This window comes from Rhea pennata, chromosome 2 (assembly GCF_028389875.1).
Source record: "Rhea pennata isolate bPtePen1 chromosome 2, bPtePen1.pri, whole genome shotgun sequence".
Taxonomy (NCBI): domain Eukaryota; kingdom Metazoa; phylum Chordata; class Aves; order Rheiformes; family Rheidae; genus Rhea; species Rhea pennata.
Genome location: NC_084664.1, coordinates 90,592,854 through 90,879,998, shown reverse-complemented (window position 1 = coordinate 90,879,998; position 287,145 = coordinate 90,592,854). Strand labels below are relative to the sequence as shown.

General features: G+C 39.7%; 6 protein-coding genes and 1 long non-coding RNA gene across 7 annotated transcripts; 3 read left to right on the top strand and 4 right to left on the bottom strand.

Moving 5' to 3' along the window:
* The first annotated feature begins 79,663 nt into the window (after window positions 1–79,663).
* Window positions 79,664–87,851, top strand: NRSN1 (neurensin 1). The gene is made up of 3 exons (XM_062568030.1): window positions 79,664–79,765; window positions 85,049–85,246; window positions 86,313–87,851. The coding sequence occupies exons 2-3, from the start codon at window positions 85,058–85,060 to the stop codon at window positions 86,709–86,711; spliced, it is 588 nt and encodes a 195-aa protein (XP_062424014.1). The 5' UTR covers window positions 79,664–79,765; window positions 85,049–85,057; the 3' UTR covers window positions 86,712–87,851.
* Window positions 87,852–100,470: 12,619 nt separating this feature from the next.
* Window positions 100,471–171,406, bottom strand: DCDC2 (doublecortin domain containing 2). The gene is made up of 12 exons (XM_062568029.1): window positions 171,114–171,406; window positions 164,346–164,397; window positions 153,249–153,251; window positions 152,586–152,600; window positions 146,355–146,431; window positions 146,120–146,251; window positions 141,384–141,530; window positions 140,212–140,266; window positions 137,153–137,342; window positions 114,383–114,483; window positions 101,884–102,234; window positions 100,471–100,578 (listed from the first exon to the last, which is right to left on the bottom strand). The coding sequence occupies exons 1-12, from the start codon at window positions 171,404–171,406 to the stop codon at window positions 100,471–100,473; spliced, it is 1,524 nt and encodes a 507-aa protein (XP_062424013.1).
* A 3,156-nt stretch (window positions 171,407–174,562) lies between these two features.
* On the bottom strand, window positions 174,563–179,161 carry LOC134137206 (uncharacterized). Its single transcript, XR_009957640.1, has 3 exons — window positions 178,821–179,161; window positions 177,784–177,972; window positions 174,563–174,918 (listed from the first exon to the last, which is right to left on the bottom strand). It is a non-coding gene; the product is annotated as an uncharacterized LOC134137206 (long non-coding RNA).
* A 154-nt stretch (window positions 179,162–179,315) lies between these two features.
* Window positions 179,316–191,590, top strand: MRS2 (magnesium transporter MRS2). The gene is made up of 11 exons (XM_062568514.1): window positions 179,316–179,505; window positions 179,794–179,867; window positions 180,760–180,796; window positions 181,420–181,532; window positions 181,992–182,165; window positions 182,833–182,963; window positions 183,598–183,714; window positions 186,386–186,538; window positions 187,579–187,696; window positions 188,495–188,608; window positions 189,673–191,590. Exons 1-11 carry the CDS (start codon window positions 179,316–179,318, stop codon window positions 189,781–189,783), a joined length of 1,332 nt encoding a protein of 443 aa, XP_062424498.1. The 3' UTR covers window positions 189,784–191,590.
* A 2,069-nt stretch (window positions 191,591–193,659) lies between these two features.
* GPLD1 (glycosylphosphatidylinositol specific phospholipase D1) lies at window positions 193,660–217,292 on the bottom strand. Its single transcript, XM_062569906.1, has 25 exons — window positions 217,196–217,292; window positions 214,248–214,303; window positions 213,500–213,578; window positions 211,529–211,626; window positions 210,177–210,287; window positions 209,852–209,900; window positions 209,292–209,346; window positions 208,189–208,296; window positions 207,429–207,456; window positions 207,204–207,343; window positions 206,191–206,256; window positions 204,274–204,394; window positions 203,624–203,763; window positions 202,549–202,735; window positions 201,406–201,516; window positions 200,348–200,422; window positions 199,826–199,982; window positions 197,484–197,625; window positions 196,844–196,943; window positions 196,658–196,751; window positions 195,860–196,036; window positions 195,386–195,546; window positions 195,090–195,116; window positions 194,942–194,992; window positions 193,660–193,783 (listed from the first exon to the last, which is right to left on the bottom strand). The coding sequence occupies exons 1-25, from the start codon at window positions 217,290–217,292 to the stop codon at window positions 193,706–193,708; spliced, it is 2,508 nt and encodes an 835-aa protein (XP_062425890.1). The 3' UTR covers window positions 193,660–193,705.
* A 500-nt stretch (window positions 217,293–217,792) lies between these two features.
* On the top strand, window positions 217,793–230,356 carry ALDH5A1 (aldehyde dehydrogenase 5 family member A1). The gene is made up of 10 exons (XM_062569905.1): window positions 217,793–218,120; window positions 218,373–218,456; window positions 220,150–220,320; window positions 220,589–220,705; window positions 221,169–221,312; window positions 222,194–222,337; window positions 224,580–224,738; window positions 226,403–226,572; window positions 227,340–227,398; window positions 227,582–230,356. The coding sequence occupies exons 1-10, from the start codon at window positions 217,833–217,835 to the stop codon at window positions 227,785–227,787; spliced, it is 1,542 nt and encodes a 513-aa protein (XP_062425889.1). The 5' UTR covers window positions 217,793–217,832; the 3' UTR covers window positions 227,788–230,356.
* A 4,985-nt stretch (window positions 230,357–235,341) lies between these two features.
* On the bottom strand, window positions 235,342–280,675 carry KIAA0319 (KIAA0319 ortholog). The gene is made up of 20 exons (XM_062569903.1): window positions 280,602–280,675; window positions 270,047–270,819; window positions 262,731–262,914; window positions 260,058–260,162; window positions 259,300–259,397; window positions 258,824–258,911; window positions 258,182–258,274; window positions 257,294–257,426; window positions 255,214–255,442; window positions 252,872–252,995; window positions 251,550–251,682; window positions 250,170–250,318; window positions 248,096–248,247; window positions 246,808–246,946; window positions 245,226–245,385; window positions 243,766–243,908; window positions 242,276–242,398; window positions 240,727–240,817; window positions 238,479–238,570; window positions 235,342–237,613 (listed from the first exon to the last, which is right to left on the bottom strand). The coding sequence occupies exons 1-20, from the start codon at window positions 280,648–280,650 to the stop codon at window positions 237,435–237,437; spliced, it is 3,237 nt and encodes a 1,078-aa protein (XP_062425887.1). The 5' UTR covers window positions 280,651–280,675; the 3' UTR covers window positions 235,342–237,434.
* Between the last annotated feature and the right edge of the window lie 6,470 nt (window positions 280,676–287,145).

The following is a 287,145-nucleotide window of genomic DNA, read 5'->3' as shown; positions in this document are numbered from 1 at the left end:
TTCCATGTGTGCGCACTTGCACTGCATCTGCCTTCAGCCTGTAGAAATAACATGCATCTTTTCCAGACAAGTTTTGAACTGTGTTTATAGCTGAGAATTCTCTAAAAGTACTAGTTATGATGAACAAGAAAACTAGTTTTTGCATTTAGGAAAAAGCACTCTTTGTACAAATAGTGTAAGATAGTGTAATGAGTAGTTAATAGATGCTTTACCAGCTTTTATTTTGTAAATGATGCAAGAGAAGTACACTTATTCAGCAAACTTTACTATAGGCATAAGAATCTCAGGGTGGGGGGAAAGGAGCTTCAACAGGCCATGTGTATTCTCACGATATTTTTCCTCCTAGAATACAATCACTGTATGGGATAGTTCACTAATACAACTGTTGTATTTGATCTACTCTGTCCCACACACCAAATGGAACAAGGGGCCTGCAGAACACACAATATGTGACCTAGCACCGCCTATGCACGAGGTGGGAGATTTCTGAAACATAGGTTGACCTAACAAGTATCATATCACTTCCAAAATTGGCACCATATCCTGAATACTTTTGCTTTACTATACTACCCTGCATATAATTTTCCAGTGTTTGTTCTTACCTTCTTTAAAAATCCCATACTCTAAAGATGCTACAAGACACAGTGAAATGGCACAACACACACTCTCCTCTCTCTCTCCATTAGCCAAATGATTTCATTAAATCTAAGCTGAGAGGAAGAGGACATTTTTCTGCCCTTTTAGTGAATTAAAGGAGCTCAGCAAAGGATCCAGTGAGCACCAGGGCTGGTGCAGAAAGAATGAGGGTAAATTGCACTTCCAGAGAAAGTGAGACTTTTTCCAACATCAGCAAGCTGCTCGATGGTCTGAGCCTTAAACAGAACTAAAATCTAATAAAGTACAGAAAGAAAAAAAAATAAAAACCTCTAATCACTAGTCATCAACACAGCTGACACATTGTGTATGCAGCTTTTCACACCAGCTTGTAGTACACAATTCATCCTCATTAACTAGCAGCAAGAGCAGACTTATTTCACCTGAGGGGACAGGAAAGTAGCAGGTGTGGGAGGATAGGTTTCTGGGGTGAAATTCAGGGAAAAGTCTAGTGAGACTCTTTAGAGTGACAATCATGACCCAGCACTAGTGTGGATTCCCACCTTATTTCAAATGAACCTGCTTGGAGCTGAACAGAGCCTCTGCTAAGAACGCAACCACCAGAAGGGCCACAGCAAGTATGTGTTTTAGCCAGGTCTGAGCACAATTTTCTGGGACCAGGAAAGGTACTTCTCTAGCTCTAAACAACTTAAGACAGTGTATGTTTGCTGCCGCTTTTCTAAAAACTGCTTAAGAAAGGGCTGTTCAGGTTTTTTTTTCTCTTCCTCTGATAAAGGCTGATATATAAAGCTAGTTATCTGTTGCTATCTTTCTATAATGTAATATTTTGGGCTTGTTTCCTCCTCTCCAATGGAATCTGTACAAGCTAAAAGGTAATAGATCCCTTCCTACTTCGCTCAGAATTTTATACAATTGCAAAAGTGTTCTACAGGAGTGACTTTATGTATATTCACATAACTTAAAAAGGAAAATACAGATAAAATAAGTAGCAGAGGCATAAAGCCATAGAGAAGAAAAAAGCATTTTCACTGAAATTCTGATGCATTTTTAAAGCTTTCATTGCTTTGCACATCTCTATTTCAATTCCATATGGAAGTGAAAGAATAACTGTAGGACAAGAGAAAAGGGCATTTTTACTTCATTGTGTTAAAGAAACAAATTTCTTTTTTCAGTTCAAAACTGGATTTGAAACTAGCTCAAGGTTTGAAACCAACTCAGAAGCTGGTTTTGCCATGCAGGGCTGAAGAACAGCTACTTCAACTTATGAAGAAAGCAGAAGCCACAGCAAGCTGCTTCTTGCCAAACTGAACCTGACCAGGATCATGTCACGCTCCTGCCTCATCATCCGCAACAACTGCAAACTGCACTGAAATTTCCCTCTGTGGGTCTGTTAGTGCCCATATCAGACAGTTAGGAGAAATATTTCTATAAGGTTGCTGTAGGAATCAGTTGAAAGCCTTACTGCCCTCTGCAGAGGGTACCAGTGAGAACCCAGTAGGGTTTTAACAGCAAACACCTGTCAAACTGCACAGTTCTGGGATAATCACTATAGCACCAGGACAAATACAAAACTAGGACTACAACTAACTGCAGGGCCCAGAAACACATCCACCCTGTGGACAAATACCTCAACTGCTCGTCAAGATGAGATCCAAAAACTTGGCATTCCCACTTCCACCCTCCAAACCACATACATTTTATTTTGCAAGTTACAAAGAAACTCTGTGCCTAGGCCAAGGGGGAAAGGCCGTATCTGCCAATTTTTCAGCCTCGCTTACAAAGAGATGGAGACCTGGAGGCATATCTCTGGTTCATAGTCTAGATACAGCCAAAGGAAACAGCTTGCTTAGAAGAATAGAACAGCTAAAAGGTTCATGAGATTTGAAGGTCTCTGAAAGCATACAGGACAACAGGAAAAAATTCATAACAGTGTTGTATTCTGAAGCAAGAAGAAAAAAAACACAAAACCACTTCATTCTTGATAGTAGCATTCTTGATAGCAGCTGGTGCACAAGAACCACTTTAATAGCTTTAAGTCAGACAAGAGGCAAAATTATGCCACAAGATTACCGGAATTTGAGGATTATCAGAATACTACCAGAAAACCAGCCATATCAGAGGAGACAAAAAAAGATAGAACAAAACAGACGCAAACTCCTCAAGGGCTTAAGAGCCAATTCCACAAATGCAAAGGAGAGTGAGAAAAAGTACTCAGGCTTCCCCAAGAGGAAACCTAATCATGGCAGGTCTGACAGGCAGATTCTAGTTTCAAGCTCCAAAATTAATTCTTGACCAAACAACTGGAATTTGCTGAATAAAAAAAAAAAGAATGTTAAAGGCAAGATAACTGGGCTGAGTATGGAAGAAGCATATAAGGAAAAACAAAAAAAAAAACAGAAAAGACAAATATAGAATAGAAAAACATAGAAGAAATGGAATTGCAAGACAAAAGAGTGGCAAAACGTTCAAGAAAGCATGAAAACAAGACTGTTTCTCTGAGATTTAGGCAACTACTCAAGCAGCTGGTTATTAAATCCGGCCTCCCAAGGAACTGGGTCCCCAGTGGAATAGTACATGAATTTTGAGCCTTTTTCAAAAACTGGCAGATAATGAACAACTGGAAGTTTAGTTCCCACCCCTCACCATGCCTTTACGCTGGTCTGCCAATGTTTAGTCATGAAAGCTTGGGTGTCATAGCCTGCCGTTTGGGTTCTGGCCATGGCACATGGTGGAAACAGCTTTTTTGGAATGAAGAGGTGGAAGGCAGCCAGGAGAGGCCTAACAAACCCTGAGCAGCAGCACTTGAAGAATGAGCACACCACTTAGGAACAAAGGAGCAACTGTACTTTGTGTGCCATGGTAGCCTTAGAGAGCTTTCTACCTCCTACACAACAGGATTACATGGTGTAGAGTGGAGTTCCTGTTACAGGAGCAGATGCTTTAAAAAAAATGATGCAGGTTCTACATATCCATTGTAAGCAGAAATGCCTTAAACTGCTGTCAAATACACTTCTAATAAAGGAATATATGCCTTTGTGGAATAACATTTTCTGTGTAGAGCAGTGTGTTTTTAAAGAGTTTTCTGTAGTACTTCAAATAGGAGAAAGCTATGTTTTGGACTGCTCAAAGACAGAGTCCTCAAAGAAAGCCATCAACAAGCTGCAGTACTTTGAGAAATAGTTTCAAAAACACTAATGTTCTTCATAAGAGGGTGAGTCAAATGATCCTACTCCTGAATGGCCAAGGTCCTGCTGCCATGTCTCCTCCTCCCCATGCATTCAATACAGAAAAAGGAAAATAACAGTAAAGACAGAGTTAAAATAGATAACTAAGTAGAATTATGCCTTTTTAATTTTTTTAATGTGTATGTATATATGTCAAGAACAGAGAAACTTCTAGCAAAGAATTAGCTAGCTAATTCTAATCCTAATTCAGAGCTGTCACGCTTTGGTCATTCTGAGGCCCTACTGTCAAAGTAACAACAGCAGTCATCATCTTTTATCATGCCTCTCCAAGTATTTGGCAAATATTTGTCAGATAGGTGGATTTTTCAAAATCTGAGAGTTAACTTGAGTGCTATCTAACAGACCATAGAATGTAATCCCATTTGGAAAGGTTATCTGCTCCCTAATTTCTATTCTGAAAGCAGATCATGTTTCCGTCTACTTCTAACCAGACGTTTCATTGGGTTTCTTAATAGTAGCTTAGTGTAGCCAAGGTTACCAAATAATCATTTTCCCTTTGGTACAATTGAATATATATCAAGCACATTGTACACGAAATATTGCTGAATATGATTAGGAAGAGGTGCCAGTACTAGAGGTAGAAACCAATTCTCTATACCTCATGCCTTAAAGAACTCAGTCATGACCCTCCTGTTCTTTTGCCTCAGAATTCTAAGGTTAAAAAATAATTAAAAAAATGATACAGAATTACTACAATTTCTACTGCACTGTTCATTTAAAATTTGTTATGATTTATGTAGATCTAATTGTCCCTGGCATCTTACAGATATAGAAGGCAGAGGTTTTACTCTAAACAGCTTAATGTGAATTCTATATTGTATAGTATTTCAATAGATCAGTCACCAGTTTTAATTAACTCCAGACAGAGGTCAATTATGCATATGTAGAATTAGTTCTGTTGCTGTTACTCATTTGCAGTCTAGATATAAACAGTAAGCACAAGTAAAGCTAAGACAATCAAGTATAGCAGTTATTAATAACTTGATATCAAAGAGAGAACAAGATTCAGAATGACATACACTGATTAAAAGGTTCAAACTACTTTGCCCTGTCCCAGGTCTCATTTTGCTTTTCCGCAACCTGTCTACTTCTTTCTATAGAGCGAGAAAAGAGCAACACAAGATAAAGAGGATATATAGAGATGATAGATTCACATGAAATTTGAATATATGCATGTGCAGTAAGATTTCCAAAAAAATGACAAGCGACATTACAGTGACTCTACTAGTTCTCTATCTTTTCAGTAAGCTAAGACAACCAAGGATATACCATGATAGGTATCTAGCCATCCATAAGTACCATCAATCATAATGAATTCTTGTGTAAGCCTAGCTGATTTCTGTTTGAAGGACTAAATCCCTAAGAAAAGATTGAACTGGTTGATTTTTGCAGCTGCCTGTCAGTAACAGAGCATTTTAATCTTGTCAAGCATTGTATTCAGCATACATATGAATCCAATAAACATTATACATATTTAGTTCATGCTCCAGTGTTGTCAGTATAGAAATAACATCCATGTGTCTCACTCCAACTCAACAGGATCAGTCAGGCAATTCAGTCATCACTGAACTGAATTTGGTCTTAGTGAATTCCCTACAGCAAATCAAGGGCCAGCCTCCTCTGTCTGCAATCGCTCAAGTTAATGCCAAAGAATATTTGTTAGATTAGTGAGGGGAATGATTGGAGACAGTAACCAGGCTCTAGGCTCCTCAAGCCAGCAGGAGGTATCACGTGTATCCAACTACACAGGATAGAAAGCAGGAGTATTGATGAAGTGCTGACTGCTTGTGAACAAACCAAAGATTATGTTCTCAGCTATGATGAGCATGATGAGCATTTTTACTTCGGAAAGCATTCAAGCATCTGACTAATTTTTAAGTGCTTTTCTAACTGAGGCCTCATCAATAAGAGCTACTTGGTGAATAATTGCCAAGGAAAGTGTTGAGCCTACAATAAGTTTGTGCCCTTTGCAGAACATTACAAGCAAGGAGAGTTGAAAGGAGCTTCTAGAGAGAAAACAGTGCCAGAAGAATCAACCATAAAGGATCTGATAACAAGACTAACCAGTTAATATTATACAGAATTCTAACTGCTGTCTAGCTTAATCTTAATTTTTATTCCCATACTTGGGGTACATGTCAGTTGAAAATAGACAAAAGAGGATTCAATTTCTGTTATGTCAGGTACCCAATAATTCCAGACAAGCACTGAGATACAGATGTGTAAGTCAAAGTTGATGCCCTGGAAGTTTAAGTTTTAGCTAACAATATTACATAAACTTCTTTGCAATCAAACTCACTAGCTATCCTAAAGCTATTTAGAAACTGCTTTTTCATTGCTAACATTAATGTAATTATCCCATTTTACTTTAGCTTAATGTTATCAATTAATCAGCAGGAGAAAAAAAGGCAGTAGCAGGAGAATATATCTTTGATAAGAAATTCACATTTATAAGAGACAGAACATTAGGGAAAATCTGGTAATGCTTTTTTGCCCAGTAGTTAAATGATTAGCTATTAGAAACTGTATGTAGAAATAAGTAAAATACTATACCAGTCTAGGCCATTTACTAAGTCTCCATTAGATGAGGATATTGGCCAGCCATATTTTATCTTTCCAGGATTATTTCTTTGTGGTTGATGAAGGGAGAAAAATCTCAGCAGAAAAGGGCTTTTTATTATTCTAAAGTAGAAAAGGCTGCCAAATTTAAAAGGATCACGAGATAGAGTCATACAATATGCAAGGGAAGAGGAAAAGGTTCATTGTCTCTTCAGAGTCATGTTTATGGTTTCTTCATGGTTCTGATAACTCCCTCTGAATTCAACTCACAGCAAGCTGCCTTGCTACCTCCTCATTTGACCCAACGAGCAGTTAACAAGTAAGGGTGAAAAAACACATTAGAAGTGGCTGTCAAAGCCTCACATTAGACAGCTTCCTCTGTCAGTGAGGCTCCCCCAGCCCACATGGACAAGTGTCAGGCACTCATTGGATAAATATGATGTATACCCAGAGAAAGCCTTTTCTAGATGTGCTAGGGTATTATGCATATATCACTTACATAAGGACAAGTGTGCTGTTTACAAGAAGTCCAAGATTTATTTTTCTATTCCTGTATTATACATATTCAGCTTCACTCAGGCATAAATGAACACCAAAACAGTGTTACAAACATTCACAGTATCAGCACTGCCGTTCAGTAAGAGCAATAAGGCAACACAGAAAGGCAAGACTTAAAAACCAAAGGCAAACTCCTACTGACTATCACTACTGTAGTTAAATAGATTAAAGGCTTCCAAATTATACTGCAAGATGGAAATCATAACATATCACTGAAGGAGTTAGCTAGACAGTATTACAGTAGGCTTGACTGTATGAAGAATCAAACACTGACTGCTTAGGTCAGACTGAACATTAGCAATTCATAAAGATTTAGCCCACAATCAGAAGAACCTTCTGAGAAAGAAGAAAGTAATGGAGACCTTAGGAAGGCCTGAAAATCATCTTAGCTTTATAAAACAGAACAGTACAAAAGTTTATGTAAGCAAATATTAGGCAATTAAAAAAAATCCAGTAATGAAAGGTGGATAGCAGCAAGTATTTGATTAATGAATGTGGAAAAAATGGTGTGTAGAACTAGAATAACTGACATTCAAGGTACAATAGCTCAAATAGGTGCTTAAAAGAAGGACTTACTTATGGTGGGCCCACAACAGACTCAGATATTGTGCACACAGGTGGTTTGGCATGGTTCATGAGTTAAAAGCTGCTGGCAACTTTGCTGACATTGGAAATTAAGTGGTAGGTTGTGCACACACACATTAACTTGTTTTCTAAAACTGTGAGTGAAAAACCTTGTGCTCTGCCCCATAAGGGCTCACCAGTCCCTAGCACAGCTGGGCCACAGACTTCATAGCTTGAGTAGGTACAGTCCCCCAAAAGCCAGGGAAAATGAAGGGAAGCAAAAACCTACGAGCATCTAAGAAGCAGAAGAGCGATAACTGCAGCACAGAGCAGAATTCCCTGGCACAGCTTGGTGGCATCAAGGCTGTTCTGAGACAGTTTTCATAAAACCTCTTTAAGGGCAGTAATAGCATTCACATAACCAGATGGTAGCCCTCCCACTTGCAGCAGGAAGCAAATAAGAAACAGTTCTGCTTAGAGCAACTGCCCTCAAGCTGATCCTCAGTGTCTGCTAAAAGCACATGGACAGGGAAAAATTGAAAAACGTTTCAAACCCAAACCTGATGCAACGCATTGAGATGGATTTATGACGAACATCAATATGCACCGTTTTCTTGTTTTACTGTAACACTGTTTCTATGCCAGACTCCTCACTGTTCTCAGGCTTATCAGTCACCAGGAGGAGCTGATCCCCTTCTGCCTCCTCAGGCAGGAAAAAAGGGGTGTCCATAGCCTGCCCCATTACTAAGCAAAGGCATGCTTCTCTTTCAGTTCTCCATCAAGTGTGGAAAGCATGTTCCTGCCTCACCTTCAGCTCACCAGCTAAGAAACCATTTCCAAATAATGCTCCCCCTACCTCCTCTCCAGAAAATTTTTCTGTCTACAGCACAGCTGGGATCCCTTCCCATTTACAAGTTTCTGCAACAGACACAGTGTCTGGCCTGACAGAATTCTGCCCTCAGCACTTTTTCTATGTTATGATAAAATTTCAGTGCTGTAGTTCTATGCTAGAGGACAGGAGGAATTTAACCACACCTACATTAGCAGTTGAACATTAATATCTTTTTGAAAAGACATGCTATTTTCATTTTTAAATTAAATGAAGTTTATTTAACTGTGGAAAAGTCTTGTAAATTGAAAAGAAGTGAGCTCTGTCTTGCTGCCCGAGGTCAAAATCCAGGGCAGCCTATGTGGCATTACACAGAACACTTCTAACAGATGTTACCTTCAGTGCTCATTAAAGGGTGTCTAAAGGAAAATGATCCCGGCCAGTCAAGACAGACACAGTATGCAAGTGGCTAACATTTTTCATAAATTGTTCTCTTTACCTGAGTCTTCACCATAAATGCAGACTATTATATGCATCCTGTGAAACCGCTGTTATACAGATCTTTATCTCTTGTGAACTAATTTGGTACAGGAGATTAATGAAATCCATGGCCAGAGACACAAAACTGTGTAGGCCGTAAAGATATCTGCATCTGATGTAGGCCGTAAAGATATTTTTCTCTATTATCAATACTAATTATTCATAGACAGACTTTTCTAACCTCAGGGAATCTTGCCCAATCTCTACTCAAATGTAGACAGCTGATGAATTTTAGCATAGTTCATTGAATGGAGGGATCAAGGTAAGAGTAGTAAAAAGTAGGCAGAGTACCAGCAGCTGAATGGGTGGGGATTCCCTTTTCACTCTTTTAGTCAGCCTCCATACTAGCCATATTAAGTTACTAAATAACTCTAAAGAAAGCTATGCAGTAACAGACTCCTGCTGGTTATTTTGAAAGGCTTGTAACTCACTGGCTTTAGAAAAATCTTTAAGAAAACAAAAACATATATATAGAGAGAGGGAGGAATTCTTCTCTGAAAAGAAATCCAGGAGAGAAAGGAACACACCAGCAATCCTATATAAATATATGTTTACATGTCTATAAACAAACAATTTCACTGTACTGGACACAGTCCAAATTGAGTCTACACTTTTGCAATTAAGGCAAAAAGGGATTTAGGGGAAGAATATAAATTTAGCTTAAGTAAATTATTATTACCATGAGAGCCAGCTGTGCATTAAAGTAAGCAGTTCCTTAGCTTTTACAAAGTTAACCCAATTCCGATTCTTCCCTCTTCACCTGAGGCTCCATGAAACAGTAGTAGTAGTGGGAGAAATCAGGATGCTCCTCAATCACTTCAAGGCTGCTGTTGTCCTAAACCTAAGAGACCAAAGTCCCGCTGGCTCCTCTAGCAACAAGACTGCAGAGAGATGCTCCTCATAGATTTCTCTCCTCAAAACCATAAATCTTTCACAGTTAATAGATACAGAAAAATGCTGACCAAAACATCAGCCACTGGAGCAGATACTCATAAAAGACCAGCACAGCTCAAAAGAAAAAGGAGGCTATTTAGGATTTATAATGATATCCAGGTCTGGCAACTACTCTCAGCATGGGCGGAGGAAAGATCATTTACTAATGAATATTCTTAATAGTTTTTTTTAATGTAGATTTTCATACAGCAGGAACAGGCTTCTTCAGTCTGGTTAAGCAATGTAGCATGATAATCAAAGACAAGGCTTTGAGGAAATACTAGTTCAGCATACATAGAGCTGCTTACATTCAGGGATTCTCAGATGTAAAGAGCGTCCCATCTCTGGCTCCATTAGCTATACACACACACACACACGAGTGTAATTTCTCTCTATGGATGCAGATCAAAAGGGGGGGGGGGAGAGGAGAGGAAAAGAGTCAATTACATCAATCCCTCTTTCAGAGGTTTTAAATCCACATTCCTCTCTCAAGAGAAAGTTACAGGAGCTCACTAATGGCCACCATTAGAAAAGGAGGCATTGCAAGGCCAATGGATTCTGATGGCATTCAAAAGCCTCTGTGTGAAATAATTCCAATTCTCAAGTTGGTCATCAATTAACAGATGAGGAAAGCATCTTTATATACCTATCTCAGTTGCTTGACAATGAAGGTTTTGTCCATTCTGGGTTTCATTCCATCCATAAATCTGACCTCTACACTGCAGCAGATAGAGGTATTTAATGAAAGGTAAGAAATGACCCATCACTTCATCCTCAGCATCCAAGGCTTTGATGCCCATGATGCTGTCCTAACTGTGTTCTTCTGACACCGCTATTTCTCCTCCATACTCTGCTTCCTCTGACATCTCCTGTTAGCTGTAAAATACTTTTGTGTTTCTCCTACTGATATTAAAGATTATAAATAGATTTTTGCATGAATGTCAAAAACATGAAGGGCCTGATTATAATTTTAAGCTTTTCATCTGTTTTCACTTTTTTTTTTTAATAGGTTGAGGGACTGTTGCACAGAGCACTGATTTGGAACTCGAAAACTACACATTCTGTCCTGATTTAGGCCAGACCTCAGTTTCCCTGTCCTGTAAAATAAAGGACATAATACTGGTCCATTATTACATATGCAGACATTTACTTCTGAAGAATGCTACTAAGTAATGGTTAATATAACCAGTATTTATAGCAATATTTTAATTTTAAGCACAAATCTTAACAGCATTTACATTCATTCTTCCTACAAAAGGCACGTGAAAAATTCTACCAAATCACAATGTAAAAACTTTTGAATAGTCTTGCAATATCTTCTCCATAACCTTGAAAACTCACTTACTCATATTTCAGTTGTTTTTGCTGCAGAATTCCTTCGCTGCTACCCTCTAAGCCAAAATTCAAGTTATATTCAAGTATCAGACTGCCTTTAGTATTTAAGCATAGATAAATGGGAGCAGAAATGTTACCTTTCTACACTGAACTTGGTGTGTTCAAGTTAAGTGTTAGAAGCAGCTGAAAGTCAGCACATTTGCATTGGTAAACAGCACAAGTGAGGTCAGGAGGTTACTGAACGACGTAAACATACAGTGTGGCAAATTGCTCTTTGCAGCCTTATTTATTTCATTAGTTTAACACTAACTGCAACAGTGAGAGACAGGTATAGAAATTATATGCGCCATCCTGGCTATTTTCTATGATCCATTGGCATTATTCAACAAAAAAATTAATTATGCTGCCATTTCAAAATACTTCCCTGAAATATCTTATGTTGGCATCAAAGCCTCATTTGACAATCTTAAGACAGAAATGCCCTTTCACAAATGTCTGCATGTCTACATAAGCAACTAGTAGGACTGGAAAGCAAGTTGGCCTGAGAGGAAGAAAAGCAAGAGGTATGAATTCAGGAACACTGTAAAGAGTTATCATTGCATACTGATGACACAAGGTAAACACTGCATAAAAATATACTTCACGTAAACATTTTCACAGTTGCAATGACAATTTTCATACAATAAAATTATACAGAAGAGATTTTTCTTATATGATAATATCATAGTTCAGAGGTATTTTGAGACCAAATGAGAGACTACTGAAACTGTTAGTTACTGGGGAAAATTATCTTTGTTGACTACATGGAATCTCCAGTTGCAAGTCTCTAGTCCTGGGCACTGACAGGAGGAGAAAAAAAAAAAAAGGCAGCCTAGTGCTCCATCCCAGCATTTCTGAGGTTGAGCCACAATGAAAAAGGCAGTTCAAATGAAAACAGGACAACATATGGCAACCTCCCAGAAGTAATGTACTAAATCAATGAGATCACACACAAGTGATGTTTCTTCAAAAGAAGAGATTAGAAGAAAGATGAAGGGAAGGCATGCAGAGGCAAAGAAAGGAAGAAAAGTTTAAAACAAAAACAACAGTCTAACAACTTTAGGGAACATTGCTTGGTTTTGAACTTTTCCAGGGAATGGCAATAGCAAACTGCTTTCAGATGCCATCTCATACTGCTTTATCTCAACACCAGTCTTGCTAGTGACTGGCTTGTGCCTTTGTTAAGCAATAATTTCAGCTGAGATTGATTTCTACTTGAAAAACAATGTCCATGTGTCCAGCCTTGCTTCCCAAGCCACCTTTCCATATATATTATGAAAGCAGTTCCCTCAGTGGTCAGAAAAGCTACAGTTGCTATATCATATTTTTCATCATGTTTTTTGAACCGTGTTCAAATCCTCAGCCAGATAGAAGGGCTTTCAGTCAAAGGAATGCAAGATCATCTATCTTCTCCTCTAGTCTGTGCCACATTTCTTAAATGTATGATTCTCTCCCCCCTACTTCTCCCACTTCACACCTCAAGCACAGCAATAGTCAGCAATCTTACAAGTATTTGGGGAACTCTCTGCAGCCATCAGATGAAAGGCAGTACAGAACTACATAAGCAAACGTGGTGCAATACTTGCTCATTTAAAACCTGGCACTTTGAGCAAGGTGGTTCAGGTGAGAGCAGTAAGGAATTTTTCAATATATTGGGAGGAGGTTGCTGATCCTCTTATATTAATGGCTTTGCTGTGATTTAGGTGCAGAAAAGGAATGATGATTTATACATTAAGCCTTCGGAAAAGCGTGGCTTTTGCCCTGCCTGATATTTAATCAAATGCTAAAAAGCACCTTCACAGAGCCACATGCCCTCACAGTAGAAACTTCATTAATATGAGAGGCACCAACATTTGTGCAACAACATTCAAAACCACATGCAGTAAGTAATCTGAGGGAAGAGGTTGTTACCCTGCTTCCAAGTCAAGCAGGAGGTTTCTGAATATAAATCAAATTATGAAATAAGCTGGCAAAAAGCAAGTCTCACCATTACATAAAATGAAATCCTCAATAAAATCTGGAAGAACAGTTTTACAGGCATTCTCTGTCCCTCCATCAGGGAACACTACTTGTATTTTTAATTATTCCTCTAATATCAAATCATTTGCATCCAGAAAAGTATTAATAGTAGTCTCAAATATTATAATTGAAAGTGTTATATTCCCTCACAGAGGCTGACAGAGGTTTGTTCAGCACCAAACATTTTGCAGAATGAAACATTTCACTTTGCTTGTTAGACTGGTTTCAGCTACCCTACTCCCTTCCTACCCACAAAAACCTGCAGAGCTTCCAAGTCTCTTTTCCCTTTAACTCTGTAATTCCCTCTTCTGTTTCTGACCTAGTATTTCTCCATCTTCCTTCCAAATCAACAGTTATCATATATTGTAAAAGCCGCCATCACCTTCTGTACATCATTATAGCAAGGCACACCCTTAAAGGCTTATAAAGTCAAGTATCAGCCCTTGGGAAAAAATGATAGAGAGCTACCTTGCAAGGACACCTTACAGCTCTCTCAATAGCCCAATGCATTCTATGAACTCGTATAGGTTGACTTCAAGTAATCTCTGACACAATCCTTACGCAGTTCTTCTCCTTGAACTGTTTCTAAAAGTACAGAGATCTGTGATGACTGAGGCACTGAAGAATCTGAGTACCTCAGCCTTACCTCTCTCTGTCCAATGTCATCTGCCCCACTCAGCAATGGGCTTATATATTCCTTTGGCAGCATTTTACTAGCAATGTAACAGTAGAAGCTTTGCTTGTTGCCCTTGACATCTCTTGCAAGTCTCAATTCCAGCTGAGCTTTGGCTTTCCTAACACTATCCCTGCATTCCCAGGCAACACTTCTAAATTCCTTCTTTGCAACTATTTCCTGTTTCAACCCCCTGTACACAGCCTATTCATATTAGAGCTCTTTAGCCAAGCCAGTCTCTTGATTAATCTGCAAACTTTTCTGAGCAGTAGAATAGACCATTCTTGTGCTTGGAGGATGGTGTCCTTAACAGCCTGCCAGCTTTCCTGATCTTATTTACCCTTCCCTGGGATCCACCTACCAGTTTACTGAATAAGCTGAAATCTGCTCTCCAGAAGGCCAGGGTCTGTACTTTGTGACTCTCCTTCCTCTCCCCGCTCTGGATCTTGAGCTCCCTTATTTCAATGGCCGCTATAGCCAAGGCTGACATTGACTACTGATTCCCAAAAAGATCTGCCTTGCTAGCGAATAGCAGATCTGGCTGTGTCACCACTGTTTGGCTCATGCAGTACCAGTACCAAAAAGTTAACCCTGACACCTCCACCTTCTTGCCCACATGGGTCCCACTGTCTCACCATTCCAGCTTGTCAGGGAGGTTAAACTCACTCATGGGAACTAGGATCTCCAATATAGAGACTTAAGTCATTTAAAAAGTGCCACGTATCAAAATTGTTACTCCTCATACAGGGCAACCTACTCCTCCCTCTTCATCTTTCCCAAAGAGCTTGTATCCATACATCAGAGCGCTAGTCACACAAGCAGTCCCACCACATCTCAGTTGTTTCAACATTATCACTGTTTTCACAGAGCTCTAATTCCTCCTGATTTTTTCCCAGGCTGCATGCATTTGTGTACATACTCAAGGGTGGTGTCCTTTTTAAAAAAAATAAATAAATAAATGAAAAGATTCCTGAGGTCTCTTCCTTCCTTTTTGTTTGGATACCCATCTGCCATTTCCTTACCTAACTGTTGTTCATAATCTCCCTCCCCTCTCAATCTAGTTTAAAACTCCCCTCCCCATATCGGCCAGTCTTTTGACAACAATGTTCTTGACCCCACTTTTTGCTGGTGGATCCCATCTCTCTCTCTAGCAGTCCCTAATCCTCAAACTAGATCTTGTGGTCATAAAAGCTAAATCCCTGTGGACACCAGCTTTGCAACCAGCCATTGACTTGCAGGATCTGTGTGCTCCTCCTTGATCATTCTCCTGCACTAGCAAGATCAAGGTGATACCATGTGGCCCCCAGGCCCCTGACACTCTCTCCCAGAGCCATGTAGTCATATCCTTATCCCCAGCAATATCACTGTTGCGCATGTTGAAAAGCTGGGGGGAGGGAAGGAGTGCAATAGTCCAAGGGCCAGACAAGCCTCAGTAGTCTCTCAGCAGTAAATCTATCTAGACAGCAAGTTGGGTCAGCAGACTGGAGCTTCTGTTCCTCCACAGGAAGGAGTCTCCTGCTGCTGTCATTCACTGCATGGCTCAGGCTCAGCCAACTGATGCTTTCTCAGACATGCCTTTTGCCCCTTATCTTTTACCAGAGCATTGAACCTATCCTGCAGTTGCAGATCTGCAGGTGGAGAAGAAGCCATCATCCTGGTGCCAAAAGTTACAGGCCTCTAACCTCTGCCCCTTTGATCGTGGCAATCTCAGTTTGCCCCACTATCAACCATTTATGACTGCTTCTCCTCTGTGCAATTGGGGGTTGAGGCTTGCTTCTCTGCAAGGTCTCTGTGAAGATCCTGTCAATTTTTTTCATCATTCCTGATGCTGCACAGTCTGTTGATCTCCTCCCACAGCTCGTTAACTTGACCACACAGCTCCTCAGACAACACTTACCTCCCACAGGCAAGAATGCCATCTTGCTCCACCCCAGCCTCAGCAAGAGGCCTTGGCACTCCCTGCAGCTCCAGACCTGCATACTCCCTTGGCAGCTTGGTCTGAGCTGAGGCTGCTGCTGAGGAGTGACTGCTCTGCTGGAGACTGTGCCTTATGGCACACCTCCTCTGCAGCTGCTGAGACCCACACTGTCCTCAGCATTTCCAGCCCTGCTCTGTGTACCCTTCTGCCCAAACAACTACTCTGAGAGCTGCGCTCAGGGACCTGTGCACCAGATCAGGAGTTACACAGCCCTCTCCCTCCTGTTCATTGACACCCCCTTGCCAGGGCTCAGCCTTTCCCAGCAGTAGGCCTGATCCAAGGATTCCAGGTGTTCTTTCTAGCAGAGCTAGAAGCAGAGACTGCTGCACAAGTTGGCCAGTACCAACAGTGAACAAGAAGCACAGCAGCATCCAGGGCACCCTGCACACATCCTGTTGTGCCATCTGGCAAGGCTCACCTGGCCACCTTACTAGCAGCCCCAAGCCCCACCTAAATAGCAAACAGAGGCCAGCACAAGCAGTTGCCACTGCAGCATCCCTCCATGCACCCTCAACAGGTACCTTCTCACCCCCAAACACTTTGATTGTGATTCATGTAATTCACACATATCACCTGTGCTACCCTCTCAGGAAATTATCCATAGGAAGGGTTTATAGTTTCTGATTAATAGCAGCAAACATAACAGCTATTTTTTTCCTCTGCACTAAATCTCTTGTTTGCCCTCTCATGCTTTTTTTCTCCCCTGCTCCCTAGTGGTGTTTTTCAAGTTTATAGAGCCAATATGATTAGATATGTGGTGCACCACTCATTTTTTTGATCCCTATCAATAGTTTGACTGTGGATTTATTCAACTTCCCAAGCAACTTTAAAGATCAGTCCTTGTTTGAAATCACCCAGCGCCAACTTTTTAGCTCAGAAAAAGCTAATATCTGCCCAGGACAACAACTGGCTGGAGGAGATGGACACGAGCTTGTGGACCAACATTGCTACCCAAAGTACTGTTTTCTCACTTATATGTGCAGCTCTTTGCTCAAGTTGGTGCCAAGGTAGCTGGACAGACTGGCAGCTACAGCAGAGAATGACTTGCACCACCAGTAGAAATACTTGCCTTCACCCTTTGGCTCCTTCCTAATATCAGGAAATCTCTCCTTTCCAGTGCACTCTCCCACCTTGAAAACCTGATTAAAGGTATGAAAACGATGATAAAATTCAAGTTGAAAAAATCATGGCCTATCAGGACCAGATATTAGACAGTTAGAAAGAAAACCTTACTCAGTTTCCCAATAGAAATGCAACTCTTGGTTCTAGTCCTGGAACATTAGATCTAAAAATTTTCAGCTTTTAGGCAGAATTTTTGACTTTCTAGATGAATAGATTTTTTCCGTTCCTTTGAAGACTGCATACTTGCAAAGGAAGTTTAACTTTACAGACAAGCACAAATTAATTTGATCACTAATAAGAGCTGCAAACTGACATGCTCTTTTAAAATCTTCATCCTAGAGAGTATGTAGTAGCTAATATCCTAGATTCCTCTTTTTATTATTTTAAAAAGTTCTGTTAAATTACATTTCTGGTACCATTAAGTTTTAAGTCATCTTGAGCTAAAAGACTTAGCTCCATTTTGGAAAAAAAAAAAAAAAAAAAGAAAAAAGAAAGAAAGAAAAAACTTCATTGCATTCATTTATAAGAGATTCCAATGGGACCTGAGGTCCATTCACAGAATTCTAAGTCTCTATCCAGCAGCTGGACATTCAGCTGAGCTTCAGGGAAGGGAAGAAAAAAAAGTTGAAAGCTCCTCTCATTGACTTAGTCCACGGATCAGAAGAGGTGCTTTAACTAAAGCTTTCAGGTTTTTAGAGGTCTGTCTACAGAATCTGCTCTACTTAAGTTACTGTATATAGACAGATACACAAAGAATTACAAAGGATTTATAAACTGGAGCAAGTTCAGCAAAGGACAATCAAGATAGTCAAGGCTGGAGCACTTGCCCTGTGAGAAGAGGCTGAGGGAAGAGGGGCTTGTTCACCCTAGAGAAGAGATTACTATGGGCGGACATAACAGCAACCCCTGAGCCTACGAAGCACATATCGAGAAGACAGAACCAGGCTCTCCTGTGGTGGGAGGAGAAGCAGCATCAATTGTTACAAGAGAGGTCCAGATTAGATACAATGAAAAATTTTTCCCCATGAAGACAGCCATGTAGCAGGACAGGTTGCCCAAAGAGGCTGTGCAGTCTCCATCCTTGGAGACTTTTGAGACCCAAGTGGATAAAGCCCTGAGCAGCCTTATGTGGCCTTGCTTCAAGTAGGAGGCCAGATAGGGAGCCCCAAAGGGTCCTTCTAGTCCAAGCTGCTTGGTGGGCCTATGAATTCACACCAGGCAGGTCAAGACATTTCACTTGGAATAGTCTTTGTATCCAATAGATATTCACTTACTGTTTACCAAAGGAACAGAAAGAACCAGACAACCATATTCTTGGCACTCATCTGGGGAGGAAACCTGGGTTTAAATGCTACCTCTGAACAAAGCAAAACAGGATTAGAACCTTATTTTTTCCTTTAAAACTAAGGGTTTAATAATTCTAAAATTTCCTTTAATGAAAATAATCCTGAATAATTCATTTCTAACTGAATGAATTCTTTCATTTTAACTCAAGCAAACATCTATGACTTAAAGAACTGTAAAAGTAAGGTTTTAGTTTAACTTGACTTTAAATTTTTTATATTTCAAGACTAAGCAATGATTCAAAATTAACAAATTATTCACACAACTCCAAATAATTTTCCTAGTATTCCTGAGACATTTCTAATATCTCTGTAGTAATTTGGTCAAATTTGCCATCATTACATAAACTATAGGCACACTCTCCCAAAAGTTCATGTGAAAGGACAGGTTAGTTCCTTCCACTCCGATATGGCAGTTACTGTAAAGAGAGAGGAAGAGCTGAACACTAGAAAGAGGGGGTCATAAATCAAAGTACTTTGAGAAACAGTCTCTTGACTTTATATTAACATAATACTCTAATACACAGATGCTCCATAATACTCATGCTATTGGAGAAAACATTAAAGGTGAAAATACAGGAAGCAGAAGTTATCAAGTAGCCACAATACTTCATATTCTAGCATTTGAGAATAACCGAGTGCACTTCTTAAATATTTATTAGAAGGAAATCATACCTAAGATAAAATATACATTTACTTTTCAAGTAGAAAATGCACTGAAGACTGAAATGTCTCTGAAGAAGCACACGGATTGTTTCCCATTCTTGTTACTGGACTTCATGTATACCTGTACTCTTATAATTAATGACTCTATTGACATCACATTTAATTGGTATTCTTATTTTGGCAATGGTCTACTAAAGGCTTATCATACAAATTAGTAGTAATGAGACAGTTCTAGCCACCCACTGTTATTAATTTCTTAAACATGTACAATAAGATGCAGACTAATTGTGACAGGTAATTGGTACCTGCCCACATTCTGCCTTTTTTAAAAATTACTCTCAAGTACATCTAAGAGTTAATCATAAAATTGTACTTTCTACACTGCAGAAGTATTTTTTTCAAGCAATGTGTTTGAATTTAAACCGAAACTTGCTCTTTTATTACAAGAAGGCAACATTTGCCACTAGTCTTCTTAACTTGCAGATATGGCTATCCACCAGAAAGGCACGCAGATTGAGTTAAGCCAAGAGGATTTTATCCAATTACACATTTTGCTACAAACCTACTTACTTGAGACAATAAAAGTCTCTTGGGTTTGAATGAGTGTGCGGTCAAAAATCTTTTACAAGGTATGAGAGGTAGCTCATGCCTACTAAGTCAGTGAAGAAACTTCTGCAGCATTTGTTAAGGCATTTGCCAAAGAAGGGAGCTCAGATCCCTCAGCCTGAAAGACAAAAACCAAAGGACTGAACCAGTTGGGCATTCCCAATTCCCACTACAGAAAACTGTTCCCAACATCTGCTCAGGACAAAGCAGACACTTCCTTCTGTCCTGCTGGAGCTCTTCCCCTTCATATTACTTAGCTACACAAATGGATAAAAGTATAACACCAGAATTCACAATTTGAGACTGAGGCTAAAACACTTACTCTATTTATATAAATATTGACTTATTCATACATTTAACTCATATTGTGCTGTAAATATTTAGCAAATGGCAGCAGCCCTTCACCCCATGTTCCTCTATCATTGAGGTTATCCATTCGCAGTCAGTGAAGGTGAGTCAACACAGCAGGGCTGCCAGCATGAAACAGATGCTCAGTGAGACTGTGCGATTCCTCAGGGAACCATGATGGAAATTCATCTGACAAACACAGTCTCCCTCCCACATTGCCTCCTCCAATACAAATTAATAAAAGGAGGCAGCTGAATGTAGGAACCGAGAAGAGTACAAGGACAAGAGCACCTTCTGCATCTATGGTTAGGCAGAAGATGTACAGATGTGTTTAAAGGATATAAACCCTGCAGTGGAAAGGGAGAGGGCAGAGGAGAGGAAATTTGATTACTGCCTAATTATCCAGTAATCAAATACAGCTTTCCATATATCCTCAATCCATTTCTCTTCACAAGCACTTCATTTTAAATGTAAACACAAATTCTGTGTTGCTTCTACTTTTAAGCAGGATGGAGGAAGGAAAAAGTGATGCACAGAAACAGGAAACAGTGGAAAAGTCATATTCCTCCGTTTGCAAGAGGAAAACTGTTTCCTATATGCAAGATCAGGAGAATGGTTGTTTCAACATGCAACATCCAACATCCTAGCCACACAATTTGAAATTACATCCTACTTTTTCCCAGTTTGCTGCAACACTGGAAGATGATATAGGTCTCATATAGACAAACATATTTCATCTCCAAGCACCTTCCTCTCCTCCCAGAGGATATTTGCAAGAAGGGAGGATTTGAAACACCCAAGCAAAATAGTCCAACACAAGGCTTTCTGCAACATAAGTCCCTGCATCATCTGAAGGACATCTAAAGTGAGTTACAAACCACTGGGCAAATTTTGAGAACAGAATTTCCCCTTCATTAGATCTGTCAATTAAGAGGTTCATGTTTGCAGAACACATTCCTGACTGTCCTCTTCAGTAACTCTATTCACACAACATAACAGATGAGTAAAATTCAGCCATGTATGAATAAAGATGATATAATCAAGCCCTAAGCTAGATAGCAACATATACATGAAAGTTCTCTAGATGACGTCTGAATTCCATACTCTTAGGCAAGCCTGGAATACAAAAGGAACGGGTCTAAGAATGCTTGGAAAATATAGCTCATTTGTTCAGATCCACAAAATGTTAGTTTCTAATGAGTCAGACCATCCTGTTCATACCTACAGCATTCATAGTTATTTGCCAGCCAAAGAAAAGGCTATTTCAAGTACTAGCTATATTTGAACACCAATGAGACACAGCCTGCTTAAAAGCAAGTTGAATATTTTTATCCACTCCTCTAAAATATGAGTGAGGCTCACTGCCAAGTGACCATGGTCCTTTCCACATAGTATCTTGGAGAGTTATTACTGCTTATAGTACGAATAGCTAAACTTAGCCTACAGTAGACAGGCAGTGACCCTGCCGCAAAAGCTAAGAGGAAATGGAGCAGTCATGGAGTCCAGCAGCATTTCCACAAATTCCCATCCAAAGGCCATCAGGTGAATTTCTCACAACTGCAAGTACTAGCAATACTTTTGTGATTTGATAACTGTGGTATCACAATACCTCCATTTGGTATCTCTGTCTCCAAACTGCATTTATCAGACAAGAAACCCCTCTCCTATGGAAGGGGACTGAGGCATAGACACAAAAATGCCCAACTTCAAAAACTTCTACCTAACACCCTGCACCTAACTTACCCTGTAAATTTGGAGCCTCCATAGCCTGGGTGCTCCAAGTCAACAAGATCATTAGGGCTGCAGAAGCATGAAGGAGGTTTCAAAGGTCATGGTAAGGGTATATGTATGTCTCTTTCTCCCATCTTTCCTTCATTAACCTTGTTTCCCTACAGCTGATTTTAACCTTAAGGACCCTGCTCATGAGCAGATTTCCTCCCAGTACACATCCTCTATCCTGATAGCAGCCAATCCTGCTCCAGAGTCACTGCTGAAATGAAAAGCAAAGGGAGGAAAAGAGAACAAGTCCCAGGACTGTTTCTGCCCATTGGGATTGGCACAGAGAGCCAGAGCCAGGGCTCTTGCCACCACCAGGTGGAAAACCGCTGTTGAGAGTGGATTTCTGTACACGACCAACAGCCTTCCTCCCCTGTGCCTTCCCCCCTCCTTTGTCTCCAGGAAGCTGACCTGGAAAGGTGCAGAGACTGGTGGGCTGTTTGCCCAGCCAGGTTCAGCCTTCTGAGGTGGAGGGGAAAGGTATAGTTTACAGGACCACCTCCTCTCACTGAGCTGCACTGCTCTGCTGGCAGATTCCTCACCTCGACTAGACCCTGCAACTCTGCATTTAGCAATTTCTCTCCTCCTAAGGCTTTTGCAGAAAAACCAGATTCCCTAGCTCACTAAATTACTAAGTTTCATCTGTCTTTTTCAGCTTGCTCTTCTCCATTGCCCAAGGGTCTTTGTAAAATGAGAGAAAGATCAATCTACAAGAACCTTTACTTCCATATCTTTGCCAAATCATCCAAGCAAAGCCTTAAGGAACTGTATTTTTCTTTTCTCCTGGGAGCTGTTCTCTCCTGGCCTTTGATACGTCCTAGATACTGTGATCTATTTGTTCTAACAAGAAGGTAATTACATAAATAGGATGAAATAGGCCAGTATTCAAACAAGACTTATTTTGTGGCACCTAATACAAAATAACAAAATGAAGTCTGTGTCCTTTACTGAACTTACACATCTACTTTTTGAAGTTTCCATGTAGATGAAGAAATGCATTGTGACAAAAAGTTGTTAATGTAAGTCATTGTATAATAGAATATGGGGAATCTTTTAAATAAAATATCAGGATGTCCTTATTACTTCAAGAAATCCATGATCATTAAAGCTATTTTCCAATGGTGGTAAACGTTTTCAATCTTCGGTCACAACCAGGGTTCTCCACAACACAGCTCCTTCAACAAATAATCCTGTAGCGTTGCATTGCAACAAAATTTCTTGGTGTTGTAGACCTCTGTTTCTATAAATTGTTGCAACAGAAAGGTTATTGCTAGGAATTTCAAAATATTAACTAATGGACAATAAAGCTGTCTTCAAATAGAATACAGGCAGGGAGTACCTGCTTTCAATTTCTTTGTGGAGTTTGAGCTGTAGACTTGAAATTAAAACTATAAGGCAAAGAAGAAAGACTGAAAAGACGACTGAAGGTTTATATCTTCACTCAAATATTTATGAATGCCATGTTAATAAGAGACTCCAAAGTCTGATTCAGGAAAGTAGCTTAACACCACCTTTTGTTACTCAGCACAATGTAAAAATACATGCAGACTGGTAAAATCAAGACAGGTTTGTCAACTGTAAAATTCAACTGCAAAGAGGATGATGCACATCAAGCCAATATATTTTAGTAAAATGATTGTTACAGGATTGTTTAGCATGCTTATTCAGACCATCTTATCTGAAACTGATTTCTAAGTTTCCTTGGATGTCAGATGTGACACTGCATGAGCATTCACAAAGCTCTCTCAGTTAGCATACAAAATAGGCCAAGATCTCTTCAAAATGATAGTCATTTAATTTTAAATACATCATGAACAACAAAGCTCTCAAGGGGGCAGATATAGCAAGTGCAAAAAAAAAATGTAAAAAGCAAGCAATAGTTTTGGAGGCACAAGTTCACTGAAAAATACTGGTTGCTAGATTTGTCTGCATCGGAAACTACACTTTTCAAAACTTTCATGGCAACTTTGTTCTGGATGGCCTGTAGGGTGGTTCTAAAAGACCTGTACACAGTGTTCACCAATGCATGGTAAAATCTTGCTAAAACTGACTTCTCTGTCACAGACTCTGATTATCTGGCATCTTCAAGACTTGCCCCACTGCACCCTGCAAGTGTTTCCTATGGTCAGCAACACATCACTGGCATTTAAAAGCAGGCACCTTTGACCACTCTGCAAAATTCTGAGCCAATTTCTGAGTGAATTTGATGTTTCTTGTGAAATCATGGAATAACGAATCTCAACTTTAGAGCATCACATTGCATTGCAGTCCAATATAAAGATCATCTATTCCAGTAGCTACATAGATTCATGAAGAATTGCAGCTAACAAAGATCACATCGCCATGACTTTAACTGTCCTAGATAAAATTCCACACTATGTAAATTCATGCCATATGCCCCTAGACAGTTTGATTGATGCCAATAACAGCCATACTGTAAGTCTTAAGTCAAAGCTGGAAATTGCCATCTGGCAACTTTAAACCTGTCGTTTCCTCAAAAGGGTTTAGAATTTTCTAAACCTTCAGATATTTTCCTGTTACTACAGAGAATCTAATAGGATCAAGAAAGCATCTATCAAATACAAGTATAATTGCTCTGCTGTAAACAACAACTTCATACATAATAGATCTGGTTTTCAGTTTTGTTAGTTGCTTCTGACTCGTGAAGAAAACACATCCTCAAAGTTAAGTTTACATAGAAAAAGAGAGGGTTTTTCCTCCTACTATTATTTGTATAATGGCAGTGCATAGTGTTTTCAACTAAGAAATCATATGTATAGCTACAACACGGTGGTTTAATAAAAAGGTCAGTTCCTGAAGACTATCTATACACTTACAATCCAAATAAGCAAGAAGCATAAAGAAAATGTCATCACACAAAGCTGAAGGTCATGTAAAGAAAAGTCCAACTCTAATGCCTTAAACAGCATTTTAGGACACAGTTTAGTTTAATCCTGCTAAGCACTGTTCATGTTTTAGGAAAGATGTCAAGCTTCTGAAGAGACCCTTTGTGAAGAACAAATGTAGTATGTAACTCCTGAATAAGTGGTATTCTCACTGATCTTCTGAAACAAGAGATAATATTGTACAAAACTAGAACAGTGAAACATTTTAGTACATTCTTAGCCACAGTTTCTCTGAAGTTTCCCAAATTACACTAAACCCCTTTGTAAACTCACATGTTCTTTTAAGAGAAAAGAACACAAGGTCCTGTGTAATGCTGTAGGTAAAGGGATGGACAGGCTCAGATTAAATTAAGAACCAAAGTTTTTACATTTTAGAAATGGAGGCTTGAAGGAAAACAATTTAAAATTAAAAATCAATGCTTACATTACAAATTTAGAGCTATGAATTGGATATGTTTCAAAAACAGATTGCATTTATTGGGCAATTCATTCAAATGCCTCATGAATGTATACAAGAAAACTAGCATCCTCTATTCCAGGCACTGGCTCTGATTTTTGACAAGTCCTTAAGAAGTTAGTCTTTAAATAGAATAAAACAATATTTTACCACCTATATTTCCTATCTGTAACTTTCTAACTTGTTAGTCTTCCAAATGATAGCCGTCACACACAACAGCAACACAAACCCAGGAGTTTTTATATTAAGCAAAGTTTTTCTTCTTCAAAGTAATCTTACCTGACACAGGACATCAAGATAGTCTTACAAAATACCATGAAAGAAGAGTCTTGAGGAAGCTCAGCCCAGAGTAAACCCAGAAAGAAACACGCATCCCTTTCCTGACTTGGAATCAATAAAGCTCCCACTAAATACATCATAATGTAAAGTATGATTTTAAGCCTGAAAAGCACACTAGGAATTGTTATCCAGAGAGGCCATAAACCAGATTCCTCTGAATTTTTGGGTAAAAATGACAACAGAATCAGAAAGTCTGGCGTGGTTGTACCATACCTCCAAACTAGATTTGAAATTGGACATTTTAACTTTGAACTCAGTACGCAGCCTAGGCCAAGAGAACATCCCAGTCTGCCTCACCTTCTCCAGACTTCAGTGGGATCCTATTTCAGGGCCACACTTTTGAAACATGTACTAGTAAAAGAAGCTATATACAGTTTTCACCATTCCTTTTCAGACACGGAGCCCAAAAACGTGGCCAAGAATTTCCAGAATGCCAAAAAAATTGAGTGCTTGCAGACCAAGACTCTCTAGCTTAAGAGGGTCTTGTAGAGACACAGCTTTCAGAAAACACAGAATGTCCATCCTTGAAAATTCAGGCCAAGTTTTTTTCCTCAAAAATTGAGGCTTACCTAGAAGTGTGGGCTCATAATATAGACACACACACACACCATATAACTGTATGAAAATTTTTCTATAAAGAAATCTCTATTCCCTTAAATTTTTAAGGGAGAGATGTCCCTTCTTACAACATACTGTCAGGGTGAAAGCAGGTGCTTGTTATCAGCAGACTATCATACACAGAAGATTCACCATTTTCCATGTATACATTTTATTTTCCTGGAACTGTCAGAATCTACTATTTCCTGCAAAGGCAGTCAGAAGAGATTAATGAAGCAGTCAGATTAACCTCAGTCTCTCAGCTTAAGTACTCAGGGAAGGCCCATAGGGTTTCAGTTACACCATGCAAACAAGTTGGTTTGTTTTCGTCACAATTCTGATCTCAGATTTAAAACGGGTAAAACACAACCCGCAGCTGATTTTTCTTTCCAGCTTCCAAAGTGAAATTTCAAGTGCCAAGAGCCTAACAACAGACCACTAAAGTCTGTCGTAATGCTCGAAAAAGGACAGTTCATCAATTCAGAACACTGAACTCCAGCTCTGGAGAGGAAGGGAGAAGTTAATTTACACTCTTGCTTTAGTTCTACTACTCCTAATTTTCTGCTATAAGAACAGAGTACCTAATAGAGGAGGAATACTCTTCCATCCCATGCCATCTTTATGCAATTAATGTAGGGCTATACAGAAGGTATAAATGTGAAGAAACAGATGCTAGTGACAGTTACTGGGCATGCTGAAGTGCCACAGAGCCAAGCTATTGCTGTAATGTTGGAGAGAGCATTATTTTATGCAACAAGTGTTTCGAAAACCTAAGGACAGTATTTCACAGTTTAGGCACTGGGAAGTTTGGAATGTTTTAATCTTCTATTTAAAATTAATTTCAAGCCACTTCTGGATCATGCTCTGGGAAGACCTCTTCCTTAAAATCCAACAGTCTTTAAACACCCTTAGCAAGTGACCTTAAAAATGACCATAGCAAATAGCTAGTGAGCTAAGTGCACATACATGGTACCCAATAAAAAGCACAGACATCATTAATGAGTTAAGTGAAGGCCTCATAGGGTTACTATCTCCTACATCTAAAACGTACTGCAAACACACAGCAAGAAGTTGCTTCTTTGAATTATAAGCAACAATTCAAGGTGATGGCCACTAATTCCAAAACCATTTTGCAACCTCTGTCCAAATTGCCTAGAAGGCTGACTCTTCAGCTCCAATGGATTACAAACTGTAGTAGTTCAAAGCACTAGCTAATTGTTCCAGCACTAAAACTAACTCATAGTAGGTGAATATCCTTTCTAAAGGGTCATGCTAGGAATTGCTTTTACCAGTTACCTTGATCCCTCTGCAAAGATCTAAGGTGCCCTCACAAGGCACTTCTCCTGAACCCCAAATTGAGTCATTAGCCAACCCCATCCCACATCTCTCAAACTGCAGAAGGGCTTCATAGTAACATTCAGTCACCAGATGGCACTAGTACAGAAATTAAGAGACATGGACAATACTACCCCCGTTTGTAAGGAGTCTTGTATTTGAAAAACCATAATTTGAAATTAACATTCTGAAACACTCTACTAAATTGCAAAGGTTTCTGATCTTTAAATATAAATGAGAAATTTGACAGATACCCATTATGAATTTTGCTGTTTTAGAGTAGCTATGCAAAGAGGGAAAACAGACTCTCTTAACTATAGGTTAATACATCTCGTCATGGATAGTCAGTTCAATGATTCTCTCCTGAGAGATTATCAGCTCTGAAAATAGCCAATGTAACTCAGCTAAGCTCTCCACAGCCGCCTCAGCCCCTTGTTCTCAAACTTATATTTCCATTCAGGATTGCCACCCGCTGGAGCACAGACTGCCTGAGGTTTGCCAGCCCAGAGACATTCATTCAGCTCCATCCATTGGGGTTCAACCCCAAAGCTATCAGTCTGGGACCCACAGATTTTTGTGTATTAATTCTCTTTTGAGGTTCTGTTCAATGTCAAATCTGCCTCCCACAGGATTCCTATAATATGTGCACTTCACATTAAACATACAAGTTAAGCTCATCTCCCAAAGGATAGAGATGTAAATATGCGTTAAAAATGCTTTAGTTACCTACTGCAGAAAGACTGAGTTACTGTCTGGCCACAGAGTAAGCTAGTGACTAAAGGGGAGCGCAACACCTCATGCCTAGCTTGATAATTGACTAGAAACACATTGCCAGAACACATGGGAAATTCACCCCTTGCAAGTGAAACTTCCTACACAATTTCCTCTCATAGCATGGAGGTTCAATACTTGAAAAAACACATTTCATGAACACAGGCAACAAAAAATGAATCTGATTTACAAAGTATTGGGAGAAAATAGGCAGGATAATAAACCAGTGTGTCAATTTTATGTGTATGGGATTCAGGTAATATCTAAGCAGAGCTTGGTGAAACAACAATTGTTTATCTCTGACCTTTTTGAGGTGAAAAGTGGCTGCGTGATTTGTATATGGAAACTGGTGTTAAAATGTGTCAGTGAGGTCAACAGCTAGATGATGTCAGAAAAAGATTAGATGTTTATATAACTAATAGGACTACATAAAACTACATTTAATAGGAAGAAAAGAGATATAAATGTTCATGTTATGCAGGGCATAAATCCAAGTTTTGAAAAAGGTCTAGAAGAAATTCAGATTAATCGAAGTACATCCAGTTATGAAATAAAGAAGTAAAGTATCGGTCATTATCAGAAACATCATTTGTATCTGTAAAGCAATTTGGGTTCACACTTTTTAGCCTCTCTACAGTGCATACAGCAAGAACAGTGTAAATGTAGTAATGCGTAATAAGAGTTGCAAAAGCGAGCTTTTAAATAAGTAACAAACCCTTAGAAGGCAACACCTGCTCAGAGATTTTTAGGTTCCTAAACAGTTCACACTGATTTTGAAGTCTAAGTGTATTAAGATAAGTATATTAAGATAAAGGCTCTTTAATCTATATAATATGGGGTATATGAAACAGTAGAAAAGGCAGGCTTGTAAAAAATTATCAAAAACTGTTGAAGCAGTACCAAAAAAGGCCATCGGGAAAGAAAAAAGCAGCATTAGAACTGAGCTACGGAAAAACCTGAGCAACAAGAGGAACATGAACAGTCACTGAGGTGACATGCAGATTGCAGAAAGGTCAAGTATTCTACCTTGGACTACAACTTCAAGTGACTTCTGGTGACTTGAAGGTGTACTATAAAAAAAATATTTAAAAAAAAAACATTGGGAGTGCGAGTGGGGAGAGAAGAGAAAGGAAGTTGGATTTGCAGATCTAGCAACAATCAGATCTATTTAGACAGTAAAAAAGGGGTAAAAGCACTTCCAGGTCTGACTAGGCTTGAAGTGTAGGAGTCAGCCTGATGTTTTGTTTTGATACCCACTCACAGGAGGGAAACCAGATTTTACTTTAGAGCCTCATGCTTGAAACAAGTCAATGGAAAGATGTAATTGTTAACCATGTTCCTTTGTGTACTATTGAAAGGCACATATATATGTTGTGCTATTGAAGACAAATAGAAGGCAATACAGAATGATACCTTGGATTTAAGGAAAGAAGAAAAAAGGCATTTAAGCTACCTTCAGCACTCAAATGAATCAAAATAGTAGTAAAGATTTGTCTATATACTTCCCACTCTACAGGCTCATTAAATCTGCCCTTTCAAAATGTTGCTGCAGCTGAAGCAAGAGGTAACCTAGACATGACAAAATATGTTCTTCTATTCCCCAGCCACCCGGAGAGAGCCTTTAGATAGTCATCAAGAGGAGGAATTTGTTAGTATAGAGAAAACACAGTTCTGGAAAACTGAAGAAGAGGGGGCAAAGACATGGAGAGATTTGGCCATTGTTTGCTGGTCCAACCATTTTATGTGTTCATGAGTTAAAACATATTTTTATGATTTACATATATGGCAAACACCTGAATTTTAAAAATTTAAGATATATTTAAAGAAACTGAAAATAAACAAGTGTCCCCTTACATTTGTAAATATGATCTCTTTAGAGAGATACAAGTTACTTTTGTAGTCCCTATGAACAGAGCATCACTTGATGACTGATTCTTTTACTCTGACAGTAGAACTTAGTAAAACACCTGATGCATAATTCCTCAAAAAATGACTTAATTTTGCTTAATTTGATTTCTAAACTTCAATTTCCACCTGACCATGCCAGAAAGTGCATGAACTAGAACCAAACCAAGACTAGCAGCTGCCACTTTGATTCAATTAGAAATATCTTCATTGGTGCTTTTATTTGTCTCTCAATATCAAGCAGCTGTCAAAGACTGAGAATGAAAAATGTCTTCTTTCTGCTTCCAATTCTTTCACAGCCCTGTTTTGATGCCATACCATCATGCCAATAAAAAGGCACAACCTTTAAACACGTAGCACTGTAAAAAGCTCAGCATCCCTGGGGTCTGTGGCCAACATGCTTCTGCATGAAATACCCAAATCTTCAAGGAGAGTTAAAAGCACAATTTGTAGGGGGGCAAGATGAGGAATTCCAGTAGTCAATCCAGCCAATCCATGTGAAACACATTCTTTTGGCATATGTGGGGCCAACATGCAGTCACCATAGTTCTTCACTTCTGGCTTTTTCCTCTGTGCTCCTGAGCTGTATTATAGCTCAGCCTATTGGCTAGGTTATATTTACACTCAAATACCACTACAAAAGACTTGCTAGCTCCCCAAATCACAGCCTTCAAAGTCCTCCTCCTGATAGCTAAACTAAGCATACCAACCAAGACCTACTTGACCTTCACTTGTAGGCCCTCTAGGAGGCTCCATGACCACTGTCAGTCTCTCTGCCCATCTCCAGCTGGGATGTAAATCCTGGGCTTCTAGCCAAGACTAGCAAACAGACATAATTAATGGAGCAAGCAGTCTTGTAGCAGTCATGCAGCACAGTAAGCTAACGAGAAATACACATATGCAAAGCATCTGCAGCTTCTTCCGTAGAAGTGCTCAGCAGCAGACTGCAGAAGAGACTCCTGAGTGAGAGCAGTCAACTATATTAGAGTAAATCTGCAGAGAAAAAGAAAGTTGTTTAAGGGCAAAACAAATCATGAAGTGTGCAATAAAGAAGGTGAGTCTGAGCTGTAGTCAAGCAAGACACTACTTAAATGGCAAGTCTTTGGGATTGTACACAAACAACAAAAAGAACACCATCTAATTTGTAGCATGACATTAGGAGTACTAAGGCAAGTAACAACAGGTAGCTCTTTACGAGTCACCACAGTAACATTTTACTATTTGTTAATATGTAATACTTCCATGGGTTTTCAGCAACAACTTATTTGTCCATATCTTGAGCACAGATTAAGCTCACATCAGCACAAAAGTATTCATGGACAACTTGTCCTCCAACAAAATCAGCTTAAGAGAATCAATTCTAGGATCTCTCTCCACAGCTCCATTTCACATTTCTGTTGAAAGATATGCGTAGCTTCAGAAATGAGCAGGGAGAATGTTTTCAGTAAGTGTCTTATGAAAAAATTTTGCTAAGACATTTCATGGCATTGATGATCCACTGGAAATGTTTGATTATGCACATTTTGATGAGCTTCTGCCACTCAGCAGGCTTGGAGGGAAAAAAGGAAAAAAAAGACACACACACTTAGTAAGTAAATAGCTCCTCTTACTCTCATCAACTAATATTATGCTAATTTTTCCCAAGTCACTCCATTTGTTTTGGGAACATTGGTTTAGATGAGTGATTTTCAATTTCTCTCAAATCCAACTTGCCTTTTAGTTCACTAGCATATATTAAGGAAATGAAGAAAAAAAATCTATTCTATATGAAAAAGCCTCCCACCATTAATCATAGAATGGTTGAGGCTGGAAGGGACTTCTGAAGATCTAGTCCAATCCCACTGCTCAAGCAGAGTCCCTAAAGCACGTTGCCTAGGTCCTGTGTTCAGACAGATTTTGAATATCTCCAAGGAAGGAGGCTCCACAACCTCTCTGGGCAACCTGGTCCAGTGCTCAGGCACCTTCACAGTAAAGAGGTTTTTCCTTGTGTTCAAACAGACCTTGTGTTTCAGTTTGTGCCCGTTGCCTCTCATCCTGTTGCTGTGCACTACTGGAAAAGACCAGTCCCATCCTCCTTACACCCTCTGTTCAGGTACTTATCAATGCATGTAAGATTCCCACCCTAGTCTTGTCTTCTCCAGGCTGAAGTCTCTCTGCTCTGCCAACCTTTCCTCATATGAGAGAGGCTCCAGTCCACTAAAGATTAGTTGCTCTTAACTGAACTTGCTCCAGTAGCTCCATGTCTCTCTTGTACTGGGGAGCCCCAAACTGAATGCAGTCCTCGAGATGAGGCCTCACCAGGGCTGAGCAGAGCAGCAAGATCACCTCCCTCAGCCTGCTGCCAACACTCTTCCTAATGCACCCCAGGATACCACTGGCCTTCCTCACCACAAGGGCGCATTGCTGGCTCATAGTCAGCTTGCTGCCCGCCAGAACTCCCAGGTCTTTCTCTACAGAGCTGCTTTCCAGAAGGTCACCCCACAGCCTGTACCGCAGCATCGGGTTATTCCTCCCTAGGTGCAGGACCCTCCACTCCCCTTTCTTCAGCTTCACGAGGTTCCTCTCTGACCAGCTCTCCAGCCTGTCCAGGTCTCTGAACAGCCCAGCCCAGCCCCCTGCTGTATCAGCCACTCCTCCCCATTTGGCATCATCAACAAACCTGCTCAGGAGGCACTCCGCCCCTTCAACCAGGTCACTGATGAATCAGTTGAACAAGACTGGCCCTAGCACTGAGCCCTGGGGGACACCACCACGTACAGGCCTCCAACTAGACTCTCCACCACTGAGCACAACCCTACGAGCTCTGCCTCGCGGCCAGCTCGCAATCCACCTCAATGCCCACTCACCCAATCTGTACTTCCACAGCTTGCCTGTGAGGATGTTAGCCTTGCTGACATCATCAACGGGTAGACAACATCCACTGCTCTCCCCTCCTCTATCCAGCCAGTTGATCTGTCAAAGGCAGCTATCAGATTGGTTAAGCATGATTTCCCCTTGGCAAATCCATGCTGACCACTCATCACCTTCTGCTTCACATGCTTTGAGATGGCATCCAGGATGAGCTGTTCCAGCACCTTCCCAGGCATGGAGGTGAGGCTGACTGGCCTATGGTTGCCTGGGTCCTCCTCCCTGCCCCCTTTGAAGGCTGGAGTGACAGTGGCTTTCTTCCAGCCCTCAGGCACCTCTCCTGTTCTCCATGACCTTTCAATGATGGAGAGCAGCCTAGCAGTGACATCTGCCAGCTCTCTCAGCACTCATGGGTGCATCTCACCAGGGCCCATGATTTGTGGATGTCAAATTTGCCTAAGAGATCTCTAATTCAACGCTCCTCAACCACAGAGAAAACAACCTAAAACCAACATTAAATTTGGAAATATCAAGCACCTTCACTCAAAATGCAGATATTAAGGTTGAAATCTCATACAGCATTCACTAATCTAGCACAATACCAAACAGTTTCCCTTGCAAAGAAGAGCTAACATTGAAGTTTCTGCAGAGTGGAACATTCCTCGTCTAGGTGAAGACCATGGATTAAATGTAAAATGGATAATGCTGTTGCCTTTGAGCAATTTACAGTTCAGACATCCTCATATTTCAAGTGTATGGTCATTCACTACTATTTAGTACCCAAGACTTGTAGAGCTGCCTAGAGAATCCTCTAGACAGCTTTTTTTTTTTTTTGAAAAAAAATTGCAAATGCAAAGAGTCATTTTAACCTACATGATGGAAACAGTTCGGTCCTAACACAGCGTTAGGCAACATTGCCTAATGGCTAAGTACCTGCTAGGGCATGAAGACATCTTGGATGCAGTAGAAAATAAGTCAGTCCCCCGATTTAGAAACACTTTATTTGCTTTCTGTTTCACATAGGTAACATTACTGAAGCTTAGCCTGAGACTGTATGAAACCCTAAAATTCAAAGAATCATTTTCAGCTACTTCTGTATTTTTTCCCACCATGATACAAGTTTAACTGACAGACTAAAAAGGTTTGGTAGAGATGCAAGAAAAAATATGAAGTGATAGTTCTGTGGCAGACACTAGACTATGTTCATGAAGACCTAGCTATATGCCAAAATCTGAAAGAGTTGGGTTTTTGAATAGAAGGCTTATGCTCCTCAATTTCTCAGAGTAGGATTAATTTTCCATCTATTTTATGTGAATGATGTTCAATTGAAAGTAAAAATACCTAGAAAAAGAGCTGCAAATAAAGAACACAGAAGTATTATAGACACCTTCTGCTTATATGGATCCCACTTCAGGGGAGCTAGGCTTGTACAAATTCTCTTGGCAAAAGTTGGACTCCAAATACTACTGAAAGCTTTCTGCAGATATTAAGATCAACTGTTTGGCTATGAGAGGTTAGTGAGATCACAAGAATCTTCTGATGTTGAGGATGTGAGAGCGAAAAAATTATAAAGCCACCTTCAAAAAATGAGAAAGCTTTTATATACATTTATATAAAAATCAGAAAGCAAGCTTTGAGTATGGACTCATAACCACTGTACCCAGAAAAGTGTTTTTTCTAACTACATTAGTTATCTAACAAAAGGGTAGTAAGTACTTTTACAAATCTTGGGTTAAACATCATGGCAGTAACTACAAGATCAATACTAAGTATTAAACAGTCTTTCCCTAACTCACTTTTTAAAATGCCAATCATAATGGTACCTAGAGCAGGAGATGGAAGAGGGCATACACCCTTTGATCTCATTTAATCTCTAATAGCATGACAACACATGAAGAGAAATCCAGTGAGACACAGGCAAGTAACGCTATTTTGCGCAACAGCAGGAAAGAACGATTAAGGAAGCCAAGCCATCATAACACCTAAAGCAAAAGTGTACATTAAGGGAACTTATGTCTTCTCAGTTGTGACAGCAAACATGGCTGTTTGGCTAGGTAAGCTTTAAAGAGAAAAAATGAGCACAGAATTAAAAATTAACAGTACCTTAAATGTTCAGGTTGCAATTGCTCAAGGGTGAAATAGCTTTGTTTATAACCTCTATTTGAGGATTTCTTATGCTGTTGCAAGAGATGCAAATCACCTCTCCACAGTAATTTTTCATCCAACCTTAATGATTTACATAGACAAGCAATGCACAGAAACTCAGAAATAATTGATGATTTTACACAGTCTGAGCTGGCTGAGTCATCTCACATAGACTATTCAAACAGCATCATGAGCTCAGATGGTACAACACACCTAGAAATCCCCAGTTCCTCCTGCAGGAAGAGCCTTTATTCCACTCAGATTAAGACAGTGAGAAAACAGATTAAGGAAAATGTGAGGATTTGTCTCTTCCATGAAAAGTTCCTTCTGTCGTTCAACAAGGCCCAAGCCGCAGCTTTCTCTCCACACCTATAGTTCCTATGTAGATAAGAAAAAGAAATAGAAGAACTGTTCCAACAAGACAGGCAAGCTCTTAGTTCAGAAGAGCGAAGCCAGTGATACTACTTCTGGAACAGTCACTAGGACATACTAGATTTAACGGTCACAATGTGGGGCAGCTGGAATTCTCTTCCCATTTTGTGAGCATAAATAATATTCTAACCCTGCTACTTAAGTAAGAGAGACTCTTCTCACCATGCTGTAAATCTTAAAAACTAACCGATATCACTTGCATCTTTGGGGAGAAAAGGGAAAAAGTGACATCATTACTAGCAGGCCCTATGACACTGGACTTCAAAAATAGCCATTGAGTGATTGTGTAGTGCGAGGTTGGCAACAACTTCTGGAGATCACCTAGTCCTACACCCTGCTCACAGCAGGTACAACTAGAGTAGGTTGCTCCAGGTCTTGTCCAGTCAGGCTGAGTACCTCCACAGATGGAGACTCCACAGCTTCTCTGGACAACCTGCTCCAGTGCTCAACCATCCTTACACTGAGAAATGTTATCTTCAGATGGAATTTTATATATTCCATTTTCTGCTGATTGCCTCTTGTTCTGTCACTGCACACTGCTGAGAAGGGTCTGGATCTATCTTTTCTCCCCAACCTAGTATTTACACACACAGATACAACTCCCCTCAGCTTTCTGTTCCCCAAGCTGAACAGTCCCAGCTCTCTCAGCCTCTCCTCATATCACAGATCCTACAGTTCCTTAATGGACTCAGCTCTAAGCAGCTGACAGTAGAACTCTACCAACAATCTTTCTAGTGTAGACCTGGTCTAAGATGACATTAAATCTGACAAATTCAGACAAGCTAATAGATCAGTCAAGCTATGGGCCAGAAACTTGCAAAAATATAATATTGTGCATATTGTAATGCACATGTTGTAACTTGCATTGAAGAGGGTTATTACTGGAAGGACAGCCATATAGTTGTCTCATAGCCTGCAGTTTATCAGATTATAATTGAGCATACCCAGAATAATCAGCCCCTCTTGCAGGAATTGCACAAGGATAACGACATTATCAAAAGCTTCATTTCTACTTTTCACTTTCACACAATATTTTTCAGCCTGGTCTTCTCAGAACTATCTGTAAGAGCTGCTATGAGATAGAGGAGAGGAAACATTAAGTTAAGAACAAGTCATGCTTAAACGCAGTTTTCACATGCTTCTGAAACAGACTTTGGGCATTCCATTAGCATTCAGTGCTAAGCCTTTTGGAGCACAATTTTACCTCTGACTGAGATAGTCTAGTAGCTAGATGCCACAGAAAAGGAGTCTCCTGTTCTCCTCCTCTGGCCATAGGTTCTCGCTATTTCCCCTGTACAGGCTGAAATCTAAACCAGCAAAAAAGCACAGTTGTGGGACTGGAAGGGAACACCATCAACTTTCCTCCAGTTGACATCAAAAATTTCAATAGGAATTGTCCTTGGACCAATACAATCTCTGGATTTCATCCAATAACAATTCAAATAAAAACACACCCAATCCTCTCCAGATAGGGCACTCAATCCTATGCACAGTAGAAAGACCAGATTAAGGAGTTTCACAAGCTCTAGTAGCCTATTTTTCCTATTTCCTAGTTAAATGCCCAAAAAGTAGAGCTAGACTAACTAAATATAAATAAATAGGAAACATTCTATTTGAATTTCTTCCACAGAATTGTCAGAAGAATTACTGATTTCTGCAACAGAAACTTAAAAACCAGCATCCCAATACTACTTTTTTCCTAGCTGGGAAAGATAAAACTGGAAAATTCCCTCACAAGAAAAAAAATATCAAATGAAACAGCAACTAAACACAAGAAAACAAATATAAAAATTAAAGACATCTTCCATTTGAGAGGAAAAGAGATACCTTAAGAACCAGACTCAGACATCCAAAATCCAGATAACACAAAGGTCAGGACATTCTGAACTAAAAAAAGAGAGACACGGTTTAATCCAAGACATGCCGTTTCAATGGTATTATCTACACATCCAAGGTCTCCCACACAATACAATCATCTAAACCATGACTGAGAACTTAGTCTAAGCAACACACTCAGAAAACGTGCAAGAAAAAGGGGGAACTGCAATGGTTAAGAAAAAAAATCTGGACTATGAAAATACTATTGATAGTATCTAACTTTAATACTTCCCCCTAGACACCATCTTCCTAACAATCTTTGCTCATGTTCTGGCTGCTTCTCGGTGCAAAGTGTGAGATGCAACAACTACCCTGTTTTCTAGTTGTTCTGATAGGAAAAGTTATTACTATATAATGAACCTAACAATGTCTTCAACTTATAATGGGCCCAAAATGCTCCCAAAGATAATTGGACTAGTTTCCCAACTTAAATTGTTGTAGCATTACCAATGCTTAGCAGTAAAAGAAATGAACTCCTTACTGACAGTAGAAATAAGTAATAGTATACAAACTCAAACAGAAAAAGCTTTCCAACATATTGTGAAATTTTATCAGGCAATGGATGATTAAAGTTCAGTTCAGATTGTGGTCAGCTGAAGCAATATTCTGAATGTGATTTATCAAAAATGGAGAGTTTTAACCATTATATATTAAAATAATATATTGAAAGAGGGCCTGGCTGCAAGAAAGAGGATTGCATTAAGTTGAAAGAATCTCATTAAGATGATCAGAGCTTACAAGTCTTAGAAATCTAACTTGTAAATCAAATCCTGTCTAGCAAACGAATTAAGATCTTTTCTTAGCATAACCATTATCTGGACAGGAAAAAAGAATGGGCATCGCTATCAGAAACCAGAACATGTAAGAAAAAAAAACTCAGGCAAGTCAGCACTTGTACAGCTTGAAAATACAGAGGTAAATCAAGATGTCCATCTAGCTTAACATGAATTAACCTTTAATTAGCCTTGAAATACAGCTCTCTGAAATATGTATCCACAGCAGCTGATTTCCATTTTTCTGCCTATCCCATAGACAGAGTCACCAGTGTAATCTGTGCAATTTTTAATTTGTGTGAGACTACTAGGACTATGAAAAGGATCTGGTCATGCACAACGGTGCACAAAGTTATCAGCTCCCAGGAAAAAGGGTGCTTAGGTGATCACTGACTTTCATTTAAAAGAACATGTAGAGGGGTTTATAACATTCTAGGCAGAAGGGTTTGAGCTAACAAATGTCTGCATATGTATATAAATGCACACACACATGGAGACACCTGTCATTTATACTCTGCAAGACTCATTCTTCAAAACATGCCCTACTGCAACAAAAACAGCTAAACAAAGCACCAAGAGAGCATTTCTGTGGTCATTCCCACCCAGCTCTGCTCTGCATTTGAATCTCCTAATGCTTAATATGGTACATTCTGCCTGGGCAATTAGAAAATCCACTTGTCACAGATTTGCTCTAAATCTAACATGTTTGACTATTACTGAAAAGGGAAGGCAGCCCTACATAGTGGCAACACTTTGGGGTTGATTTGTTAGTTTCTAACATATCCACAGACATTTCCAGTTTGCATTTGTCAGTAGCTCCTGTACAGGCAATTTGACATTAGCTGCAACTTTGCATGTTGCACTTTGTTTGCTATGGCTTTGTAAAACCTGAAAAACTTACTAGAAAAAATATGCAATCTGATTTTTTTTTTTTTTTTTTTTGTCTCAGCAACTCTGATAGGAACATGCAGAAAACAGACAAGATTCTTCACTCAAAACTGCTCTAGCTATATCCCTTAGCAGCTATACTTGCCAAGACACTAATCAATGGTACAAGACTTCAGTGTTTCTAGCAGCACAGCAGACAGTGATGACCTACACAAGTGTTAAGGGCAAACTGCATTTCTATTTCTAAAGAGTAAGGATTTTGGTCAGCCAGGACTTCTGATGAAAACAGGATGACTCCCCTTTCATATCACTCATCTGTAATTACATAATATTTCAAATTCCAATTTCAGTGAATTGGGACAATCATTTTACTTCAGCCCTGTGGTGCTTTAAGAAAAAATATATATACACACTATGCCAATAGATCCAGATCTGTTTATTTTGAAACTGAGCATGGATATTCTTTAGAAGATTTGAGAGAAAAAAAAACATTAAAAATCAGTTCAAGATTTTTTTTTTTTTTTTTTCCTTTTTAGCCTTAGGAGACTTATTTCAGAAAAGGCCTGCAAATTCAAAGTCTCTTTGATGCTACAGGAAATTTTCTAAGAACTTACTTGTCTCAGAATATATTTTGTTTACTAGGTGCTTGAGCTAGTGAAAGAATTGGTTAGATCATTAAATTTATTTCACTGTTCCCATCACATCTATTCCTTAAAGATGCTTCTGCTTCAACAGAGCTTACATATTCAGAAAAGTAAGGTGAATGATACACCTACATTTTGAAACAATTTCACACTAAAGTTTTATAGCAGCTTATGTGCTATCCCATTTCTTTCATTAGTAGATACCAAAGTATTTTAAAGTGATCAGTCCTGTTATCCTCAACTTACATGTGGGGAAAGTCTCTGAAGAATATTGTTTTATCCAATATGATATTATTTAGCCATTCCATGAATCAAGGGATTGCCAGATCTAAAGATCAACTATCATCATGCATCCTTCCTTGTTTTGTGTTCCTGGCTATAAAATGGATTTAAAAAAATACACAAATAGATACATACAAGATCCATGTGTCAGTCAACCATAATTCAGATTTGTGGCACACAGAGCTTTTTGGATCAAGTTTTATACCAGTTCTGTAATAACTGGTATAAGGTTATCAAGATAATACGAAAAGCTAATTATATAAGCCATATACCTCCAGTATCTATGACAAAAATCCAACTTTGTGCTTGTAATACTATCTTCATTCTTCATACTCTGGTATTGGATCTAAGGCCAAGTCTCCAAGCCCGCAGGAAATACCCAACCAGTTTATCATGTTCGTGCTCATGACAGTGCATTGTCAGATAACCCTCCTGAAACACTTTTGCCTTTCAGTGATACAGATGTACAGCCATGTATAAGCAAATGCCAACAGATGTCATCATTCAAAAGATGCATTTACGCTATTGCTTTTAACATCACAAGTTTCAATGCTCTTGAGAAATACCTTTATATTGGCTTGAGGTTAGAGAATGAATTAGTCACTATAAAAAGCAATTGCTGAGGAATATCTAGCAATAATTCTTGCTTGCATAAATGTGTATTACTCACAGAATGTTTCCAAGTCAAAACATTTGGGCTTCTTTGAGAAAGGCTGCTCAGAAATAGTCAATAAGTAAGTTTCTCCTAATCTAAAAACATTTGATTCAGTCAGGTCAATTGCCAGCCATTACAACCTGAACAAATACAGGGGAGGGCATCCTCCCATCTCCTTGGAAATATGGGGATAAATAGTACCATTAATATTTCCAAGATAAACATCCTTGATGAAATACTTCAATATTGATAATATTTTGTAGGAGGAAAATAAAGGTTAAAAGCCATCATTACAATATCTAAATGTATTGTCTCTAATTGCACTCTGAAATCAATTAGCCATTTTATTTATTTCAGAAAGAATTATTAGGAACCTGTGTTAGAAAACGCCTCATTTCATTCATGAGTTTTGACAAAACATGCCCCAAAGTTCAGAAGCTTGAATAAACCTTGATTTGGTCTGAGCAAGAACACTTTTCTCTAACTGTCTGTAAAGTAACATCAGATTAAGTACTCCTCCTAGGGTCTAGAGCCCATAGCAAGACTGCCTTCCCAGCCTACCCCCCAAAAAGCATGTCCTTTCTAATCACTGTCAAGCTTGCTTCTAAAAATAAATACCAGACCTCTTTGAAATCATATTATCAAAGAGAGCAGAAAATTCTTGCAGAAATTATAGATTAGAACTCTTGTAAACTCATAAAATACTAATGGTTTCTGTGGCTTCCTAGACTATAGATAACTTTCGTATCACCATATTATGAACATTTTACAATTATTAGTGATCCAGAATTAAAATACTTACTTTGAAAATGGATCTTGCTGTTATTTCATAGTCTCTGTAAAAGAAATGTTATTTCATTGTGGGCTGAAGGTGACTGAAAAAGGAGCTGATAAGCTGAATGCCAAATTTAGCAAGCTCCATAGGAAACCAAAGCCTCAGAAACCAAAATCAGTGGTTCTTGCAATGACTAAGCAGTGGATTAGCAGCCTGAATGCTTCAGTTTAATCTTGTTTTGCAAACATTACATAAAGACAGACTCCTTGCTCAGTTTCTGCCTGCCAAATCAACTCCATACTAACAAGCAGGCTATAAATTTATATAGCAGTGAAATTGCTTTATGAAATATGACGTACAGGTTAAGGGTCAAAACACTGATATCAAGTATTGTGCTTTCTCCTTAGCAGAAGGCTACCCAGTTCACAGTATATGAGCCATTGCCCAATTTTACCCTTTCTGTTGCATGACAGAAAAATAATTTGTGAATGCCAGTTCTGCTAACCCCACTCTAAATCAGAAATGAATAAACTAAGAGTCATGATAACAGTTAGTTGAACCTTTAACAGTAGTTTCAACACAATTAACCAATGCACAGAAGTTAGTCTCAAAGGAGGCCTCACAGAGAAAATGATAAAGACACAGATTTCAAACATTTAACCACAAAACTAGCCAATCTACCACTCGCATAGCTGAGTGATATGTGTGCTCATCAAGGAGAGAAGATGACTCTCAAAGGCGGCAAAATTCCAGAGATGTCAGCCCTGCCAATGCTCATGCTCTACTTCACATGTGCCCATTCAAGGAGAAATGCAGTACTTGAACTACCAGCAAAGGGCCAATGCCTAAACATGCCTCTGAGATGGCTCCTGACCCTGCTTGCTCTTGCTTTTGGACCAGTTTGAGACACCCCAGAAAGAGGGAAGCAGTTACAAGTAATTCTGCTTCTCTGATGGTCAAGCCAAAACAAAAAGCCAAGAAAGGCCCAGGGGGAGAGGAGTTTCTTGATGAAGTACAGAAGAAGAGATAACGGAAGTGCAGAGGGATTTCATTCAGATGCTCATCCGCTAGCCCAGGGTGACATGCGCACAGCTGAAAGAAAATCCACATAGTTCTTCCTATGTTGCTGCAGCAGGTGGTGATAAACACTTGTATTGAAGTGCACACACTCACATGGGGCAGTGCAAGCTGAGGGGACACAAGCAGTAAGATCAAGCAAGCTCACAACAGATGCCCAGTTTGTGCCCTGCAACTTAAAATCCTTCTTGTACCTTTCCAGAGACCCACAGGGCTGGCTCCTGACAGCCATACTTCACAGATGGAGCTGCTTACAGACCTCTACACATATGATTTGACAGAACATTTTGCAACCCCTTTCGACAGCCTCAAGGCAACATAAGCTGAGAAACAGCAGAGACTCCAGGGACTGTCCTTGTCCTGTTTCTCTGTGTACAGAAAAACATCAAACAGATACAGCACGGCACAGGGAGAGGGGAGGAAGTGGAGCCACAAGGATGCTTCTTCCCCTGCCACATTAGGGCATTTTTCACCAGCTCCCACAGGGCAATCCTCACATGGGCAGAAGATAAAGAGAAAGGAAGCCATGAAAGGTGAAGCTGAAACATCCCAGCACACAACTTTCAGGACTGTAAGACAGAGCACAGAAACTAGATTCGTCCACTGTTAAACAGAGTGGGCTTGTTCACCCAGCAGCAGAGCACATTTAAGGCTCTTTTCTATACAAACTCAGTAATTCACATTTTTTACTTCCTAAAAGGCTAAAAGTTTTTTCCTTCTTGCTATTTTTAAATCCACCTCCTCTTTTTTCTTTTTTTCCTCCCCCTCTTTAAAAACTGTTTTAGAATCAGCCTAGGAGATGTCTTACAAGAGCTGTTTGCAGCATCATTGCTCTGCTTCCCCAGCAGAGCTGTTTAAAAACAGTGGCTATGAACACTTACAAATGAACAAGCTATATATTTCTATCACACTTCGCAGACTAGAATTCATTCTGAATACATTGTCAAAGGAGGGCTGACAGTAGGCAACTAAGTCATTCCCTGTTCCAGGCCATTGGTTTCCAACAAGCTCATTTCACAGGATAGTTAACATAGCTTTTCACATTAAGGATGATTGCCCAAAGCACTTAAGAGTGATGTTGTCTTAACATGGAATCTATACTGAGATGGTTGACATAAGTAGTGCTATACAATGCTTGAGATTTTAGCTTAGTTCTCAAGAAAAGGATAATTTACAAAGGTTAGTGGAGTGGAACAAGACATCAAACCTTGTATCAACATTCCTGTGATTCTGAGAGTCCAATTATATCTCTTCATGCTGTGAGTATCTCTCAGATATATGATGCTTGCACACAGCATTTCATTTAGAGCAAATAGAACTATTCTTGCAGATTAATTTGCTGGGTAAAGATTTCACGAGAGAGCAGCTAGAATTCCTTCAGTGCTTCTGCTTCTTGCATACATTTGATACATTCTCAGTTACCTAGCTATTCTGTTATCATTTCCTTACGGACAAACCAGTTGAATGGGGAAAAAAAATAGAGGAAATAAAGGAAAATAAATCACTTCACACCAGCAATTCAAAGGATATGCCCTCCTGACATAAAGTAATATATTTATAATTAAATAAAATGAGGAAATAAAAGATTATAGACAGCCACTACAGTGAAGAAGTTAATATATTATGAAAATGGAAGAAAGCCCACCCAGAATCCTCAAACAGAAGAGCTTTTCCCCCTTGCGCTTTAGACTTGGGACCATCACATTTGAACTTGTAACTGTTCACAGTTACTCCAAGGGGGAAACCTCACCTCTCACAAGCCATGAATGTCCATTAATGGATCTACACAGTGATGAAGTTAACTGTTCTTGGAGGTCAGCAGCTAAACTTAACCCACACAATGTACTAGCTTGTCTTAATATTTTCAAAAGTCATAAGTATTCCTATGGGATGTCCTGAGGGACATTCTGTATCAACTTTTACAGATTTGAGATAAAACTTTTTTTTTTTTTTTTTTTTTTGGGGGGGGGGAGGATCTAAGTGAACTAAGTGTCAGAAGGACAGTACTGTCTATGTTTCATGAGAAGCAGTTGACCAAGTAACATTTTCAGGAGTGCAGCAACCATATTATTCACTGTATTTCTTAGGAGTGCAAATTGCAGACTTCAAAGAAATGAAGAAAAATTATATGAAGAAAAAAAGCTTTCACCTGTAAAAAGGTTTAAAGCTTTAAAAATAACGCACCACTGTATCACTATTGTTCTCCTTCCTGGTATTTTGGTCCTACAAGCAGTGCAGATTAAGAGAAGGAAGCCTACCTGCAGGCAGAAACTAACTTACACAGCTCATTTGACATTTTAAAAGGACTCTATAGAAGCCCCTCAAAACATAAATGGAAATGTTCAAATACAAACATGAAAGGAATAAATCTCCCAACCAAGTCATCGTCTTTCACCAGTGGAGACTGCAGGGTAACTTAGGAACATTAGCCAATTGCCACTGCTACTAGCTGACTGCATTTTTTAATCTGGCAGACTGAGTGACAAGTCACAAACTGCACACTGTTTCTGTGCATTGGGAAGGAAGGTAGGAAGCAGCAGCAGCAACAGTGTCTTACCCTGGCCTATTGAAACAACAGGCAAAGCATGACCTTAACCTTAGCAGTTTCTAATATTACTCAAAGAAGAGGGAAAAGATTACCCAATTCATTTAAAGATGAAATTTAGAAAGAGATCCAGGCTGCAAAGCTAAAATTTCAAGGTCCTCACAACTGGGAGGAGTGGATCTGAGGAACCTTTAGAGTCAGCATCAGAGATCACCACTGCACAACCACAGGACAGATTGAATAGATCTATGCTTAATCATATGCCACAGAATGAGCAAAACAGAAGGGACGAGAAAAAAAATAAAGCTCTTCTGCAAACAAATGGATTTCAGCCTACCTGCTTTTTGTACTTCTGTCCATAACTCTGGTGCTTTTCCATGGCTTTGAAACTGTCACAGAATTGATTGCCTCAGTTGCCAGGGAAACCAGGAGAATGATGCTAATAGATACTATTTAGGACACTGAAAAGCTTAACAAATAAAACTGACATGAAAAGCACAGTGTCACAAGTTAGTTAACAGCTATACTAGATCTTAGTACAGAAAAGGAAATTAGGATTTTTCCTTTTCTTCCACTTTTTTTTTTTAATGTCAGATATTTACTGCTTTATACACAGACTGATTTGATTGTCAGCATTGCTGCATAGTGACTTTAAGCTAACTATTCTATTTTGAAATAAGGCTGGAAAACACCAAGAATCATTCCAATTCTATGCAGTAGAGTCTAGGCTCTTTAAAAGCATTACACAAGATGCAAAATAAGAATTGAGTTTGAGAATGCTCTCCAGAGTTTAGAATTTAAGTGAAAGGCACTACTTAAGATGCTTTCATCTTTGCTCTTAAATTGGAAGTTGTGGAAGATGTTTTATATCAGATGTGACAGATCTCAAATCAAACCCTGTAAGTCATAAATCATTATATTTTCAGGAACCTACGTTTGTATAAGAATTTTTATAAGTGAATCCTGTATTTTCTTGGCAATCATAAAAGGACACTTTAAAAACAGTTCAGGGCATATCCAATACAAAATCTCAAAATGGCTTGCACACTTCTATAGCTGTTTTATAACAGCAAACTTTATGCCTTGTGTTGGATTACTTCATCTGATTAAAAAAAGGATTTCTTAAAATGTAAAACAGTGTATGAGAACCATAGATTATTTTATCCTTTTCCACAAGCTACATGTTCACAGCATGAGTCATGTATCAAAAGCAATCACACAAATCTGAACTTATATCAGAGTAAAGGAGTAAACTCCAGGCATATACTTATTTACAGAAGGCTTGAGAAGATATTTCTGCACTGGAGTCATGGATGACCTGTACCCAGACACGTCGTTGCCATGGAAATCTCACCTCCCTGCTCCCATCCTCCCTTTCATCCCTCATCATCCCTGCTTGCCACAGCTCCTATAGACCAGTGGCCCCTCTTTCTGGGCAGGCAGCAGCTGCTGGCAGGACATACTTAGCCCTGTTTAGCACTTCCAGTTAGAGGAAGGTCCAGGAAGGGAGATTTTAGGCTTGCTATACTTTAATAAACACACTTCTCCCGCGTGACACTCATGTACACAGAGGTCTCTAGAACACATTGCCTGTCATGTCTTATTGCTTAATTAGTATTACATGTAGGTAATTACAGGAGCCAGTGCCTTTCTGTGCCAGATATGGGGGTTGGTGAGATAGGAGGAAGCTCCAGCTAATTAATGAGAATTCGTTCCCAGGGGAAAGCCTTTTACAGAGGCTAACCAAGGACAGAGTTCACAAGCTGCACTCAAAAAGGACAGGGAGCAGGGACAAGGGGAGGAAGTTACCAAAATCAGTGGAAGAGACAAGTAACTTGAACAGGCCCTGCAAAAGGAGGAATCATTTCCAGCTTCCCCTTTTCCTGATATTGGGAATCTTGGTGAGCTCAAGGTCAAGCAGCATAGAGTGGCCCAGGGCTGCTTTCTATTAGGAGAGCTATTCTATACATCATCACTAAGCACTTCCCACCTGTTATCCCAGCCCAAAGCATCAGGAAGACTGGAGATGTTTCTGCATTGTCACTGAGGTTACAACTTTCTGGGTAACAGAATAATTATTCCTCTTTCTGCTGCACCTAGTCCTCTACTTTGGACTCTAATCCAGAATCATACTTCTCTTTAGGCATGGAAGAATATTGCCCTTTCCCAGTTTGGCAGTTAGAAACAATGAACTAAAATAACAGGAAACAGAATTAAGCAAGTTGACTGGAAGAAATACTGGACAGGAGTCCTGAATACCATCCAAACAGATAAAGAACATTAACAATCACATACAGGGTTTTTTTATGTGCATGTTCTGTTGCCAGACATTGACCTTCGGCAATATTTCAAAACAAAGACTAATCAAATGATCCCTAGTGTTTATTCTCCATACAAGCACACAGTTTCATTTCCAGAAGGATATCTCAATTTTGCCCAGTCTGTGGAAAATAAACATTGTAAGCTATCAAGATATACAGATTTGAACCAATTTGAGCACAAGACTGTTAGCATCACTGTTTAAGTGAAATAAAAATAAAATTATGACATTTCCAAGTTAGCTCTAGGTAAAACTCTTAACACTTTCCCACTACTACCTATTGCTGCTGTTCACCTTTCAGTCTCCTCTGTGGCCTCAGGAGAGAAGCTAAAAACATTAGATGTTCCTGACACCTTTATAGTTTGTGAAATTTAAATAGCTTTCCTCTTGGTCAAGAAGGATTCTTTTATTATTATTATTATTAGTCCCAGCACTGAAAATTATCCCACTCCAATTAAGGCTTCAACAAGTAGTAATGTCTCCCTTCAGGGAATACACTGACATTTTAAATTAAGAAACATTCCTGCTAACAAGCCTATAAATCTTCCCAATTAACTGTATTTTCCACTAGTTTATGAGTCTTCTATTCAATTTGACAATTCTAATCTCCTAAGGGGTGCAGAGAAGGACAAGACCTCTTTGGAAGTAGCTTTCCATTTCTTATAGCAAAAGGGGATACCAGTTCCCTGACTAACAATATCTTATTTGATGCGTGTAAGCTAAACGGCACATCAAAAAGTACAAAAAGCCTGTTAGGGCAGATATGCCTTGATCCCACAGCTTTCACAAATTGAGCCAGGAGGCCAGGAAGGCTACTTACATTGAGCAAAATGAAGCCTTAGAGCAGCGAGATTATGGCTATCAGCATCCTTCTGTGGCTATGTATAAATCAGGAACCTTTAAGTGCAGCATTGTGCACAAAAGCAAAGCTTTTCACAGGAAGTATGGTGTTCCCCCCACACACACACACACATGTTCTCTATCATATTCTGACTTTGTCCTTGATCCATCCTCAGTGATGCACTGAAAAGCCTGGATATTTTTCATTCCTGTCAGGCGTATTTATCACTCTCCATAAAGTATTTGTTTCAGCATCTCTAGAAACACAGTGTTAAATAACTGTCTCACACTTTTCCTCCAAGGACCACTCTTTCCATAACCAAAGCTTTTGAGGAACAAACACAGGGCCTGTCCAGTAAGAAACGTCAAACTACAGTTCTTGGTGATGCCTAGTGAGGTGGCCTAGAGGAAAAAAATACCACAAGTACACCTGTCAGTGATGCTAGATTACCTTTCTTCCCAGAGCATACATGAATTTTTCACCGTTAAGAGGGTAGAGGCTGAAGGAAATGTTAAACAGGAGAGAGAAAATAGACATGAAAATAACGAGCGATAGAGATCAGGAAAGGGGTCGGGGAAGAATTTATGAAGAGAGCCCTTCCTTTTTTGAAAAATGGTTAGCATCCTTAGAAGGGGCAAGCAAGGGTACTGCCTGACAAAGCATAAACACAAAGCCACCTGAAACACCACCTTGCTTAAGGGAACATAAGTCACAGAGCAGGAGATGCAGCCATTACAGTAGGGTACAACAGTATGTTCAGATGTATGATGTCAGGTGCAAAACGAGAAGTGGCTCTTAGCTGCCAAGGAAGATAGTTAACATAAAAGCAGCAGAATTATCCTCTGTCAAAGCTTGGTTTCTTGCTACTCTCCTGCTTTTGAAACAATGTTTTCCTGGGTTTTTTTTTTGTTTTTGTTTTTTTGTTTTTTTTTTGGGGGGGGGCAGCAGGAAGATTAGGATTCTGAAAGAAAATAGAATAAACTAATGCTAGAGAAGATCATTGTGAGATTTAGAACAGTGCTCTTCACTTCAAAATCTTTACATTGAATGGCGGTCAAAAGGAAGTCAGACTGACACTCTTTGCCTTACCCCCAAGGATGCCTCGGGCACCCTCCTATATGTTCATTCACACAACCACAAGCAACAGCATCTCCTGGTGAGCAGAGAGCCTTTGCACACTACTACTTCATCCAACTCCACAAGCAGCACATCCTGTTTTGTGTCTGGATTTCTCAGTCACATGTAGGCACAGAGCTAATCTTCTTCCATTATCAAAGCTCAAGCAGTTGACCAAGCAGTTGACTAACACTCAAACAACTCATGCATGAAACTTACTCCTCAGGTGTAAGATGACCTTAGACATTCCTCATCACATACAAACACATGTGTTCAGGCCTGCAGGCCATAGCAGCAACCTGTTATCCTTGTCTTATCTTTCCCATCCACTCAGTCATCTGCATCAGTGCATAGTTCAGATTCCTACACTGTTACCACCCCACACACAACCACCATCTGGGATGGGAGATTACTATTCACACAGATAAAACAGGGAGACAGAAGAGAAATATCAAGTATTTTCAGCAACACACATACATACACAGAAAGGGATACAGTAGGTAAAGGAAACAAGCAGGATAAAGCAACAGTGACTGCCAAAACAATGATAAAACCAGGAAGATACTGTAGGATGTCTGTACATTATCCTTTCCAAAGATACCCAAAATTGCTCTCTCAAACTCCAAGGTCAGAATAGCAGAGCCACAGTAGCACACTACTCTGCCCAAGCTTAACCACCTTGCTGAAATAACTGTACCTTAACATACCACGCAGATATTGCCCCAGAGCCCACATAGCTCCCCTACGTGTTCACATGAGGGGCTTATAATTTTTACTCCAGGGCCAGAGTACCACAAGGCTCTCAGACCAAGTGCCCCATTCTGCCAATGGACATTAACAATTTCAAGCACTTCTGCATTCCCCTGCTTCACCCAGCTTTGGCCTCTGTCCTGTGAATCCTCCAACACTATTTGCAGCAACAGCAGAACTACACTAGGCCTTGGGTACAGACTTTACCAGGAATAGGAGTAAGGCATTCTACAATAAAAAAGCATAAACTAATTAGAATAAATAATGATGTCTTGGAAATTTGTAACAAGTAGTAAAGCATTTAGTATTTATTTTAGATTCTTCAAGTTGCATGTCATTACTGTTCTAGTCACATTTGCTGCCAGAAGGGCCATGAAGTCAAAGAGACATCCTAAGAGGAAGTTATTAATATGGTACAAATCTGTGCTAATATGACCTCATGCTGTGGAAGAGGAAGTTGTTAGCATCTGTCTTGGCTCGTAAAGGACTGTCCCCTAATTTACAATCACACAGACACACAAAACACTCCACAGAACCGTACCACCAATTTTACAGGAAGAGAAACAATTTATTTTCTCAAAGATATTATCCAGGCCGGAACTGGAGCAGGGGCAGACCTGCACAAACAGGTCCTCTCAGTGAAGATGCAGTACAGCAGTATGGCTTTTGCAGCCCTGTGCTGCCAGTTAAATAGCCACTACAGTTTGACCTGAGACTACAAAGTAAGAAGTACCCCTTCCTGAAAAGGGTAGGGGTACTGGAAAGGCAAGAAGCAAAGGAAACTAATGCTTCTGCAAATGTGTAACTCAGTCGCTGGATCAAAAAGTCTTCTCTGTTTGCTAGGGTTGCCCTGAAGGGCATCTCTGCCTGAAATCCTGGACACACTAAGATCTCACAGAAAATTTCATTCCAGTAACAAAAAAGCATCACCAGCTAAGTGGCTTTGTTTTTATAAAATCTCCAGTACTTAATTGGGTCTGTTTATCGCCCTGCATAAACGTTGATCTTAATGCAGCTTCTCTTATTGATCACGCTACAGCAACTACTAATGCTGCTGTGTAAAAGTCTGTACAGTGATAGAAACCTTTCCACAGATGAACAAAAGTGAGAGCATTCGCCTCATTAGTCAGGAAACACTGTCATGCTCTAATTGGTTCAGAAGAGGCAAAAAATAGATAACATATGGCGCCACTCTTACAGAATTGTTCAGTTAAAGAAAAAAACTGATCACATTAACCTATGTTTCTATTACTCTCTAATAGAAAATATCTACACATTGCCACCTTTTCTAGGGACACGTACAGCATCTTTTACAGGTCCAGTTTACTCTGCACATCATTGAATGTGATGAAGGCTCTTAAGACACTACCAGGAATGCCAGCATTTGCCAAGAAAACATAGACCAGCTCCTATTGTCTATCTGGGAGGCAGAAAAAAAAAAAACAGGAAAGTAGGCACAAACAATTGAGCATTATCAAAAGCAATTCTTTGAATGAATTAAGCATGAAACAGAGCCTATAAATATAGTTGCCAGATTTTACTAAACCAATAATTCACATAATCTGAAATTCTGTACTGATTACCAACATAGGTAATTTCAAAGAATGTAAGAATAACCACAAAGAGCTTCAAAAAAGGGTTATACATCCTCAAGCCCTTATTAGTTGTCTTAGACTCAAAGGCAGACCATGAATGTGTTCCATTGCTAGCTAATGCAACTATGGCTAGCAAAAATCCAACAGAAAAGAATCATGCAGAATAGTTTTCCTGTTAATCATTACAGCAACTGTAATACCAAAAGTTGTTCCATTAATCAGATACAACAAGTGCATCTTCAAAATTCTAATTTTGCCTGGATGAGGCAAAATGAATCAAGTTGTCTACTGACTCTGAATAATTGCTCTGTGGGACATGATCCAGCATCCAGAGATCAGGATGAGAGGCTCCCAGAGAGTAATGGAGCACCGGAACAGGTTGCCCAGAGAGGCTGTGGAGTCTCCTTCTCTGGAGATACTCAAGGCCCACCTGGATGCAACCCTGTCTAACATGCTCTAGGTGACACTGCTTGAGCAGGGAGGTTGGACTAGCTGATCTCCAGAGGCCCCTTCCAATCTCAACCATTCTGTGGTTCCTGCTATGGTTGCCAGATCAGGAAAGAGGACCAAGAATAGCAGTTGCCTATGATGGTTTTTTGTCCTGAGTGGTGTGGTGGGAAGAAATTCCCCCTCACATTGAAGCGGAACTTCCTGTGGTTCAGTTTTTGCCCATTGCCTCTTGTCCTGTCACTGGGCACCACTGAAAAGACTCTAGCCCTATCCCCTTGACACCCTCCCCCTTAAGGTATTTGTAGACACTGATAAGCTCCCCTCCATCTTCTCTTCTCCAGGCTAAAGAGGTCCACCTCTCGCAGTCATTCCTCATAGGGGAGGCACTCCAGTCCTCTGACCATTTCCATAGCCCTACATTGGACTCTCCCCAGTAGCTCCATGTCTCTCTTGTACTGGGGAGCCCCAAACTGAATGCAGTCCTTGAGATGAGGCCTCACCAGGGCTGAGCAGAGCAGCAAGATCACCTCCCTCAGCCTGCTGCCAACACTCTTCCTAATGCACCCCAGGATACCACTGGCCTTCCTCACCACAAGGGCGCATTGCTGGCTCATAGTCAGCTTGCTGTCCGCCAGAACTCCCAGGTCTTTCTCTACAGAGCTGCTTTCCAGAAGGTCACCCCACAGCCTGTACCGCAGCATCGGGTTATTCCTCCCTAGGTGCAGGACCCTCCACTCCCCTTTCTTCAGCTTCACGAGGTTCCTCTCTGACCAGCTCTCCAGCCTGTCCAGGTCTCTCTGAACAACAGCCCAGCCCCCTGCTGTATCAGCCACTCCTCCCCATTTGGCATCATCAACAAACCTGCTCAGGAGGCACTCCGCCCCTTCAACCAGGTCACTGATGAATCAGTTGAACAAGACTGGCCCTAGCACTGAGCCCTGGGGGACACCACCACGTACAGGCCTCCAACTAGACTCTCCACCACTGAGCACAACCCTACGAGCTCTGCCTCGCGGCCAGCTCGCAATCCACCTCAATGCCCACTCACCCAATCTGTACTTCCACAGCTTGCCTGTGAGGATGTTAGCCTACCCGTTGATGATGTCAGCAAGACAACATCCACTGCTCTCTCCTCCTCTATCCAGCCAGTTGATCTGTCAAAGGCAGCTATCAGATTGGTTAAGCATGATTTCCCCTTGGCAAATCCATGCTGACCACTCATCACCTTCTGCTTCACATGCTTTGAGATGGCATCCAGGATGAGCTGTTCCAGCACCTTCCCAGGCATGGAGGTGAGGCTGACTGGCCTACGGTTGCCTGGGTCCTCCTCCCTGCCCCCTTTGAAGGCTGGAGTGACAGTGGCTTTCTTCCAGCCCTCAGGCACCTCTCCTGTTCTCCATGACCTTTCAATGATGATGGAGAGCAGCCTAGCAGTGACATCTGCCAGCTCTCTCAGCACTCATGGGTGCATCTCACCAGGGCCCGTGATTCGTGGATGTCAAATTTGCCTAAGAGATCTCTAATTCAACCCTCCTCAACCAAGGGAAAGTCTTTCTTTCTCCAGACTTTCTCTGGTCTCCAGGCTCTGAAATTCCTGAGGCCTGCTCTTAGCAGTAATGACTGAAGCAAAGGCAGCATTCAATATCTCTTCCTTCTCTGTATCCTTCATCACCACAGCCCCCATCTCATTCAGCAGCAGGCCCACATTTTCCTAGTTTTCCTCTTGCTACCAATGCATTCGAAGAACCATCCCAGTTCCCCCCCAGACAGATGACTTGTACCTGACTAACAGTTAGCATTAATTTCCCTCCACCTGTGCAATGTTCCCTTTTGTTCAGTGCACTGAACAAAGTCTCCCTGTCTGGAAAGATCATAAAAACCTGAAAAGGTACTTAGAGCCAAGCAGCACAGAAACAGTATCAGCTAGCCTAGTTCTCTTCCCCATAGGCCACTTGTGGTCCTGCAGCTTCTCCAGTTGCAGTTCTTAGAATTTTCCTCCCTCTGCTGTGGTCACAAGTGACCTGACTGATGCCTCTTCCCAGAGCACATTCATTTGCATCAGCTACAGTGTTTTGTCTCCTTTGGCTTCTCTTATCAGAGAAGTGAACAAATGCACTTGGCCTTCATCCCCCATCTGCTGGTATCTCAGTGTGTAGAGCACACTTAGTGCACCAGGTCTTCCAGAGCTGCAAATATAAAATATCTTGGCATGGAAAGAAGTCAAAAATGTCACTTTCTCCCTCCTGTGCATAGTCAGACATGCCTGAGCTGCTTTCTCTTTCCACACGGTATGATTAATGAGGACTGCAACTTTATCTCAAGATTCATTTTTAATACAAGGGATGATGACCATATCTCATAGGAAAAGAGGAAGCAATAACAAGAAAAGGTGAAGTACAAACAACAAAAAAGAAAATTTTCATATGAGAAGTCTTCAGTTCTCCTGCAAATAATCACAGGAAGAGCTGCCCTGTCTTATACCAGCAAGCATGAAGCTTGCCTCTGTGACACTTCACACCTCCAGAGGCAAAGTCCTGTACTTTCCTCCACTTCCCATAGGCTGAAATGTGGCAAAACAGGTCTTCTTTGCCTTAGTGCAGAATCAGAACTGTATTTATGTTTAAAAGAAAAAGCACACTGAATCTTTATTATTTCTAGCAAAACCCAGACAAGAAGAGTAAACATTAACTACACTCTGGGCAATGATCTCCTTTGGTCTACTAAGATTACACTATAAAGATACCAAGAGCAGCAATCTTTTCCTCCACTTCCTTTCCTCCAAAGGAATTAGAGGAAGAGCTGTGAAGAGAAGTAGTGACTCAACTGATTTCATCAGGAAAGCATTGCACTTGTCCAGACAGACCAACTAGATCCTGTTTCTGCAAGCTTTAATAAGAAGGACAGTATGTCACACACAGTTCTTATCAAAATTTAAGAGGAAAAAATAAACGAACCGATGCTATATTGAAGGGTGCAAAAGATGTTTTCACATTAAAATCTTAAATTCCAATTAAAACAGTAACCCTCAAAGCAGAAGGTGCTGTATCATTATTACAACTTCTGAAATCAATTCATTATTGCTACAGAGCTTGTTTATTAACTTAAATAGGTACAACATGGATGTAAAACATTACAAAATGCTATCACATCTTTTATTTCTTTGGCTAGAACCCAAAGTCCAAGAATGTGACATGATGAACAGATTTGGGATTCCCTATCATGGACTAAGGAGTTAAACTTACGGATAAGGGAGGGATAAGAAAACTTAGGTGTATATTTAAAACTTAGCTTACGGGTGGTGGAATACTGAATAAAGTAAAAAAGAAAAGTTTTCCTACATGTATGTATATAAATATATATACACACACGCACACATTGTACACGCACACAAAAACTTTGAGATTGAGACATAGTTAGTTTTCTTGGTTTCACATTTCTTTCATTTCAAGGGAAGGAGAAGCACTTGTAGTTCTTTCTGGATACATCAAAAACATTCCCCTGGATTACAAGTCTTACAAGATGTCTTAAAATTGCTTTCTAGACCATTGGGAATAATTTTTTCCAGACACTTACACTAGACCTTAGGAGGTAGGGCCATTCCCAGCAAGATTGCCTCAAGAAATGTCAAGAGCTCAAGTATTTACAACAAATAAGTCCCACTTTGCTCACACAGTAAAACCTATAAACTACTCACAAGAAAAATCAGAAATCAGGACATCCTTCAAGTTTTTCTTACTGAAGAAAAAAAAAAAAAAAAGGAAGATAGTTGAAGAAAGAAAATGCATGAAAGGATAGATTATCATCTGATGCTTCTCCCCCCACACACAAATACTTTTCAAAAACCTCCCATATATAGTCCCTGAATCTCACCCCAACTTTTCTGCACATACACTTCCTGTACTATGACAGGTGTTTCAGTGCTTTCCTCTTTAAAACAACTCAACCCAAAACAATGATGAAGAAAATGTTAACAATAGCTCTCATTCTTGGCACATCGTGATAGAGCAGTCAGCTTCTGAGTCAGGAAATGATGAAGATAGCAACAGAAAAGCAAGAACACTGAAGATAGCAACTCATATCTTCAGGTTCCAGTCTATGAAGAACAGGAAGAGTTTTGAGCCAAAATTAGATAATACGAGTTCCTACACTTGAAAACAAGCATATCAGAAATCCTAAACAGTGGTCTGCATCCCCTCAAAAATATCCAGCCACCTGAAGATTGCCTGTAAGGCACCAAGGCCCATGACCAAGGTTTCTAACACCTTACCTAGCAGACCTTATCTAGCACACTAGCAGAGCTATGTGAGAACCTAACTCATATCAGAAATCAAAACAGCACAGGAGCACTCTGCTCAAAAGAATGCAAAAGCAGCTTGATGCTACTTGTATATGTTCTCGCTCATATGTGCTGTCCTCATCTCAGCCAAGGTAGTTGTTCACATCACTAAAGCTGCCTCAGTGTTGTAGTTTTTCCCAACATGACATGCTCCATACTGCACATAAGTGATTACGTCAATAAACAGCCCATTCACAAAAGAATGAACTGGGAACACAATCACTTCGTATTGTCTAGGGAAAACGATTCATTTACTTTATCACTGTGAGCTTAAGAGTCTTATGTCCTAGATTATTAGTATAATAGCCATAGATTTGTTCTTGGGATGGGAGCATTATTTGTCCCACACTCCATAGCTACAGCATATATGCCAAGTATTCCTGGACCATATGATGCCATTACAGGCTCACAGATCTTACCCAGTTACCAGACTGTCCCATTCCCTAATGCATTTACCTTTTTCCCTCCTGTTCTGTCTTTCATGATTGTTTTCTGTTCAATGTGCATTTCTTTCCATCAGTGCCCATGGTAACACCCATAGAAATAGCAGCAGGCTAGACAGCAGCCACGAACAGCTCCCCAACTGTGGAAACCTGCCAACATTTTTCAAATATAATACGTGCCACAGAAGCAAAAAGCATAACAGCACTTCTTATTCTCCCTCTCACACACTCTTGACACATTTTGTGATAGCCAGAGCAATTTGTGAAAATGGTAAACCTACTGTCTGGCCTTTTTACATGTATAAGCATATGGATGCACCTTATTGACATGTTCAAACCTCCTAGGACTATAAATTCAACTAAATAGACACCTTCATGTTAGCCATCAAATAACACTTGTGCTACCATGCTGCCAATGACGATGTTGCAATAAAGATGTACAACCCACCATCTGTCTCATGCTGAAAGTATTGAAACAATTTTAAATTGGAGAATCTTGAAGACATGCTGAATACGTGGAGTTCTCAAATTCTCTCTTTCCCCAAAAGGAGGGGGCAAGAGGTTTTGTTTTTTAAACTTTGGTTGGGAGATTGTGGGGGGGGGGGGAGGGGGGAAACATGATCAAACCCAAAATAATTAACAATGGTGATTTGAAATCCTGCAGTGATTTAAGATAATCTCTGACTGTATCCCAGAGCATCTGTTTACTGAGAATGTCAAATAGTTAATTTTACAATGGTGAATCAGAATGAGTAGCAGACCCAAGCTTATTTGGAAGGCAATCAAACTATATTTAGAGTGGAAGATGTCAAATACTATAAAATAAAATTGTGCATGCTATAAGAAATTCCTGCACAGGGACAGAAACTCTCAGAACGCAGCAGACTAGACTTTACTCCCACACAAGTGTATGTGTACTCTAGAGAAAGAAACTCCATATCTAGCTGTTATTTGACATTCAACTATTCCATTTTTCCCCCTCTAACTCAATCTATTTAAAAGGAAGCTTATGCCTCAGAGCACAGGGGGTCAAATCCCTTATTTAACAATCTATTTCAAACCCCCATTGTTAAACAGCCTTTGTCTTTAGGTTATACATTCTCATTGCAATGCTTCCTACCATTATTTGGAATATTTGGTCCTCTGTACAAATCCTTTGCAAATTCCTGTTAGTTTATAGGCTATATGCCTATGGACATAACAAGCCTTCCACAAATGTTTTTTTCCCCAATAGAAACTTGCTATGGGCAGTATTTTGCATAGATGGTAGTGCTGGGCTAAGGACTGTATTTTATATATTTTACAAACAGGATTGCTTACCATATCAAAGAACTGATTACTGTAATTAATAATACCATATTGGTGATTATGATGCTTTAAGTTTCCAGAAATATGCCTTTTATGTCAGCAATATCTAATGTGTTCTCTATAACCCAAAGTATGAATTTAAACAGATGTTATTATAGTAGTATAAAACCTGCAATGTTTAAACAGAAGGCCAACACCTTCCCACCAAAGCATCCCTACACAGGTTTGCATAGACCTTCCCATATACAGTAGCAGTACTTCTTTCAGAAGTGATTCAGTCCTTTACTTCCAACATCCCAAATTAAACTTCTTTCCAGATTCTACTCTAAACTTCAGAAGCTGCCTCATCCCTCTCTCACAGATCAGGTTAGAGGCTTATAATCTCAGTTTAAGACAGTATAGTGCTGTCAACTTCCAAATTACACTTACTTGCATCAGCCAAGATTCTCTCCTCAGCTTCACAGAGCCAAAAAAAAAAAAAAAAAAAAAAAAAAGGTTCACAGGCAGAACCGAATGAACACACAGAATAGCTGGGAATCGTAGTATCTAAAGAGAAGTATTATAAGAGGTAGCAGTTCCCAAATCAGGCTGTGACAGGAATCGAGGGACTTTCAATCACACAGAAGATACAGTTGCTCATCTGATCCACAGCATCTGTTGTCTCACTTTAAAAGGGAAGCTACTTCTCTTACTGTTTTAACCAGCATTTGTAACTTCTAATTGCAGAAGAAAAACTCAGTCTGTCACCTCGGAAAGGGTCTGCTCCATTCCAGACTACCATATAGACAAAAATTAGCATGAAGGTGAGCTTCCACAGGGGACCGCAATAGCAAAACAATAAAGTAGTTTCCCTTATATCATTAGCCCTCACCAGATCTACTAAACTTTTATTCCCCTTTAAAATCATAAGACTATTGTGGTTGGTGGGCAATTCATTATTCTCAAGTGTTTTTCCTCCAAGTCATTGCTAACTACCTCTGACTCAGTAAGAAGGACTAAATATAACTTCTTTCACTCACCAGTAGCGATAGAGCTGTTGGAGGAATGCAACCAGAACCCAAACACAGTGGTCTTAACCAAAGCATCCCCTCAAATTGCAAGTTTACATAAGAATACACTGGTTTTCCCTGAGTGCACGGACACTGAGTTAGGCCCCGTTACCTACGGTGCTCTTTGGCAGGGAAACTCCAGCATACCCTATGGGTCACCCCATAGAAGTCTACAAAACTTTTATATATGGCATGTAAAGGATTTAGGAGATAAGAGATGTGCTGTGTTTCAGGTTAAAATTATGGTCAACTTCAACAAATCCAGCTATCACAGGCCATATCTACTGGACTCTTCCAGTTATGCTGGAAGCTAAGGGAGCATCTGGGCCCTCCAGAGGACAGCCCTGTCCACCAGTCAGGATATGCAGTCCCATTACAGTCTACTCAAGATCTCATTGGCACCAATACCCTTCCACTACCCTACAAGGTAGCTACATCCCTGACCGCAGGACAAGCTTGCTTCTGAGAGTGGTAGGAGTTACGTATCCAGTCACTTGACTGGACACAAAAGCCTAAAATACCTAAGAGACAGAGGTCTGGGGAGCCCATCTCTCAAATTAGTCTTATTGAGGACCTAGCAAACTGCCTTTCACACCCAGCCAAGCAGATTTGTATTAGAAATGCAAGTTTTGCTAGTTCTCCTGTTATCATGATATACAAATCTGATCTGCTGGCCAAGTGGATTCTTCATTTCCTCAAAGAGTAGCAGAGGCCTTTTGCCTTGGAAATAAGTTCAAGCCCATGCTTTCAGTCCTTAGATTACCTTTATCTTAATGAAACATGACACACAGCAAATAGTTTATACAGCATCTCTATTACCCTGTCAGTGTTCACATTCAATGCAACAAAGATGAGATTAAAAAAATAAGGCTTAATTTTTTATATATATTTTATAAATACAGCACAGTAGTTTGCTCCTTTTATCAAGACCAGCCTTCAGCTTCCCCTAGTAATTGAAATGACTAAGTCATCATCCCAGAAATAGTTGCAGAAGCTGTGAACAAGTGAACTACAAAAAGTGGTGCATCTGTAGTTTCTAGCAATTTACTAATTACTGTCTGGGTAACAGAGCTGAACCTTTTCACGAAGCTTGATATTACTGTAGTAATTTGCCCAACACAGCCTAAGTACTCAAAGAACATGATATATCTTTAGGAGTTAAAAGGGGGTTATCACCACAGTACAGTTTAAAGGATATAATTAAAATTTCACTTTCATGCTTTTCTAAGAAACTAATCTCTTAGGATTTTTTAAGAACAAAACCTAGCCAGACAGATGATAAAGTTTACTATGTAACAAAGTAGGAAGATCAAGATAGAAATTAAATCTGTATGCTGCCATTCCAGAGAACAAGAAGTAGCAATAAAGGGAAAGTGAGAATGTCATTGTAGGATTTGAAAGAGAATGCTTTATTACTATTTTTCAAAACTAACAATAGAACTGAAAATTATCCTAATGCTTTAAATATCCCCAAAAGATACAGAAACAGCACTGCTCTGTCCAGGTTTCATATCCTTAAAACAAGCATCCTTGGACTAAGGCTTATTGAGAAGTAATCTTCCATAACTCCTATTCCTTCTCAAGAGCAGTTGGGAACACAATACAACCTCTAAAATAATAGAATATAAAAGTACACACAAAAACTAAATGGCAGAATCCAAAATGCAATGTGTTAGCTTATACATAAGACAAAATAATTTCAAGTGCTTGGTATATGCATGTAGCCTCCAAGAGGCTGCAGCCCTTTCCAAAGGTGTAAACTCTAAACATTTACTTTTAGGAAGCTGTTCACTTACCCCTGAACTCAAAGATGAGCTATCCAATGCATAACTGATCTTGGCTACTGCCTGCATTCACTAGAAAGAAAATAAAGGAAGTAAGAGTGCCTGCCCCTTTGACTTTTGAAGTACAGAATTTCAAGTCAATACCTCCCCTTCGTCTGCCATTAAAAGCATCTTTGATAGAAGTAGTCAGGGGTTGAGGATGACTCAGGTACACATAAGACTGATGAATCAGTTTAAGCAGAGAGGCTACCAGCAGGTAGCCTCCTTTGCTGGAGGATGTGCACATTTCTTACAGTGCAGCTGAGCTGTGATGCAAACTTCTGGGGAAGGAGACAGCATGGCTAATGCTACAGTAAATGAAAGTACCGCTGTACTAGAGATAAAAGTTAATCCCAGTCCCAAAACAGCTCAGAAAACTGTGTCTGTTTTCTTGGCCTTTAGATTCAATTTCTAAGCTAAAGTGGCTGTAGCATCCACCATCATTGGAACACGGATTATTTGATTTTTTGGCATCTTTCATCATTAAGGCAGTCTAGTAAGGCACTGCTCATGTGGACTTACAGGGTTTTCTTTTTTTTTTCAAAAAAAAAAGAAAAAAAAAAGAAAAGAAAGGATTTCCTTCAGTAGTTTTGCCTTTTGGTACCTTCCTTTGGTCTGCCCTTTTTGATATTTTCCCCTTTCCCTTCTATCCTGTCTGTCAGATACCCTTCCTCCACAACAAGCAGTTTGCAGAGTTAGAAACTATTCTCTGTATTTGGAATACACAGTCTTCTGGTGCAGAGTGTCAGGGAGGGTTAACAGGCTTTACATTAAAATGCTGAGGAAGTTGCATGCAGATTAAACATGGCCTGTTATTACTTTTAACTCAAGTATACCAAGCAGCACCAGTGAACTCTCAGAACAAAAGAGGAAAGACTACAACAGCACTGTAGGGTAGGGAGTTAAACCAATGCAGCTAACTGTTTCTTTGTTCTAATGGATCACAAGGCTTTTATTAAAATACAGAGGATATGCAGTATCAGGACACAGGTGATGTTCATTATAGTTGTTAAAGACAATGGAGAAATGAAAGGAGAAAAGGTCTGGGAATTGTAGATGCAAAACTGAAGTTAAAATTAGCACATATAACAAAGTGTCCAGAGCAAGGTATGAAATGGTAAAAAATACCCATGCAATAATCAAACATACAATGCATTTCTTTCTCCTTGTAAGACTCAGCTGAAAGATCACTGTAGCACCACAATCCTGACAACCCTGCTGTAGCTGCAACCATACAATATCCACATTTTAGATATTCTCTAGGGCATATTGCTGTTCAAGAATGTTAATATTTGCTCTGAACAGAAGTGATCACCTTCCAAGAGACATGTTTCTGGGAGCTGACTAACCAGCAGAACAGTATGACCACTTCATAGCAAACTTGGGTATTTTCAGAACTGGTCCAGTTTGAACAGCAGCTGTAGTGTCCTTAGCAGATCTGCTATCATGCACTGAGAAAAGTGCCTGAGGAAACATTTTCACAAAGGACCTAGGTAGCATAAGAACCAATAGATGTTAATGCTTATACATGCAACAGTTTGGGTCAATTATGCTAGTACCTTGGACTGTAAACAGTAGATAAGACATTCAGGCACCCTTACCATAAGAAGGAGAGTATTCAAGGAGGGAGAGGTGGATCAAGAGGCTAGAGCAGCTTGTTTGCATATCCAGTGCTTCATGAATCCCATTTTCAAGAACAGTAACAATTCACATTCAAGTTCTTGGCCATTTAGTCATTGTTTTAAAACACAGGAAGACCTCATACCTAGATTTCTCAGAGGTATTTTGGTATTTTAGGGATTTAAAACCTGCTATCATGTATGGGCCTTTGCAGATCAGCACTTGTGTGTAACAAGGTGATTTTCAAGCATGCCTTATTCCCATTGGCTCTAGTTGGCTGTCACAAAAATGTAGGACAGGATTAAATGTCAGAGGTGGTTTATCTTGAATAACTTCTTTAGGCCAATGATTTTAAGAGCAGCTATATTTAACTGTATAGTTGACTTTACAGTTGGAAAGTAGTCCCTATCATCAAGCCAAATACTCTTGCTGTAAAATATTTCTTGCTTCTGCAAGACAGTGGGTAGCTGATCACCTCCATTTCTATAGGAGCCTTGAAATCTTACACTCAGAGTTCAACTTCAGCCACTTTCTTTTCTTAAAAAGAGAAGAATTCCTTCATACTTCCTTTGTAGAGCATGTTTCTGAAACTTTCAGTTTTATGATCTTTGAATCTGAGTCTTTCCGAAAGGTTTCAAAACTAAACAATTTCAGCAACATCTATACAGTGCCAAAAGGGACAGAGCTGTCTTGTATACAACTATCCTGTTTAGAAGTCCTGGAACAGCACCTCCCCATTGCTAGAGCATCATATTGACAGTCTGTAGTCTCCTTTAACTAGATCTCTTCTAGATCTTTGTTCACTCTTCCAACTTCTTCAACCATTTTAAAAAGTAGGTCTCACATTTCTCCTTCTCCTGTTCTGAGATGACACCAATAGTCCAAGATTCCTTAGGAAGCATTTGCTAAAGGTACACGACCTACTTTGGCTCACTGTTTGAACATCCTTCAGTGAAGGCATGCCAATTTGAATGAACCTTCCTTTTAGCCTTTTGGAAAGCTCCCTTTATTATTATTATTACTTTTTGAACAGACTTAGTCACAAGTTACTGAGTTATTGCCACTTCAAGATGTGATTGCAGACCACAGATGTGACCAAGCCAGACTTACACAGCTTAGCAGGCTCAGTCACTGTGCTCCTACAGAGGCTCAAAGTTACTAATTTCATGTCTGAGACTAGTCTGTCCTAGATAAGCACAGCTACATATTCTTCGTGTACAAACACTACAATTCTCAGCTTCCAGATTCTCTATCAAATATCTCCTGAACCATCAAATATTTCTGAAAACAGAATATTTATATCAGCCTAAGTGAGATCTGTGGTATTGTCTGAACACAAAACACAAACGGGAGAGTCAGTCCACGAGTTTTATATTGACTCTTCATGTGTCTAGGGGAGAAAACACAATCCAATATATTTTTCTTCAGAAGAATTCAAAGTTTATCACACTGCATTCTAAGTCTTATAAATGGTACTGCCTGTAAATGTATTTGACCATATCCCCAGGAGCACAATTCAAGAAAGTAGACTTTAAGTACATTGAACAAAAATAGAGGAAAACAGTGAGAAATGCAGAGTCTGTGACCTTAACACTTGAGGAAGATTTAAATGCCTAACAGATGACATCTCTGTGGTAATATGCCTCTCTCCTAACGAGCAATTATAACTTCACAGCAGTTTGGACCATGTAATTTAAAACTTCAATACTTTCAGGATTTGGACAGAATCTTTGTGCAATTAAGCAATTTGTTTCTTGATTAGCAATGAATTTAACAAGCACAGGTGGCATGGAAGGAAATATGAACGCGTGTGCTTTCAAAAAGTGAGTTAATTAAGCAGCTGATTATTTTAATAGTTTAGATAGTAGTTAGTTGTGCTCAGCTCTACTAAGTCAGAACAAGAACCTCTCACAAGTGTCTCAAGGAGGGGAAGGTAACCCTCTCCATACTACTGGAAAAAGATATCCAGCATTCAATGATCTCTAGTGACAAATCATTCTTTGGCTACATATAGTCAAAACATTATCAGCCACAAAATGGTCCTGGAGCCATTCAAGGCTTTAGTGGACCATGACAGTTAACAAATAAGGTCTTTAGGTTCAGAGGAAAAGTGAACACAGGAGCACAGAGGGGAATATCACTAAATTAGTTGGAAACAGGATGTGGAAATTCTGTTACTGCCCCTCATGGAAGAGTTTGGGGACAGTATTGTTTGACAGGCCAAGAGGAAGGGGATTAGTGCTCTACAGCTATGTTTACACTACTTAACTGGCCAGGGCACAGGTATGAGCACTGCATCGTATGACTGCTCGGTGACACATTGCCTGATGCTGATTTGATCCATATCACCTAGCTCTTTCCCTGGCAACACCAGGACCTGGTTACAGGAGAGGACATAAGCCAGAGTGTGCTGCTTATAGGCAGTGTGGATGATGGGGAGTAGTGGGGAAAGGCAGGACTTAACCCTGTAGATGGGAACAGGCCATAATAGAGGACCTGGCCTATTTTATTTACTGATATAGGTGTAGCTTACACAAGTACTGGAAGTATAGCGATAATTGCTTCTGTTTCTCAGAGATGCCAAGTACTATAAGAGTTAACAGTTTCCTTGGCCTAGAAAGAGCTTAGCTTTTTTTTTTTTTTTTTTTTTGACATAGATGAGTCAGCAGATAAGGACAGCAGTTCCTAAATATAGCACCTTATGCAAGAAGACACAGCAGCCTTCCTCCTTACAGACTACAGCAGTGCATTGTGTGTGCTGAAGCTTGAGCCAAATAGTATTGCCCCTTGTCAGTTCTTTTCAATTCAATTGTCATTCTTTAAAGATCTCTGAAGTATTCCAACACAGAGCAAGAGAAAACACCATTTTGCCAGATATGAAATAGTTGAGAAGCTTACAGCTGAGCATTTCTGGTTGTAATGGGCAGTATATCAATACTGCGACTCTGAACACTCTCAAAGTAAACACCAAGTTATTAAATATGAGACTTAAATGGCCTGTTGCATCTCTACCTACCTATTCCCCAGTCCCACAGTGGCACTTCCTCTTCATTCCAGCAACAGACTGGAGAAACACGGGCCACCCCCCCAACTCCACATCTCCTGGCAAAGGAGGTCTCTCCACAAGAGTAGGAGTAAAGCTACCACACGTATAAGAACAGTGGGGAAGAGGGCTCTTTACACAAGTAGAGAGATAAAATACTGTAAAGAATAAGGAGGAGCCTCTATGAATCCCATGAGAACACTGAGGGGAGGGACCTCACCAGGGCTGCAAATCTTGTCCAATAGGGGAGCGAAGTCCAAAGGTGAGGTTCTGGCCCCTCATCAAGATCAGCTGAAGATAATACAGTTAGTGATGGGAAATAGACTTCCACCCTTACAGTCAGCTCACTATCCAGATGATCAGTGGTATTGTGATGTCTGCTGCTATTAGAATATTTGTCTTGGAATAAGCATCATCCAAAAGTTTGTGTAGTAATCATTCATTAACAATTTGGAGATGAGTTCCACAACAGTTAGCTGGCCAGCTCTGGGCCACAGTTCAGATGTGTGATACTTGGTTGGAACAGGGAAAAGCAGTGATCAAATAGCTAGCTATCTGTGTCATTACACAATTATATTCCACATGATTTTATGTGGGTCTCTTGCTAAAAGCATCTGATCTGGGTCATTTCAAGTTTTTCTTGGCAAAGGTTTCTTGGAAAGGCATTCCAGGCAAGGAATACTGTTTTTATACATTCTGTTCAGCATCAACACTGATCACTAATGAAAATTTTGTTCAACTACAAGTCTATTGTAACTGGTGGCTGTATCTCAGTGTTGAGACATAGCAGTCCCAAAGCAGTCAAACTGCCTACCCCTGGCTCTCTACCTTACCCTGAACAAAATACTCCTAAAACTGAGTCACCTTGAAACATAAGCTGCTAAGTAAGATGAAAAGCATTACAGTGCAATTCAAGTTTTGGAGGATTCCTGATTTTATGATCACAGCCCCAGAAGATGAAATTCAACACAGCTCTACTATCTTCCAGCAGAGCTCTATCAATTTACTCCACAGGAGGGTATGATCTAAACTAGTATTTTGAGTCCTTCCTGCTGAAACATCCACGAAAAACATTATGACATTTGTAAGAGCTAACAAAGATCCTGGGATCAAGTTTCCTTTTACTTTTATTGACCTAGAAATCATATCTTGCAGAGTTTTCATGGGACATCACTATCTTCACAAAATTTGTTTTTCACATGAGAAATATGTAAGAGTATCAAAACAAAGACGACATTCTCTCAAATATTAATGGAATAGATTTATGTGTAAGAAGTTGCATCAGTTTCTTCTTTTCCAAAGTATTTGCACATCACAAAGAAATATTCTTAAGAATACAAAAACAAACCCCCCCCCCGACCCTGAAACATGGATTGGCTTATTTCTCTTCAAAACCAAATACCGGACGAATTGTTTAAGCTGTAATGAAAAACGAATCTCATTTCTCAGATCACCCCAAATACTTTGTAAGCTGATATGTCTCACTGAAATATAGCAGCAAGTTAGAGTAGAACTGTGGTTTAACAACATTTTTTTTGTAATATTTACTGTTGATACTGAGCAGAGAACATGGTTTTACAAATACAATTTAATAGGCCTACATAATGCTGAGCATGAATCACATTCATCTACAGCAACCATCATCTCAGTTAACACTGATGAAAATGTCCAGCCATGGCTCACTCCTAACTCACTGCCTAGTCCAAGAACAGCAAGTTCCAGAGATTTCTACCATTTTCAAAAGGATTTGAGCCTTCAGTTTTGGCCATTGCTTCTCATTCTTTCAGAAAATACCCTCCTCAGCAACTGTACAGTTGCTGATGACTGAGACAAAGTCAAATAACCAGGTAACTTAGCAAATTGTAGCTTGATTCAGGTCTTCAAATTCATTGACCTGGAACTCTTTGCTAGATATCAAACCACTCGCCCTATTTCCATCACTCCCTCCCCTCTCTAGTGATTTAGAATCTTATCTCACACAAAACGTACTAAAGCCACGAAGCAGACTTCTACACCAGATGATTTTTGCAGAAGACCAGAAAGCATTTTTTTTAAGGGTATCTGAGCATATACCCTCAAGGCTAAGAAATAAGACCTCATGACTGCATCTTTGTTTTAGTTTGTAGTCCTGGGTCTCTGAGTATATTACCTTTACTTATTGAACTATTTGTCTACTGTGAGGTATTGTTGCACTGTTGGCAAGATAGCTTCCTTCTTGGAAAGTGCCACCCAGACTCCTAGATTTTCTCAGATGAAAGAGCAATGGATACAAGAACATGCAACCTCAGAACTGACTGTAATAAATGAAGCAATCCAAATAGTCATCTGGTGACATAAAAAGGATAAAATCACTTTTCCATCAGCAGCACACAGAATTACAGACCACAGCTCCCAAAAGTCTCTTGCAAAATATATTTAAGGCTTGTTCAGTAAAAGATGCAAAGCAAGAGGTTCTACAGACAGAACACTTCAGAAGCCCATAAAATGCATGATCCAATAAACAACTGATGGCAGAACTAAATTTGTCTTGGCACTAATAGATTTCATTAGATTCCCCCCCCCCCCCCCCAATTTACCTTATAGTTTCCAAGAAAGAACAGGATTTCAGCTGAGAAAAAAAATGGTTTGGGTTCCCCCCCCCCCCAAAAAAAAAAAAAAAAATCCTACAAGAGTTAGGTTGTTTCTTCTCATTAGTTAAGAAAAGTAAGACAGTTATAAGGATCACTAAAAGAAACACACAAACATAAAAGAGAAATACCCATACATTACAAACACACAAGTACAGTTGTTTCCTTGCTGGTCTTTCTATGTCAACTCTTTCCTCATCAAGAGGAACACAGCATGACAATAGTTAACATACAAAGGACATTAGACTCAAAACGAATTATTTTGTTTTCTCTCCTAAAGGGAGGAGAATATAGCAATAGTAGATGGAAAGAGCAGTAAGCCTTAAAGGCACTAGCAAGCCCCAATTCTCTACTCCAGCATTTCTGAGGAAATTGCTATTCAGAGCTACAAGCACATGTATATAATGGTCAAGAACTCTGGGAACTTACATTGCCAGCATTATCTCGAGAATTATCATTATCAAGTGTGCAAATTCAAAAGACAAAGTTACAGCTGACTTGCACAACTAAGGAGCCTGCTTTCATTCAACCCAGGTAGCACTCCCAAGTACAAAAAGTATTCTTGGAAGGGACCTTTGTTTTTCATCATAGAATTTAAGCTAAGGCTTAAGAAACTGCTCAGCAGCCATTACACAACAGAGAGCAAAGAATAGAAAGTGCTGATGACCAGCTCTGCCTCACACTCACCACTTCGTAGATCTACAGCCCTTGCACTGACTTCAGCAGGAAGTTGAGCTTCCCCTCCCTCTTATAGCCCAGGCAACAGGTTTGAGTGCATCTCATTACAATATACTGTTGAAGCTGGGCTTAAATAGGGTAATCAATTAAATACCTATTAACTGGAAGTCAAAGGGCACAGCAGTGTTAATCATGCAATCAAGGGGCCCTTAAGTCAGCATGGCAGCAGGTTTAAATAGTTTTCTGTTAAGCAAATTCTTTCTTTGTGATAAATCACAAAGAAATGAAACAGCCCTATTTCGAAATGTTAATTATTTAGCATGAGCTTAATAATAAAAAACTTCTGTGGACAATATGAAAACTCCAAATAAACTAGCTAGCAGTATCTTAACCTCTCTGCCAAAGTAGTTTAGAATAGCTCCTCCAACTAGTCTAGAACAGTTCCTCACACCATTTTATCTATGTGTAGCAACTGCAATAGTAGTCTGCCTCAGTGCAGTAGCTAGTAGAGGGATTTGAAAGTGTCCCTGCCTCAGGCTTGAGGGAATTTGAGACAGTAATGCACCACTACAAGACTAAACCCTATTATTGTACATAACTGCATTGAGATTTGCATTTGAATGCTGTTGCTACAACAGTCACACAGAAAGTTTACCACCCCAAATCATACAATTAAAGTTCAGGCAAGAATAACCTCAAATTTTATTCTACACAGCCACCTAAGCCAAAGAAGTACTTGCTGTTGAGCCAGTGGTGAAGTGTTAGTTCTGTTGAAATCACGACAAAACTTTACTATTGACTTCAATGAGGCTACACTGTTGCCCAATAGGTATCAGAGGTATTATTAATCCTCCATCAAGATGATCCTGAAATGAACAAGTCTTTTCTACGTATTTCAGGCTATAATATTTCAAATGAAGCCTATTATTTCCCACAGATTGAGGCATTTTCCAAAGTGACAGACAATTTTTATTTAGAAATAGATTAATAAAGCATATAGCATACTCCTAGTCAAATTTTTAAAATAGTTACTTAACCTTACAGTTAGAATAATGTTCCTTATTTCTAGCCTGCATTAGCATTGCATTAGCTTTGAACCCCCTTATCACAATTCCTTATTTTCTCTTAGATTACAGTCATTAACTATCAGAAATTGCCTCTACTACAATAGCCACAATGTTGATTATAGCAATGGAAATGTTATAAATCAACTAAAAAGCCTCCCTGATAAAAGCCATAATCTAGTTCAATGTCATTAAACAGATAATGACCAAGACAAACCTTTACAACAGTAAGACCATTTAACTGAATCAAGAGAATCCTTACCACCTCTAGAGCCAGGAAAATAAAGGGCTGGTTTCTCTGGTTGCCAAAACATACACATTCATTCTGAATTAACACAAAATGAGAGGGTTTGTTTCCTTTTTTGGCACTATTTAATTTCTTTGTTTCAGCTTTTCTCTCTTCATCTTCAAAGATTTTTTAAACAAAACATTTGACTCTTCCATTTCAAATGGAAGAGTCAACAGATTAATGGAAATTAAAGTTAATGGATTACTGGGAGTCTGTTCTGACGTTTCAAAAATAGAGTTGGAATGGTTCATTTTGAATAAAATGTTTTATCAAAATATTTTTCAGAATCTTTCTATTTTCTTTCTTTGTTCTTTCTCCACTGAACTTGATAAAGAATAGCTTCTTTCCTCACCTCTCCAAAAACTCAATTTTTCAATGAATTTACAATCTGTCAAAATAAAATTATGTGTTTATTTATGTAATAAGTAAAACTAATTCCAAAACCTGGGCAAAGATTTAGAAGATAGAATTACTACCCTTAGTTATGAGAGATGTTGAACAGAAAGGTCTCAGGCTTTTTTTCAGCCTTGAAATTAATAAGCAAAGAGATTTAAAGATTTTTTTTTTCCCTGAATACTAGGAATATCAGTCATGAAGAGAAGGTACTACTTTTTTTTCACTTGTTGCTGTAGAGCATTTGGATTGTATTAAACCCCCTAAAACTAGCTATTTAAAAGGCATAGTTGGCAACCCAGTGAAGGCTCCAAATTATGAGACTACCCACCAAACCATGTCAGTTGTATCAGTTATACAATCATCATATCACCAAGCTAAATAATAGCAATAATGGAGAACTGTAGAGAGCAAAGTGATTAAAAAACACATATATTCATTTCCTTGAATGAAAAAAGTACCAAAACATATTATTTAGGCATCTATCTAATTCATTTCAGAAGGTTGAGTTCCCTTTGAAAGCAGTGAGATGTAGATACGTGAATAAGTAGGTCCCAAAGCAGATTTGAAGATCTGGGTCTTGGTCTTTAATCTCTGTTTCACAAAACACCTGGAGTAAGCAGCCATCCTGAGCAGTTATTAAATAAAGGCATAGAACAAAAAATATGACTTATTTCCCAATTAAAAGTTAGTTCTGCAGAGGTACCTGGAATACAATTCCCTTTCACCCTGGATTAAGATCATGACTCACCACCACAGGATGTTGTGATTTCCAAAAGTGTAAGTGGATTCAAAAAGCAATGAGGCTTATAAGTTCATAAAGGGAAGCTCATTAAGAGCTATTAAACACAAAGAACTAGATAGGACTTCTTCTGGTCCAGGGGTTCCTATTCCTCAGAAGATAAGAGGTTAGAGAACCTCATATGTTTGCCCTGTTTTTATACCCTTTCTTCAAGCAGCTGCTCTTGGCCACTATCAGACACAGGTGGTTAGAGGGGCCCAGGACTGCCAAGTACTCTTAAATCATCCCTGACTTCAATAGAATTACTCTTCCTTCAGCCCTGTAGGCAGCTAGCATATAATACCATGTAATACCAAGCAAATGAACACCAAAAAGGGGAAAGCAAACAAGATTTTGTTAGGCGACAACATGTATGCTATCTTCTCTTGAAATCTGCACATAACCTCTATTAGACTCTGTTCAAATATTAGTGATTATTATGCTTTCTTTGTAAGTGAAACAATATTAGTTAAGATAAGCACTGATAATTCATCCTTGGGGAACAACTGATGGGAGAACTTGAAAAAAAATCAATGCAACTTTATTTGTGGCAATGTAAAAGACATCTTTAGAAAAGGGCCCCTACTGAATTAGCTCTAGTAAGTATGAGCACCGCAATCCCTGTGAAATATGGTTAAAGATAGACTCAAAAGAAGAGTTTTAAAACTCAGCAGGCACCAGCAGAAGATTTACATCAACCAATTTGTCCCTTTGACATTTTCACAAAGACAGCAATGTTTTAAATGTCCTGTGTGCAACTGGGGCATAATGTCAAAAGGACAATATTATCACTGGAACCTTGCTGTTTTATAAATCAGAGAGCACGCAGTTACTCTTTTCACTCTCAGGTTACCACAGGAGTAGAACTGGGTTGCCTATAATTGTTGCTTGGTTGCTTTTAAACTTCATCAGTTAATTAAGGTGGATAATGCTGCTACAGAACTTCAGGTATTCTTCAGATCAGAAATAACAGATTGCATTCGGCTCTTTTGATGGTATCTGCCTGCAATCCCATTGGCCTGATGCCATTCGAAAGTTCATCAAAGCCAAAGGTTGAACAGAATTCTCACTGGGTTGACTAAAAAGAAAATAATATTTCCCTCATGTCTTTGTTCAAACACCTTGGACAGATTTGACACATTTATTTTGTCATAATATCTAAAATTATGTGAATGATCAATGTGTGTTCTCCTCAGCTGATGGTTTGGGTTTTTCTTTCTAACCAGATGCTAAAAGATCCAGAGTGCCCCACAACAGTATACACACTGCCTTTTGGTTGCAATCTGATATGAGTTCTCTTGAAAGTAATTATATACTTGGCTACTTCAAGAGCCAATGCAGCGTTCATCTATTCTTCTTTGCTCCTTTCAGGGAAGTAATTGTTTGGAAAGAGACTTTCATCACTAAACTCCAGCAGTGTGTTCTGAACAAGTTATATAGATTAACAGACAATCAATGACAGGTTAGCAATTTGCACTTGATACAGTAACTAATTACATTACAATTACAGTGCAATTACACTGTTTTAGACAACAAAAACAAATAACTCTTTGAAACTGAAGGTGCCTTTGCACAGAGGTTTGTACAGCATCTTCTACACAATGCAATTCCCATCTGATTAACAGCAGCTCATAAACACTGTCAGTATACATAGGCAATAACAATATTATAGTGTTATCCTTACCATCTTTGGCCTGCTAATCAAAAATGCCTTTTAAGATTCCATTGATGTTGATCACACTGTATTTGTGTGCTATCTTCACACTGTTGTGTCATTAATATTCCAGTTGTACATAATGGTATATGAGAGACAAACCACAGAGTAATTATTTTATAAACTTACAAGGACTGCATTATAAAAGTCACTCTCTTTATCAGAAGCTGATAGGAAACAGCATAATGACTTTTGGAATAGTGATTAGCCAGATAAAATATCATGACTCCAGGATGTTTTGATAGCAATTACTAGTGCTCACGACCCTCAGCATTCAGAGTAGAGTTCAAGTTTCCAGAAGCTCCTGTTTCCACGTGGGCACCAAAATACATGGGCATATTTCCAAAATAACTCAGCACATGGCATGCTGAGCATCTGTAGCAATCCCACATGTGGAAACAGAAAGCACAGACATGCAAAAGAGTTAATGAAAGAAGCTTTGGTTCACACATTTTACCTCACAGCCACAAGACATGAAGGCAGCCAGAGAGAGCAACTCATCCAATGTGCAGTAACTCATTCAAGCATAGTAACTCACTTATGAGACAGCTACAGTCGAGCTCTCCTGAAAACTTGGCTGCTAGTTAGGCGTCTCACTGGGAGCTGTGCACTCTTCAAAGTCTGCTCTTGATCGAGAATGTTCAGCACTTGAATACATCTTACACCACATATTATTTTGAGAAAACTGAGAGGGTGGAATTTCCAAGACTGATTCTAAGTAGTTTTCCCCCACCTGCCCATGACTTTGAATGACACCTTCCTAAAGAAACCAAATTTTATAAATTTAACACAAGTTCCTAGTCACTGATTCTTACATGCCATATATTTTAAAACAACATAGCCGTCTAGCGGTAGTACTAGCTGCTGAAAATAAAATACTCATTGCTGCATACTTTTGCTGCCGAACACTTGACACTTCTAGAAAATGGCATATTTGATGTTAATATGGATCAAAATTAAGGGATTTTGCCTAGTGAAGTCAGACTTTAACTCAAAATACTGTTGACAAACTGCATCTGCAAGCTTGTCTGGAACCAACTACGTCCAAGAGCAGATAGGTTTTATGTTGAACTTTGAAAACACAAACATTATGAATGAAAACATTTTCTCAGTAAAGATGGCTACCTGACGTACTTCTTATTCCTCATTCTTAACTCTCTTTGCACAATCTCCTCATGGGCAAATGTTTATCTCCATAGGAAGTCCTCTTGTTGTCATGTCCTCAATCATTTATCTACATGGGCCTGGTATCAGAATATTCAAATCAACTAATATCCATATAAATGGAAGACAGCAATTCCCAGTCCATATATTTTCAAGGTAAGACAGAAAAGGCACCTAGATTTATGATTTCAGTTGTTAAGAAAGCACTTTCCATATTCATTGCTCCAGAAAAAAGACAAACCTATATACAAAGACAGTGATGGCAGAATATGAAAAATTATCACAATTAGTAATTTTTGCTAGCTAGAACTTTCTCAGGGAAATATAGCAATATCTGAAGTTCAGCAACACTTGAATAACAAGTAGTCATGCCCAGATTTTTAGACAGTATCAGCAGCTGAAATACCTCAGATAAAACAGGAAGGGATTACTGGCAGTAATCTGTCTAGAGTCTGAAAAAAACACCTCTGGCTCTTAAAACAGCTAGAGGTTGACACAATCTATCAAAAGGTAATTTTATATTATGGAAAAGAAAGTGACAGCCACTCTGGGTACTTAATTCAAGACAGTATACAGGGCAAATTGCAATGGGGACCTCCCACAGAGCCAACCCATCTTACCAGATATCACTGCAAAAGGATCTGGAAGAGAAAAAGCACTCTCATTTCGGGCAGGTGAGAGGTAGGCAAGCTGCCTGAAATGAAACCCAGTGTGTTCACAGAAGTATTCAGTGTCTTTAAGGAAGGCCCTCCATGTTGAATATGTGCTTGTAACAGCTATGGATTTGTCCTCCAGGTTCTGCTATCAGAAAACAGAGTAGATACAGGACATCGCAAGAGGAGCATCTACCATGTATGCCACATGAGAGGCGCAAGGGAAGGGGACGAGATGAGAAACTGCTACCTTTCTCTTCACAGCCTCTTCTAGCCATTTTGAATTGCCATACTGGGAGCAGAAAGCGCACAGGTGGCAGAGAAGGGTTTCACAGACCTGGGCTTAGCTCTCTGCCTTTTTACCCCATTCCTGTCCAGTGTTTCTGGTCTCTTAGAGGCAATTGCTCTGGAGGAGACTTGGAGCCAGAAGCAGAACAGATGATGGCTATTAGCTCCTGCTCCTCATGGCCTCCCTCAGCCACTTGGGTGGTGTAAGTTCTCTCACCTCTCTCCTCCCGTCCTTTTACAGTGAGGAAGAAGGGTGGGATCAACTTTAGATGCCAGAGTTGCTCCTTGTGGTTCTGTGTGGGCAGTTATCATTAAGCTAGCACTGATGTAGTATTTGCTGCCATTTGGGAGAGAGAAAGAGTTATTGGATTGGATGGGATTATTTTGTATGCAAACATGGAAACCAGCTGGATGTGGCTATGGACATAACTTGCAGTTCAGGATTCCCTATAAACATAGAGGGAGTTGGAGGTGTGCTTCCCTACGCAGTTCCGTGGAAAGAGAATTTAAACTGTATTCTGAACCTCTGCATTTTTTTCAAATATTTTCACTTTATTTTGCTCCAGAAACACACAATTTTAAACTACCCAAGTCACCTGAAGTTAGGGCATTGCTGGCCTTGCTCTCTAGGTGAAGGTGCAGGAAGAAAAGGACAGGCAAAGGTGCCAAAACCATCATTATGGCAGAACCATTAAGACCAGGGCTTTCTGCAACGGTTGAAACAGAAAAACGTACACTGGAAGCCTGCCAGTGCCATTAAGCAAATACTGATAGACATCTGCAACACAGTGAACATGACTCTCATACTAATTGCAGTGTTTTGCTACAAGAGAAACATGTTTCCCAGAAGCTTTAATTTCTTGCATTCAGTACTGGCTCCCAGAAGTTAACTAAGCTGCATTCACCAATCTAACTGTTAGGATCACTTCACCTCTCAGTATGAGAGTGAGGCCTATAAACTCTATGACAACCAGTAACACCACCTACAAAGGTTCTTGACAATAGAGGATTTTTTCCTCAGCACACTCACTACTGCCCCACAGAAATCTTTAGCAAAGTCAAGTGGAAGCTTAAGGAGAGTACTAGGCTTGGGTTCCTTCCTCACAAGGGAATAAATCATGCTAACAATATCAACAGCTTGAAGCAGATGACATTTGCTCTTCATATGCCACTCCTACCTGAAGCCTTCAATATAAACACAGCCTAAGTTTTGTGAAAAATAGAAGTTGAAAATCAGGAAAAGCTTAGACATAGAAGGTCCTTCATGTCCTCACGTGGTAAGTCATACCAGGGGTGATAGGTACTAGTATTCTAAGAAACCTTTACATCGATGCAAAAACTTTCAAGACTAAAGGGGATGTTTATATTCCTCTGTTTGACATCTCTCATAATCAAGGTCAGCCATACTTCAAGCTCAGTTCTGATCTTACATAGAGTTTGCAGTTTTCACAATGAATATCTGTTGCATCTTCCCATTCTTCTCTTGTTTCCTTCCTTCAGTTATTAGCCCCAAGGGCTCTCCTTCCAAAATACACTCATTCTCCAATTCAGCTGATATGCTTTGTCCCTGGTAATAGAGATGAGAACAGGGAAACCTGGCAAGTTCAACAGAAGTCAACCATCAGCTTCAACAGTTACTGACTGGTGTTGAGGGCATGCAGACTGGAGGGGAGTGAACTCAAAGGCAGTGAACAGTGAACAATACCTTGGTCTCTTGTTGACACAATGCCGTTGCAGTTGTACATCTGAAAAATACCTTCCCCTCCCACTCAAAGCACAGCTACATCCAGCTGTGTGCTAAAAGCAACTTCTGAGATTATCAAAGGTTAATCTGAAGGGCCATTCATTTGGAGTTCATGGATCATATTTAGCGTTACTGCGTATGTTCCCATTGTTACAATACTAATTTCTTACTTCATTCACTGAACGCATTACTTCTGTGTCAGAAAAATGAAATTGTACTGGGCCAAAACAGGTATTTCATATTCCTTGTATTTATTCCCTTTGTCAACAAATAAATAATCAGAAGTAGCTTGTTCTATGCAAAGAGAGATGATAGTTCATGTAGATAATACTTTTTCTTATACAGGACTCATCTACTTGATATGGAATAAAGCAGCATTCAGCCCTAATTCTGATACTACATGAAAATCAGGTGCTAGTCTTTCAGGACAAACAGCCAAGATACCTCTTTTGGTAAGACCGATATTCCATCCTGCTTTTCATTTATTTGTCCCTTCCACCATTTTCTCCTCGTTTTTCACCAATAATTGCCAGTCTGATGCCTTGTTAGTTGCCCTGGGTTAAGGTGCAATACATACTACTCACTGAATTGCTCTGGAAGTAGCTCTGTTCAGGTCAGGGGAACCACTTTTGCCAGTACTCATTATCTGAAATGAGAAAGGCATAACAGTTATGGAAGAAGACAGTGGGATCTACCTAAACCAGATACTTTTCCTCCAAATGTAATCTCTTACTTTCTCTTTTTAATAGATATTTTTATGATTTGCAATTTGCTATTGCCCAAACTTCCTTTTCTCAGCAAATAAAGTTTTTTGAAACAAGATTGGACTTTGCTATTAAGGAAGCCATCATTAATTTCACCTTTTTCTTTATGTACTATGGCAATTTAAGCACTTTGAAAAGAGCTGCTTTTTCCTTTGGCTAATATTAGCCCATTTTACTTCAGTGCACTTCCATTTTTCTTACGTGCAATGATACTCTCTGTATTTTTGTATGTATTTCACTACAAAGCATTTAAAAAAAATCCCTGATTCTGTAGCATTCTTTTATAGCACTGCCCCCTCAGTTCTTTCCCCTTACTTTATTATTTTTTCGGAGGAATTGTATGTTGCCTCTTCACGAGATAGATGGAAGCAGCTCCAGCTCCTGTGCCCTGTCTTGGTCTCTAACATTCCTTCACAAGATTTCTCAATTCCCCAAACTTGCTCACTTTAAATCACTTTGCTGCTAAACAACCTGTTGTTATTAGGGCAGAGTCAGCTTAGCATTTGGGTCTCCGATCGATTGGGAATCTCTTCCCCCTTCCCCCAAGATCTCTGTGCCTTATTCCAGTCCTCCAAATTCACTGTGCTACAGCAGGACAAGAAGGCAGCGTCTCCTCAGATGGCACGAGTGGGTCTCACTCCCCTGAAAGCAACAGGTTGAGGCTGTGCCACAGGGACCTGGACGTGCACTACAATGCTCCCTCAGCAGGAAACCAGTGCCGTGTTGCCCTTCCTTGCTTCCCGTATCCACACGCTGCAGAAAATACCTGTCAAGCTGCTAAAAACATGAAACATGGATGCTCCAGGACACGTCCACAGATGCAGTGCTAGGGAGGCCTGTGACGGAGAAGGGGGTGGAGGCCGTGACTGGGGAGGGAGTTGACCCCGTGGCTCCCCTCGCTTGCCCTACGCAAGGGCTCCTCGTCACCCTAGCGGACACCGCAGCGGCCGAGAGCCCGGATCCGGCGTCCGCGGTCCGGCCCCGACAGGGGAGGGGGGCGCAGCGGGCAGGCCTTGCTCTCCGGGTGGGCTGGAGAGGGGCTGGCAGTGCGGGGGGGCCTGCTGATGGGGGGGACACATCGACATGGGGGGACCCACCAAAGTGGGGGGAGCTGCTGATGGGGGGACACAACGATGGGAGGAGGACCTGCCAATGGGAGGGGGACTGATGGAGGGGCCACTGATGGGGGGGCCTGACAATGTGGGGGGGGGACCACCAGTGGGGGGCGCATGGATGGGGAGGTGCTGATGTGGGGGAGCCACTGATGTAGGGGGACACTGATGGGGGGGAGAGCTGATGTGGAAGGAGGGGCTCAGGTGGAGGGCACCTGTGTGGGGGGACCCACTGATGTGGAGGGCACCTGTGTGGGGGGACCCACTGATGTGGGGGGCATCGATGTGGGGGGGGGGAGCATGTGTAGGGGGAGGGGCTGATGTGGGGGGCGCCGATGTGTGTGGGGGGAGCCTGTGTAGGGAGAGGAGCTGATGTGGGGGGCACCGATGCAAGGGGACCCACTGATGTGTAGGGGCACCGATGTGACAGTGACCCACCGATATGGGGGGGCCGCTCCTTGGGGGGGGGGGCTGCCAATGGGAGGAGGGCCTGCCCATGGGGGGGCGCCGATGGGGGTCGCCGATGTGGCCGTGATGTGCCCACCCGCGGCGGCGCGGGAGCCCCCGGCGGGGCGTCCCGTCGGCGGGGCTCGGCGCCCTGGGCGCCGCCGCCGCCGCCGCCGCCGCCGCCGCCGCGCCCGGCGGGGCTCAGTGCGCAGGCACGGAGCGAGCGGCGCTCGGGGCTGTAAATAAGACGTGGTGTCTGGGGCCGGCGCGGCGCAGAGCGGAGATGGGGCCGGGCCGAGGGCGCTGCAGCTAGCGCCGCTGCGTTTGCTCAGCCGGCCGCGGCAGCAGGCTCAGGTAACCGCCGCCGGCCGGGCCTCCCGGCGAGCCTGGCCTCGGCGGTTCGCCCGGGGGCCGCAGCGCTGCCCCCGACGTGCGGTGCCGCGCTCCCGCGGGGGGCGGCGGCGGGGTCCGGCTCGGCCGGGCGAGGGGGCCGGGGGGCGGCATTGCCGGGCGGGGCGAGGCCGCGGCAGGGGGCGCCGCGGGGCAGGGCGGCCGCGCCCTCGGCCGCCCTCCGTGCTGCGGGGCCGGGAGGGGGAGAAGGGGGCGGCGGGGTCCGGTCCGGCGCGAGCCGCCCCGCGTCGCAGGCAGCGCTCGGGGGTGGGGTGAGGGGGCGCCGGGCGGGAGTAGGCGGCGGCGGCCGGCGGCCCGCACAAAATGGAGGACGGGTGAGGGGCGCCCGAACCCCCGCCGCGGGTGGGGGCGGGGGGCGCCGGCAGCCGCCTCCTGTCGGGCCAGGTCGCGCTGAGCGCGGCCGCGCGCGGCCTGAGGAGCGCGGGGCGCTGGCCAGGCGGGTGGGACCGTTAGCGAGGATGCGTCCGTTAGGGGAGTGCGCGCCCTTGACGGGGCGCGCGCCGTGCTGCGGGTGAAGCCTGCGGGCGCCCGCGGAGCGGGAGAAGGGGCAGCGGGAGGTCGCCCCCGCCGAGCCGCGGGCCCGGGCGGTTCGCATTGGGGGTCCGCAGCGGCCGGCGCAGGGTGCCGAGAAGCGCGGCCTCGCATGCTTCCCCCTGCCTTGCCCCTGCCAATTGTGTTATGTTCTGTGCGTCTCCCAAACTCATCAGTGCTTTAAAAAGGCAAAGTAGTTTGGCAGTTTATTGGGTGATTTGGAGCATGCTCGTCTTTTTCTCTGCCTGTTCGCCAGTCCAGTCACATCGCTGGATCAGTGGAGGATAGTAAAGCTCAAAGTAAACAGAGGACAGCTTTTGCCATGGAAACTAAAGTTGCTAGGGGAGCGCCGCTCTGCAGCGGTGTGTGCAGAAGCTGTGGTCCTGCATCCCACATGTTCCCAGGCATCTCCGGTTTTGACAGTGAAAAACTTTCAAAGATGCACCGCTTTCTGCGGCAAATGTGCATCTTCCGAGCTCATACATAATGCAGATCTGAGTAACAGTGATTCTCTCTTTTCAGTGAAAGTTTCCCAACATTTGAGCTATCAGTTTCTCAGCTGTAAAGGTGAAACAAATACGCATCAACACTCAAAGGACATAGCTGCTGCAATATTTATTCATCCTGTGTAAACTGATGCTATGACACACGTTTCCCTCATGTTTATGGAGAACTGTTTTCTCCTGACTGTTTCATTTCCTCTGCCTCATTCCTACAGAGCCAGAACCACAGCACTGTGTTTCCACTGCAGCTGCGAAAAGAGACCATCTTAAGCTAAATTACCAGGCTGCTTCAATGAGCCATAGAGGTTGGGAAGCCTTCTTCCCTTGTCTCTAAGGGACACAAAGTAGGAAATTATTCATCATCGTAAGTGCAGGAGTTCACACACACAAAAAAAAGAGTATGTGCAGTAGGAGTAATATAATGGAGTCCTTGGAAAGAGTTAATGATGCTGGCTGCATCTAATCATTTTTTTAATTATTTTTAAAAGGTGAAACTACTTGATGCTCTCACAGCTCTTGACCAAAAGATCATTCTTTTGTTTTGCTTCATGTTCAGCCTCACAAGATCTTATTATTTGACTCAAATTCCTGACCTCAAGCATCTATTCCTGTTTTAAATTGGTAAAGAATTTGTGTGTAATGTAAGTGATTGCAGGCTGTGTCATTCTTATAAGTGAAGTCCTCACCAAGGCATTAGAAACACCAAACCATGCTGTATCTCTCTTCACAAATGAATGTATAGACAATGCAGTTAATGCAAGATAAACATAAATATTTATTTATACCAATTTCTGGAAGTCATTTGATTTTTGTTACATTCCATTGAGCTTCCATGAATTAATTTCAGTATACATTCGGCAGTGTGCTTCACTTGCTTTCCAGAATTCTGAAGAAACATAGCCTTAAAACAGTCTTCAGTACCTTGGGTGGCAGCTGGAGCAATGCAAATGAGCTTCAGCAGGCTAGGTTTTCTGGTCGCAGTAGATCTTGTCATACTAGGTCAGGTCCTTCTCTGCCTTGGCGTTATGAAGTCACTTACACCTGGGGAAAATACCTCCCCTTCTGCTCCTTGTCTAGTGCTAAATATGCTACCTGGGTAACCTAAGTTGCCAGTGAATTAAACATAATTTATTAAAGGAGCTGGGGGTTGGTGTGAGAATCGAGAGAGAATGATCATCTGTGGAGCTTTGATTGGTTTCTTATTTCCTTATTTCTGTGATGTCGGAAGCGTAGTGCTTGCTTAAAAATAAGTGAAAGCACTTTCAAGTATATGGACATAAACTATTATTATGTGATATCCTTGAGGTAAATCTTGGCTGAGTAAGCCTGTTTGTGAGAGCTGAGGCAGTTATGGTAAATTACATTTTGCTTCGTTTGTGTTGAGTGGTCTTATGCTGAGATTAGGTACGGTGATTCCTGAGTTCCATTCCAGACTCTGTGCTAATTTAAGATGATTTTGCCAAATTCCACACAGAATTCCTCTCTCTTTCCCTTGCCTAGCTGTAGAATGGGTGCAGATAGCAGTTACTTGTTTCCACCACAAGCGTGATGATTAAGGAGCTATTGAATAGAGTTCAGAATACTATTTTTCTAAGTTAAGCCACTTCTCATTTTTACTGAATATCATTTTGTTACTCTTTCTTGGAATTGTGAAGTTTTCCATGATTTCTCTTTGAAACATACTTTGCTGACTGCTGTTAGTCAAGTCTATGAATGATCTTGCCATATTCTCCTTTTATTTGAAGGTATTTATATGAGGAAAAATATTAGAACTTTATGAAAGATTTTTCAATGCTTATTCTGTGGAAGATAGCAGGAAGCTATTGAAGATATGGGTGTAGTGAAAAAACAGGACTTCTATTTCTCTCTTTTCAGGTAGAAAATAAACAGGAAAAAAACAGGAAAAAAAAAGAAAACCAAAAAGAACTCTTTTTTCATGCTGGATAAGAACAAGAGCAAGCATGCTCTGAAAACAGAATAACTTTGAGCTTTTCCCCTCAAGGATTTAGTTTATATACTTATATCCATATTATTTTTTTTGCCCCAAAAAGGAATAAAGATCAAAAGTTTATAGCACAGTAAAAGATTATAACAGGTGGTAGTAGTGTTTTCAGTCTGTTAGCTGTAGTGGGAAGCATCAGAATTACTGATATATGCATTTGCCTATGTGTAATGACCGCTGAGTAGTTACTTAGTTTTGTCAGATGGTGTTGAGTTGTCATGAACTCTCTGGTGCCGCTCTGTGCTTAGCAAGCATTGAGTGAGCCAGTTCAGGAGCTGTCTCATCAGCTTCGTGCACCACTATGGCTTGGGGCAGCCCAGCTGCCAGGCTCTCCTTTGCTTCTTGGGGCAAGGTGGGCACCCTCCAGGATTTTCCTGCTCTCTCAAGGTCTCTGTCCACCTTGCTGCTTCATCACCAGCCTGGGAAGGACAGCACCTTGTGCAGACCTGCCTGGGCACTAACTATCAACAGAGAGCAAGTCAGTCCACAGAGCAGAAGAGCATTCCTTTGATGTGCTAACCCCTTATGGAGGAAGAATTGGTCTGGGAAACCTGAAAGGGATTAAAAGGCAGTTCTGGCTCCAGAGAAGGAGCTCCGCCCAGCAGCTGTGCCCAGTGCTACAGCTACTGCTTTGCAAAGCTCAGCTGCCAGCACTCCCTTCTTCTGGAGGGAGCTCGGGCTCCCCTTAGACATGGAACTTCTGCATCCCTACAGGCCTCCTATTCCTCTCTGTCCTAACTTTAATGAAAGCTTTGACACCTCACCACAAACCATGGTAGGGAGTCTGCAATTATGAACCAGCAAGATTGTGTAATCTCAAACTAAGTACACATTAAAAATGCCAGAGGAATAAAAGCCAACAACATTATTAACAATAAATAGGAAATAAATAGGAAACAGCAAACTTGCTTTATCACTGAGCCATCAAAGCAGCCAGATTCCAAGAGATTAAAAGATTATTGTCGTACCAGTGGTGTACCAGCCAAGAGTTTCTGCCTGCTGCCGTTCCTCATCAGCGTGTTCTGCCTTCTGCTTGATTTAAATGTAGCAGTGTTTGTACTGCTTGCATACTCTGGTGTTTCATGGCCAGCAAGGTCACCCGTTCCTGAAGGGCAAAGGGGCTGTATGGCTGCAAGAAAAAGGGATGCATTGGGAGGTCATAGTTGCAATGAACATATCAAAACTAAATTTCTTCCCCCTAACTAAAATTGCATTGGTTTGGTAATCCAGTGAACTATTTGAAGCTGATATAAATTTAGTTGTTGCATTCTGATGCAAGTACTTACTAAGTCCCCACTGGACAAAGACTTTTTGAACTCTTTAAGAAGTAGTCAGTCAGCTTAAATAATATTGACCTGTTCAAGTTTTTTTAGGGGCTAGTATTACTTTAATGAATTCAGTAGAATCAAACTTACGCAAGCATGTTCAGGCCTGGGACCTGCATAGTTAAATACAAATTTTGTGTATTAGGAGAACTTTGATGAAGTGGAAAGAATGGGGAACATTGTCAGCACTCTTACTAGTAGGTGAAATTTTAATAATGTCAGTGTGAGCTTGGGCATTGACTTCTTCTGTGGGGCCACAATTTGCCAGAAGCTTAGTGTTTGTATTTCATTTTTTCTGGTGAGCAGCTCACCATGCTGGTAAAGCATTCCATCTTTTTCATATTTACTTAACCATGTTTAAGCACAGAGTACAGCTCCAGTCTGGCTAGATTTATATTGTCTGTTTCCCATGGCTGTGTATGTTCTATCATGTACCTAGTCCCACAGTTCAAAGACTCAGGCAAAAACAGAGATTAGAAAAACTTACCCAGCAGTTTGGAAAACTTGTGTAGGTTACAAACTCAAGAGATAATAGCAGCCTTTGAGGGATGCTGGCTTCTGTTACCTGATACGGTCTGCTTTTTTCCATCTCCATGGAAATCCAGTAGCATGTTAGTGTGAATGATGGGGACTGGGAACTCCATGTACAGCAGGGAATGGTACCAGCAGCACCTTTAGGCTCTGCTGTGCTGAGATACTGACTGCACTGGGTTTGTGGGAGCTGAGTCACAGCGCACAACTTTACCAGGCTAATTTTTACATGGTTCTTTGTGTTGCCTAGAGCATTTGTGTCCAGCTTTGCTCTCCTGCAGCATCACTAACAAGGTCTGTTTTTTTTTTTTTTTAATGAAACCTCTGGTTGCAGGTAGGAAGGATGAGCTCTTATGCTGACATCTGCGGGTCCAGGCAAGCTCAGGGCAGCACTGAGGGAGGTTACCAGCGGTATGGAGTTCGGTCCTACCTACACCAGTTCTATGAGGACTGCACATCTTCAATTTGGGAGTATGAGGATGATTTTCAGATCCAGAGATCACCTGGCAGATGGAGCTCTACGTTCTGGAAGGTACTGCCCATTGCTGATTATGGCAGGGGGGAAACTCCTCCATGTCAAGATTTTTATGTGTAACTAATGATTTTTAGGCATTCATCCAGAAAGGCCGTCTGTTGCTCAGTTTTCAGTGAGATTAGTGAAGAACTACCCCCCTGAAAACAGGGTTCCTTTACCAAGGCATGTCAGATTCCAAGGGAGTTCTGGGGTCTTTGGATCCTTTAGTTTCTCTGTCATAAGGAGCCATGTCACTCAAACATCCAGAGTCTTGTCTGGGAAACCCTGCCTATAACACAAAAGGGTAATTTAGCTTTGCTTCCCACCTGCAATAGTCTCTTCAGATTATTAGGAATAACAGTAGATCAGTAGTAGATTAAGAGCAGTAATGCTGGGAGCATATGACAGACATCAAGAAAACAGCAAGATCTCTCCTTAAGGTTAGGAAACTTAACAGAATCTGAGAATAACTGAGGTTGGAGGGGGGCCTGTGGAGGTCATCTGATCCAACCCCTCCACTCAAAGTAGGGCCATCCTGTGTAAATCAAACTTTGCACTTACAGCTGAAATATGCTAGAAATATTTTGTGATAGGTTCATGCCATAGCAACCTCCTCCTGGCAACCTCCTCCATCCTGGTAAGGGAATGACGTTTCATGGAGGAAAAAAAGCAAGTGATGTGTTTGACATAGACCATGAGCAAGAACTGAACTGTTGGTGCTAATCACCACCCTGTGAGCTAAAGAAACCACACAGTACTGCAGTCAAACTGTGGTCCTCTCTATGACTGGTCTTGTGGACATGAGATTCTGTGTAGAAGCTTGCATAGATGTGTATGCCACTGTTGTGTGTATGTTTCCAGAGACACCAATATAGATACTGTTTTGTATAAAGATTGGTTGTAAAAACATAGTTTTTTTCCGTATGTTCTAGTAAGGCCATATATGACCGAAAGAAAAATAACAAATTTCTGTTAGAACTGAGAGCTATTCCTAAAGACACTGTAAACCCTAATTGCTTTCCAGTACCACGTGCTAACTGAAAACTGGAAGGCCATGTTCATTATTTTTTTTTCTGTTTTACAGGTGGGACTCATCTCTGGAACTGTTTTTATGCTGATAGGCTTGACAGTTCTTATAGTTGGTTTTCTTGTGCCACCGAAAATTGAAGCCCTTGGGGAAGATGATTTTGTTGTCGTTGATAACCGTGCCATTCAGTTTAATGGGTCCCTTGATATATGCAAGTTGGCAGGAGCGATCTTGTTTTGTATTGGAGGGACCACCATGGCAGCGTGTCTGCTGATGTCTGCTTTTGCTAAAAGTTACTCCAAAGAAGAAAAGTACCTCCAGCAAAGATTTAAAGAGAGAATAGCTGATATAAAAGCCCATGCCAACCCAGTCACAAAAGCACCAGCACCAGGAGAATCAAAGATACCCGTCACTTTATCCAAAGTCCAAAATGTCCAACCTTTATCTGAAACCTGACCCTCTCCTTTGGTTTTGTGTCTCACTGGTACATCACTTTACTGGAAAATATCAGCTGTTGTTGGCATACATGCTAGTAATTACATCAAGTGCTCTGCTATACAAACATGCAGCTGATTGAGAACCTGCTCCAATACAAATTTAGGATTGGAAAAAGTGAAACTATATGATTAGAGGTGTGACCAATATGTTCAGTGCATTCAAGCATTTTAATCTGTGTTGAACCAAGAAATCCTTGCAACAATGATTAGCTCTTTAGCTTATCACACTGTAACCCTAGAAATTATTGAGTGTGGTTACAACAGCTGTACTAGGAACAGCCTACATCCCACTGTTTATATGAGTTTGAGAGTTGGCTTTTTCTTTTTCTAGCTTTTAAAATACTTACTTCTACTCCCTGGCTCTGCTGTCCAGGAAGCCCAGATTCTGCCCTTGTAGCTTGCATTTGGCCTCCCATCTCATTCTGTAATCCATAGCAAAGTAATAACACACATGACAGATATGACATTAGTTTGAGCCCAGCACACTTCCCAGTAATGCTACTTCCTGGGAAAGGCAAATGATATTTGATCCTGAGTTAAAATTCACCTGTGCAAAACTGCCACCTTGCTTTTAATCATTGCCACATTAGCAAAAAATACAAAATAAAGATAAGGAATTCATATGGGAGGAGGAAAGGAACATCATACTTCTATGTCTTTGGTTTTATACTGGTTCCTTCATTATATTATATTATGTTTGATGCTCATAAAAAATATTCTGGTTTTGACAGGATGTGGATTAATAAGTGTCATTCGACATGCCCAGGCCCCATATTCTGTCAGTATATTAATCCTATGTTAGATGACCTTAACATACTTATCTAAAGATGTTTTGAAATGCTGTTTATATTTTTATAGGTAATAATAGAAAAAGTTATGCTTAATCAGATAACATTTGTGTAAAAGCTTACCTGAAGACTTGTCCTTTCACTGAAGAACCTTAATTCTTTTGTCACCTAGGGCAATTACTTCACTGTCTTAATCTATGGATTTAAATGAAACCGTATGGAAAAAAAAAGATGTGACATTTGTATTCTCCAACAATATGTGCCACCTTATAGTTCTGTCTATTTTTTGAATGGATTGAATAAAATTCTAGGCCTGAGCCAATCATAGATTTTGTCAAATGTCTCTTTCTTGTCAAACAGGCTTCTCTATAAATCTAATATTTCTGTTTGAAAGTAGAAATCAGCAGTCAAAACTCATCGGTTTCTTAATGCAGTTTGTGTTTTCAGATTTCATAGGTGAGGAAGTCACCTTAGTGTTGAATCAAAAAAATTTAATACAAAAATGACAGGTGTGTGGTAACAGCTATACTCCTTTCCTTACTGATACAACATTTCTTGGTCCATGACTCACTTCAGACCAGAATAAATAAACCAGAATTTTTGTGTTCGGAAGTTTCCACTGAATCTGTAAGAATTATTGTGGATTACAGCAGCATCACAAGTAAAATTTTCTTATTTCTGAAAAGAAGCAAGACTGCCTACCTTACAAATACAATTGCAATATCCAAATTTTAGCACTAGAAAAGATGGACAGTGAACAGTTTGTCACAAGTATATGATTGCATAGAGTAAAATGAAGTAGGTTTTGTTGCAGCTGAGAATTTTTTGGCAACCATAAATTAGAGGTGCAAAAACACATTGCACACAAAACTTAAAAATAAGATTGAAGCCTTTGGGGAAACGCAGATGAAACAGTATTGAAGAGGGTAAAATGAGGAGACTGGTAAGATAAGCATCTATGTATGGTTATAAAAAAGCCATAAAGAATTTTCTTACAGAGGTAACTATATGCCTGTGCTACAACTCAGGGAAGGGCTGTTGCTCACTGGTGCTTAGTTACTTCAGGTCCTTATCATTTTCTTTTCAATTGGGGATGAATTTTGTTTACTACATCTTCCTTTCACTGCTGTCGGGCTATCTGTGTAGGCAGCAGAGTCAGGCCATCCTGACCTTTTCAATGCAGCATTTTTAATTAAAAATTGCACATGGGGAGAAAGAGTGACATTTTAGGTTTCACAATGAAGTTCACTGAAGATGAGGATGATGGGTTCTGCAGCTATTACTGAGTCCCATCTCTCCACTTATGCTTTGTCATTGCTTTATTGAAAGTTTGATCAAAAAAAAACAGCTATAAAATAAAGCATCCAAAGTAACTATAGAGATCTACAGCTTGCCTTAAAAAACAAACAAAAAAAATGTACCACATGGACTTGCATGTTCTTCTGCTAAATCTTTGTCCAGAGGACAGCTGACATAACAAGTAATGGAGTTGATAAAAGCAGCAAGCATTTGGTCACATTGCGCATCCGTCCTGCTAAGCTGAACGTGCTTTGACATTGTGAGAGAGGGTGAATCACGGCATTACTCGGGTGCTGAGGGAAGAAAAACCCTCCAGGATATTACTGAAGCCTCCTGGGATAGGAAGTGTGTTTGGGATTTAGCAGCAGAAGAAAAGCTGGTGACACTGTCATGGCTAAAGTTACTGCACACATTTCATCACATTAAACCCTTGTTTCAGTTGCTTAGAGCTTTTCCAAAACTGAGAACTCTCGAGGCTGAAATCTTTCACAACAGACAATCTGTGCCAGACAAAGCTTTTAGAAATAGTAGAAATATTCAAAAAAAAAAAAAAATGCTGTTACTTTCAAGAAGCCACATACTGGAAAGTTTAAGTCATGTTAGAACATTTTCTTGTGAAGTTTTAACACCTTCATCCTTTGGAGCAGGAACTCAAACATCAGCAAAAGCGCAGCGCCGCTGTGCTTTTATTTATTTATTTTGTCATTCGCAAGGAAAACTTGTGCGCTGTGGCTGCCGGCTGGGGAGCAGCGAGAGGCAGCCGAGCCCACTGTGGACTTGCAGCACACTGCACACAGCCTGTCCCTGCAAGAAGCTTGTCCCTAGAGCGCATCCCCACATGGTGATGGCACTCACACCATACCAGGCCCACAGGGACAGGCCAGGACCTCCCCTTCCAGCACTGGCTGCCAGCATGTTTCCAAAGGGCATTTAAGGCCTCCCTAATGCAATTAAAGTCCAGGCTGAACAGCAGAGACCTTACTGCCACAGTCAGACCTTCCCACTTGACGGACTTCTTTCAGATTGCTCATGTCCACCCTATTTTTCCACCTTCTGGTCTTAGTTGGCTTAAAATCGCAATGAAATTCCTTCTAGCCCAACATCATTTTCCCTGCAATTGTGATGAAAGAAATCACATTTTTCAGTCTGGCTAGTAATCACAGGCTTAATTTTGATTAATGCATGCTCTCCTGATGGTTAGGTCTGCTTCCCCTACCACACTGCACAGCAATAGCTTTTCATTAGCATCTGTTCCTCTCTTCTCCCTTAGCTGTCTTGACCCCTTTATTTTCTTTTCAGTCTCAGTGCACAGTGAATCACAGGCTAAGGCAGAGAAGCAGAAACATCCCCTCCTCCCAAGCTGCCTGTCAGCAGATTTAATTCCCAGGTTCTGCTACAGCCTCAGCTTGCCGTTTCCAAGTGCAAGATTTCTAATCATACGCAAGTGCAAGCAAGCAGCTCTGCGTGGAAACAGCAGTGTGGGGAGGCTGCGACTTCCTGATCAGCAGCCTCAGGACCGAGAAGTTTGGCCAGGGTGGGAGGGGGCAAGAGCAGCAGAGCCTGAGCACAGGGGAGGCAGCCCAGCCCCCAGGGAAGCTAAAGCCAAAGGCAGCCGCGCAAGATTGCAAGAACCAAAGTTGGATGCGCTTTGAGAGCGGCTCTCTGGGGAAGGACTAAGAGCAGAGCAACAATTTTGGTAAAAATAAAAGAATTAGCACTTCAGCTCACTATGCAGCGACTGGTCATCTTGCCATTACGCAGCAGGCTGCCTGCTAAGCTCACGCATTGCGCAGCAGGGCCAGCGAGACCCACAGCGGGCTACAACGTCCTTGGGCAGCCCTTGGAGGTGCATCCTCCGTCCCGTCCCCATCCCACCGCTCCCCCTGCTAGGAGAAGCAGTGTCTTTACAGCACATCACCCCCCCTCCAGAAGGCTCGGGTGACTGCCCACGCATCGCTCGCAGTAACCATGTTCAGGCTCTGCCAGGTCATTTCTAGCACGCAGCTTGCCCCTGCGTGACACGATCACAAACGGGGAGACTGCACATAATTTTCTCCTATTTCAGACATTTAGGGACACGGTACGCTCCTTCAGGGGCCTTCTGATGTCCGGGCAAACAATCCTCCCACACCCTTGTTTTCTTCAGCTCTTATCTGGACACAGCGCAGACCACTCTGCTGTTTCCTGCATTAATACACTTGATATACATCAAGCAGGACAAAGCTCAGTTTTCCTGTCAAATAATTTACAGAGGGACTGTTCTGAAAATAATCTCTGCCATATTAACAGTAAGTTAGGCAAATATTTCTAATGGACATGCAAAACAGAAGAGAGAGAAGGCAAGGAGCTGCTTTTATTGTTTTGTCTAATCATTTGCAGCTGTTTTTTGAAGGCCGACTTTTTCCATAATTTACCGTTTATGGGTTTTTGCAAAGAAAGATGGAAGATCATTTTTAAGCACTGCTAATAAGCTAGTCAACTTAATGATCTGCTAGAAAATGCTGCTCCAGCAATTACAGCTTCAAGACTCTCTGCTTCAGTGTGTTGCCTAGCTAAAGGCACCCTCCAGTCTGAGACAACAAATAACGTGTCTATTCGGCTAAAAAGAGGCCTTTCTGGAATGTCATTATTTCCCTGTGTCTGCTCTCATAATGACTTCAGCATCTGCTGCCCTTTCTCTCTGTCTCCTCCAGGAGCCTCATGCCCTGACATTTCCTTCTGGAGTCTCTGTGTCTATTTTCAGAGCAGCAGTAAGGGTGAGGCAACAGGGACCCCTGCCCCAGGCCCGTCTCTGAGGGGGCTCATGCCTGCCCGAAATCACATGCAGATCTGTAGCATGAGCAGGCAGGAGAGGGGGGGATAGAGAGGTGAACTGGAAGGAACCCCAGCGGAGAGCCAGAGGGGGACAAGCTGCCAAAACGTAGCGCTTCAGGCGTCAATGTTGATCATCTGTCAATGAATATCAAAAACACAGAAAAGCTCTAAAACCTATGACTGAAACAATATAAATACAGAGCTGAAATTTTGATGGAAGCAGACATTTTAAAACATTTTTAATGCCAGTATTCCTGTCCACCCCAGATGACCAGGCATGCATGAGTACCTTATTCTTGGACAGCTGCATTACCCTTTGCACAAGGATACATTTTCCCTTTAAGCTACAATGAAAAAGAAATCTCTTCTCCTTGCTCTTTCTAAGGCCAACTGCCACACTCAGGCTGTCCCCTTGCAAGGAGATTTCATCTGAACCTGGAGCAAATATGTGCCAAGACAAAACCTCCCATGCTAAAGACTGCTGAGCACTTTCCACCATCTCCAGGAAGCGCAGCTTACCAGAGAATCCTCCAGTATTCATCATGTACAGGCTTGGTGCCTCTCTGGCCCCTGCTTCGTAAGGCCAACCCATAACCAAGTGGGTACATCTGCATCTCACCTTGCAACGCAAGTGATATGCTCAGTCCTTTCCATTTGCTGATGGAAGCAAGAGGCTTTCAGAAAAGCAGGCATTTGTCTGATAGAAGCATCAAAAATCCTTTGGGCCATATCAAGTAAGCCCAGATCTCCTACTCTGATTCCGTTTGCCCACTGAGATTCACACCTGAGAACACTGCAGAGGGAGCAGAAAGGCTTGATCCACACAAGCGGGCGGCCAGATGGGATACTTTTCCAGGTGACAGCTGCCGTCACTCACACACACGGGCCCATCTGCAAGCATCAGATGGGCTTGAAGGGGAGATCCCCAGCCAAAAGCACCCAAGAGGTGTAACTCTCCTACCTTCCCTGCTTAGGATAAGCTACATAATAGTGTGGTCAAGAAGCCTTGAGTGACAAACTCTTCGGGCATCTTGTACTAGGCCTTTCGTTGCGTTAAAAGGAGAAACGGTCTTCATCCACTTCTCTTTCTCTGTGGAGAGAGACTGCTTTTAAACAGTGGACATGAGTCTCACACCTTGGTTTACTGAGTTATCTCTTGGTGGGTGCTGAGCAGCGCAGTGGGAGCAACAACAGGATAGCTACTTCATAAAGCAGGGGAAGGTGTAAAGCTCAGGTTTTTCGTAGCATGTCTGCTTTTCCAACAATCTGTAACCTAGAAATGATGCAGAGCTCAGACACTACTTTTAGGAATATCGTTTCTCACAAACTGGAAGAATAGATGCAGCAGAGTAATAGAGAAGGATGCAAAGATGGTATATAGGAGTGAAACTGTGACGCTGGGTAGAGGCAACAAGGGTAACTTCTGCATAACTTGATACCAGTCAGGGTATCTGGAGCGCAATATGACTGCTCATCTCTGACATTGACATTTTGTCACAGAGGTTTAAATCAACTCCGCAATCAAATCAGTCCTGCCCACCTAAGAAAAGCAGAAACATCTACATCTGTGAGTGCTGAGGCCTGAAGATAGTTTACCCCCCCCCCCCCAGGAGCAGGATCAACTTACCCATGTGAAAGCACTGGTGACAGGTAGTACCCATCTCCCTAATTAAATAGCCATTCCCTCCCACCTCAAGCATCCACTTCACTGTGTCCTTAGGCCTAATTCCCAAGTCTTGCTTCTGCAATATTCACTTGTTTCTTCTGCAAAACTACTTCGGCTTAAGCTTAGTGGTTGTCCTCAGTACTTCTGCCCTGAGGCTGGCTGCTCCCAGCTCCTTCGAGCAGGAGCAGCTGTCCCAGAGAGTCCTGCCAGGTTGTCTCCTGCTGAGCAGGAGCAGCTCCCGTGTAGCCGTGCAGCAGCCTCCAGCACTCCTCTGGGAGGCCACACACATCTCTCTCACAAAATTCACCTTCACCAGGACAGTGAATCAAGGGAGGTTCCAGGCGCTAAGGGGCACAAACAGCCGGTACCACTCAGCAAGACCTAGGGCTGCAGCAGGGTTAAAGTCCGCAGGGTGAATGAGGCACTGTTGCTTTCCTGAAGGGAGAGAAGCTGGGCAGGCTACAGTGGTAGTGGCTAAACCCCCAGAGCAAAATCTGACACCAAGATGCTCACAGCCAGATTCGTCATCTCCTAAGTTTTACCTAGGAAGCAGCTGGAGCAGCCAACAGCTGCAGCAAGTTCTCTGACTCAGGTGTGGCCACAGCATGGGCATATCTTGCTCAGCAACAGGGAAAAAGGGGGTGAGAAGTGCTTTTCATAATGGCTAATTTCTATAAACTTTTTTTTTATCTTGCTTAGAAATAAATCATATGATCTGACTTTTTTCAGCATCTTTGCATGATTTATCCTACTAGTTATTGCATCAAATTTGGAGTATGATCTTCTAGTAATGCTTTTTAATTCTGCAGACAAAAAGTTTTTGAAAGAGGAAGAAATTCAGGTATTTTCATATTCAAAAGTTAAACTGCTTTTCCAGTTTTTATAATATAGGTTGAATGAAAAAAGATAGGAAATGACCCTAAACTTGAAAAATTTGAAAGCAGTACAGTCAGTCTTAAGAAATGTTGTTTCTCTTAGAATTGTCTCCCTTAGAACTGTCTTAGAAAGCCTTTTGTTCAAACTTTCACCACAGTGTCCCAATATTGGGAAAATACAATTGCGCTCTGCTTAGTCAGGCTTGAAGAGTTTTAGACTCAGTGCCAAGAAGTCATCGGGGATAAAACTCATTTGTCAGTTTACAATGAGAGCACTGGTTTGACCTGTAACATCCACGTTAATTTTGCCTCTCTTCAGGCAAGGCTATCCCCAGCCTTGAGGGGACACTCTTCATACAGGTATAGCCTCATCAGCTGTGATATCTGAAGGCCATTCCACTGACTTTTAAAAGTTTGACTTCACGGTGCTAGGCCTCTCCTCTTTGTATTTTGGCAATTTTCCATTCATTTGAGCTACCATCCAATTCCCTTGCAGTCAGTCTCTATCTTTTTCCACACCTCTTGGCTGCCTCTGTACTAGATGTTCCTTTGTGACCAGGCTGAGGGTGGAAACCAAAAAACACAAATACAACATTGAGGAAAAGCACAGAACTCTCCTTATAAACAAATGTGTTTTTTGTTAGCAAAAGCATTCTGCCATTTTGTTTTTGATTTATATACAATCTTTATTTCATGTTTGTTTAAGAAAATAATAACCATCTAACGTTTTGGCATGGACATCTACAGAATAACTCTTCGAGCTCCTTTTCCTTCTCTCTAAACAAAAAGGAAATTGGACCATGCCCAGGAGGAAATGACACTTTGGACACAACACACCATTCGCCTGACATCTCTGTAAGTTGTTACGGAATCAGCAGTAGTTTAGTATTGTGTTATTTATTCTTGAACACCTTCTGCAAGTGCCAAGTTTCTCCTTCCTGTTAAATTCACCTTCTTCAAATTAGGACAGAAGGGGAAGGATTTTTAAGTGGATTTCAAGTGAACATCATCCTTCCACACAATCTATTTGCTGGCTAATACTTCAGCTGGCTCTACAATCAGATAGTCCATTAAGGGGGACTCAACAGGATCTCAGCTGTTGTGTATCACCCTCTGGAGGGCAATTATTCTTTCTTCACAAACTAGAGAATATAGAGAAACTGAGCCAGCATAACCACTGAAATTAAATGCCTTAAGTTAGATGATTTGAATATCTGGTTAGTGCTTTTTGTATGGAACAGAGTACGACTGCTCACCTGGAAACCACCAGCATTGAGACTGTAGTTTGGGTGTTAGGGAGAGGACATTAGGCTAGGGCAACATTTTTTCACATTTTATTTTGGAGCTTGGTAAAAGTAAATGCCTTCAAAAACCATTCTATGATGGGAGCATGGATTAGAAGTTTGACCTTACCTGCTTCACCCATGTTTCTGTGACTGCGCAAATTGGGGGGTCCGGAGTATAAGAGTGAGCTTCCAGACTGACAGTTCTTACAGAAGGAAGACTTGATTTTGTCTTTTTATATTAAAATAGGTGGACACTAATCAGAGATTACACAACATAAGCAGTATGCATGAAACTTGTATCTTTAAAAATCTGTTAACTGTAATCATGAATCTGCAAGTTCTTGATGTTTCTTCAAGAAACAAAATTTTATGGAGAATTAGATTCCTCCTAGTCTACATCAAACAAGAGATTTTGAAACCTTCTAAAGCTTAGTATGTGGAAGCTTTTAACTAATAAAACCTGTATTTTGAATTAAATTTTGGTCCCACTGCAGGTAAGGGGAAGTTTTAATTGAGCTAGGGATTCATTTATAAAAAAATGTAAATATCAGAACTAAGTATCCTCATAGCTGTAGGTGACTGCAAGAAAAACGTGAGCATTTACAGGCCTGCATAGTCACTGCTTAAGTTGTTAAAAGTCTGCCTGCCTACTGTTTCAAAATACCCCATTGTTTAAATCAGATATTCTCAAAACTGTAGTTAGCTGTAAAGACCTTTAGAAGTTCTTGATAATACATGTTGTAGTACAGAACTGTACTTTCTTCCTTGAGCTTTCAACTTCTTTCTATTTCCTTATGACCCACTTAACTCCTAGACAGTTTTCAGCTGCTATTTCCATTTTACTTCAGGGCTTCAAGCATTCTGAACTTAGCAAAGCATTGAAGTATGTATATCACTTAAAATTATGTCACCCTTTTATAAGATTAGTTATTACTAGATTTAATAATACTTTCTTGTATAATTATAGGGAATTTCAGCTACAATGAATGATATTTTACTCACCATTAAAAATATAACAACACTAGATTATTATATATGCACATTATTTATATGTGCATTATATGTGAGCAAACAAAATGCCTTCTGTTAGGGTGTTCACACACAGGCCTGTAACTTAATTCACGTATAAATATGTCTATGAGCAATAATCTAGTGATGCTGGATAGCTTTCACTGTCTATTGCCCCGTCTAGAGCACTTCTTTTGGCGAAAACTTAGACTGAGGGCTGTGAGCCACCCAAAACAATACATCCTTTAACTTCACCCCATTAAGTCATTCTGACTGCTACTATTTAATAAATCTGTCCTTTATCTATGTACTTCATTTTGGACTTACATTTATTATCTAATGGTTATTTTAATATAGCTTTGGGATAATCATTTAAAACAGCCAATGCAACACTCCTTCCTCAGTATTCTCAAGCAATCAGCACACCTACCCATATACCTACTTTTGCCTTTACTTTCAATGAAATTGAGAGGGGATCACATTTTCCTTGTCTTCACTCTTTTTTTCCCCAGGAACTAACCTACAGGACTTCAGCATCTGCTTTAGTGTTTCGCTGAAACTGGGAGGTCACCTCCTATAGTAACTAAGTAAAAAGTGTACCAACTAGGGAGACATCTCGATGCTTGAAAGTTTTCTCAGGTATCTTCAGTGAACAGACAGAACAGTATCATTTGTTGAACATCCACTGAATAGTACATACATACAGACAAATCCACTCCTAACTTGAGCATTTTTCATGAACCATAACATTGAGAAAAGGTGACCAGTTTAACTGTGGTGTTATTCACAGATAATGGCTAAATCGTCAGCGTATTTTCTGTCACAGCTGCAATACCATAACTAACAAACTTCACTTTTATATAGTTATAGAATTGTAACAGTTTCAAAAGCACCAGTCTCATAATTGAAATCAGTCATCCAAAGACAGACTTCATGTCAAACTGGCCTTGATCTGAAACAAAACACACGAATGCCTGTATACTAACTCTGTTTAACAGCAAATTGTTTTTAAAAATAAAACCAAAACAATAAAATAAATTTAAAAAAAACTCAGAACTGTGGTATATAAGCTTAATAACATTTCTCCTGTAAAACTTTTAAACCATCACACACAACAAATTCACACAAAACTATTAGCAAGACCACTTGCACACTTCTTGTTTAACTTCTACCTTAACATCAGAATTATTGGTTATACAATAAAATAATTCTCTCTATATAAAATGAGGGAACCTAATACAACATTCTTATTTTCTATGTTGTAAGAGTGAACGATGAAAATGCTTACATCTCTACTTCCAACAAGTCTGATTTGCTATTCTGAAGAAAAATATACTATCTTCTTTGCAATATGAACAACAAAGGAGAAAACATTTAAAAGGCTAAATAACACTCATTGGAACTTTCATGTCCCCATGAAAGACTAATTACACTATAGTTCATTAGAATTTAGTTTAAGCTTTAAATAGCTCTTACTGATATTTATAAGTCTTTAAAACACAGTAGACCCTGACATTTGAGGGAAAAGGAAGAAATGGCATAGGAACCACTGGCAGATAAGTATGAATATATGAAAATATGAGCAGCAGAAGAAAGAGAAAAGTGTCAGTATACAAATCTCTGTTTCTTCTAAATATTATTTCTAGGTACAAAATTTTGCGGAAAATATGTTTTCCAATTTCAATAGGTCATCAAAAAATCTTCACTTGGATATTTTTGGATGTTCACTTAATTTCAGCTTCTGAGGATGAAGAACTTCGCATAGCCTGTTCAAGTCTTAACCTGCAATGACAGTAAGTAGAGCCCCATATTTGGTAAAACGTTAACTTCAAGAGAACAGCTCATTCATAGTAATGTCAATAGAAGATTTGTCTTGATTCAGCAAAGCATTTATGCCCATGCTTACTATTAAGCACATGAACTATTCAGTTCTAAGTGAGGAAAGATGCAACATTAGCCATTTTCCTGATAGGCTTTACACAGAAGGTTCAGAGAGTATATTCCCTGAGGAGATAAAGCTGCTTCCTCTGGCTGGTTAAGCATTGTTTGATAGCTCTTATAATGCTACTGCATATATTATTCCACTGCAGGATTAACTATAAAGGTATGTAGAGAATTTTTATGTGTCATTTTCCTCACTAGTACTTACAGTTATTTTATTCATGCTGGTCTTTTGCTTAATTTTACGTGTCTGCTTAAATCCCAGTGAAATCAAAGAGATTTGAGCAAAAGCTTAATTGCTCCAGCAAATGTGGTATTTCCTTATATCTTTGTCAAAGGGCATACATATCACAGATATTTTAGAATTACCACAGAGTTCTAATTACACAAGCAAACCATTCTAATCCTGTTCCTATGGTTTTTAGTTTACATTTTTTATACTTACGCTGCCAATACTCAGAAACATGCTGAAAGATCTCTATATATTTCTAGTCCATTGGAAAAATATATTTAATAATTGCTAGAGAAAGTGCAGATGTTTGTATCAGTTTCAATCATGACAAGTGGTTCTACACATTCTTCAGTGCTTCAAGTTCAGTTTCTTCATAAATGTAATTTTTTTTCCTTAATGGCACGAAATCAACAAAAATGACACTTAAATTCTCACAGCAATCATTTACCAGCATTAACAATAAAGAAACCCACTATTTCTTTTGTATAATTAATGAATTTATGCTCAGGGCTGTATTTCTATGAACTACAAATTGTTGCTATTACTAACAGAGAAACAGTAAGAGCAATGAATGGGACTGGTGTCATCAGGAGAACTAATACTGTGGATCAATGACTTATTTACTAATGCAAATTAAGCTACAGCCCGTCAGAAAACAGCTTTCTCAGAAAGATGATGATACACTTTCAAGCATTAAGGTTATACATAGGATTCATGAGCACAGCACTTGCTGCTGAATTTTACACAAAGCCAGTAGGCTCAACCTAATGCTTTTCACATTAAAATGGCTTCATTGATAGCAATGATTCCATGATAGTTTCAGCCTGGATCTGGATGTATTCTTTATTTTTTCATTAATAAATTAAATTTCTCATGGACTGAATTACAAATCAGTCCAAACTCAACTTTTGAAACTAATCTGCTAGACAGTTTTCCTTTATTCTTTTTTCAAGTTAAATTGTTAGCACTTCAATTAGATACATTCCCACTTCTGAAAGAGAAGATGAGTCTCAAGATCTAATAAGCTGTCTTACTCCATAGCCCAAATCCTGTAAATTGTTTAGTGATTCAGAATAGGACAATCACCAAAGCTTCTGGCTGCAAGTGGGAATAAGCTATGTATTGTAGGCTGTCTACATATATGCACAGCACAAAATGAGGGATATTTCTAATGTAAATACTAATGATTCTAAAGAATATATTGGAAAACCACTATTCAGGAATATTAGGACTCCTCACTGTAGTACACCATTTCTTAGTGTGCCTAAGTCTACTGAGTGAAAAACCTATTCCGTTATATCCTAACGTTATGCCTGGAGAACATGTATATTGTGTGGAATCTAAAAGAAAACTACACGTGTTCTCATTAAAAGTCACAACTATATCCCCTTTTTAAACAAATCTATTAAGAAGTTCTGACATCTAACTCAGGGTTGGATTTTTTCCTTTTTTTTTCTTCTAAGCATTCTAGAACAATGTGATACATATGGATGACTCTAGTACTGTTGACCACTTTATAACACAGAATAGTTCATTTATTTATAGTATTACCATGGAGAAGTCTTATGGAAGTCTTATATTTTCTTTTTCAAATTCCATTAGAAAGTCACATCTTGTAAAAGTCATTCAATCCTCTTTTAATGGGTATTAATATTCATTATCTATGTCATTCCATATGGCATTATCATCGCAAGACTCAGTATGTGGTACTCAACTTATCTGCCCATTATAAATTATCAATCATAAACAATAACATCTAAAGTTAAAATATTGTAATCCTTCATTTTATTCTCATTACATTTTTTGTATCTACGCAACTGCAGCATAGTCATTGGTCTGGTCATTTTTTTCACTTTCCTGTGGGCTGGTGACTGTCACCCTTGGATTTGTGGATGTTCTTTCATGATGGGAACCAACCTAGAGAAAAGGAAATCAAAACCACAGGATATTAGCTTCTTCAGGTCAATAAGATTTCATTTAATTTCATTTCAGTACAGTATTTGTACATCACTCTAAGATTTCTATGAGGAATTTTTGAAGCGAAAAAACATTCTCCAAAAGTGATCTTGTTAACATTCTTGTTTAGCTTATATTCATATTATCTTCTAAAGCGGAAAGTACTCAAATAAGGCTTTTTCCCCCCTCTTTCTTCAAGCACCTGCTTACCCACATATCCATTTAAAGTGAATGCTTGCTTACTTTCTCCACTTCCTTAACTTCAGCATTTCTAAAAAAAATTTCCATCAACATATCAAGCATAGAATAAATTCAGGGCCCAAGAAAATGTCATGTTACTCAGCTCTCTGTTAACTTAATTGGAAAGTGTCCTTGTGCATCATACAGAAACAGAAAAAAAATCTGTTTTAAAGAAGCAAGAAACTATTCTGCATGGCACAAGAGGCAGACCCTCTTCAGCTAAGACCCTTTTCAGCTAAGACCCTGGAATCTCTCCTTTTGAAGTTGGACATTCTTTTTTATCCAGCAGTCTGTAGGCAGGGTTCTACAGCAGGTTGTTCTGCTTCTGATACTCAAGAATTTGTATAGGAAGTTACCATGGCCTTTACCAAACTAAACACTGCATTTCCCAAATTCTGCTGATTGGCCAGTTCACCTGGCATTCAAGGTTGTTCACTTGATTCTTCTGGGCTGCATGCCTCCATGTAAGCCAACAGCATTTTACTAGCTCTCCAAAATTACAGGCCTTTTGCTTTTAATTCATCTAAAGCCTCTTGTTTTCAAGACCGTGTTTATCTCCAATATTCTTTCCAACTTTTTAGGAACATAGATTAAAATTCCGCAAAGCAACAGTGAAAATTTTGTATTAATCTTAACTTCTATGAAGGTACACTCATCAAAATAATCAGGCACTGCATTTCATGAACTTACCCTACTGCTCTGTCCTAGAGGACAACATAGTTCAGAAATATATAATGATTATGCTCTTCCAGACATCACAATAATTTTGATTTTTTTCAATAATCAGCTGAGGAAGATTTATCAGAGCAAAATCTTATTTTCTCAGTCAGAGGACATATATTGTAATTACTGATGTAAGAGATTTATACAGAAGAGAAAAAGCAATTCCCCAAAACTTAAGTTCTAGTAGATAATCTGAGGGCCTTATAAGGAGGGAGTTACTTAAGAGACTGGCTGAGAAGTCTAATGCTGAGACAAATAAGGAACAATAACTTAAAAACAGAACTTGAAAGCCTAAACGTTTACCTGGTTCTGACTATCAGAATCCTCTAGTTCTTTTATTTCTTCTTCAGGCTGAAGATCACTTTGATTGTTCAACTCCTCCATTTCCTCACCATTTTCTTCATTTGTCTTGCCATTTAAATGCATGACCTCCTCTTCCTCTACTTGGTTAACATCTTCTCTTTCTTCTGGTTTGTCTTCATAATTCCTATTTACCTTTTTCTCATTGTCTTCCACTTCTCTTCTTTCTTTAACAATTTCCCCACTTTCCTTTCCACTCACTTCTGGGTATTCTTCCTTTCCTTTATAGTCCTCCTCATCTCTGTCATTTTCCTCTTCTGCATTTTCTTCTTCATCCACAGTTTCTGCTGGTCTCTGATGAAAGGAAAAGCAGCATTATATGAGGCATTTTTAAACCAAATGCTTCAAGCTGTGCTGAAATGTGACACATATCAGTATAACATCATTACTGGGGAGCAAGTATGCTAATCTGAGATTTATCCACATGCACAGAAAATGCTGCTGCTGCAGTAACACTCCACATTGCACTCTTATTCTACACAAAAATTGTGTTAGTGAGATTTAAATGTATTTCACTGGGTTAATCCATTTGACCATATTTGAACAACCGGAACCAACTGGATTTACTTAACCCAACAACAGCTCTTCTGTTCCAGCTGTTCCTGGTTTTTGAACATTCTGGCTTCTGCTAAATACTTTTTTTTGTCACAATAAACTATTGTACATCATGAGCCCACAAACTGTTCACCAAAAGTGCTTTACATATGGACCAGACCATGCCACATTGGTCAGTCCTGTCATGCAGCCTGTGTTCTTTGTACTCACAGAAAAGCAACAGGAGGAATAAGGCAGACATACTGCTCACATCCATAACATCATTCCTCTTCCCAAAGATCCCTATATAGGATTGCATGGTTACAATCTGTATGACTTTATCTACATTTAACAATAAACTTTCCTATGTATGTGAAGTTAGACCAGTAGACAGGAAAAACAGTATCTTGTCCCATATTGTGAAGAAGAGTAAGTAGAAACTTAGTATAGATAAAGCCACTAGTAGCATCATTTCATGACAACCTGAAAGACTGATGCACATGTCACTTGTCTTCCAGTTTCAGCTTTCAAGATTCAGCTGACTATTCAGTGAACTGATGCTCCCAGTGCCAAGATAACATATACTTGTGCATAAGCTTGAATGAAAATAAAGAGTAAATATCCCACAGGAGTGAAAGGATGTCTACCTCCCACACAGCCTCATTAGAATCTAAATCTAAAGCAACCAAGCTAAAAAATAGATTTTCTCTTAGTCAAAGATGTTTGGAATTTTATTATCATTAGCAGTTCTTAGGTAGGCAGGTATCTGCTGCAGACCTATAAAATCTAAATTGTAAAAATCCTGTTTCCTCTGTAATACTAACATTTCAAAAGAATTCTCTTATCATCTTCAATATATTAGTAAAAGTCAGTTGAACAATACCATCAACTGAATGAAGCATCTTGATGAAACACCTTTCTTTCGCTTTGATATTTAAGTAGCAACATAAGACAACTTTATTATGCCAGTGCACAATAACCTTTTGACATAGTGTCAAACAGGACAAGTTATTGCATCTTAATGAGCCACTGATTCTCAAATTATTAGAAAAACTATAGGGTTACCTGACTAGCTAAATAATGGTTCCAAAAATGTTTTTTGAAGTACAGTGGACTCAGTGTATTTCTTATTCACACCTTCCTGACTCACTTTCATCTGGTGCCATCAAACTGGCCTGGTTACCACTAAAATAAAAATTAAAGTCCAACCTTTGCATACACCTTCAAAGAAATCAGCATGTAAAAGCAAACTTGAGCCAACTCTTGTAACTGCCAGCATGTAAAGATAACAAACATCTGTAGGTCCATAAAGTCTGTTAAGTTACCTGCTAACCTGCCACATGTGACCTACTAATTTTTTTTCAATTTACTAAGGAAGTTTGCAAATTTGGATTCTGACCAGAACAAGGAAGCACTGGATAGATTAAATACACCAAGACAACTCTCGTCAAGAGCAACCTTTTTGATTTTGCTTAATGGCATCTGCTTGCTGTGACATTACAAACATCAAATGAAAAGAGAGAGTAAGAAAAGAAGAAAAGCAAATCTGGGCTTCCTTAGTCAACAATAGTAGTGATCTAAGATATTGATTGCCATTTCCAGCTTTTGTTAATGACTATCTGCTAGCAGGTATAATCAAAATAGAATATGTGCCTTTGCCTGAACTGCTTCAGCATAGTGGCTCATTTTAAACTGCAGAGGAAGGTGTGCAGACTTTGCACCACACCACTGAGGTGTAAACATATGCGTCCTAGTGTGTATACTTTTTTTGCTTTTTTGCTTTGGCAGCAATCTTTGGCACAGAAGCCTAATGGCAGTAATTTCCTAAACTGCTGTGTTAGCTAGATTCATTTAGATCTTTTCTGTCTAAAATAGAAATAGATCCAAATTATTTAAGAGTTAAAACTGTGAACAACATAAAAGCTAAACACAGCATATTGAACTTTACCCAGAAACTTGGAAGCTCATAGGAAACTAGCATCAAACAACATTTAAATGCCATCTGTTTTAACCTGATCAGTCAAGCTAAATTGCTTGAACAGTAATAGTACACAACAAGATCAATAAAACAAATCTCATCAATGCAAATATGATATTTTTATAGTAATTGAAAATTTCAAGATATCCTTACCATATTACTACATGACCGTTACTTACTAAAGACAAAAATAAAAAGTCATGTTTATAGCTAATAACTGAAAAGTAAAATGCATTCTTCATTTAATCCTTTCAAGCTGCTTTACATCAGAGAGGATATGTCAAACAAGTTGAACTCCACTCCACTGATCCGAGGGAAAAATCTTCTGCAAGGTACTCTAGAATGCAGTATGGTTTCCATTGCATGCAAAAACATAGGAGTCTTTCTTGAAATGTAAACACCAGCACAGAAGATGCATTTGAGAACAAACAACAGACCTAAGGCAAGACTGTAGGGAGCACACTTAAGGCCAAAAATCACCTATCAAATCATATGTTGCACTTTATATAAAAAGCATGATATTTTCTACTGAAATTTTTTTGATCTATTAGCTATGCTATAGAGTTACAGAAATTAGCATGCTCTGCATTAAATGCATACTCTTCACTGAGAAAGAAAAATACCTAGTAGAAGTTAGGTTTTGCATATTTAGGGAGAAAGAATGCTTATGTGCACATTTATATATGGGGAAGAAAAAGATAATTTTTATGGTCAAAAGTCTGTGAATACTGTACATGCTTCACTTTACTTCCCTGAGCAGTTCCAATGATTTTAGTGAACTTGAAGTAGTGAGCTAAAGCCTACATATAAGTGCTTATAGGTCAGGGTCTAATTCAAAGTCCCCTACAGTCTACGGGAACCTTTTCATTGATTTTAGTTCACTCCAGTCATCTTTCCACCTACAACTGTACAAAATGTCCATTATGTATACATCAAGTTACTGCAAACTGTGTTCTTTCAGTCAGGATGAATCAGGATAGGTCTACTGAAAGCAAAATAGGTATGTTGAGTCAGACCTTAATTCCTTAATTCCTTGCAGAAATGATCAGACTCATTTTTAGAAGTCAGCAATAATCTTGTTTATCCAGGGATGGACAGTAACATTTCACATCTTAGTTTTTAGCTTTTCATCAGCTATCTTTTAAATAACCAGAATATTTCCATTAAGAGCATCTGTGGATACAGAATGCATTGGTTTGATAGTTGAAACAGACGTGGGATTCTGCTGTTCCTCATTTCATCTAAGTCTGAGTTAGACTGTGAACTACTGTGTTGGCTTACATGAAGTAGTGCAAGTAAATTACAGTTGGGATTCCCGTGAAAGCATAAGACATTTCAAATCAGGGAACCAGTTACAGCTCTAGAACTGAGTGACTACAGTCTATTGCTACTTTATAATACAACTAAACAAACACAACTATCATCTCCATCAATGTTTTGCAAATATTAATGTCCAACTTCAAAAGGAGAGATTCCAGGGTCTTAGCTGAAAGTAAGCGGCATTTCAAAAATTCTCTGGAAGTATCCAGTCAGTCGTAGCCCAGGATAATTACGCATATATACCATAATAAACTAGAAGGTAAGTATGTCTGAGTTCCTTTAGTCCTATGTCCACATCATGAAAGACGGTAACACAACTTGAACTTCACAGCAATGAACAAAAGACTGGAGAAGCATGAGGTGACTACATTCTTATTCCTTGAGGTAATCTTCATTAAGAGTAAATGTCTTCTAGGACAGGCAAGAGCTGCACCCTTTCCCAGTGACTGTGATGGATCATTCTTCCTACAGCCAGATGTGCTTCTAAGAAGGTTTTCCTTTTCTTTTTGTGCAATTGCAGGAAAATAGAAAATAACCTTCTATCTTGTTTAGCTGGCTTAATCTTTTAAGCAAAGACAATGTTTGTTCCCCAGTTGAAATTACTGTAGCTAAGATAATTAGCTTTCAAACCGTACCTTGATGATTGCGAACATGATTCTTTGCTTATCATGGACTATCAATAAGAAGATGCACCAACAAAAATGTAGTATATGTATATTCAAAGGCATAGTCAACCAAAGGCACACAGAACAACTGAAGTCATTGTCATCTTAACAAGGCTGAAAACATGGCCCCAACTTGACTTCCAGAGCCCTCCTGACTTACTAGAAGGTTGACAAGGAACAGAGTGAATTTCATTTTGCATTCAAGAAGTATGGTTGCTTGATGGTATTTTTTATCTCAGCAAAAACAGAGCATTTAAAAAAGAAAGATGTGTTCTAATTACACTCATCATGCTATCATTCATTAAGAACTACATTAACAAATGCCATCATCATTCAGAAGCAATAAGTCAGGAAATCTTTAGACATTGAAGCATTTGGCTTCTCCTCCTCCAGGGATGCTAATGTAACCTCTCAGTAGGTTTGTACATGACTGATACTAGAATATTGAAAAGTGCACTATCACAAATCATTTAAGGCGGAAATTATTTTATACCATTAATGTAAAACATAATTTTACTTTACTGAAACCATTTGGAAATGTTTACTTAGATAATGGCCACAACAGACAAACAATGAGGCAAACAAAATCTTAATGGTCATACATATTGTCACAAATACATCTCACAAATACAGTATCAGTAATACTTAACTTTGATTGCACCAATCAGCTTAAAAAGACCGAGCTGCCCCTGCTACTACTCAAGTCAAGAACGCTTTGCAGCTGTACTGCACAGATTCCAATAGCAAAACATTTTGTTCCTGAACCAGACAGGGTTGCTAAGTGACAGCAGCACACTTATCTTCCACATCATTTACAAAACCCAAGCACTTAAAAATAAAGAAATGAATAGTTAAGTATTCTTGAGGTTTACAGTTCCCACATAGTAAATGTGGTGCTGTTTTGGAAGTCAAAAAAATGTCTTTACCTCCAAAAAAACCAACTTTAAACTCAAATATATTTATGAGTTTGATGCATTTTTACAACAAATGTAGCACCTGAGTCCAGAGTCTGATTTTCCATGAGATCATAGCACCTAGAACTCTACCCAAAATGAAGGGAAGTGGCATGACTTGAAACTGTAGAAAAGAACAAGCTTTCCAACTCCATTCCTCAGTTACAACGTGTGGTAACTGGAAACACACACACTTCCCTAACCACAAGAAGGCCATGACAGAGAAGGAAACATTTGACCAGATCCTTAAATTTCTAAGATATACTCAAGTCAACAACATTTTTCTCCACCCATTGCACTGACAAAAAATTGTGCCTAGCTTTTCAATAACAGCATTTTTCTGTGTATGCATGAAAATTGACCCTAAATTTCGCACTTCACACCCTACAATGCAGTATAGTCCATTGTGCATCCTTGTAGATACTGACACGAGAAAGCTACTAACCATTTCAAAAGAGGCCACACTGATGTTGCAGAAATACATAAAAGATTTCTTTTTCTCTGGGAACAGGTGGGAGAGGAAGTCCTCCACAGTGAATGTAAAATACCCTAAAAGTTTAACAATTCGAGAAAGCATAACACTTTAGGATTGCGAGGGGTTTTTCAAGAAAGGTGCATGTGCAAGAGGGAGCTTTTTTCAAAGCGGCATCCAGACATATTTTACAATAGAACTGTGTTTGCAGTCTTCACACTGGAGAATCTAGACCTTCTAACAGTTGGCTACACAGACCTTCAAAGACAAGATCAGATCCTGCTGCTACAACTTTAGAAATCACACACATCTAATGCAGAAATCTAAGGAAGCTCTCTGTCTCTTCTTATCCTGAACTACAGATAACAAATCAGTGTAGGCTGTCCTATCTCATACACAGATAAGCAACAAAAACTTAAGTGTAAATCAATAGAGTTGAATGAAAAACATGCAGGAAAAAAATATTTTTATCTGCTGACTTGATCAGCACTCAACATCTAGAAGATTTTAATTATAGTTACATCACTTGTAGCAAAATTTGAGTATAAAAAAATCTTGCATGTAGTCTTTCCAGATGCCATTTTGAAATTCTTACTGATGTAATGCAAAATGTTTGCTAGTGAAGAATTCTGGCCTTTATAAGCAAGGAATGTCTCTTTCAGCAGCCAGCCTGTTTTAATGTTGAATCAATGCAAACTTAAACATTTTGCCTTCAGCAACAGGAAAGATAAACATTTTATTTAGTTCACTGAGGTGAATCTTGGGTCTCTAAAGCAAAATATATACTTCATAATGAAAACTGCAAATGAAAGGTGCAAATTTTCTGCAGCTGCTGATATATTCCAGCTACACAGAGGGCACCTAAGGGAGCTACACAATTTCACATCACATCACAGCCCAGGAAATGGAGAATAATGAGTGGCATCAGGACTGCATTAATCAGTGGACATGTCTGGAATAATGGGAAGTAAATGGCTAGTGAAAGAACCAGGAATAATGGGAAGTAAATGGCTAGTGAAAGAACCAGGAGTGTGACCATCCACAACAGCCCCCCAAATCAGAGCCCATTAGACAAATTTAACTTCCAGTAATCTTTATAAATAAACACAGAAAGAGAGAGGGAGATGGGCATGATGGGTCTGAAGGAAAACAAAATAAATCAGATATCTTCTCCATCACTTACATCTTAATAGCCAGTACTATATTCCCATGGCAAAGCAGGCTTGTGCAGTAACACACCTGAATTCCTCCTAGGGACCGAATAACTTTGTACTTCATAATTCTCAAACTTACTCATCTCCACAACTTAAATAAAATTGAAGAAAAGTAGTAGTTTATTCTGAAAGTTTTACTGGCTGACAATTTTCATATCTTAGAAAAAGTCACCTGGAATATATCTATACTAACAACAGACTCAAGTAACACATTTAGTTAGCATTTCAAATATGAAACTTCTACTGCTTCATTCCCTCCTACCAAGAACTGCAAATATCTTCCAAAATAAAACTGCATTGTTCCCCAGCTATTTGCACAATTGATTTCATAGTCTGTCATCAGTTCCTGTTGATGTTGACACAGTGACATAAACAGCAAACTTGGAGTAAGCCTGCATGGCAAAAGAAGAAACTATCCATTTTGTATTTGGAATTTTAAGTCTTGGTACAGAATACAGAAGGGTCTGGTTTGATTTTAGGCAAAACACTGATTTTTCCTTCTTGGTGTTAAAGTACAACTGTCAGCTAGTCTGGAGTAAAGCAAATCTCATTCTTTCAATGTGTTCTCAGCTGGCAGACAGCATTTTTACAGAACAGGACATAAGCAGGTGTCTAGCCAGTACTACACTAAGTTTAGTTAATGGCTAATCTGGCATTTGTTCAACTGTGTACTTCAAATAGTAAGACAGAGAAGGCTCATTAGCAACCACCTCACTTTATGTGGCTGATGAAAATGATGATAGCACATCAGAAGTCTCAGCATTCTAGTGAAAGCTGGTATGTAAATATTCATGTATTATGCAAGATAGCTAAGCACTGGCTGGCTGTCCTGTTCCATGTTTCTGGAACACAAACTGAGTTCAGTTAAGAACAAGCTATAGAGCTTTATATTATATAATTTTAAAACTATTTAAAACTGCCATTAACAAGAATCTGTACCTGCAAAATGCTAAATGTTTTCAAGGTCTGAGTAACCTCAGTTATTCTGGAATAAAGTGTACATGGAGTTACTCAGAAGACCTTTCTTCTTGCCAGATTGTATAGGAAACTATACATATAGTTCTAAAACTCAGAAATAAACCATAGCTGGAGTTCTCAATAAAAAGTGGGAAGAAAACATTTTGGTGCTTTGCCTTGCTTTCCTGGAAATATGAAAATCAGAAGATTATGAGCAATATGAATGTTTGATACATGTGCAAACACACATATGCTACCAGAGGTAACACAGTTCCCGGTCCAAATTGGGAGCACTTGAAAAGTATTTCTATTTGAAGATGATACAAGGACCTGTGTAAATGAGCTCAGTGGTTCAAGCTAGTTCCCAGTGTTACAAGCCTACCAGCACAAGTGATGCTCACTGGCAACTGTATCAACAATCCCAGCTATGTCTGCCAAGTACAGAATTGGCAGTGAAGAATTCACTGTTCTCCTCTCCCTAATGACAGTCACCAGCAGTTGAGATGAAGCAAACTGGCAAGACTGCTAGTGCAATGGCCAGACCCATTGCCTGTGCTACAGCCTTTGGAAAGACTCCTGTCTCTAGGGCTCTTGGATTTCACAAGCACCACAGCCAACATAAAAACTGAGATTTGACAACCCAATTTATACTGTCAAATGCTTTACACTACCCAGGGGAATTCTTTATGCACCTACAGAGGCCAGTAACAGGCTAATCATCTTACAAATTGATTATTACAGAGCTAAGACCTGGACAAGATATACTTCAGGATGTCATAAGAAACAAAGATTAAGAAGACAAGCAGGTATGATCTTCCTCAACATCGCTACTATCAGCACAAAGCAACGAACTCTATCATACCACCTCAACTGCAATTAACAGGGCTGATGAGCTTGATGGCATTTAGCACAGAGCTCTCAGGCTGGGGCAGGTACTTGCTGTGAAAAGACACAGCAGCAGAACTCTGTACCAGGGACCAGGATCAGTCATGCTCTTGCATCTTTCAATCACTTGGATCACGTCTTCAAAAACAATGTCTGCAGAATAGCTGAGCAACATTCCTTCCCATTAAAAACAATCAATCACTGAAAATTATTCCATTTAGAAACAGCAGCCTAAAATAAAGCAAATGCAGAGATCCAGATTCTTTTTTCCAGACTGATACTGTACCATTCTTCAAACTTGCTGCAGTGGCAATATCACATGTGGCTTTGTTAAAGCACAGAAAGGCAGAAATTACAACACAGTATAAGGTTATAAAACTTCTATCCAATTTCCCCTCAGACATTCCTCTTTAAGTCTGGAGACATAGCTTGTATATATGTCTATTATTCTTCTTTTACTTGATTGAAATGAATTTTAAAAATCAACCAAAAAATAGGAAGTACAAAAGCCAGACAAATCTTACCCAAAAAGTTGTTTATAAAACTGAAAAAATCTGAGATGAACAAATACAGAACCACAGGAAATAATTATGTTGGAAGAGACCTCTAGACATCATCTAGCCCTGCTGAAAGCAAGACTAACTTCAAAGTTCAAAGAGGCTACCTTGTCCAATTTAGTTTTAAAAGTAGCCAACGATGGAGATTCCATATCCTCTCTAGACAAGACAGTGCTTACAACTCTGTGAAAATGTTCTTCCTAATACTCAGACTTCCCTTGTTGCTACTTATGACCACTGCCTTATTTGTTCTCTGTGCAACTCAGGGAAATGGTTGGCTTCATCTTCTCTTTAACTCACATATGTAAGTGAAAGAAATTGAGAGAAGTTGAAAAGTTGCCCTCTCTTGTTTAGCCTTCAAGGCTCGACAAACACAGTTCTCCAAGCTTCTCCTTGTGTGTCATATGCTTTTGCATTCTAAACATTTTAGTATGTTGTTGTGCTGGACTCTCTCTTGTTTATAAATACCCCTCTTGTACTGGGAGAGGCTCAAAACTGGTCAAAATAATCCAGACATAACCTCACAGATACCACATTGAGGTAAACAATCACTTCTCTTGATGCACTGGCTCTTACCAACGCAACCCTGTATGTAATCAACCATCATCACCAAAGCGTGCACTGCTGATTCACTTTCATCCTGTTAGCCACCAGGACCTCAGGGCCTTTTCTGCAGAGTCGCTCCCTAGTCTGCCAGCTCCAAGCCTGTATCAAAGCACAGTTATTCTAGCCCAGGTGCAGGACTTCTCATTTTTCTTTGATAAACTTTATGAAGTTTACTTCATCTCATTCCTTCAAGTCGTTGCTATCCCTCTGATGCCCTGCTCTCCAGCACATCAACTGACAAGGACAGTATGGAGTCACTTTTGACCTGAATGAGGATGCATCCCTGCCATCATCCACATCACTGATGAACATGCTAAACCATATCAGGCTCAGCATGAAACCCCAAGGAACATCATTCATAAATACATGCCATTAGATTTAAAATCACAGACCCTTTGATTCTCAAACTAGGTAAGTTTATCACCCATCTTGTAATCCACCAATCCTATCTATACCTTCCCTAAGGATGTCTCCCTCCCTATATCTTCTTACCTATCTCCCAATTTTCCTATAAACAAAATATGAGGGTCTATGTTAAAGCAAGATAAATGACAATAACTGCTCTCCTTTTATCCAGAGAGCCAGTCATTTCACCACAGAGGCAAACAGCTTGGTCAAGCACAATTTGTTTGGTAAATATTTGCTGTTTGCTTCCAGTCACAAGCATCAGCTTCCATTTCCAGACAAGCTTTGCCCTTCCCAATTTCATCCCTGCATGCCCAGGCAATGTTTCTGTATTGCTCATTAGCAGTCTGTCCCCACTTCTACCTCCCATACCTTTCCTTTCTCAGGATGAGCTCAAGTAGGAGTTCCCTGTTCAGCCAGTCTGGCCTCCTTCTATGCCTCATTTTCTTGCACACTGGGACAGATCGTTCTTGTGCTCTGAGAAAGTTATCCTTGGAGACTAACCAGCTCTCCTATACTCCTCTGTCCTTCAAGCAGGATCCTGCATGAGGCTGACCTGCCAGTTTCCTGAACAGGCAAAAGTCTACTCTCCTGAATTCCAGCATTTTTAATTTTCTATTTTTCTTCTCTACTTCCTTCAGGATCTTTATCTTCTTGTGGCTACTGCAACTAAGACTGCCACTGACTGCCATTGCATCCCAAACCAGTTTCTTTTTATTTATCTGTAGGAAATCTAGCAGAACACCTCACCTAATCATTGACCCTTGTACTTGCACCAAAAAATTGTCTCCAAAACACTTCTGAAATTTCCTGGATTGCTTATGTCTCAGTGTGTTGCCCTGAGTGGTTAAAGTGTTTTTCAGATAAATACTTTTAACTCATTTCCCTTCTGTATGTTTATAATCTCATATTAGTCACTGTCCTTCAGCACTGAAATGACCGCCAGCAAGTCATAAAGATGTCTGAGAAACCCTTATGTTACTGGGATGATTTTTAGCCTGACCAATCGATCAAGTAAATTGTTATTCTTTACACTACTTACTGCATGGATCAGAAATATTATCACATGACCTAGGTGGCTGACCCCAAGCCATTATCAACCACAGACCAAAAGCACAATGCAACAGTGGGCTGGACACAAAGCTGAGTGCATTGTCAAATTCCTACAAAGATGCAAGATGAATGAGGACTGGCTTGTAAGCAATTCACTAGCAGAAAAAGAATACATTTTCAGCAAATAATTAAAATAGTTCTACTCCCCACTTAATTGGAATAAACTTTAACTTACTTATTTCTGGATTACATCAGTTCACAAGAGTTCATTTAATAAAACCATACAAAATAAAACTAAGGGTGTACAATCCTAAACCAGATAAAAGTATATTAACACATCAAAACCTATTTATTGCATCTGGTTTTATGATGAAAATTTTGGCCAACTAAATATCCTGTTGTTCAAATATGAGACAGTGCTGATAGCTTGATTTAAAAACAAACAAACAAAAAACCCTACAAATAAATCCATGTCTGTCTGTGATTCAGGAGTGCTAGAATTCTGACCTTGATTCTGTGCTGTAGTCCTTTCCATACTGTTCCACTAGTATAAAGGGACTGTGATTCAGGTGAATATATTTGTTAGGGAGTCCTGATTCTATAGGCCCTGTCAGGGCCTCCAGACCAGTTCTGAAGGTGATGTATGATGACAACATAACTGGTTTCTGACAGATTAACAGAAAAGGGAAGACGTTCTAAAGCTTCTATAAACAGAGCTGTATCTGTCAGCAGTTATAATCATTGCCACAGAATTGTGCTGTGCTCATGAAAGAAACTGGGGAAAGAAAAACAACAACCTGTTCTCCCCCCAAAAAAGCCATTTATTTAAAGCTTGATCATTACCTGGTCCAGTGGAACTTCTACACGAGTATCTTCATCTTCCTGCACTTCAGCTGCTCCCCACATTTCAGATCGCTCTTCTCCAGCTTTGTAAATACCTTCATCTACAATGAGAAAAGATGCAGAGTGGTAAGAAGTGAAGTCAAATTGTGACACTGTGTGGTACAACTATTGAACTGCACTCAATTTTGTTTTTGAGAGCAGGTTTCAGAGGTGACACACCATTCCCCATACAATACTTCTAATGAAATTTTCAATCTCCCATTATTCTCTATTTATTTTTCCTTTCCTTTTTTAATTACAAATGACTATACACTACATCATTTGGGGAAAGGAAAGGAGATACAAAGAGAAAACAAACAAAGCCCTGAAGTTCTCTCAGTTCTAGGAAAGGTCAGGAGTGAATCTGAACTTAATACCTTTCAACAACAGCGTATTACTTCTATATCTATACTCAATGACTGCATCCTCTTTTAATTAGTATAACAGTTTCATGACTAGCAAAAATCTGAAGCTGTGAATCAAAATCAAACATAGTGAAGCAAGGCAGTAGTAGAAGATGAACAAAAGTAGTTGGGATAAATTCTATTCCCCGTTCTTGAACATATGCAAGTGGAATTATAGCAGAAACTCTGTATCTGCATAAAAAAGTATGTACTCATGTAAAATGTAAAGAACATTTTAGCTAACAAGGCTAATGGCTCAAATGACGCTAAATTTTGCAATGATTTTATACCAACATTTGGTATGAATAACCTTTTTTTTTCAAGTGTAAGAAAACTCTAGGGGTCTTGGTGGTTTCTAATACAGGTCTTCTGATACTAACAAACTCTCTCTTCATCTGTTTAGAAAAGACACATGGTTCGAAATGCCACTGTGTTCACATTCAACTAATGAGCAACTACAACAAGAAATAGGAAAATTCATTTGTGCCGTTTTGGACTGCCTCTTAATTCTTCATAAAAGAATGTGAACTTGTTAACATCAATTGAACATGCAAACTGATCTCCAAAGCTTGACGCTGAAATAAGTTGACAGCCTTGTGAAGCATGCAATCATTCACAGAACCATTGGGAAGGTGGAAAAATCATGGATAAGAACAAGCAACAAGAGAGACATGCAGAAATCTTGAGTCGATCTGCGTAAAAAAGTTATGGTGTTGACTAGTCTGAAAGTTCATTTTCCAGTTACTTTCTCAAGACTATGAGAAACAAGGAAAGAGTTTATCCTGGAATCAAAGTTCTGAAGAATATCCTGCCATTGAAAATGGTTATCCAGAGGGGAAGGTGCCAAACTTATCTAAATGGCCATAGATGTCTACCATCAGGCCATTGACAAAAGCACTAGGAAGTGAAAGACATTTCATAGTTTGAAGTGGAAAGGCAGAAATGTAGAAGGCTAAGGAACTTACAGTGATATTCCTGGCTGGCACTGCCAATGGCAGCTTAGGCAAGAGATTTTCTGATGGATATAGCAGCTTAAGTAGCTGGGAATTGGTCCTGCTGGAAATCCTTCCGCCAAAAGACATACAATACTTGTCCTCTGAAAGTGCCAATGTTGAAAAATGCCGCAGGGTTCTTAGGACTACTAGCTGGATTTTTGTCCTAAACATCTTGGTGCATTTTGAAAAAGATCTTATCTTCATATGTAGCAGGAGGATATATGCTTTCCCTTTTTTTGTCAGATTATTAAATATAGCATGTCTGATGAATTACGCCCAACTGGAGCAAAATAAAAGGTATCTAGTATTTGCTGGCAACACAGTAAACCTTTGACCTTAATGACACCAAAATATGGTCTCATTAAGGACTCCTTATACTGAGACAGTTTTCTTGACAAATTCCGCAGTAGGAACACAGAATGCTTCTTGTATTTTCTCAAGTTATCAATGAACTTCACATTTCTTATTTTTCAGAGCATATTAACAAAAAGATTGCCTCATAATTTTGAGGTTAAATAAAAAAAAAAAAAGAAAATCCATTCAACTTCTCCAGGAGATGAGGTCTGCAGGTTCAGCTCACCTGTGAGCTACTCTAAGGAGCAGAAGGTTCTCTTATTGTTGCTGCTACTTATCATAGATATGAGATTTAGATCACAACCATATTCTGCAAGGAATGTACAAAGCGTTTCTTGAAAACATCACCATGATGACCCTCTTAATCCAAGGCCTTCCCTTAAGTAGCTTGAGAAAAAAACCTCAGTGGCTTGTACTAGATTCCTTGGTTCACTGAACTATAAAAAGTAAATCTGCATCTGAGAGAAATGCATTTAATATCACCACTATTCCCTGTAGACTCTGTAATAACATCCTTATCTTGAAGATCTCCAGGTCTTCCAAAGAAAACAGGGATTTTCTGGGCTTCAGAAAAAACAAAAAAAGATCCCCAAACAGGGGTTTTCTGCACTTTGGCACATAGCTAATTCATCAGGTTTCTCTCAGGCAGGGAAAGAGATAAATATGTCCTGGCCTAGGAGGCCAAATCTACAAAACTCATCCTGAGAGTTGAGGATTGTCAGTTTTAAACCATTTTAAAAGGGCAAATCAGCTTCAGGGCTACGCTAAATAATCCAGCAACTGAACTCAACACAAGGAGAGTGTTTTCTTAATTAAAAAAAAAAAAAAAAAAGAAAAAACTTTCACAAATCTTTAATCATAAAACCTGGAGTGTGGGAGGAGAGGAGAAGACAATAAGTTTCTACCTGAATCATACAACTGACTTTCCCATTCAAAAGACTGTATTCAGTCTTTTCAGTAACCGGGGGAGGGGGTCAATATGCAAAAATTTAAATCCCCATGGGATTTCCCCAAAGAATTCTCTAACAGGACTGTGCTCAGAAAGCTGGTCATAAATGGAAAGAGATCGAGGATCTCTCAAGGATACTGTCATTTATTGCGTATCTTATATGGAAAGTAAAGTAAAGTAGCATTTCTGCCCTTCCATAGAGTAGAAAGGTGCTGAAACTACATGGAAAACTGCAACGGGAAGGGGTAATGAGCACAAAAATCTTCAAATACTTCAAGAACAGTGTCCTCAGGCAAAGTGGGTAATCATCCCATTTTCAGAACAGCAATGTTCTCTGCAGAAAACAAGTCATTAAGAGAATAACATGTTTCAAATGCACATGACAGAAGAGATCGTTAGTTGGTTTCTAAGAGATAAAAGATTTATTGTTAGAAAAGGAAAAAGAAACATTATTTAAAGAAATAAGAAAATTTACAAGAAGAGGGAAATGAATTATTTACTTCTGTGCAAACATGAAAGCACTGAAGACAAATGCCCAAAACACATGTACCATTAATATTCAGGGAAAGCAGAAAAACACTTAAGTCTGAAATGTGCCAGAACAGGTGAAGAAAAAAAATGACACTAAAATGGGCAAGTTGTAAGATAACACAGGAACAAATTTGAAATTCCAAATGAAATGCCAAGGAATTAAGTTAGCAAGGAATTAAGTCCTGATTACATCAGGACATGCATCCTTCTTGTCTTTTGGTTCCAAAGTGAAAAGAAACACAAATAGTGTAAATTATATACAAAAATTGAACTTGATGAAAAGAAATATTAAGAAAATAGCTTAAAAAGTAAAACACTGTTAATGTTGCTGCTCTCTATTCTGTTTACGATTTTTGCATGCTAGTTGACAAACATCTAGAGGAGGGCAACTGAGTGAAAGGCCAACATACTCCTTGTTTACATAATTCTATGTCCAGATCTTTTCAGCAGGAGTTTGGAAGCCACATTAATCACTATTATCAATGCTGTGAGTGAGCCACTCACAGCTATCCCCCAAGCAAATGTATAATTTTATAGGTAATATTTCAGAAATGCTTTTTGGTTTAGAAAAAAGCACAAAAAATCTTTATTGATGCAATATTTCACATCTCTGTCTCTAAATCATTAGTCAGTTTCTATACATGTCTCTAAGGGAGAAAAAAAAAACAAGGCATTTTTAGACTCCTCAATAAATTACATGAAATAACATTTTTGTAAGTCATCATTCTGTACTATTATAGGCTTATATTGCAATCTCTACTAAAGTTAGAAATAAGTACTGTACATTACTGAAAACAGAATTCCCAGTACTTCCATTAGATGGAACATTTACGTCTACCTCAAATGGTTCATAAAACACTACAGATTAAACATGCTCCTCATGTAAGAACAAATACTGAGTCTGTGAGACTTTTCTGTTTCTCAAATTGATTGCAAATTCAAACATAGGGGTGGCCATAGACTAGTTTACAGTAATGTTGGGGCTGAAGAACTGCAAAAGCGGGCAAGAAAGAAAAAAAGAGCTCCAAGGCTTTACAGTCAAATTGTTGTCTTCTCTACACTTCCTCCAGATTGAGTGAAAGATGATGACAAAAAAGGATTCAAGGGCACTTTGAGCTCCAACATGTCTCCCTACAGCTTGGTTTGCTGGCAAGTATACATCAGAGGATTTATTTCCAAGTAGGTTCTCAGTTCTTCATCCCACATTAAGTGCTGCTTCAGTGATGAGGCCAAGAAAAATATTATTGAGAGGCTCCTGATCTTATGTGAGGACATTTTTCCAAGGTGTCCAGACAACCAGAAGAGACAGGAATTTTTCCGATTTTGCCAGTCATCTTCTGAAAGCACTCTGCCTTGAGCTAAAAATCACTATTGTTTCTTTATATCCCATGCAGACAGAAATAAGATCACCTCTAGCAAACACACATGTCACCTCCCATTATTTCTGATTACTTTAAAGCAGAACCATGTCCAGTAGCTCAGGCAAGAGGGAGAATGAGAAGGACCCACAGATGAGGAAGGAACAAATCACAAGATGAAAAGCGAGCTCAAGAGAACAGGCAACCGAAAGAGGATATACAGAAGATAGAGGATATGGAGACAGAGGGAGACAATGAGGGTAGAATAAAGCGAGGAGACATAAAAAGAATGGAATGAGGAACTGTATAGGAGCAAAGAGGAAGATGAGGAAACACACTGGTGGAAATCAAGGGAAGAAACAGCACAGCAGACTGACAGGAAGACTAAATACAGAAAGGAGGTCACAGGCAGCATAAGAGTAGATACTTGGAAGAATGCAAGGAGAGGAACGAATAAACCAACAGATACTCATGTCAGTTTAAGCTGTTTAGAGGATCTCTCCTTCAGGAAAGCCTGAGAAATGAAACGTCATTTCTAAGTATCTATTTACAATTGAATTTGTGAGTTCAGACATAGATTAGCTTGTGATCAGAGGTGCAGCAAAAAGCAACAATGAAAAAAATGCTGCTTCAGACAAATATTTTTCTTGATTTCTTGAATATTTTTCTTGTTTTCAATGAACAACGTTTAGTAGGATTCTAGATGGAGACACTACAGTGTGGGAAAAGAATTTCTAGAGCATTATTTGGCTTCAGGCTGAAGGAATAAATAAAAACTGTAACTGCAAGTGTTTTCCTATGGACTTCCTTGAGACCTGTGCTCTGTATTAGCTCCTCTCCAGCTCCAAAATCATATAGCAAGGCAGACCTGTGAAATCTGAAGAGACTCCAGACTACAAGCTCTCAATTCCCAAAAGCCTTGAGCAGGTTACTGGGAAAGAGCACATGAAGTATGGCTAACAGCTTTACCAAAGAGAGGTGTCTGGTATTTTTAAAAATGCAGTGAATCAACTCTTCTTGCCCCAAGTGGAGTCAGCTAATATGGCAATTGAAACACTGGTGGCCACTGTATGGCTTATCTCCCCAGACAGCAGCACTGGAACCGCAGAAATAGTAAGAACATGGGAACATTTTCAGCAGAAAACTGTCGTGAACTAACACAAGGGAAGATGCTTTCAGAAGGGTTAGCTTTTTGGAAATCAGGTCCAGAGGATATCAATATTATTTTTTGATAGGATAAAGGCACAGAGAATTAGGTTCAGTTTTCTACATGGGCAGAGGTGTTTCATAAAAATAAGTATCTCAGTCCTGAGTTGCTTTCAGTGAAGACGAGAAAAGAGAGGATGGTATTCCTCCATTACCTTTCCACCTCCGTGACATGGTTGTCAATGAAAAAATAAAACAAATACAATTTAAGACAATGTCAGACTGCTCTAAATTATGCTTCTTGCAGCTGCAAGCTCTGGTATCCAGGGTCCTTCATCTCAATCTGCCTTATCCCCTTATCCAGGCTTAGCTATGCTGGTTTTTCAGTACCTAAGAATTCATTTGTGTAAAGAAGAGTCTGCCAGTGACCATTCAGAGGAATTTTCTAGATATTTTATGCTGCCAGCTAACTCCCCAATAGGTACAGAACAGATCAATTTGGCCAACAAAATTTCACCTGAATACACATCATCTATTCCCTAAATACCCAGATATTCACCATACTCTGCAGTCACTCAGTTCAATACCTAGCAAAAAAAGCTGTGAATCAGTGCATGTATAACTTTGAGCAAATCATTTTCTGTCTGATGCCATTCAGTATTTCAGCTTATCATCACTGGAATTCTTTGATACACTTTGATAAATAAGAAAAATATATGACTTCATTAAATAGTAAATGAGTAATACATTGAAATAACTGGTAAGAAATCTATATATTGTAAATAATTAAGCAAAGCAATTAATGGCTCTGGTATAAGCTCCCTTCCTAACCAGCATTAACTATAAAACATTTATTGCAGCACAAATTACAACATTATACAAAGTCATTTAATGCATTTTGAATATGAAACTGATTGAAGTTTAGCAGTAGGGATTAAAAAAATCATTGTAATAATGGCCTGGAAATCAGACACATTTATTAACTACAAGCTCTGCATGTAAGCAAGAAAGTAAATGTGACTATAAAAAAAAATTAATGTGACTTACTACAGAGGCTACCTCATAAAAACGTTAAATCAAATTAAAAACAAAATGTAAAAAATCTGTGGCTCATTAAATTGAATAGATTGCTATGAGGGATAAGGAGGACATGCATTTATGCCTGTCTACAACATGAATTTCTTTTCCTTTTTTATTATTATTTTATTTCAAAGTATAATTGTTGTGCAAGGCCCATTTCCAATGAGAAGCCACTGCTTGGGTGACAGGTTTGTTATGTGTGTGTGACTGTGACTATCACCAGGAAGTAATGGAATTAAAAAGAAACTGGTAGTAATATACATACAAAAATTGTAGAAATAGTAAAAAAATATGTATATTTTTACCTGATACTAATGTGGTTTCAAGTTTATAAAGTTAGTTCCTCTCTTCAGAATATACTGAATTTCTAATAAGATTTCATGATATTACAGATTGGTGACATCAAGACTACCTCAACAGAAACTGCAAAAGGTGCTTCTAGAGGATAACCTTGTGTGAAGCAGTCTCCTTTATTGATAGGAAATCTAGTAGTGTAAGAGCAAAGAAAAGGCTGCCTCAGTCAGCTGCAAGAGCTTAGATATCTGCATATATAAGAGGCTCAAAAAAAGAAAAAAGACTGTATGTGGTAATGTTGGGCTTTATCTCCCTTCTCTCATTTTGATCATTCACCTCATTTATTGTCTTAAATATGTCTAATTTATTCATTTATTCAAATGACAGATCATTAAGATCTTGTCTATTTGAATTAACAAAGTATCTCCTGTTGAGCCTTGATCTTTTTTGATTCCATGTCCATTCCAAGTGCAGTGTTCTCTTGGGTCTCTGACTGGGCCTTGTGCAACTTAGTCCAACGCATGCTAAATTGCCACAAAGCAAATGGGAAGCCCTGGGAACGTCTGTCCTCCTCTGCCCTGTTCCAGTCCTTCCAAATGGAGTATCAGAGCACCTATGCTCGATCCTGCACTGAAGTAAGCAACGTGACTCCTGCCAAGTACTGTTTCCCCTCTTTATGTTTTGCAATGTATTATTGTAACAAAAAGCCAAACTCGAAGAAACTCACACGTGTTTGGAGAAAGAGGCCACAAGGTTTACAGTCATCTTAGTTTCACACTGGTTCTAGTATACGCTGACTATGGTGATCTGGCACTGTGATAAACACTCATAGCAACAAAGGTTCTCATTTTTATTATAGACTGCAAGTCTATCTCCTATCATGTAAGGAATAAACCTTTAAATCCTATAAAATCTCTGCAAATAAGGAACAAGAGGATCTCTTGTTCTCTCTCTCTTTAGCACAGTTTCTACCTGCACTGATAGCACAGCAGTGCTCTGGTCTATGCTTCTAGATTTTAACTACAAACATTTTTTTAATCCTCAAAGTTATCAGCAGGAAAACATGAAAAGTAATACTTTTAGCTCAAAATGCACAGCTGATATTCTGCAGTTCAGATTTATACTTTTTGGCAAGTTCATAATTTCATTGAAAGCAATTCATAGCATGATACCAGGAATAGTTGCCATATCTGCTGGTTTGTGCAGCTTTTCTTTTAATTATGGGTTAGCCCCCTTCTTTCCTTATTTAGCCAAAGGTAATACCAGGAAATTGAAACGATTCCTAACTTCTAAGGCCTCAGTGATGCTCAGAATTAGATCTGAAATACTGTGAACTGGCTCAGCTCATCTCCAATATCGTACTTCTCCAAACCATAGCCAGAATTCAGACTTCACATTCCAGTATCTCTAAAACTTGTTTTATTGTTTGAGGGAGTATGGTGCTATTTTACTATCAACAGGATCACAATTAAACTACTATATTTGAATGGAACAGACTGTAAAAGTCAAGATGCCCCCTTACAGGAATTTTCTATTAAGCGTCTGAATTTGCTATTTCCCTGTTCAACTTCCTAAAGTACTATTTACAGAGCAGGGGCAAACCAAAAAATACAAGTTTGCCTAACCTTAAACCAAGATGATGAAAGCTAAATATGGTTTTGGTATCACTTTTATAAGCCCAAATTCTAATGACACAGCTTCACTAATCTAAGGTCTAAAACTTCACATTTCCAGTTGTAGTTACTGTTATATCTAATATAATCAATATTATTTGTGTTTCTACTAGTGCAACATGAATCCAATCATAATATTAATAGCATGCCTAATACGTTACAAAATCTGAAATGCCAGCTTGCGCTCTACTGGATTTTTTTGAAAAAAGTGGCATATTTAAATCTTGCACAAAGAGCTTTCAACATTAAAAACTAAATAATTCTTTAATCATCCTGATTCAAGAGGATTATGACATGGATCAGTTGTAATATATACGGCATGCTGGTGAAACTCTCCATGTATTAAAAAGAAGAGTAGATTCAAAATAAATGCATGGCTAACTCAACTAAACTCTGTTGGAAGATTAGGTTAAGCTTTTAAATACAGTATGAACATAACTCTTGAGGCATTAAGTGCCAGGAAACAACCACTTTCAAACAGTCTAACACTCAGAAGACAGAAAATTCCACCCTGCTACTGAATTGGCAGGGAGAAAGACAGCAAGGAAGACGAGATACATTTTCCACCAAGAATATTTTCTTTTTATCTATTGCTATACACTCCAAAATGTGCATGTGTAAACTCACTGTATAGTTGATTGGTTTCCAATTAAAATTAATCCCACATCAATGAGAGACAAATGCAGCCAACTAAAATGCCAAGAGTTTTTCACTGTCCAGAAGAAAAAAAATCTGTAAAGTGTAGCAAGTGCTTGTCTTACCCTATCCAAAGTCTCTGAATTTGAAGTAGTTCTTTGGAATAATCCTACAAAGCCCACTGAGGATCTACAACGGGCTTTCACAGTAGACAGTGGAACCATATTGATTAAAACAGTACAGGGAAGCAATCTTTATCACTGATTTCCTGGAGCTGGATTCTAGCTCTCCAGCAAAGATATTCCCCAGAATAAAACAACTCCCTTTAAAATGGAACTGATAATGTCATAATTCAAGGCAGGAATCCCAACATTACATCATACTTAATTCACTCAAATCTCAGGTGTCTAGTCTAAGCTCAGTTTCTAATTTCACCAACAGAGATTGGGCATCTCCAGACACTTCTCTATCCGTGATTGCTGGAGCTAGAAACTCAGCTTAAATTAAGATTTACACAGTGGGAGATAGGCAAGATGCATTCTGCCCTCAATGATTTTTCCAGGAGCAGCTGGGGTCTCAAAGAATACCACGATCATCAAGCCTTTAGGATTTACCACATCTTTGTCATGAAAAACAGATAGAAACAAACAGTTTCTCCAAATAAACAGCCTTTTCCAAGCTCCTGTTCATGCTTTCTAAAGGAAAAGACAAAGGTGAGGCCAAGTACACTGCAGCTGGATCCTTTGCAAATAATCCTAATTTAGCTCTTGCTACATAGAGATTGAATGCTATTACCCCAAGCAGCACTTTGGCTGACAGCCAGTAATGCAGATGGAAAACAATGTGCCAAGATGTCTGGCATGCTCATACCTGCTCTTAATTTTGCTCTTCACCCTGTAGTGCAGAGTTTACTACAGCTTGGCATTTGTATGCAAAGGTAGGAAGAGAATGACAGAGATGCCTGCTCACTTCACTTCCATTTGCTGTTCCTCAAACATGTTTGAAGCAGACTTTTAAGACGCACATGAACTGGGAAGAAAGTTGTAATGCTCATTCCCTCTAACTGAACTTAGATGAAATAACCCAACTAATTGAACTTATAATGCTCGTCACCTACCTCAGAAGGAAGCTGCATCTCATACAATCACCTCCTCTGCCCTAACACAGAACAAACCATGCCCCTTATCAGCTTTTAAGAGCTTTATGTCCTCCTTCAGTCCCACTATTCACGCAACAGCTGCAGGAGTCCATCTCACTCACAGATAAAGGAACAAACTGGGACAGAGTGAGGGAGAAAGAGCTATCAACAGGGAGACATTTCAGAGCACTAAAAGCATACATGTTAGAAGGATGGGAAGAACTTGCATTAATACATAGAGCAACGGTCCACTCAAGTTGGAGAGGATGTTAACTTAGGTCTTTAGGATATGAAGTAGTACTGAAAACAACAAGAGAAGAAAAATATCCCTTAGAAAAGGAATTCACTGCACCCTTGTTAGTCTGACCTGGTCAAACCTCAACTGCCCTCTGGCTCTCTCTACACCATTCCAGCAGTATAAAGCCCATTTACACCCAAAGGGGAGCATGATGGGGCCTTAGCACGTGTATAAATAAAGCAGATAAGCATAGGGTAAGTACAGGCACAAGCATAGAAGGCCTGAAGAAGAGGGCATTACCTCATGTCTGGGTGCTGGTGTAAACCATGCTAACTCATTTGTATCTGGAAACCCTGAGGCTCAGCATCTTTAAACATTAACTCTAATGAAGTGGTTAGCTTTTTTGTTAAAATTAATCAACAGTTCTTTCTATTTTAAATGAAATTTGTCCAGAGTTTGCCTGTTGTTTTTTCCTTTTAGCTGAATTAAAGATTCTTGTCCCACAGCTGTAGCACAGCATTCACATTAACTTATAATGAATACTTAAAATGCAAAAAACCAACATTCTTTGCTCTTGTGAGTTCTCGTCACACTGCCATTACTTTAATACAAAGTACCCAGCAATAGCATAGAAAATTACTTTTGCTTTAAAAAATTGTAACGCATAAATCAACCACAAAAGTACAGGCAAGAACGTTTTTAAAAAGCATTGGGACATATATTTAACAGATATGTTCAAAAGAATAACTTCTTACTAGGAAAAAAAAGTTCTATTTCACATTCCTATAATGACTGGGAGCTATAATTCAGTCCAAAAGAAAACTACAGAGCTATGAATTATGACTTGAATACACTGCAAAGGCCAGAGAAAACTTTTTAAAGCTATTAAGGTACATTACAGAGAGGCCTGTTATACAGCTGATGCAGCCTCCAGACAAGTCTACTCTTCAAAACCACAGCACATGTCATCACCTGTTGCAAAGCTACACGAGGCTCAGCACAAAAGGAAGAGAAAAATGGCCAAAGGACAGTATGGCATGTCCTCTTTGCTCCCAAGCTGATTAAAGAAGGAAAAGGCTTGGGATTATCAGATGGAGAGAGAAACTAGGAAAGCCTTTGTTCAGCATTCAGCACCTCTCACCCTTCCTCCCTGCCCCTCCCTGTCCTCTACAAGAGCCTTAGTAACCCAAGCATTTCCACGGCTGCTCTCTGTCATACCCCTTTAGCCACAAAAGAAGTTTAAGAGAGGCAGTGCGAAGAACTCTGGAGTGCTAAATTACATGCATTTCTCTCTACATAGGTGCTTCACTTACTGCCCAAGTAACTGCTCAGAGAGCAAGGCTAGGGCAGAAACTGGAGTTCTCTAGCATCCTGCTCAATCAGTGAAAGAGACAGAAGAGACAAACAGGAAAAAAAGGCAAGAAAAGGGATAGAAAGAGAGCAGAACCAGCCAGGTAAACCAGATGAAGTGCCACGTGGAGCAAGAAGGAAGAAAAAAGTATCAGAGAAAAGAGAGGAGTGGAAAGAGTACAAGGAAAAGCAAAAGGTGGGGGGAGCAAAGCAAGGAAGGCACAGAGTGCCTGGAGAGCATAGAGTAATAACCGGTGAGCGAGTTGCTATGGTAAGCTCACCATGGCTGTCACAGGTGCCACAGGAAAAGTTAAAACAAACCAAAACAAAGTTCCACAGATATGAAAAATGTTCTTCCACAATAACATCAGCAACAGGAGGTTGCTGTAGGTAAGAAACACCACTCTCACAAATGCAGGATCACCTGACAATTTTGCTGCACTCAGAAAATATTGATAGGGCCATTATGAAGCAAATGGCCTATACCAGCTTGGTCACCCTCCTTACTTAAATTACAGAAGTATGTTGCAAGCACTGTTAAATACTAATGCATGTTATATAATGTTTTTCTTCTCTCCACAAGAAGTAGGATCCTGGTTCTAGACTAATCTGATCCTCTCCATTAAGTTTGATTCAGCTCCAGAATCTTCAAATACTAGATAGGAACTATTTAAATGCCAATGTTTTAAGTATGTGTCCTTTTAAAAAAAATATTTCCTTCATAACAAAAAAAAATGCACAAAGCTTCCTCTTATATTAATGGAACATTCACACCACACTATTAAAATGACAGGATATTCATGTATTTCTGCAGCCATTTCATCTGAGCTGTGTATACGTTTTATACATTTTAAACTGTGCACTTTGTGATAGACAAAAGTATCCTTAACAACATTGTTACTCAGTAAATGACGGAGATGATAAAACACTAAGGTGCAATTGGTCCATGATTACACACATTACCTTAGAGATCTGAAGCTTTTATATGGTGTTGCTTACATATTATTTTTAAAACCTGTTATACGCATATCACTGACATGAATAAATTCTTTCATTTAATATAGTAATGCAGATACACTCATATGATTACATATTTGCTAAATAATTTATGTGATATTGAATATGTCTCTGTGAAAGATATACCAGCCACTAGTAATTTATACAGTGAGGAATGATATACTTTCTTGAGGTTTTCACATTAGCTTTTAGTTCTATTCTTGGAACAGAGACTATAAATTGTGTTGTATGAAATACAAACGGCTTTATCCACACTGTTAAATGATGATACAGACCATGTGCGTGAAAACTACCATTAAATATTTAATAATAGCACTGAATGAACTTCTATGTTTTCCAGATGATTTGTGGGTTGATTTATATATTTCAGGTTTAGGATAATAGCTTCATCTTCAGAGGATAAATATGTTTAAAGCCTTGAGCTTCCAAACCCATGCTTAACCTTACACATGCAACCAAGTCTATCAAAGACAGGGTAAACAAGTATTCAACTGATGGACTGAGTCTCTTTATGAACATACTCTTACACTTAAGGAAGCAGATGCCAGAGTCTCAGTAAAACAAATGGAACTTAAACTGCATTCTTAAAAAGGTAAGCTTGCATGTAAGTGCTACTTGATGGAAAAATAAATAAATAAATATACACTTAACCATGTTCTGAAATTTGGACATTTTGATAGCAGCTCATCTTGGCTTTGGACCCCATGTCATAATCTGCAGAATCTCACACCTCTCCTTACAAGAATCTTCCATATAGAGCTACTTTCACTGCTGAGATCTTACACTTCAAATATGATGATGGTTACATGGTTTTTTTCTGAGCCACAAATTAATGAAAAGCAAGCCAACCTCTGGGAATCAGGGATGAATTCAAAACACGAGCCAGATAAAGTGAGACAGAGGAACTGAGATGTTCATCCACTGACTCGCATCACACTATCATCCACCACTTCAGAAGCACTCGCAGAAGAAATTGACTCAGTGCATTTGGAAATGTATATACTATGATGCAAATAAATAAATTCACATTTGCGCTCAAAGAGACTAACCAAAGCATAAAATCTATACTCATTTACATATTTAGACAGCAGCACACTTAGATGCTAGCAACAATCATGACGGAGACTAACACTACCTAAATAATTGACTCGAAGCAAGTCAAGAGCATAGGAAAGAGAGTATCTTTTACTTCACATCCCTATTTGCTTTTAAAAGCCTATTGATTTACCAGTATTCTTCACTAATAAATGCATGGTACATTTAATGTTGGATGTTCTAAATTAGTGCTAGAATACCCTAAATAATTTCCTATGATTTACCCTTCATAAGGACACCTTTCAACATCAAAGGTGTGAAAAAGCACCGAGAAAATCTTTCTGTGGGAAACCAGACTGCCACTGCACTCATATGGAAGGAGAAAGTTATTATATGGCAGGCACTAAAAGCCTCATTTCAGAGAACTATAGGGATAGGGGGGGGAAGAAGTAGTGACTTAATTCATTCCTGCCTGTGCCATCTGCAAACTGTCACACTTTTCTTGGGAGGGAAAAAATGCTCCAATCATCATGTCTTTTTAGTCAGTTTTAAATCTCCACTAAAGTATTTTTAAAAGAAAGGTCTGATTTTCTAAGAAACACAATGTACAAATATCACTGTAGAAACTGCTGCACTAGATCAGCTCTTTGGTTCATCTATTCAATCATCCTTCCTCTGATAATGCCAGCACATGACGCTGTAGGGGAAAAAAATGAAAACAAACAAAACAGAATCCCAGAAACCAAACAGAAGCCTGCTTTGACCTGAAACAGTCCTTCTAATCAGCCACTGGTTTATAATTTGACATGTAAATTTTTACATCATATCCAAAATTTGTTGGTAATATCCATCACAATACTGGATATGACTCTTATCCAGTATAGCATTTTTAAATAAAAAGACTTCTTTTCTGGTGAAATAAAAAATCTCAGGTTCTTCAGTCTCCTTTCACATTTATTTCTTTAGATTCACAACCATTTTTTTCCTTCCATGAGATCTCCCGAAATCTGCAATGGCCCTTTCTGAGATCGGATGATCAACAATTCAAAGAAACACTGCTAAGCTCAAACCATTGATTTCTATACCATATGATATTCACTATTCTTTATCTTTACATATCACAATATCTTATCAATTTTTTAATGATCTCTGCTGTAGAGTCAGACTATATTCTCACAGAATTGGAGTCATTATTTTCTAAACCATTATCATTAACATAGCACCCTGCAATTATTTAAGTTTACTTTCCCTACAATTCTACATTGCTTCACCTTTCCCAATATTGAACTTGATACCATATCATCTAGATATTCTTTTAGTTTGCTGCACAGACATTTGAAGTTTTCCAGAAAGGAATAATTTACAGTAAATTTACAGCAAGTCTTTCAATCCCACTGAGCACTCTTTTATTCAGTACTTCACTTCCTTGGCTTTGCCATACTGATACATTCAAACAAGTCTAGTAGATAACAAAAGCAAAATTTTTTTTTATCCTCAGAAATAGGTGGAGAGCATCTAACTTCTTTTTAAGGAAATAACCTATTACCCACTCATGCTTAGTGCAACCAACAATAAGAAAAAAATCCAAAAGGCTCCAAAAGCAATTATACACAATAGATTTTAATTCTTTCTTCAAAAAAATAGATGAAAATATATGCATAGACTATTAACAGCTTAGTTTCACAGATGAGTACTCAGAAACAATACAGGTATGAAACGGTAACAGCATTGCACAGCAAAAACTAGAAAGCTCCTGAAGTTCTACTGAGTCAGCTATCAGCAAAAAGATATGCCTCTGCCTGATGCACCACCTTGAGGGTATGGCCTAAAGAAGCTGAGCAGATGGCAGTGACTGTCTACAGAACATCCCCTTGGGATAAGAAGAGACAAGTAGAGAAGTATTCGAGAACTTCTGCTACAGATCTTTCTCCTCTACTAGGAGCTATCCAAGGAGTTAATCAGAAAAAAAGTTTTTAAAAGTCTGGCTTGACAGAGAAAGCTTCTCCTGCAGCAGGACTATGGCCACTGCAGGAAACTGGTACAAGAACTGGGCTTAACTTCCAGATTTCCTTGAAGATCAGCCCAACTCAGGATACTGATTTCTGCAAACTGAAGAAACGAAGTTTCTGTTGCTTAACATACAGAAAGTTGGAAATAGCACCATATGTGCAACCTGGTGAATGTGGTGCCCGAAATGACATACCAGAACACATGTATTTCAAAAAAGACTGCAAATGATGATCCTTACATTTTTTTGCTTTTATTTTGAGGAGGCAGTAAGCACATTCAGATGGCCTTGGCAACAACAGATGGGCAGACAAGTTTAAGTTAAGCAGCCTATCGAGCCACAAGCAGTAGGCTGTACGAGAGAGACAGGTTAGACCATCCGGGTATGAAAATATTTTCAGTGTTTTGAGTATTTCTGACATTCCTTTCTTTCCTGCCTTTTAGCACTGAAGTGCTAAAGATCACATGGTAGTGTCAGAAGAAGCAGGCAGAAAAGTCAGCTACCATTTGGCCTGCTTGAAAGAGATATACTAGTTTATTTCCTTAGTTAGCAAGGAAACACGTAGTGAGACTGCTCCATTGTGAGCTTCTGGTAAGAAAAGAACTGCACAGGTCAAAAAATAGAGCCACACAACTCTCATATGATGTGCCATAAAAACCAGCAATGCCAAGGCTGGTTGGATGGCAGAATGTTTCAGATTTTACTTACTTAGATGCACCTGCTGATTTCTTAGATCCATCACTGCCAATGTTATAGTCAATGGGCTCAGAGTGCATTTGGTTGACAAAATTATCTAGGGAAAGTTTTTGAAGGGGATTACTCTGTTGCTCATCTCTATTCTAAAATGTACACTAGATCAACTCACTAAGAACTTCTACATACAAGATGACCTGGTGGGTATATTCAGTCAAGCTCCTGTGTTGTATTTAAGTCAATTGATAGTTCCACAGGTGAAAAACGTTCAGCTACTGAGAAAAGCAGTACAGCAGCAAAACAGGCTATCAAGTCACAAAATAACATACCTTTGGCAGTAAGTTTAACATTACCACAGATCATGTGGCAGTTCAGTGCCTTCAAGTAATAAATGAAAAAAATATGATGTAATGCTGATCTCTGCAACCTTATCCTTTTATAGTCAAACATAAAGCTGAGAGAACACCAGAATACTGGCTTACTGTCAAGGGAAATCTTTGACATTGACAGTGGGCTGGGGAGGGAAAAGGGCAGGAGGATATTAGAGTTGCAGTTACTCCACACTAACAGCTCTCAGCTCCGAAAGCCCAGGTATCCTTTGCTTCAGGTTACTCCACCTTGAGGTGTCATGAGTAAAATAAATCAAGACATAACAGTTGGGCTGGTAACAACTGTGATTACACTTTGGGGTCAATAAAGTGCACCTTGTTTAAACTCTTCGCTATAAACTACCTATGTTCTGACTAAAGTGGAGCTTCCACACAGTGCCAGAACTGACTGAAAAAAACATTGCTGGGGACAGGGCTTTCACCACTTGGTGACTGAAAGATGTGACAGATTCAGAAGACAATGCACACTCTTTATGGTAATTTTCTGCTTAAAATACTTAGTACTCACAGGTTTTTTGTGGTGTTTTATAGGTAACTGCATGAGACCATTAAATGAGAGCTGCTATGAGACTTCAAAATGCTGGAATTCACAATCTCTCATACTGCAGAGCTATGTTATTGACCTTTACTAGATCAGTGACACGGAAGTATATAACATTTCAGAAGCTAACCCTCTAACTATGGTTTGAGGGTTAACCAAAATTTTCTAAATTATCATCATTAACATAGCACCCTGTAGAGTATTTAACTTTCCCTACAATTCTACATTGCTTCACCTTTCCCAATATTGAACTTGATACCATATCATCTAGATAGTCTTTTAGGTGATTTGGAGTTAACTCCAAAACAATGACTCTGCCCCTTTTCTGCAGCATAGGATTTGTTGAGGTCATTTTAAGGACAACAGTAGTTATATCTAGTTACACATGCTTCCTTTTTTTCCCCTTGAACAGAAAATATCTCCCAAGATATTTTGTATTGTCTTTTTTGGGAGCTGTGATTTTTCAGGAGTTCCCATCCTTCCCCACAATTTGCCTACAAGTACCAGAGTCCCACAGACAGACAAATATAGGCAAAAAAGTACAAGAGCTTCCTATCACATATGTAGCAACTTTTAGTTCCTAGTGCCTTTAAAACTCCAGAGAAAAGCCTACTATTTATTTATACGGGAAAGAACAATGAAAAGGAATACAAAATGATAGACTTAGGTTACAAAATATGGCATTGTATTAACTCCTCTTTATATTTCCTTTACATTTCTAGTAGTCAATAGAGGAAAAAAAATCTATCTGTATGCAAAAAAGAGAAGAAAAGAAAGGTTATTATCTGAGCAACACACAATCTACTTCTCAATATTATTATTGTTCAATAATAATTACAATTGTAAAACTCTCATCACACTAATAATTTTAAAAATCATTTTAGAAAAGAAATGCTCTCTCCAGAGACTCTCAAGGATGAGGGTAAATTTGAACAATTGTAGTTATAAATCTAGATATTTCCTATATCTCTGAAAGGAATTATTCTATCCTAGGGAAATGTACACTGAGCACATTAAAAGCACTCAGTTTCAAAGTAATCAGTGGTAAGTACCACTGACAATCTTGTAAGTACATTTCAATCTCAATATTGATATGAAACAGATTAAAGTTTTTCTGTCACATTAATTATTTTACTATGGAATAGTTTTCTGTATTTTTGTGCCACTTTCATGACATCAGCACATAAAAAAAATCTTGTATGCAGTCATTTCTGGATGATACATTCTTAATTGGTTTAAGTAGCTTTTTTAGATTATGCTACTGCACAGATAAGTTACTTGATTCAGTATGCTTTAAAACAACAACAAAAGAAAACTGCACAACACATAGTCTTCAGGTTTGGCTGCATTAATCGTGTGAGTATGAAAACCATAGTATTCAACATTAGTCTCTTGCCTACATCCTGCAGCAGAAGCAGCAATAGCTATTACCATTCTTCCTTGATACTGCTGAGCCTCATCCTCAACGCTGCAACTTGAATGCCACCTGCTTCCAGAGGGACATTTCTGCTTCTGTTTAAATGGCGAAACACACCACCTGCCTCAGTGGATCAAAAGAAACCTGAGATGTTTAGCCAAAAGGATCACCTCTTGTCAAAAGGGAGAGATCTCTACCAGCCTGTTACAACTCAGACGCTTCAAGGAATAAACTCAGTACAGAGGCTGAATTGCCATCTCTCACAGTAAGACACATCTATTTCAAAACCTGCTTCACATACACTTACTGCTTGGCTACTGGGATGAAAACTGTTGCATTAAGCACCACTGTAGGTCTTTCACAGATAAACATAGTGGATTTTGAGAGGCCTAGGGCCCTCCTCCTTACACTTTTTTAGTCAAAATGACTAAAGGGAAAGAAAAAGGACAATTGGGATCTCTCTCCAGCGCTCCATGCACCCTTCAAATGATTTCCACATAATAAACCACTTATTTAGAAAAATGCTAGAACAAAAGCATCCCACTAAGAACTAACAGTCTCAGAACAACTGCATGTGGTTTCTGAAATGAAATGATGAATACATGATATAAGCTAATATTAATGAGGACCTTTTAAAGCAAAATGCAGCAAATGTGACATATCAAGAGCAAAATTTGCTCTTGACAACAGAAAAAAAATCATGTCATATTTACTGCAAAGCGTCAGAAAATACATGGGAGCCAGAACGCACAAAAAAGTAAAACATTAAGAAATTTAGTTTGAATCATGTGGCAAAGAAATACATTTAAACTGACTTGGAAAAAAAATCTGAGAAAAAGAAATGAAATAATAAGAATGAACCTCTTTTTTAAAAATAAGCAGTACTGAAAATCACTTTGAACTAGTAGCCTAGATGAGAATGAGTGTGCTGAGAATCATAAGACAGCTGCTTCCTGGGATATCTTTCTCCAGATCTGGCTAAACAAATATTAGGGAATTTAATTAGAGAAAAATAATTCTGTAGGTTTTGACAAGTTTGCAATTCTTACTGTGACTAGCCTGAAGACTTACAGGAGCATGAGATGCTACACTTCTTGTGTTTGACAAAACAAAACAGTTATTAACTGACTTAGTATCCACCTCCTCAAGTAACAGAGACCCATTGAGAGCAGGGACGCTAGTCCATCAAAAAGACATTACACTGTTTTGCATTTCTCATCATGTATTGTTGTGTGAATTCAACCAAGATACATCATCTGCCTCCCTCAGCAACTGCTTGCATGACCAGGTAGGTCTAGAGTTGCAAAACAGGATACACCTCAAACCTCCCATTCCCACTTCCACTACCAAGTCTTCATACAAAGAGGTTAGAGGAGCAAAGAATGAATAGCGCTTCCCCCAGCATAAGCTTTAGCTCAAATGAGAGAACTGGTTGCCTCAAACAGCTTCTCTAACCCATGCAAGATTTACAGAATGGAAACAACAAGCAGTCACTTCTTCAGTAAGTTTGGATTCCCAACCATTTCTCTCAGCAGGTGGAACAGCAATAGTGCTAAATATGGAGATAAGCATCTCCCCCATGTTTGTCTGCCATCTCCTCAAGTAAGATTTGTCTCTTAGTTGCTGCCCACTGAAAGGAGAAAGAAAGCTATTTCTGCTTCCAGTATGATTTCCTCCACTGGGAAAGAAAAGAAAGCAATCAGAAAACTCTGATAATGCAAAGTCAAAAAGGCCAAAGAACAGATTTCTCCCACCCTGACACTGCAGAAACTTTACTTACAAAAATCCTCAGTCCAGAAAAAAAAAAATCTGAAATTAACATTTTGGCATTATATCTACCAGAAGAAGTTATGTATATTGGCTGTCTTTAATGTAAGAGATCTGAGATCTGTCTAACTCTTAAGCAGAGGTTCAAAGCCACTCCATATCCTAAACAGGTGATTAGATCAGACGTGGATTTTGAGCTCTGCTTAAGGAACCTTGCATCAGTATTTCCCAATATCATCTATTTGCATCTATTTGAAAAAATGGAAAAGCATCAGTGATTGAAGTTATCCAGGACAGATAACTGCCTAAATATAAGCTTTGCTCTATGTTCTTTGTGTCTTATATAATGATTCTGAGCCCTTAAAACTATAAACCAAGCATACAAGGCCTTCTCTTAGAAGTCAGCTCTGGTTGTCTCTCCTCCATATGTTCCTAGCATGCACAAATAAATCTATAAAAGACAGAGATCCACTGTGATAATTTCAAGAAGAAGAACTAAATCACTATTCAGTGATTTAATGAGTTATAAAGGAGATCAATGCTCCCTGTCACTTTCATTATAATGTAATTGTCATTCTTCAGTAAGAAAAAACACTAGACTCAAAAGAAGTTGGCTAAAATTATGTTAAGACAGGATGGCATTTGAATCAAGACTAACACAAATTGAAAATCCAACAAGCTTCCTCTGAAAAAGATATTACATTATAAAAGATTCTATATTATATTTCACTAGTCTTTTAAAATGTAAATTTACATAACTGCTCCTGACTCAGAAAGTACAATGTACAGCTCATCACTCCAGACAAATGCAGATGTACAAAAGTATGCTGCTGGGTGCAGTATTCTGAAGTTTTCAACCATTATTTGTTATTACATACTTAATTATTAACACTTAAATAGCTGTGTGAAGAAACGTCAAATGCTATGAAAAGCATAATTTACTTCCACTGACAGATATTAATTGGCTGTGTTAATGACTTTTTGAACTATCACTAATGAGAAAAAATAACTATCTCAGCACAACAGCAACATCTGCAGTTAGAGGACACTCTTCTTGCCATTAAAAGCAACGGGGTTGGGGGGGGGGAGGGAATCACACTACAGAATCAGAAAATCAATTTCTCAATTGATTACATTTACGACTACATTTCTAAACTGCTGGCCTAGTGAGAGAGAAATTCAGAAAGTGCCTCCAGCAGCTCTGCTGTATGATTAACCTCTGCAGCTGACTGGCTAATTGGAGTTCTGTATTCATATTATTCCTGCAGAGTTTAGTCATTTTGTTATACAGAACCAGGCAGCTAACCAGGGATCCTTAGGGAGAACAAGGTGTCCCTTGAACAGAGTGGTTCTTTTTCTCCACTTCTTTGGAGTACAGAACAGTGGAAAAATGTTCAAAATATATTTTCAACTGATTAAGTTTATGTCAAAAGCATGAGGATAGGACTATATTAGTTTACTTAACTTCCAAAGAGTACTAAATATCATATACAGCCTCTCGAGCTGTATGTAAATGGAGCTAAGAACGCAATGGCAGGTACATTTGCTAAACAAAAACTACTATTATAAATTAACTCAGCCAAAGCAAATAGACAATTCAAATACTGTAGCAATGTATTATTCCAGCATTACTGTACTAGTATATTACTCCAGCGTTTCACTGGTTTCACTGAAATTCAAAAGTCACCATGCTATAATAAGATAATCTCAGTAGTTACCATTATCTTGAAGGATTACTGTGGAAGCTATTACTCTTGTTGACTGTTTTGCTTTTGTAGACTTGTTAGAAAAGCGGGTCTCCTCTTGGTTCTGGCTTCTTTTGTCCTTCCTTTTTGGAGGCTGAGGTGAGGAACTGTTTTCTCCTGGGTCACTGGATCCAGTGGCAGACTTAGATTGTCGATCATTTCCCTGAAAAGAATTGTTCATAATTATCACTGATGCGTATGGCCAATTTTCTTTTTAAATGTCAATATTATTTCAATTTTTTAATATCTAAGTATTGGTATCAGGTATTTAAAAAATGCATTTACAACCAGTACCCTTAAAGGATATCCAAAGCAATCCAGAAAACTGCAACTGTTTCATCAACTTGTTGAGGATAAAAATAATAATTTATCAGTCAGATCATATAACAACTCCCAGGAGATAATAAGGCATTTATTATAAGGAAAAAAATGCTTCTTTTGACAAAAAGAAACACTAGGTGAATCTATACATGCATACATATGACATACAGCTGTATCTCATCTATGCATATGTGTAGTAAGTCACCAGATATGAATAACATGTATGACGTGAAAGGTTCACTGCCTGAGCAACTGTGACAAGGATATTAATCTGTTAAGTGGCAAAAGTGGCTGGGAGAGGATGACAGTCAGCATGAGGCAGGAACACTGACTGCCAAGTGAACACTTAGAAAGGGGCCAGCCAAGATGTCATTTCTGAATCATCTCCAAGTTTCTCTGTTTCTGCCATAGTGTAGAGCAGAAATCTAGTCCCTCTTTCTTCCAAGGGCTTACAATGGCAAATTAAGAAGATCAATAGATCCAAAAGCAATTTACAAAAGAAAAATGAAAACTATCAGGCAATTTAGTGAGACACACATGGGAGTCCATGTCGTAAAAGCATTCATTGACTGTATTTACACTTGAGGGCATTTCTTTCATTATCCATTTACTGATGCCACAAAATAATAAAATATTATCTAATTAGGACAAAATTTAATTATATTTAACCAAACTTTCTCCACCACAAGATAAACTAAGTCAAACTACCTCACTTTTATCTATGGTATTAGAGAACACCTATGGAGAGTTACATCAGCGTGAATCAGAGTTACAGAGTTTGAATCAGCTCAACTGATTCAAAGTAACTCGCTTCACCACAACAATTTTGTTGTATGCATGATCCTGGGTATATGATTAATTGTATTAGCTAGAGTTTTTGTTATTTATACGCATTTTTTCTTCATTCTAAATCTGTTCACAAGCAACATCATAAAAGCTAAACTGTATACAACAGCTCTTTAAGGTGCTGCTTATACACTGCTAGACTGGGGAAAGAGACTACCAGCCAAATATCCTCAACATTGCCCCGATCAGAGACTGTCAATTTACTCTTGGCAGTCTAACAGCCTGCGTAGCTTACTCCTAAGCCAGTTTTGTCAAACTGCTCTGTATAACAACAAAATACTACAAGTAGATGAGGTAGCAAGCTTTTAACCTGGCTCATCCATATCAAAAACTGCTCACCTGATCATAGACTTAGTTAAATCATAGAAAATGAGTACTTTCTAGTTCATTGTTTCACTTAGTGTAATGGTATGAACAACTCATGCCATTTTAAAATTTGTACCAGGAAGGCCTTTATTGTCCATTGCCATGGTAGAATTACTTTTAACCTCATTGTTAAAGTTAAAAGATAATGTCTATATAAAAGTGTTCAGAAAAATCAGGCCCGAACAAAACCTTTCATCTCTTCAAAAAAACTTGCATCTATCATACATTAATAAAATATTATCTTTTTTTTTAATTTTAGTGTAATCAGTAGAAATCGGTTATGTTTAAAATAATTTATTGAAACACTGTCTTTAATTGATTGTTTCTGTATAAAGAAAGACAAGGCCATATTTCAGCTTCTTCCAATTCCTAAAGATTCAAATCACAGACTGTTACTTCCAAGCAATAGCAGTGAAAAACGTAGATACTAAATTGAAGGAAAGACAACATGATCTATACCAGTTCAGTCTATGTCGCACTAGATATTTGAGAGCAACAGCATATACTCCTGCCTCCCTAAGTTCTGAAGCTTCCTTGTTATCAGCGTGTCAAGTATTGGGCAACTGTCTTTTGTTAAAATCCCCCAGGATAAATCTGAATATCAAATATTTTTCTGTATAGATATTAATTTCTTGTCTCTTCTTCTCATAGTTAAGACAGATAATAATGAGTTATTTTTAAGAATGCTGGAATTGTAAAGCTTACATTATAAAAGCAAACAAACATCACTTGAAACTATTCTCTACTGAGGCTTTACCTTCTACTGCATTTCAACAGAATGGAAAAGAGCCTTGAATATTTTATTGTCTATTCTGTTTAGGGGTTACGGGGTTTTGCATATTGTGGATAGAGAGGATCAATTACCACAATTATAATGAGCCTGTGAGTCTGACTCTCTACTGTCTTGTTACTCATACAGTAAACTGCACTCGCACAATCCTTGTGCAAAAAGATACTTCTGATTTGGAATTGTTTTTAAACCCACAGTGGACTCATTCTGTACACATATAAATAGCTATGCAGGATAGAATGCAATGGAGATTCAAATTCTATATTATAATCATTAGCAAAGGACAATGCATGGGACAGGAAACTGCTTTTAGGGCCTTATTCAGACTTTAAGTATTGAGATAAATCATTTCCTGCAATAGGTTCTATGTTTTTCCTTTAGGTGTATAATTTGAATAAATAAACGAACAATTACACAACGATCATTGAAAAAGATTATGGGAAAGACCTCAAGGCAGGAGCTGATCTTTACTATGGAAGCTTTCATTAAAATAAAGCAGTAATTATTGCAACAATATTTCCCTGGATTTCTTCTGTCTAATTGACACTGCAAATAGCTACAGATTCATCAAGCAATAACAAGCATACCAGCAGGTGGCTGTGTATTTTCTCTCCTCAGACTTAAATTAAAACCCAAAGGACAGTGACTTTCCATCTGCTGGAATTAAAAGAAGCTAGAAACAAACTTTATTAAGGCATTTGATACTCACACTCCCTTTAGATTTTCGAGATCCCACAATAGGAGGTAATGAGGAAGCTTTGGAACTGTAGAAATAAGTCATATCTTAGAATATGTATATGTCATTATTACAGATACTATCTGTAAATAGTACAGTAATAAAGTAATTATTTGAAGGTAATATCAAGTCAGCTATGGCAACGGAGTTATTCTATCCATTGCAGTTTTATTAAAAAGCACTAGTTTCCGTTCACTAGGCTATATCTAAATGAATGATCACTGAGTTATTCAAATAAACGCATTAAATTTTCCCATAATATATGTTTTATATAATGAAGAACCTCAGAGCAATAGTCAGTGAATTACTATGTGAAAGATCCTTATAACTATTATAATGAAAATACTTCCATCCACCAAAATTCAGTGCATCTCGGTCAGTTTAATTTAACTGCTAGGCACATCTCAGGCAATACTTTTCATTTCCTTTAAACTCACTTGTTGCAAATGTTTTCTAAAATACTTTCCACATCGTCTGTATTTGTTTGCTAAAAGGAATTATAAATTACACCTCAGATTAGTGTAGAATCTGGGACAAAATTCCCTAAATTATACCAAAATTTATACGTAGAATGTGGGAAAAAGTTCCCTCTCTTTCCATTTATGTCAATGGAATGACTTCCAGTTTAGGTTCAGCTTTTTCCAAAGATACTCAAAGCCCAGGTTTCTCCTGACAGAGACCTTATTTAGGATTCTATTATGCAATAATACTGGCCTACAAAAAAAGACCGAAATACAAAACACTCTTAAAGGGGTACATAATCCATAAAACATTACAAAACAGTAGATGTAGATTGGTGAGCTACTTAATCTCATTCAGCTATATAAATTTAGATCCATGGAAAAACAAATTAAGTCAAGTCAAAATAATCCTTCTTCAGGTATTAATTTTGTAATGCATAATGAATGGCACATTTCTGGTGTGAAATTTCACTTTTCATTTTCTCTTTTGTTACAGATTTCTATCCCAGCTTTCTCAAAAGTTGTTGAGAAAGTTATACATTCATACTAACCTATCTATCCCTCTCTCCCTCCCTTATGAATGTTCTTGGAATGATAATTTTGTACTTTACTGGTGGTACTTTGTAAACATGTTGACGCACACAAAAGGATGTGAAAAGTGTACCACACATATGTGGAACTTACCCCTGTGGCCTTCTTATTGTAGATTTGCTGAACAGGAGATTACCATATGGCAACTTCTTAAATTTGTCTCTGCCCACTGCGACATAAAACTGCCCATTCTCCAGATCTGACCCATTCTGAACAAGTTTTCCATCTAAAGTGTAGAGTCTGGAAAACATGAATATACTTAATATAATAAACCTTACCCCTCAGTTAGTTTACTGAGAGTACTGAAAGCTCTATTAATTTAAACCCACTACATCAGTTTGAATGTCTCAGTTTGAAACCCAGTAAAATACTATGGCTGTCATACAGTGACCACTCACTGTACAGAAAAGGGAAGACATAGCAAAAAAAATTATTTAAATTTAAAATTATTTAAATCACATCTGCTACTAATAAACTAATAAACTAATAAAAGACGAAGCAATACGTCACATGAAATACTCTCCTCATTTCTAAGCTAGGTATGAAGAATAAATTACTTTCTATACTAACAAGATCTTTAACATCTTTCCCTGACACTTTGGAAGGGATCTATTACATGGGTTCTCAGCCTCTCTCTTACCAAATTCCTACTCCTGTGGGTGGTCTGGGCATTCTTCAGTAACTTGAGAAGAAAAAGGGCATTCATGGCCCCATGACTCAGAACCCAAGATCAGACCATCTAACATTGACACAAACTTGATACTATCATGCTTATATTGTTATATAGTACAGTCCAAAGCGTTTGAGCATGGCTATACCTGGTGGGGTAAGGCTGAAAATAGCAGGAAATGCATTAGAATACTAAAGCAAGAAGCTGTGCATCTTAAACATCTACAATACAAATAATTAATACGTCTACTACACTGGGCAGATTTTTACCACAACCATTTCTGTTCATACTCTGTATATATTTACTGAGAAAGAAGGAATGCATTAGCATTTGGGGATTTCTATCTCTATGTTATCCCAATCACTTCAATATCAAGTTTGTGATTTTATTTAAAGACAGTCTTAACTATGAGGAAGGAGGAATGATTTCAAAATGCAACAGTAGTTATAGTTATTTTTTTAAAAAATGGCAATATTAACACTTTCGCATTTAAGTCCTTTAAGTACAGGAACGTTGAACGTCCATCTTAAATGTATTTCTCTAAGCCATCTAGAGAAGCTACTGTGTGTTATTCATAAATTTCAACCAAACTCAAGGAGATATAAAATGTTACTTAAGTCCATGCAATGAACCTTCTATGAAGAATATCAATACGTTGGCTTGGGAACCAAGGTACCTGGGTTAAAGTGCAGAATTCTTCAGTTTCACAGAGAATAATCTACCTCTTAAGTTCAGACACACAGTGATGTCTGAATAAATACAGAAAAATAGCGCTGCAGTTTATAGAACCCCTCACAGAATCACCAGTGGCTGAGGCTGGCAGGGAGCTCTGGAAATCGCTTAGTGCAACTCCTCCCTGCTTAAAGCAGGAGCAACTAGAACAGGTTGCAGTGCTGTGTCCAGTTGGATTCTGACTACCTCCAAGGATAGAGACTCCACAGACTTTCTAAGCAACCCGCTCCCATGTTCAACCACCCTTAGAGGACAAAAGCTTTTTTCTTTTATTTCAGTAGAATTTTCTGTATTTCAATTTGTGCTCATTGCCTCTCACCCTGTCACTGGTCACTGCTGAGAAGAGCCCGGCTGCATCTTTTTTACTGCCCCCATCAGATATTTATACACATTGATAAAATCCTCCTTCAGCCTTCTCTTCTCTAGGCGAAACAGTCCAGCTCTCTCAGACTCTCCTCCTATGAGAGATGCTTCAAGCCCCTAAACACCTTTGTGGCCCTTTGCTGGACTCACTCCAGTAACTCTCTCTTTCTTCTACTCTGTTCGTGAATGCACCTTGGTTTTCTAGGTGCCACCTCCCATTCAGAAATATCTTAGTTTTCTAAGTGTAGAGACTGAAAGTTCACAAAGGTGAAATTTAAGCCTTTTGAAATCTTGCTCCTATTGCTGCTCCCTTATATAGAAGCATGCAAGCTCTGATGCACCCATCTGTGCTATTCATATTTACTTTTCAGCGCAGTAATTTCATAGGCATGCCAGCAATTCAAAGGACAATTTGCTTCCCTACCACAAAGGCACCATCAGTTACAACCAAACAATGATGATAAAATAACCAATCTAAAAATCAGCAAAAAGCCTATTTCTGAATTAATCTCACTATGCTTTGCTAGATTACATTACAACTCTGTTCCCCCAAAGCGAATCAGTGTACTGCAGTTTAAGAACTATGTTACATATTTCTATGGGTTATATATGCATACATATATGCATGCATTTGGGGTATTTGTAATTGATCTTTTGCTTTGCTTGTGTTTTAATGCACAAAAATAATTTGCTTAATGTAACACCTGAAAACTTTACGGACAAACAACAACCATAGTAACGGAATCAAATATAATCTGTCACTGAAGATGAAAGTGAATCTAAAAATGTATTTAATGCAATTTCAAACAAATATATTTATTATTACTGACTTAACAAGCATCAGACAAGCTTGTGATGTTTACTACTGAAGCCTTCTACCCACCCATCTGGCCACAACTACTCAAAGACCACCTGTGTTCTCTTATATTCCCCTGGCTAATATTATGCAGCAGGGATGTCCCTTTGGTCATTTCTCACTTCTTCTGGTCACTGGGGAATGATCTACAGCTCATTTGGTGAAAGAAAGGCTTCCATTTTCCCTCCTGCATCCAAGCCAAGAAGTGGCAGCCAAATCAAAGAAACCATACAGGCTGCCACAGGAGACAAAAAAGCCACAACTTATCAGACCAGTATCCCCAAAATCATGGCTGCCTACTCAGACAACTGCTTTTATTCCTTGACTTCCAGGCACCACCTACTTGTTCATCAGGTTGCTGTACTCCAACCCCCTGCACAATCTAATAAGCAGAAAGGCTACTTTCTCACTGTCTTCTCTCCCATACTACTTCTTCCCACCCCAATTCTAATGAGGGAGGATCAATAACTTAAAAAAAGAAAAAAAAAGATAGCCACATGTGAAGCTGCATAAAACTTGGCTGCTTTGTAAGTCATCTAATGACATGGAAAAGAAAAAAAATGCTGCATCTATACTGCAAGTTCTTATCATTCCATTCATCCTTATTTAATGAGAAATCGTATCTTCTCAGCATCAGTGGGCTTACAGGACCTCCCCTAGTGCTCACACAGTTTCAGTAAACCTCAGCAATTAATGTGTAACTTATTAAAGAAGAGTGATAACTTTACTAGCATATTTAATATGTATTCCTAGGGTATTTTTAAGGGAAAGAAAATAAAAACTGGGTTAATAGGAAACCAGAAATGGAAAATATTAAATAATTCAAAATGTCATGTACATTATCTTATTTTTTAAAGAAATAAAACTAAAAACTGAAGGAAACTTCTCAAAAGCAACTCTAACTCTGTACAGAACGATGTTTTCATATACATCATTCAGCTTCACCAAAGAGTGATACCAAGCAATGAGAATAAAACATGGAAGGTTTTTAAATTCCTAAGCAGCCCAGGAACAGAAACAATTGATATGCTGTGAACAGCTGTTAAATCCAATCACTTCAAAACTACACTAGTTGAGAATCAGATATAGAAAGCAGAAAAGAAACATGTGTTTAGGTTTACTTTACCGCAAGTACAAGTGCTAAGTAACCTGTTAAGATGAGCAAAGAGATGGAGTGTTGAGAGGAAAAGATTAGGTGAAACCTAGTAGGCAACAGACAACATTAATTTTTTATGGGCTGTATCACTCTGGGAAAGCAATAAGAACTGAGAGAGATTATTTTATTTTTATTGATTTGGGAAAAATTTTGCAAACTTAGCCTCCGACATTGCATAAGCTGCAAAGAATGATTTTCCATTCTTTTCCGTCATAAGAATGGATTTTTGTAATGTGCTCCGTGGGGAAACACTGGAACACCAGTAACTTGCCAGTACACACCTTGGCAGCCTGCTTAAGTTGCAATGTTTCCCACGAAGACTGGATATCATTTTGCTCTAGAACTTGAAATAGCCAACAGATCTTCTCTTAGAGTGTTTATTTCACATTTTAAGGCTTTAAGTGATTGCAAACTATCTATGCAAGAGGTCATCTTCTATCCCTGGGATATCACAAGAACTCAGACCAGCTGAGACACTGGAACTGGCAACCCCCAGGTATAACTTTAGTCCTGGCTCTGCTAGGAGGTTGAGCCAGTTGAATATAGAGCACATTCTCATCACAGCACAGGTCTTCAAAAACCGAAAGGATTTAAAATATCTTCTCTGGAATTGTTTGTCCAAGTGAACATAAAGAACTGTCAAATTAAACGGTAACATGGATTGCATCTATTATTGAGATATATTCTGTATAATAGTTTCCAAACATTTTGTCTGACTTCAGTGTTCACTTATTTTATTCTGATACATAAATTAATAAATAATACTAGATATATTGTACCATTATATACCTGCCAACTAAGTATTTAATCAAGAAATAAATATAAAAATAAAAAGAGGGTTTGGGTTTTTTAATAATGGTTAAAATGAAACATGAAGATGAATTAAGGTAAACATTTTTTGTATTTCTTTTCTTTGTTTTTTTGATTTATTTTAATCTTTTTATATTGAAATTTTCTACTAAGCAGGAAGGATCCCTTATACCTGCTTTGAAAATTTAAGAACGTATCTATACATATCAAATGCACCTTGCAATTATTCAACTTCTAGATACCTGTGCACAGCTCCACTTCTGAGGGTAACTTTTTCTGTAACCATTTCAAGAATATGATCCCACTGATTCAGTGTTTTCCTGGGAATGAGGAGGCGCACTACAGGGCTGATAAGGTCTCCATTAGCAATCAGGCTGAAATAAAGTACAGTTAAATAATTTGGAGGAGCATTTTAAGCAAAACTCATCTGAGGATAAGGAAACAATAGGCAGTTCACTAACTGAAAATTCTACTTACAAAATAGTGCAGGGCTCCTGAAGTGGTTTTCGAAACCGTGCTGACACATTGATTCTACTGTGGGTAACCGGCTTCACCTGCAGGAACAAAGAAAACAAAGAAATTATTCAGTCTTCACTTTGGGATGGCATTCGTCTTGATCACCAGCAAGGAGAGCAGAGTATCTGCAGAAATTGTAACAATGAAAGCATGGTAAAACACACAGTGCAGTGCCAAGGGGTCAGAATTATATGGGCATCTTTGGTAGCTTCTCCGCCCTTGCTCCTAGACATGCAAGACAATGTTCCCCACCACCATTCTTGCTTTCTTAGTTCTCACTGCTCATGACCATGGCTCAGTAAAACTCACATCTTCTCTTTTTAATGATAAATGCTATCCTTAGATCCCTTTGATATTACGTAAGTATTTTTTACTCCTGCACAGCTCTTTTCATCCAAATTCATCAACAATTTTAAAAGGTTGGTGAATACTACCCTCATTTTAGAGGAATGATTCACAATGAGGTGAATTGCAAGGTTTTAGATATCAGAACAAAACACAGCCTACCTAATTTCCAGCAGTATCTCCTGTACCTTTTTGAACAGATGCTATGATCAGATTGATAAGGTTGTTCAACAGTAATGCTATTATATTAATTATGAACAGAATGTTACACAATACTATCTAGCTAGGTTATCCTACTGCATTTTTAAACACACTATCAAATTTTAAATAAGGAATAAAAACAAACTCCAAAGCCATTAGGAAGATTTCTTAATTCACCGTAATTAGCAAATCAAAATAAGGTGTCAATCCCAAACAAACATCCAAAAGTCCCAGCACATACATTAACAAATTGGCAACATTTCTACTAAAGGCTATAAAAGCTCAAAGGATTAAATACTGTCATGCCCAGAGAGACACATGCTTTAAAATAGATGTACAGAGTTTATTTAAAATGGTAACATTCCCAAACACTGTGTAAAGCAGTCTAATGATGTGATGTCTTGCAGCTTTATCACACTTTGTGCTAATTTAATCAATATCTCCAATTTCAATTTAGAAAAAAGGCTCTGGGCTCCACTGCTTTAAATCTTCACATGGGTTTTCATACAAATTAATTCAGTACTGACAGAACTGCTTTCTGGGTCTTTCTCTTCTGCAGACTTAGAGAAAACAAAGAGGCCCTGGACTTGCTACAAACTCCAACCTCTAAGGCTAAAAGTAGTTACTAAAATAATCAAATCTGACTTCCCATGTAACACACAAAACCTTATACAGCTACTTCTACATCAAGCACATAAATTCTGGAGATAAACTACATCTTTCAGCGACAAAAACAATCAACAAAACAAAACAAAAAAAACCCTGTCATTCCTTCCTGTACAACCACTTCCAGTGAAGGACAGCAGCCAGGTAAACCTTCTGAACAAAGAGGGGACATGGTCATCTGAAGGATGTTTTGGCCAGACTTTTCTACAGCAGGAGAAACAGAAAGATACTTCTGCAGTGTTGTGCCAGCTGTGCTTGTGGACAAGACTAGGAAACAGACTGTGGACTGGGCAGCTTGGGTCCTTAAGGTCTACTTCATAGATAAATGTTTGTCTTGGCCTTATTCAATGAGATAATCTTTACTGGACTATCTGTCCACAAAACTATTACTCATTACCTGACATAATCTCTGTTCACAGCCCTCCCATCAACTCCAGAGTGCTCAGAACCAGATGCAAGATTCACACCTACTACTACAAGCTTGGAAAAAGAATAAGAGGTTGCTGTCATACAGCTTATAAATAGAGAGGGCAAAGAAATTTTTGGAGATTGCCAAATAACGTAGGAAAACAGCCATTCTTGCAAAAACATTCAAAGCACATTTTTCAGGACATAAGCATAACTGGTCACTTATGTCGCTAAAACTTAGGGTGAAAATTTACTGGGTCTCTAGGGAAAAAAAGAAACCATATCTTAAACTGGAACATCTGAAAACATTCCATTTTGCTGCTGTCAGTCATTAAGGGTTATTTGCCAACGGAAGCAACCTAACAGAAAGCTTCAGAATCTGGAAAAAGGAGGGTAACTTTCTGAAAAGTATGTTACTGATGGCTGAGGCACACTAATTCACTTCCATAGCATCTGATCCTAATATTTAGACTCCAAATATGGGCTGCTTCCAAAGTGGGAACAGTATAACTTAGGCTGTCCTTATACCTCTCTGCATAGCTACTGGGTTGCTAGACCAATTCACCACGAAGTACTCAATATATCTCATTTACAAGGCTAAAAGACCAATTGATCCTGTGTTTGTAGAAACTCCAGACCTGATAATAAGATCATGATAGACTTCTCTGATCAACATTAGCCATAAGCATTAGAGAGCAGAAGGAAAACGATTAAAACTCCGGAATAGATTTTCCTCATTAAATCCAAAATGCTACATTCTGGATTTAATGAGGAAAATCTACTCCAGCGACTTCAAAAGAGCAACCAGAGGAGATGGAGTGTTAGCCCCTTTTAATAACATGCTTATATAGTGCCTTCATCAGTAAACCTCAAAGCACTTGATACTGACTTCAGTCGAATTATCCCCATGCTAATGCCAGGGGAGCCAACACTGCAACTTGATATAATCACACACAAGCCTAAGAGAAGAAGCAGGCATGTGTTGCCCAAATCCCACTTGACTGTTCCTCCACACTGTCTCTCAGGCTCCACCAGGATCACTCTAAATGTGCTTTTCTGGTTGCTTTCAGGAAGACTTGTATTTTCCTCTCTGCAATACAACATACCTATTAAAAATTCTTCTGCCTACTGACAGCTTTCTAATGATCCTCAACCTTCCACAGCCACATCAACATGTGACATAAGAGTGCACAAAAAATAACAGCACAGGAAACCCACAGTGAGGGCACTTAAGGACAGTAGAGGTAATCTTTCAAAAACCCTGACCACTTTCAGCTTTTTTAGCACTTTCTTAGCTATCTACCTTATTTCCTCAACATAATTTAGAACTCTCTGTTGCATCCCTGTCTCTCAGGCACAACACTGTGAGTGAATTTCAAAATCTTATCAGTACGGGTACAACTCGGTCAAGATACACAAGGTTTTGCAAAGCTATACAGCTCCTGGGCAGCTAAGGACAATTGAGTAGCTAAAACCATGTGAATCATGTTTAAAGATATGTTGTTATTGTTTCACAACTAATTGTTATGTTTATGATAGCAATGTCTAAGAGCTAAATTAGACTGGGGTCACAGTGACTGAGGCACTACAAAGCCTTAACTGTTTCAAAAATATATAGCTAAATACTTTTAACTCACAACACTAGATGATGAAATACAAGCTGAGCACAGGACATGCTAACATTTGCTGAGAAAGCCCAAAGCGTTTGAGAAGCAGTCACTTAGACATCAGAAAGTGGAAAATATGTGAGTAAACCTACTGTAAGTATTTTGGGGTTTGATGCTCACCCACAACACTGTTTCCACCATGAGAAAAACCTTATATCACTTTTAGAAAAGCTGATGCCTTTTCCATCTCTGTGGCTCACGTCTGCAGTTGATATCTATGCCTAAGCTCAGGAACTCTAAATAGGCCATCAAACCAAGTTCTCTCATATAGTCTGCATCACTTAGATCGTAATGACCAACTTCATTAGAGCTAGTTAGAAAATGTTCACTAAACATGAAGAAGCCCTTTAGGATATTCCCAGGAGTGTCCAATTATTTAGTTGTTCCTGCAAGCTGATGAAACCATTAATTTTGATGCAGGCACCTCAGAAGGCCACCATGTTATTGTAGGCAGCCCAATCACCAGCCCCAGGAGAAAACAAGTAACCTGACAGACATTGAAGGTTTACTCATTATTCAAAAGTTCATATAGATACAGCGTCATCTGCTTGCAAGCCTGTATTTTGGGTTACTCTCTCAAAGAGCCATTAATATTTCTAGCAGTTTTCTCTGGCTTTACTTGGAAAAAAAAGACAGCTCTGTTCTTAAATAGACATACTGCAGGGGACTGCAAGATGGGACCAAGATGAGGCACAGACTTCATATTTTTATTTTCTTTCTTATCATGGCCTAAATAAGAACAGAACACAAATCTGTATTGTTTTGCTAAGCCTACTGAGATCAAATCAAACTTGCCCTCTATACTTAAAGGTAAAAAACGTATCAGTGTGATATTACATTTGCTAATGCAATGCTGCAAAAAAATCAGCTTGCAGAAATGCCATCATGACTATAACAACATTAGCTTGCTTAAAACACCACACAGGTATCTGAAACAGTGCACAGAGGAGGCCTCAGTTCCTGGGAGCCTGGAACAGAATAGTCCAGATTAAATGAGACAGACATTGGGCCATGCTGGTACAGAACTCACAGCTTTCTGTCCTTCCCTATTGCAACAGCAGAGATAAATATGCTCCATCTTTCCTCTGAGTTCCCATATGCTCCTAGGCAGATGTTTAGGCTACAGTTGTTTGTCTGGAAGAAGAGAGATCACTAATTTCTTTGGGACTGCTGGCCTTTTGAAGGAAATTTTACATGTGATCTGCTTCAGAGAACAAAACTCATTATATTCATCCAGGACACAGGGACATTGATTCTGCATATGGAAGACAGGAAAGTAAAATATATAAATTATAAAGAAGAAAAAAAAAGTTGAGAGGCTGAATGGATGCCTTGGCTACAGCACTGTGTATCAAATTCTCCAAGCACAACAGAGCACAAAGCTCTGTACAAATTACCTCAGCCTACCATTAAGCCACCTTTTTTTAAAAAAAGTGAGTATTTCTATATAATTTAAAAAAACCCCACACCCTATGCACCATTAACCCCAAGTGTCCTGTTCAATTTTTTTTCTGGCACAGTTTTAAGTTTAAAATAACTTTTGCCTAACCAATGTTAAAGTATTTATGGGTATGAAAAGAGCTCATTTTCCAAAGTGAGGAGCATAATTTAAATGCACAGAAGTATGCATTAATAAAAGACCAACTGCTCTACTACTATAAATCAATATAGTTCCTTTGAAGTATATGGAATTATGCCAAACTACACAAGTGGAAGACCTAATCCAGGACTTAATTAAAGAATACATGACTGTTCTCATATTTCATTTGTAGGAGGTACCCATAACGGCTCAGTGTCTGGAATAGCCTGACCCCTGTGGCGCTACACAGTTACATATTAACAAAGATGTGGTCTTAGGTGAAAGTCTGTGCTTATACTAAGAGATCAGCATCACTAGACCCTAAATCCTTTATTTTCTTTTAATTTCACCAGTCAGACTCTCAGCTGATGTAAATCAACATTTTCCCATTTACGTCAGCAATCATGAGCAGATCTACATTAACCAATGGTCTGGCCCATTATGATTTTTATCTTTAAATTGTGTAAGTTTCCAGGATGTTTCAAAAGACCTCTTTAAGGGCAGCTTCCATATCCTACTGACAAATACTGCCAGAATTTCATAATTTGTGATGAGATACTCATCTGAGGTATTGCATGACAACATATAGCAGTAATGTAATACATTCAAACAAGGAAGGAAAGATCACCGTATCAGTTGAAATTCATAGGGATCTTCAAGCAAGCTGGAGGCAATTAATCAAATTGGAATTTGCAAGGCAACAGGAGCCAAAAACAGTTCGGAAATACACCTTGGGATCACTGACACTTGCAACCACCAGGATTTTCAGCTTCCTAATCTATACAGAAATTGGTGTTTCCCACAGTGTCTCTTACACCAGGAGCACTCTGATTCTTTCTTGATTCAGAAGAGAGTCACCACCTGTGAAATAACCTGTAAAAGCACTTTGCAGGTCTAGAAGAAACAAAATAGCTAAAATCAAGTAAAGCTGAAGTCAGCACAGGGCAGGTTCTGGGAGCTGAGATCACAGTCTGCATTGTTCAAGGCTTCTGTAAACACTTAAATTTCAGGATACTTTTTGCAGTCTCTCCCTTAGGGCCAAGCTTTTGGTTTTAGTTCTAATTCAGTGTAGCTGAATTTGTGTTGCTTAATGTCAGCTGCGGCTGAGTGCCCCCCATCCCAACACCCATGTGAAAACAGACAGCCAACAGGCAGATCATCTTCTAACTGAAACATGATTAAAAAATCTCTCAGTTGCTTTATAACAACATTCTGCACAATGTTTTCTCTTATGCTCTAAAATACACTAAATACTCACAAAATTAAGCAAACACATACAACATACAGCAAATACAACACACAACACGATCTACTTCAGATACTTACATCTTCCACTGTTGACTGTTGGCAAAAAATAAAACAGTATGATCAGCAGATAAACCATACCTCCAGTATACTCTTATATACATCCACATATCTCCACATATAGATTTTGTATGACAACTAACTTAAATTAGTGCATATATATACACACACACACGTATGTGTACATATGTGTAAAAATAATGTGTATATGTATTTATACATAAATACACATGTATGTATATATACACACACAAAATACACACACTAATTTAAAATAATTTTCATACAATATATATATTACAATTATGTTCAGCTACCCTTTGAAAGACTGAAGATAAGCTAAAAACAAGTTCTTTCAGTTTTCAAGTTATTCAATTTTCTTTCTTCAAACATTAGGGATAGGCTTAGCAATCACAAAAAAAAGATCAAAATCATTTGCTCATGCAATGCTTGTAACTCAGAGAGATGTTACACTGGGAAGGCATCACAACGTGTTGCGAAAAATCAGAGAGTATGACTATTCACATAAGGATTTTCAGCAACACTAAAGCAGTACGCTGTACATTTGTTCGTAATACACGTGATAGATAACAAAGAATAGCTTTCACATCTTTCTTCATCTTAACCAGTAAAAAGTAAAGAACATAATCCCTGAAATGGAATCGTATCCAGAGAAAGCTGTACTTGCTACAGCCAAGTTGGTTATAGCCCAAAGATTCTTTCTGGTCTCGATGCCAGAGTCATAAAACAAAAAGATGTAGCAAAACGGTGTAAACTTATTTTGGGTGATGTAAAGCTGTTTGTTGATCACTATGTTTAAAGTTTTTAGGTCTATGAATGCTACATTAAACCTTTCACACATTCTACACAAATATAGATAAGAAAGTGGGACAGACCTAGCACATTACTCAACCTTCTGTTGGGTACTCGGGGCTTGCAAGAGGTGTGCAACTTGTTACAGAATCATACCTCCTATATCAAAAAAGTATACCTTTTATGAAACAGTGTATCTTCTGAACACACTATGCTGCGTATTTAGCTTCTAAAAAACAGGGTGATTTTTATGCACTTGAGGACAATGCCACTCTTGGCTTCTATTTTCATTAAATAATTTTAGACTTGTACAAGTCTGGCAGCCTCTTCCCAGGCTGCTATGAAGACACAGCTGTATAACCATAGGTAAGAGATGCTACTCCTTTTCCTTACTATTTCCTAATCCTTCCTATTTCCTTTATTTCCAGAAATGTATTATCCCCTTCCATTAAAGAGTTCAAATGAAGCAACTGCATGATTTACATGTTTTTATAAAGTCATTCTGAATGACAGCAAAACAACACCCAAAAAACCTAACCTCTCTGAACCAAATGCTCTGTGCATATAATGCTGTTTTGATTTACACAGGCTTAAGAGCTGGCCTTTCTAACTGCTGTATTAATACAGTCTTTAGTGCAACTAACATCTCACTCATTCCTCACATCACTTTATAGCTAACCTTCTGAAGTTTTAAATATTTCAACACAATGTCACATACCAAACTTATCAGCTCACGCAATGAGCCATGGCTTGGCCAGTTTGTTACAATGGCCTGTTTGTTAATCAATGTGCACAGGAAAATTGAGAACAAATATTTGCATTCCCTTAGGGTAGAACCGGGGTCAAAAGAACCAAAACCCCATTTATATACACCATCACCATCCTGTGATGTGAAAGAAAGGAATGTTCAAGGTTCAGTGATCAAAAGCAAATTAAAAAGATAAAAGTTACTTACATGCCTGTTACAGCACAGGAAACATTTTCTTTTACCTACCTTATGGAAATGAGATCTTTTATAAAGAGGCATTTTTACAGACTGATTTAAGGGGGGATCTTATCAATGTGTATAAGTATCTGAAGGGAGGGTGTCAGGGGAATGGGGACAAACTCTTTTCAGTTGCCCCGTGTGACAGGACAAGAGGCAATGGGCAGAAATTGAAGCACAGGAAGTTCCGCCTGACTGTGAGGGGGAATTTCTTCACTGTGAGAGTGACGGAGCCCTGGACCAGGTCGCCCAGAGAGGTTGTGGAGTCTCCCTCTCTGGAGATCTTCAAGGCCCACCTGGATGCAGCCCTGTCTAACATGCTCTAGGTGACCCTGCTGAGCAGGGAGGTTGGACTAGCTGATCTCCAGAGGCCCCTTCCAACCTTACTGATCCTATGATTCTAAGGTTCAGTCAGATTCATAGGGCTGTTCTGCCAGCACAAAACCATTCCAGTGATCCTACACAGGAATTAACCTGGAAAAGCAATGCTCCCTGCTACTGCATTGCTAGATGGTACACTGCAGAGTACAATGCAGGCATAAACTAATGAACCATGTTATTAATTGCTATTAATTGACTGGATCCTCCAAGCTTACATAGATAGGTCACCACATAATGGCAGCTGCACAAAATTCTCAGCCCACATAACGCATAGATGAGCCAGAAACAAACTGTGCCACAACGAACGGTCCATATGGATTCACTGTGTCCTCTAGACAGTAAGGCTCCTACAAAACTCCCAAAGTATTTAAAGTCACACCCTTCCAAAAGCAATAGCTGGGGTCACTCTGTTTGCCTCCAGAGTAAATCTCCCTCCTTTCCAGCCAGTCTAAGTGAATTATATTCCCTGTGTATCTGGGGGATAAGTCTTGCCCTATCTAACTAACCCCTGGAAAGAAAAATGTTTCACTCAACATCTCTCCTATTTCTTCAGATCTTCAGGGGCCAGACCTTCAGTTTGGATAAATGAGAACAGCTTCGCTGGTGCCTCTTAGAAGCAATACCACAATGGCATGGCCTTCTCTGCCCAGGAATCAGCTTGTGCAACGCTCCAAAATACATCCCATCTGCATTGCTTCTAGATCCCCAAAACAGCTCATATTTCTTCTCCAAGTTGCACAGTGCTATACCCTACAACACTTACAATGCACACAATAATGAGATCAATAAAGCACACTTTATTCAAGCAAAATAGATCCTGGTGTTCATTTCTGTCACTGACATAACACTGCCAATTAACTTTTTTTTTACCTCTCACAATTTGTGCATTTTTCCCAAAATCTTTACACTCAACTAAACCAAAAGGACATTTCTGGCCTTTGAGGTTGATCAGAAAGGCCTGAACCGCTGAACAGTGACAGCTGAAGAACAAAAAGCAATTATTAAAAAAAAATCAAAATTTTCATAATTTCTGATCAAAGGTCAAACTTGTTAATGCTTCAAGTAAGTAAATTTAACATGAAGCAACTACTTTATGCTAAGACCAAAATGCCTGAGTTCAGTACTGATATCTCTCCCCTTTCTCCCATCTTCCTCACACACACAAAATAAAGCAGTTATCCTAAAAAAAAAACAGGCAGCCATGTTAATTATGAGGAAGAAACTGACTTCCAAGTTTCATATCAAACTCAAAACAGACCAAGAAATCTCCAGGGGCCTAAGCCAAAGCCTCTACAAATCTTTCTGTTGCTCCAAAATCCACTAAATCCATCTGTACACAAACTCCTCACTAAAATAGTCAATTTATACAATTCAGATATACACAATTATACAAACAGCAATTCTATGAATTCATAGTCCCAAGTGGAAAAAAAAGACAGAGCTTATGTTTTAACTGGATGTCTGAATCCTCCCATTACATTATGAACACTCGGGAAGAGTAACTGTTTTGTATGTCTTGTTGTGCCAATTATGTTACCAGGATACTAAATACCAAACAGTACCATACAAAATTTACCTATTAAAGATGTTGCTTGGGAGACTAAGGATGTATATCACATTTTTTTAACCCTTATACTTTGCTAATCTTATTCCACATAATACATCCGCAGTAGAATCAAGTATATTCAGTATCAGAAAATTAACAATTCTTTATTTAGTCTCTGACACAAACAATAAAAGAAATCAAGTTGGTCAGACATGGAGTACCAAGAGGGTTTTTATTTTGTATATTGGCACAGGAATACAAAGGGAAGCTTTATATATATTTAATTTCCAGATGGACCATTATTTTGTGTACAGTATTTTTTTGGGTAGCACACATTTTTTTTATTTGTTTCTGATTCTTAGGAAAATCTTGCTTCTGGGAAAATTAGATTGCTTTGGAACCCAATGGCTGTTATTTGCACACAGTGGGATCACTTCTAAGATACCATCAGGTACTTCCTTGCCCTCACAAAATTATGTCTTCAACAGAGAAAATATGAATGAACAATTTCTAACTGAGAGATGAAAGTTTAAGTGACTCAATAGTTCATTCACTAAAAAAATGTGAATTTTCTCATGATTAGGCATGAATGTTATTTGCTGGACAGGGTAAAAACTAGGTTTGAAATAAACACAATGATTGTGAATACTGGGATTTTTCATAAAAAATATATTTGGAAATATATTTTTGGAAATATATGCAAGCATGCTAAGGACAAGGTATGCATAATGTATCCAACACATATATTACAATTATTTGAGAAATTGAGGCAACATTCTAAAGTTTAAAATTCAACTTATACAAATTAATCCAATCATATCACTATCTGCAGATGAAGAGAGACCCCACTGCCTTGCAACAAAGATGCACTTAACGGACGCTGATAGAAGAAATAATTGTCATAAATGATACTGAAATCTTCTCGAGTCTCCAGGGAGAGACCATCTAGATCACAGATAGTGCCTAAAGAAATACAAATGTCCATACTTTACATATCACACTTGCAAAACAGTGTTCAGTACTTTTTACAAACAAATAATCTTATAATAAACAAATGGTAACTATGCTGGTCCATACTTCCTCAAGAGATTTGTTAGATTACTTAAGCACATCATTTAAAATGCATTTGTACTTGCAGATCACTTTCGCTATAAAAGGGATGTCCTTTTCAAAACAAGAAGCTTAGATGTAGCAAGAAGTGAAGGACAGATATGTATCTGAGAATTTTGTACCAAAACTTTAGCTTGGGTTAGGCTGAAATATTTTTACTACTTTCCCTATCAAGGAACATAACAGTTAAAAAAAAAAAAAAGGAAAGAAAGAAACAAACAACAAAAAAGACATGTTGTTGCAGTGTAAGGGGTGAGAGATCTACCAGAGGATTTAAAACAGCCTAGAGCCTGGCTGGCCATCTGCTGAGACTGGCATACAATTCTCATGATTTTGGGACAAGTGTCCTCTTCTATCCTTACTACTGTCTCTGGTTGATAAAGGCAGCAGATGGAAATCTGAACTTACTCTCCACCCTTACTTACTCTTCCCCCCAAAAGTGTACACTAAGAAGGGATGTGACATGGTCTGGGGGGTTAGCTTGTTACAGAGGCCACAAAACGGGAAATGAAAAATCAGTCTTTTCCTAAGCAGCTTGCTTCAGCCTTCCATGCAGAACCGCAATGCTACAGCCAGAAAACATGTCAGCACTTGTCTGCTGGGCTAAACAGCAAAACAGAAGGGAAAGATGAGTATTACCATGCCAGTAAAAAGCTTAGACTAGATAAAATTTGCTCATACACTCAGCCTGTCTCTTTCCCACTGGTGCTCATTGCCTTATTTCTTTTCTTTCTCCCTCTTCATTACCTGCAGCTCATCTTTCTGACCATCAGCTTCCCTCCCACACACTTTCAGTTCAGCGAATTTGCAGCACAGTGAAAATCTGCCAAGTGGCACACTACTCTGGTCTAAGGACTTTTCCCAAACTGCTACTGCTGCTAGTGCTGAAGAGTGTAGCATACAAACAGGCAAGGAGGTTCCCAATACACATTGCAGAGGCTGAAGTTAGAGGAGACAGTGATGTGGCTTCAAACTTCAGCCAGTTCTAGCAGCACACAACAGGCGATAACCTTTATGTGCTTGGTAATTGCACAAATGTTACTGCATCAAAGAGTAGCTCAGAAATCAGGGAATGAAAAACAGAAGTTAATATGAAATTACAAACGAATTGCAGATTGATGTTCTGAAGTGAAAAGGATCTTGAAGGCTTTCCCATTCCAAAATCCCTTATTTTTTATGCACAATTACCAATTTTCTCTAACTATTCTCTTTTTCATATGCATAAGTATGATATTCTGAGGAAGATCTACAAAGGCAAAAATGGTGTCAAAGCATCAAACTGTCCTTGAAAGCCAGTGACTGTTAAAGCACCACAATTACCATTAGTATTTTTGCAAACTCAGCAGCATCCCACCTCCTTCCCTGCCCTAGGAATCGTTCAAAGCCTACCAAAGTCAATGACCACTGACAATTATGAACTACAGACATCAAATGAAGAGACACTACTGAAATTCCTGCTTCTTAGAAACATTTAGAAAATGCTCAGTATCGTTGTCATGTGTTTTGCTTCCATCATAAACTATACAACACTGTAGTAAGATGTCATTGTGGTCCTCCCTTATTCATCATTCTATACTACACTGCTCTATATAGAAAACTTCACTCAGAAGAACAGGGCTTTCCAGCAGTATGTCACAAAACAAACTCGGACTATTAGTTCAAGTCCATAGCTGGGGTATGGTGAATTCCCATGAAGTGTATAAAACAGCTGTTATCCATTAGCTGAACGTTTGGCCCATTTATTTTAGTCACTTAAGGTCCTTACACCAGTGAATTATTAGACTTTAAAATCCAGAAACTGGATTTAAAAAAAATCTATTATTGATATTAGAAATACTGTGAGATGATTTAGTTCAAGACCACCTCATAATTTATGATATGAGTAGCACAATGACTACAGGCTTTTTTAATAGTATTTTTTTAAAAGATCCAGTTCTGATTGATGGTCAGAATTGTAGGCCAAGACTACAATTATTTTGCAAGATTATAACAGGATTGTTATTATTGTCATATTTCAACTATTTTTATAATTACATTTATTTCTAAAAGAAAAGCCTTTGACATTGAACTGTTACGTGCAGTTGATAACACTAGAAAAAAGAAGTGCAAGATTTCTTACTTAACATGGGGCACTGTCACAATGCTGGCATGCTGACACTACTCTTGGGGAACAGGTAATTTACTCCTTCCACCTGATCCATCTTTCATTGAAGAGAGCCCAGATCAACTACTGACACTACAATGGTGTATTAGCAGTAGAGATCCTCATCTACAAACCTTTTGAGACAGAAGTAATGCGTCTCCCCAAACCATTCCACCACTGACCGTTCTTACAGACAATCACAACAGTTTGCATGTTCCATCTCTACATTAAAGAGATGTGTAATGTTTAATGAATTTATGTTTAATGAATGTATAAAGCTTAATGAATGATACAATATTATATATTTTATTAATTGCAGCATTGTAACAGCGTACTTAAATTACATTAAGACCCTCTCGACCAAGGCTTCCCCAAAGCTCCTCTTGTTATTTGTAGAGAACACACATCCTTACTAGCTGTGAGTTATTGTTGGCACCAGGTGTGTCAGGCAAGGCAAAGTGCACTTTACGGGTGCAGGAACATGGTATTGCAAAGCCCCAGCTAAATTTGAACCAAGGTATAACAGAGATAATGAACGCTCCTTTTGTCAGGGATAGACTCTCTCCCCGAATGTTAGATCTTTTCATCTTATTTACTTACTATCTTACTAGTGTCACAGACACTAAAGAATAATTTTAGACTAGTTCTCAGAATCCATGAAACAAAAAATATTTCTTAAATTTCTTGCTTTTTGCTCAGAAATACTTTCCTTGAAAAATCAGACTCGCAGATACAGATTTCAGTAAAGAAGAGAAAAAGAAATTCTGATGATCACTTACTTCATTTTGTTATTCCATGAGAAAAGTGAGAGGAGTTTAGTAAGAAACTCGTGCTTTGTATTTTTTCACCTACTCTTCATTCTGAATGTAGGTCACTATATTCACATCGTATTTCCAAAATGAATTCTTTCCTGTGTTAGTTTGACACAAGACTTGCATACAAATTTAAAGTAATTGAGATGCTGCCTTCAAAGAACAACATTAAAGCACTCCCAAAAGCAGATGTCAAACATTTGGCAGTTGAACTAACACAAAGGAAAACCTACAGCTGCATACAGATACACAGTGTATCTACAGACAGGTACTGCATATGTTTTGCTTCCTTTTGCCTCTCTCTTCATTAATCAGACTCAGAAAAGATATTTGCAATTGTTATACTGGAGAAAAACTTAACGCTGAGAAAACCTCAGTAGGTAGGAAATGCCAAATTAAGTGTACTTCATAAAACCAGAATTCATTCCCTTATGCATAAGTATGACGACTTTAACCACTGACTGTGAATTTCTCAAACACTGTTTCTGTGCTATCTATTTAAAGCTATCAGATCCTTGATAAATAGCACTATGCAGATACAGAACATCAAAATTATTGTTACCACCAAGACAGGCCCATATGCCTCCAAAGCTTGACCTGGGGCAAGCCAGCGCTAATAGCTTCAAGACCACCTCCTCCCCGGGCAACAGAAAAGCCCTGTATCAATCCTGAGTGTACTACTAACATTCAGGAATACTGGGGCACGAGGCCATTTATTCTGGGATTGCCCGTTCTTACAGACGTGTTCAGAGAAAGATCAACTTCTTGTGGGACCCAAGCAGCGGCCAGACCAGAGGGGAGGCGCGCCATCCTAAGGAGCACGCTTTATGAACAGTCATTGCTGTCCAAGGCTCAGATTAGCTGCAGCACAGCTGAAATCATGCAGATGCCCAAGTATCCAAAGAGCCAGGAAGCCCTGACCAATTTTATTTTGTTTGAAATATGTTTGGGCAAAACGAAGCGGCGGACGTCTTTAGGGAGAACAGGTTAATACTTCGGCATCAGCACAAAGAGAAGAGGAAGCAGTCCAGCAAAGACCCGTCTCAAAGCACACTGACAGTAGCCTGATGAGGTCTGCGAGACCACCACTAGGCTTTTTGTTCAGTATTTAGCACAGAACTCTTTGCTCTGACAAGGAGCTCACCAAACTAAAGTGAGACAAATAATTAACCAAGTAATTGTTCCCTTTCTTCCCTCCTCCCCTCACTCAGCCTTTCATAATACTAGGAACTCAGATGTGTTCCACAAATTTCTCTGTACATGCATAATTTCATGTTACTCTTCCTGCTGAAGCTAATAAGTCAATTTGTGTCTTTAAAACTACACATGGCTGTGCTTGCAGGACTGAACTATACATTTCTTTTTTTCTTTTGCAATGTTGTCATTCAGACATGCACGGATTTTTTTTTTCTTCTAATGAAACAAACATGGAAGGTTTTATTTCTGAAATACATTTTAAAATAATACCTGATGGAAGCAAAACATCTTTGTGGGCTAGCAAAGATGCCTTCAAGGCTCAATGAAAAAACATAATTTTGTATTTGCTGATGTAAATCCAACAGAATCAAAGAGAATAAAAATGTAGCAATATTGCTGCCCTCCCTAATCTTAACAGGTATGTAGTTTTTTCATTTCAGGATGAGGAGTGAAGCTTAAAAAAAAGGAAAAAGGTAAAAACAGATCTTGTTCTCTCAAAACATTTTAACATAAATGTATCTAGACATTAAACTTCTATCACCAAACCCTTGAAAGTTCATTCATAGACATAAATGATTAGGGCATGAAAATCGTGTTCTTCATATGCCCAGATGAACACCTTTTACTAGGTATCATTTCATTTTTAGGACTCCTCCTCCCAAATAAATCAACATGAGCAGTTAAACACTCCACAAAGTCTGTGGAGTTTGCAAACATAAGCCAAATGGCACAGAAAAAGCTGAATCCTGGTTTACTTCAAAGCTCTGAGACTGCTAAAAATGTTAAAATAATATACAATGAGCAACTGTATATTCCAGGAGCGAATTATAGAAATTTCTCTTACCAAACATGCAATTGTAAGTAAAGAAAACAACTACTACCACTTCCCAGTTCCTCTCTATTGAATTTCTATTATATTGAGAATCTTCTAAGGATATGCAGCAAAATCATCAGCCTCAAAACTGTCCTTAATGTAGCAAGCCCTGTGACAGACTTGATAATTGATAGCATCAGAGTATTTGGTTAGGAGCCTTCCATGAAGACAACCATCTTTGCTGAAAAGTGCATATGGAATTAGTCCCACTACACAACTTTAATAAAGGGAATTGCACATTGCAGTGAATGCAATCCACCACGTTTTCAGAGACAATCAGAAATGAATTTTCTCATTTTCCCTTTTCCCCCTCCTGGATATGCAAGAATTACTTTCTTTTTAACCCAGACATTATTTTAGCATAAAATATAATATTCAGATGTACAGAAAAACAGTAAAGACCATTTTGGGGGTTCAGAACTCTGCCTTATGAATGGAAAGTCCAGGTAAATGCAACAGTGATAGTATACAGACCTTTTATCTCAGAAGTAATTATAATCTCTTATTTAGATCACAATTTAAGCTGAGATGAATTACTCAAATCTCTGCTCACCTTGCAACATCACAATAACTAGTTTAAGCAAGATTTACCAATTTTGATCAGAGGACACTCAGGACTGGAATAAGAAAATGATGGAGGACAAAAATTGAAAATACGGATAAAAGATATGGGAAAGCGTAGACAGCGTATATGTGCAAGTATGTTGCTCTATTTTAAACACACTTCAGCAATGGAGTATAACCGTCCCACCTCATCAGTGTTTAATTATTTTTTCTTATTTTTCAAAATTGTTTTCTTTCCTTTGTGAAAAAGACCCAAAATAACAGATATGAATAGCTACACAAAACAACAAAACTATCTCCTACAATGTTCTAGCCAAGTGCATACACAAACAAACAGAAAAATAATCAATTTTACAGTAAGCTCAATTGGTACTTGTAAGAGCAAATCAAATCTCAGACTTCCTGTTGAATTTGATCTTCCTGTGGATGGTGCTCATTTAAAAAAAACAAAAACAAAAAAAAAAAAAAAACATGTTACAAAGCTATGACAAACCTTAGCAGTCACTGCTCGTGTCATATTTTACAGCCTCAGAATACAAGGTATCAGAGTATCACAGCAGATGTCATTATGGCACAAAGCCTATTCAATTTTGAGGGTCTTTTAATATGTCTACATCCTTCAGACATTATTACACAAACCATTAAATTGCTGGAAATATGACATGAGAGCACAAACCAAAAGGAAAGAAAAAATTTGTGAGATGGCACTTTTTGTCAGGTAGAAGCTTATTGGCAAAGATTTGCAATACATCATATCTATTTCTATACAGAATAAAACTGTAAAAATAATACAGAGTTGTATGTCCCACATAAAAACAGATATTAGATTTTCTGAAAGATGTGAATTTGAAGGATTATGAACTAGGACTCGTTAGAAGTTTTCAACCAACACCAGATTTCACAGGAAAAAAGCATTTTTGTGCTTGCAAATGAATAACCAAGTTACTCAAACAAAAATATCTTTTCTCTAGAGAGAATACCAAGTTTTGAAGGAAATTCATTGTCCAAAATTCCCAAATTTCTCTACTTAAAATTGTGCTTTTCATTTCCATCGTATTTTTTCTGCATGAAAAAGACCCTTTAGGTTTATGAACATCTCCAATGACAACACCATAAGATTTTCTTTATGGAAAGTTTATTATTGGATATGGCAATTCAGAAAGCTGAGATTAAGAAAAATAGTTCAAATTCAGAACAATCAGAGTTATAATCACTGAAATACTACGTTCAGAATACTAGATAATTTTATCATTTCTGAACATAATAAATAAAAAATCCAAGAATTTCAGGCATAAACGTAGAGATGTCACTAGTATTAACAGTAGGCTTATTCTTTAAACATTTCAGACATCTTACCTCATTATTGACCTCTGCAGGTTTTTTCTTTGTTTCTCCTATATCCAAATAGCTGTGGAAGGAAAACAGTATTAAAAATTTACAGAAGCACGTAACTTGCACAACATAAATATTTCATACTATTTCTTTTGCCACTTGAAGCTTTGAAAATTCATCATGCCTCAAAATAACATAAATAGTGCTTAACTAAAGATTTTAATGAATGAGTGTTATTCTATTATATATCTGCAAGTTAGCTCCCTGGACTTATACAAAAAATGAGGGAGAACTAACCATCTGACTTCAAGTCTCTGGTGACTAGAACAGACCCTCAGTAACCCAGCTCGCAGGAAGAAGCTCATGTACTACTGAGGTAGATCAATCTCAGGACAATATCAACTTAACAGAGCTTTCAAGGTCATTATCTTGCCTCTTAGCTTCTCACCATAAGCCTCTGATATATTTAAAGCCTTCCTCCATACCCATGGCTAAGCAGCGGCATTGGCTTATTTTTTCAAAAGGATCTCCACCACCTGTGTTTCAACAGGGCTTAGACACATCTGAAAACTCTATGTTCTGGCTTCTCATAGCTTTGATGTAACAACATCATCTTCACAGTTACTTTCTTTTATGAATAAGCAAAACGCAAGCCTTGACTGGACAAGAACAAGTGACCTACAGACTGCCAAGCAAACAATCGTTATTGCAGACAATCATGCAGATACCCAGACTGAACTGACTCTGTTCCCTTGTTGTCACTCTGAAAGCCACGACAGTCAGCCTGCTCATGAATGCCAGCTCTCAACAGGTGCAGGCACCTTGAGATGTTTCTGGATCTCAGTGCTATCACTGCTGTTGGAGGAGACCCCTTAATGGGCAGTTACATCTCTGTACAGCAGCACCTTTTAGCACCTCCTGCCAAAATCCAAACAGAAGCACAAAAATGGCCAGACCATCTATTTTATACCAGAAGTACTGAATTCAATGGTAAGTGGTCAGTATTTATTGTAAGTTCTCCCCACTCCCATTTTCAATGAGACACCACAGCTGCTTTGGCAGGCTTTTAAGGCTAAATAACCCTATCTGAGATTCTTCTCCTGTATCTGATGGTAAGCACCACTGCAAGCTTACCAAAAGACTTTGGAGCCCAGAAGACATCTGCAGTCCTCCAGCAATGACTGTAGTTAATGACTGAAGTAAGACCTGCCTGCCATCAGAAACTCTTCTGCCTGACAAAAGTTTAAATTTGTGAAACCTGAATCAAAGTACAGAAGCAAGACAAAAAAAAAAAAAACCCAAAAAACAAAAAAAAACAGAAAAGAAAAAGCATCATTCATTCTTTGAAGAAATAGAATCACAGAATCATAGAACTAGTAAGGTTGGAAGGGACCTCTGGAGATCAGCTAGTCCAACCTCCCTGCTCAAGCAGGGTCACCTACAGCATGGTAGGCAAGGTTGCATCCAGGCGGGCCTTGAAGATCTCCAGAGAAGGAGACTCCACAACCTCTCTGGGCAACCTGGTCCAGGGCTCTGTCACTCTCATAGGGAAGAAATTCCCCCTCACGGTCAGGCGGAACTTCCTGTGCTTCAATTTCTGCCCATTGCCTCTTGTCCTGTCACATGGGACAACTGAAAAGAGTTTGTCCCCATCCCCTTGACACCCTCCCTTCAGGTACTTGTACACATTGATAAGATCCCCCCTCAGTCTTCTCTCCCCCAGGCTAAACAGGCCCAGCTCTCGCAGCCGTTCCTCATAGGGCAGGTGCTCCAGCCCTCTGATCATCTTCGTAGCCCTACGCTGGACTCTCTCCAGTAGCTCCATGTCTCTCTTGGACTGGGGAGCCCAGAACTGGACACACTACTCGAGATGAGGCCTCACCAGGGCTGAGGGGAGGGGCAGGATCACCTCCCTCCACCTGCTGGCAACACTCTTCCTAATGCACCCCACGATACCATCACCCTTCCTGGCCACAAGGGCACACTGCTGCCTCATAGTCAATTTGTCATCCACCAGCACTCCCAGGTCCTTCTCTGCACAGCTGCTCTCCAGAAGCTCAGCCCCCAGCTTGTACTGGTGCCTAGGGTTATTCCTCCCTACATGCAGGACTCTGCACTTGCCCTTGTTAAACTTGATGAGGTTCCTCTCTGCCTAGCTCTCCAGCCTGTCCAGGCTGCACAGCCCTCTGGTGTGTCAGCCACTCCTCCCAGCTTGGTATCATCAGCAAACTTGCTGAGGAGGCACTCCGTCACCTCATCCAGGTCATTGATGAAAAAGTTGAACAGGATGGGACCCAGTACTGAGCCCTGGGGGATGCCACTAGCCACAGGCCTCCAACTAGACTCCGCGCCACTGATGACGACCCTCTGAGCTCTGCCCTTCAGCCAGTTCTCAAACCACCTCACTGTCCACTCCTCTAAGCTCCCACTTCCTGAGCTTCTCTAGGAGGATGTTATGGGAGACAGTGTCAAAAGCCTTGCTGAAATCAAGGTACACAACGTCCACTGCTCTCCCCTCATCTACTCAGCCAGTCATTCCATCATAGAAGGCTATCAGATTGGTTAAGCAGGATTTCCCCTTCCTGAATCCATGCTGGCTACTCCTGATCACCTTCTTTTCCTCCACATGCCTGAAGATGACATCCAGAATGAGCTGTTCCATCATCTTTCCAGGGATGCAGGTGAGGCTGACTGGCCTAGAGTTGCATGGGTCCTCCTTCTTGCCCCTTTTTGAAGACTGGAGTGACATTGGCTTTCTTCCAGTCCTCAGGCACCTCTCCAGTTCTCCAGGAACTTTCAAAGATGATGGAGAGCAGCTTGGCAACGACATCCGCCAGCTCCCTCAGTACCCGTGGGTGCATCCCATCCAGTCCCATAGATTTGTGGATGTCTAGCCGGCCCAGAAGGTCTCTAATCCTATCCTCTTCAACCAAAGGAAAGTTTTCCCTTCTCCGGACTTTCTCCCTCACATCCAGGCTGCAGGATTCTTGAGGGCTGCCCTTAGCAGTGCAGACTGAAGCAAAGAAGGCATTCAGTAATTCTGCCTTCTCTGTATCCCTTGTCACCAGGGCCCCTGCCCCTTTCAGTAGTGGGCCCACATTTTCCCCAGTCTTCCTCTTGCTACCGATGCATTTGAAGAAGCCCTTCCTGTTGTCCCTGACATACCTTGCCAGATTCAATTCCAGCTGGGCCTTAGCCTTCCTCATCACACCTCTACATACTCTGACTGCATTCCTGTAATTCTCCCAAGTAGCCTGTCCCCTCTTCCACATTCTGTGTACTTTCTTCTTCTGTCTGAATTTGACCAGGAGCTCCTTGCTCACCCATGCAGGTCTCCTGCCCTTTTTGGTGCACTTCTTACTCATAGGGATGCGTCGCTCTTGAGCTTGGAGGAAGTGATCTTTGAATAGTGACCATTTACCAACAAACCCACATGGCCCCAGTGATGGCCACAAGGATTTCAAGGCTTCAAAAGCTTGGAACAGTAAGATATAAACGGCTTCCAGGCAATGCTTGAAAGTGGACAGCAAAGTTTTGGAAAAGGTTGATCTAAGTGGCCAAAGTTTCACGGCAAACCATCCAAGTTTCATGTTCAAAAAAGAAAAACAAGCAAACAAACAAAAAAAAATTGTTGCACCTTCTCCATGCAAAGAAGAGTAAATTCCCTTGAGACCAAAAAGCAAAAGCCTTATAGCTGACAAGACTAAAAAGAAATAAATGCCTTGGGAGGAAAGTTCCAACAGCATATACCAATGGTTGTTGACCTGAGGTCCTTGTTCTGTGGGCATCTCCACATTACTTCTAAGAGAACTTTCTGAGAGAAAGTGACCAAGAGAAGCAAATCTATAATCAAAGGCTTAAACTCCCTATGTAGAGGTCTGGGTGTTCACTTGACAAATTTCATCGGTCCACAAATCCAAAAGATTCAAATAGGACTGAAGGCTTATCTCGGGATAAGGATACTCAAAAAGTCACAAACCACTAACTTTAAGAGATTATTCCCACTTGTAAGGAAAGTGGAAATACTTCTACATAACGGCTATCCAAGCAGTGATAAAACTGCAGCAGTATCTGAACAGATACTGCTATAGTGAAGACAGTCTACCACGAATTAATAGGCACAGATACAAGGTAAAAGGGCAAAGGAAGAAGGGTAGAGTAGCATGCTGAAAAATATGCTAATCCTTCAAATCCTTCAAAACCACAAACATCTCAAGCTTTCACAGTTTCTGCAGAACTCCACAGAAGTGGCAGGCCTGAACACGCACTATCATTGATAACTGCAGTAAGTACAAGATCTCCAACCTCCCTGCTTGTACGCATGCGAAAACCAGCTTGTACTCACTTAGCATACCTGTAAATGACAAAACAAGCTGCGAAGTTTGTTATATTCTGTGAAAATTTCCCATACTGGCTTAATCATTCTTCTTTCAAAGTTCCTACTTATTTTTCTAAAAACAGATTTTTTCAAATGCTATTTTATTTTCATTTTTTAAATTAAATATTTCAGCAGTTTATATTGACTATGTGTCCTCAGAATTATACGCCTCCTGACATTAAAATTGACGGCTTGGAACGACTAAGATTCATGTCCTGTAAGTGAAAGCAGTTAAATCTTGAATTCTCCAAGGATAAGGAAGAAAAATGGTCAGTTTTCAGTCTCAGGTGTCTGTGAAGAAACAAATGCACCATTTGAAACAGAATGATGACACCTTCAGTTTCTGCTTTTGCTTCCATGCTCCCTCCATATCATTACACTCGCATTCATCAGTGCCACACGTCTTCATTCCAAAGTTCACCTTCACTTAGTGCACCACGGCAATGAACGCGTCTAATGAGCATCACTGCAACAATTCGGAAAAGAAGCTACAAACTTTTTGCTGCTCTAAGACCAGACAGGGTCCTTTTATGACAGAAGCTTTGGTTCCCCTCAGCTGTGGCTGCCATATCCCTGTCTGACCCTACACAAACCTATGCTCTTTGTTCTCACTTTTTCTCAACTCTCAGTCCTTCCAGAAAGCCCTCCTAATTAATCTCGCTTTTCTTCTGACCTTTCTGGCCAAGAAGTCTCCCTCGTGTCCCCTCGGTGTATTGTCTACAATCTAGGTAAGAACAAGACCAACATTAAACCCTTCAGCCTGTCTTAAAAGAATGCTTGTAAAACCATTGCCTAAGTTTATAGTCCTATATAAAAACTAACAGAGAAGAATCTTAAGTCAGAATACACAAATGAAAAAGATCTTAGGCAGCTCATTGCCCCCGACTTGCTCCCAGCACACAACTACAGCACGCTGTCACCCGGTATATAAAATAGTCTGCTTCTACCGGGTGCTTTAAGTCACTGCTTCTTTAAGTATTCTCTTAGTAGACTGCAGATACTGAGGTATTTTGTTGTGTGTTAACAATCATAAAACTCTATGTGAAATCACAAAAACAAATGCCTTTTCCCACCAAAAATAAATCCAGAGAGCCCAATTCTCTACGTGGTGCATACTGGTGCCACACATTTACTAGCTTTCAGCTTGCCTAGTGAACATAAAACACATTTAGGGAGGTGAAACATGATTTGCTGACAGCTATTTAACAATTTTAAGCCATTCACAGAATCACAGAATTTAATACCAAAAGGTAGAGTAGATTTTTCTTGGAAGCTGAGCAATGCATTTGACATGGAAGGGAATACAGAATGGGGTTTATATTAGCCTGCCATACACCTTTCTCCCCAGCTTTGCCACTTAAGCATGAGACACTTCAATAAATCTTTAGAAGTAGACTGTGACAAAAATAGTAAGATTGCTGATAGAGATTCTGTTCAATATCCAGAGAATTTCATCCTGAAATGTACCTAGCATTCCTGGAGAATGTAGACTTTACAACACTAAAATGAATGAGGTTTGATCATGGGGGCTTCAACTGTCCCCAGAAAGGAATTCTTAATTTTGAGAGGTCTTTTTTAATCAGTTGTAGGAAAAAAACACCACAAAGATTGAAACATATGATAAGGCAATCAAGACAGTAAAGTTCACTGCCAGTATTAAGGATCATTACTGATCATATTCAGAGTCACTGGGAAACAAACACAACAGCCCAAGCCTCCTCTACAGTATTTTCCCAGTCACTCCCCAGAAAACAGAGAAAGTATCAGCATAATTCTTGGTGCCAGGGCAGGGAAAAGAAAGGAATTTGTCATCATTTAATTAACAGAAGAGACCCAGCCATTCTGATTTTAAAAAGGCTGCATACCTACTTGCAATGAACAGACTGGATGGAGACACAGATAGCTGGGTAGAATATTCTAGAGTTTTTTAAAAATAAGCAAGAAAGGAAATGTTGTGAATTAAATTCCAGGCTCATCAACTGGACCACAAAACTGTCAACACTCCACTTTTCTGGAGCTTTCTTTCTAATATCACTGAGTACAAATACCGACACTTGCCCCTCAGTTAAGCACATGCATCACAACAACATGCCAGTGCAGTACGTCCTTTGGGTTAAAGGACTGTTTCTTCTTTGCTAGTATCATGTCAAGGAACTGGCACTGTGTAACAGATGGCAACAGCAGCCTTTCTGTGGCTCACCTCCAAAGCTCTGTTGCAGCGTTTCTGTTATATGTACCTTTCTTTCATCTTTTCTTTTTCTGCCTTGTCAAAAGGACTTTTAGTCCTCCTTGCACAATGCCTAAAAAAAGAGGGTCATGGTCTGTGATAGTGGTTCTCAAGCATTGCCGCAGTGCAAAACAGCAAATACTGACACTCAGGTTGCATTTATCTAAGTTACTTCTAAGCAACTCACTTGAGTTTCTTGAAGGCTTCCCTGCCACCAGCCACGTACTGCTCTCCACTCTGAAGCTCCTCCAGCTGCCGGATGCGATGCCCACCCCGGGGGGTATAGATGTTACGCACAGCTCCAAAGGGTGCCTTCACCCCGCCCGTTACCTCTTTCAGGAAGACCTCGAAGTTGGACACTTTCTTCTCGTTGACAACAATGCGGCGCCCCGGGAAGAACGGGTCCCCGTTGCGATACACCAGCACGCTCTTCACCGTGGGCTGCGAGAGGCAGGAGCCCTTAGCACCCGGACTACTCATGCTCGGCGGCCTCCGACCTCGTGCGCAGCGAAAGCCACCGTGGGGCAGCACCAGCACCTGTTTATTCAGGAGACGGTTCCCACCTGAGCACCCCTCTCACCTCCGCTCGGCCACTGCCCACCCCGGGGTGAGGCATGTACGCCCACAGCGGGGCCCCACGCCAGGGCCCACCTCCAGGAGGGAAAGGAGAGAGCCGGGAGCGGCAGGGAGGGATTAGGGCCACCCCAGGGTTTCCCCTACGGCACTTCTCAGCCTCTCCAGAGCGGCTCCTCCTAGGCAACCGGTTCCCGGTGCTCCCCGGTGCGCGGGGAGGTTAGCACCGACTGCACCAGCCCACACGGAAAAACATCGCACGGCGGAGCTGAACCAGCAGCAAAAGGCACCGGGAACAGCAGGGGACCCATAACCTCCCCGGGTCTTTATCCTCGGGCTTTGCCGCCGTCTGGGAAAGCAGCCTGCCTCTCTCACCGCTGGTTCCCTCTGGGAACTTTATCCCGCTGCGGCGCCTCCTGTCCCTTGCCCAGCCAAGCAAGACCTTGTCGGCAGGCCAACGGGCTCAGCCCCAGCCAGCACAAAACTGCGGCTGAATTATTCACCAGGCCGCTGCTGGGGGAGGAAAAGAGAGGAGAGCGCGGGCTGGGAGAGGGACGCGAGGGCGCGGGGCGCCCAGGGGACAGCAGGAACCGGCGCAAGGGGCCTGCACCTGAGCCGGGGGGCGGGGGGGGGGGTAAGTCCCCACTCTTCCTCCTTCACCTCCTCCTCGTCCCCCCCCTCCAACCCCCCCTGGGGCCGGGGCCCCCGCCCGCCTCCCCCTGCCCCGCGGGCCGGGGCCGGCGCGGGGGGGGGGGGGGGGGGCAAACGCTGCGGGCCTCGCTGTTGCCACGGCGACGCGAGAGGGCGGCTCCGCCTCGCGCGCGGCAGCGGAGCCGCCGTTAGCGGGCAGTAACGGTCGCCGCACGCCCGCCGGTTGAGCCGCAGTTGAGATACAGTAGTCGGCCCGGCAGCCGCGGGCTCCGCCAGCCCCTCCGGGATAGCAGCGTTATGCGGGCGGTGCCGGCAGCACGGCGGGAACAGAGCGCAGGGCTCGGCACCTTGAGCACGCAACGCGCCTTTCAGACGCCTCTCAACCGTTCAGCTGGACGTACCAGCGGCAGCACTCAGTAAAAGGGGCTTCCTAGAAAAAGAGTGATTGAGACTTTGTGTCGTGGCTTCCCTTAACTTCGTTATTTGCATTCCTGAAGTGGTAAACGGCTTTCCCGGACTCCCACCGTTCTTTGGCCGCACACATCGGATACCCCCGGCCCTCCTAAGGATCTGGGGTGTGTTGCAGGAGCGAGTATCGCTTCTGCAGAGCTGGCCCAAACGTGCACTTCTCTCTGGGTAACTTCAGTTTATCAGATTCAGAGGTGACTTGCTCCTTTTAAACCAAGCTGCAGTTCAAAGTACACCATACCCGGATAAATGACATGGATATCCCTGGCTATAATTTCATTTATTCCTTCCCCTCAAAAAAAAAAAAAAAAAATCTAAGAACAGTAGAAAAAAAGTGTAGAATACTGTGATTAAAAGAACATAATGTAAAGTCAAATTAGGTTAATTTTGATATGAAATAGCATAAGCAATAAATTAACATACATATTAAGGACTAGATCTAATTTCTACCATAATCAGAAGATTCCCATATATTTCACAGAGAAGTAAATCATGGTATCAGTCTGACACCATATCCATCTCAAACTACTGGTGAACAAATGATCCACTTGATGCTGCATTTTCCCTGATCATTTTCAGCCAAAGATGATCTCTAGATTGTCCAAAGTATGGGAAATAATTTTGGATATTGCATTATCAAAGTAAAAGATGTTATTGCTCAATTATTAAAAATGATAAAAAGCAAGCTTGCATGCATCCTATGGGCTTACTTAATGAACAGATGAGTTTTTCATGTGTCTGAGCAAATTCTGATTAACGAATAAGTTTTATTCTACTTGAAAAAACTTCAGCTATGCTTGGGACATGACTTTCAGCTATGCTTTCTAATGCTGTCTGCTTTGCTCTGTCCAGAAAACTACATAATGAAATACAAAGACTTTGACTCCACTGGACCTTTGCCACACCTTGAATAAAAGGAGCCTTAAAACCTCACAGAAAAATGAACAGAAAATGCATTGAAGTCAAACTGAATTTCTTTAACAGGCTATTTCCCCCACTGATTGTTGTATGACCAAAACTGCTCTAAATGTTCCTACTTGGAACTGTTATGTGTATGGTAATCATCATTTTTCTAAATTGATTTCAACACGTCATGGCAGGATTTTTTCTTTCCTTTTATCTTACCTCCTGTGGTGGGAAAATCACCCCCCCTGCTGCAAGTTACAACAGGGCAGTTAACCATTACAAAAAGAGCAATTTCAGGGTGAGTGAAGTCAAATATGCTATTGTTATTGGTTAACAGTTGAATTTCTCTACTTGCTGCTGCTCTTGTTCTAATTAATAAAGGAGACAAACAAGCGTTTTACCGTCATCCTGTTCAGTACTATCTAACATTGATCTTTTGCACCCTGCAAGAAAAATTTGTATTAAAAATATGCTTATGTGTAAAAAAAGCGCTGATGACCTTCATATTACTTTATGGTCAAGTAGTGATATATCAACTATCTGCTGGTTTTTGCCAGATTCTACCACCATTGTTGATCTTAGGCCTAATTTGCAGTAATGCAACATCCGTTTACAATGGTCTGGCACAATAAAAGGAATTTAACAAGAACATAAACTCCCCTTCAGGGGGCTGCTCTATCTGGCACAAAGCTGAGAATAGGGTGACCTAACTTCTTCAGTCAGCTTACATTAAGACAAGACACCCCAAAGCTCTGAGTATGGGTAAAGGAAGATTTCCCATAACTTGCAGACAGAAAAGACCTGTGAGGTTGCTGGTTGCTTTCTGGACTCCCTTGACAAGCACTGATACTGAAGCAGAATGGCAACAGGCTAGAGATGCTTCAGAGATTCAAGGAGAATCAGGAGACTCAGGACACTTATGGCTATCTACACTTTTTTTTTCTTTTTCCTTTTTTTTTTTTTTTTTTACACTGCACACTGTAAGTATGTGACTTTGTAACTCATGTAATTTAAAGGCAATTATTTTTTAGGGTGCCATAGAATTAAACCATTGAATATTTATTTGCTCATGCACCCATTTTGTCACTTGTGCTACTTCAAAGTATTGTTAGTCTTCACGTATGATTACACTAGTTACAATCACTTCTCTGAATAGCAATAAAATACCCCTTAAATGGTGCCCAGGCATTGCTAGCCTTAGAACAGTCAAGCGCTGGTGGGCAAAATCTTTCTCCAAAACTGCAAGTGCATTCTAAATCCTTCTAAGAGTTGCAATACAGAATTTCACCCACAGTCTCTGCGTACTCGGCAGTCAGCCTCCTTGTGTAGCAGACTGGACAGGCATGTCGCTAAAGCATACTGTGCTACATTTAATTTCATCTCCATGTGGACTCCTGAAACAAAAAAAAAATGAAGACAGTGTAAAAGCCTCAGTTTAATCCTTATGCAGCTAACAGCTGTGCCTCTGAAGACTTCATCCTTCAAATTTAGCTAGTCACATTTCTGCCCTCTTAGCTTTACCTGTGCTGCAGTGAAATTTCATTATTTTCTTACTCTTAAAGCAGCACCTTCAAATTTATCCCCTGAAAAGCAACTCTGACTGCTCAGCTTCTTTCAGAGCCCATCATTTCACATCAACTTTTTCAGAAAAAAAGTATTATTTAATATCAGCAATAGGAACAAAAACAGAGTGCTTCCAATACATTATAAAGTCAACATGTCTTATGTCTTTAGTATTAGTGTTCTCTGAAAGCTAAGAAAAGCTCAAAGACGTCAGCCCTTTACATCAGGGCCTTCACCTGTGGGAACCAACTCTTTCAGGCAACTGCTGCTACTTTCCCAGCCCTTCCAGGGCTTGCCATTTAATCCCTGCTATTGTTTCATTTCCAAGCAGTCTCCTAGCACATTCCAAACTCTAACAAGCCAAGCTGGTGAGCTTACTGATATGACTAAAGTAAACGCATAGAAACACATAATCTCTTTTTGATTCAGTAATGTCAGACCTCTCATCCTTCTCAAGAGGTTAATACACCAGACCATGTGAGTCAGGTCATGTGTCAGGATCAGGTGATGGACCTGAGGTCATGTCACCAGCACAGGTGGACGCATGGGAGTAAAGAGCTGTAGGACATGGACAAACCTTCAGAAAGGTTTCCTTTTTCTGCAGCACAGTGCCATATGATTTCTGCCTTTCCAGGGCCAGGAAGGACTTTGCAGCTTGTTGAAGGGGTATGGGAGGGCAAGAGTCAGTGATAGAAAAACATAAGGTTGTGAAGACAGGAACATGTCCTACTCCTGAAGAAATTAACTGACCAACAGGATGTACAGAAAGGGTAAGGATAAACATAGAGCATGAATTTCAGTTTGTTTGGTTGCACACAATGCTGAAATTCATACCTAATAATTAAACTTCTGTGCAGCCTATCTAAAAATCAGACTGAGCAATAGCAGCCACTTTATTTCTAGCTGTGATTCTGGGGTAATTGGACTGTCTGCATTGTCTGCAATATTTATATTATATATAATGCATATAATGTGGGCTGGTTCAACTCCCAAATGCAGTAACTGGAAGAAATAAAATGCTAGTTCAATTATAAATTTTAAAACCTATGTCAGAGCAATTTCACCTTCTTACGCAATTTCCAGACCAAAAATTCCTTGGAATATTTTTGCTAAAAAAAATAATTAAAACATTGCAGTTTCAGCTGTACTTGTTGGTGATGGGTCTCTTCAAACACCATTAGTACTCCTGAAACAGCTGAGATAATGACACAGGGAAAGACTTTGGCAAAAGCTTACAAAATGAAATGATGCTGTATGCAGAAACAAATTCCACGTGGTCAGCTTTAGCAGGAAAAGAAGTGAAAAAGATCTTTCATCTAGTCTTGTACAAACTCATGAAAGTGAAGCCATCTACTCTAGGCAATGATTTCTCAGTGTGTTACTGTAGTTACCTTTGATCAAGGCATCTTAAATTACTAGCTGAATGTTCTTGATTCTTTCACGTAAAAGGAATTATATTAAATATGAGTATTATGTATTTTTAATTTTCCGTGGAGTCTTTTCTTTCTATCTCTGTGCTAGTTTTTTTATTCAGCTACACTCATCCACTAGACACCAATCTACTGTCTATAAGCAAACTTATTTTCGATAGTTAATCTGTTTTCTCTTTTAACATGAAGAAAATGGGGCTCTTGCAAGCATTTCCTTTAAAAGAAACAGATAATAGGTTCAGATGCATCTTTGTTGATAAACAGGATTGATTAAATGCATAAATCCTGTTTTCCTTTATCATCAAACAAATCATACAATGGGAGATAATTTTGTTGACAGTTCTGTATCTCCTTCTGCCATAATTTTACCTGTAATTTCTCTCAGTTTTCTTTTCAGTATAGAAATTTAGGGATTTCTCTGACAATACCTGTGGTTCCCTTCTCTTTGAGTTTTTTCTTTTATGTCTGTGTTTATTTGGTGTGTGTGCTCTTTCTCTTCCACCTATCCCAGCTGCAATCAGATCAATCCCTCACCTCTGCACTGACATTCAGATGCTAGTGGAAATAGCTATTCACATAATTCAGCCTCACCAATGACCTGTTTTGGGTGGCAATTTAATTACTAAACAAAGCTGTGCAGGATCTGCCCCTTCATATTGGCTGAATGGAAAATAGCCATCATCTCTATTTGTATTGTCAAGTTTGGGGTTTTTTATTGTTATTTTCACCAAACAAAGGAGTCTGACCCATCATTTTTGGGGTCTACCATACTGCTCCCAAAGCTTAGTATTGCAGGAGATACAGGATACATGAGAAGGGAATACAACAGCAGCAACAAGCAGCTCGTTGCATTTAGAGCTGTAATGAATAGATGACAGTTCTAGATCTCTCTAGATCTCTTGTCTGCAGCAGTACTAAATCAGAAAATATATCTATGCTTCATAACCAGCTGTAGGCCAATTCACCTCAATGTCTAGTCTTCACCTCTGAAGATCTAGGTAATATTTGGCTATTGTCTACTATTCCAGACAATCAGAACTTTAACTGTGTAGGGTACCAATATTAGTATGATGGCCTCTCCTATCATACATAGGAAAATTTGCATCAATATATATTTGGTGTGAAATCATGGCATCTTACTTCCAACATTTCTATTGTATAAGCAACCAGGATAACAGATGGATAAAGGAAAACATACAGATCAGCCCAGTATCTTTTTTCCCTTTTTTACTTATGAGTCTGAAACATTGTATGGGAATGACTTACTGCAAATTTATTCAATGTAGATTTCTGGTAGATATTCTTCAGATGCTTCCGTAACTTTTGCCTTCTAAACATACAAAACTGATGTAAGTTGCAGCTAGTTGCCAGCAATAGTGCATGCTAGTTTCCAGTTCTCTTGCATTATTTTCTGTGCTGTCTGGTGTTTCCACATTTTGTCTTGTTTAAGTATCCCTAATATCCAAGAGTATTAAATTAGTCTTGCACATACTGCCACCTGCTGTGATTAACCAAAACTAAAGCTAAAATACAATAATTTCAGTAGACTTCACCTTTTTTTAATCAAGCAAAAAGTGGGTCAACATTTGCACCTCAGGCATGCTCATCCTAAAATTGAAAAACTAAATACTGTATATAAGTACTAAGAAACTTTTTTCTGTGACCTCCTTCTAAGTCATTTATCCTTTGGCAAAGTGCATATAAACCAACCTTCTGTTTCCACACAGCTAAATCCACTCTGAATACTTATGTATCTATACATACATACACATGCACAAACTTGCAGAAAATGTGGCGAAATCAAGACTCGTAGGGAAAAAAAAAGGCACCAATGTCTGCTCCTTTAGCTTAGAGTAGGGCAGCCAAGAGCAGAATTCACCCCCAGCTCCCTTGTTTTGGGAAGCTCAGCCCCACGTTCAGGTCACCGGTTAGATTTATGCACTCTTCTTAGGGCAGCCATGCTGTACAAACCATTTCATCAGCAGCTCAATGACTTTCTCTTTTGCTTCCGTTTTCTCACGGAATAGTCAAGAGCTCACGAACTCCATTTTGTTAACGTACCTTGCTGCACTGTTTTGAACCCAAGCTTTACCTTCACCCTGATTTATAAGATTTGACAGAACCCAGCACAGACAAGGAGATTCCTATTATTTGCATTAACCTTTTGTGCACAAAAGCTGCAGTTTAAAGATAATATATAATGGCAGAGGCAGGTATGCTACTAATTAAGTCTCAGCCCAGCAGCTCGTTCCTCTGTTTCAGATAGGCAAGTGAGGCATAAAACATTAATTTAAATGTATGACCTTTGCTCAGGGCAGAATGGTCCTATACTGGGTGCAGATTAAGAACTTCTTGTGCCATCGTGAAGACTTCATGCTCCCGGTCCAAATCCTGCCAGGAACTTTGCTCACTAAGTCTGCGAAGCAGCACTCGCAGGGCTGGGCCCAGGTGACCCGTTTTTCAGTTCTTTGGAAAGGGACTGTCTCTCTGCTTCCCTTCTCCTCCTGCCCCCGGGGAAAAAAGGGAAGGGAGAGGAAAGTATTTTAGACGTAAAATCTTAGCCGAGCGGGCAGATCCGGCGCGGCACGGCTGGCAGCCAGGAGACGCGCAGCTCCCGCGGATCGCTGCCCCAGCACCGCCAGCTCCACGGCAGCGCAGCGCCTGGCCCAGCCCGGCGCCGCTCCGCGGCTGCGCGCGGGACGGTTCGTTCCCGCCTCCTCCCACCCCCCGCGGCGGCCGCCGCGCCTGCGCGCTGGGAGCGGCGCCGGGCCGAGGCGCTGCGCGAGGCGTGCGCGCCCATGCTGTGGGCTGCGCTGCTCCCGCGCGCCCTGGGCCGCTGCTGCCGGCGCCGCTGCTGCGCGCCCGGCGCCTGCTGGGCGGGCGGCGCCGGGGGCCGCCCGCGGGCCGTCCTGGGGCGGCCGCCGGGCGGGGGCCGGCCCGCGGGGCCGCCGCCGCTGCTGCTGTGCGCCCGGGGGCTGCGCTGGGCGGGTGAGCGGCGGCGCCGGGGCGGGAGCGAGCGAGCGGCCGGCGCGGTGGGAGCCGGGGTGCTGCGCTCCCGCGTGACGCAGCAACGGCCGCGCTTCGGCTCTGCGCGGGGAGTGCGCGTGTGCGGGCCGGGGGGGTGGTAACCGCTAACGGCGGCTGAGTAACGGTTGAGGCTTTCCAGTTCGCACGAAAAAAGCCTTAATTCGGTCGAGTTAAGGCTTACAGGCGGCCGCCGCGTAGCTTGAGGGGCAGCGCGGCGCGCCGGCAGTGCAGCTGTCTGTCTCCCCTCAGGAGGGCTCCACCAGCATGCCGCGGCAGAGGCCTCCCAAGCCACCTTAGCCAGCGTGTCTCCTGTCTTTGCCGTGGTGAGTACCTTCGCGCCAGCTGACAGGGCTCTCTCACAACCGTTCTACCTGAAGTAATCATAGAGTCAGACTGATGCTTCTCCCCAGTGGCATCCTTACTACTACATTACTGTTCCAAGATATCCTAACTTGAGGATCTCTTATGGTATATAGAGATCATCAAGATGCTTTTCTAAAACAAAGCATAATAAAGTTCTGGAAGTATTCTTGATACAATTGTGAAGGCAGGTAAACTCCTGAAGTGCTTCCATTAGAAGTTCTCTTGTTAAACTTGTACTCAATACCTTATTATATTGTGTGCCATGGTATTTGCAGTTCTAAGCAACAGATATTTGGGGAAAATGAGTTGTTTTCCTCATTAAAATGAGCCTGGAAGTGATCTGCAAACTGCTTGATTGATGAGATTAGCGTATATGAAGGAAGGGGTAAGGCCTCCTTGTTGACCATAGACATTCTACAGCAGGATCCATGCGACTAGAAAGTTGTGACCACGTAACTCATGGCTCTACTCTGTTTTGCTTAGATGGTTGCTTTTAAAGCTGGTAGCTTGGAATTGTTACATGGCAAAAAAATAAAAATATAAAAAAAATATGCCAAAGCAAGTTTAATGCTCTGCAAATCTCTTTCTTCCCAAAGGTTGTATGAGCAATGTCATGCAAAGAAACAACATCAGTTTTGGTTAGTGTATGCATGGGCATAGTGAAATATATAGTGAATCCATGCGTAGTTTGTATTAGCTATGATAAACTGAAGGTATAAAAGTTGCTTTTTCTTCATATGGATATTTTATTTATTTGCCACTTGTCTTCTAGGCAAGTGAGTGGAATTTTACATGTTTTTTAAAATCTTCCTGTAGTTATGTGAAAAAGTTATGTTTTTTTCTCTTCTTTAGATGAAGTTTGACAAAGAAGGAAATACTAGCTATTTTGGTGAGTAGAAGTTTAGCAGTTGAGGGTGGGTTTTTTTCTTTTTTTCTTTTTTTTTTTTTTTTTATCTTGCCCAATATAGAAAAGCCCAGTTGGGAATCTGCCTTGGAGAGCAATTTGTTTATACTGCTTCATTGTATTTATTAATTTGGGATGTTGCAATATTTTTTCCATTTTGTTATCTTCTATGGATTTTCTTAACGTCTTTATCATTGCAATATTTGTATACTTTTAAGTAACGCATTGAAAATTATGAATACCATCTATCACATGAAGATTACATATACTTTTCTCTTTCCTTTTTTGACCATGCTACTTTCCTTTCCTGGTATATCACTGCAGAATTACCTGTGCTGTCTCAAACCAGCCACCTGGCCTCTGATGTGAAATTAATTGTTACAGCCAACTCTTTTGCTTATAACTAGAATTTTTCTCTTTTATTCAAGATATAACCTTTAAAATTACGAAAAGATAATTACACTGAGGAATCAATGGGAGCAAAACTGTTGGAAAAGATAGGGTTTTTCTTTTTTCCTTTTGTGAGACTAAGTAACAAATTAAAATGCAATTTCAAAACACACATGCTTTTCCCAAACTATTTTCAACTAAAAACATTTCCATGATAGAAAAGAAGAAAACAGAGTTGTACCAGGAATTGGGTCTTCAAGCTCGAGATCTAAGATTTCAACACTTGATGAGCATTACAACTAGGAACAACAGGATCATCATGAGAATGGAGGTAATAGTTTCGCAATAACCTGATGTAAACTTAAACCACGTCTTATCCATGCATGTACATTTTCTTGTGTGGTTCTTTAAATACCAGCTTTTTGTGATCTGTAATTTTATGTGAATTTGTCTTTGAAGCTTTTTACCTAGCAATCAGAGAGATGGATTTACCAGAATATATATTAATGAGCATTTTGCTAACTGAACATACAGGAAATATTACTGACACTATAAAAATAAAGGCTTTTAAGGAGCCTCTTCGTGATCATACACAAGCTAGTACAGCACTGCATCTGAATAATTTGCGATGCACTGGGAGTTAGCATGAGATTTTGTTATTTTCCTTGCTGAAAAAATGTGAAAAGTATCTTTAGCAAAGCCGAAATTCTCAAATGCATTGTATAAATGTGAGAAGACAGAAATCTTCAGAGTTTTTGTTGCACTCCTACATGCAAACTGTCTCTTTCAGTTCTTGAAGGCTGTCATAACACCAGAGTTTCTTCTGATACTAGATTATCGTAATTTAAATCTGGAACATTGGCTCTTCAATGAACTAGCATCTCAACTAGCTGGGGAAGGTCAACTAGTTACATATTCCTTGCCCTTTGAATTTCAAGCCATAGAAGCAATTCTGCAGTACTGGGTGAGCTATCTGGTTTTTAAATAAGGGGGGTTTTGTTTTAAGTTGTTGACAGTATGATTTTCTTCTCATGTTAGTATTTATGCATGTGTGTCTATATTCCAGATTTATTTAAGGAGCTTTTTGAGGAATTTGGCTTTCTTTGGTTTATTCTTATGGTTTTGTGTGTGTGTGTTTGCATTCCCTCCACGAAAAAGTGCTACTTGGAAAGATTATTATCGGAACAACTTTAGTAAGAATATGATGGCTTCACCATCATTTGGAGAATTTAAAATAAAATCAAGGTATTTTTGTAAAGATGTGTTATAGCTGACAAAAGATACGCAGAAGCGCAGAGGTTTTCTATGTCTTAGGCAGGAATCAGATAAAAGCTCTAACTCTGCTTAAAAATCCATGCTTACTAATACAAAATTTTTAGATGAATAGGCTCTGTGAGCCGTATCTGTTTGTCATCAGGTTTCAGTTCAAATCATTTTTATGAAATACTACTTTTTGCACTGGCTTTATCTTTTAAGTGGTATCTATATAGCAGGCACTTCCAGTGCATTGGAAAGTAGATTGCGTTAACTGCCCATTACTGTGAATTCTATGTTCAGAGATAGGAGTCAATTCCCCAAGCCGTTCTGAAGGGATTGCTTTAATTCTTATGGAGGATCATGTTGTTATCTAGATCAGCAAACTGCAGGGGAGACTTAACACTTTGCAGCCTCAGATCCTTGAGACTCTGGAAGCTCTAGTGGACCCCAAGCTTTTGTCTGTGGATAGGAGTAAACTACACATTCTCCTGCAAAATGGCAAGAGGTAAATAAGAATAAGCTATGAAGAGAATAGAAGATGACCATAGAAAATTATATGCAATTAAATGTTAGAAAATGGTATCTAATATGAATTTCTTAGAATACTGTAATGCTGGATTCAGGAGGTCCCTGGTTCATATCTGGGTGCCCCCTTCTGTGTCTGTGGATTGTGCATCTTGTAAATGGAAAAATCCATGAAATACCTGGTGATATGGGGAAAAAAAAACTAGAAAAAGGGAATCTATTCTGAGCTGTGAGAAATAGTCAAACACCTTGAATAGCATCTAGAAGAACAAAATAGCATCTAATAGAGGAAAATAGCATCACTAAAAGTGTTCAATGTAATATAAAGCGAGGTTAGCTATTGGATCTGTTCTTTAATCAGTAGTACTAATGCATTAGTACCTACATGTGTTAGGCTTTTCAGTACATGTCTGCGGACTGCCAGACAGTCACTGCTGCATGTGTGGCCTGTAGAGAGGTTTTTTTTTGTTTTTTTTTTTTTGAGGAATGTTTAGAACCCTCCAAAGACTCTTGGTGACTTATTTTGGCAGGGGTTCTGGCAAACTCATTTTAAGATTAGCTTTGTGCACAGGTGCCGTTGGGATTACTTGACCTTTTGCTTGTTCTTTCTTCAGCTTATCAGAATTGGAAACAGATCTTAAAGTTTTCAAAGAAACAATTCTGGAGATCTTAGATGAAGAAGAATTAATAGAAGAGCTCTGTCTAACTAAATGGACTGATCCACGAGTATTGTATGTATATTATGAAAACACAGAATTCTTTAAGTACATTTGTCCATGGACAGCATGAATACTAAATGGGATGTTCCTCTCCAAAAAAGTAGAAAGAAAAAAAAATATTTTAAAGCACTAATGCTTTGCCGCTTCAGAAATGGTTGCATCCATCATTCTGGAGTGGGGCAACAGTAGCACTGTTCCTATTGCAGTTTCAAACAGCATAGCAGGCCATCTTGTCCTCTAGTATGCAATGGGATGGAAGCAGGATTGTAGGAGGAGAAAAGGCAGAAAAAAGAAGAAAAAGCACACTTATTCAGGGAGAATTTTCTTGCTTCTCAAATGAACAAAAAAATGGTTTATAAAACTTGTTTAAAATAGGTCAAACACCACACTTCATTTCTCAGAAGTGTTCTGCACCCTTGCTCCTGTTTATTTGTTCAGCAGCAGAACTTGTAGGAGAGGGGGCTCAGAGCAGTCTTGATGAAACTATTTGAGTGTAAGTGTGTCTAGAGAGCAACAGTTCAGGAGAAGTGCATGTGCAAAAATAGTCCTGTCTCATCCTCTCAAGTTCAAATGAGGGATCACACGCAGCAGCAGCACTGGTTTAACAAAACTAAAAATCTAAAAATAACATGTATCAGATCCTGATACATTCTGGGACTGAACTATATTTAAATCTTCAGTGTAAATCTTAAAGCAGAGTGAATGCTCGTTTTCAGGTCCTTTATGAAGCTACTGAGTGATACCTGTGCCCAAACATACTGTAGTTGAATATTAATATTCACATAGTAGCCTGTGAATATTGTGAATTGTGAAGTCATGAAATAGTTTCCTGCCCTGAAGAGCTTAGTCTTAAGTGTGCAGCAGCAACCTGGTATTTCAGAAGCAGGACGCTGTGCATTTATAATGCATAAGCTGGAGCAGTATCAGGATAGCTCTGAATTCCAGGCTGCTTTTGAGCCAGCAGCTGGCCTTTGTCCTGCCTTCTGCTAGCAGTCTTCCTTTGGACTTAATACAGGCTGCCAGCAAATCCCTTCTGCCCTCATTGTAGACAATGTGTAGGAAAGATCTGGGAAAGACACTGGTCACCTTCATACTACCATGCAAGGAGAGACCTGACGTCATTCCTTCTTTCCTACATCACCACTGCACAAGAGTAGGAAAGGTGGCTAAAGGTTATGTAAAAAGTGCTGGAGCCACGGTACAGAGAGATGTGAGGCAGTCCATGCAGGAGGCACACTAGGAAATACTAGCCATGGAGGTGCAATTGAAGGTTGGTAGTGTGTGTACACAGCTCTTCTGGCCCCATGATTGATACAGATAGTGTGTGGTACTTAATAAACTTAAGTCTATGTGAAAAGGTGTGAAGAACCCAAGTAGGAGACACACATTGGTGACATTAGAATACCTGCAGCAAGAATGGCAACCTGAGCCCAGAAAAACTAGATGATGCAAACATACCTTTCTGTGGAGAGACAGCAGAATGTCAAAGACTCATGAGACTGATGGAGGCTAATTAATGAAAGCAGATGAGATGGCAGTTATTTCTAAGTCATTATGCCTGTCATTTCCCTTTCTGCAGCCATAGGGAGCCAGTGCAAAGGCACTCACCAACTAGGATCTTGAGCTGAATCCTTAATACAGAGCTCAAAAGCTCCCAAATTCACAGTTCCTTTAATCTGCATGCAGTAAAAACCTCTAGGTCTGAACAACTTCTAGGTTTTGAAGTTGGCCGGGCTAACTCAAAGATTCTGCCCCATAGCAGGGAAACTCTGTCTCTGGGGAGCTTGGGTGGGTTGATTCTTAAGACATATCACTAATTTTCTTGGAAATCTATTTCAGAGAGTTTCTTTAATAGTTAGCAATGCCAGGAAGAGATTCTGTGTAAAGTTTTGTCTCCCTAGAGAAAGGAGATCATACCACAGAAGAAAAAAGAATGTTCCTGGCTTTGCTGCTAGTTTTTGAGCTCTCGTGGATCTTGGCTACCTCAGCTTTTGTCTGCGCAGCAGTCTAGTATAACACCAGAAACTTCTATGCCTCTTCTAGAGAAGGCTACTGTTCAGTCATTCTGGACCATGCAGTAAGAAGAAAGTCTCTCAGACTGTACTTAGGGCAGCATCTTCCATCTAACACTTGCTCTCAGGCTGTTTCATGCTCCCAGAATGTTTTGTAGTAGTTACTGCGTAGAGCTGAAATGCCTTATAACTAAATTATTTTATTACATATCTACAACACAGACCTCACTATGTTCTTGTTTGTGTTGAGTTTTGTTACATTCTACTCATGAGGTTTCTGACTGCACCATTACCAGCAGCCACCACTTGAGGGCATCGAGGCTCCTTTCAAGAATGTGAGCACTTAGGTTTTGTAATACCTGAAGAACTTTGATTTGTGGTATTGTGCATGTCTTAAGCATATCAAATCCTAACTGCTGTAATCAAAATAACCGACTACCTGTGCTGGTCAACTGGTCAAAAAAAAGGGGGGGAAAATAGGCCTTTTATTTTATACCCCTGGTATTGATGGAGGTTTCATACACAAAAGAGTGTGTTTTGAGGTCTAGTGTTAGGCAACACTTCTACTTGCTGTTCCCAGCAGCTCCTTTATGGACCTTGTCTTAACATGTATGTAATACACTTGTGTATAATGTGTACCTAAGTAGAAAAATATAAATTGTTGGTTACAGTGAGGAGAGCACATCTGGGATTGACCATGCAGAGGAAATGGAGCTGCTGCTGGAGAACTATTACAGACAAGCAGAAGATCTTGCAAATGAAGCTCGTGAACTCAGGGTATTGATTGATGACTCAGAAAGCATAATCTTTATCAACCTGGACAGGTTAGTTATCTGTTGAAATGCTAAAAGCTGAGCAGAATTTAATGCTTCCTGTTCTTTTCAAATCACTGCCTGGAAGGAAGGTGGGGGAATGCCATCTTTGTGAGGGTTTCAGTTGACTTGCGTTGTGCTTTTGTCATCAGGGAACTGGATAAAACAAAGCAACAAAACACCCTTATTAAGAAGCAGAAGGAACAAGGCTTTTCCTAGATCCCTCTAGGAGGCTACTTGCTAAAGGAAATGGCTCAAATTTAGAGGGGAAATAACTTACTTAGGAAAATTTGCTCCTAATTTATCAAAATTGAAACTCTGAAGTAAGAGTTTGGCTAAGATGCTTTGCATACACATTACATTATAACGCTGTGCAGTGGAACAAGATTACATTTTGGAACAAAGATTTTTTGTGCGCTATCATTTCCAGTACTAATCTGCTTTAATACTGAAAAATAACTTGCATTTGCAAGCACATGCCGCTCTCCCTGTGAGGCCACTGTTTAATATTCTTTCTCCTCTTTACTGGGGAGTTACCTGTAGAAGCAATTGGCAGATGCTGCATCAGGAAACCACAAAATACCTTTCTGGGAAGAATTGAATGTGGAGTTCTCCAAAACAGGCTGAAGTTTGTAGTCTGCAGCACTTACGGACTCTGCTTCTTTGTAAGTACATTTGCAAGGTAACAGTAAATTTTTGTTGTTTGTGAATACTGACATACAAATGCCAGCCAGTTAGTGGTGAGAACACACATTTCCATGAATGTTTACTGTTACTCTGTGCATATACCTCCAAGAAGTGAGAGATACCAGAAAGTCTGCTGGCCGTTAAGCAGAGCCTGCTGCCTTAGAGGTATCTTGATGCAGCAGTTTCAAAAATGAAAGCCTCTTTATATTGTTTTTTTTCTGTACTTCTGTTACCATGCTGCGTTATTCCAGAATGACCTGCGCTTTATTTCATGGTTCTGTTTTAGTGCATGCTGTGTGGAATTTGAGACTTAGGCAGCAGACAGATGTTTGGATTCCTCTTACAAATGTTTTTCCCTTCTTTAGCCACCGTAATGTGATGATGAGACTGAACTTGCAGCTGACTATGGGGACTTTCTCTCTTTCCCTCTTCGGATTGATAGGAGTTGCATTTGGTATGAACTTGGAGTCATCTCTTGAAGAAGTAAGGAATTAGTGCTGCTTTTACCAGTGACATAAAACATCGGTCCTGCTCTTACAGTGCATTTTGCGTTCATTATAACTCCATTCTTTCTAGAGGCAGAGCTCCAGATTTTTATTGGTGTGTGGAGTAGGATAATTCAGTCCAGATTCAATTCAGATTCAAGCATTAGTGCAATCACTTTCTTTTGTACCAGATTACTATATGGCTAATTACATAATACTGCAGGCTTCTTTTGTGTATGTAATGCCCCATGAGAGGAAATAGTAAAGACAGAACTGTGGCTGAATAAGGAGGACAAAGCAGTGTTCAGAGTTCTTTAATGACCATCTGCAATTCTGAAAAGCCCAGCTCTGTCTTTCCGATACAAAGTTTTAAAGCAAGCAGCCAGGGTGTTCCAAACACACCAGAGAAACTAACATTCTACTGTTAATTGTGTGATTTTAACTAGACTGGTGGGAGGCATTTACAATTATACACGCTACCTTAAAAAAGCAAGACTTCTTCCTTTCCTTATCCGTTAAGTAGAAAGGTTGAATTTCTAGAGTGCTGACAAAAGAAAACTGCATGGGACAGAAACGGAATATGTTGAGGTGATTCCTAAGCAAGATACTTTGCTATGGAATAGCCCTTTCTCCCTGGTTGAACTTGGCTGTTAATTGTAGAGTGTGTGCCAACCCCCCCTCATAAAGGAGAATACTGCTGGCGAGTGAAAGGAAACAAGGATGGGTCACAGAGTTTTTTGATGGTACCTTTTCTAGGAGAGAATTGCATGACTAATTGGAGGCATCCTGTTGATAGGACCCCAGAATATTTTGGCTAGTGACTGGGATTATGTTCCTGGGAAGCGGTCTGATATGGCGGCGCTTGCTTTCCTTCCTTGGGCGGCACCTGGAACCTTCACTACCTCCTCACGTACGTCTACCTGGTTAAGATTTTGGTTTTGGTGTCTGTACAATTCATCTCTAATGCAGGAAAATAGCAGCCATGGAGAAATGAGCCACAGAGCGTGGGGGAACTCTGCTGAAATCCCCGTTTGTTGACATGGCAGAGTAGAAGATTCTCCCTATTTGGATTCAGTGAGGTGGGGAGCTCAAGCTGGCAAAGATGTACTTGAGCTATAAGATAGTACTTGCTCTTGCTAGAAGCAGGGAATGCTTTCAGACATGCCCTATTTTCTTTCTTCCGGCAGCCCAAAGGAAGCTTGCTTTCTCAGCTGCTGTAGCAGTCTGTTGATAGGGATGTCATAGGATCCTGCCCTCTTGCTCCCACCCATGTACTAACTGTGGGTCGTAGTCCCTTCCAGATGAAAGAAAAGGTAGAGGGTAAAGGAGGATAAGGATGGGGACTAGCTGCAACATCTCGTGCTGGAGAATGTTGTGGTTATGCCCTTACTCCTAATCAGAAGATTACAGTAGCTCTTCATGTGCACACCAGCCTTCTTTGGCCCTAATGCTGATGGCATTATAAAGCTGTAAAAAAAACTTCCAAGAAGACTTATCTTCAGATAGCAGGAGTTTGTATGGAGTCGTTTTCCCTCATTCACTACCCTTTCCCACCAAAGTTTATAGGAGTGTACTGGCTGGCTTGCCTGCACTCTGTAATAGTTACAGAACTATCAAAAGGTTAAGTTATTTCAAATTTCCAAAGTAAGAAAGAGGCTCAAATTCCCATTGTTCTATCCCCTACCTTACCACTTAGAGGCAGCAAGAAGTAATTAGTTGTTGCCCACTACTGCTACAATTTAGTGGATTATACTTAACATGTCACTCAAGAAAAACTCTAGCAAATACTGACTTGCTTGGAAAAAGCTACTGAAAGGGACAGGAAGAAGTCAGAGACAGCCTCCTGTAAAAGGAGGAGGAGGAGTTCCTACTTTTTCTCCTTTCACAGAAAGGACCCTTGTGAAGCTTGATTTTGTTCTGCTGCACAGAGAGCAGCTTCTCACGTAATTACAAGCTATTTTGCATCTTGCCTAGGTTCCTGCAGTTTTGAAAAAGACCCAACCAGCAGCTGGAAGAGCAGAGATAAAGAGTGACCTTAAAGCAGAAACATTTGGGCTGAGCAGAAGCACAGTGACAAACCACTAGAACGGCAGGAATGGAGAGATTTTTGTTGTTACAGGGTGGACTTTGGACACTTTCCTTACCTTTGTTCTTCCCTACTGAAAACCTTGAGAATTTCTAAAATTAAATTAATATATATTTTGTGCCAAAAAGCTATGGTGAGGTTTTAATGCTCACACACAAAAGAAACATCAGGAAAAACAGTGAGAAGCCTTCCACAGTAGCCTCATGACTGTTCCATGCGTATTCCATTATATTTCTGTGTCCACACATCACACAGGTACTCATTAGGGGGCATTCTCATTTCAAGCTTTTCTATGAAACAATGGCCTGCCTTAGATATCAGCATAAAAGACAACAGATAGTCAGCATTCATCAAAGAACTTGTTTGTGTTCTGGTAATTCTGGTTATGAGCTGCAGGAGCTAAGTCAGCAATCTGACTTCAAAGAAAAATCTGCCCCTTTTTATGGATTTTTTTAAGCTCTATTTAATTGCAGAAAACATTTTCAAAGCAAAAAGCATATCTGCATCTCATGAAGCACTATCTCTAAATTACCAGTAACCAGAAATAACTAACATAATACTGCTCACCTGAGACAGGAGAAACCATAATAGTCTGAAATGTAGCTACTTACATCAGGTACTTCTTGACAATTGAAGCCCAAAATGTATCCAGTTTTAATAACCAGAAAAGCAGGCCCATTCGTATTGTACACGTGTGCTTGCCATTTGCTGCTGTTTCTATATGCATTGATATAGCTGCAGTTTAACAATTTCTTATGTTATTATAAGGACTGATTCAAACCTTGTTTTAAAAAATAATAAAACAGTTTTGGGGGGTCTCCTGAGCTGGGGTCTGCTTTCTTGCATTTTTCTTTAAAGATGAAAAGACAAGACAAATTGGATTACACTACACAAGTTGTGAGGGCCAAACTCTGCAGCTCTGGGCCTAGGAAGTGGCACCAGAGTGAGTTAATGGGTGTGGAAATCTGGTGTGAGTTCTGTGATTGTCAGAAGAAAGAAGTAATTTTTTCTTTCTTTCTTTCTTTTTCTCTCTTTTCCCTTAGGACTTGCTTACCTTTGAGAGTGTGATTCTCCACTAACCTCTCTCAGTGTAGAGAGGAAGTATGAAATATTTCCAAATCAGGTCACAGGCTTTCAAGCCTTAGGTTTTGTTTTGTTTTGTTTTGTTTTTTAAAAAAAAAACTCTCTTCAACATACAGTAGCCATACAGTAGCCCCTTAGGTGCCACCAGATAAGTCACTGCACTTAACAGGGGCTGAAAAGACAAGAATTACAGGTGTGAACATTTTGACTTGGGCCTGACAGGTAAAAATGGAAATGAAAGGATAAAGAAATCAGTATTATGCAGGTCTGTAATCTTAATATGGTTAAAATCTGTTGCATTTTATTATTGTCAAACAGTTCTTGCTTCAGATGTGATTTCAGCTATAGGTATAAAAAGCACAAGATGAGAAAATTAATGGGGTCCATAATGCTTTTCTCTTGAATTTGTAGTTGAACTCTGTTGCAGACTTTGTGCTTGCAAGTAGAGATTTAAACAACTTATAAACAGCAATCTAGGGGAAAAAAAACAATGGCTCATGTACCTTGGCTGATTAATGAGTGAAGGGACACAGGTGTTAAATGTTTTCAGCCAAGTAGCAATTGTATTAGGCCAGGACTGAAATGTGTTGGTACAGCTGTATGGGAAGCTTTCAGTGATGCTTCCCAAGCTCGCTCTTCTGTGCAGATGGAGGTTTCTGTGAACTGTATTGACTGCTTCCTGTACATAACTAACTTAAAGCACAATAAAAGCATTTAGAGAAAGACACTCGTTCTTTTCCAAAACTGCCTTTCTCTCCACAGACATATGTAAATGCTTAATGGTTTTCTAATGAACTAAAATGCATTCATGTGGAATAAAATTATTCTGAGACTGTACAGGGAAAAAAATGAATCCAGTGGAGGCTATATATTCAGAATGGAATTGTTACAAAATAATACTGATATCAGCAATTTTTATTTTAAAAACTTTTACTCTGCCCTCATAAATACGGTACTGATTTTGCCTCACCACTTTTCATAGATTAGTAACGTAAGTAAGTATTGCGTTCCTAGTTATTTCTTTCATGAAGTTTAGACTTTGCAGGTGATGTTATTTAGGCAAGTTAAATTATCCTCAGAATACATGTCAGAAAATACATCCTGCATCAAGCTAGTATTCAACCTGGCATCTCTTTTAAAGACAACCTCCCTGAGAGAGAGAGTTTCTAAGAAGGTAATTTGAGATACATCATCCTTGGAGTACAGCCTTTAGAATGCTGTGCTATGCCACTGATCTACGTTTAAAAAAAAATAATGCCTTATTGTGAAGGAGGCAAGACAGAAAATAAATATCCATATGTTTCTATGGACTAGCTTGGATAATAATAACATCACATACCACTGCTTAAGTTATTTAATTTGTTATCAGTGCATACATTTTTAACCTGCATCATACAAAATTAGTGTTCATTAGCTGAAGATAATACTGCTAACAATAAAAGCACAATTCTGTGTTGTTATAGTCACTGAATTTTACATGAAAACACAAAGAACAGGTCTCACGGTAGTCCCAGCTATGAGTGTGATAGCAAGAGAGTTTTCTATTAAAAAAAAAATCCAGTCTTGCATGTGTTCTTCCTGGGAGAATCCAGCTGTTCAACACTTACTTAATGTGGGTCTCAAGACTTGCCAGAAACAATTCCTTGGACTGGCATACACCTCGTTCTCCCATCCATGTGTGTCTGGCTTAAAGCTGCCCTTCTTCCAAGCTTATTATTCTGACAGTGATTTCTAATGCCTTAGAATTATTGTCTATATCCCTAGTAATGTAGGGTGAACTCCATCTTGATTGGGCCAAAAAAGTACTCGGAGCTGACCAGTAAATGATTTAGGAAGTAGTCTTGGGCGCTGAAGTCGTAACTTGAAGCAGTTAGGGAAAGCCCATCGTTTTCAGTCCCTGGATGCAGCCTTGCAAGGTAAATGGGAAAGGGTGGTTGGTGGAAGAGTTCAGAAATTGAAGACTCCCACCTGTAAACAAGGGGCAGGACAAGCAGCACAGCTAAGGACTGATTCTGTCCAAGGTGGGTAAGCCACAAAAGCAGAACAGACAGCTATAAGAGGCTATACTGACCACTCTTTCAATTCCTTTACTTGAGGCATATAACTGATAGGAGTCTTTTCTTTGTATACAGCTGCTATCTCTTCTTCAGCTGGTTGATCTTTGGAGGTCTGTTGTGTGGTCACTAGCAGCCGCTTTAGGACACTTCTGCCCCTAGAAGGTGGGCTTTGTCCACTTTTCTTCCCTTGCTGTCCCTGATGCATCCTGGCTGGAACACAGTATCTGACTAGGGAGGACAGGTGGACAATGATAGCTGTTTGCTGCTGTGAGAGTTTATTTCTACAGTTTGGGTTAGCAATAACACTGTGAGTTGCTGATTTTATTACTTGCTTTACACAGTGTAATATATATGATACATGAAAGTGACTTGTTAAGAAGGGCTGCAGCTGACACAAGCGCTGGACCATTCCTTATACAGGCAAATAGGGCCACCAAAGTCCATCTTCCTGCTCATTTCAGTCTCTCAGAAGTTTTAAGACCAGCTTGCTTGTTCTAGGTCAAGAAATGCTACCACTCACTGTGGAGTTAATCATCTGCCCTCCAACCTGACTTAGCTTTGATTGGTTTGTACGTCAAACCATCATGATGCTCATATTCCCTGCCACTTTATCAAAGGAATGACAGATGGTTGTTTTTAATGGCTGGGACTCTAACAGCTACCTATTGCAGTTTGCCGTCATGCAGTATTGGTTTGTGCAGGTTAAGGAAAGTATCACAGATACTATATAGGTTCTTCAATAAAAAAACAGCACTGGCCTGTCTTAGACTACCACAAAAACTTAGAGGGAGTAGACAAAAACCCTTCCACCAAGTCGAGCTTTCACTGAACTTCTCTCTGCTGCCACTACAACTTCTTTCTATGGAGACAGAGAATAAAGGTTAGCAAAATGCAACTGCAAGTGCACATTTGCTTAAGCTTCCTTAAGAGAAACCAGATTTTGTCTGTATCATTAATGTTACATGAAAATGTGATGAGGAAGGGGAGAGCAAACCGCTTCATCGGAACAGCTGTTAAGAAAACAATCTTAAGACTAAAAGACTCTTTTATTTGGGGAAGGGGAAAAAGCTGAAATCAGCCAAATAAATAAAGCTCTTGCCAATCTATACTCCTAGGGATAAGATTAATACAGATAAGGCTGGAGTGTGGACTGAATTTGTGCCTTAGCAAAGGGACACAATTACCTCAAACTGCCTCATGCAACACTCATGCAGAGTGTTGGCTTATGAAAAACCGTACCTTAACCTAGCTTAGACATATTTGCATTTCCAGGTGTTTCTCCAGTGCATGTTTTAACAGCAAGTGGTCAAACGCCATCTGTTGAAGAGCATCTCCTCAGCCTAGTACTGAGGCTTTCTAACACCAGTATCTCAAAGTAAGTGGAACGCTGGAGTCCACTGAGCTGAACAAGCACTAAGCAACTTTCAGGTTGAAAGAAATGAGAGATTCCTTATTGCATTATACAAAAGGATTGACTTTTGATAATTATAAAGGACTTCTGAGGGAAATGAGGAAACACAGGTACAAAAAGACATCCAAACTTATCCAGGTAGAAACTAGGCCTTTTTATGCTTTGAAGGACTTGGCTTATGAAGCGTGTTCACTGGAAGTGACAGCTAGGGCAGCAAGCCCATGCATAATATTAACTGAGGAAGATGGTTAGGTGCCTGGTTTACCCCATAGCTGAGCACTAACTCCACATACCAGTTGGTTAGAAAAAGTAAAGCAAGGGACTGAGTTGGCACGTGTATGTGATTTGAGTCAACTGTTAAGCAGTTTAGATTTCACCCCACTTTGAAGTGCTCTCTTTCAATCCAGGTGTCGTGTATCAAAATTTAAATAACTCTGTAGTTCATCAGCCTATTAAATGTTTTTAATTTTCAGTTCAGAGTGACTTAAAGGGAAACCTGATCAACTGTGTAAAGCAAAAGAAACAGGACAGGTAAGCTGTTGACTAGTATATGCCTGTGAGATAGAAAGATTTTTGGAAGGAAAAAGCAGCAGCTGTTTTTCTCACCTTTCTTTCAGATTTCACAGTGATAACAGAACTCCCAAATCTTGATTGTTCCTGTAAAATAAAGTTGCTTGTTATAATACTACTGATTTTTAAAGTGCAACTTCTTCCTTTCTAGAACACAACAGTTAGTTTGTTTTCTGTTACTCACCTCAGGAGAAATCAGGACATATTGTGCCTGAAAAAAAAAATGAGTAAGAAGAAGAAAAAAGGAGTTGAAAGAACTACATTGCTTACAGCATAGAAGCCTAATGCAATAACCCTGGCTCCTAAACAGCAAACTAATTTGAGAATGAACAGGAATGGCCAAATTACACAGATTCAGAAATATGAGTAACCTTCAGTTTTCTGAAACCAAATTTGAGCATGTCAGCTCTTTTCAATGGACGTAATTAATTAGCTGTCATTATACCCTCATCTGCTGAGGTCACTTCTATGTTTTCTTACCCAGTCCTCAGGACAGGGAGATATCCATGATTTGCAATGACCTGTCACATTCCCTGAAGTCGTTTGGTTTCCACTGTAAATGTAAACACGGCCGGCTGCCCCGCCAAACAGTACTGTAGTGATATCGTTGGTTCGTAGTGGGGATGTCACAATCATTTCATCTGCAAGTATTTATTACAGGACAGCATAACACACCAGAAGTGAAATAACGCTAAACCAAACCACAAAAGAGTTGGCATTTACCTACCTCCAGACACCACATTCCTATTAATGACCGTAGTTAAAACGTTTAAATTTGCGCCTAACTGATTTGGGATTTTAGCGGTGCCTCCTTGCAAGGCACCATGGAATACTTGTACAAGTCAACTGATGAAGCTGACTGTTTACTGCTTACATGAATATGCAGATGAGCAGTCTTCACCTTGCTAAAAGTAAAACATGCCACCTCTGTAATCTAGATTCATTAAGCTGTACCTAGTCCATCATTGTCCAGGTCACTTAAGTATACATCTCCTCCAAAGCGAGAAAACCTTCTGTCCCCACTGAAAGTGCTGAGCAAAGAAGGCTTGGCACTATCTGTCAGATCATACATCAGAGCAAATCCAGCTTGGTGCAGCACTGAGGATATAAATGAAATCCTAGAAACACTGTCTGAGAAAAAACAAAGTAATAGAAATAGAGCATCAGATATAGAAATTCAGGATTAGTACTTGCAATGTATTGACAGCAGATAATATTGGCATTATACAACATGAACAGAATCAATATATTTTTTTAAACAAGATCAAAGGTTATATGACAAACTCAAATTAGCATAAAAACAATCTCTTAATAATAGTAGCCAGGGAAAAATGCATGTAAGTTACAGGACAGATACTGGAGTTGCACATTTTGACTTTATGTAATTCCTTACTGCCTAATTCTATAGTAAGGACAAAATACTGTGTCGTTTAATTCCAAGAAATATGCAGTCTACTAGAAAATCACTACTACATAAATAACGCAAGGTAATAAAGCTGTTAATAGAAGCTAATTCCAGGAAGAAAAAGAAAGCATTAAAGTTGAAGCTCTGTAGTACAGAAGACTGAAAAACGTGAGGTATCTGCAGGTGATCACAAGAAGAATCTCACAGAGATTATCTATAAATTAAAAAAAAAATAGTATTAAAAGCTCCCTTTTCTAAATGTTAACTTTGTTTATGCTATCCACTCATACATTTCAGAAACAGAAAACCCAAAGCAGAAATAGTTTCCAGTTTTCATAATGACGTACCTGTGGTAGGTGCGCCCACCACCAAAATAGTTCTTGTGATTCCAGCTACAGATACTACACCACTGGCAAGAGACATACCCATTCTGCCCATTTCCTGTTAGATTTCAAAACAGCTATGTCATTTTCACAGAAAGGCACTTGATTTTCAATCATTCATAAGGTTCCAAACTATAGAGAAAGCCCTACCTTGTCTCCAGTTACTGCAAACCAGGGTTCTGCGCTTGGTGGATTATAGCCATAAACCTTCCCAACACTCTGTCTGACATCTGATGAGAAGGGGTTGCAGCTTGGATTAGAATGTAAAATAATGTTGGTATGTAAACACCACACACATTTTACAGATTCAGTCAGTATTTCTTATCTTAAAATATTTTCTCCTTTAGCCTAGCGTAATACTGGCTCCCAAAAGTCCTAGAAATGTATTTTAGTAATTCTCATCCTTGTTTTAAAAAGATACAAGACATTTAGGGCACTGACTATGACTATTTTCCCATTTCCTCATCACTCAATATATTTCTGGGCTATTAAAAATACTATCTCAAAGTAAGGTAACTATAGAGTTATTTTAGGCACGCTTATTTGTGCCCTCCTCCCCCGCCCAGAAAACTCCACAAATGCTTATATGCTTCTAAATAACAAAGACACTCTGTATAAATAAATGAAGAGGAGTGAGAGGATAGGAATGATAATTAAATAAAAAATATTTTAAGTAGGATCAAAGAGGAATCTTTCTAAAAAGCAGGAAGCCTAATCTATTACAAGCCTTGAACAGTGTAGGAGAAGTTGGGCAGGATGGAAGAAAGGAAAGCAGTTGTATGTAACACACCCAACACAACTCTTCCATGTAGGGCTACCGATCAGCAGCAATGTTATGTTCTCCAACAGACAGCTGCCAAGTGAAAATCCAAACCAAGCATAGTTTTTTTCCCCCTTCACCATCCAGTTGGCGTCCTCTACTGAGAGCAGACCTGATAGACCAGAAAAATATGAAGTAAATCTGGCTGTACCCTGGCATACAAAAATCTGTTAGCAATCTCCAGAACCATCCATCCTTTTGTTCTACAAACAGAATTTTCTCAAGTAAAGTTATACTGTCCATGATATGGAACCAGTTATTGGTAACTTCAGTGTAGGCATAGTAAAACAATACTCAATATGCAGCTATACTGGCTGGTGAAAGCCTTTACTCAGTGCAGCTGGCTTCTAAATCACTGCAAGTCTACAGGAAGCTTTCATCTTCTAGAAGCAAGTATACAAAAGCTATAAGACAAGCCTGCCCTAAATTGATGAGTTCTTCTAAGTGACAGGACAAGACTGAAACTGTTTATCAGAACCGGTAATTCTTCAAGGAAAGAGGGAAGGTATTTCAAATAATTCTGGCTTTAGTTCAGATCATTGATTCTGTGTTTTGATTTTGCAAAAGTGTCAGTCAGCAGTGTTTTGAAATTTAAAAACCCTTGTGGTTTCTAACATTATATGAGATAGAATAAAGTGAAAAAAACAGTTATTGGAAATCTCCATTATTCTAATGAGGGTTGGGACAGCTGTTTATCCTTTCCCACTCCCTATTATTTAGCTTTGCAGATAGCATTTCACAACAATCCTCTTCACCTGTAACCATTAGCTGTATTCACTTGTAGCATTCCCCTTTGGCCACATGAAGGAGCTCCCGAAATAACAGAAAATTCACAGTGCATTTTCAAGCTTCCAAGAAACACCAGTCAGCGCTTTTGGTATCACCCAGATGCAGCTGAATCCATCGCTTCTTTACTTTCATATAGTCATACATTTATTTTTTTTCTCACACATTTGTAGTTTTGCTCAAGGACCAAGCAGCTCTTACAAGCAACCTCAGCAAAATTGTTCACCTAATACATTAAACATTTGGGTCTAAATTCTTAGCAGGAAGATTTCACTACCTACATTCCTATGATACAGTTCTATTTACAATAATTTTTCACTAATCAGAATCAATGATCATATCATTAAACAGCATGTATAATAGTTTAGGATACTGACAATAGTATAGGAAAAAGTAGTTCCTTGCTACACAAGAAACTAGCATTTCTAGACATTTTATTAGTAAGAGATCAAGCTAAATTCCTCACTTAAAGCTTTTTCATCTGACATTTATTCACGATTAACCCTTTAATGAAATTGTTTTAAATGAACCTTGAGAAGAACTACCGAATGTAAACCATTCAAGAAACTGAGACAGCTGTTCAGTGTTCAGCTGTTCATGATAGAGAATTGAAATTAAAACAAAAAGGCACCAAGGAAGTCTCTGTAGAACACACTCATTCTTTCAGGGAACTTTAACCTCACTGACATCAGCTGCAAGAGCTCAATGGCAAAGACCCACGCCAGCAAGACGACTTCTGGAGAGTGTCACGGATAACTTCTTGCTAGAGGTATGGGATGGGTCAACCAGAGGTGACACACAGCTGATCAGCTATTCACTAAAGAACAGAGCTTGCTGAGGATGCAATAATCAACGGCAACTTGACTGTAATGGCCATGAAATAAGGGACTTCCATATCCTGCTGGGAGTAAGAAAAGTAAATGGCACAGTAACAAACTCTGCACTTTCAATAAAGGAAAAATGTTGATAAACTGGGGCAAGTTCAGCACTGTGCCACCAAGACAGTTGGGGCTGAAGCACTTGCCCTGTAAGGAGAATCTAAGGGAACAGGGCTTGCTCGGCCTGGAAAAGACACAGCCTTGAAAAGACCTGTGAGCAGCCTGCCAGTACCTATGAAGAGGTTATCAAGAAAACAGAGCCAGGCTTTTCACAGTATATGGAGGTATTCATTCTCTCTGTGTCTCAGTCTTCAACACGCATGGTGAGAGGACAAGCGATAATGAGCACAGGCTGCAAAAAATAAAAGTTCATGCTGGCTATGAGGAGATATTTTTCTCCCCATAAGTACAGCCATGCAGCTGAGCAGGGGACCAGACAGGCTGTGCAGGCTCCATCCTTGGAGGTTTTCAAGACCCGACCAGATAAAGCCCTGAGCAACTTTTCTGACCTTCATAACTATTTTGAGCAGGAGGCTGGATTAGAGACCTCCTTAGGTCCCTTTCCACCTAAATTATCCTATAATTAATTATGAACATAAAAATAGTCACATAAGCTAAGGGAAGGCTAATTTACTCAGTAGGCGTTACCTTGGCCACTTCTGTTGAAATAAGAGTAGAATGCAACCACAAATCCTCTCTGCTGCCCACCACCAGGTGCATACGGAGAGCCAACAACCAGATCAGCATTTCCATCCCCATCAACATCAGCTGCCAGCAGGGACCAACCAAGGTTACAGTAGGAATACTGCAAGAAGCAGTTAGTTCAAGCTTGAAATGCAATTTAAACCATTTATTCTGAAAATACAGCAATTTACTTCTAAAGAGATAATTTTGTCTATTTCTGATCAAACTCACTCACACATTCTCACTTTAGTTGTGTTTACTTTTCGAGCATCATTTTGTTCACCCTCCTCCCTCCCCTGCACTGGAGTGCAGAAGGCTTTCCCACATATAAACAACCTGCTTGCACCATCCCCAATTACACACCTATATTCCCTTCCAATTAAAAGTCTGCTTTTAACATTTGTTCTTTAAGCCCACAGCCCCACCACCCTTCCCCTTTACCTCATTTCCTGCTAATGCAGCCCTGTGTTAGCCTGATCAATATACCTGACAAGTTATGGTAATGTTTGGTTGAGATGCCAAGCCTCTTCCCTCAGTGCCAAGATACACGTATACAGCACCCTAAATAGTGGGAAAAGCAAACAGCATGAGAGGATCTCCCTGCCAGGACCAAGTACGAAATCCAAGACAAAGCACAAGTGAGTGAAACAACTCTACAAAGACTATTAACACAACTGCATTTTTCTATCAGAGTCTTCTCATAGTGTTGTCTTTTCCATCCCAAGCCTAAAAATACCCATGCTGTAGCAGATATTGCTATAACCAGGCAACAAACTAGACATATGAAACAAAAATGTCACCATGCTCCTTTCAGCAGAGAATTACAATTTCATCACACATTGGATAAGGAGCAAAGACTGTATACTGTGTTTTATCTTTACTACATGAACATTCAGGTGGCTCAAGTTTTGATAACAATTACTTAACGCAACAGCACAGGGTGCCAGTCACAACAGAAACATGCAATTTTCCAACCTAGTGGGTCTATATAGAAGTATTTGTATCCCTATTCAGGCAGCTAAGTTAGAATGAAATCCTAAAGAGCTTTAAGCTTAATGGAAGTGGTTTAAACTGACACATTTTGCCTTTCAATTAGGGTGAGCTGAGAACATCTAGACACCACTACATGGGCGAATCTGGTAGGCAGCAACTCATTAAGGCTCTGTTACTTGATTATGTTATCGTGTGTGTCTGGGTTTGTATCACATTTTAGATATAATGTGTTGGTCTTTAACAGCAGATGACAAAGCTCACTGACCCAGGAGGTCCCTTCCAGACTCTTTGTTCCTAAATAAAAGCATATCAATGCTACAAAGTTGCAATGATTTAGAATATGAGCAAAAAAGCCAATGAGATACAGATAGTAGTCACTGATCTAGTAAAAGCACCCAAATGTTACAAATATTTGTGTTTATAATATAATGTCACTTTGACTAACCACAGAAATTCCTTCTCTCATTGCAGTATTCTACGTAATATGCATCAATAAAAACATTCCTGTTTGTAAAAAAAAAAAAAAAAAAAAGAGGGGGGGGGTCTCTTACTTTGTAAGTGAGAAACTGAGATCCTACAGAAGGTGCTCCAACTGCCAGATCTGGCACTCCATCATCATTAAAGTCCAGGACCGCCAAGGCAGAACCAAACCGGCCTGAAGGCTAAGAGAAGAGGAATTGCTGTCATGAAAATAATAGATGTTCTAAAGACATTATCCTCAAACCTAATGGACACTTGCAATCACAGCACAGAGAAGAACTGGAAGTAGAGATGATTCAAATCTATTTCAGAAGTTCTTAAGATCTTCTTAGCATCATTGTTCTTCCAAGTAATAACAGTCATACTAACATTCAAAGTGGGAGTAGACTGTTCTGCCTGAGGATGGGGAGTTAAAATATAAGCTAACTGAACACAATATACTATTGCTGTGCTACTTCTTCTTCTCAGCCTAATGTACCATTGATGTAATGCTTACAATCTATGCTGTTAATAGCATTATAACCGTGAATTACTAAAACAGTCTCTTAAAGAGAGCAGCTGTTACTCCACAGCTTGTAATCACAGAGATTAAAAGGAAATGTATCTCATCTCATCTCTCTCTATTCTCCTCTCTGTGAATAAAGATGTTTCTAGAGGATCATCTTTATTACTCAACAAGATCACCCAATCCTACCTCTCAGTTACAAGCCAATGACTATCTTGTCAAATCACAACTTTCTCCTTTCGGTTTTTTTTTAAATAATGTGTACTCCTAGTAAAGACAAACAATGATTTTGCAAGAAGTCACAAATTAATTAAAAACACAGCTATCGTGGAATTAAAACTCACATGGAATAGTTTTAGAGGAAAAAAGAGGGGAAAGTTGCTTATTTCCTTATATGCAAGAAACCAAACTAGCTATACATAGTCATTTACAGAGACCACCTCAATCTCAGTCAAGGGTCTATTGTGTGGGTCTAATACCCATTTATCTGTCACAGTGAAAAAGTAAACCTACAGGTCACCATTGCTTTAATTGTTCCTGTGACTTAAGTAGCAGTTATTTTTCTTGAAATGCATATGATATCCTTTGATCAGGAGGTGCATTTCAAGAATAATCCTCACACATATTAATGACCGTATTGCTCAGTCAAAATTTACCACATACTCAGGCAAAAAATGTTAAGCAACAAATAGCTGATCTGACCCCTCACCTGATGACCCTCTAGTACTTGGTCTGCTTTCTCATCTAGATCCATGTCCTCTGGAGGCAAACCTGACTCATTGCCATAGACTATATATACCCGGCCTATCTGAACATGGCCCAGTGTGCTGTACCCTGGTGCACCAACCATCAGATCTTCAGATCCATCTTTGTTCAGGTCAGCTGAAATCATTGCCCTGTGTATGAAGGGAGTCAAAAAAAAAAAAAAAAAAAAAAAAACCCACAGCATTAACCGCCAGACTACCAATAGCAGAAAATAAGTACTTCTACTTAGTTCAGGTAAACCAAGACCCACTTTTCCCCATTTATTTTTCTGAGAATATAGACATCATTTTTCATACTATATAACTTATTTTTGTTTTCTTGAACAAAATTTTAAATCAGAGCTTGAAGGTTCATCTTCTATTAATCCACCTGAGATTGCGTTACAACCTCTTACAGAGAGGGAAAGAATCCCTTCCGGAAAGGAGAGAATATGCCTCATTCTGTGTGTTGAATCCATCTTTGAATTCCCTACTAATCTTCTAGCACTTCCAAGAACAATCAGTAGGCATCATCAGCAATCAACCTAGGACAATTAATTCCATGCAATCATCAAATAATCAAAGAAAGGTAACAGGGTTCCTACATTGTTAAGAAGTAGAGCCAAAGTTGTTCTGAATGTTTATTTCTTCCATTCTGAAATTTTTATTTCTTCTATTCTTTTATTTCACACATGGAAAACTGATTACCTCCACATAAGAAGAAAATGACAAAAAATGACAAGACAACTTTTTCAAAGAATGAGGTTAATCGACTAGATTTTACATCTTAATAGAATTTTTGCTCTGATTATAATTTTAGTCGGTACTGACACAGTGAGATTTATACCAATGTCTGAAAGAAAAGAGGCTCTATGTGTCAGCTGGTATTTCTGACCAGCCCGTCCAAACCACTCAACCAGATTAGTACCACTAATTGATTTGGGCTGTTACCCTTAAAGAGTGTACAAAGAACTAAAAACTTTTGTGGCTGCTTAAAGTTTTCAGAAATGACAAGGGAGATTAGACAAAAAAAGTACCAACCATCCAAGTCTAGCATAGGGCAAAGTCAAAAAATATGATGCTGCTGGCTTGGAGATGTGCTTAGAAGACTGTTGATGTGTGGCTGCTAACACTCTCAAAACATTTTTTGCAAAAGCATTGTTTATGAAGCGGAGGGAATTCTGAAACAAAAATAAAAAGACACAAGAAACATATGCTGAAACTCTAGCACAATATGGACCACATCAAGAGCCAAGACACCATCAGTGGAAATCTTCACATTCATCTAAGTGGACCCTGACTCAGGTCATATGCACCATTAACAAAAGAGACAGAAATCTCTACGCTCTAAATGGAGCACCACTGACTAATTTGTTCTCTGCTCTGCTTTGCTGGGACTTCTTAATTCCCAAAAGTGACCAGGTAATTCTTTAAGCGTAAATGCAAAATATATATTGTCATGTTTGGTACTGCAAGATGCACTCTGACCTCTCTATAAAATGAGCAAAATAAAATAGTTTACTATTTATGGATATACCTGTAAGCATATAGATTAACAATTATGGTGAAATGAAGATGCTACTATTTACATAAAGAGATCCTGTTCCATCATGCAGTATCCCAGACAGAAATCAAAACAGTTTGTATACAAAGCTGAATTTTACCTGATACATCTCTCACTTTTCACTTACTGTTGCCCAGGACTGTATATTGAAGCGAACTCCTCTCTCTGTGTACTTTATATTCTTTTCAATTGTTACTGTAAGTGAAGAAGTTGTATTCTTGTAGTGTTCATTTTTGGATTGTTTACTTCTGTTAAGATAAAGGAGGCAGTAACAACAATTAATGCAACTGAATTAATGGGCTGAGTATTTTATGCCAAAACTAAGAAAAGCAGACAGTTACATTGCACATATTCAGACAGCCATTTCTCCCATATATAAAGTGAGTTATCAAAGATAGCAGTTAAGCCCCAATAAAGTCACGAGATTTATGGGTAGCTAACTCTTGGTAAGTATCCAGACATTTTTAAAACCTAGTATCAATCAGCATCATTTATTTGGAGTGTTCTGTTCACCAGTATTATTTTTGGAGCACTGACAACATACAAGAAAAAAGGAAATTTATCTTCTTGAATACAAAATTACTCGTTTCACATGCCTATCTCTTGAATTCACACGCTGAAATTATTTTCAAAATGGAAGCATGAAAAACTCTTTTAAGAGCTATTAATGAATTTTTACTCCTTCCTTCAAAAAGAGGAAACTCTTACTTGTCAGCATCCTAACATTCTATCATTTTACATTCATTTCTGAAGTTTCCTGCATTTCCCTAGAATTACCCTTTCCCAACACATAAATCCATCATCAACACACATTGACCAGAATTCTGCTCTAATTTATAACCCTTGTAAATCTATTGACTTTGGTGAAGTGGTACTTTAAGATGCACAATGTCTGAAAACATTTTTGGCCAAGGTAAAAAAAGCGAAGCTAAAAGCTCATCTCTCACAGTACTAAAGAAATAGAATAAAGGCAGTTAGACTCCCCACTCTGAGGCTTCCCCCAAAACACGAGATTTCATAGCCACATTTACACACATAGCTCCTATTACTGTTGCCGTTTTCCTCTGTGCAGGGACAGCATTTCAGCTTTCAGTGAGAGTGAAAACATTTATAAGAAAATAGAAGACAAACTTTAAAGAAAATCTCCTCACTTTCATGTCCTTTTTCTCAACATACCCATTTAAAAGTATGTGCTGCTGCCTCTGACAATGGGATTTTTATTGCTTCTTGTCATTATCATTCTCCTTTCCCATCACTCTCTCCCTGCGGTTCTATGCTTCTCCTTCACTGTCCCAATCTCACTGAAATAAAAGCTGCAAACCAAACCACTAATGCTTGTAACAGAGAGGCTAAGACAAGTCTGAATCTCTGTTACATAAACAGATTGAAGAGATCTTTACGTTTCATTAATTACCCAATGAAAAATTCTTGGCCAACAAGTACAATCTTTAAATTGCAGTCTTCAGGTGGTGGAGGGGAATCAGTGTGATCAAAATATAATCTACGCTCTCTCTACAATATAACTCTTTGCAGTTTCAGTTCAGTAAAAATCGGATTGATTCACCAATATCAGCAACAGAGAGGCTCTGAGAAAGGGAGGAAAACAGCCATGGAAAATGTGTGTTAGAGGAATACATACACTTGAGCTGAGCTCTATATTGCTGTATGTAAACCAGGAGAGACACTAGCTATGGTAATCATGAATCGGTAGTTTCATGACTAGCAGAATAAAGAGCCACAACCAAATAAAGAGTGTAGACTTTGCACTTTAGGTGCTAGACAAGTATTCTTGTCCTTAAGCCAGAAAGTTAAAGTCCTTCCCAGGCTCTGCACTGTTCCCCTGCAAAAAGCTTGTTTATTCACTTTAAGAGAATTTCAAGTTCACACATAAAAAGATAAACCAGTATATATCTTCAAGCACAAAGATTACCCTCTAAGTGGAAAAAAATAGAGCCTGACTTCTAGTTTTCAATGGCTCAATGTCCACATTAGTGGAAGACCTTTCTCTTATCAGTAATCTCTGAACCTTCAGGACTATACTTACAGGTAGTTGTTCTTGTGTTCCCTTGTACATTTTATAAACAGAGGGTTCTCAGGCAGGAAGCAGCCACTAAGAAAATATTAAAAATGTGTTTTGAATATTTTCCTGATATGGAAGTAAAATTAAAATAACATTTTAACTTTTATCCTTACTGATTCCTCTGTTAGAAGACCTCAGCTCTCTCAAGAGACCCTTCTAATCCTCAGAAACTTCTTTGATATTTATTTTAATGAATTTGATGAATTATTCAGGATCTATATGAATATCACATGTCATTACGTAACCTTAAACAAAACTTACTGTAGCATATCCTGCTAATTCTATTAATGTAAAGTACTTTTAATTAAAGTGACACTTTGGAACAAAGAACACAACAGGTTATGCCACACTATTTCAAACATCATTTCCTAAAATAGCTGCAGTGACATAATCCATATAAATGGATGGATTAATCCTCCACTCGTAGTCTTACAAAGTTATTTAAAGTAAGATTAAACTTGTACGAAAGCATTATAGGGCCAGAATTTCTATTAAAATATGAGATTCCAAGTTCAAGCCTGAACTTTCAACACTAGGAAAACATATACTATCTGCCTTCAGTGTCCAAAGGCAATGTCTGACCTCTCCTAGGAAAGGCCATCTTGGCTGGCTGATGACAGCAGCCACAAGGTACAGCCATGGTTGAAACTGCCAGGCCAGGCAGCACCTCAGGCCCTGGCTATGCAACTCCACAGTATGCCCTTGAGTATGTCTTAAAAGATGCCCCAACTTTTCCCTGTCTAGTATCAGCTGGCCACCCCAAAGCCTTGTCTGGAGAAAGCAGTGTGGCTGTGTAGCAAATGCAAACTCAAGGTCTGTTCTGTGCAGCTAGGTAAAAAACAGTAACAGAAATCTCTTTTTTTCAAGTGAGGATTTAAAGTTCAGCACCTGCTCCAGGAAAGCATCTGCTTTCGGAAGAATTAAACGATGTCAGAACTTGAATATCACATTTCGTATTGCCAGAAACATCATTATACCTTGTTCCATTTTCTAGCATATGGCTCGTCTGCTCAAAAATGTTGTTTGTCCAAAACGCCATGTCATCTACTCCTCCAAGGAAATAATCATGGAACTTCTCCACCAGAAATGGAGATTTACTAGCATATGTTGGAAAAAGCTGAGAAAAACATCATATTTAGTAAGATGGTTTAGTCTGTCTTCATGTTATATATTCATGTTTATAAGGAACAGAAAAAACTAACCTTGGCAACAGCAAGCCTTTCTCCATGCCTGCAAAAGTATATAACAATGCTTCAAAGATAAACATGTTTCATTTAATAGCATTAAATTTTTTAAACAGTTCCTTTCAAGGCTTCTATATTCCTGAGTATGGCAAATACTGTGCAGGTCATTAAGAACGAGCACATTCAAAATTTCCTGGTTTGTTGTTAATGTATCTTTTTAAGAGCTGTAATGTGAAAAGTAACAATCTTTATTGCAGCCCTTAATTTGAGGCCATTCCCAGTGTTTATAAATGCTGTATGACTACCAGTAATTCAGAGTACTCAAAAGCAGACATTGCCAAAGATCAAAAGTCTCCAAGTTTTAAGGTCTAGTTCTATACATTATACTTGGAACTGAAAGGATCTACATGGAATGCAAGCAAGCCATCTATTTAGGAATGTATACTATTCCTTCAATACATGAGAATTATACTGCCAAAATGCATTTCAAGACACAGGTGTTCTCTCATAAATACATATGTTAAACACACAGGTTTGTTGAACAGCTAAGATGCTGAGTTTATGTTGTAATCATGAATTTAACAGTCATGAAACAGTCTTACATAGTATTCTAGCTCTTCTGAAAATTCAGGTATCTTATGGTTTAGGAGGGTTAGTATGAAGTTTGAATTGCTTGTCCCAATGTCTAAATTTCTGAACTAGCATTTCAAATAGCATTATCATCATTTCTCAACAAAAGTTTCACTTACAAAAACCTAGACAAAGCTATCCAACTTACAGTTCAAGAAACAGCAGGTAAGTACAGTCAATAATTGTGCCTTCTGTTATGACCTCTCTTCCATAAAATTCCTGATAGATAGCTGCTAGGTCTTCAACAGGTACATACCTAGAAACAAGACTGACTTATTATAACAAGAGCTTTCAACATCACCTCATTAAATATAATTCAGTTTATGTAATAACAACAACTTACTAATAATGTAAAGTTCAGAAGATTGTAGAAGAATATCAAGATTTACAAACACTAGAAAGGCCAGATTGTAGGTACCTTTGCTCTCTGTGTAACTCCCTCCTCCTGTTTGAGTTCAAAGTCAGAAACCTATAGAACGATTCCCTTACAACTATTGCTGGAGTTTCCACATTCTCTCCGTTGGATTCTCGGCTTTGTGATCGCATAATCTTGGATGATGTCCTCCACCATCCTCTGTGCCAAATCTACTCTTGGCAAAGTAGAAATTATTCATCCGTCCTACCTCAACATTTCCCAGATCTGTGCCAGAGCTTAGATAATGGACTGGGCTTTCTACACCTAGATGAACTCCATCCTACTTACACAAAACAGGACTCAAATGACCTGCTTTATTAGCAGAAAAATAGGCATATGAGTTTTTTTCCTTCAATTAAAAACTGCAAGTGAGAAGAAAACTGTGAATAAATGTCTGAAATTGCTTTTTTATGTTTTTGAAACTTGTCTGAATTCTGCAGCATCTGGAAATCTAAGTGAGATATTGTCATTGAATTATTTCAGCAATTCCTGGGACATTCCAGCAAACTTTTTTCAATTATCATTTTATCTATAATTACAGGCAATTCCTTCCTGAGATAAATAACTTAATCTGTCCTGCTGTGTTCCTACCGTAAAACTTTTCATTCCTCTGCAGTTTCTTAACGCAGGGAAGAATAAATATGCATATATGTGAAATACCAAACTCAGTAAAATTCCAACAGAGGCTGGGTTTTGGAAGACAGACAAAGAAAGATAAAAGAATGATAGAATTTTACTGAAACAAAGTGAAACCATCATAATTTTTTAAGGAGAACACAGAATAAGCAGAAATAGTTGTTCAAGAAGGTAGTCTCTACTTCAGCTTATTATCTCACCAATTTGGCACCAGATAACTGAAGTCCAGCTCAAATTGGCTCAGTACATCTCCTCCTACAGATGGAGGAACAAAAACAAAACACAGCAAACTCAAACCGTAAGTATATATTATGGACAACAGCACAATTTCTATGGCTATGCTATGTATGTTCATATGGCAGAGCATCACTCCAGCTCCAGCTGTACAAATTTTTCTCATTTAGAATACATAAATAGTTCACCTGAAAGTATACTATATATTTTCTACTTTCAGAGAATAAGAAAAATGATCCCACATTTAAAATCACAATATTGACTCTGGCATCAGTCAGCCTGTGTTTTAGCTCAAACACAAGTTTCCATATGCCCTACTGCATCTCCTGAAATATGGAGCATAGAGAATGCAGACAGGGATAGGAGGGCTTTCCAAGCTATGGGGGAGAGTAAGAGTACACTGTCCTTACAACACATTCGTGGCTCCTTCATTCCATAGGACAAGAGCCAGAATCACCTACTGTAGTTTTGCAGTGGACTAATTATCCCAATTGGAGGATCTATGATCAGCGAACAGAAACGTTACCAAAATCACCAACATTGTGAGCTTCTGAGTATGAACCATGAAAATCAATCTGGAAAAAGACAAAAACATGAAAATTCAGCCTATTAATTTTACTCATCCTTCCATACAACCTTAAGAGCAAAAACAAATTGTCCAAGAAGCCCAGAAGTTTACAGGTCCCTAATCTGACCAACTTTGCTCTTACAAAATTTGTGACATCATGTCTCTGAAAATTTTCCTGGAGCTAGACTCCAGCTTTTCTTTTCCCTCCCCATCAGACTCCAAAGCCAAACTATCAACTTCAGTAACTCCAGTCAGATCAATAAATAAAATAATATATGCTTACTTCTCCCATGGCCTTTAGAAATCCTTGGTCGATGCCCAGGCTATGCCAGCTAACATCTGCCACCATATGCGAGGTAATTCCAAACAGGAAAGCCACTAGCTTCTCTGTAGCCTACACAATAACAACACACTTATGGTAATGCCAAGAATTCTTTGCCTGTCTTTAAAAAGAGGTGAGTATTTTATTGTAGTCCTTTATACAACAATGTAGTTGATAAACTCTTACAATCTAAAGACTTAACAAAACAAAGGGTGAGCACTCATTTCTTGATGCTGGCAGACACATTTTTTGACCTGACTAGCTTTAAGCACTTCATGTGGTTCAAGACCACAGAGCCATGGCTGATTTTAGGACAACTCACATGCTTCAAGCTAGATGCATAGCAAAGTGCTTTTGAGAGATAGTCTTCCACTTCCAAGGAGTGAACCCCCTTAGCCACCATGGATATTGCGCTAAGACACATGAAGGAGAGAAGGGCATTCCCGTGCAAGCATTGTTCACTGTGAAAGCACCTAATTAAAGTCCAGGCATGAAGCTACTCATTTTGTTCTTAGGAACAGAAAAGTTATTTGGAATAAACTTATTAGGAAGAGACATTTCTTCAAAAAAAAAAAAAAAAAAAAAGATTCTTCTGCACTGAATCACTATCAGTTCCGGAGGTCTCTTAAAAAATTGTAACAGAATCATAGTTTTTTGATGAATTTACACTTCTTGAAAGTTAATAGTACCACCAAGGGCCAGTCAAAATGCAAGCAAATTTCCTTCCATTGTAAAGCACACGTGCTCTCAAAAGCTGCTGCTCCAAACATACAATTCTCCTGAGTAGAGTTCAGAAAGACATGGTAAATTCTCCAGTAAGGAAAAAAAAACAAAACAGACAATATGACCTTTAAAATCATTCTCACTTTTGACAATCTTCTTTTCCTTTTCTCCTAAGTAGCTCATATACCAGAAACAAAAGCAAATCAGGACTAAATCCAGGACTTCACAAGTGAGAATTCTGAAAGAGGCCTGATTTTTCAAGTGGCAAACATTCAGTCAGATCCAACAGTAACAGATGTACCCAAAATTACCAAACACATTTGAAAATCTGGACCTGAAATGTATCATAAGAACTGTAACATACTGGGGACAATAAATAAATTTTATGCAGAAATTTTAACTTTTTGGGCCTGGTAAAGATGAAAATAATATTTCAGTTACATCTATGCCAGCAGAGATTTTATTTTAAAAAATTGTATCTCTTCTACACTTCCCAAAGGATGAAATTGCAACAAGTGAATATGAAAAAGATGGCAGCGAGCAAAGGTGAAGAAGATAATAAAAAGCAAATTAAAAAGCTATTTTCTTACCTTTTCCCAAGGCTGAGGGTAATTCCTTCTGATGTAGTGAATACTTGCATTAAGGAATGGTGACCAATGAGTGTCTTCAGAGACATCACGAAATATTCCTATAGCAATAAAATTCTATTAGTATTTATTCTTTTTCAAAATAAACAAATTTTTGCTCCATCAACAAACAGACTTTTAGTCAAATCCATACTATATAGATAATACATTTCTTGTTTATGTTAGAAGATCCAAATGAAATCTATTTTTGTATGATTTACACTGCCAAAAGAGATGCTAGATTTACCTGACAGGATTTTGGTCTCAAACATCTGAAAATTTTGTGCCTTCTCCCTTCTCTGTGCCTGCGAGTAGGTATGATACAATGAAAACCTGTCTCCTAATTGGTGAGGATACACAGAGCTGACAAAGAAGCTGGTGACTAATGAAGCTGGTGACTAAGTTATTTATCTCAGGAAGGAATTGCCTGTAATTATAGATAAAATGATAACTGAAAAAAGTTTGCTGGAATGTCCCAGGAATTGCTGAAATAATTCAATGACAATTAAGCTGGTGACTTTTCTATTTTACAATAGAAAAGTTGACAGACACAGTAGCCAAATCAAAATCTCATGCTTCAGGACAGGTATCCATTTCCTCAGAGATTAGGGAGGAAAGGTCATCCTCCTCCTCGTTTTCAACAGAACTGCAGAGCTGCCAAGATACAGAGTAGGAGCAGAAGGAGGGAAGACAAAGGCAGGGAGAATCTGTTTTTCCTTTGAAACAACAATTTTCGCTCTCACTTGGATTCATATAGAACAGATTATTTGGTATCTGACAGTTACCATGCCTACAAATTTCTAAATAACTTGCCTACATACAGCAGAGGACAAAGTAGTGCTGACACCAAGTAGCACAACATTGTTACAAGTGACAAGACCAAGCAGCACAACTTTGAATTCTGTACATGTGTAGGTCCTGCTTGGGGAAAGCAGGTAGGCAGGAGATGGATTAGTAGGACCATCAGTATAGTTGGAGGAAGAGAATGTGTTTCTTCAGAGAAATGTCTAAAGACTTCCTTTAGACATTCAGTAAGATCTCATCAATCCATCGGTCAGGTATCCTAATATGAATCACGTGTCACTGCTTTGTTTCTGATACCTGCACATACATCCTAAAGCTTATTTGGTAGAGGACAGACTGTCTTCATCCTGTTTGCCAATTGTTCACTACCCCGATTTACCATTTTGGTAGCAAAAATCCAGAACCAAGCCCTAACTGGCTGATTACAATCCCTGAATCGCTAGGGAAGCCAATTACAATCAAGTTTTGACCTGCTGGAGTTGGAAAATCAGATGACCAGCTGCAAGTCAAGACATACTCTTTATAGCTATTGCAACAGAGGGCTAATTTTGTAATGCAGTCTTAACAACAACTGCACGCACTTAAAAAGGACTGACATTAATTTCAAACAGGGTTGTCTCTTGTAAAAGAAAGGCTTTAAGCTGAGATGCTATTACTACTTTTTTTTTTCACAAAGTCCTATTTCTCTTTTTTTTTAATATTCTTTTAACGTCTTTGCGGTTGATATGATAAAAACTACTAATTCTTAATACAGAGACATTAGCTCTGTGCTTTCTTCAGGACTTAAGAAGACAATATCATTTTCTTCTCTCAGTTTTTCCCCATGTCAGTATTCAGTAATCTGACCTAATTCAATCAGACAACATCCTTTTATCAAATTGCACTCCACCTTAAATTTAATAGTTAAATTTACCAAAAAGCTATTTTCTAATAACATTTTATAATCCATTATTCTGTTATAAAGTTCTACAAAAGTGATTAAAGTAGTAATAAAAATGATGAAAGTTTTTGAAGGAAGGTATATATAACCATACTTCCATCTCTTACATTACTGTTTTTAACTTTACTAAATTCTGTAGGATTTTCACATACCAATAAAGTTGTAATATTGGATTTAACATCTTCTCTCACCTTTTTTGCAGATTGAAGGATAAAAGGCATCAGGATAAATGCTCCCAGCCTGAAATGCATCTTGGTGGTTCAGTAACAACTGGGGAAAGGAAGGATGAGGAAAAAAAAGGAATCAGAATACTCTTACATGGCACAGAAACACAGTTCACTATCAATATCAAAGATAAAATTTTCATTCTGCCAGCAAGATACAATTATTATCTAAATATACTATATATCTAAATATACTTTTTAAGTGTCTCCCCACATATACATACCAACCCTAAACTAATTGGTATACACTGCAATTTGAATGAACCTTTAGGAAGGTATGATCTAACATAGGTTATCATACCAACACTACTTACATCAACAAAAAAATGGGTAAATGATATATGTAATGGACAAAGTTCAAAACTTGACTGCCATGTTGTTATCTTTATCAAAATCACCTTTTCAAAAGTCCTCTATTCATTCTTTTAATACAACTACCCAAAGAAAGCATGATTTCAGATGACAGAAAACATGCAAGTAAAAAAAATACGTAGACCTCACAAATATATGCACATAATTATATTATAGTTACTGCATATTTGTAATACTATTCAATAGGAATCAAATATTTTCCAGCAGAAAAGGTTAAAATCCATTCTAGGTATAAAAGTTATACATAAAATACTGAGAGTAAATAATAAAGAAAGGCAAGGAGACAGATAGAGAAATACATACAAGAAAGGTGTACACAATTAAATAAAAATGTGCTTCCTACCTGTCTATAATTAACATTCCCTTCATGCTTACTGAAAAATTCCAGAGCTCTATGTGCTGAAAAACAACACATCAAAGTATTGATTTATAAGTATGGTAGCTGGCCCACATTTTGTTAGAAGCATTATCAAAAATTAGAATATACCACATCACCATATCTAAGCAAAGTGGCACAGGCATACAAAACTTAATTTCTCAAAATTTTTGTGCAGATCAGAGGGTATGTTTTCTCATGTAAGCATCTAACAGAGAAATGCTGTTTCCACAGCACATCTGGGCACCACAGTCTCATCAGTATCTACTGCCCAGCTCCCAAACTGACCCAAAGCACAAAAAGGAGATTCTTTATGTCCAGATTTGAGCTATAGCAATGAGTCAACAATGATCACATCCAGCATATAGAAAGTACATATCATAGCTGTACAGTTTTACTAGCAATAAAGAACCCATGTGAATGGTATTTAAGTTTCACTGTTGCCCTAACCATTTAAAAAGGTACCCCTGGAATCAACTTGAAAGTTTACAGTTTGACTAATATTTAACACGTGTGAAAGACAACAAAAATGTGAACTCAGCAAAGTAAATACCACTATTTACTGAATAGACAGACATTCCTACTGCCAAACTACTTATTAAGTGAGCATCAAACAAAAGAATGAAACAAACTCACTGACCACTTTTAATGAAATCTCATTCTAATTTATGCTAAATCCTAGGGATAATCCATTAACAGTGTTCTAAAAATACATTTTTTTTAAGGAATGTTGCCTCTAAAATTACTGGGTTGAAACTACAAATGCATGTTATCTTCTTACCATCCCACACAAAGTTTTACTTATCACTTGAGTTATTCATAAATCACTTGAGTTATTCATAAAGTAAGACTGATTTCCCTACTGAGACAACTGAGAATATGCTGAATTTAATTTGATCAATACCAAATTAGTTGAGCTTGAAAAAAAAATTCTCATTCTAGAATAAGATCTAGACAAAACTCTCACTTTGAATTTTACCCACTGTTGTTCTAAACCATTCTTATACAGATACTTTAAAAGATAAAGACCAATCTTGCACCGAAAAAGGAATAACTTTAAAAAAAGAAAGAAAAAAAAAAGGAGAAAAATCTATCATTTTAAGACCCAACATTTCAACACAGCTCATAGCTTCAGTGCCTGAGATTCTCAGTTTGGCAATTTATTTTTTCTGTCTCCCATCCTCCCTGACTGACTATTCACATAGCCCAGATTGTACAAGTTATACCTTACAGTGAATTTTTACTGATGGATCTTTACAGTTCCACTGAATGCTGGTGATCCTGAAGGGAGCCCCTGCAGGGAGAAAAGCCTGCCCACTCAAAGCTGCTCCCAAAAATGAGGCCATGGCAAGTAGGACACAAGGAAGCACTGCCAAGCATGCCGAACACGATCAACATTTTGAACAGGCAGAATTTTTAAGAATGTGGAAGTACTTTCAGAAGTATGTACAGGATAGAAATTGTTCGTGCTTTTGGGTGGTTCCCTCTCCCCCCGTTTTTTAAATTCTTTTTTTCCTGGAATATTCAGTGTTTGGCAGTAACTTTCAATGTCTTATCATCATGGAATTTATTTGCACACTGACAAAAGGACTGACTTTAGCAGCATCAGAACTGAACCCAGTTAATGTCATTTGCAGACAAATGAGCAAAATTTGCCATAAACTATGACTCAGCGGTTAAATACATGGCCTACTCTTTAGACAGTTAAGATCTTTAAATCAAATATGTATAAGCTTTTTGTAACATGCTTCCATGATTAGAATAAAATGGCTCTTTTGGAATGTTTCTCTTTGCATAGTTCTTGCAAACACACCGTACTCTGTCAAATCTGTTACTTCTATCTGTTACTTCAAGTTTTCAGAAGCTCATATTCAATAACTAGGGTTCTGAGCTTGGAAGGCGTCAGGAGGTGCAACTCGTCCTATTGATTTCCACGGGAGTCTTCATATATCGTTAGGAAAAGCACACGTCTGCAAGACAACAACTGGAGGTACAACACCCAGCGAGGGAACATCCGCTCTGTCGCGAATGAACTCTGTGAATCACCCCAGCTTTTATCTCATTCAGAGCTGCACGTACTCAGCACTTAAAGTCTGAGGAGACCACCCAAATACAGATCACAGTGTATGTTCTATTTTCTGTTTGGCTGAGCAACAGATTTAGAACCAGCAAATGAAGAACAAATAATTCAAACTATCAATTACAATTTGCTATGAGTCGGTGTTTCAGAATAATCTAATCCCGCTCGAGAGTGTTCTCATGAGAATCACTACAGAAAACTGATTCAAAAAATAACAGATGCAAATAAGAAATTCAAAGCAGAAATCTTTTCTCACTAAGATGTTCACTCAGTTCTTTCCTCGATTCTCTATGGATCTAGGTGTTTTGGCTACAGATAACAATGTACCAGAAAGCGACACAGAACAAAATCTTCATTATGTGAGTCACAAATACAAATACAGTATAATATTTTTTCTTTATGCAGATGCAACAAAGAATTAATACAAAGCTCTGTTGAAAACAGTTACCAAAAATGATTGGTGTGTTCATCTCTAATTACATTTAAGTACAACTCAGCAGTTTGCATAAAAGTAAGCGTTCCCCCTATTTCTCCCACCAGACTATACTTGTAGACTTGCAGACACAAAAAGCCAGTTACTTAATGCCTGATCTTCTAATGCTTCTAATCTGAAGATAGAAAAGAGGCAACGACACTGATCCTACTTATAAAAAGTGTAGCTCAAGTAGAAACTTCAAAAACAAACACCACATCAATCCTACGTTATTCAGCTTGTTAAAATATAAAGTGGAATGCTTATCACTTTAACATTTTTTCTTCCTTTTTCTAGCCCAAACTGAACTTTTCCTTGCAAGTAATTCAAAACACAGGAAAATCAACTGTGGACATATCTTACCTATTTCAACATGTGTTGAAATTCCGCTTGGAACACATCTTTGATAGAAATGGTGCAGTATGATCAGCAAAACGGGCCCACTCTTCCAGCCAGCCATGATGGTGGTGCGCTGGCTCAGGCCGAGGGTCCGGAGCCTGGAGCAGCCGGACAGCGACCTTTGAAACGCACGTTGCGGCACACGTTACAGGACGTGGCCCCTCTTTCAACAGTGTTGTTGCTACAGCAGGTGAACTACCGCGGTATTTGAAAAGCCATTTGAAAGTGCTTATCTTTACCTCAAATGAGATAATTTGTAACAAAAAGACCCTGCAGGTGCCCTCTCCTTCGGAGTTCCGCGGTATTACTGCGGTTTGGGCCGTGTGATTGCCACCACTACACAGCAGCATACACATGCGTTTAGGGCTGGGGATTTTTCCAGATTGAGAAAAAAAAAAAAAACAAAACCAAATCAAACCAAAACAAAACCCACAATTTACAGGAGCCGGCAATACGCGCTGCTGCCACTTGCCAGCGGCGCGCCGCCTCCGCGCCCGCGGGGCCACTGGGCCCCGCCGCCAGCTCCGCCCCCGGGGCGGCGCGGCGCGGCGCGGGCAGGCAGGCTGAGGCGGCCGCCGCCGCCTCCCGCCGCAGCGCGGCTATGGCGACTCTGGTGCCCTGCCGGTCCGCCGCCCGCCGCCTCCCGTTCCTGCCGCCCCCGGTGCTGGCGGCGGCGCGGCGCGGCAGCTCGGCGCTGCCCGCTGCCTTGCTGCGCCGGGGCGGCCTGGTGGACGGCCGCTGGGTGGAGGCGGCCGCCGCCTTCCCCGTGCGGGACCCGGCCAGCGGCGCCGAGTTAGGGCAGGTGGCCGACTGCGGCGTGGCCGAGGCGCGGGCGGCCGTGCGGGCCGCTCACGGGGCCGGCGCCGCCTGGAGCCGCCTCCCCGCCAAGGTGAGAGGCCGGGGAAGATGGCGGCCGCGTGCCGCGCGCTCCCGGGTGCGGGGCGGCGAGCGGCCGTTGGGGCCGTTAGGGCCGTTGGGGCCGGGCGGGCTGGGGCAGGCGCGCTCGGCGCGGCGGGCGGCAGGGGCGCGGCGCGGCGGGGGGGAGGCCGCCCTGTCCCGTGGCGCTGGCCGCGGGCAGGGCCCCAGGGCAGGTGCCGTGAGCCTAGGGCGAGCTCGACTCGTTACCTGCCTCTCTTTCCAGGAGAGGAGCGCGCTGCTGCGCAAATGGTACGACTTGATGATTGAGAGTAAAGATGACCTGGCTAAGATAATAACAGCGGAGAACGTGAGTATGTGAAAAACACACAGACCGTGGGGCTGCTTTGGAGGAGCAGCAGAGTGCCCCATTGCCTTCCACAGCTGTGAGCCCATAACTAAGCCCTGACTCCATTTATATTGCTGTTCAGCTATGGTCGTAAGTGGTTTCAGAAGAAACACCTGCCTGTGCAATTGTCAGTGGAGCAATTCTGATCATTGCGTTAAGTGAAAAAATATTTCTAAACCTTCCTAAAGCCAGTAATGTGCCCAGGTAATCCAGGCATTTACTTAGCATCTCTTGGCTCCAGGTCTATGAAAATTGGTAGTTTGCAATGGTAACATTTATTTTTTTAGAAACATAATGGACTAACATTAAAATAAAACTGAAAACTATCAAAATACTTAGCATACATTTCACCAGTTCGACACTGCATTTTTTTAAAATCACTTTAAAAAAGCTTTAGTGCAGGCATTGCACATTCGCTTCTAACTATTAGCTCAATCCATAATGTTTCAAACATCACTATTTCTTGTGTGTGTAGGGTCCATTCTTTTTATGTCAGTAGTACCTAGAAACCCAGCTGATATTAGACCTTCCTTGTGCTTTGTAATGTACAGAAGTGCATGTAAGCCTAAACTGTGGTCTTAATGACATAAATGTTTGTGTTTTATTAGAGTTTCATTGACTTGGAAAAAATTACAGAAAAATTGTATGCATATACAAGAGGAAACTGATGAAGTACTGTGTTTGTCCTTTAGTGTGTGAAATAAAGATTGGAATAACAGATTTTTCTTTTTATATTGCTTGAGTTTAATGGTTAGATTTTGGTAGTTTATGCCGAATCATACTTGGCAAAGCAAAGTTACTAATCAGAGAGCTAGAAAGGATCAGCACTTATGTCTAGATTTCCAATAAAGATAATGAAAATGCACAAACTTTAATAGGATCAGGGTTGCCTTTCTTGAAGGCTCCTTCTTATTGCAGTTTACCTGTTCCAGCCTTTTAAGGAAAAAGAAACTATCTGACAAGTAATCATTGCTGTAATTGTAATACTGTTTGTCATGGATGTTCCTTTAAACTCCTGTCCTAACATACAGGATCTTTAGTCTGGCCTCAGTGGTCTCACTAAAATTCCTAATGTTTATGTCTAGTGGGTTATGTCTATACCAGTGTTTTTGTTTGGATCAAAGTAGAATATTAAAACAGGTATCCCAGTTGTGCTCACTTAGCTCACTTTGGTTTGCATCACAGAGCAGTCTGGAATTCACAGACTGGTCTCCTTTAGGTTGAAGGTGTTCTGGAAAATGTTCCAGGAACTCCTCTGTTGTGTTCCAACTGCTAATAGTCATTCAGTCCACTGGACCAGACCCCCCCTCCCCCAATATCTCTAACATAAGGGCATATTTTGCCCTATTTCCTGCCTTCAAAATGGTAATACTAGCTAGCTGCAGAGTTTGTAAATAAATGCATTCCACTTTTATTATTTGGTCCCTGTCTAATGTAGGTATAAATCCAGCCACAGCAGGCAAATTGTTGACTGTAAAATGAACATATAGTGAAACTGTGTAGCTATTACTTATGAAATACTATCCTTGTTGGGAATTGCAGCATACGTGGATTATAAAGCACTTCAGATCAAAAACTCTGAAGTGACTTAAACTTGTTTTTGTTGCTTCAGTCTGCCAACTTAAAGTGTGTCTTCAATCTGATTTAATCAAAGGGAAAACCTCTGAAGGAAGCACAGGGTGAAGTTCTTTATTCAGCCTCATTTCTGGAATGGTTTGCAGAAGAAGCTCGCCGAGTTTATGGTGATGTCATTCCAGCATCTGCAAAAGACAGAAGAATCCTGGCACTGAAACAGCCAGTAGGAGTGGCAGCTATTATAACCCCAGTAAGCATAGCTGAATTTTCAAATCACATGAACATTTCGGAGTCAGACCGCAGCATGGGGCCTTATGGCTCATCTTGCTACAGAAAGTTTAGTTTCTGCCTTGTACTCGCTTCTTCCTGGATTGGCAGTAGTTCCTTGTAATGATCAGAATGAAGCACATTGTGCAAGTCTGTTTAAATTATCATGTAACTGGAGAAAGTGTTAGCTATTTGTGTGGAAACAGAGGTGAGGTTTTCCCAAGTTTTATTGTACTTTTCTCTCATCCTAGTGGAATTTCCCCAGTGCTATGATTACCCGGAAGGTTGGTGCAGCTCTGGCAGCTGGCTGTACGGTAGTAGTTAAACCTGCAGAGGACACACCATTATCAGCCTTAGCTCTTGGAGAGGTAAGCTTTTTTGCTAAGCTTTACATTAGAAGTGGACTGAAGCTGAAAATAAGAATCCACAAATGGGAAGTCAGGTGGGCTTTGAAGATAGCTGCAGCCAAGCTTGTACATTAAGAAAGGACAAGTTGGCTCAGTTGATCCAGAGGTTTTAGTTTATTACTAATCCTTGAGAGTTGCCTGGAATATGGTCAAAAGCCTCAAAGTGAATCTAACCGTTTAACTGCCCACAAAACACCTGTTTATCTTTTTGTCGGTTACTTTGAATGACAGCCAACTTGAACAAGAGTGTTGCCGCTCTCTGACACTGTGTCATCTGTTATTAGTTGTGCTGTGCAGCCTGAGTTTCCACTGACAAACAGACTGGTTTCTTTAAAGAGCTAAACAAACATTACCCATTCTTCCTTTACCTGTTCCTCTTACAAAACTTACTGATAAAGCAAATTCTGTGTGTCTGTCATTGCAGCTTGCAAACCAGGCTGGAATTCCAGCGGGAGTGTATAATGTTGTTCCTTGTTCCAGAGAGCAGACACCAGCTGTAGGGGAAGTTTTGTGCACTGATCCTTTGGTAGCCAAAATATCTTTCACTGGCTCCACTGCGACAGGAAAGGTACATGAATGCACAGAATATCTTTGAAGATTTTTACTGTGATTATATTGGAAAGGTAGGGGGAAAACGTGTATTTATGTATACAGCAGTGTTGCTCTTTTCTGGCTGGACACAGTTTGTCCAAATAAGCATGTATTTCTTGAGATCTGTCTCTTTTCTTTAGTATCAGTACGTTTTAGAAGTTTGCCCATGTGCTGCTGGGTAATTGCCTTTTATCAAATTGTAACCTGGCCAGTGCTGTACAAGATACTCTTGTTCCATATTACGTGGTCAGAGCATACTAATAGGAATACTGAAAATGAATCCCAAGTGTACTATTTGGGAACAGCTTCTGTAGTTGAGAGAAAGTGTTAGAGAAGTGAGGCCATTGCTTTGATTGTCTCCTATCAGTCTTGGTCAATAAGCAGTCCTTTTCTTCAGCATCCCTAATGAAATCAGTAATACTGCAGAATGTGGCTAGAGGTGGTAGAATCCTATGGAATGGCCATAGGAGGAATGAAGAACAAGTTTGAGATCAAGGCAGATCTTAGCCCCGCGTTCTGTCAGATCTTGGGAAAATTTCACAAGATTTATCAAGACTTCTGTTATCAAAAAAGAAGTGAACACATAAATGCGAGTGACAGTATCGGTAGGTAGAAGCCTAATCTGAAGTTGATGGAAGTCCTTTTCTTAACCTTTTCTTGGCTTAATTTCATCCCAAGATTTTAATGAAGGAAATTATTGCCTATATTTGTAATGTGAGAAAACATGGTCTAGCATTAGAAGATACAGATTAATTTGACCACAAGAGTTATTTTTCATTCCTTCCATCTGTAAGTTCTGTGGTTCCATAGTTTACATCTGGGAGAGATACAGATTTCTGTCTCCTCTGTTACCTACAGATACTGTTGAAACATGCAGCTGGCACTGTGAAGCGAGTTTCCATGGAGCTTGGAGGACATGCTCCTTTCATAGTGTTCAATAGTGCCAATGTGGACCGTGCAGTTGCCGGAGCCCTTGCTTCTAAATATAGAAACTCAGGGCAGGTAAGAGTAACCTTTTTTTTTCCAAGCATTTAGAAAGTGAAAAATTGTACATAGGGTTTAAGCTTTAAATAAGGTATTTTTAAGCTATAAATAAGTTATTTTTTTAGAAAAAGGGAAGCATAAACACTTCATTGTGAAAGGAGAGGTGCTGCACTTGCATCTCTCTGCATTTAGTTATTTTTTTAGAAAAAGGGAAGCATAAACACTTCATTGTGAAAGGAGAGGTGCTGCACTTGCATCTCTCTGCATTTAAGCCTGTTATCAGACAGCAAGTCTGAATAACGATATTGCAAAATCCTGTGCACTTTTACAAAGGTATGGCACTCAGTTGTTAACACTAGCAATGAGAAGGAAAATGTTCACTAGGATCCCTCCAAAGAGTGTGAGAAGAGATGGGGCATTTTGTCAAATGGGTTACATAATGAGCATTGAATTCATTTCTTGGAGAGTTGGAGCTGGGAAAAGACATTTTTTTGCTTCATTTCTCAGGATTTAGCAATTTCTTAAAATAGTGACTTCCAGTCTAATGATAAATGTTCTATCTGTGAGACTGTATGTTTGATCCCAGTCATTCTTGTGCTCTGAAAGCACTCAGCAGAATTAAGGTGATTGAAATGCCTGGAGACACACCTACCTAGATTTTCCACAGCAAGGAGTTTTAAAAAAGTAGTCAAGTTTCACATGTAAATACATGTGATATTTTGCCTCAAATGTATTTTATTTTTAAAAAAAGAAATTTAATAGCACAGCTTTTCAGAACAGTCAGCTGTGCAGGGCTGTATGAAGACTGTTCCAGCCTTAGGAGAATTGCATCTAGGAGCCGTGAATGTTAATCATAGAATCATACAATCAGTAAGGTTGGTAGGGGCCTCTGGAGATCAGCCCCCAACCTTCACATCTCTAACCAGTCCCCCTCCTGCTGGACTTTGTCCTTACCAACAGACACCCTTCCTCGTAGGCTCCTCCACCATTTTTGACAACAAGTTATTATCAATGCATTGCAGGAGCCTCCTGGACTGTTTGTGCCTTGCTGTGTAGTCCCTCCAGCAGCTGTCAGGGTGGTCGGAGTCCCCCATGAGAACCAGGGCCTGTGATCATGAGGCTACCTTCAGCTGTCTATAGAAGGCCTCATCAACTTTCTCTTCCTGGTCAGGTGGCCTGTAGAAGACACCCACAACAGTGTCCCCCATGTTGGCCTGTCCTTTGATCTTTACCCATAAGCTCTCAACTGCCTCCTCCTCTTCCACCCCTAGGCAGAGCTCAATGCATTCCAGTTGCTTTCTCATATAAAGAGCAACTCCACCACCTTGCCTCCCTGGCCTGTCTCTCCTAAAAAGCACACATCCATCCATGGCAGCATTCCAATCATGTGAGCTATCCCACCATGTCTCCGTGATTGCAAGTTGAAGAACTCCAACTTTGGAGAAAAATCAAGTTTGGGGGGAGATTAGAAGGTCATTGGTTCAGAAAATGTCTTCTAGTAGTACTTGAATAACACGAAAAGAAAACATAAGACTAGTCTTAGGAAGAAAGGAAAGATAATAGACTGGAAAGTGGACAGGACTGTAGTCAGATACACACTGGACAACATCAAACATACAAGGCATTTCTTGCGCAGGATGTTGCATGGAAGAATAAGGAGCTCTAGAATGTCACAGGTAATGTAGTTGGATAGACGAGGCAATGTTACATTTGAGAGATTGTAGTAAGATAGGATATGGTCAGATTAAATGGGTAGCACAATTGAGTATGTTACTAGGTCACTGAAAATACATGCAAACAAATTCCAGGAAGAAAACTCAGACTCAGTTAATGAAGCAGTTCAGAAAAAAAAAGACCCTTCACCACCTCCTTCAGTGTGACTTGAAGTTCTATCGGTCAGGGCAGCATTCTGTGGTTTCTAATTAGAGGGTACTTCTTTTTCTTCTTTTGGACAGCCATTGATTCAAATATGAGAGTCCAAAGAGCTCAGAAAACCTTTTTCCAGTATGAGCAACTTTCATTAGCAAGCAGTATGAGCTATTTCACACACATATTGACAACTTGTTGAAGCTGGATTTCTGAAGCAAGTGGAGCAATGAAAGAAGTGGCAAAACTTGTTAACAGGTTAGGTTGATGGAGAAGAGGCAGGGGACAGATGACTGTAGTAAATCATGTACATCATGAAAGCCAGAATTAATTCATGAATAGATGAAATACAGTATAAATACTATTTGTTTTACATTTTCATGTTTATTTTCAGACCTGTGTTTGCACAAACCGTTTCCTGGTGCAAAAGGGGATCCATGACAAATTTGTGGAGAAATTTGCTAAAGCCATAGAGAGCGAGCTACGCGTTGGAAATGGATTTGATGCAAAAACTACCCAGGGGCCACTGATTAATGAAAAAGCAGTGGAGAAGGTACAAATAAAAGATTTCATTTTTGATGGCTTGATTTCCTTTTCATGATCCGTAAAGTAACTTTGTATTTATATTTAGCTTTTTCACACTTGTTTTGTTAGAATGTACTCACAGTGCGGCTGGTTTTCTGGAAGCCTGTCCTGTCCTCCGAGCCCATGTTTATACATACTGGAACAGATGTGGCACTTTTAAAGTATCAGTCCCCTACATGCATTAGGGAAAAAGGGATTGTTCTGCCAGGAGCAATTGATTCTTCCTAATTATCTCTTGGCTATTCTAAAGAGGACTATTTACTGAAACTGGATACGCTGTCAGAGTTGTGTTGTGATTCTGCAATCCAGAGGTACTTTGAATAAGAACTTATTTGAAGAAAAGTGCACCTGGCTGGAAAAAGCTAAGTAGAATAATGCATTGAGGTTAGAAATACCAGAGCTCTGGATGTTGGAAATCCCTTGAAACCCATGTGTGGTTTAGGTAATAGATGACTTGTGACTCCAGGAAACCTATTTTTTTTTTGGAACTGCAATAAGTCACATTTTCTATAATATTTCCTTTCACCCTTCCTAAGGTTAAAGATTATTAAATTATGTGGTTCATACTTTCTAATATATTATGGCTTGCTTATATGCAGGCCTGGTTTCATTCCTATTCTACATGAATACTGTCAGATTCCTTCAGTTTATAAAACACTGGAATGTGTAAATATCTAGAGTTATTTGGGAGATAAGTGATTCAATATTTTGATTTGTTTCAAGTATAGGTAAGAAAATGCCTTCCCTTTAGGCATCAAAAAAGTATGCTGTGTTTGTATCATAAATGCCTACATACACACACACACGAGAACTGTATATAGTCACTTAAGTGCTTTTCAGTTATTTCAAAAAATAGAATTCTAGGTAGAGATTACTACTTTAGTTTTCTCACTACTTGCTTGTCTTTGGATGAACTGTAGAAACAGAGGTTCTCAGAGCCATTGGCTTTGCATGTTTTCTGTTCTTATTAGCACATGGGTGGAAAATGTTCTTACTAGTGCCACCTTGAAGGTTTACTTCTGTTACCCATTTGTATGGGCACAGACTGAAACACAGGAAGTTCCACCTCAATATAAGGAAGAACTTCTTCCCTGTGAGAGTGACAGTGGAACAGGTTGCCGAGAGGTTGTGGTGTCTCCTTTTCTGGAGATATTCAAGGCCTGCCTGGACGCGACCCTGTCTAACAAGCTGTAGGTGACCCTGCTGAGCAGGGAGGTTGGACCAGATGATCTCCAGAGGTCCTTTCCAACCTCAACCATTCTGTGATTCTTTAAATGACAGTCATGTACCTCTGTTTTCACAGTCCTTGATCATGGATGTCAGGTGTACTTCTCAGTCCTGCAGAGGACTTTTTTTACGTGTTAGATATACTCCTTACATTCCACTTGAAAAGTTGCATCTTTCATCTCTAGGTGACTGGGGCCATACTCATAATTTATTCCTCTGAAATAATGTCCAAGTGAGAGAAATTAAAATTCAAGAGAAATTTTAAATAACATTACAAATAGTCTTCTACAAAGTCTTCTCTTGAAAATTGTCTATTTAATACTGGGGAGTTGTGTTTCTTCAGTGCAAAATTACTACTGTACATTCTTAAAAATTAGCTTTGAGTTTTTATTTTGCATACCTCAGGTAGAGAGACACATTAGTGATGCAGTTTCTCAAGGAGCATCCATTGTGACTGGAGGGAAACGACACAGCTTGGGGAAGAACTTCTTTGAGCCAACGTTACTTAGTAACGTTACAACAAAAATGCTTTGCACCCAAGAAGAGACATTTGGTCCTTTAGCACCAGTTATCAAGTAAGATTATTCATTTTCTAGATTAAAAAATAGCAATAGAAGACCAGTTAAAGATTATTTTAGGTAAAAAATATTTTAATCAGTATTTGCTGAAAGATACTTCTGTAAGATCACAGTGGTCTTGTAGTAGGACTGGGGTGCACACATGAAAACTTACGTTGGATATCTGGTTAGTTTTTCTCTTTTGAGCTAATTTTAGTATCATTGCAGCTTTTCAAAAATGATTCCTTTAAGCCGCGTTAGCAGTTATGCAAGGGAGGATAGCAGCAAAACCCCTCTCCGTTTCATCCTTTTTGAAATGAAGTGTGAGGCAGGACCCAGTAATTTGTCATGTGACTTGCTAGTCATAAGTCTTTCTGACCAAGGATGAGTTAACTCTCTAGCTCCTTAAAACAATCTCCACCTCCATCCACAGCAGCTGACTGTAATGGGTTCCAACTAGAGGAACATGTTATCATCTCTCATAGTTGAGCGTGCTCATGTAGGCGGGGAAATTGGTGGGCTAACCCATGACAGGTAAATATTCTACTAACTTACAGTATCTAAGGAGGGTGAAGACAATCCTAACTACCTAACTGCGGTTAAAATTAATAGAAGTGGTAGCAGATCTATTGCTTCAAAACAAAAATTAAATCAGATGTTGAAAATACGCTTTGGGGAAGAAATGCTCATTATATTTCTGATAAAGCTGCATCTCAGTAGTAAGTCAACAAGATGGCATTTGAACTGTAAACCTCATTTCTATTTTTTTTTCTATATATCAACAGGTTTGAGACTGAGGAAGAAGCTATTGCTATTGCAAATGCAGCCAATGTGGGTTTAGCAGGTATGCTTCTCAGACAGATGAATGTATTTCTGTGTTTTTACGAACTTTAGAGCTTCATTTAAGAGGAGGAGAATTTTTAATGAAGTGACAGACATAATTTCAATAAGTAGATTTTCCTCAGTCTTCTGCAGTTGTTCCTTCTGACTTTATTTTAACTCCTGTATGTCTGTGTCTGCATGACAGGATATTTCTACTCTCAAGATCCAGCTCAGATCTGGAGAGTTGCAGAGCAGCTGGAAGTTGGAATGGTTGGTGTCAATGAAGGCATAATCTCCTCAGTGGAGAGTCCTTTCGGTGGAGTAAAACAGTCTGGCTTAGGACGAGAGGGTTCAAAATATGGCATTGACGAATACCTAGAAATAAAATATGTCTGCTTTGGAGGCTTATAAAATTTTTCAAAAAGCACAATCCCCAAAAGCTTGGAAAATACTGCTGTAATTTTAATAAGCTTGTAGAGCCAGGAGTGTGTATGAATGCACCTTTTACCTTCTGTAAAAATCAGTAATCCTGTTGTGTGAATATGTGCAGAGATGTTTACTATATTCCGTGCTGCCATATATTATTACACGCTCTGTGTTTATACATTCAAGTTTTCAGTAAAATGATCACTGTGTCTATTATGTCATGTAAGGAGCAGGGAAGAATACACGTCTAGTATTTGTAGATTACCCCTGTATAAGTGGGAAGGACTTGGAGACTTGTGCATAATGAAAATAGATCATCATAAGTCATGTAAAGGAAGAAATAGACCACCTTTTTCTGCTCTAATGTTTGTGTAGAACACGGGGAGATGGTGGGGAGGGTAGTCTACTTTTAGAGTTTTGTGCAAATAATGACATTTTCTAATGCAGTTTTATAACCCTTTTTTAGAAGCAGTAGTTTTGTTTTTATTTTGTTAATTTGTGGGAGAAGCTGATGCTCATGAAAGGTGGGGAATTGCTTGGATGGATGTTAGCTACAGCTAAACATCCTTGCAGACAAACACAGCTCTGTCAGTGCACATTGATGCCAACTGCGGAGGTGTTCAGCTTTGGGCTTGTCCTTGGCAGAGAGCTCTTAACAGCTTGGAAGTTCAGACTCAAATAGGGCCTCGGCTGGTATGTATGTGAGCCCCAGGAGGCCAAGGAGAACAGCAGTGCAGAATACAGAGATGCTGCCTTAGTAGGCAGTTGGAGGAGGGTGCAATGTTTATTTGCAGGAATAACTTGCAGAACTGCAAGGAGACATAAGGGCTCTCTGATAAGTCCCGAGTGGTGACATAATGATATACTTAAATTCCCTTCTGTGAAATGAATGTGACTGTTCTCGGGAAGAGAGAGAGTCATTGATGTAAATGTTGCTCCATGTCTGAGGAATGTTACTCTCTACTTCCAAAGAACATAAGCAGATGGCTCTTTTTTTCAGGGCTTTGTGCCTTAAATTGGATTCATTGTCATACAGCCAAATGTCCATTAGGGAGGGAAGGTTTAAAAACCTTTAAAATTGTCTGTTTTGTGGGCTAATCGAGATTAAACATACATGATTAGCAGTGAGGTTTTTCTTGTTTTGGGTTTTTTTTAACATATCATGTCATTATTTTAACTATTGTCTTTAAAAGACAATGCAGTTTCCTTAATGTGAAATAAACAATGATGTTTAAACATTATTTCAGTAGCAGTAAGAAGAAGCACTTTTTTAAAAAAATGTGCAGTGTTAATTTGGTACATAAACCAGCATTACAGGGGAGAAAGGTAAGACATCTTATTTATTTCCTGTGTTGGTTAACTTCTATCTGGTGATGCTTTACTAATTAATTATTAAAAATAAATAAAAGGCAGAAGAGCCTGCACACTAATGAATGTACCCTATGAAATAGGCTATTTTAAGGCGGCAAAAAAAAAAAAAAAAAAGTAGCTAGGCAAAAAGGTGCCATAAGATGCAACTTGGCAAAGTGGGGAAGCAAGCCAAAGTAGCGTTTTATGGGGTTTTTTTAAAGCGCACATAAGGTAGCAGTGACTGCTACTCACTATTTCTACGTTTTTTTAATGGTTATGTTGGTTCAACGATTCAGACCTTTGTCAGTAAAATGTCTGTGCATTATGCTAAATGAAGGGCAGGTAAAGGACACTGACTGTCTTTCAGAAATTCTTAGTGCACTACAACTGTGGATTTAAGATAGCAAGGACTTAATGGTGTTAGCTGCGGCATATGTGCTTGTTGTCAGGATCAAAAAAAGATGGCCTATTTCTATACTAGCAACAAGAAATTTTCCTCTAGCCAACTTTTAAACTCGCACTACTGAGCACACAAGGTGCCTGATTTGGGGGAAATGATGTTGTTTGGCAGCTTTAGCTGTTACTACTTGTTTATTTCTTACTGGAAAGAATAAGTAGACAAAGTTGTAACTTGCATGGGTACCACAATGCAGTGATGCAGGCACTTGTGTAGCCTGGTGAAGTATCTACAACTTAAATTGCACACACTTTGATGTTACCTCATTAACTGTTGTATGAAAGTACAGTCTTAATATACATGTAGGTAGAGGATAAGTTCTTTAGCCTTTCCTCTTCATTTGTGGCAAAACTATTGATCTGATGCATTGGTGCATTTAACAGTGCTATTCTCAGAAGAGACACCAAGATTTTAAAATCAGTGAGTAAATGTTTACCTTTCTCCACCACAAAATATCTGTTACTATGCCTGATAACAAGCACAAACCATAGTTAAATTTAAACTAAGGTAAACTTTAAAAATATCTTTGTCTAGATTGGATTCTGGCAGTTTCCTTGTTTAGATAAGGTCTGCATCAGCACAGAATAATCTTAAGTTGTATCTATAGCAAAAGCTGTGATTCTTTAACAAAGGATATACTTGAATTCTTAAACTTCATTTATGGTAAGATATTTGTGATAGTTCAGCAATTTCTGAGTATTAAAACTGATTGAAAAATGTGTCAGTTAATAAATAATTTACACGAAAGCATTGGATTCTGTTGTTTATTACCTTATTCAATATTGAATTGATAAAACTGACAGCAACCACATAGGGTTCAGTCCGTTGGATTTGCACAGAATTCTTTCATCAGCCAGCTTAAGCACTGAAATAACACTCTTCAGCATCCAAGCATTCTTTATGCTTAAGATTTTGGTTATCCTTACTATAATCCCTTTGTTCTAAAGTAAGGGAGCAGTCTACTTTTGACATATTGTATGCTGTCAGTCATTTCACGTGCAAATCTTTTATGTTGAATTAAACAACTTACCACACGGGAAAGGCTTTGTGGACCACAGGATACCTGTCCCTGCTTTCAGGATATGGATACTTGTGTAATTGTCTACATAATAAATTAAGATTTAAAATGGATTTTAGGCGATGTTTTTATTTTTATTAAGACAGCTTTGAACTCTTAGAAATAATCTTCTCATTTTCAACTCATTCATGGTCAATTTCCATCTCATTTTCTTTCATCATCATCATCTAAACAGCTGTCATTTTATCCTACTATACTTGTTGAATTAGTTTGTCCTCTCAGCATAATAAACAGAGAAATAACCGCTTGCCTGGTCTGCTAGAGATTAAGGTTAGCATTTTCAGCTTAAAGAGGCAGAAATTCATCACCAACCATAGTGCTTTTTCAGGAAGTCACTGTAGGTGATACTTGCCCACTGGTACACTAAGCTGGCAAACCTACCTTCAGTGAGGGAAGGAAGCCCTTGGTCTTGGTAACTGATCCAGGAAGGATGATGAAAGATGCTCAGAGCTGCTGAGGAGTATTTCAACTTTGGCAGCTATCTCAGCACTTCATTTTTTAGGATGCAGCAGACCCAGCAGACTGTACTTCATTATCTCTGTTCGCCTAGATTGCTGCATCTAAGGAAAAGTTTAAGCAGGGTAGAGTTCTGCTGCATATCAGTTTCTTAGAATAGTTTTTTAGGATGCATTATACACTTCTATGATTTTCACAGCACACAAAGGGCAGTTTAAATCATTTATGTAGACTATAATAGTTCATACTTTTCTTAAAACTCATCAGACATACATCGCTGGGAGTCTGATAATCCTGCAAGCAAAAAGAGTTCCCCAGAGTTTGCCTTGGGACCAAAGTATCCATCTCGCTGTAACTGGCACCCTGTATGGATAAGTGGTCATGAGGGAGAGCCCTTTGCCCTAGCCCTGCATTTTACAGAGCCTGAAATGGCTTAAGGGACAAGATGCAAGTTTGGTGTTCAGAAGCTCTATGTTAAATTCTAGCACTTGTTTGAAGTGTTTTCCCTGTCAGACCTCTCTACTTAGGGCTTTCCAAGACACTGGAAGCTACTGTGAGCATTCACTAGATAGTTTATTTGCTTTATTTAGGCAATTGTGCTAAGTAACCACAAAAGTGGTTCAGGAATCACTGCCTCCTCCACTTAATATTCTACAGGCGTGTATCGACCTACTTAATAAAAGAGAGGGTACTGCTAACACCAAACTGTACAATGCAAAAACATTATAAGGTGAAAGCCATATGTCCAGATACACTTGCATGGCTTTAACACTGTATTTTTCCTTACATAAGACGACCTGCATCTCATAGTACCATGAACTTCACACACACTCAGACATGAATTTTTCTTTTCCAGTTCAGAAACTGAGGCAGCATAACCTGTCCTTAATTTACAGTGGTATCTTGGGTTATGTTAAATACCAACTTCTTTGATTCCTACAAAGCAGTCATCACACTTGCAAACACTCAGGTACTCAATGTGCCATAAAACAAAACACAAAACTTGTGAATCCACCACACTTGGCTTTCCAAGCATAACAGCTGGTGAATATTTGTGGACAGTCAATTAAATCAAGGAAAAGCCAGCATATGAAAACTCTTACTGCAAACTGCAGTAAGAATTTGTTTCTGCTCTCTTACCTGGTTTACTGAACTATGTTACTTCAAGATTTAACAAAAAAAAAAAAAAAAAAAAAAAAACAAAACCAAAAAACAAACAAACCTACTTTGGTGTTGTCAACAGGAAGGCAGATATTAGACAACTTTTAGGTTAGCGTATAGATATAAGCAGTGTTATACAATGTATTTATTATCCTGACCTGAGTGTTGAGTCCAGTTCAGAGTAACACCACATATAAAAGAGTACCTGACAACCTCCTACAAGGAAAGGCAAAACTTTATTAATAGGATTACATAAATGTAATACTTTTTCAGCTCAGAAATGGTTCTAGTTACAATACATTATCATTTCCAATAAACAAACAGATTCCTTTATAAATTCTGCAGTAGCTCACCCATCCACCCACAGGGAGAAGTGCTTCCATACAGAGGCAAACTACTGATGTGTGGCTCATCTGCACTGGATTCGTTGCCTGTGCAAAACAAAGTGCTTTTTTCTCCCCCCCCCCCCACCTTCTATTTCTAACTTTTAAGGTTTGCTCCCTTGCCATGGGGAGTTCAGGACCTAAAAGGCATGTTAAAGGGGCTATCCTTTGCTACAGAGCTATGGGACTAGTATTCTGGTTATGGATCAATGATACTTGATATTAAGAAACTCCAATCCACCCAGTCTAGCCCACTTACCTTCAAAAATAAGTATTTACTTCCCTCCAACCTCACATAAATGGCTCAGAAATTTAAAATAGTTGGCATTTTATCACTATCACCCCAAAGCTCAAGTAGCTACAATCCATTATCAGTATACTGAGGGGCAAAACTAGTTCTGCTTTAGGCTATAAACCAGGCAATAGGAAATTTGCCTAAATGGTGCCCCAGGAACTCATCTGCTTCAAGAATATCAGAGCTGTCTAAGGAAAGTTAAAATTCAGCATAGAGAAGATACACACAGTGTTAAGTCCCCTGTATGTATGTGCACTTCTGTTTGCCCACAACAGATAAAAGAAGAAAAGGAAAAACTAGCATCACAGAAGCAAACATATCTGATAGCACAAAACAAACACTTGAAGAGAAGCTGTATAATCTGATGCATCTAGCAGGAGGCCGCTAGTGCTCCTTTTGCCTAATTGGAGGCAGTTTAAAATGTATTCTTATACACAACGCAAGCATACCTTTTTTTTGCCCCCTCCCCAAATATGCAATCCTCTACAACTAGACCATTCACATTGTACTTGAATTTCTCAGCGACCTACTCGATACAAAAAGTTGAACCAGAGGACAGAGGTTTTGAATTTGGTTTTTAGACTTGCCTAGGTAAAGTTCATACTCTACTGCTACAGCCTTTTGGTTAAGGAATTTAAAAAGACAAGCTGATGACCTACCTATTCACTGCAAGGCAATTTTGCACTGCATATATAAGCAATGTTGAGTGACAAACCTATTTAATGCCTTGGGCAGGAATGACAAGAAAGCTTTTCCTAAATACACTTCTTGCTTAAACATGTAAACAAAAGCTGCCTATTACATGGCTGGCCAATTCCTCCTTGGCATCTATAAATGTAAAACTAAGATGCAAGTGAAAACTCAGTGCTTACACCAAGAACATGAAGCACTAAGTATCAGCACACTGTTCACCTTGTAAGTGAGATAATATCTTAGCAATGCCAAATTGAATTTAGTCTGCTTTTTCAACGGACTCTTTGAGCTTTACACGATACAAACTGCATCTGATCTCTGCTTTTCTGCAAAAAAATTCCCATCCATATTTCACAAAGCAGCTGCCAGCACTTACTGTACACAAATGAAAACACAGTACATAAGTAAACGTGAGGACTGAGAACCTGCTTAACAGAAATCCAGCAGCAGTTCTTAATTCTGCCATTGTATTTGCATCGTAATAGTTAACATTCTTGCCCTTTCATTCTGGAGGACCTGACAGATCATGTTGCTACAAGAAAGCAACATTTCTAGAAATAGAAGTTATACTAATTCAAGATACAAGGCTTGCTATATTCAGTCCTAAATTACTGACAAAATCATGTTTGGCCAAGTGACGCTAACATCTGATATCACAAATTCACAGAGCCAGAAACTATTTATTTTCAACAAGTTTCACATTAATAGCAAGCTTGATATTACGTAAGAACAACTATTTTAAGATTATCTCCATCCTGTTTTCCTTTTCCTTCCAAGTAGACAGAAAAAGCAAACCAGCAGAATTAGAAGCAACTCAAAAATCTGGGCAATACTCAGTATTCAAAACCTAACCAAAATGTTGCTAGCCATAAAAGTGTCAGCGTCATCTGAGAGAGAACTCAGTAAGCAGTCAACTTCCACTTGCTAAGGCCTCATGCAACAACAAATTGGTCTAATCTTTCTTTCTTACTAGTGTGAGAAACACCCAGGCAAACTATGCAGACAGTCTCATGGCACATGAACTTGCCACTGATTGGAAGATCTGAGCCCACAACGTGTGTGAGCTGAGATGACACCAGGAATTCTGCAGCATCGAGAGCAGGTTTGAGAAAACTGAAGTTTTGTCTTACTAGACAATCACATTCTTTAGTTTGAAGAATGATGTTTGTGGTTTAATTCAAGTTCCTAGGCTTCAACATCAGGCTTTAAAAATGTGAAATAAAATCAATGCATGTAAGTGACCAACTTCACAAATCAAAGGATGCTGCTGACTGCACCGATACGTGCTACGACAAGTTCATAAAAGAAAGGCACTGCATACAGTATTCAACAGAAGCATTTATGGCAGTATGACTGATAGACAACTATAGTTGATTATATAATTTCTGTTCTTGAATGTGCACATTTCCAAGAGTGTATGTAACTCCTGTTAGAACATTCTGAGAACATATACAAAATAGATTAAGCCTAAAATTTGGATTAAAAAAAAAGAAGAGAAAAAAAAATCAGTCTATTTCGGGTGGGCCTTAACTTTCTTCAAGAATGCTTCAAAGTGAACTTTGCATTATTGTGCTAATACATCTACCGCAGATAGTGAAAGTGATCAAAAGTTGACCTGTTACTTTTATTGGCTGAGCTGAAATAAAAAAAATCAAGGGGGAGATAAAGTAGATTTCTTTCAATAAATATTCTAAAAATATCTACATACAGAGTTAAATTTTTTCTTCTAAGTAAAACAAATCATACCATCTACACCGCATCTTGCTAGAGGGCATGGGAAAACAAGGAGAACAATTGCTTTATCCCATGTTTAGCTCTTCACAGCCTCTGCCCACCACTATGGTTCCTGTAGCCAAACTCAGCTCTCCAGTAAAGCACAGCACTGGGCACAGGATAAACAGTGCAGCATTAACACACTTACGACAGCTGCTGGCTGCATTTGGGAATCAAAGGTGTGAAATCAGGGTGAATACAAACCATAAGCATGCCACATTGCTGTAGCTTCTGAGTACCAAATCCTTCCAACCTCGCTAGTTCTTCACATGTTTGCACAATTGCATTAACAAAGGAGAAGCACAAAAGCCACGATGTTCAATCCAACCACTTTTGTGGCTGCTTTCCGCAAAAGGGTAGGAAAAGCAACAAAATTCTCCATCGAACTATTCCCTGTGATGGCAGTTGGATATGCCCTCTCCCCCTCAACCCTTCTAATCACTCCTCACAATCTCTGCACAGATAGTATACTGCTCTAACCTTCTCCATTAATAGGTTCTCTCTCTCTCTTTTTTTTTTTTTTTCTCTGAAATGGTCCCAAAGAGTTGTGTTTTCCCCACCAGAACACATCATTCTTCCAGCTCAGCCCATCCCTGCAACGTCAGGATGCTCAGAAAAGGCTGGCATAGTGGCCAGAAAGCACCACAGATATCCCTATAGGCAGTGAGGCCTACATACAACCTGCATCTTCAGTGTGGGATTTCAAGAACAGTTCTGGGGACATGGCTTTAGAGTCTAACGAGCCAGCCACAGAGAAGTTATCTAGATCGTGAGCAAGAGCAGCAATATCAGGACTCAAATACTCCTACCCTTTCTGAACACCTCAAGGGCGAACATCTTCTGGGCCAACATACCTACCTACTGAATAACTACAGAAGGAAAAAAGCAATCTAATGTTCAAGCTAGTACATTCTTCACTCCCAGTTCCCATGGTGGAGGAGACAAGTGTTGAACCTCCTGCTCCATATAGGGTGCTTTGCCACAATCATGTTACTTCGCAAAGACCTTGCACATTCTGCTTTAACTGAGAGCTAAGGCTGACAGATTTAAACTCATCTCAGCTGAGCCTAAGTCTTACAAAGTTCTGAGCTCCTTGAAAGCACTCTCTAAACAAAAGGCTATTTAAGATGCTCAAATCATTTCAGAAGGCACATCATGCTGATTCCTCCCTGCCCCTCTGCTGCAGGTTACTCGCTGGCCATGACAGACCCCAGAGTGAGCAGAAGCACCTTCATCATTACAGAAGCAACCTAAGGCTGGACTTCCCTGAAGACACTGAATTTCCTCTGCAAGCGCAGGGAACACTGCATCATGCAGGACACAGATGTATCATATTAGTTCACAGCTGATTAAGTGCAACTGCTAAATTGAAAACTTTCTTTAAAAAACAAAGACATTTCCATCTGATGAGTGCTACCCTACAACAGGAAGTCACAAGACGTACTCAGAGATAAATACAATACACTAAAAATGCTCCCTCTTTGTGCACCTGCCTTGAAAACTGAATGATGGAGTCTGTAGTCACACATTCCCTCTCTACAGATGTAAGGGAAATTATGTATATTGGCTTTAGCTGTTTCAGGTCAGCTTCATAATCACACTGCTCCTTTGAGAAAGGGATAGGAGCACAGGACACAATTTATATATCTCAAAGTCATTGTTGTTAGTAGCATAACAGTCCTGGCTAATCTTGTAGCAGTAACGCACTGTTTGAACACAGGAGAGAAGGCCTTCTGAAGTTTAGACAAACATTCAGTACTGAACATGCAAGAAATAAAATGTGCTTTTCCTTGTCCCTATAGTGGTGACAACAGGAGTTAGTTGTCCATCTAATCCTCTCTTTCCCTCCCTCCAGTGTGCTACAAATTTACCCTTTCATCTGCAATTAGTTAGTATTTTAGGAAGCTTTTGATTCCGGACAAAGCAGTGGACCAACTTTTTTGGATGTGTTGGACCAGCGTGCCCTGTGCTTTTACCCTCATTCAGTTATCTATCTTTGGAGCTGTAGTTGAAGGAAACTCCATTTCTGATGCATCCATTCATGAGAGTTTTGGGATTCTCCCTTTCAATCCTTTCTCTGCTGAAGATAGTGTCCTGATCACTGTCAAACTCTGATTCAGAGACCATCAGACTGGAGTTGTGTTCTGTACTTCTGTGTTTTATACCTGACAATAAACAAGCAAAACAAGGTCATTAGAAATACTTAATTTTATTTACAATTTAAACATTGACTGCTCTCTGTGACATGCAAAACATAGAAAATATCCTCAGCTGTCCAGCCACCACCCATATCAAAGACTGGCTTCATAGGTACCAATACTGTTAGCCGGATACTCTTCTAATCTCACTGCAGGCCGATCAGTTTATAGCTCTGAAATGTGAATATGTGTATTTAAATTAGGGACAATTAGAGGATTTCAGCACACAGCTAACCCCCTTCTAGTAGCTTGAATCTAGAAATTAATCTGTTCATACAACTATCTGACTCAAGTGACTGACAGCGAAAGGTCATAGTTTCTACAGAGGTGTTACTTCTTTCTTTTTAGGATAGCAGTTACTCAGGATGATTTTCTTCCACTGTATTCCAATATTTCCCCTGCTAAACTAATTGAAACTAAGATAAATCAACAAATGTATGAATAGAGAGTAGTGGCCCAGTCCACCGATGTTTAATAGGCCACTTATGAACCAGGGGGAATTGCTATGTACCAGTCAAAACAATAGCTCTAAATTTAAGGAGGTGTTTACACAGAGAAAGTCTGTGGGACAACTAGATGTTTTAAAATGAACAAAAAAGCAGTGGCTGAGCCCAGGACCTAAAGCAAGAAGTGGAGTAGATCACTCCCCATCATTTCACCATCTATGCTTGCCTCTATCTTCTCCATCCTTGTTGTCCTGCTTCTGGACTTCTCTAAACCATGGGTATCAATGTACCACTGTATGTAAACTTAGTGCATGAGCTCCCACTTAAAAAAAAAAAAAAAAAAATCACTACCTAAAATAATCCCAGTTGAAACAGACAGGTCTCACCATACTTAGGTTGTAGCTCCATTCTCTCCTGCTCATCTATGTTATCTAGAATGGTATATTTTGTTTTCTTTCTTATCTTTGTCCTCTTTCTGCTGAAAAGAAAATTATGACAAGGATATTTAGTTCTCATACACACATATAATGTGTCTTTCCTTTCTCTCTCTCCATACACCTAGCTACATACCCCATGTACAAAGGCAAAACCTCATTTTGCTTCCTCAACTTCTGCTCCAAAAGAGTTGTTCCATTTTATACCTGTTTAAAGCAGTAGCACAATCTGGATCAGACGATAATCTTTTTCCTTTTCCCCTCCCTTCCTCTCTGATACACAGAGAAGAAAGCAAGCACTATTGGCTTACTTTCCTAGGCCACAGGGCTCAGTATGTTCAGTTTCAACACACTAACTAGACACAAGCCAGACACATTCATTTGGTTCTAGATAAAATTTCTGTAAAAACTGGTTCAATACAGATTATTACTATTTTTTTTTTTAATAAAGAGATTATAATGGAACCTGACTGGTTATGTTCACAGGGAAGACCAATCAAAAACGGAGATTAGTTCCTCATACATATAGGGAGGCAAAGCCCTACTGGTCTGTCAGCAAAAAAACCTCATCTATTCTTTCCTCATTTAAATTCTTCCTCAGCATTCACTTCTATAATGTTATAAACACCATCATCTTCATGTTCAGTTTCAGCTGTTTGCAAAAATTACTTGACTGTTCATTTGTAGAGAAAAGAAAAGATCTGGAGCTAGGAGAACAGACAGAACTGTCGTATTGAATGAAGGGACAGAATAAAGAATTTCAGGGCAGAAAGAAGGACATTAAAGCATGCAACCAACAGGGCACCTCCCAGAACACACCATTACACCTCAGGCATTCTCCTGGCCCTCCTTTCCAAAGCTTCCCCCTTCTCTTCTTTCCCCCCATTTTTTTTTTTTTTTTTTTTTTTGAACATGCTCTTCTCCAAGGCAGGGACTGATTCTCTAGCAATGTCTAGAGAAGCACTTGCAGATCTCACAATTCAGACAGAGCTTTTATGTCTGAGAAGCACCTACAACTCAGCAAACATTACAGCAACAGCCAGTCACCTGGCTTCCCTTCTATACTCTTTTGGAAAACAGTTTTCATTTGGCAAGTCAACGAGGCCTTCAAGACTCCCAAACTCCAGCCAAATCTTGGACTGCCATTTTTTTTTTTTTTTTTTTTTTTTTTTTTGTAACTTTCACAAAGCAAAGGGCATTCTGTCCTACGGATCATTTCCCTCCCTTCCTTTATTTTTTCTTTTTTTCTTTCTCTTTTCCCCACCATGCATCTGAATCAACTGGCCCTCCACAATTTGGCACAAGCTATGTGAGGCAAAGCCACAGAAGCAGCTGAACTCTATAAACAGTTCCTTTCTCATCAAATCCCATCCCATACTGATATGGAGTACTTTTCCTTTTAAACATTTCTACCAACACCACTGTTCCTTCACTTTTAAAAAAAGAAAGTACCAACTCCTGTGCATTTTGTACACTATCTTCTACACACTGTAAAGACACTCTGCACAAAGTTAAAAATCCAGAAAATTTTTGACAGCATTTCATTTTTGCTGACGGCTGAACAAGCTCTTTGCTGAGCTTTTTAAGCAGCAGTAAAACACTTGTTCCAGTGACAGAACTTGCAGAGGCTTGTCATTTGAAAGAGGATTGCAAGGAAAGGTAACTAGATGGGGGATGGAGAGGGCAGGGACAAGACAGACGGTAGCAGGTAAATCTGTTTGGAAGCAAGAAGTTTGTGGGACAGAGATTGTTGGTATGCTCCTTGCCTGCCAGCTGGATGCAGCCCACGTGTCCACCTTTACTGTCCAAGAAAAGCACCAGGTCAGGGCCAGCTCCCTCCCCACGGCCTAGAAATCTCCTACTTCAGTGACCTTCAGGGCAAATCTCTTTTCTCTTAGCATGGGGGATCTGGAGGACTCAACAGGAGATCATGAAGATCTGCAGGACACACTCAGCATTTCAACATAAATTATCTAGTAAGATGAAGGATATACTTCAGCAGTGGCTTTTACTTTTGAAATGTGAAAGAGCACACAGAGCCACAGATGGCTATCACTTTTTTCAAAAGTGTATCTACACAAAAATACCTACATAAGGCTCCTCAAGTGTCTGAAAAGAGTCAAGTGTTTTAGTACTAAGACTGGACTAAAATGTGCTGTTCTTACAGTTCTTTTTAATGAGGTGTATGCAAATCACATACCTTTTGCAGCAGCAGATGCAGAACCAGGCAAGCCCTATTGTGACCACAATCAAAATAAAAGCAGACACAGTCACATAGAGTATGCTCCATTCTGAAAAAAGAAACACACTGCTTTGTACAGCATCATCAATACAATGACTTTTAATGCAGCTGTACTAAGATAACTGATCTAGGGGAAAGACGAGTGTCAACAGGAACTCAGGAGAATTCAGCACCTTCATATTCTCACAAGAATCCCTGAATATTTTAAACTTCAGATCAGAGCTTTCTAAGATCAGATACACACAAGTGGCAAAGAAACTTTTCTCCCATCTCTATGACTATTGCTACCCCAAGAGAGATGAAGTCTACATGAGATCTGTAAGTCAAGAGGGCTCAGAGAATGTTGGCTGAAGTAAACATACTTGTATCCTCTGTCTGGCACTTTACGGGCACTCTGTGAGAGCAGCTGATTAGTGACAGATCATTTTCTTGATTTACAAGTGAAAGCATGTAAATACAAACAGGGGACTGATTAAGTGAGATGCAATAATGCAATCACTTTTAGGGTGCTGTTATTTACAACAGGCGATGCATGTGCGTACACACTGTGTACAACAGAACAGGGCTGCAGGAGGCTGCAGCCTCAGGCTCAGACTGCCCTGTCCATTTTATTTAGTAGGTGATCTTTGCTCAATAACATACAAACATATGGCCCACTGTCACTTAGTGGCTTGTAGCAAATTGTACCCTGCTTCTTATCAATTTCTACACAATTACTTGAAGACTAGTGCATTGCTTGGTAAAGTGTCTCCAACTCTGCATGGTACTAAACGTTCAGCTTAATTTTGGCTTAAGTAGAAAACCACCTCAGTTATGCTAAAGCTATTAAATATTTGAAATAGAGAGTCCGATACAATGCCAAGTTGGCTTAACTGATTTAGTAAGTGTGCTAAACAGCAGAATACAGACATCACTGAACTGGGGAAGCCAAATTGCATCTCCCAGATGTGACAGCCACTCTGAAAGAAATGGTGGGTGATTAAGCTAAGAAGCTGAGGTTTTAAAGTTGCCTGTATTGGTTAGCCCAGACCATGGGTGTTTTGTTTCCTTAGGTCAGACTATATTCCTAGCATTGACATATCAAACACCCACTCGGAGAATACAAGATGTCGCTTATTCTTCAGCTCTAGTAAAATCAGATGACTGCTACTCAAAAGCTTTGTAATGCACACATCATCAAACCACCCTTCCATCTGGCCTCAAGCTGTCTCATGATCTCTCCCATGACAGTCAACATTTTTAATCTTCCTCCCCTCAAAGAGTAATAGATTTTTTTAAAAATAAACCTTTAAAATATTTAAAATTTTAAAATAAGGGCTATTTTAAAGACTTTAAAATTTCAAGATGTTATTCAGCTTTTCTATAGAAAGATGTTGCTAATCTTCTCTACTAATCTTCTCTCTGCATCCACCTCCTAAGTATTCCCATTCTAATAAGAAGTAATTGACAGACTCGCAAAAAGATGAAAGGCTCTTGGAATACATCTCACAACAGCTTCCAAACTCACCACAATTGCTCTCTCCATCATTTAGGTAACGGTGAATGACATTTTCCATCCATAGCTGGTAGCAAATGCAACGCTTTGTTATGGGGTCACAGTGTCCATGCCCAGAACATTTTAAAAGACAGGCTAAGAACAAAACAAACACAGGTCAGTCATGTAAATGGACAACTTGCCAAGCAACCTCCTATGGTGGGACCACATTGGTGACAGAGCATCTAGTTTAACACCTTCCAATTTTTTTAATCCTCTTTTCCTTTGCAGTTAGTTTTTAAAGTGATCTACAGTTCAACACACTCCTGGCTGTGAAGAGAGAGATGAAAATATCTTATACAACATACAACAATACTGAACTTGTATGTAAATTAAGAACAGCTTATTTCAACTGCAAGTAAAGATGAATGGAAGCTGTGGAATTCAGGCCTGCACATTTCTTTATAAGGTATTTGTAAGAACTTCTAAAGTACCTGAGAACTGAGGATTATGAATATTCTCAGGTTCTATCATGATAAGCATCACATCAATAATTAAAATTGTTATATTCGGTATTTCAAAACCGAATTACAGCATGTAAGGCCAAAGCATTTACATTCTCTAAACAATGGTAACAGTACCTGTTGCTAGATCGATGTGTTTTTTTAGAATAAAACAAAAATGTATTCCTCTAAAACTTAGGGTAATAGGTTTACTATATCAAGAAAAACAGTGAAGCAGATTTTGAGAATTAAGCACATTTACAATAAAGCAGTCATCTTCAACAGAATCTGCTACAGAAGATTGATGACTATTTTAGTGCTAGAGCTTATTTACTCTGTTTGCATTTGGATCATCATCTCCTGATTTTAAATGATGATGGGGTCATATCTAATATCTGAGTATCATAGAGTGTTCATATTATTAGCGCAGTTTTATGTAAGGCTAGTCTTAGGAGTTCAAACATCCTTGTTAAAAAAACAACAACAAATACTCATTATAAAGAAACTCTAGGGGCCTTTCTACACCGGAAATAACCTCATTAAAGGACTAGGTTATAACACAATGACAGTGTGACTAGTTTGATTGCACAGATTAAAAACAAATCATATTACAAGCCTATTATCAGACACTAGAGCCTTGAAGGAACCAGGGCCATGAAACCATTTCTATACTCTTGCAATAAGAAGTTTTGTGCATCTTCCAATATAAGACCATAGCATGATTAGGGTATCTTTCTCCTTGTTCCCCAGGACAGAAAGCTTCCTCCTGATGCAGAACAGATAAGCTATCATCTGTAAGAGCAGGCAAAAGCACATCTTTTAAAAGAATACAAGCAACTGGCATCAGTTCATCGCAAATGAATACACATTTTAATTACTATCCTCAGTGCCATCTTTCAGAAAGATGAATCCAAGCCTAGACACTGGATGGCAAATAGAAGGTCTCCACAGGCTTTTTTCTCTGTTGCTGTGTTAATCCCTGCAAGGTTCGAAGAGGAGGGAGCACTATTCAAAACATACCAGCCGTGTCAACACGCAGAACTTTAAAAAGCAGAAAGTCAGCCTTCTCTTTCAAAAGCTGTACGTGCAGAGTCCGAGAGACGTCGGACGCCTTGATCACCTTGGAAGGATGCCCATTCTGCACGTAGAAAACCACCGCCGTGCTGCAGAGAGAATAGCAAAGGTCAGGGCCACTGTCAAGGATCGGTTTCACCAGGCATTCATTCTACAGCCTTTGCTTTGTTTGTTTCTGGAAAGCAAATGTTACCATTGCTACAGATAGGGAGCTTATACCTGAATCAGTCAAATCTATGGAAATGCCACAGCTACTGTACCTCAACCTAAACCAGGAGCATCAGCAGTTCTCTGGTTCCTCAGAAGGAAAGCGAAGAGGGCAGGAAGCACAAGCACACATGCAATGCTTCCTTTCCCCACAAACATCCAGGATCCGGCACAAAGCACTCTGAAGCAGTAGGAATAAGCTTTGAAAACTGAGTTCAAGAGGGGGAAAGCTCAGAGAGAACTTCATGTGGTAGGGTTTTTCAGAGTTTTTGTTTGGTTGGTTTTTACATTGGGTGGTGTTGATCTCATCCTGTGTTAGATGCTTGAGGGAACATCTTTTAGATGAAAAACAGTAATTGGAAGCTGTGATTAAAAATATCAGAGCTATGAACACTAGACTTTATAAATTACTTATTTTTGAATTTCAGAAGGTGCCTGGAGAGCTGAATAGACATCAAAATAGTTTTTTTAAATTAGCAACAAGTTAACAAGAAGTAATTTAAAGATAACTCATGTCAACAGGTTCCATCAATCATGCCAAAAGTCCCTCCGGCTGCATACAGCCTTCTACTGCAAGTCTGTCACTTAGGTATATCCACTTTACAAAAAAGGATTCTTGTCACCAGCTACCTAATGGATTCAACCCCCAGTGCTAACTGGGGGAAAATATAATATATGAATATATATATATACTATATTTTCCCCCAGTTAGCACTGGGGGTTGAATATATATATATATATATATATATATATATATATGAATTATATATACAAATATATATATATAAAAAATGTACTTGGAATATAGAAACCTTAGGGAGGAAGAAGAGCAAAATGAGAATGGGACAAGTTTGGTCAGATACTGCTGGAACCTTATTTTCAAATATAATAGCCTTTCTCATAGTGAAACAAGTATCTGTCTTGCTCCACCTGGCATTTTCTTCGGAGGAAAAAAAAGAGTATATATACAGTGGATTTTTTCTTTTTAAATAAAAAGCTTCAGCTCCATGTTCCAGAGCGTCAGAGAACTTACTTCAGTTTTCTACCACTGCAGAAGAAATTCACCTATTATAGCATATACTTCAGAGAGCTGTAACAATTTTTGTAATGTTTTCCACACGATTTTGCAACTAATTATGAGCTGTGGAAGAGTAAAGGAGAAGCACAAATCTTCCTGTCACAGCAGGGTATCTTTGTACCTTATATCTGAGTAGGCTTGTATCTTCTGAACTTTGATATCTGAATCCAAAACATTCAGCAGTACAGCCAGCTGTCTCACCAGGGTGTCCTTCTGCTGTTCACTCAGCTGTCCCACTCCAACTTGCAGAATCAGCTCCACCAGACCACTTCTTTTGGGATCTGACAGAAGAAGAACATGCTATGCTTTCAGAGCCTGGCAAATTGTTCAGTACTGACGGAAGACAATACGCAGTATTCAAAGCATTTACTAAAATTATGTTTTCCTGCACAGAACCTGTAACTCTCATAATCAAACCCTTCTGTGCTCCTAGAAAAATAAGTGCTCAGCCAGTATTCTCACAAGCCTGGTGGGTCCTAAAAACTGGTTTGCTTTCTAAACAGTGGGAAAAAAAAATCTGTGTGTACTTCAGGCCATTATCAGATGTTTACACTTAAGGGCAACGTTAGTTCTCTCAAATGTTGCCACCTTAAGGTCATAGTACTAGGCGAGTCCAATTCTTCTCTGCTAGTGATCTGTTATTGGCCGCCAACCAGGGGAAGAGATGCAAAGATGGACCCACCTTGTAGTATGCAACTGTATGAATGAGTCCAAATGAGGATGGACAGTTTGAGAAATATCAGATATGTTTACCTTTAAGAAAAGAAGGAGTCTCTTAAATAATACTTGCACTTCTAGAGTAGTTTGTAAACAAAACAAGCTTTGCAGATACGCAATGAGAGCCTGATCCAATTACCCTGATTACATTCAAAAAGAAAGTGAGGAGCAGAAACAAAAATATTACCCAGGAATCAGATAAACAAGAAATCTATACAGAGCCATGATTTCCAAGTCAAGTTTCCTGAAACCTCAACTTGTGTTTCTATCACACAGCCATTTATCCCACACTTAAAAACAGTATATATGAACAATATTAAACAATGAAAAGCCAAATTAAAAAAAGAAAGTCATTTGGGTTGGTTCTTCATAACGAAAGAATGAAACAGACTTGAAAACACACTTTAAACAATCAAACATCAATCAAATCAACACCAAACTTATGCTCAACTAGAGCATCACAACCAGAAAGCATAACTGAAAGGAAAAAAAAAAAAAGAAAAAAAAGCTACTCTCATTATATCATTAGATGGTAAAGAGACCAAAAGAAATCCTAGTCAAGTCCAGAGTGGATCAGTAAAAGTTGGGGAAAATTAATCAGGTCTCTGTTGAAGCCTTTGCAATGTGAGCTTCCACCTCTTTCCACAGGCCAACCTGATTAGCAGCCAGAAAAAAGAAACAGATAGCAACAAGGAATGAAGAAAACAACTAATGAAAATATTAACTAGGAAGCACGACTTTCATGTATCTATACACTTCCAGTAATGAAACATTTTTAACTAGTGGGAGAGAAGAATCCCAGCACAGCTGGTTCTACATGCTCAGGCCTATCAAGAATAACGACATGAAGGTAGGAAGAGATAGACCTGTTTGGTTTTCTGTTTTAACCTGACAGAATCTTGTCAACATTAAAATAAATAAGTAAATTAAAAGAAGAACGAAGATGAGGTATTTGCAATTTGTAGATGACCTTTTAATTGTCATACCAGGCCGCACTTCAACAGTAGCGGTGTCAATATCTGAATCTCCTTTGGCATCCGTCACTTTCAAGTGGAAAGTATAGATTCCTTCCACCAGATTGGTGAGTTGCAGTACTGCCTCATGGTCTGAACCATGTATCACATCCTGCAAAAACAAGGCATCAGGATAGTTACATCCTTAGATAAAACTGCAGATGTCATGTCAGGTATCTGCCATGACTTCTTGTTTTGGCTTTTGGGATCAATGTGAATAATGGCATTCTTGAATAAATCCCTACTCACAGATTATAACAGAACAATGCAAATTTAGAAATGGGAGTTAATGAAGATGTCTGCACAGTGTAGATGCTTTCCATAAAAAAAGCTTCAGACAAAACAGCTGACATATATAAATACACATCTGTGTGAAAAATCTGAGACATAGTTATGTTTTTATTTCTCCTTTTTTACTCCAGTATCCTGGGTTTTGCTTTCTTACATCCTAAATTATTTCCCTTCTTTGGAGTTGACTTCCAACTGTCATCTTTGCCAGCTATCATTAAGCTAAGCCTCTTTAGTCCTTTTCTTATTCTCACATAAATTGTTTCTAGAAGCCCTGTTATTATTTTGCTCTTTTTCCTCTCTCAGTTCTTGCCAACTTGCTGCCACGTTTCTGACTGTGAACAGCATTCAGCAACACTGAGGAGATGGGCACGGTTATCACGGTGTTAGTAACTGACAAAAACTTCAGTTTCCACTGGGGTAATCCAGCAGTCTGCTCACACTCAGAGAGTAGACTCACCACTGCCCTAATAGCCCAGGCTACTCCCTGGTCTGTGAGGCAAGATATCTATTTATCTAGCACCAAATGCAATTTTTATCATCATAACACACTGCAAGTGCTGCCTTATCTGGTACCAGATGTTATTCCTCAGTCTTTACGAGCATGTCTTGCTTTGTCAGGACCTTCCTCCTTTGGGGTACCTGAATTTCAGACAATATTCTCTCAAACACATTAGCTTGTCACTTTGCCAATTACATTTTGAAGGCTACATCTTTAATTCTTCTACTTCAAGTCTTTCCCAACAAAGACCAGACTGCTGCAGTCCTCCTGACTAAATGTATTGTGTAGTTTTACTTAAAGCACCACAAGCCCCTTGAACAAAAATATTAGGGAAACCTGGGGAGACAAACCAGAACCAAACACCAAGTCTCATAGCACCTCATGAGTCATACCTGTTGGCCCTGCTGCAGTTAAGCTACATGTATGAAAAAAGCTGAATTTGACTCCAGTTATAGCCTTCAAGAAACTCACCCCAGCTGCTGGGCTCTGACCATCCCGAATCCACAAATATGACACAATCCCCTGGTCATCAGCAGACCTGGAGCCATCCAAGGTAACAGAGTTATTGGGAAGCACCAGAACATGCTTCCCACCAGCATGTGCCTGGGGTGGACTGTTGTTTTCTAGACATAAAAATAGTGGAGAAGGGTTTGCTTTCAAAACGTGCGAGATGTGACATGCCATCATTGATACACTCGCACAGTTTGTCCACATTATAATCTCTACCTGACAATTACAGACTGTAACACAAGAATCTCATATCAAAAGGTACAAGGAAATTATGTGTAGGTATAGCAAATTTGGCTATAGTCTGACAAAAGTAGAACTGTACCATGTGAAGAATATCAGTAAAAGGTATCATTCAGAAAGACCTTGTACAAAAAGCATTGTAGAGTGCTCTATTTACAGTCTTACAGTAATTTATGGACCAGATTTTCTCAGTTAAGCTAAAAGATTTTCTGCTTGCCTTACAAACATTGCCTGGGACAAGACCACAACACTGGGCTCTTCTCTTCTTGAGAATCATCATTCACTAGCTAACAGAAACTTGTGTAAGGTCTTAAATTTTCATAATGCCTTTATTTCTGTCAAGTGTACTAAGGAAATTAGGAATAAATATAGTCCCCAAATGCTTTTGCTCACTACTAGCAGTGAAATTATAGTATGCATTAGAATGGCCAATAAATGCCAAAGAAACACAAAAAAAAAATTCAAGAAACCTGTGTGCCAGGATCTGACATTATCACTGACTTCTGTTTAGAAAGTAAGTAGAAAGGCAGAGGTCCAGGAAGCTGTGATGCTGAACGAAATACCTCACTGGTCTGGATGTTAAGAAGGACATAAATTATTCTATAAATTATTCCATTTTGGACAAGTCTCCAATGTGCTGTATTGGCTGCAGCTCTCATGCTCCAGAAGAGAACAGACCTCTCAAAGCGCCAAGTGATCCCCTTGTCTCTTCCCAATAAACCAGCTGATTAAAGTTGACTAATGGAGCACTGAGTATTTTAAATACTTAGCCTGTATATGCACTGTGGCTATATCCTACAGCACAAATGAAGCCATGAGAGACACCTGGGCAGATTGTTGTCAGGTGTTTCTGACCAGACAGGTAACAAACTGAATAGTTCAGTTAATGATACACACATGGAAAATTAAATCCAGCTTCCTCACTGAGATGCACTCACCCTGCAGTTTTACTCTGCAGAAATAACGCTGCATTTTTTCAAGAAAGTTAGCAGCTAGGATTCTGGAGCAGCGCTAGTATTATCTCATAAATGGTACAGCAACCATATTTACAGAGCCAGAGTACATTGCTCCCCTCAAAAGACAAGATATAAAACAAAAGGCCAAACAAGATGTGAAATGGATTAGCCTTTCCTCTTCCTTAAAAAAAAGGCACAGGCCCACGGAGATTGCTAGAAACATGTTCTAAGGAACAAAATGGGGCACGGGATGGTTGGATTATCATCATCTGCAAACTTCAGAGTGCAATCTAGGTCAAAAGCTATGAAATCTCTATCAAAAGTCACTCCTGACAGTGCCTCTTGCATGACCAGCATTGTCACTCTACAGCATCTTCTACAGCATGCATGAAAAACAAAACTGTTTCCTTGTATCAAACTCAAGTAACATTAAAACTTGTACGTATTAAGTTTCTAAGTGGAAACTGGTATATTGTGAGCCCTCATTTCTTGGATATTGCTTCATTGCTCAAAGCTTCATTTTGAGAATAAAATAAAATGAAAACATATCTTATTAATGAAGGAATCATACCGTAGTCAAAACAATACTTTAGAGCACTTTATTGCAGCTAATACTGGATATAATTAACTTGCAAAACAAACCTGCCATAAGTAATCCTATCACTGCCACTCATAATACTTCTTTATTACAAAGCAGCAATAATAACTCTTGAATATCCTTGAAACATGACAACAAATATTTTTTTCCATTTCTGTTCTAGTTTTCTTTGCATTTGGTCAGTGACTAAGTTAACTTGCCAGTTGCCTAGCATATGCTAAGTAGCAGCAACCAGGCTTACCTTCCTTCACAGTAATAGAGAGCACAGATGCACTGCTTAATCCCTGTTGATCTTTTACTGTCAGCCTGAAGCGATAGGTACCAACCTGAAGACCAGTTACAGTTGCTATTGCTTGGTCACCATTTTCCATCCGTACAAAGCTTGGCCCACTGAAACAAAATGTATCAGGAAAAATAATCATGGACAGTCAGCCAAATTCTTCCCTCAGCAGCATCACTCACACCATTTGCCTTTATGGATATCATGGTTCTATCTCTGCTATAAGCACTGATAGTAACAGAATTATCAAAGATACAAGTTTAGTCCACAGAATTCAGAATTCCATATTTTTCAAGGGTAGTTAAGACATTCAAAGATTCCAGCATCACATATCCAATTACTAAAAGAGCAGAAAATGCTCCCCACAAAGACTTCCACATCTCTGCTGTACTATTTCTCTGGAACATACAAACTCTGTAGCTCCAAGAGCCGCTCACAACATATACAGGGTGCCTGCAAACTTCTTCCTGTACCATTGTATCCTGTACATGATAGCTGCATGGGTTAATATCCTGTTCTTTCATTAAGGATCAGTTAATTTTGCATGTAAACATACAAGTTTTTAAAAGTATGTTCATTCATCTTTTGTTGGAACTTTAGGTCATCAACTATTTCAATTTAAAAATAGTCCAGTTTACAATATTATTGACACTTAGGCTAAATGGATTATGAATTTACTTTATTATTCAACAAATAAAAGTGACTGAGAAAGTCAGGTTCTAAGCACTGTTGGGAGAAGTTTGTGCATTACAGGAGAGTACTCAAGCCTGTTATTTACTTTTCTGGTGTCAGACATGCAAGTTCCTGTCATTTCCTCATACAGTATCTTCATCACAGTCTGCCTTGAGATGACACAGTGCAAAACCTAAGATGAGATCTCCTAAGCTTTCCAAATTGAATTTAGAATTCCCATCTCCCATCATTAGCTTGTCCTATGACATTTATAAGCCACTATTCTGAGACAGTACCCAGGAAGCATATTTCTTTCTCAGAATCTTTATAGATGGTAAGGAGGAGCAAAAGGAAAGCAGCAGACAGTAATCTCTCCTTGCTGACTGCATACAATGATACTACTCCATGAAACTCCCATTTGTAAGCATACGGAAAATTGCCAACATACAGTTCAAAGCAGAAGAAGGAGAATTTTCAGTCAGCATCTACTCTGTTTAAAATCTGCATACTGATTCTCTTTGCTCTCCACCCCTACCACCACCTGAGAAGGAGGAGACTCAACACAGTTTGCAAACAGTGCGCCAACCAACACAGTCACATCAAAGGCTCTGAAAGCTAAGCACTTTCATTTTGTTCCCTTTACCAAGACTAGCAAAATTCCTCTAATACCTGATATTTTCCCAATGATAGAAGACAATGCCTTGGTCATCTTGGCTTCTGCTTCCATCCAGGGTAGTACTTTCTACTGGAAAAGTCAATTCCTTGTCAGGACCAGCTACTGCTATTGGAGGACTGTTATTTTCTGTAAAAATAGTATTTAAAAGTCACATTTGGTAGCTGTCACTGGCAAGGACTGTCAGTCAGAGAAGATACTGCCAAACACAGAATGCTAGATTACAAGCCTAGTATATTGTCTTAAAGGTATAAATTAAAAGTACAGCATGCACAAACAAGAAAAAAAACCTACCAGTCAGCTCTGTAGAAAATCTGCAATAAACCAAAATTCAATAGCATTTTCATAGTCACAGCTGAAAACACAGTCAGACTCCAAGAGCTTAGCAGTATGCTCAGTGCATCATATCAAAATATTTTACAGTAAGAGCAATGGGAGACTCCTCTGGTTCCACCACTGCATCTCTTTCATAATCCCCCACATAAATATGGTTCTTGCCCCTAAAAGATGATACTGGTCCAGTTTTTTTGGCTACTTAAGGTCAGTGCAACAGTACTAAGTTAATGCCAATTTAGAGCCACTGGGGATTTAGTGCAGAAAGATGTATCATTTCCCCCAGAAAAAGTCAGCTATAAAAAGCTATGTAATGAGCAACAACAGGAAAAGACATTGCCCCATGGTGGAGTGGGAGATCTTCAAATGGACAAAACGGGTCACCTTAGACACAAGGTTCTGTAATAGGCAAACATATTACCAAAAAAATGGTGTGAAAAAAATCTGATGAGGCCTGAATAGAGTCTGCTCACCATTCAGCCCTCAAACCCAGACAACTGTGTGAAAGAAGCAGCCTTTGTAAACACCTTGCTTGACTTCTTTCCTAGAATGTGAAATGCATTTCTAGTGAGAATTCAAAACACAGAAGGATTCTTGAAGGTGAACTGCAGAGCAACAAGATGGAGCGAAGCACTGATTCACACACTGAACAGCTTTGCAAAACAGGCTTTGCAGGACATTAAATTCAGAGCAACTTTTCAGTTTGTAGAAGTACACTCAAACACATCTCTGTGCAGGATGCCTTAGATAATCAGGCCACTGGGAGCCTTCAGGATCAACATCTGGACTTTCTGCAATTTTGCCCTTGTTTCTACTGTTTGCTTTGAAAGAAAAAGGAGGTGGGAAAGTCCTTGATGCAGGGATACCAGATGTTCAGCCTGCCAGCTGAGCGGTGCAATGCAGCAAGGCCAGGCACTTGAGAACGGCACTAAGGAGTCAGGCTGGTCCACTCCTGCGGGAGCCAGACCTGCCTCAGTCAACTTACCGGGCTGCACTATCAGCGTGACCTCTGCTGTGGACCGCTGCCTTGCCGAGTCTGTGACAGTCAGCTGAAATGTATAATCTCCCTCCTGCATTGCAGATAACTGGAGATATGGAGTCCGCACTCCCTACGTGGCATTTAAAAAGAGAAAATGAGAGAGGATGAGATGAAAACAGAAATGCCTATTGCATACAAAAGGTCCTAGGGAGCAAATGTGGAAGAAAAATAGAATTTGTTTTAATTCATAATAAATACAGTCTTTGAGCACCGAGCAACTGAGCAGGCAGTTTGAGTACATTGTAGACAAAATGGAGTTTTAAAATTTGATGCACAGATAGATGTGATGTATCTAATATTGTGACTGTCAGCAATAACAGACAGAAATATTTTATTTACCGATACTAAACCTTAAATTACGTTGGTATAACTGATGCACTATTTCTGAACAACAGTAACTGTGAAACCCATGGGACATTCTCAATTAGCAAATTAAACATCGGTGAAAAAAAATATTACAGCTTATTCCCTTTCCTTAATGATGCTTTATTTTTCCTTTTTTAAACAGTATAACGTTTTATGATAAAAATTGTAAAATGCCAAGTTTGACACAAACACAAAACCAAGTTTGACTATTTATACTAGGCAAGTAGGTTTATGGGAAAAACATTAAACAGGAAAAAACTGTGGTGTTGAGTATAGTCTTTTGGCGATACCATTGTGAAGACAGTGTTTAAGATACACAATACTCTCATTCTTACTTCACTCAAAGTAACAGGAATCATGCTATCTGCTTCAGGGGGTACAAGAATTGATCCAAGAGGAGAAATGCTTTATAGGTATTTTCCCTACCACTCTTTTTGCACAATCCGTTGATATATAAGCTAACAAACAGACTCATTCAAGCCCAGCTATAGGTTCTTTTACTTAAAAAAAGTGGCGTACTTCAAACGAGCAGTAACATATCATGATACATTTAAATGTATCTTTTTTGGATAAAGATAATGAGAACTAAAGTACATGATTAACTAACTAGAGATACTCATTATATTGTAGTGTAATCATAGATTCTATGTAATACTCCAGATAACCTTATCTTCAGCTTTAGGGACGTGAAAAGGATTATTAACTCTTCGGAGAAAAAAAAATGCTCTTGCATCCCACCCCTCAAACACCCAATGAGTCCTTCACATATCTCATGCAGTCATCCCTTTCTTGCAGAAAAGTTGCTTTAAGCCTGAACAGCTCTCAAAAGTAGAACTTCAGATTGCAAGGTTGCTTTAGGAAAGTGCTTCAACTGATAAATGAATAGAAATAGGCTATCGCACTATAAACACTTTCATATTTTCATAATTGGCTCTACGGTATAGGTTTGCACCAGTTTAACTCAATTTCTGAACTGAGCTACTGGAGAGAGTCCAGCGTAGGGCTACGAGGATGATCAGAGGGCTGGAGCACCTGCCCTATGAGGAACGGCTGCCAGAGCTGGGCCTCTTCAGCCTGGGGAAGAGAAGACTGAGGGGGATCTGATCAATGTGTACAAGTACCTGAAGGGAGGGTGTCAAGGGGATGGGGCCAAACTCTTTTCAGTTGTCCCATGTGACAGGACAAGAGGCAATGGGCAGAAATTGAAGCACAGGAAGTTCTGCCTGACCATGAGGGGGAATTTCTTCACTGTGAGAGTGACAGAGCCCTGGCACAAGTTGCCCAGAGAGGTTGTGGAGTCTCCTTCTCTGGAGATCTTCAAGGCCCGCCTGGATGCAACCCTGTCTAACGTGCTCTAGGTGACCCTGCTTGAGCAAGGGATCTCCAGAGGTCTCTTCCAACCTTACCAATTCTATAGTTCTATGATCTACACAAAATGGTTTCTTCCCAGTTTTGAAGAAGTCTCTAAGCACTTGCATTTCAATACAGAAGAGCTCGTATTTCCTCCAAAAAGATGGCTTCTGAGCCATCCTCAACTACCTGCAGAGCTACAAGAATTTGTAACTTACTGAGTGTAAAAGAACACTGACAATTCTTACTGAACTAAGTTCTCAGAGACTTAAGAAAGGAAATGCTACAATAAAAATTAAGAGAATAAATTAGCCTTCATAGGAAACCAATGTTTTACTGAGTAAAAACAAAGGCACAAACAACAGCAGGAATCAGAAGTGGTCAGAAAGAACGACAAAACAATGAGAAGGAATTAAAGTAGTACCTAAAGTAAGAGCCAAACACATCAGAGGAACAAAAAAGAGTAACAGAACTTTTTCAGTGCTCTTAGCTGTTCCTCAGATATGCGTTTGCTCTCATTACAGGTAAAGATAATTGAGTTAATAACATTATACAATGAGAAACAGGCTTACTTGCATTGCTACAACTTTGCCTTTGCTTTTGGGACTGAGGGACCATTCATAGCTGACAATTTCATGATCATCACTGCTCTGGTTTCCATTCAGTGTGATGAAGTTCTGGGGCAAGGTGACTGCCTGATTTGGTCCTGCATTGGCAATAGGTGGATAATCCACTGGCTTGTTGACTGTCAGAGAGGCAACGGTGGAGTTGGTCGCTCCATCTGAATCGATTACTGTGAGTCTGCAGTAGGAAAAACAATACTGAAAAATCTGTTTGAATTTAGCACTTGGTCCAATCTAAGATGCACATTTCTCTAGCATTAGAGCAGAGAAAAGAAACACTGCTTAAAACCAAGCCACTGATCTATATCATACTAACTTCTGCTTCAGAAATACATACCCCTGAATTAAGGTAGGAAAGAAATTCAAAGAACATTGTTTTCAATCACAGCTTTCAACCATTAAGAAAAAGAAATTTAGCTATTCCAGAACCTGGATGAAACCTACCTCCTGAAGTCAGTGACAACTTCAGTTTCAATCAGAACCAGGATTTCACTGGAAATTCTTTAAAACGTTTACTCAGTAAAAAGCAGGGGACTTCATTCATCAGCTACAGTGGAACAATTGCTGGTACTATCTGCATCCAGAATTGCTCTGGATGTTCAGTAGCTCTCCTTGCCATAGCATACTCACAGTTCGCAACTTTTATTCCTTTGTGACATAATACTATTTATTATAATGAAGCTTAATATCAGTTCAGATTTTTTGAAGGTGATGTCAAATCACAAAACTAAAAAAAGCTCAGAGTTTAAATTCTATTACCTCTCAGAAACACAATGGCAAATTATCTTAAAGTGAAACTACTGCAGACATCTGAAAATGATGAAAGACTACCTTTCACTGTGTAGTAACAGACTACATTTTTACCTCACCTCTGTTGTGACTCCTGCATGCAGCTGAATACACAAAACGTGTAAGCTTTCTCTAGTTGGAAACAAAACTAGCATTCACCAATTCTGTTATTAGGGAAAGTATGCTTTTACAGTGGACATACAACTATGGAAGTCAGAAGCACTGGATTCCGTTTGCCAGTGGATTTCCTATAAGCTTCACCAGTTATTCTACTGTTCAGCTAGATCAGCCTCCCCCAAAATGTGCGTGGATATAAGCAATAACTTCTTAATTCCTTAGTGTTTGGAGTACACTTTAAGAGCATTGCTTCTAAGTGAGTTCTGTCCTTTTTAATACAGAAAAATTGCTCCTCTTATTTCTGTCATTGTACAATATGGAGTAATTCCAGTAAAGAACACAGAATAGAAGTTGGAGCTATGCAATTTTTTGTGAAGCTTATGCAAAGCATCACATAGATTTGCACTGGCCATCAACAGGCTGCAACACCCTGCTGATTCTATCTTTATACATAATGCATTGACTGGCAGGCTGTTACCCACTGGGGCAGTGCAAGTCTGTCTCTGTAAAAACCATGTTTTAATCCAAAAACTTCAGAAATGAATTTATTTGAATTAAAGTAGAATCACAAAAATTCCTTCTGCTGTCTGGATAAGATCCAGCTTCAGCAAGACATAACTGGAGGAAAACTGTAGCAAGGAAAAGGCTTTTATGATGAAGACAATGATTCTTGTAAAATCAGCACACCACAGTGCTTTGCAGGGATCAGTCTGCCAGCCTTGTTCCATCTGCTGCCAGCCTTCAGGGGATGACTTTCACATCTGACTGCACAGTCTCATCTTGGGACACTTGCCAACCTCTAGGCTGAAAATCTAAAAATGAAAATGCTCTCTTCCAGTTATTACTGTAGGAAATAGAAGGTGCTGGATTTCTAATGCCTCATTTTGCATAATCCTGTGGTGCAAAGCATCACTACACCAGTCTCAAAATCACTGCAAGCACTCTTGATAAAATTGCTGCCTATGGTTTTTCAACGTGCAAAATGAAGGGGAAGAGCATGTAGAAGAAAAATTAAATTATTTGTTTGAGGAGATAAACGTGAACACAAAGAGAGAGAAACAAGTTTCTAGTTGAAATCACAGAAATGCTTAAAAGCTCAAAAAGAAAGAATCTGTGCAGGTACCTGAAAGTGTAGTTTCCAGGAACCAGGTTACTCAAGTGCAAGACAGGTGTGTCAGCAGATGCCTTCTGTTCTCGCAAAGGACCCTTAATTTCCTCCCAGTGGTAACTCACTATTTTCATATCATCTACACTTTCTATATTCATTAAAGAAAAACATCAGTACATTGCAGCAATTGTTCGTATGAATACTAAAGAGTTTCATGCACTGATACCTAATTGGTTTTCTACAATTAATCTTTTAAAGCATATTCTCGTGCAAATTTGAGCAGGGTTCATGTACCATAGCTATTAAACCACAGATTCTGAGTTACATTTGGGATGATTTCTCAAAAAAAAAAGTCTATACACACACAGTCTCAGTCACCTTCCCTGTGTATCTGCCTCTTTACATATGAAAGCAGAACCCCAACACTTACTTGCTCTCCACAAACATGAAAGTGTAAGCCTTGGCTTAACTTCAAAATACAGAGCAAAACTCTCAGGAAACTTGATTCTACTCTGCAGCAGTAACAAACACATCATCTCATGCTACCCTACATGACAGGGAGGGCTCTGCACAGAGGCCTGCAACAGGGCAGGACAGAAAGAAGCTGTAAGATTAGCTACAGTTTGGATTTAGCAGCCTCTCAGTCCCAAAGTGGACAGCTGCACTTTTCCACTATAGTCTCAATACACATTTGAATGTGTAAAAGTCAAGCAATCAAGTTTACTGTAGGTAAAAAAAACAACAGAAACAACAACAACAAAAACTTAAAGTGCAGCTTATTCTAGAACCAGTTTCACTCAACCTCATACCTTACAAATATTCCATATATTAAAACCACAGGATATAACCTGCAACCATACATTAAAAACACAGGATATAACCAAAATATGGTCCAGTACATACGACTGCCATCAATGAAAGTAGAAGTTGTAGGCAAAGAAACTTCCTGCACTTTGGGTGAAGCAATGGCAACAGGTGGCTTGTTAACTCTGAGCGCTGCGAGAAAGACAGGACAAGAAAACAACATTTAGTGAAGACCCAGGCAAAGCTAGTTTGATAACTCTTCCGACCAATAGTCCCTGGTGATCTAAGCCTAGGATTGGCAGCTCTACAGAGTGTGCTGTCACTTTTGGACAAGGGAAAGAGAAGGCTGTTGACGAACAGTGCACGCTGACACAGCAGCCCTGTGCCGTGGCCGCTTCTAACCGGTATAATTTAGAGCAGACCTGCGCACTGCACATTGCAGCTCAGCACTTAATTGCTAATCTAGCCATACTGGTGAAGGGAAACATAAATGGTTGGACCATGCTATCTCAGGCTTCGCCTGAGGAGGATATAGGCTAGAGAGCATTCAAATACAGTGAGCTGGATCCCTAGCTACACTTTTTCAAAATCCATTTAGGACAGCAAGATATGAAGTACACCTCTGCATGATTGGGTACTAGATGTCCTTGACAGGCAGTAACTGACAGAGGGTTAGATAAGCATGTTGTATGACTACTTGTGCTGAAGAAATTAATTTCATCATTTTAGCAACTGATTTACCTGGTTTGACTGTGACATTTACAAAACCTTCTCCAAAGGCATTTTCACCAGAAACTGTCACTTTGAAGGCATAAAGTCCCACCGATAACTGAGAGACAAACAGAACAAATACAGTTACATGGCAAATTATAGAGAAGCAATGTTTATACAAACTGCCAATCATACTGTAAATAGAGAGAAACTTGGAAATCTGAAACCTAGAACTCCATTTATAAGCACATACACAGAGTGCACTGGTCTCTGCCTGGAGGTGCGAATTTCAAAGCAAACACTTTAAAAACTTGTATTTTCTCTTAGAAATTTATCAGCACACTCTGAGGAAGACATTTTAATCTAGCAAAGCCCTGTGAGACATGCAAGCAAACATGGCTCTGGGAGTCATCAGGACTGTTCAAATCAAGCTGCCCTTCACCACAGGTTACAAACTCCAATGAAAAGACTGCACAAACATGCGCCTGAGGTTACAGCTCACTTACATGAGAGAGCTTCAGGGTCTGGGTGTGCCTGCGCTCCATTTCACCACCATAGTCAGCAGGGTGACTGATTAAGCTCCACTCATAGCTGTAGGCTGTTTCTGGGAGCAAAACCACAGCATAGGAATAATCAAATCTTTGCCTTCAAGATAAGCCCAGGAAACAAAGAAATCAGATTCATCATCTGTCATGCAAAACACTATAATAAGGAATCATGACTGCTATTGTTTGAGCCTGCAGAATGAATCAGTACAAACTCAAGCCAAAGCTCTTACAATGTGCTGTAGCTCAATAATGCAGCAGAGATGGAACAGACTTTACAAGTAACCAACATCTTCACCAAAAACCACCTACACATGAAATGAATGCACTCTATGTAGCCACTTATGGCATATTTATTCTTTGCAGATGCAGCTTAGAAGCTGGTAAGTTTAAGGCAAATGTGTTCAGAATCTACTTCCCTGCCCACCCTAACAACAAGATGCTATAAACTGGGCCACACTGTCTTTTGGTAGAAACCACAGGCCTCCTATTGTGTGATCTGGCTAGTAAGTCTAGGCCCTGAAAATAAGAGACACTTCAAAATCTCTAAAATCTAAAGCAGAAAATGCTCTCTGCAGTTAGATCCATAAAAAAGTAGGAAAAGGAGAAAAGAGAGGTGGTTGTATCCTGAGGTACAGATGCTCACATAACTCAGGACTCATCTGCATTTACAGGTTGGTAGTGTGCATCTCCTTATGCACAAAGACCATTCAACTCACCTGTAGGTGGTGGTGGGACAACAAAGGCATTCAGTTCAACCTCATTTTTGGGGAGCATCATTTGCACATTATCTCCAGCAGACACGATAAGTTCTTTTACTGCATCTATGACAAAATAAGTACATCATATTTTAAAAGATGGGATGATAGAAATTTCTTAACTTCAAATATGATTTGTATTGGATTAAGTATTCACTGAAGAGCATTTGTCAAAGGGGAAAAAAAAACTCAATAAATAATCAAATAGTAATCTATTATATTCGGCACTATGGATTCTTCACCAACCTATTCCAGAGAATTGTTCTCCCTACCCAAAAGTGAAATGGGACATTACCTACTTCTGTTTTAGAAATAACAGTCTCCTGTATATCACAGGCATCATTTTGCTTTGCTTAAAGAAGAATTATATATTTTCTTAATAATTGGATGGAAATGTGGAAATCCAAAAATATGCAATTACTGAGGACATACAGGAGATCAGAATGATTACTTTAAGTTGGTACACAGCTGTCATCAAGTTCCACACTAACTAATCTCTTGTTTTCCTTGGATACCTAAAATCCTTGATTAAACAGAGCATTAAAGGCCGCACTTTGGTTACAGAGCACTGCTAGGGAGAAAAAGGCAAGAAAGCTACCCACACCTTCTTCAACATAATAGTGCGGTAGGACTGTGGTGCAGCCTGTGTTTGCAGGCCTGCTGGTATCCAATCACCTAGATGCAGGTAATTGCAATTCATCTTTTCTGCCAGAGCAGTCAGCGCTGTCATACCATTTGCCAGGACACTTTGCCTCTCTCCACAGGATGCCTCAGATCACACCTGTTCAGGCACTATTTCCAAACCGAAGTGGGTCTGTCATGCTCAGCAGTAAATTTCTAAATGTAATCTTGTGTCTTCTCAAGTTGTCATCAGCCAGACAACACTCAGCGATTCTGATAATGCAGTCCTACAAAGAGCTTCTAAAGGCTTTGCTTTTGGAAGCACTCCAAACAAAGCAAAAGCCCACAACACCACAACAACAAAACTTCATTAAATAAAATAACATAGTACATACTAAATCTCTAATATGCTTTCTCTCATCAAGCAGTACTATTTCTGTGTTTATATGGTGCTGTGGTAGGCACAGCTATGATACTATTCGTAGTGTCACTTTTTAAAAAATTCCACTAGATTAGCAAGGTGAAGTTGCTTTTTTGAAATTTGAGCTAAATTTCACATCCAATCTTTTTGGCATCCAGAAGCAACAGGATCTTGCTTGGAAAAGCTCTTTTCTCTTCTGAAAATTCCAAAGTCCACAAATCTAGGCACCAACAGAAACATACTACAGTACAACTTCAGGCAAGTTTCATGTAGCCCTATTTTCAAAAGGCTTTAAATGCCTTCCTGAACTACTAATGGTAGCTCACAGAATAAAGGCTCAAATGTAGTATCCACCAATTTCTAAACATCTAACCTGTAAACCTTGAATAGATGAGCACAGGGCTACCCAATAGTAGCACTTGACAGGTCTAAAAATGGATGAAGTAAAGAGGTCGTGCTGACAGCATGCTTTCTGTCACTGCTCCATGTGCAGCGGGTGTACCCAAACGCGTAGCAACCCTTGCACAAAGTAGTACTTATAGTGAGATACGTCATCACCTTCCCTGCAGCTTCTTCTTTCAAGTTCCTTTTGGAGTCCTCTTCAGCCTCCCCCTATGAAGGAGCTGCCCAGTCAATACTCACAATAATAGTGACCCATTGTTTTGGTGACTGTTGTAATGGTGACCACTGTCTCCTACTTGCTGCCTCCTGCCATTATGCTGACCCACAGGTTCTAGTTTGGCAGAGGAACATCCCAAACAAGACTAGCTCTACCGAGAAGCAAAGGACTTGCCTCTCCATATCACTCATTACTTTAGGAGTGCTGCAAAACATACATCTGTGCCTCCTCTTTCTTTTGGCCCTTCTGTATCTTTGCCAAAATGTACAGAGAGGGCAGAGTCTCAGCAGGAGAAAGGAGCTAGAATAACACATGCACACAGAAACTATGCAGCTACAGAGGACAGAGTAGTTAACGATGGTCTTTTCAAAATAAGAATTTTCTCTGCAGCTGAAAGTCTGATAATTCTCTTTGCAGCTTTGGAATTAGAATGAAAATTTTTTTTTTTTAGGATGTAGTGGCTATGTTCTCCCCTATTAAGCGCTGGGCTAGTACTTCTTCAGGTCCCACTTACGTTGTTGCGTGATGCCTGACAGCTATATTTAGAGGGAACCATGCTGAAGAGTTTCTGAAAGGGAGCAGTGTTCTGAAGAGTCATGCCACAATAACAGTATGGCTAGAATGCACCACTCAAACGCAAGAAAACTTCAAGCATTTCTCAGCAAGTATGAAAGTTAACCCATTAAAAAAAATACTCTTAATACCTGATTTTTACTTTGCTGTCTTTACCTGAGCATAACTACCTACTGATATTGGACTTAGTCAGAATTTTACCTCAAAAGCAACTGGATAAGGGGTCTGAAGTTTGCAGTATTACTGCAGGACTATTCACAAAGTGCAGTGATGTTGGATGCAGATAAAGAGAAAAGTCAGTACTAACAACAGGATGGACACCTGACAGCAGTAAAGCCATCCTCACTTGCTGTCTAACCCACAGGTACCCCTCACACCTTCAATTACGTTGAAACATTACCTGCTTTAGCCACAGAAGCAGAAGGCGTGAATTGTTGCATGGGCTCAGATAGCAGAATACTAGTTGGAAGTAGCGCTGTCCCACCTTCAGTGAAATTTCCTGGGATTGTTGTGGGATCCTGGATTTTCTCCCCCACAGCTGAGGAGAGTCCCAAGTTGTCTGAAGGAGGGGAAGGTGTAGGAACCTGCAAGATAAATTGCAGGGGGAAAAAATCATAAATGAGCCATTTTTTACATTTTCAGATTTGTATGTATGCTGTTCCTTAAATAGCATGCAGAATCAGCCTACTAATTTACATTATCAAGAGGTTTTTCTTTGTATACAGAATATCTGTCAAAGGAGGACCATGTTTTTCCATCAAGCTTTCTAAGAAACACTGATCTTTTCCTAACTTTCTAATGCAGAACATATCATCATAATCAAAATGAGGCACCTTGGAATACTACAAAGACTACGAAATCTCAGAGTAATAACAAACAATAACAGCACAGTAGGACAGGTCTAAGCATAATCATAAACCTTTAAAAGTCAAAGGCAGGAAGTCTCAGTTTGGCAAGTATTGTTGTCTTTATGGTGCACACAGATACATAACAGAATATTTTCCTCTTATTACGTCTGCTTAGACCAAGAATCACTCATACTATATTATTTCCTTAGTACTCAAAAATAAAATGCCTTAAATCTCTCCTGTCAGTCACCCAGCAGTAGTGCTGTTCTTGCCATCTCACCTTGTTAGCAATTCAGAACCACAGTAAAGGATGTGGCAGATCACACAGGAAAAACCCAGCACTGTGTTAGCCTTTCCTCATCTTACCTTTCTCTCAGGCCTCCTGCTTCCCCAACACCTTTTGAAGCCATGCTACTCTGAATACACCAATAGTTTTTCCTTATCTGCTTCTCTGAAGACTAATTTCTTACCTAATTTCTAGAGCAAAGCAGTTTGCCAATTATAGCAACTGTGGCACATTAAGGTACCAAATACTGCTATTATTCATACACAAATTCTTAATAGGACAGGATTATCAAGGCTGGTAACATGCACACTCCTGTATCACAGAATTGCTGAAGTTGGTAGAGACCTCTGGAGATCACCTAGTCTAATCCCTCTGCTCAAAGCAGGGGCAACTAGGTTGCTTAGAGCTGTGTCCAGTTGAGTTTTGAACATCTCCAAGGATGGAGACTCCACAGCCTCTCTGAGCAACCTGCTCCAGTATTTAACCACTCTCACAGCAAAATCTTTTACTTATGTTTAAACAGAATTTCAGTTTGTGCCTGTTGTCTCTCATCCGGTCACTGGATACCACTAGGAACAGTCTGGCTCCCATCACCTTTACTCCCTCCCATCAGGGGAGTATTTATAAACACTGGTAAGGTCCCCCTGAGCCTTCTCTTCCCCAGGCTGCAGTCTCAGTTCGCTCGGATTCTGCTTGTGTGACAGATCCTCCAAACCTTAATCATCTCTGTGGCTGGAATTTACTGGACCAGCTCTAGAAGGTCCATGTCCCTCTCATTCTGGGGAATTCACAAATGGACACAGCATTCCAGGTGTGGTCTCACCAGGGCTGAATAGAGGGGCAGGTTTACCTCCCTCAATCTGTTGACAACACTCTGCCTAATGCAGCCCAGGCTGCTGTCGACCTTCTTCGTTGCAGGAGGACATTGCTAGCTCCTGGTCAACTTGTCTGCTGGGACCCCAGGTCTTTCTCTATGAAGCTGCTCTCCAGCTGGTCAGCCCCAACCTGTTCTGGTGCAGGGGGTTATTCCTCTGCATGGACAGGACTTAGCAGCAACCTGTGTTTAACTTCATGAGGTTCCTGTTGGTCCATTTCTCCACGCTGTCAAGGTCCCTCCAAATGGCAGCACAACCCTCTGGTGCATCAGCCACTCCTCCCAGTTTTGTATCATCTGCAAACTTGCTAAGGGTACGCTCTGTCACATTAATGAGGTCACTAACGAATAGGTTAAACAGTACTGGCCCCAGTCAACCACTAAGTACACAGCTAGTGACTATCCTCCAGCTGTGGTACTGATCAAGCTCATGCTGCTGATCACAACTGTCTGAACCCATATTTCAGCTATTTTTCAATCCACCTCCCTGTCCACTTACCTAGTCCACACTTTCTCAGTTTGTCTATGAGGATGTTATGGGAGACAGTGTCAAAAGCCTTGCTAAAGTCAAGATAAAAACATCCACCGCTCTCCTCTCATCCACTGTGCTAGTCAGCTCATCACAGAAGGCAACCAGGCTAGCCAAGCATAATTTCCCCTTTATAAATCAAATCCATGCTGATAAACATCAATACCGTTCTTGTCCTTAATATGTCTAAAAATGGCTTCCAGGATAATTTGCTCCACCACCTTTCCCCTGATTGAGGCAAGGCTGACTGGCCAGTAGTTTCATGGATCCTCCTTGAAGTTAGGACTGACATTTGTTTTCTTCTCATCCTAAGGAACCTCTCCTGATCATCATGACCTTTCGAAGATAATTGAGAGTGGCCCTGTAGTGACATCAGCCAGCTTCCTCAGCACTCATGGACATCGCACGTGGGCCAATGGACTTGTGTATGTCCAGTTTGTTTAAATGTCCCCTAACTTGACCCTCCTCTACCAATGGCAAATCCTCCTCACTCCAGACTTATCCTCTGGTCACTGGGGAATGGGGATTGCTGAAGGCCAGTCTTACTGGTAAAGGCCAAGGTGAAGAAGGTATTGATTAACTTTTTCCATGTCCTTTATCATCAGGTCCTCTGCCCCATTTAGCAGCAGGCCCACATTTTCCCTGGACTTCCTTTTGCTGCTAACGTACCTGTAAAAGTTATTCTTGTTGCTCTTCATGTCCTTCACCAGATCCAGCTCTGGATGGGCTTTGGCTTTCCTAAGCCCATCCCTGCAACTTCAGACAGTGCCTCTGTAGTCCTCCTAGGTCACCTGTCCCTGCTTCCACCCCTTGCACATTTTCTTTCTATGTCTGAGTTTAGTCAGGAGCTCCTTGTTCATCCATGCAGGCTTCCTGCTGCCTTTGCTTGATTTCCTGCTCATTGTGATGGACCGTTCTTGAGCTTGGGGAAGACAATCCTTCAAAACAAAAAATCAACCATCTCCCTTGGACCCTTCTCCTCAAGATCATCCTCCACTGTATTCTTTTAAGCAGGTCTCTGAATAGGCCAAAGTCTGCTCTCGTGAAGTGCAGGGCTGTGGTCCTGCTATTTGCCTTTCCCCTCCCCTCAGGATCCTGAATTCTACTATTTCACTGTCACTGCAGCCAGGACTGTCCCTGATCTTCACATCCCTGACCAGTTTTTCCTTGTCTGTAAGTACTACAGCCCCTCTCCTCATCAGCTCCTCAATCAGTTGTGTCACTGTATTACCAGTACATTCCAGAAACTGCTTGGATTGCTTGTGCCATGCTGTGTTGTCCTTCCATGGCCCCCATGAAGACCAGGCCCTGCAAACATGTGGCTTCCTCCAGTTGTATGATGAAAGCCTCATGAACTTCTTCCTGACCAGGTGGTCTGTAACAGACTCTCACCACAATGTCACCCAGGTTGGTCTGTCCAGCAATCTGGACCTGCAAGCTTTCAGTTGGCTCATCATCTGTCCCCATGCATTCCTGCTACTCTTGCACATATGAGGCAATTTCTCCTCCTCATCTTCCTGGTCTATCCTTTCTAAAGCACTTGTACCCATCCATTGTAGTACGCCAGCCACCTGAGCTATCATACCATGGTTTTGTGATCCGAATGAGATCATAGCTTGCAACTGCTTGCAGATCTCTAATTCCTCCTGTTTTTTCTACCCCATGCTATATGCATCAAGTACATAGACACCCAGATTGGTGATTTCCCAGAAAAGGTATGAGAACCTTCCCCATAATACTGTCCTGTAGGCACTTTATGTGCATACAGATGAGGCCATGCCCAGTACTGTTGACCAAGAAGTCACTCCTGCCCACATTACCCTGCAACCTTTGCTTGCCATCTCCATCCTCATTTGTCTGCCTTCATCATTCCCAGTTTAAATCTCTTCTAGTCAGGTTGAAGAGTCTGTTAACAAAGATGCGCTTACCGTACTTGGTCAGACACATCCTATTTCTTCCTTGATCTTTTCTCAATCCTCAAAGACGGCCCCACAGTCAAAAGAGCCAAATCTCTGTTGTCGACACCAGCTGCACAACCATTTATTGACTCACAGCATTCCTCTGCTTCTCAAGTCCTTCCTGTTCACTGGCGGGATGATCAAGGAGACACCACTTGGTTCCCCATGCCCTTGACCCTCATACCCCTAGAGCCAAGCAACCATACTTGATACATTCCAAGTCTCCCCGGGCAGTAATGTTGCGGTTACAGCAGCAGCAAGGGGTAACAGGCTGAGGGCCAGACAAGCTCAGCAGTCTCTATATCCCAGATCTGAGCCCTCAGCAAGCAGCAAACTTCTGGGGCAGTAGGACAGGTTGGCAGATGTGGGCCTCTGTCCCCCACAGCAGAGAGTCCTCCACCTCCATTACTTGCTACTTCTTTCTGGGACTGCCACATGACTCAAGCTCAGTCTGCTCAGAGACTTCACTGGACACAGCTCCCAGCCCTCCATCCACTACAAAGGCACTGAACCTCTTCTGGAGTTGCAGATCCACAAGGGGAGCAGAAGCCATCCTCCTGGTGCTAGAAGTCATGAGCTTCCAGCCTTTGCAATCATGGTAATCTCCATTTCCCAACCAGATAAGCTTGAACTCTGCCTGTCCCTCTTTCACTATAGATGGGATTTCAGGCTGTTAAGACTGCAGAGTTTCAGAGAAGATCTGGTCAATCCTTCTTGTTACCTCTGATGCTGTAAAATCTGTGACCTCCTCCATAGCTCCTTCATCTGATGATGCAGCTCCTCCACCAGTGTACACTTCCTATAGATGAGGAGACCATATTCCCCTTCCTCAGCATCAGCAAGACATCCCAGGCCCCTGCAGGGCCACATCCTCCCACAAGAGCTCAGACTCTGTTGTTGAGGCCTCAAACATTACAGGGACAGTTGCTTCAGTCAGGGTTGAAGACCACGCCATGTAGCGCATCACTACCATTGCTGAGCAAATACAGGCTGTCCCCACTGGTGTCCCTGTCCCCCCTTTTCTGCACCTTCTGTACAAACTGCTGCATCTGCTGGCTGTACTCTAGACCAGCACTTCTATAGGCCTCTCCCTGGCACCCGCTGAAAGGATGCTTGACCTTCCCTGATCAGGAGTCAGCTGGAACAAAAGCCCAAACCACCATTTGATCAGGAACAGCTCACAAAGCTTGTGAGAACCTGCTTAAAGGTCACAGCCTCCTTTCCTGCAGCAGCAGGCACCCTCACCTTCCTCCAACAGTTCCCAACAGGTTTCAGAAGAAGTTCCTAGAAGGTTTTAGTAGATTGTCCCAGAATGTCTCCAAGTAGAGCCCAGAAATTGCTACATTTACTGGCTGGACTCTGGGAACTGCTTTCAGGGCCTCTCCCTTAGTATCATAACTCTTGGAAGGGAAATGAAGTGCATCTCCATTTTCTACTTTTTCTTGTAGGCTTGCAAGAAGCTGATCATCCTTTGTGGTAATGACACTTGGTATTTGAGCACATACTTTATATGGTGAAAAGGACCATATGACATTTGTCATTTACAGAGTGTTTTATATTAAAGAATAAGCACATATAAATTCAAGAACCTGTAGCATTGTCCCTGCAAACCTTTCCATGTATCTTTAGGTATTGTACAGATACAAATAATTTATGTTATTATTAAGAGTAACTGGTATAAAGACCAAATTAAACTATTTCAAACAAATAGTTTAATAGAAAAAAAATAGACTATTTCTAACAACTACTATATAACAACTCAAATTCAGTAATTTTTAACTTTTCGGATTGTCTTTGGAGTACAATAACATGAACTTCCCAGACACAATAGTCAACATGAAAAATGGCAACCGACAGGCTACTAAATAAAAAGCGCCATAGATTAAACACCTCCATAAAACCTCCAGTCACCCAGAACACCAGTTTATCCAGAAAGAATCTTTCAGATACCATCTCATATGCCCTGAAATAAGCCAGTCTAAAGATGATTCAGCCCCCTAACAATATATACACTTCTCTAGAAAGATATTGGAACTTTGCAAAAGAAATGCTTGTTCCTCACATGTATTTACTACAAGCTCAAAAGAAAATCCATGCTGACCATAGATTTTTGTCACATACCATCCATTACCAAAATCCGATCTGGAAAAATTACTCAACAATCACAAAATATACCCAAAAGTGATTGTACTGTAATGATCCAGTCGACAAGAACACATTCTTTCTAGCTTTCAAAAAAATTCCCTATGTCATCCTTCTCACTGCAGACCAAAGCACAAAAATGACCAGGCAATAAATACAAAACTAGCCAACTTAGCTTCAGATCCATCACTGCTGATGCTATACACAGACAAAAGATCAAAATCTAAGACAATGTAATGCTCATTTCAAAACATGGCATAGCTCATCCAACGCAAGAAATACTCTCACAGGGACCAAGTGAAATTAAGCAAACACCATACACAAGAGTGAACTCATACAGTGAATTATTAAAGGACAGGACCTTCCTGTTTTCAGTAGAAAAACAATCCTTTCACAAAGCAATCGCTTTACATTTGATGTCTCAGTGCTGCTCCTTAAGGGAGACATATAGAGTATTTTCAAAAGATAAGCCTCAAAACTAAAATTTGTAACTCTTCCAGAGACCACAAAAGCCCCCCCATCAAAAAACAAACCTCAGTAACCTCAGTAGATGTTGCCTTTATAGTTTGTTTCAACTTTCCTGGTGATGTCTCCCTGTCCTGAAGGGGCTATAACCCCATTAGTCCCAAAGAATCGAATTAGTTGATACAAATGGAGAACAGCTCCCGGTCTAGGTCACCGGACACTAGATGGTCCGCTAATATTGCTCATCTCACTTTTTCTACTGGGTCATAATAGGATGAGATGTAAGAAACGCAGTATACCGTAAGACTGCCATTATACTAGTTCCAAGCCCACATATCTAAAAATTTCAAAGGAACCCCTGTAGTGTCCTAGAAAGAGCTCTGCTCTTTATCATCTGATAGACAGCGTCCCTCAGTGATTCAGCTGCTTTTTAAGAAAGTCAAAATAACCCACTTCAGTCTTTTCTGTGCTACAGCAGGATTATAAATTGGAACTGCAAGACTATGTTTGTGTTCCCCAGTGTTCAAATCAATAACCTAATCTGATCTGACAAACGAAACAAACTGCAAAGCAGCCACGCTGGACTCTTCCAGCTTCCTGAAGGGCACACATACCTCATTTTGCAAAGCATCGTCAGGTTGCACAAGCAGCTGAGCAGCTGTTTTGCCTTCTGATGTCTTCACTGGGAATGGCGTAACCTCTAGGAGAGGCAACAACCTCTCCGGGGAGCGTTCAGTAACAGGGCTCAGTTCAGAAATGTTTTTATTCAGGACATTTTCTGCCATAGCAGCTTCCTCCTCCTTTTCAGCCAAGTCTTCCTGGTTATCTCCATCATCACCCACTGAAGAGTTGAAGCCATTTTCGCCTGTTACCATCAGGCTCCAGTCAGCATAATCTGTGCTCTCCTTCTGTTCATGTTTGATGCCCATCTGAAAGGGGTCCTGCTCCAATTCCTTATAATCATCTATGTACTCTGGTATCTCCTCAAGGCTGGGATCTTTGCCCAGCAGCGACAGCTCCTTCAGGCTACTCACTTCCTCCGAGGGCTCGTTCTGGAGTCCCACAGAATGGACCATGCTTGGAATCACCTGCCCATAGCCCAGCAGCGATGCTGGCCTCTGAGAAGGCCTCAGCACAAAAGTAAGATAGGACTTAACTGTTTCAATTTTTTTAGGCTCACAGTTCTCTTTGTATTGACAGTTCACGATGTAACAGCGCCGTTCAAACATCCAGGACAAGTCACAACCAGAGAGGTCACAACAGGCTGCCATGCAGTCAGACACTGACATAGCATGGGGAACTCGCATGATTTTAGTGGTTTCTAAGTTGGGAGATATCACTGCACCCGAGTATGTGGCTCCTTCTCTGCACTGCTCACAATAGAAACCTGAAACAATAACACCAATATGAGGCACAAAACTACAACCAAACCATAATACAATGTACTATGACAAAAAAGGCTTATCATAGGGGAGAGATGGATACTAAGCACTTAGTACCAAAAGTACTAAGCTTAAACAAACACATCTACCTTGCACTAATGTCACCACTACTTTTCTTTCAATGTATCCATTTGCAGTAGTATTTGTACTTAGGAGGATTTTTCAATAGGATCTTAATACATTTGTCAAAGTTTCTCTTACTCCCTTGCTATCAATACAAATGCCAGCATAAAGAAAGCAAAGTGGGTTGCCAATATTTAAAAGTAAGAACAGAGTAGGAAACAGAAAAATCACGGGGTACTTCAATTCCCCCTATGGCATTATGAGCAAATGTATGTTTTAAAACAAAACTCAAATAAAATGTAAGAAATAACATGTCAACATTTCACCTGAGGAAGGAGGGAAAAGATCTACATATGAGAAACATCTGCCATCTTATAAACTCCATGAAGGGTCTCCGATGCCAACACAATTGCTGGGCTTAATGTAAAAGCTGGGGCAAAAATATTAAGTTCTAAAACTCCTAGTGCTTTAATCACTAGTTCCTGTGACATTTCAACAGCTTGCTCCAAAGCAGAACATCTTTCCTTCGTAATAGATCTCGCAGTGAAGTTGTGATCTTTAAGTATGACAGCAGAATTATTTCCATAGCACATCACAGACTGAGGGCACGATGTTTTAAATTAAGCACAGATCAACAAAATGCATCTCTCAGTCATTTTTTTAAATCCTTTCCCAAGTGTATTTTTCCTGGTTACATGTTACGACTTCTCTTCAGAATTCCCTTCTCCAAAATGCAATTTGAAGAACCTGGTCATGCTTCAAAAGACTATTAAGTAAAACCGGCACATTTTTCTTAACATGTTTTTCAATTAGACTTGCTCACTCAACTGAAGAAAACAGAATGTCACCACTGTAGAGCTAACACAGTTATGAAAGGCAAAGTTCAATTCTTCCTGTCTGGCAGCTCATTAACAAAGGTGTCAGTGGAGTTTTCTTAGTAGAAATCTCCACTCATGAGGCTCCTCCTATCATGACAAATGACAGCACAGGCCAGGAGAAAAACAGACAGCTTGATGGATTCCACCTCACATCTGTTGAGCTCACAAGGAAGAAGAAAAAAAAAATAAAAATCAAAGAGTAGGAAGAGACCAGCAATGCAGCTTATGCCCAAACACGACTCAGAGCCCTCAGGAGAGGAGGTCACTATCCAAACATAACACTCTAACCAACAATCAGAGCTTTCACCACTTCTGGGCTGGATTGCAGCATGCTTCCTCACAACATATGGTCTATGAGCAGCTTCTGAAATACCTGTAGAGCACAGCACTGCTGGAGGTGAATATATCGCGTGCAAGCTAGTTTTTAAGTTCAATGAAAAAACATACTGCACCAAAGAATATTCCCAGTAACCTAGCCCTAAGGGACAAGCTGGCTGCACAGCCTGTCCTTCAACTACTGACTTCTTTCCCATCTGCACAAACAGCATGGCAGAGAGATGGAGAGCAAGAGACTTCACAATGACTTCGCAGAGCTGGGTATTTGAGGAGGAAAAACAGAAAAACAAACAAACAGTCACTTTTTGACTTGCAAATGCATATATAATTGAATAGAAAGTTGACAAAAAGGATAAATAGCTCCAAGTACCATTCTTCGGTCTTCAGCTACAATTTCATACAGTGCCAGGATGCTGTTTATTCTTCCACTTGACATTTTGAGTGAGAAATCTATCTAGGGAAACACAAACTTAAAATAACTTCTCCTGTTTAGCAACCCAGACAAGATGTATCTTTATCTGCACCCAGGAGATGTTCCAATTTGAGCATTTTTTTCCACATTGTGTATAATTATTTCCTCCACATTCCCATTCACCTCTAACCACATAAGACTGGTAGAGGTCCTGAATTGCCTGATCACTCCTTTAACTGCCCCACACAATTCTCACAGGGCCACCAGAGGAGTTCTGGGTTAAAGCAGAAGGGCAGGAGTCAGGCAGCCCATTTAACCGGTCTGTCACTCTGAAACATATATCCATTTAGTTAATACTGTAAATCAGTGGAAATAGAGGAAATAGGTCTTTGAAAAGGTAAAACAAAAACACAACTCAGCATACTCCCAAGGTAAAGTATAACTTTGAATCCAAATTGCCCAAGTGAGTGCCCTAGCCACAACTTCAGCTTCCTTCTTTTTTCCATATCCAAAATGTCAAATGATCTTGGCTTCATCCTGATGAGGAATGGAAGAATATATAAGCTCCAGAATTTTTGTACAATAGGAAAATTATTTCTCAGCCAATTGTAAAATATATCTAACAGTATGATCCAAATATCAAAGCAATTAAAGTTTCACCACTTGTTTCAGCTAAAGTTACACCTGGCTGAGTTGAAATTCCAACAGCAGCTGCACAAAACTGGAAGAATTAAGGAGGCTACTTCGACCTGACTCTAGGTGTGTCTATTAATTGTTTTCAGATAGTAATATAAGACCTACTTCCAAATAATTGATCTCTAATTTCATTCCCCCTCCCCAATATCCAGTTTGCTAAGGATTCAAGTAATAAATAGCTTAGGATCTCTTGTATTTGCAGAAAATTTCTGCAATACATGAAAGGTAATTTATTAGCACTCATGTCTGCTAAGCCATGACCTCAAATACAGCAAGCACTACCTTATTTTTTTTTTTCCTTCAGTCAGTTGGAAGTGAGAAATTAGACCATTGTTCTGCTCTGGAAAGTAACTGCAAAAATAGGATCAGGAGATTCTAGTTATTGTTTCAGAAGTAAGCATTCATGTTTACCTTTAGAAAGACAGCCTCCCTCAGTTAGTAGTCCTCAAAGACTTCTGAACCATCAACAGCCTAAAAGCTCTGCAAGTCAAGTGTTCCCTTTCCAAAGCACAAGCTGTGCCTTGTTACGTCCACAGTAGAAAAGCACTGACATATCCAGAGACCTAGTTAAGCAAGTAAGTTGCCATTTTTACAAGGTCACACAATAAAGTATAGTTTCATTTTAAAGGGAAGCTAGTGAGTTTACCGATGTCAAGAGCGCTGCAACCCTGCAGCTACATATCCACTACAGTAGGTTGGAGACCTTTCCCAAACCAGGCAGAGGGACTAATTGCAAATCTAATGGAGGCTCCCTGATCTCTCTGGCAGATTCACGGAACAACTAGCACTTGAACAGCTTGGAGGCTAACATCTTTTAATGGGTAAGTAACAAATTGGGTCAGTCTGCTAACAATGGGCCTATCATGGCTGATTACCCCAGTGGAAAGCCCTGCAAGAACAGAACTACTCTACCTCCATGTGGGCTGGCCTGTTTATTTTCCCTCACAGCAAGCCATGCAATAGGTAGAAAACAGAAAGACAGGGGCAGTTATAAATGACACAAGTCAACAGGGAACATGCAAAACAGGAAAAACAAAGCCTTTGCAACAAGAAAAGTTACATTTGACCAGAATCATTTCCCTCCTTCTCCCATTACCTCCTCACTGGCATTCTTTGACCTTTGTAGCACCAGTCTCTTTGAAAGGGCAACCATATGCCTTCAAAGAGGCAGAGCCACTAGGCTTGTGAAATGATTCAAGCTTCCACTGTCCTGGCAAGCATGGGACAAGCTCAAAATCCAAATTGGGATCTACTATATTCCTCAGCCAGCCCAGTCTGATGTTTTATTTGTCATGTTCTAGACCAGCACTCCAAAGCTCTTCAAGAATTTCCACTTTGCCCCACCAATGCTCCAGACTTCTTAATTCCTGGCTGTCCAGAAGCTTGCATCTATAGGGAAGTAAATTTTACACATATAAGCTTTCAGGAGCCACAGACTCAAGTATGAGAAAGACTAACTCAGCATTTGACTACACAGCTTATTCTTGATCACCTTCTGAAAAATGAAAAATAACTTTTTTTTTTTTTTAAGTAGGAAACTCCTATAGCGCACACACATTCATTTATCTTGCCACAGAGCTCATGTGGCACACTTCCTCACAGTTTGTCAGCTTTTGATTTGTGTAAACATGGAAGGCCCTAGAGCAGGTTCCTACAGGAATTGTAAGATTGTCTCTGCATTCTTGGTATCTGCTCTCTCCACTCTACTTAAGGCATGAACTGGTTGCATTCTATCTTTATGGTCAATGAGTTGTATCTATTCAAGTAATTTGTACCTTGTTTGGGAAAATTTTGAGAAGGAAGAGGCTATAGGAACATGAAATGAGTTTTGTTTTACCCTACCAGCATAAGATATTGAAAAAATTTTGATAAGGTTCTAGGAGCAAAGAAAAGAATCTTTTTTTTTTTTTTTTTTTTTTTTTTTTTTTTCGTTGCAGTCTCCTAACGTGAGAGTTTGAATTCCAATTTTCAAGCTAGAGCCAATTTCCACAGCTGAATTATAAACCCCTAAGAAGCAGGATTTAAATCATAAATGCTGACAAAGGCTTAAACTCCAGCAGCTTAATAAGGACCTACAGAAAGTACTATCTTGTAACCAGAAAAGCCAGATTAGTGAGAACTTCATCAACATTTGAAGTGTCATTGCATCAGTTCATTGCATCAGAACTGTACACTATGAATATATTTTCATTCTCCCTTTTCAGGCTGCTCTTAGGTTATTTGGCATTCCCCCTCCATTTCCCCAGAATCTCACTGGTCTTTAAACAGGGATATGTCGGGGATACTAAGAGGTCTTTCAGGCCTCAGTGAGGATGCAGACTGTAGATTCAACACTGCACATGAAGACATGAAGAAGGAGCAAAACAAACAGAGGAAAAATACTAAATTACATAAAGGCAAATCCTTGACATAAAGCTAAGATCAACAGTATACTAATTAGATCTGCAAACAATGAGCTGCAAAGCTTTGGCAGTCCTTACGGTAGCAGTTTGCATGATGTTTATAATTAATTTGTTGTGTCCAGGATCTATCAAAGCTCCCTCATTAGTTCAGCAGACCTGATGGATCTCTCTAAATGCGGTCTTCATTTCATGAATTGCTATCATCCCTCTTTGTCAATGATAAATCACTAACTGCTATTTAAATAGGAAAAAGGGTAAAGAACAACTCTTCAGAACAGCAGGTTAGATGAGATTTCCCAAGAAGTTGAAATTTCATGGAGGTTAAGGCCAGATGAGATTGTGCATATGCTCACAATCCAGACGTGCCCAAACTGCAGACCATGTCAAAAAAATTTATCCAACCTGCAGCCTCTTAATTCTCTGTCTCTGCCCAAGAACCTCAGAGTTTTCTCTGTTACGGGACTGAAGTCCCTGAAGTGCTCCTACATGTGAGCATCCAAGCATGCTGAATCATGCAACAGAAACGCTCATCTGTCCCATCAGTGACACTGGATATTTGCAGTTAGAGACCGGAATGGCAGGTTCACATCTGTGGCCCTCAAGTCCCTCTATAAAGAGGTGCCTGACCATTTCATAGAATCGGTAAGGTTGGAAGGGACCTCTGGAGATCAGCTAGTCCAACCTCCCTGCTCAAGCAGGGTCACCTACAGCATGGTAGACAGGGTTGCATCCAGGCGGGCCTTGAAGATCTCCAGAGGAGGAGACTCCACAACCTCTGGGCAACATGGTCCAGTGCTCCGTCACTCTCACAGGGAAGAAATTCCCCCTCACGGTCAGGTGGAACTTCCTGTGGTTCAGTTTTTGCCCACTGCCGCTTGTCCTGTCACACAGGACAACTGAAAAGAGTTTGGCCCCATCCTCTTGACACCCTCCCTTCAGGTGCTTGTACACATTGATAAGATCCCCCCTCAGTCTTCTCTTCCCCAGGCTGAAGAGGCCCAGCTCTCGTAGCCATTCCTCAGAGGGCAGATGCTCCAGCCCTCTGATCATCCTCGCAGCCCTACGCTGGACTCTCTCCAGTAGCTCCATGTCTCTCTTGTACTGGGGAGCCCAGAACTGGAGACAGTACTAGAGATGAGGCCTCACCAGGGCTGAGGGGAGGGGCAGGATCACCTCCCTCCACCTGCTGGCAACACTCTTCCCAGTGCACCCCAGGAGACCATTGGCCTTCCTGGCCACAAGGGCACATTGCTGGCTCATGGTCAACTTGTCATCCACCAGCACTCCCTGGTCCTTCTCTGCACAGCTGCTCTCCAGAAGGTCAGCCCCCAGCTTGGACTGCTGCCTAGGGTTATTCCTCCCTACGTGCAGGACTCTGCACTTGCCCTTGTTGAACCTCAGGAGGTTCCTCTCCACCTAGCTTTCCAGCCTGTCCAGGTCTCTCTGAACGGCAGCACAGCCCTCTGGTGTGTCAGCCATTCCTCCCAGCTTGGTATCATCAGCAAACTTGCCGAGGAGGCACTCTGTCCCCTCATCCAGGTCACTGATGAATCAGTTGAACAGGATGGGAGCCAGTACTGAGCCCTGGGGGATGACACTAGCCACAGGCCTCCAACTGGACTCCACACCACTGATGACGACCCTCTGAGCTCTGCCTTTCAGCCAGTTCTCAACCCACCTCACTGTTCACTCCTCTAACCCACACTTCCTGAGCTTATCTAGTAGGATGATTTCCAACAGAGATGCTGGACAACACGAACTGATCTCAATCATCATTGGGCACTATACCCTCTAGTCTCTCTGGAAAGCAGGTAATGCCTGTCAACCAGAACATATTACTAAAACAACCTCTCTGGGCATTAAAGCAACAAAGAATCCACTGGGTCCCCAGATCATTGGTTCCACTGTTATTTATCCAAGTCTCAAAGTGTCCTTTGACACTCGTGCTCTGTGTTTCACAGGTCAGTACAAGGGAAGAAAAAGGTATTCATCTTCTTCCTCACAAAGCTCAAGCCTAATAGAAGGAAAGTATACTGAAAATTGACGGCTTGCAACATACTCTAGGGGAGTGTGTTTCTAAATAAAGAAAGGGATACTGGCAACACCTAACAAAGATGCTGGTAGGTCACGTAACAAATGGCAGGGCTGCATGAAGAAAAACAGGTGACTAGAGCACACACCTGTAACTACAGTTACCTACCAAACCCTCTTTGTGTTTTAGTTGGAATGACTGACCTCAGAACAAAGCACCCCCATAGCAACACAGAGCATCTGAAAGCTGAGAGTCAGCCAGTAGGGCTTTTATTATATCTGTAGGAATGCATTTCAGTAAAACTATTCTGCAAAATCTGCTTCAAATGCCAGATTAGAATATGCCTATTCAAAAGGAGAGCTACACTGAATTTAATCCAAGGTGTTGGATTCCCAGTTGCAAACTAAACTGGGTCTGTGACATAAAGCTGTGACTTCTCTCAGTGATAGATCTGTGCATAAACTAACTCCAGATGAAATAGCAGCTTATATTTTATATTTATATGCACAAATACAAGATTTACTTTTTGAATGCATTAGTACAACACCTATTGATTTTTATAAGTGGCCAGAATACTTGAAATCTATTTCAATATAAGATGATTTCATCAATGAATGGATGCAATCCAGTGCAATTAGACTGCATTATACAGATACCTTACATGGAACAATTACAAGCTTTATCCAGAGGCCTGGGAAGTCAGTCATCCTAATTGCATGATACGCTGAGTGACAGAGGCAGCATACAAAAGCACACCTGTAACGCACCGACACTTATTGCCACATCCAGCTTGAGTTTCCTGAGAGGTACCAACATTAATCAAGGTCACTGGTAGAGCTCAGGATCCATTAGGTAAATCTGCCTGCTGTTCTAGTGTTGGGCTGCTTTTCTTGGAAAAAGACACTATCAACCAAAGCCATCATGCACACAAAAAAATGGATCAAATTAACAAATTCTGTCTAAATAGGAGAAAGTAGTCCGCCTCAATTCCTTTGACAAACCACTGCATATTCTTCAAATCACCTTCTGAAGACATTCACTCCTGAGCCCCAGTTTCTCTGTTCTCTCAAGGATGCAATGTCAAGCCTTTCTTACCAAGTCAGCTTTATCATTAACTTAGTTAACACAATTGGCAAGTAAATTTGGTTTAAAAAAGAAAAGGGGGAAGGGTTGGGGTTGGAGGTCTTAAAAGCTTACTCCTTTCTTCTTGCATTTCTCCCCTCTCCCTCCAGCTTTTTTTCCCTTAAAAAAAAAAAAAAAAAAAAAAAAAAAGTAGGTGTCAGAGGCACAATTCTATGGACAGAAAAAACAAAAACTGCAGAATGAACAGCCAGCAGTTTTATTAGCCTGAGACAATTCACCTTGAAGCTTTCACAAAAACAAAGTCCTTCTGATATGACAAAGATGAGCATCTACTGACGTATTACAGCAAACGTCCTGGAAATCAGCAGGTCCCTTCCACTTTAATCAGAGTTGATCTTAGTTGCATGGAAAACACCAGCAAATTATCAAGGTAGAAATAAACAAAAGGATGAGTGATAGTAAGATGTATTGCCCCCTAAACATTTTGTGCCAATGCCCAAGATATGGAGAGAGGCTTGGAATACAACCAGCAGTCTGAGTGTAATCGCCTTGTTCTTAAATAAATCAAGAAAACATGGCAAAAATGCAACCAAAGAATGAAAGCAAAGCTTTCTATGTACACATGGCAAGTATCTTAGCCTGCTAACAATTAACAGCATTACTGAATGTATAAGTTGTGACATTCTTTAGAAAAAGAATTCAGTATTCACCACATATGAATACTTCTCATTATTTTTTTTTATTAAGATACTGCCATGGACTCTATAAGCAGGCACTCAGTGATATCTCACAGGAGAGGATTTTATTTGCTAGTTTATAAAAAAAAGGCATGCACATATTGCTTACAACACAAAATAACAGCGCCACCATTTCTTCAAATGCTTTGCACTATCTGCAGTTAATGCCTATCTCTGTTCCCCATCATTTCCAAATTCTATAGCCAATTTAACCTTCAGCATATTAGCAAGGATCACCCTCATTAAACTGCCGATCCTGTTAGTATCACAGGAGATGAAAGCCAGGTAGTTGGGAATTATTTTTTCAGTTCCTGCTAATACAGATACTCCCAGCATCTCCACAGCCAGAATTCAAAACATTGCCTTCTAAAAAATAAAGCTCATGTTTGTATTTATTGCTCTGTAGCTTCCACGTCAAAATCATTGGATTAAGTTTCCCTGTAACAGAGGCAGTATTAAGAATCATCACCATTCTTCATCTGTCTGATTATGGAAATAACTTACCTACAGCCAACTGTTAACTATTATGGATGGAAGCAGAAACTTACAGTATTTCCTTGTGGTGTTTGAAAAGAATTATAATTTGCTTGAACAGGGGATGGAAGTGGGAAATGAGAACAAATGCTTTTCAGCTACTTGTACATGAAGGGCCTTATGTCATTTTAGAAGTTAGTGTAGAACACAAGTTTTCCATACTTGTTCTGCTGATGCCTCTGATCTTCCCATCTCAATACACCCTTCTTTCTTCTTTATTGCTATCAGTAACTCCTAAATTACAGCTGCCTCAGAAGAGAAGAGGGAAAAATCTCCTGGATCTCTCCCCCTACCCATTCTTGCCCTGCACATCTCCTCTGAAACTGCCGAAGCAGAGCCCTGTAGAAATCGCTACAAACAGCCACTCAGAACTGCCCTCCTCCACCGCAACTAACTCCCCATTAAGAGGCCAAACCTTATGAGAGCTTTTCCATCAAGAAGCCACAATATTTCCCAGCTCTTGGCTTATTCATATTGCATTGACAAATCCATACACACTCCAGGAACATTTGCTTCACTTGTTCTGCATGACTCACACACAAGTAAACTCCTACCTGTTATTGCCCATAGTAACAGGCAGAAAATACCAAGTCCAAATGCCATGTTGCACCAGGAAGGCAGTGACAACTGCTTCTGCAACCAGCCGCGTGGAAATCATACGACTTTAGCTTCGGTTTCCTCTAATATTGTTTAGTGCCCTGCTGTGGCCGTGAAACACTGCAACAGACAGCACAGGAAGAAACAGGTCAGAAATGAGCATTAATGAGAATGTCCCAGCAAAAGCAGATAGGCAGGATAAATGTAGGTTTCACTATTATTTCTTGGCTTCTTCTTGATGGATGACACAGCAAATTAGGCAAATGAAGGTACAGAACAAATTACCTACCTGAAAGTATCATTTTCTAGAGACACATGTATGTCCCACATAGAGCTATACACCTGGGCTTCTTAACCTCCAAAAATTCAAATATTCTGGCTGAAATTATCCAACAGAGAGAGGTTTTGCTGTGGCTTTAAATCAAAACTGGCAGGAAACCTCAGTCGTAGAACGGTGGTTAGTATCTTCAGTGCTAAGATCCCACTGCTAAGTCATCTCTTAAGGCAGCACTCAAGCTATCACCTTCCAGCTGCCAAGGTAATGCAAGCAGGAACTCTCTGGAATTTCTAAGGAGATTTTCCTTGTCAGGACAGCAAATTCCCCAAATAAGGCAGTCTAAACAACAAATAGGTCTAATAAGGAATCAATAATTCAAAATAACATTTCAACATTTCTTATCAAAAAACAAACAAAAAAAAAAAAAACAAAAACAAAAACACACGCTTAGCCAAACTCACAATTCCTCCCATACAGAGGATACTATAAACAGATGCCTGGCCAAAAGGCGACTCCGTAACAGAGAGGCAGCACTTTAGTCAGGGAAGAGCCCTTCTCTGGGCAGAGCATCCCAGCTAATTCGCTTTGAAGTTCAACACACAACCTAGTGAAAGCAACAACTTTTACATCTCAGCTGCTTATATCCATATACGACAGAAATGCCTGTAACCGGCTGCTCGACAGGCTCCTTACAACACATGTTTTTATATGATAGAAGACGACCTTGCCCTGGAGTAACAGCAAGAGGAAGAAGAAAGTTGCTTGTTGCTCTTGCCAGACCTGATCAAACTGGAGTAGAAAGCCTAGCAGCTCGGCAGCTGGACTGCTGCCCTCCAAGAAAGGATCTTTTATTGATGGTGGGTCTGTAAAGCGCAAGAATAATTGGCCTGAGTCTGCAACTTTTACTCTTTCCACAAATCTATGCTGCAAACACTATTTCTGCTCCAGATATAAGCTAAATGACCACAAAACACCACTAAATCTGGAAAAAATAAATCACCAGGGACCCTGCACACTAGCTACAGTTCTATAGAAGCCTTAAAAATAGAAGGGATAAATGCAAGAAGCTATGGCTTCTGGCAAGCTCTCTGCAAGACCAGGAAACACTATTATGGACTTTCCAAAAGCCTGATACTTGATTTAAAATATAATCTGACATTCATGACCTACGTTCTTTCAAGCAAGCCACAGAGGTCCCTTTCCTAAGACAGCTGCAAAGAGCCCAGAACATTTAAGAGTAAGTGGGTTGCTCAATTTTTTTAAATGCTGTACAACTGAGAAAAGAAAAAATATCTCTAATCACAAGAAGTGTCACCCTCCCCCCCCAAAAAACACACACACAATACTGCTTCAGGTATGACAGTATTTTGATATCTGCAATTACATGTTCTCTCAGGAAGCAATTCCTGTCAGGATATACATAGCTATGTGCCTGGGTAGTGAACTGGAAGGATTTAGGCAAGTTTCACCTTAGAAAGAGCAACGGGTTGCAAAAATGCTTCCAGTCACTACTCCTGTGTTACAAATCAGTCAGTGACAGAGCCATTTCTGACCATCTCTCACTCCCCAACTGCTCTCCTGTCCTTCTACCAACTGTAAAATCATCTGCTTTTGTAACAGCCAGAAAGGCCCAAACTTCTCGTTTTTCAGATCAAACCATTCTATAATGTAATAAAAAGCTTGACTTCACTAGAAAAGTAGCTTGCCTTTCCTGCTGTTAGGACCAAGCTCAGACACAAGGCACACATGCCCAAAATTGAGTATATGACCTCTGGTCCACAAAATAAAACATAACTACCAGAAAACGAGCATTTCTTTTTAAACAGGAATGTGATGAACTAGGATGGTAAACACCATCAAAATATTCACCTCCACAGCCACCGTGTATGCATGCAACGCTCCTCTGATCTTCCCTGCTCTACCACACCACTCACCACAAGTTTACACACAAAAATGAGACTTTAAAAATTATGTAGAAGGCAGGCAATGAGAGTCCAGCAGTTAAAATAACTAAGGCCAAGAGATTCTTTTTCTAATTGAATCTCTGTCCTTCACTCTTACCACAAAGCCTATTATTCTCATAACAATATGAGCAGACAGATAACACTGCTGGTACTGATTTTGGATTTTCTCGGCTCTAAATGGTTCACATCTGACTTGTAGTTTTAACTGGATGAGGGATGGCGACCTTGAGGAGCAAACAGGCAGTTTTATAGGCTGGTAAAAAATATCTGTTGCCTGACTCTGAAAGCTGTTAAATTTTTTTCTGTTCCAGCTGGCAGCTTCCGGCTGTGTTCTCACCAACCGGAGAAGGATGGATTCGGCACAGACACCCTCAGACAAACATTACAAATTTATGATCATGTAAACGTGTGGCTGCTGGTCACGATTGCAACACCTTTTGGTAGGTAATATGGGAAGTATGAAGCACAACAGCTTTTCAAGGAAAGGAATCACTGGTGCTCCCCCTCCCCTCCACACCAAATCTCACTCCGCCTTTCAATTCGCCTGGACTTGAAGGCAGACTCCCATCATTTTCTCTGTTAGAGAGAGAAAGGGGTCAGCCAAGCAGAAATACATTGACATCTCCTACACACAGTTAGGTCAGGCTGTAACAGTAAGAATGTGTACAGATTGAATTACCTGGGTCTGGGAATACATTTAAATCCCAGCGCTGCAGAACAGCAAACACAGCATAAGGCAGTACGCTGGGGCCCTGCAAAAGGAGTAGCAAATGCTTTTCTAGCAGAAATCTCCAAGAGAATGAGGGCTCTGAAATTGGGCCTGGATACCCTAACATCGATGGGAAAGGCAAACAGGGGCTTCTCATCACCTGGTCCTTTCTGGTCATCAGCACAGCTAGGAACATGCCAGGAGAAATACCCCAAATAGCCATCTGAAATTTATGCCACAGTTAAAGCAAAACCCCTATTTTTAAACTGACAGCCTCTTTTAGAAAGCAGGATGGCAGATTAAATGAACATATTATTTACTAGGCTGTCTTATAATTAATAGAAATGTCTTTAAATAAATAAATGTTGTTAATCTTCCTATTAAAGGCAATGTACACCAATCCCTTATGAAAGCCCCCCCAAAGAATTTAAATTAGATACTTCATCAGTTACTGTACCTGCATTAATACCTGAGCTAATTAATTAATAACTGAGCATTAATATTACAGAAGGAAGAAAACCTCATGACAGTAGCATTTGCCCCATATATCACAGATAAAAATCTCAGGGCATTTGCAGGCACTAGGAACTGCAGCATTAAAAGAAACAATATTAGCCCACATCAACAAAACAGCCACAGGTTAGGTATCTAAATAATGGGGACAAACTTCAAACCTTTTTCAACAGGTGTTGAAGATATCAGACTCATCAATAACTACAAATTTTGAAAACCACCCTCCCCTCACAAAATTTTCTAACAACAGGTATCTGTAATTAGAAACAGAGCCTTGACTGTGCATGGGAAGTTCCTCACTGCAGCTATGACATGTAGCTGCAACTCTAAACATCTCCCCGCTTTACACAGAGGGGCTCCTGCATGTCTTGTTCAAGGCTGACGTCTAGATCAGCATTATGGCCCAATTCAAAAATCAATTCTCTCGGCCAAGTTCAGAGCACAAACAACAAGTTAACGATGATAAAGCAATGAAGTGACTAGCTGAAAATAGCCTGCAATGTTACACTGGATGGACTCCATGATCACCAACGTCCACAGCTCTTTCAACTGTTATATCAACTGCACAAATCAAACAAAATAGAACAGACCTCATGGAAGAGATCATCTTATTCTACAAGATTTAAGCAGCCTTTATTATGACTGCTGTGGAGACAGTAAACAGTGGAATTCCTAAAGATGAGATGCTTAATAAGGCTACACAGTATCACGAATAATTACAGTAAAAATCAATGAGAGGTGAAATTACTCTGCTGCGAAATTAAAGTACCATTATTAGCGCCAGCATCTACATCATGTTACAGCATATGATAATAATGGGAAATAAGTCAGAATTACTCGGAACTGTTACTACTCTATTTGCAATGCGGATACTTGTATAGCACTGAAGTGGGCTATGCCTGCAGGTAGAGGGACACCTGCTAACCCAAAACTAAACTCAGTGAGAGTTACTAGCACAGAGGGAGACGCAAGGCATCTTGGCACCCAGCCTTCCCTGCTGACCAGCCAGGGACGTAGGGGTATCTCCTTTCAGAAGAGAGGCGCTAGAAAAAAAAAAACTAATGGATCATTCCTCTAAACCTATATATCCTGGTTCCCATGCAGTTTTCATCTTTGTAAGAACAGAGCTTATCAATTCTCTCTGCTATCATCAAATATCTAATCTGCAGTAAAAGCAAAACAAGCCTTGGAAAGGAGCAGCTCAAAGGAGCTTCAGGACAGTAGCTTGTCCCTTCCACTGCCCAGAGGCAAGACAAGGCATCCTTACATCCTCCATCAGATTACTGTCTGGCCTCCTCCTAACTCTTCATTGAAAAGTATTTCAAAATTTCTCTAGATATCTTCTTCCAGTGATTACCTCTTTTTAAAAGAAAACAGACCATGGGGAACAAATAGTTCACATGTACACAAAACATCGATTTTGAGATTCTGATGGAAAAAGATTGAGAGAGAGAGAGAGAGAGAGAGAGAGAGATTTAGCAGACTACCTGGGAGGAAGAGGAGATATACAAACTCAGAAAAGGTGGTATGAATCTTTTTCCAGCTTGTAGACTTGGATTCAGGCTTGAATTTGTTACTGACTGACAGCTGACTGAAAACCTATATGATGAGGCCGTGCAGTCTCAATCCACTTCCTAGTCTGCCATTATGATAGAAAGCAATAAACACAGATGGCTTTACTGTGCAGTGAAGAAGCCGAAGTTTGACTACATCCACAGACACTCTTTTGTGGCAGAGGTCCAGCTCACAGGTCAGGGACGATGCTTCTGGGGAAACTTCAATAGCTTATAAGGAGAGTTAAAAGAGAGAAAAATACTCATGTAGATATTTTAAGGTGGATTAACTGATCAGGCAAGTGCACAAAAAACAAGACTGTATTTATTTTTCCACTTGTTCAGGCTCAAAAATTACTATTAGTCATCTACTAAAACTACAGCTTTGCTGTTATGAGTTGAAGGTAAGAGCTTTTGTTTCTACTCATACTATAGTCCCTCAAAAATAAAAAGTAAATATTCGTAGAATTAAATCATTGTCACTTTGCAGATCTTAGGATTTTTGCAATTTTCTTTTAAGTGCCATTTCCTGAGCTTCAGTAACTATGTAGAAATCTCATCTTTCCACAGAAAAAGGAAGCTTCCATCTCTCTTTACTACAGAGAAAGCCCTAATAATCTGAACCTGGAAGATACAGAGCCTAAAATTAATTTTAAAAGACACTAAATATTGCCTTTTTTAAAGACCCTCATAGGATGAGGTCATGACCCCAGTTAAGTCAATGTCAGGATTTAGGAGACCTTGGATTTAAGAGACCTCACTCACAATACTTGAATCTTTATAGTGGAAAAGACTGCTATTTAATACCTAATACTTGAAATCAACTGTACTTGTAACTAGTTCTCTACCTAAGCATCAAAGGCAATATTTGCAGATCTGGATGGCCTGAGTTCATAAATATATTGGGTGGGAACTGTAAACGCTGATCTTACAAGTGCTAAACAGAAAGAACATCAATGGCAGTCTAAGAAAATTGCAAGCACTCAATATCTCCACAAATTAGAGGCTGGCTGTGACATAAAACATGAGGTTGTCTTAAAACAGCAACAGCTTACACCTTCAAACAAAGCAATACCAACCACAGAATGGAAAACAAAATATTTTACATTATTTATTGCACGGTGCAACTTGAAGTTTTTTCAGTTAAAACAACTGCTGGATTTTACTTTAGAATTATACTAGTAATATACTTGTGATGTAAACATTTTTGAGGAAGACATATGGAACTACTTTTGGAACTTACTTCACTTAAAATAAAAATTCCTGGTTTTATGGCCTTTGAGTGATTGATATTACCTTTACTAGTTAACAATACATTATACAGCAGAAGAAACGATGATTTGATAGTTGAAGTCAAATGGACCTCCTGGGATTTTAGATAATCTTTTTATATTAAGAGAGTATGGCATCATAAAAGCAGGTTTTGAAGTAATGTAAGTGCATCTAATGTATGACTGGCATCAATAGCTGTTCATAGACTGACAC

Coding starts and splice junctions, on each gene's coding strand:
- NRSN1 (XM_062568030.1), top strand. CDS start 85,058: ATGAGCTCTTATGCTGACATCTGCGGGTCCAGGCAAGCTCAGGGCAGC. Junction 85,247..86,312: donor GGAGCTCTACGTTCTGGAAG/GTACTGCCCATT, acceptor TCTGTTTTACAG/GTGGGACTCATCTCTGGAAC.
- DCDC2 (XM_062568029.1), bottom strand. CDS start 171,406: ATGAGTAGTCCGGGTGCTAAGGGCTCCTGCCTCTCGCAGCCCACGGTG. Junction 146,252..146,354: donor CAGGAGCCCTGCACTATTTT/GTAAGTAGAATT, acceptor ACTTTATTTCAG/CCTGATTGCTAATGGAGACC. Junction 102,235..114,382: donor TAGAAGTTCCACTGGACCAG/GTAATGATCAAG, acceptor TCCTTTCATCAG/AGACCAGCAGAAACTGTGGA.
- MRS2 (XM_062568514.1), top strand. CDS start 179,316: ATGCTGTGGGCTGCGCTGCTCCCGCGCGCCCTGGGCCGCTGCTGCCGG. Junction 182,964..183,597: donor CTCCTGCAAAATGGCAAGAG/GTAAATAAGAAT, acceptor TTCTTTCTTCAG/CTTATCAGAATTGGAAACAG. Junction 188,609..189,672: donor AACCTTCACTACCTCCTCAC/GTACGTCTACCT, acceptor CATCTTGCCTAG/GTTCCTGCAGTTTTGAAAAA.
- GPLD1 (XM_062569906.1), bottom strand. CDS start 217,292: ATGGCTGGCTGGAAGAGTGGGCCCGTTTTGCTGATCATACTGCACCAT. Junction 206,257..207,203: donor ATGCTAGAAAATGGAACAAG/GTATAATGATGT, acceptor ATATTTTCTTAG/TGGCTGCTTCCTGCCTGAGA. Junction 196,752..196,843: donor TTGCAGTAACTGGAGACAAG/GTAGGGCTTTCT, acceptor GAAATCTAACAG/GAAATGGGCAGAATGGGTAT.
- ALDH5A1 (XM_062569905.1), top strand. CDS start 217,833: ATGGCGACTCTGGTGCCCTGCCGGTCCGCCGCCCGCCGCCTCCCGTTC. Junction 220,706..221,168: donor CAGCCTTAGCTCTTGGAGAG/GTAAGCTTTTTT, acceptor CTGTCATTGCAG/CTTGCAAACCAGGCTGGAAT. Junction 226,573..227,339: donor CCTTTAGCACCAGTTATCAA/GTAAGATTATTC, acceptor ATATATCAACAG/GTTTGAGACTGAGGAAGAAG.
- KIAA0319 (XM_062569903.1), bottom strand. CDS start 280,650: ATGGCATTTGGACTTGGTATTTTCTGCCTGTTACTATGGGCAATAACA. Junction 262,915..270,046: donor ACGATGCTTTGCAAAATGAG/GTATGTGTGCCC, acceptor TTTATCTTGCAG/GTTCCTACACCTTCCCCTCC. Junction 255,443..257,293: donor CCTGGAAACTACACTTTCAG/GTACCTGCACAG, acceptor TTCCTACTGCAG/ACTCACAGTAATCGATTCAG.